This window comes from Emydura macquarii, unplaced genomic scaffold (genome assembly GCF_026122565.2).
Source record: "Emydura macquarii macquarii isolate MOO-44397 ecotype Brisbane River unplaced genomic scaffold, CSIRO-AGI_Emac_v2 contig_2531, whole genome shotgun sequence".
NCBI classification, from domain to species: domain Eukaryota; kingdom Metazoa; phylum Chordata; order Testudines; family Chelidae; genus Emydura; species Emydura macquarii.
In genome coordinates this window covers 7,478,875-7,752,596 of record NW_027132668.1, presented here as the reverse complement: position 1 = coordinate 7,752,596, position 273,722 = coordinate 7,478,875, and the positions used below count along the sequence as shown (strand labels likewise).

Genomic DNA, 273,722 nt, shown 5'->3' with positions numbered 1-273,722 from the left:
GAGGCGCTGAGAGGACGGTCCCCGGTCTAGTCAGCCAATGCCCCCACAAGGCCTCGCAGCAGGTGGCACAGTCAGCCCCAGTTTGGCCCCAGGGACAATGGCTGCAACAATGTTCAGCGGGGGTTCAGTCCGTGCCCCCAGCACAGGAGAAGGCCCGTAGACACTCCTTGGATGAGGAGTTGGACCCCATGGAGGGACCCTCTACGGGTGCATTCCTTCGTCAGGTGGGGGAGCACCTGCAAGACACGCCTCGGCAGTCCTCTTCTTCCTCACCAGACGAGGCAGTCTCCCAGAACCATGTGGCACCACTGGAGGATTTCAGGGCGCAACAGGAGCTACTCAAGAGGGTGGCCTCTAACTTGGGGCTGGAGGTGAAGGAGTTAGAGGAGGTCGATGATACCCTCTTCAATGTGCTGGCGGTGGCTGCCCCAGCGAGAGTGGCCCTACCTGTCCACGATAGGGTCCTCAAAATTGTTAAGGCTCTGTGGCAACCCCCTTCCTCAGTCACCCCTATGTCGAAGGTGGCTGAGAGGAAATATTATGTCCCGGCCGAAGGGTTCGATTATTTATTCATTCACCCAGCCCTGGGAACCCTGGTGGTAGATGCAGCCAACCAACGGGACAGGCAAGGTCAGCTTGGTTCCACTCCCAAGAGCAAAGACAACAAAAAGCTGGATTTGTTTGGGAGAAAGATTTATTCCACGGCAGCCCTGCAGTTCAGGATTGCCAACCATCAGGCCCTGCTGGGGAGAGAGAATTTTAATTTGTGGGACTCCCTTAGGCGGTTTGCTGAGGCCCTGCCCCAGGACCAGGCCGCAGATTTCACCACCATCCTGGATGAAGGAATCACGGTGGCTAGGGCAGTGCTCCAAACATCCAGTGACGCTGCTGACTTGGTGGGTAGGGCCATAGCCTCCGCCATTGCCATGAGGAGGTGCTCGTGGCTGCAATCCTCGGGCCTGTCCCAGGAGGTGCAGCAATCGATTCAGGACCTCCCCTTTGATGGGTTGGCCCTATTCTCCGATCAGACCAATGTGAAGCTGCACAGTCTGAAGGACTCCAGGGCTACACTTCGCTCCCCGGGCCTGTACACGCCCCAGGCTTTCAGGAGGCAGTCATGGCCCCAGGCACAGCAGCAATCATGGCCACCGCCTAGACCCTTTCAACCCTACAGAAATAGGGATTTTAGGAGACAGAATCAGCTCCCCAGCTCGTCCTCATCCCCCCAGCAGGGACCCCCACAGGGTCGGGCAATCATAGAAGGCAATTTTGATGGTGCGCCCGAGGGTGGCGCCCCTACTGCTCTCCTGGATCTGCCCCGCCCCTTCCTAAACAGGTTAAAGCCCTTCTATCCCGAATGGGCAAAGATCATGTTGGACCGTTGGGTCCTTGGGATAGTCTCAGGGGGCTACACCCTACAGCTTACTCCTACACCCCCCAACAACCCTCCCCTACGTCCTTCTTCAGGGACCCCTCTCATGTGCAACTCCTCTTGCAGGAAGTGGACACCCTCCTCAACATAGGAGCAGTAGAAATGGTCCCTCAAGACAGAAGGGGGAAGGGATCCTATTTGAAGTACTTCCTCATCCCCAAGGCAAAGGGGGATCTGAGACCCATATTAGACCTGCGTTGTCTAAACAAATATGTCAAATGACTCAGGTTTTGCATGGTCTCCCTAGCCTCCCTAATCGCTTCTCTGGATCCAGGAGACTGGTATGCCACCCTCGATCTCAAGGACGCATACTTTCATGTGTCTATCCTCCCCAGCCACAGATGTTTCCTCCGTTTCATGGTGGTTGGCTCCCACTACCAGTTCACAGCCCTACCCTTTGGCCTCTCTTCGGCTCCAAGGGTGTACACCAAATGCATGGTGGTAGTGGCGGCCCACCTGAGACGAAAAAGTGTGCAAATTTTTCCTTTACCTGGACAATTGGGTGATCAGGGGCATGTCCAGGTCCCAAGTGCAGGAGAGTGTGACCCTTACTTGCTCCATGTGCAGCAGGCTGGGATTGCTCATAAACGAGCAGAAGTCCACACCAACCCCAGTGCAACAAATAGATTTCATCGGGGCCACCCTGGACGCTTCCCAGGCAAGAGCCTTTCTGCCTCAGCCACATTTTGAGGCGATGGTCTCTATCATCTCCCAGCTGCACCGATGCCCCACGACAACCGCCAGGCACTGCCTATAGCTGTTGGGTCACATGACGGCCTGCACGTATGTAGTGAGACTAGCTCGCCTGAGGTTCAGACTGCTTCAGGTGTGGTTGGCCTCAGTATATGTGCCGAGCAGAAACTCGCTGAATCAGGTGGTCACAGTTCCCCCACCCGTCCTAGCCTCCCTAAACTGAGGCAGATCACCTCATCAGGTCGTTTCTACCCTGCCACAACCGGTCGTTGTAGTCACTACCTCCGGGTGCAATCTTCCAGAAGTGAGGTGTTCCCCAACTGCACCTATTCGTGTAGGCCTGGAATGTGACGTGTCTGAGATTCTGCTCACTCCGGGGTCGCAAGACTGGGTCGATTTCTGACGTGTTTCTCATCGACTGGACAGGGACCCTCATGTACGCGTTCCCTCCCATTCTGCTCCTGCCCAAGGTTCTGCTGAAAATAAAGAGGGACAGAGTGGACGTTATACTCATTGCTCCAGCCTGGCTGAGACAGCACTGGTTCAGCATGCTGCTGGACCTTTCGATCGCCCTGCCCCTGGAGCTTCCAAAGTGGCACGACCGTCTCTCCCAGGACCATGGTCGCCTGTTGCACCCAGACTTGGACTCCCTGCACCTCACGGCCTGGGGGCTCTGTGGCTGATGGAGGGAGAGAGAGCCTGCTCAGTTCAGGTCCAAGAAGTCCTGCTGGGCAGCAGGAAACCTTCTACACAGGTTGTGTATTGAGTTAAGTGGAAACGGTTTACCTCTTGGGCAGAGTCCCGGGGCATTCTACCCAGTCTCTCACCTGTGCAGGCGATCCTGGAGTAACTGCTCCAGCTAAAGCTCCAGTGTCTGGTGCTGGCCTCATGGAGGGTTCACCTGGCAGCCATTTTGGCCTTCCATCAGCTGCTAGAGGGGAGATCCCTGTTCTCCCATCCCATGTCGGTCAGGTTCCTCAAGGGGATGGAGAGGCTTTATCTGCAGGTCCATGACCCGGTGCCTCCCTGGGATCTCAACCTGGTCCTCTCGAGACTCACGGGGGCCCCCTTTGAACCCATGGCTTCATGCCCCCTGCTCATGCTTTCATGGAAGGTAGCCTTCCTGGTGGCCATTACCTCAGCCAGGAGGGGGTCTCCAAGATTAGGGCCTTGACCTCGGAGCCCCCTTATACAGTATTTTATAAGGATAAGGTGCAGTTAAGGCCGCGTCCAGCCTTCCTGCCCAAGATGGTTTCCCAATTTTATTGTAACCAAGATATTTTTCACCCCATGTTTTTTCCCAAACCGCATGGTTCGAAGGAGGAGAAGAGATGGCACTCAATGGATGTGAGACAAGCCCTGGTGTACAAAGCCATTCCAGAAATCGATGCAGCTCTTCGTCACAGTGGTTGACCGGATGAAAGGCTCGCCTGTCTCTACCCAGCGCATCTCCTCGTGGATTACATCATGCATCAAATTCTGCTACGAGCAGGCGAGGGTGCTACTTCTGGGAACCATCACAGTGCACTCAGCCAAAGCTCAAGCCTCATCTACAGCCTTCCTGGAGAGAGTGCCCCTGAAGAACATCTGCAAAGCCGCCACCTGGTCGTTGGTACATACCTTCACGTCCCACTATGCCATCGTCCAGCAGGTGAGAGAGGATGCAGGATTCGGCAGAGCCGTGCTGAGGGCAGCTCACCAGTAACTCTGACCCACCTCCAAAGGTATTGCTTGTTAGTCACTTATAGTGGAATGGACATGAGCAATCACTCAAGGAAGAAAACAAGGTTACTTACCAGTAATTGATGTTCTTTGAGATGTGTTGCTCATGTCCTTTCCACAACCCACCCCCGTCCCTGCTGACGGCGTTGGCAGAAAGAAGGGACTGAGGGGGCGTAGGGCCAGCAGCGCCTCATATACCGCGGCATGTGCACAGGACTCCAGGGGGCACCAGAGTCGGCCTTGCGGGGTCTGCTAAGGGGAAAAAAGTTCCGGGTAACCATGCACGGTGGCGTGCACTCACCTATAGTGGAATGGACATGAGCAACACATCTCGAAGAACATCAGTTACTGGTAAGTAGCCTTGTTTTTCCTTGAAGACCAAGGCTTTCTGGGGGATCTCTCTCTTAGCGTTCTTAAACGGCTGTAGCACTTCCACTCCTGATGCTGGAGAACAGAAGGGAAGGCCCAGCAGTCTGCCCAGCTGTAAAAGATCCTTCCCTGGATTGGGGGATGGGGCAAAGCTCTACCTGCCACTCCCCTGGCCTCAAATACTGAAGCTGTTGAAAATGAGTCAGCTGGCTCCAGTCCTCCACTCTGAAGATGTTGGAAGAGAAGCAACTGAAAACTACTAAAGGTAACTGGGTGGACACCTCTTGGTTTGATTCAGAAGGGGTCAGTTCCTAGGCTTTACAGGTGTCAGGGAATTACTGAGATCTCTAGCCTTCCTCCGCACTGGACCAAGGGAAGAGGGTAGGGGGTCCAGACAATGAGCAAGCTGGACTCAATGTAGACAAAGCTAGCTCTGGGCTCTTCTTGCAGCCATGATGGATGACAGCAGCGGACCACTAAACAAATCCATCCAGTCACGAATATTAGCTGTAAATATTCAGCCTCATTCAGATAGTCAAATATGGCCTATATGGTTGCTAGCCCAGTCATTTTTATTCAATTTGTTGACTAAAAGATCCTCTCATCTCTAGCCTATTTGATTATAATAAAAGCTTTGTCTTATTATACTGAAAAATCACAGTTTGATTTCTTTCAAAAACATTTAGCTTTTAGTAAACATAGGAAAGCTTTCCAAGAAGTTTTCTGATTAAAATAGCCAGCTTCTAAAAACTCATCTACTCTAGTTACTCCTAGCTCTTCTTCTGCACAACTCTCTCCAGAGCATTTCGTTAAACACAAGTGCAAACTAGAGCATTAGTTGCAACAGTATTTCATCTTCAGTTTGTACTCAGACCCGTTTAACCAATAGAAACCCAACAACTCACACGGATCCTAGGCTTTGTGCACATATTTTGGAATAATGAATATGTTAATTAGTGAATGAACAGCCTGTGACGCACATTGCTAACACCCCACATGACTTGTTTTCAGTTTAGTTTTAAAAATGCAACATTTCCTAGAACAATAGTTCAGGGAAGGACTTCCTTCCCTTCTGTGTTCCTAAGTTCCTTGCACAGAAATCTGTAGGTGATTATTCCCATAAATACAGTCAGCTATCCTGCTTCTGAAACACGTCCTGTATGTCAGGGCCAGAGGTAAGCAGAGGGAGAACATTTTATTTTTCCTGGGGTTAGGACTCCAGATTTCTTTCATTCAGTCCTGGCTGTGACATCGCCATGGAAGACCCAAACATCCAATCAGCACATTGATTTGGATGATCCACGTCCGACGAGGCATAAACACACGATTTGTTGTGATAAGAAGTACAGCGCAGCAAAGCATGTAACAGGAAGTCTGGTATTTGTTAAACCTTGGTCAGTGACAGCCCTGCAGTGGGGGGAGAGAGAAAACTGTTTTCCACAGATGAGCGTCATGGCTGGCCAGTTGCTCCTCATACTGCTTTCTACCTCTCTAGCAGGTCTCCTGCGAGCTGAAGGAACTGGTAAGGGAATCTTGACTTTTTGCCTGTGAGGCTTGTTTGGGGTTTTACACGAGAAGTGATCTCTTATGTGTCAGGACAGGAGCAGAGCAAGCCAGGGCGAGTCTCCCATGCTTGAGTGTCTCAGACATCTTACCTGTGGGCGTTCCATGCGTGCGGTGTGTGCGACTGGTCCGGCATGATGTGCTGTCACCGTGAACTGGGTTGCCTAGAGTTTTAGTGCTGTGTCCATACATCCAATTTTTCCAGTCAAGGTGTGAAGATAAGGGTGGGGCAGGTCAGTCCCTGGGGATACAATCCAGTCTGTGGAAAAGAGGGAATGTCTTTTCCCATAGAGGAGAGCGAGGCAGAAAACAACCCCTCCTACCTGGGAGGAAAAACTACCCTTCAACCCAGAAGTTAGTGGAGGGTGGGGAGGAAAGTCCCCTTCCACCCAGCAGCCCTGAGGAAGGAGAATGGAGACATACAAGGGGAGGGGGAACTCCCCTCCAGCCCAGGAGAGGGGGTGTATGGGGAAGTACGGAAGGACAGCCAAAGAAGAAATAAGATGCTGCTCCACTTAGCAGACAGGGAATTCTCCCACCCGCCCAGCCCCATGTCTGCAAAGCAAGTGAAAGAAAGTCAGAGGAGAGGCAGATAAGCTTGTGAGAGAACACTACAGGGAAAGGAGAGACAAGCACCACAATGGAGGGTGCAAAGGAAAAGGACTAGAGATCCGTTTAAGAGGGGGAAGGAAGGGAGAGCAAGAAAAGACAGACATTTTAGCGTTTAGTGTTTGCTATTATTGAAATTTTAATTTAAAAATGGCTCGTGTCAAATGCCTTATGCCCCAAAATAGGGGCATAAATACGGTACCTTCCTGTAAGGAATATACATCCTCTGCAACATTCTGGGAATGAGATGCCAGGTAGGTGGATAGTTTCTTAAATAAACTTAGGCCTGAGACTCTGGAAGCCAGAGTTCAGTTCCCTGCTCTGTCACAGACTCCCTGTGTAACCTTGGGTAAGTCACTCTGTGCCTCAGTTCCCCTCTGTAAAATGGGCATAATAACACAGCTCTATCGCACAGGGGTGTTGTGAGGATAAATACATCAAAGATTGTGAGGTGCTCAAATCCTGTGGAAAGAGGACCATCCGGGGGACCTTAAATAGTCCTTAGTGCTATTGTATTTGGCTTGCTGGAGATTGCAATAATGCTTAAAACAAACAACTACCCAATATTTCCTTTTTAAAATTACAAAATCATCCTCCGAGGATTCTGCTTTAGGGAGATTTCTTTGTCAGCCTATTTAGGTTCCCTCCTCCCCCGCAGAATGATCTTTGCATGTTTCTTGATTGTTCTGCTTTACATGGCAAACATCCTATAGCTCGCTATGTTTGAGGCAGAAATATTTAGGGAAGCAAGAGACCAGCCTCACAGACTGAACAGGCTGGCTCATAAATACTCTTCCTCCATAATAATGGTAAAGCAAAAGGCATTTAGAGATTAAAACCACACTATTTCACAGCTGCATCCTGTTACTTCCTCGCAACTACAGAGCGGGAAAAATAATTTAAGAATAAGCAAAATCGTGAGTGAACTATGAGCTGTAAGTCATATAGCCAGACACTCACAGCTACATTCACAAAGAGTTCGACCTCATGCTGTGTGTAGGCCCTTTGAAATCAATGGTACTACCCATTGGGTAAGGTACTACCCAAAGTGAGTAACACTGACAGAATCTGGCCCTCTGTGGTTGATCCAGCCATTTTCTCTGAAAACAAAACACGCACTGTCTCAAATCTAACTAGCGATCACTAAGGGACATTAAAAGTGTAATTAAAGAATAATAAAAATAATCAATTAATAATAATCAAGTGTACAACAATACAGTCCAGGAACGCATGTCCTAGGGCAAGAGAGGCCACATGGTCCACTGGATAGGACATAAGGCTAGAAGAACTGGGTTCTAGCCCCAATTCTGCCATGTGAAAAACACATTTTTTTAGTTCAATATGTTTATTGAAAACCACCAGTCTGCCAGCTTTTACAGCACAGTGACTATGACGCTTAGTATGCTCACCCCGACATGGTGGGATTTTTGACTCTGGTACTGTAATAATATAACGATTTATGTGCATGTATCACTGCCCCCTGCTGGACAGTAAGCACTGTTCAGGAATGCAAGTGGCTGAGCTGGGCCTGCTGGAACTGTTCCTCCCATTTAATTCAACAGCAGCCGACCTTTTAACCTGTGGGGCAGCAGTTCTCAAATTTTTACCACCATGTCGCATGCTTGTTAAAGCAAATGAGCTCAGGCCCCACCTTCCACATGTGCTAGACACGATGTTCATATGTATCTACTATTAATTAAATACTAGAATGCAATTATCACCTTATCCTGACATGTTATCCTGACATGGTGTACCTTTCCTCAGTGTCAGTGGCACAACAGCCCCTGTAGACCAGGAGGCATTGCTGCATGGGAAACCTTGCTTGGCCCGTGCAGCCCTGGTGGGTGTGTGAGAGATTTTATTTGGAGCCAGAAAAGGAATTAAAAAGCAAAACCTAAACAGCTATTTCTATTGTCTTATTTTCAAGACTAAGTGGAGTAAGAGAGAATTTCAGGGTCCATCTACTCACTGTCAAGGGGCCACTGTTTGAACCAGCTGTTGTGAGGGATACCAGGATGTACCTGGCTGACATAAAGAGTTGATACATATGGGCCAGAATCTGTTATTCCACTTAGGGTAATGGTGCCTAGAAATAGGTGAGGATTTAGTTTTTTGTTGTTTTTTGACTGAACTTATTGAATTCTTTCTAATGAAGTTTTTTTGTCATCAGTTTTAAAATGATACATGTCGTTTCCTTTCCATTTAGTGTTTTTAAAAGAAGAAAATGCAAACAAGTTTTTTGGAAGAACAAAGCGTGCTAATTCATTGTTTGAGGAGCTGAAGAAAGGGAATATTGAAAGAGAATGTTACGAGGAACGCTGCTCAAAAGAAGAAGCCAGAGAAGCCTTTGAAGACACAGAGAAAACTGTAAGGACAAGTCAACATGAAACAAATATACCTTCATCATCCAAAGTGAAAGGCCCCTGTGAAGTGTCTCAAACTGGGCACCCAAAGTCCCTAGTTACTTTTGAACATTAAATCAACAGAGTGATTTCAGGCTTTTTCTCCTTTAAATATTAGAAGAGGGCAGAACTGCAAAGTTTGGTTTTATAACGCCAAGGAGCAGAGAGAAACATACAAAATCTGAAAAGGCATCCAGTCCTAATTCAGGTCTTCCCAGGTCAGACCAGGTTAAAGCCTCTTGTTCACTTTTACCTATTTCTGATCTGCTTAGTGGTTCTCAACCTGGGGGGCCGCTTGTGACCCAATCAGCACACAGCTGCGGCCCATGTGACATCCTCAGGGCCAGACAGGTAGTGTAGATATGTGTGGCTGTGGCTCAGGTAATACAGAGAGATGGTAAGTAGGCTGAGAACCACCGGTCTAGATAGTTACCTGCTTAGAGCATTTCTAACTCTGTTCATGTAAAATACTTAATGGGCAGATTCTCAACCCCTCCTGAGCTATGCTTGCGCTCAGTGGAGCTCTTGTCGCTACTAAGACGTAGAGGCAAGGGAAAACTGATGTTTTCAGATGACAATTGAAATGAGATGGAGAGATTACAAGAAGGTTGACCTGTCTTAATGTCTTGACTTAATGTCTTGTAAAACATTAACCAGATTTATCTCAAGGTGCTTTGTACTTCTCATTTATTTCAGGGCTGGATTCTCTAGTCCACATGGAACTTGTATCAGTAAGCTAAAGCTGCTGCTCTGCAGCGCCAACTTATATTGAGGTTGGTCAGCTGAAGATCAGGGACCTTGTAGTGGTCTGGACTTGATGATCTGGTGTCTTTTTTGAGGGATCAAACTGAACTAGTCTGTGCTACGGGCAGTTCTTGTCAGCCTGGCTTATTGGCTATGCTGGATGATGACCCCTTTTCAATGTCCTTAGGTGACACCCTGACACTCATGCTGGTGCAAAAACAAAGCATCCCCTTAGGTCTTGGAGAGGGAGACTGGGTGGAAAAAAGGTAGGTCTGCCACCTTTGAAGAGCTGTGTTCTGGCTGCAGTAGCATCCTTCAGCATTGATAGCAGTGGCAGCATGAAGGAGTAGGAGGTCGCCGAGGAATGCTCCTTTGGGCAGCAGGAAGGTTATCTACCAGGCTGGCCTTGAAGAGTCCATGTCCGCATTTGGATTATTGTGTCCAGTTTTGGGCCCCCCACTACAAAAAGGATGTGGACAAGTTGGAAAGAGTCCAGCAGAGGGCAACAAAAATGATTAGGGGGCTGGAGTACATGTCTTATGAGGAGAGGCTGAGGGAACTAACAAACAAACTAGGTTTGTTTAGACTGCAGAAGAGAAGAATGAGGGGGGATTTGATAGCAGCCTTTAACTACCTGAAAGGGGGTTCCAGGGAGGATGGAGCTAGGCTGTTCTCAGTGGTAGTAGATGACAGAACAAGGAGCAATAGTCTCAAGTTGCAGTGGAGGAGGTCTAGGTTGGATATTAGGAAAAAAAAATTCACTGGGAGAGTGGTGAAGTACTGAAATGGGTTACCTAGGGAGGTGGTGGAATCTCCATCCTTAGAGGTTTTTAAGCTGAGGCTTGGCAAAACCCTGACTGGGATGATTTAGCTGTGGTTAGTCCTGCTTTGAGCAAGGGGTTGGACTAGATGACCTGCTGAGGTCCTTTCCAACTCTAATATTCTATGATTCTATGATGTCCCTTTTCTCAGCAGGAAGCTTGGCCCAGCACTAGTTTTAGGGCCTATGCTCTGAGTCCCAGCATTGCCCCTGAATCTTGGTAGCAAGAAGATGGCTGAGCCAGTCAGAGAAGAAGTAGGAGGCCAGGAGTGGGGAAAACCAGGAGTGAGAAAGGCAAAGAAGCAGGAAAGAGATGGGGGAGTTAAGGGCAGGGATCAGAGAGAGTTCTGGAGACTGGGATGACTGGAGAAGGGAACATGAAATGTTTGGAAGGCAGACAGTGGTATTTGGTGGGGAGATGTATTCTGGAAGGTGGGAGAGGAGTACAAAGAAACTGGGGTGAGGGCAGAGGCAAACAGAGAGACTGGAAGACAAGATAGAATAGAAAGTGAGAGAAAAGTCAAGAAAGCAGAGCCACACAGCCTGAAGGTTAGTAACTTGGACATAGCATTTATATTCACACATTTTATACTGTAACCCTGACAGAAAACAGGGAGCCTGCTGTGAGCTATAGGGAATGGGAGAATGTTAAGGGAAGATTGTGGTTCAGGTTCTGGATTGTATATAGAGTGTAGAGTAGAATCTTCAGGCTGTCTGTGGCCTGACTATGGATTGTTGGGAGGAGTTGCATACTATCACTTTTTTCTTTGCAGTTTGAGCATTAGGGCCCTGTTCGTCCACCACAGGATCCAAATAACTTCCATGAAGTCAAACAAGTTAACTGTTTATAACCATTCTTCTCCTAAGGCAACAAGGTCTGTTAAAACATTGTTAGGGTTGCACTATTAAATTCACAAAATATTAGGAAGTGGATTAATTAAAGTTCCAACAGAAATGTTAGCTCAACTATGACCTATATCCTGAGATGCACATCTACAAGAAGCAATATATGATGACAGGCTATATATTTGACCAGGAAAGCAGGAAGAAAAGACAGGCCACAGTGGAGAGAGAGGAAAAAATAGCACTTTGCCTTCTTTCAGTTTTAACTCCACATAGGACACAGAGGATTGAGATACAAAACATCATCAGGGTCCTATTCTCCCACTACAGGTTGCAGTGTTGCTAATTCTCACTATATCTGGTGTTTTTTCTTAAAGCCTTCTCCTCTGCAATCAGGTTATTAGCTGAATAGCTCAACTTTCAGTGATACAAACATTTCTAGCCTTCATGGTTTTGTTTAAAGACCCAGTTAAAGCAGAACCCTGCACTGCAAGGGGCTGTATTTGCATCTAACTTAAGAAGTTCTACTTTAACTGGGTCTTTAAACAAAACTACCGTTAGTATATTTGTATGAAAGCTTCTGTTTTAGAGTTTGAGTCACTAATCTCTGTCTAACTGTTGTTTTTTCCCATTAGGATGAATTCTGGAATAAATATGTAGGTAAGAAATACTTTAAAAGTATACTTTGTTCTTAAACCTGAGCAAATATCTATTACATCATATTGGAGACTGAAAGAAACACACTTTATAAAAAAAGATTTGTTGACTGATAAGTAAACAGCACAGCTGTGTGACCCCTAGAGGCTTTGGTATTTGCATGTTGACTGTTACTGATTTAGTAATTTATTAAACTGGACCAGTACACAGGGATCTAGCAGAAAATCAGCGCTTTTGCTTTGGTGTGGAATTTCAAGTTTCCCAAACTCAAAGCTAAAGGACACATCTCACATGCACACAGCTCCTGAGTCCTGGGACACCATTACTTACCATTTCATGCTTCAAAAAGGAGCCCAGTGGCTTCCTCCATCTGCCGCCTCCTATACCCCATCGCTCCTCTCCTTTGTTCACTGAGTCAAATCCTCCCCTGCCCAGTTCCAAGGGTCTTCTCCATGAGGCCAAAGAACCACCTGGCCTTCCTCATCACCTCCAACACACACAGGACAGGAGAGCACATATGTCTTCATTGCAGAGTTAGCCCAAGCTAGCCTAGCCCGGATACAGCATCTCCAATGCCAAGCACTACCTGTGCCAGACATGTGTGGTTGTGTCCACGATGGTGCTGTACTAGCCTGAGTGCTGGGAGAGTTTTTTGGCGAGGTAGCTCCTGGTTGTCAGCACTGCATTAAACTGAGCTGCTCTATGAATTCATTTGCAGGGTGTGCACTCACACTCTCTCTCTCCCCCTAGCATGCAGCTGTTGTCTGGCCGTGACATGAGAACAATACTCTATGTAAATAACTTCCCAGTAGAGCTATTCTTTACTACAGACAGTTCTGAAGGGGAAAGCAAATCACATTTGGCAGCAGGACCTTTTGACAAGAATGTCATTACGGAATTCAGATTGCAAACCACAACGTGATTCGTAGCGCACCAGGCTGACTTCTCAGCTCCTCTGTTTCTTAAAAGTGTCATTTGGGGTACATTTCCCCAAATGATGGGTCTTACTGTTACTAGACCTCTACAAGAAGGCCAGTGTCAGCTTCTGGACAACTGGCAGCACAAGAGAAGGATTTCTTGAATGGCATCTCTGTTCAAATGCAGTGGGAAATGGAACAGACTAATGTGGGGTTAAAACCCTGAGCCAGTGTAGGTGACTTACAGTGCAGAAAGAGGGAGGAGGTAGAAAAGTAAGGACAGTCCAGGTAGAATTGTTGCATCGGATTGGAGGTCCAACAGCAGCTGGGTTTGAATAGCCTGCATTCTCATAAGTAGATGGGTTGCCAAACTGAGTTGAAGCAAAATCCAAGCTCTAGTCTATATCCTCAGTCATGCCTGAAACACCTTCAAAACCAGGTTAGAGGGTTTTCTGTGTGGACAGAAGGAGCTCAGGCTAACTCTGCAGGGAAGAGATGCCCTAAAAAAGGGAAACAAGTTAGCTGTGGGTATGACCCTGTGGTAGGTAAGCATGAGAGTCACCTGGTTTCCTGATTATCCTGCAAGGTGGCAGCCCAAGAAGAGAAAGACAAGAAATAATGCTAGCAGCCCAAGTTCAAAGAAGCACAGAGGGGAATAATTTACCTAGAGCATTTTAGCACATGACCTTAGCTAAAGCCCTGTGCTATATCACGCTACTCCCATGTTCTTGGCTGTCTCTGCCTCCCGGCTACAGAAGTGTCAACTCCTACAATATTTCATGGTTTTTTCTTAAAACCACAGCTCCTGGAGTCAGGGGATTAGGGGAGAATCTCAGCTATCATCTAAAAAAACACATTGTGGCTGTTGAGAAGAGCTTGAAAATGTGACCCCTAATGATTTAATGGCCAGAAGGCAAACAATAGAAACCCTACATTTATTATTTTTTTAATCACATTAATTTTAACCTGATCTCATGATTTTGTGGGGGCCTGACGCATGATTTTAATAGCTTGGGGACTGCAAGGATAGCTGGGTAATCAAGGAAAAAGACAAGCAGAATAGGAGACACTTGTGAGCCAACTTTCCTGGTATATGAAGATTTTGGGTGTCCCCTAAAATCTTTGGAGTAATCTGGCCTTCACAACCCTCAACACAAATGTGGCACTCTCTGACAATGAAGTGCTATCTACGCCTTTTGTGTAGAAGATAGCATTATGCTCCATGATACTTAAGTGGAGCTGGTCAGGAATTTCCAACAGACTTTTGTCAGAAAATAAACACCAATTCTTGGAACTCAAAATGTTTTGTGGAAACGTATTGGGTTTGATGAACTTTCAATGAACCAAATGTCTGAACCACAGTTCTCTTGGCCGGCTGCTGGGGAGCCCAGGATCCAGGCTCCTTGCCATGGATCGGAAGCCTGGAAGCACCTGCTGTAATCTGGCTCAGCTCCTAGCTCTGCATGAGGGAGCCTGGAAGCCTTGAGAAGTTTGGCTTGAGCCAGGTTTTCTGCCAGAGAGCCTTAGGAGTCCAGAGTCCAGCCTGGGATCTCAGTAGGGATCTGGGAAGGCCTGGGAGGCCCAGCTCGAGTTGAGGTTCTCGGCACTACCAGACTCCCTGCTGCAGAGTCAGGAGCCTGGAAATCCTAGTACGTGCTTTCAGAAACTGTAGCTCTGGGGCAGCCCTGGCATGTGGTTTGTCCTGGGGCTGGGGGCCCCAGGGCTCCCAAACTCCCAGACCAGCTGGCTCCCCAGACTGTCCAGCTCCCGCAACCGAGTGAGTTAGGCTGCCTAGAGAGCCAACTGGCCTGAGAGTCTGGAAGTCCTTGGGTGCCCAGCCCAGAGCAATCTGTGTGGTGGGGCTGCACAGGAATCCTGTCAGTTTCACAACTGCTGTTCAGTGTTGGGCATCAGTGAAACTGGCAATAATCATGTACATTTCAGTCAGCTGCTGCCAGGATCCTTGGGGAGCATATATCATTTCCATATACCATGTGTTGGGTGTTTCCAAACTGAACATTTTAGGGAAGTTCCAGTTTTGTGGGAAGTTTTGACCGTTCTGGTTTCGTTCTTAACTGGAATGAAATCAAACCTCAAAATGCTGAAATTTTCTACAAACCAGAAATTCCCAGTTTTGGCCAGCTTTGTACATGACCCATTAAATACAAATGTCAAAGCAGAACAAAATGTATGTGTATGATGAGAATGCTAATGTACAATGTTAAACTGTATGTAATCTACATGTCATTGTTTACTGTTGCCCTAGGACCCTTTTGGATCCTGGGGTTATCTTGAGATAACATTCTAAATACTAATTAAAAAGAAAAGGACAGTCACAAAATTCACCATCTAGGAATACTTCAAATCTCAATGAAAATGTTTATACTGTATCTTAAAAACTGCCATGGCCTCTTTTTGTAGACGGTGACCAGTGCAAACTCAATCCTTGTCAATATGGTGGAATGTGTAAAGATGGAATTGGCACATATACTTGTACATGCCTGGATGGATATCAGGGCAAAAACTGTGAATCTGGTAGGTTTCCATTTTTACTTTAGGATGGTGATGAAAATATTCAAAGAGCCAACGGATAGACAATAGTTCTCATTTCCTTAAAGTTAAGGAATAAATGATAGAATTTAGGAATGGAAAGTTTTGACAGGAAAAATACCTCAGACAACCATACTTGGCTTAGGAAGCCAGTGCCACCACATCTTCACAAATGGATAAGGTTAATAAATGCTCAAAAACTTCTCTTTGTTAATGTTGTAAAGCAGGTGCTCAATCCAACAACACTTATTGATGTGGGTAGTACTTACCTGACAATCAACCTGGATTAGTAAGTATGCTCAGATGAGTAAGGGTTGCAGGACCTAACTAATATAAATGCACCTTATCTGAGCTCCCAGGTACAGTTCATCTGGTGTTACACCACTTATTGTCTAGCGAGAGGAGGAAGATGCAAATCAGGGGAAATGATTTATAGTAGATAATACAGTGGCTTCCCACTCTCTTGGGCACCTAAATCCTTCCTGAATACAAGGAATCCTTCCTGAATCTTTCCACAAGAAACTAATGGACAAAGTCATCCATTTATTTATCTTGTCAGTGAATGGCTAATATGTAGCAAATGCTGGGGGAGAAGGATGAAGGCTATTGGAATTGAAGCTGGGAACTGGTTTAGGGAGAACAATGAGGGATATGAATTATACGGGGCAGAAGGGCCGAAGGATAACATGCCTGCCACCACTCTGATCTCTTTGCTTTTATGTTATGATCCTTTCCCCAATCACTTCTTTGTCTTTGCCTTTTTAAACTATCCACTCTTTGGCCAGGGACTGTGTCTTCATCTGTGTTTAAAAGTGCCTAACTTGTTTTGAGCACTATCACAACATGAGGAATAAATAAATAAATGCATCTGCCAGAGACATGTTTGAAACATTGCAAAGAAAAAGACAAAGGCTCTGGCCCAAGTTTACAATTTAAACATTATCAACTGCATGTGCATTCATAAAGTCACCATTTCTTTGTAATTGTCACACAAACTTTGTCTTTTGTACAGTTATACAGAAATTCTGCAAGCTAAACAACGGTGATTGTGAACACTTCTGCAAACCTAAAAGAAATGAAGTTGAATGCTCCTGTGCCACTGGTTATGTTCTGGGAGATGATGGAAAATCCTGTATTTCGACAGGTATGAAGCAATGATCTGATGGTGATGGTGATAATTTCTCCCATTGCTTTGATGGATGAGAGTTCAACTAGTACTGACTTGAGTTCTGGGTTTGTTTGTTTGATTTTATTGCTTCTCACATGGGAAGTGAGTCTAATCCTGGATTTGCAAACGCAATTGCATGTCTTGCAAGGTAGTCATTGTTGGGGAAGGCTTTAAGGTGCTGGCTTCATGACGTGTTCTCTTCTCCTGCAGAGACCTCACACGCCACTCCTCAAAAGTCGACACAGCCTCATGGCACAGATCCCTCCACCTGTTCCCAGGTTTTAATATCCAACCAAGTTCCCAGGTTTTAATACCAATCTTGCATACTATGAAATTGGCCTTCACGGTGTCTATGTATCTGAGGATAGGTCAACCATTAGAGCAGGTTCCCATGCTCAGCTGGCAGCAGAGCTCCACTTTCAGAGTACAGGGAAACCTCCATGTGGACCACGTGTCCGACTCAATGAACCTGAGCTCTGATGAGGAAGGGATCTCAGGGATTAGGCACCTCTCAAGGACTTCAGTGTTGGGGGTCCTGTCCTGCCATTTGATGTTGCAGATGGTGATGAGATTTCTAGCATATTGAAAACCAGGCTTTTTGTGGTCTAGGATATCTTGGTGACATGAATGGTTTGGATTTAACACTGCTGATGTTTAGTTCACATTTTTAAGGCCTCCTGTCTGTGATCCTGGAAGGTGCTGAGCACCTTCAAATCCAACTGAATGGGAGTCAAAGACACACATCCTTCCACAAGATATGGCCCATGGTGATTATCTGAGAGCCCTGGTGACAGAAAACTAGACTTGCAATCATTTCTCATTTAACCAGTTTTCCCTCAAGCAGAGCTTGCGCCATTAAAAAAAAAAAAAAAAAAAAAGTGTACACACAATACTACGTTTATAAACTGCTTTTGTCACACTAATATAGATTAACCTTATAAATTAATATATGCTGCCATTATTTTTAAAACAATCAACCTCTGCTTACATACAATGATGGTATACCTCAAGTATTATTAATCTTAAGTTAAAAATAATGTATTTAATCAGTACAAATGATTGCACTTATTATGACAACTTTTATAAGTAAAAAAACAATGAGTCATATGAGTCATAAAAGATGGCACTTTGCCCAGATACCCAATTAAGACAATTTTTTGGTAACAGTAGATACATAATAATAACAATTGAAATAATTGAAAACATTGCATTTGAAATATTTTGAAAGTATACTTTTAGTGAAATTGTTTTGCTTGGCATTGTCTCTCTAGAAATAGAGCACTGTGCATAAAACCGAGCACTGTGGACAAGCATTCGGACTACAAAAATGCTACTGTTTTTGGTCCAGTCTAGGCTTAGGTTTTGTGGTGTCTGCCAAACCTCTGGTGGAGCCTTGAAAAATTGCCTGGAACCTGCTATTGTAAAGATACCTGGATAAATAATTCCACTTGAAAAGGACATTGTTATGCCATTTTTTGTCCTTTGTGTACAATATGTTTTCTGTTCATTCTATTATTTATCCAAACATTTGAAACACTGAAAGTTACACCTATTTCCTTACAAATCATTTTTCTCCCTCATAGGCACACTTTTGTTTACTATAGGGTACTTATGAATGCTGAGTTTCTGGAAGTTTAAAAAAAAAAGTGCACTGAAATTGTTCAGGATAAAAAGCAAACATCAGTAAATTTGCTTGGACTTTGCAAATGAATATAAGGAAAATGTAAGGTCACATATTGAGCTTTCTAACCACAAAATTCTCCACCCATCTTAGCTGTCCGGAGGGGACTAGTGTACATTTAAATTTCTAAAGTTACAGTATTGTGAAGGACATCAAATATTAACTTTTCATTGTTGCCCTTACAGGGCCTTTCCCATGTGGGAAAGTTCAGATGAACAGAAAAAAGAGGTCGGTGCTTTCATTTGGTAATGGTACCAGTGTTACCAATGAGCAAGATGGCAAACCCATTGAACTACTTAACAATAATGGGGAAAGCCACCAGACCATTGCCAGTACCACAAATAGCTCAGACCTTCGCCTTCAGAATGAAACAAAACCTTCCAAAGGAACAGAGAATAACCCTAAAACTGATTCGTCTCGAAATCCTGATACGAGGATAGTAGGTGGTGAAGACTGTAAGCCTGGTGAATGTCCGTGGCAGGTAAATATGTATGTTTTATATCTTACATATAGAAAGATATGCAGAGTTGTTGTAGCCGTCTTGGTCCCAAGATATTAGAGAGTCAAGGTGACTGAAGTAATATCTTTTATTGCATCAACTCCTGGTGGTGAGAGAGACAAGCTTTTGAGTTACACAGAGCTCTTCTTTAGATCTGGGAAACGTACTCAGAGTGTCTCAGCTAAATACAAATTGGAACAGATTATTTAGCATAAGTAGCTAACATGTATGTCAAGGGACCATTCAAGGTGAGGTGGCCTGTTAACACCTCTCCAGTCATAGAGGGGAAAGGGAAGAAAAAAAAGCTGGGCTGGGAGCGAGCGGGTTAAGTGGATACTAGATTGTTGTAATAAGCCATAAATACAGTGTGTCTATTCAGTCCATGATTTTTAGTATCTAGCAAAGATATGAGTTTAAGCTCTCAGGCTCATCTTCTGAAGGTGTTGTGTAGGACTGAGAGGTCAGGAATAGTGTGATCGCTTTGTGAAAAGTGTTTGCCCACAGGTGATAGGTGTTTGTCTTTTATCATTTTTCTGTGTCGATTTATTCGAGAGCATAGCGATGGTCTGGTTTCACCAACATAATTGTTATTGGGACATTTAGTGCACTGGATGAGGTACACCACATGGGGTGATAGCCATGTGTAGGACCCAGGGATCTTGAAAGGTTTATTGTTGGGGAGCGGGGTGTTTATCATTATAGCAGTGGAGATAGCTCTACAGGTTTTGTATCTCTTGTTCTGGCAGGGTTTGGTGTTGCTTTGAGTTGGTGTGTCCTGGTCTCTCGGAAGCTTGCTTTTGATGATGGCTTGGAGAAGTTGGGGGGTTATCTGAAGGCCATAAGGGGTATATATAATGTAGCTGGGCAGATACAAATATATACACACTGTGGTATGTACTATTGTTATGACTGTAAATGTACAGCACATAAAAAGCTATTACCTATTAAGGAAAATTTGCTTTAATTTTAACCAGCTATTTATGAATTCTTATTGCTTGTATCCTTTGGAGTGATCCATTTTCTCTCCTTGCAGGCTCTTCTAATAAATGAAGACAAGGAAGGGTTTTGTGGAGGAACAATTTTGGATAAGTTTTTTATACTTACTGCAGCTCATTGCATGAACCAATCTAAAACAATTAAAGTTGTTGTCGGTAAGTGACTATTATTATTTTATCCCTTTAGTATAAGAATAGATATTAATGACAAACAATCTGTGCACTAAATTCCAAATGTGAGATGCCTTCTGTCCTCTCCCCATAGCTTTTCACTTTTTCTGGTCAGCTATCATAATTGCATAAATTTGTCCCTAGACTGGAACTGAAATGAATGACTCTGTAGCTGGCATCAGTGTTTCTTTTCCCCTTAGGTGAACTATGTTGAAATGATAAAGAACAATAGTTCTAGTAATTTCATCCCTCCTTTCTCTCCCTAAGATACTAAGAATATTGCCTTTTCAGAACCCTCATTCTCTTTACCAGCCAAAACCTCTGAAATCTCAGGGTTTGTCTACACCGGGACATTCAGGAAAGTTAAGATGAATTAACTGAAAGAGGATTAAACTCAAGTATACTAAGGTCATTTTTCTTCTGAATGAGACCATCTACACACAGGTTTAATGTGCTTTAACTAATATGCATTACTGTCACACCTTTATTTAATCCACGTTAACTTTCTGAGTGTCTCCATGTAGGTAAATCCTTCGTTTGTGTCTAAATATCTGCCTTGTTCTTATCGGTACAATGCTCTGATCAGCCCAGCAACCTTATGTGAATGATAAATTTGAGGCATGCTGGGCCAACAGGGGCCTAGAGTCCTGTGAAGACAATATGTTAATCCCTGGTAAAGAAAGAAATGCCTCACATTCTTTCTGAGTGGTACCTCTAGGGCAGTATAGTTAAAGAACTGTTCTTCAGCCAGAAATAAAGTTGGCTTTACGCAAGGTTGAGAGTAAGGTGACTGGGAATAACCATAAGAAAATGAATGAAATAAAACCTGTTACATGGATCAGTGTCACTCCTAGCTGGTCAAAGCAAGCAGGAAATACATTGGTCCAGCCAATACTTTTCTCACACACAGCACTCTCAGGCTACGACTACACTGATGGTGGCAAAGTCACCACCGTCAGATCAATTTCTCTGAATGAACTGAGCGGTCAGTGAAGACCCGCTCAGTCGATCCAGAAATTGGCACACTAAGACCACCTTCGCAAGTGGCATAGCACTGCGTTGATGGGAACGTGGTTCCCGTCGGCGCAGTGCAGTGAAGACGGAGTGCGGAAGAGGAGCAGAGAAGTCGACAGGAGTTACACAAGTTTTTTGCGTAGCTTGCGTAACTCCCGTCCATTGCTACCGAATCCCGGAGGTAAGTGTAGACAGGGTCACAGTCATCATGGAGCATGTAATCCTCCAAACTATGCTACAAAACCCAACATTCATGACCACCCTAACAAATGTTCATATCAAACTTCTCCAGCCTTGTCAAGTCTAATGCAAAGATTGGCAACAAATCAGCTCTCTCTTGCTGGTATCCTTGCCGTCTGGCTTTAAGACAGGTCACATCACTGAAACTGTACTGGTGAGACTGACAGATGATCTCTTCACAGTGGTAGACAGAGGTGGAATTACGATGACGATAGAATAATATCAGCCACTTTTGGGTACTGCAGATCTGCTTATGAATCCTAGCAGAAGTCAATGAAATCATACTGAAGATGTCTACAGTCATTTCTTTCCAGCTGGTCCCAAAAATGATGGGTTGCTGCTTCATCCCCCCAGAGGCCTGTTATATGGTGTTTCTCAAGGCCCAACTCTGCCATTGCTCCTGTTTAACATTAATGTACAACCATCACTGGGAGGCATGATAAGAGAATGTGGTGTGATGTCAGCTTTCTCAAAAAGCACAAAGGATAGTCTTAGATAGCTCAGCACATGGAGGAAATTGCAGTTTGGATGAAGAACAGTTGGTTCAAACTGAACTCCAGAAATACAGAATTGATATTAGTTGGAAGACATAAATGTTTTGTAGAACTAGCAAGCTCTACCACTTTGCCCTCAGTCAAGGACATCCAGATAGATAGTTTGAAATTTGGGGGTCATGCTGCCTCATTACTGACTGTGCACTGAAATAGCAATAGTCACCAAAACCCCTTTTTCCCCCTCTAGTACAAAGACACTGTCCATTCCTCTGGATAGTCCTCTGAGTAGTCCATGTGTATCTGATCTTCAGGCTGGAGTATTGTAGTTCACTCTGCCTGAGTTTAGACCAAAAAAATTCATTTTTCAGTATGTGCAGAATTCATAGTTCAAAATGCAGCAGCACATCTCCTGAGCTCTGCAACCAGTACTAGCTCTCCATTCATTACCTTATTCAATATTAGATTCTGGTCTTATGTACAAAGTCCTTGGTAGGATAGGACTATGCTATTTCAAGATCATCTCTCAAAACTAGGATCCACCACAGCAGCTATGATCATCCAGTATACTTTGACTTACAGGACCCAAAACTCAAGAAAGCCTAAGAGACTGCCATGTCAGCAGCTATCCCTGTGCATTTCAAAAAGCCTGCACAGCAGTATCTAATCTCCAATTCACAAACAAAATCACCTCCAAGACCTTGTAACACGCTCCAAAAGGAAGCAAGAAAGAGCCTCTTGCCTTACCATCTTTAGATCACACTGTAAAACTTTGTATTGATTCTTCGATACAAAAGTCTTCAAAGGACTAAAGAAAAAGAAGCAGCCCGTTCCAAAACAGTAGGTACAAATTAAACCAAAGCCAGAATGGAGGCGTTGTCTGGCCCATCTGAACAGACCCCCATTTTTCCAATAAGCCATACAGAATACATAGGTGATAGTGATGAGCCGTGCTCTGCTCCATGTACTGACTGCAACCCAACGCAGTAGGACCCAGATCTTTCAGAGACTACCTCATCCCTTGTGAACTTGTGCAGCAGCTGCAATCAGTGGAGGTGCTCTGACTCAAAGCTCCCTGATATCGGAAGATTTGCCTACATTGCAAGGGGGAAGAGTGACTCCCAGCTCAGGTAGACATACATGCACTAGCTCTGCTCTAGTTAGGATGACCAGACATCCTGATATTGGAGCTTTGTCTTACGTAGGCAAATCCCTCCCCCTCCCTGAAAAAAATGTGTCTTGATTTTTCACACTGGCTATCTGGCCACCCTAGCACAGTAAAGCTAGCAGTGTGGCTGCGGCAGCCTGGGCGATGGCTCGAGTGGGTGGGATTGTATTCAGGCAGCTAACCCATGCTGCCACACTACTATTTTTAACACACTCGCTCAAGCAGAGCTAGTTTAGCCAATCCAGGAATCACCCCTCCCAGCTGCTATGCAAAAGGTGCTTTAGAAATACATACAATAATGTGAAAAGTACCAAGGTGCTCAGTTCAGAATTAGGTTATTTGCATTTTATCCATCTTTGTTTTTGATTTTTCAGGGACGGTTTCTTCTGTTTATGTCTTTATATATAATAAAGACCCAGTGAACAAAATTAAACAATGGATAACATCTGTGTTTGTCTTGAAATTATTAAAATTATATTTCAGATTCCCATGGCATTACATATATATTAGCTCTCCATCTGCTTCTGCCCCAAATTCAGAATCCTAATGCTAATCTATAAAACCCTCAACAGAGTAGGAATTGATTGTCTTGGAGAATTCTTCGCAGCCAGCTAAGACAGTCATATTTTCCAGGAATGCTGCAGCTGGGGAAACCAGACCAGATTTACAGACACTGGGAAAGGGTCTTGGCAGAAAGAGCAAAGCTGTAGTATTCCTTTCTAGAGGACTTCATACAGAGCCAAGGTCTGACAGACCATTCCTTATTAGATGTAGCCGTAGTGGTTTGACTGTGGATGAACCCCTCTCTTTTGGGATTTGTCTACATACAAAGTTACCCCAAAAGGTGTGATGTTAAACCAGTTTGGCTAAACTAATGCAACATATGGCCAGTATGACATTGGTTTAGGCTTAGTTTAAACTAGTTTAGTTTGCAACTGATGTAAATGGGATTTAAACCTGAGTATCCACACACAAAGATGCACTGGCAATTTAACATCACAGTTTAACATCAGTTTAACATCATCAACTGGTTCAACTTTGTGTATAGATCAAGCCTTGGAGAATTCATGAAACAGCATCAAGGTAGTGGCAATATGTATTTTGACAACATTTAGATATTGATCTGAAATATGTTGTATATTTGGAAAGGCCTAAAAATAACCCATTCAATAGTTATTTTAGTTTTTCAAAAAGAACATATTGCAAGCTTTAGGCATCCAAAAATACAGTTTTTAGCCATATAACAAAAGCAAATCCTACCCGTTGTACAACAGCGAGCCAGAAAATTCAAAAACATTATCATACCTAAAGTCCCAGTCCATTCAGTTCCCAAAGAAACCTCAGGCCTGCTCAACAACACTGAAATATATAGGACACTGTTGTATTTTGAGATGATAGCGAGAATGTTAAAGAATATTGAAACACAAAACACGATTATTTGCAGCCATACTGTTACCAAATAAAAGACCTAATCGCATTTACACTTGTGAGAATATGGCCCGAGTGGTAGGCAATGGAGCTCAAAACATTTTATTACATTCCTGAATGAAATCCCCATTTTAACACTAGCATTGCAGTGGCTTAGCACTTTCTGTAGTCATCTGTATCTGTCCAAAGTGCATGTAAAATGATCCCAAATGAGGGTGGGAGTATTAGCCCATCTCGTTTGCACAATAGAAAAGATTACACAAGGTACAAAGCAGTGGAGTGTTGCCCCTTAGTTTTTCTGAGAAGTGGTTAGATTTGTTGAACTGTGTCTGACAATAATTATATTTTTAATGATCTCACACAGGGGAAGTGGACAGAGAAAAAGAAGAAAACACTGAAATGATGTACTCTGTGGAAAAAGTATTCGTACATGTTAAATTTGTTTCGGCAACTTATGATTATGACATAGCCCTTATAAAATTGAAGGAACCCATAACGTTTTCTGACTATGTTATCCCTGCATGCCTGCCTGATGCGGACTTTGCTAATGAAATTCTGATGAATCAAAAATCTGGAAGGGTTAGTGGTTTTGGGCGCCTCTATGAACATGGACGGCTATCCAACAAACTTAAAGTGCTTGAAGTCCCCTATGTTGATAGAAATTCATGCAAGCTATCCAGTACCTTTATGATCACAGAAAACATGTTCTGTGCTGGCTATGACAATATAACTAAAGATGCATGTCAGGGAGATAGTGGAGGTCCACATGTTACTAAATACAAGGACACTTATTTTGTTACTGGTATAGTCAGCTGGGGAGAAGGATGCGCAAGGAAAGGAAAATATGGAGTGTATACAAAAGTGTCGAAGTTCCAAAGCTGGCTGAAAAGGACATTTAAACAAAACCCTTAATTATATACTATTATATAAAATATGTTTTGTACACTCAACTGATTCATAAGTCTTTTTAGCACTTCTGCTGAAATTCTTTTTTGACGGCTTACTATTTCCTTTGAGAGTTATAGCACTGTTTCTTCATGAGTTAATACATGGTTTTCAGCATGCATCCTTGCATGTAAGCCAATGCTCCCTTTAATTTCAGGACTTTCATGAATCAAGATTGTTTGTTTTTTAGATTCCACTTTGGGCTCCTGATTTACACTTTTCCAAATCAGTTTGTAGGAAATTTGGGGTTTTTTGATGAACACCCTCCAGTTATAATGAAATTGGGAGTTGACAGTACTTGAATTTGAGTGGCAAGATAAATGTACAAATATCATTTATATAAAAATAGGCCTGGGACATTATTAAAATTAAACTGAGCATTTCCAAGGCTTTATGGCCTCAGGGCAAACTATTTAATCTTCCTAATGACTCTTACACACAAACATACACACACACACATTAAAAAGCTAAAGAAGGCATAGAGGTTACTCATTGCTAAAACTGTACTGCAAATAAATCTTTGACATTTGATGCTAAATAACTGTCTCTTTCATAGACACAAAATGTCTTCTTAGTTTTAGTAAATTAAACTGGAGTAAAGTCAATAGAAAATACCTGATTCTTATCAAGAAATCATTTATATGCAACATATATCTGTTTGCTTCTCTTTTGAAAACATTTTCTTTATCATAGTTAAACATTTTGTGTCCTTGGTTGTTTTGTGGATAATAATCAAGGAATTTAGTATTAATGGGGATGTTTTAGGTACTTCCATAGAAAAGCAATATTGTTGTACATGAGCATTTACCAACACAATAAAGTGTTATCTGTATTTATTCAGTAAATAAGTGTTTGCAAATATATATGAACAAAATCTCTTTTAAGCTGTGCCCTCCCATGCAGCTGAGTCTGACACACTGCATCTGCTTCATGCTGAGTTACAAAATAAATGTGGGCCTTTTCACTCAGCTTAAAAATGAGTAATTACATAACAGGGTGATGGATTCCTTATAGAGAGGTGAAACTCTGTTGTGGCCTTTAATTTGTTTGTGTTTTAATTAGTAATACCGTAGAGATGGGTGTTTGATAAGTTTTCATTCCCTGTCTTCAAAATATTAATTTTTTCTAGCATTTTGTTCAGCAAATATTTTGAGCTGTAAGTTGCCCCACTTGAGGTAAAACCTGCAGCAGAGACCTTCACTGAGTTCCCACCAAATTGTTCCACCTCGGGCAGGGTTTGACCCGCACACATAATGACCTATGGGATCCAGCTCCTACCTGACAAATGCTTGGGGATCCGCAGGAGCATTTGGGCCTCTGCACCAGCTCTTTGCCTCCTATTGGCCTGCCATCTGATCCCTGGCAGTATGGCTCCAAAGGACTCCCCGTGGATGCCTTGATGGTCTCACTTAAAAGGAGCTACTACATAAGGGCCTGGCATGGGAAAGGTAAGGTAATACTCTAGGTACAGCCTAAGTCTGTATAAACTCATTGCTGTAACTTCAGTGGGGATGGTGTGCAGACAATGCTGTTCCCACTCAGCCATGTCCCCTCTCAATGTGAGGTGCTGGCCATACAGGCCTCACCACGTCCTCCTGGATGCCAACCCTGCAGGGAGCCCTCTCCACTGGATCCAGGGAAGGTGGTGGAGTGGGAACACTTCTGCAGAGTGAGGAGCCATTTGTCCCCATGAAGGAGGGGTGAGACTCGGTAGCATCTAGTCATGAGGCTCATTTGCAAATGACTTCAAACCTAGACCATGTTAAGGGAGTTTTATTTTCTATATGGAAATGGATTGCTTCAGAGGGATGGAGTTCAAATTAGACTTCTGAACGATTTGCCCAGCTGTGGTACCAACAATAACTAAACTGGTTGTGGACAATGGAAAATGTGCTATTCGTGGCACAGCTACCTTGCGCTGATCACTAGAGATTCATTCTAATACGCACAGCTGTCCTCTCCTTCCTCCTCCCGTCTATGGACTCTGTTTAAAAGTCTGAACCAACACTTCTTTTTACCTGTCAGGCCCATGCTGAGTTTGTGCAGAGCTAGATTAAAAACAAAGAAAATCCTCCTCCTGAAACCATGAGACTCTCTGAGGTTGGGTCAGTGAGAAAATAAAACGAGAGGTTCTTTGTTGAGTACATAGTCATGGAAGCGTCCCAAGCTATTGGAAAATGGGAGGTAATGTGAGAGTTGCAGGTGAGTGGGGGACAAGAGGGAACCATAGATAAATAGGGGAAAGATAATAAAATGGATCCACTAGAGAGACAGTCACAGGGATGAAGAGAGAGAATATTTGTAAGAAAAAAAATCATCTAACAATCAGCCTGCTGGGACTTTTAGGTGCTACGATAATACAGATACTAGTAATAGAATTATTGGTGGAGATGAGGGACTTCTAAAATCATTTTCAAAAGACTTATATAGCATGTGTAAAGAGTTTGAACAGGTGTGAGCAAGAGAGGGGCAGTGCTGTTGCAGAGAAGAGCCCCCCTTGCTGAAAAGATGGCACTTGCAATCTTTTATTGGCTGGCTCTTATGACCTCATCCAACTGGCATATTGTCTTGCGGGCAGGCGCAATGCCATTTCAATAAATGAACATGCAAGCAGGGAACCAAAAGAACACATAGGTGCATGAAATTAATGTGCTTGGAACAGAAATGTCAGTCTTCTATGGATGAGTTTAAGAGGATTTACTATCTCTTGTGTTCAGAGAGAGATTATCTTTAAAAATCCAAACATACAGTAGTTTTCAGGGGCACATTTCATTCTGCTCAGTGGAGTCAAAATAATTTCTTGTCTTAAGCACTTTCATCTCTTTCCCTACCTTGCAGCAGCTACACACAGCAGCTGAACAGCCCCACCACTGCAAAAATACTAAATTACTTGTAGAAGTCCACCACTCACTTATCTTATTTCACATAAGATCCGGCAAAACCTACAGTCAGTTCTAGTGCTACAAGGTTAATAGAGAGAAGAGGAAAGAGTTACAATAAAAACATGTGCTTACATAAGTTAATGTTTTGTACAATCTCATTTAGCAAAGTTTAAGCAGTTCAAGAACAAAGCCAATCAATACAGCGCATGCTAGCTAGCAGATTTTAAAATATTGACAATGATCAAGGTGAACAAATGTTCATGGTCTGAGAACTAACATTAAGCAAACGCTGCACAAACGTAGAGGCCAATCCTGTTCCCACAGCAGCTAATAGAAGCACTCCTCTGATTTTAATGGGCACAGGATTTTTTAACGTTCTTTTTTAAAACACAAACACCAAAACTGGCTGCAGTGTTCCAGTATCTGTTTCACCAATGCTGTATACAGAGGTAAAATCACTGCCCTATTCCTACTCACTACTCTCCTGTTTATACATCCAAGGATTACGCTGGCCTTTTTTCCACAGTGTCACACTGGAAGCTCATGTTCAGTTGTTTGTCTGCTATGATGACCCTCTAAATCTTTTTCAGAGTGACTGCTTTCCAGGACTTCATTCCCCCCTCATTCCATAGGTAGGGTCTGAATTCCTTGGTCCTACTTGTATAACGTTACATTTGACTGTATAAAAAAGTGTTCAACTGCCCTGTCTACATTGTTATTTACCGCTCTGCCAATCTTTGTGTCATCTGCAACTATTAACAGCAGTCATTTCACATTTACTTCCAGATCATTGATAAAAATATTGAATAGTATCAGGCCTTGTACTGATCCCTGCAGAATCCCACTAGGAACACTCCATTCAGTGATGATTCACTACTGACAACCATTCTTTTAGATCGGTCAGTGAGCCAATTTTTAACTCCACTTAACATGTGCTCAGCTGATAATGTATAGTGCTAATTTTTTAACAGAATGTTGTGTGGTGCTAAGTCAAACACCTTACAAAAGCCTAAGTATATTACGTGTGCGCAGTTACCTTTCCTCATCATTTTTATAATGTGGGGGATTATAATTTTAATGGCAAATTCTACACCTACCCTACCACTTTTGTGGCCACAAGGTGGTTTCACTGTGTAGGAGGGGACAGGATTTGGGGAACTGGTGCACAGGGTTTGCAATGAGCCAGAGAGCTCAGCACTCATGGAGAACCCCGCTATTATCCAGTACTTTGGTTTTAGACTGTTGAGTCTCAAACCACCAGCAGACTTAAATGCAGCATTAAAATGTTATTAAAAGTAAAGACCTAGCAGTTACTTACTTCCAAGACCACTAGCAGTCTACCCCAAATTCAGCAAAGGGCCAGTATCTATTGCTTCTCATGAAAAACCTGGGATAGGCTCTTTGAGGGATGTTGCTATGTAATTTGTTCTAAAGTTCAGGCCAGGGACACAGAGGAGACTTTTTCCAGGGCATTGCATAACCCTACATCAAACAAACCAAATTTTGTGGGCTTGAAGCATTGACCTTTGCTTATGCACACAAGCTGATGCTCACCTGTGTTGAAATTTACCACTGTGCACAGAGCCTGCACAAGACCCTATGCAACACTTAAGCCTCATGTTAACGGTTTCAAAGGTTCATAATTCCTTATGTAGGTTGCTGTAATCAGATGAATATTGCCTCTAAGGCCCAATCCTGCAAGGTGCTGCGCACCCTCAACATCCACTGAAGTTGTTTGGAAGTTGAAACTGCTCAGCACTTCATTGGACCAGACCCAGAAAAAGGAATTAGATATAAAATGTTCTTAAGTAAGGATAAACTTATTCAGTGGCATTACAGGTCTACATGCTTTACAAACTTTTCTGAATGTTTTTCACTTACCAAACACATCTGAGTTTTGTGAATCGTTTGTGAATTCATGGTGTCATCAATAGCAACTCAATTAAAATCCATGTTTTTTTCATTTAGGGACTGAGCTATGTAAAAAAAGGTATAATCATGAAAGATAACAATATGCTGATGTGTTTCTATACAGGATTGACTAACCACCAGGCATCTTAGAGATGAAATAACCTTAATGGATTATACCAGAAATCAATTTGCCATATAAAATGTGAAAAAAATTAAATAAAAGACTGGCAACAGAGATATTATCTTCTTGTCCACACCAGTTATTGTCTTGCTGGTATATGGTGTTTAATGAATATTTCTGCCCCCCCAAAGGTTTCCTGTATGCTATATGATTCTATAGATATGCCTTCTGATATGCACCAAGAAATTTCCATTTCTCCTAAGCAGTAGTCTGTAAATTATATTTTCTTCTCTGATTTGGGAAAGCTAGAATCCTTTCCTTTGTTTCTGACTCTCGTGCTTCCATCTTCACTTCAGTTGCACCAAACAATGGGAGGTGACTACACAGCAAAATTATTCTATATATTCACTGAGAGAAAACTTCATTAACGCTGAGCTGAGATTGCCCGTGTTATCTCATGCCCTTCCGGAACATCAAGTTCAGCAAAACTCAAATCTTTGAAAGCCGGGCCATAAAGAATGGAAGTAATTGAACTTAAATTTCTAAACACTAGTATACAGAGTGGAGGTGCACACCCATACAAGCTTAACTTGGCCACTTGGAGCTGGCACTAGCCACTGGGCATTAGCTGCATGCACTCCAACGGCATACACTGAGTTAGGTGTAGCTGTACTGAATGGTGAAGGGAAAGGGGGAGGGAGAGATGGAGGAGCAGGAGGGCACAAGAGGAAAGCAGGACCACTGGTTAGGACCTGGAACTTGGGAGGCCTGGGCTGAGTTTAATTCCCTGCTCCATGACAGACTTTCTGTATGACCTGAGTCTCTCTGTGTCTCAGTTCCCCCTCTGTAAAATGACGATAATAGCACTGCCTTATCACACAGCACAGGGCTGTTGTGAGAATAAATACGTTAAAGACGGAGGTGCTCAGATATTACAGTGACTGCATCCATATAAGTACCTATCACTGACTGATTGATGTTTGTGAGGGTTTGGGGAGGACAGAGCTGAAGCTTCCCCCAACATTACTCACTGCACAACTCCGACCCTCCCCCCTCCACCTCATTCTTCCCTGCACCAACACTCCCCTCACTGCTCTGAACCGCATATGCACCACCCAACTGCTCAGACTCCCACACCACTGCTCCATCTCCTCCAAAATTCCCTCCATTGTGCCCACTGCTGTAAGCCTCCACACCCCACCACTCTCCCACACACACCCACACCAGCTCCACCCTCCTCCTTGCCACTTCATGCCCCTGGGTTAGCTCAGAGGGACCATGGAGAGGTGGGAATGTAGTAGGACTGTGAGGACTGCATGTACCAGCTGGAGGCTGGAAGGGCCAGGAAAGTAGAGATGCAAAGTCCCAGCTCCAGATCTGGGCCTTGTTTATGAGGAAAGGGCATTACACATTCACCTGTAGCATGGGGGGCTCAGACAGCTGAGCAGTAGCCCGTTCATCTCAATGTGATGTTCTCACATGAATGAATGAGAACACCCTCTGGAGATGAATACAACTTGTATTCTCTGAGATGTGTCATCTGCTCCAGTCATGTCAGTGAGCGCTCACCTGCCCAGTGTAGTACTTGTGAGCCTGAGACATGAACCAAGCAGGCTTCTTCTTACCTCCTCACCCCTCTCAGCAATGTGTTCATGGTGCCTGCTCCAAGCGTGCCTTTTCTCAGCTCCCCACCCAGAGGGACAGGGCTTCCCCAGATGCCAACTCACGAGGGTGGGACAGGAAGAGGGGCTCAGACTGACCCAGAAGAGTAGGCCCTCCCAGATCCTGGCTCAAGTGAGGGGAGATAGAGAAGGGGGCTCCGATGTCCTCCAAAGGGGCTAGGGCCCCTAGATCCTGGCTCACATGGGAGGGGACAGGGAGAAAGGTAGGTCCTTCCCTAAACACCAGCTCCTAGATGGGAGGGGAGATGACATGCCCCCTGCCCGTAATCCCTGTGACTCTCCCTGCCAACCACCACCATGTTCCTCCTCCCAGTGTCCCATCCTCTTCTCTCCCCATCCCCCTGGCCTGAACCCTCCCAGCCCCTCTCCCCTATTCTAGTCCCCATTTATCCCCCTCTCCTTCCCATAATTCCTCCTTCGTCTCAGTCCCAAACCTCCTCTCCCTCTGTTGCTTTTCATTCCTCTGTCCCCTGCTCTCTCTCCCCTCCCTGCGTTCTTCCAATTCTCCCAAATAAACCCGCCTTCCTCCTCACTGCCCTGCCTGCCATCCCTATTCCTTTGGCTCTAAATATATTCACACTTTATGGGCATGTCATGTTAATGGGCTGCTTACGATGGACCCCTGGACCGTAAGCACACTAAGGTCTGTTATTGAGGAAACATGATTACATTAGCCAAACTGCCTTTCATCTTCCCTTTAGTTCATCAGTGCTGGCGCTCTTCTATAATAATCCCCCAGGTGGAAAAGTAGCATCATGCCCAGCAATAATTCTCACATATCTGTATAAAATATGTGTCATATCTTATCATTCAGAAAACAGTTAGTGCTCCTTCTAAATTAGCTGTGCAAATAAGCAAGGCACGTTTCCATAAAGGAAACAAAAACCCTTAATAGAGACAGATGGCAGCAACACGCCTACAGGTCATTTCTGCCAACGGTAGGGTTTGAATTTACAGTGCATGGGTATAGATCAAGTTCAATGACCACAGCATGTCCCCTGGAGCCATCCAGCTACTGTAATAATGGATTGTGCGCAAACTCGCTGGCTTAGGCTTCCTGCACATTCACATTTCAATTACTTTGATTTGTGAATGTTTGGCACACACCATGCTAGAGAGCCAACTCTGGCTTTAATAACTTCTCAGTATTGCTTCCCAAGGGACAGTGGGTGCCATGCACTAGCTGAGCTAAATGTCAAGTGAATAAGCTCAGTTGGGAGACAATCAGAGCCATAGTCTGAGCCCTGGTGTGTGCAAAAAAATTGTTATAAGAACCTGTTGATTTTTATAAAATGCAGGGCATGGGAGGGGTAGCGTTTGTTTGGTTGTTTGTTTGTTTCTGAGAAGGGTGTGTGTGTGTGTGTGTGTGTGTGTGTGTGTGTGTGTGTGTGTGTGTGTGTGTGTGTGTGTGTGTGTGTGTGTGTGTGTGTGTGTGTGTGGGTGTGTGTGTGTGTGTGTGTGTGTGTGTGTGTAAAGGGGAGGTTGTATCCTGTGATATGCCTTGCTCAAATGACCCCACTTTGGACCACTTCAGATTTCAAGATGATCTGAGAAAGCCTGTGGATTTTAGAGTACACAGAAGAGTCCTTCTAAAGAAAAAGCACTTCTCAAACTTAACTACAGCAGAGCAGGTGCCCTGCTATGATGAAAGAGGTAAGTAGGTACCCTTTGGAAGGTGGGTTATAGATAATGGGGTGTCTAGGTCCACATTAATATGCCATGTAGCTGAGTGCTCACAATGTTATTTAGGAAAAAAGAAATCAAAGTGAATATGCACAAAATGTCATATGGGGGGAGCCTAGAAGAGTGACTTTTTTAAAAGCTTTGTTTGTTGAATTTTCTATAATAATATGAAAACACAGTATGGAGTTGTGCCTTTTGTAGATGGCTATTACTGCAAAGGCAGTGCTATATGTGAGTGGACCCATTTTGATTTATGTTCACGGATATAAAGGCAGAGGCCAACTGCTCAGTAGGTGGAGCTTTCTTAAAAACAAAACCAAAAATACAAGGAAAGCCTAACATATAACCTAAACTGCAACTAACGTCGCTTCTGACTCTGTTTGGTTAGTAACTTATTTTGAATCACTATCTTTGTATCCAGAGTGCATTCTTCATTGACCTTAATGTGCAAAAATAAACAGCTTGTGAAAAACATGTTTACAATTTCCCTTTAGTTTCACAGGCGAGTCCTGTGAATATGGTGACATCAAGTGGTGACATGTTTTTAAGCAAACCCCATTTAAGCAAGCCAAACTTGCTGTATTGTATTACTAATTAGACACACAATACCCAGAATTGCGAGAGGCTGAAGAGGAACAAACCAAATCCTGACGCCTCTTAACATTTTTATTGAAATAAAGTCAAATATTGTGTAGGTTTTTAACCAGGAAAATTTAGATCAGTTCAGCTCAATTTAGATCAATGAGCAAAAGTCTGTCAAACTATAGTAATTGGGAAGGAAATACACCAAAGAACTATGAAATAGTGTAGGATTCTAGTATTGTAGTGTAACCAGACAAAAGCCTGATGTTTTACCTTACTTTTTAAAATGCTACTATTCACATACTCCTTTTCATTTGACTGTTAAGGTGTCTGTCTAGTCAGGGAACCAACATTGCTCAGACTATCAGCCAATCCTCAAATGAACTGAGCTCAGTGGACACAGCTGTGTGGGGGCCAAAGTCCCTAAAGCACCTTTATGCTTTTCTTGATCCTGGACCAGGCAGGGGCCAATCTGGATCCTGGTACATGTAAGAGTAGCCACCGGGATGCTCTAACTCGTGCCAGCTAAAAGTGTTTGTACAGATATATGTTTGTGTATGTCTGAGAGCAACTGCAGACGCTACTATAGATTATACAAAATATCCCATAGCACAGTTCCCACTCTGCATGAAACGGAAAGTGAAGAGCTGCTAAAATGGGTTCTTGCTCCATCTCTTCTGAGAGTGCAGTACCACCACTGACAGCAGAAAGTAAGAAAGAAGCTGTCATGAAAATACAGCCCTATGAAACAAATTCCACCTTTGGTTATTCAGTGCAACCTCAATAGTCAATGGAGTTTTACTGGTGCAACTTACTTGGGAACATTTTCAGAGCTTCTGAAATGCAATGTAAGGAATTTCCTTAACCTTTTATTGCCCTGGTAAACAGTTTATGGGAGCAGCCATTTTACTAAATCCTAAAACAGTCTTACTGTGTACTCTTCTCCCACAAGTTATCTTCCAACTTGTATCCGTAGTTCACTTACGTATGGTATTAGCTTTCAGCTTTTTAGCAGCTCTCCCTTTTTGTGTTATGCAAAGTGGGTACTGGGAAGCGGGATGGATGTTCAAAATTTGGAGCTGCCCAGCAGTGTTCAGGATAGCTGGCAAACCTGCTCCTCTGCATCTGTCTAAAAGATAAGAGGTTGCCTCTTTGCTCCAATGGCAGCATTGTTGTACCACTAAACCACTCTTTTTTTGCGGTTGTCATTTGTTGACATTGAGCCTAGTCATTGCCCTTCGAGTTACTGAACTTTAAACTTTAACATTTCTCATTTAGTGACTTTCCTGAAAGCTCTGCAGGAATGCAGGTAAGCTACAATTAACTATCAAAGTGGATCAAAATGGCAACTCACTTTTGGACAGTGTGGTTTCTTATTTTTGTCTTCCTTTTCCTTCAGACAGAACAGACAGGTATGGCATTTTCTTTATTGTTATTTTAATGTGGCTTTGTACACAAGCAAACACAAGAATATTATTTGCCTTGAATTATTTTAACTGATATCATTGAATGTGGCAGTTTCTCATTTTCACCCACATTTCTCTGGTTTTTCTGATATACTTTAGCAAAAAGCTACACTTCAGTTACTGAGGCAAAAACTTTGTTTTATTTCACAGTGTGTCATTCTATTAACATCAGCACAATGCTTTCGCTCCACTCCTTACTTATCAGCTGTAAAGAGTGCTCATAGGTACAATAAAGTACCTTTTCACTTGGTATTTCTAGTCATCGTTCTGATGAAAATTGAGTTTATAGCAGGAGGCCAAAAGAGATGGCTTTTACATATTTTCACAGATGCACTTTTCTGCATTAATGCTGTAGTGTATCTCAGATGGATGGGAGAAGGAGAAAGAAGCTCTGAATTTATGCTTTAGGCTCACAGTGATAATAGTAATGATTCTCACTGACGTTCAATTATGTACCGCAACATGATTTTAAAAAGATATTTTAACTGCATCAGAAATCAAATTAGTGACAAAAATGCAATATCAATCATGCAAGAAAAATATGACACATACATTTAAAGAAACTGTATTGTGGTACGAGATAGATAGCTTTTTAAAAAAATAAGCCTGGAATTGATATTTTTAAATAGCATAAATGGTTCTAGAATTAGTCTGTTCCTTGGCACTTGTTTTTTTAAAGGCTTAACTAAGAAATTACATACAATTGCACAATATTTTTCTGTTACTAAGCATCAGAACCCCCATTTCCTTGATTCCTCATCAGATCTACATGGCTCTGGTCTCCTTCACCCAAGGAACTGATCTTTTTCTCTGGCCATTGTAACTTGTATTTGCTTTCCCTAAACACATAGATTAAAAACCAAATTTGGCCATCTTTATTCAGCCAGGACTCCTCGTGGAGTCAGTCTGAGTAAGGAGTGCAGGATCGGGCCCTTAACTAATAACTGAGTCACAGATTGCTCCCTCCACCTCTGCAGAAGGATTTAAAAACCCTATGGATCCTCTCTCAAGGGCTCTAAAGTGGGGAGGGTAGCCTTTATGCCAACGTTTCTCCTCCCCACCCCAGGCCTTGTAGAAGCCCCTTTCCAGAAAGAAGTGCTGGTACAGTATATGCACTTATACAACTTTGACATTGATGCAACCCTTAATATTGCTCTTCATGTTAAAAACTGCCTGCTTCCTGACCTATTTTAAGAAGAGACCGAAGTAGATAAGGAAAATCATCTGAATATTTACATCAGTGCCTCTTGTTATACAATTTTGCAGTCTTTCTATCGGCCAACAGTGCAAACAAAGTCATCTCAAGACATAAGCGTGGGGCTTTCCTATTTATTGAGGAGTTCTTCCAAGGCAACTTGGAAAGAGAGTGCCTAGAAGAAATATGCACATATGAGGAGGCAAGAGAAGTATTTGAAGACAGTGAAAAGACTGTAGGTATTTTTTGTTTGTTTTTCTAAGAATTGCAATACTTGCGGCTTCTTAGCTGATCAGAAACTGCCTACACTGCAGCAATGTTTGATGCTTTGCAACGTAGCCGTAGTGCCTAGATTTTTCTGCAATGTGAGAATGTCTTGCATGGCACTGAAATGCTTTTTTTGCGACAGTATTCCAATAAGGAACAGGAAAGGGATTGATGGCGGTAGAGGCTGGCAAGAAAGAGGAGGTGACTCCCTGGCAGGCACAATCAGCAGCTGCTGCAATGGAGAAGGGGAGCCCCCTCTCCTGACCAGCAGGCAGATGCCTCCAGGTACAGCTTCGTGTCAAGTGCTACCTCCCAGCAGTGCATGGTGTGCATTTTAGGGGAACTTTCCCAGGGGCCCTGTCTGCAGGGAGATTGAGGGGAAAGCATCAGGGGGAGGGATTGACAAGGTCAGCAATGTGGGTGGTAGGGCTTCAAGAGGAGTTTGAGGGGAGTGAGGGTTTGTGATGTTGGGAGGCTGGTGCAGCTGGGGTGTGTGTTGGGGGGTGAGTCCATGAGCAGTGTTATAAACACACACACACATATGGCCACCACCTCTGCTGCTCCCAGCTGTGTCTTTTCTGGCTGGGATCCAGCCAGGGAAACAGAAAGGCAGCTTGCTCAGCAGGCACCACATCACCCCCCGGTGGCCAGGAGAATCGACTGCATGGAGAAGCCTGCTGCCTGCCATGAGAATCCAGCAGGATTGAGTGACCAGATGCAGGCCTGGCTGCCATGTGAGAGGTGCGACACTTGGCAGCCTTGTCTTTTAATGCTTGCTCCAGGCCAGGAGCGTGGTGCGGAGCCTTGGAGCCTATTCGACTCTCCAGTTCGCTCGCACAATCAAAAGTCGCTATTGCCAACTCTGGGAGAGCAAACATCACGAGAAGCGCCAAATAAATAAACCATGAAATTGGCCTAACTTGCGTGAGATTTTTTTTAAAATCATATTTATTTTTCATGTTGTCTGATTTTTGAAATGTTAGGATGAATTGCTCCTTATTTTGTGCCTGCACTTCAGGAAACTCAGCCTGAAATGTACAAAAATATACACACAAACAGGGGAACTCCTCTCTTTCAAACATCCTTTAAAACAGATTTAATATTTTAAAAAATTAGCATCTGTCGCTTATGGCACAATATACAACAAAACACACACGTTCCAACTTTCTGCCATTTGGGGCCCGGGTAACATGGGGTTCCCGTCCCAGGCTGATGGTGGTAGTGATGATGGGAAGCTGGAGAGGTGCTCACTGTCCAGATTTTTCATGAGACCTTAGGGAAAAGTGGGGTTAGATATTGTAATTGATACATTGTCACATCATTGTCCCCAGATGTTTCTTACATACAAGACATATTTCTTCTTCCCTATATTTTTTCATAAGAAATATTTATTTGAGAGTAAAGCAATAGGTTCTGATTCTGTACTCCTGACTCAGGGAGAATTCTCCTTGCATTTAGTGGGAGGTTTGCCTGAGTACAGAGTGCACTAAACCCAGAGTTGGTGTGACTGTTTAACTTTCAAGCATAGAATATAAGATTTGGTCTCTTGCATATTTTTGTTTGTGACAAATTGTTTGTGGGAAAAGTTATTGGCCAAGCATTGTAACAAGATTCCTTTTTAATTTTTTTCAGAACAAGTTTTGGAGTGGCTATTTCAGTAAGTTGACTTTCAATTTCTCTTTCTAGAATGATTTTATGAAGTGATTGTTGCAGTTAGGGATTATGGGATTTAAAAGATTTTCAAGTAATTTATTCTACTGGAACATTTTAAACATCCTACTATTGTTTATCAAGTGTCTGGTGAAGTGGGAGGAGAAAATATGCACAAAAAAAGAGCAGGAGTGGAGCCATTAAAAGCAAGCCATCTGAGAAATAATTAACAGTCAAGACTGTAAATAAATAAAGAAAGGATTAGAATACTTGGCTAGATGTGATGACGTTAAATAGGCTATTTCTGTTATTGTTTTCCCTATGCTAGGATGGGCTAAATTAATCTGGGGCTCTGAGCAATCCACAACATGGAGCCGTTCATGGGCTCCAGCCAGCCAGCACCATCCGACATCATCATCTTATTCCCTACTTGGAATAGCAGCGGCAAGGGGCCTCTTCTTTCCCTCAGGAGCAACAGCAAAAGCCCTTATTCTCTCAAGTGGAGCCCGGGGTGTAGTAGGGATGTCCCCCCCAAAGATGTAGGAGTGGCAGCAAGGGGTGAAGGCAGTACTTAGCACACCACCCAGGATGTATCTGCGTGGGGGTAGTTGGGCCAGACCTGCTTGCACCATCCCCACTTCAGACACACACGATCATAGGTCAGGCTGATGTTAGTAGGGCACTGCCAGAGCATGGGTCTTAGGCCAGATTTACACTACAAACCTTTGCGAGCAGATCTGTGTCTGTCAGTGTGATGAGGTGTGATTTGTGACCACCACCGCTGTGCTGATAAAAGTTTTCAGGGCGGGAAGAAAGCTGTATAATTAATAGGCATTTGTCCCTGTTGAAGACTCTTACTTATGTGACATTCTTTCAGGTGGCAGACAGTGCTCCTCAAACCCATGCCATCATGATGGTGTGTGCAAGGACAGCATTCGCAGTTACACATGCAGCTGCACTGATGGCTATGAAGGAGAGAACTGTAATCTCGGTAAGGCAACATTTCCTCTAGAGGCTAACATGGAAACTATACGTATCTCATGCAGACAGTCTATATTGTTTGTTTTATGTTAAAACATGATTCATAATGGAGGATGCATGAAAGTAATACATGGGAAGACGGGTCATGAATTATTCATCTCAACAACCTTGAGTAAATCCACTAAAATGTTAATGCATCATGAGGTCGCATTAACTTTTCTATGACCTGTCACCTTCCTTCTATCCTGGAGAGATTGCAGAGGCAACAAGGGCATGAGAAACCCTGGCAGCCTGGTACCAGTGAAGCCACATTGGAGGCAGGATTGAGAAGCTAGAGCCGGTGCAGAGGCACGGGGCCTCTGTGTGGATGGCCCTCTGCTCATCATCCAAAGGTTCTCGAAGTGTGGTCTGCAGATCACTTGTTAGATTGTCAAATGGTGCTGTCTCTACTCCTTGTTTCCAGATGCTAAATTGCATTAAAGAATCTAAAACTGCCTTAAATTAGTATGTTCCTAATATTACTTCTCCAGGTAAGCAATTGCTGTAGTTGCCAGAGGGAAACTGTATGATTGCAAATAGAAGAGAAGGTTGTTCCCACCATCATGAATGGGAGATCAGCAGGTGCCCCCACAGGAGAATCTATTAAGATATGGTCCAACTTCTGAAAATGTTTGGCAACCCCTGCTGCCTCTCAAGGGACCCATGGAATGAGTATGGGAGCTAAACCACTGCCCATCTGATCAAATGATCTGGGAAAACTCAATGGGGAAGCTTTGTGGATGTTTCCTCCATGGTTCCCAGGGTGCTTTTTTGTGGGATTTTCTGTTAGAGTGGGCAATACCACCTCAGTTTTACTCCGTCCTGACTCAGGCAAACATCCACTGGCTTCAGTGGGAGTTTTCCAGATTAAGAACTGAGTAAGGACCTCAGATACGGCCCCTAGGACCGAAGGAAGTCTATCATAAAAACTGAATTTCTCATATTGATGTTTTCTTTAAGAAAAGACTAAAAGATTTAAGTCAAAGTTTTCTGTATGCCAGAATTAGGAGCCACAGCAAAGTCTCATCCAGTATGAACAGGCTGATTAGTTACAAAGATCTGACTCTTTAGAAAGTATTTTGATGGGATTCAAACTCACAGACCCCCATTTTCCACATCAGATAAGCAGCTTTTTTATATATAAAGATAGCATAAATAGTACTTGTGCTCTTTTTAGGTCTATTCTGCATTTTACAAGCACTTTTGAGCAAATTGCTCAGAACTTGAACACATCCTTTATAATTAGTCAATTGTTACTATTTACTGTCTTATTTACATAACAAATTGGAGGACATAGGCAGTCTCATTTGCATTATAATTCCTTGCTGTAGAAAGTCCTTGACACCAACAAACTAAGGGATAACAAAGCTTAACTGTTTTTCTGGTCTACTTTAGAATGTGAATGGCTATAAATCTAGCTGGAAAAGGATAGAAACAATCATAGTACTTAAAAACACATTGGGCCAGGTCCTTGAATCTGCTGCTTAGTGCTATTTCACCAGCCTTAAAACCAGTGTCACTGGTTATTTGGGGATTTGCCCTAGTATGGAGGAATCCCTGAGTGCTATGGGCCAATATAGCTCCTCTAGTATAGGTGGTGTAACTGGGAAAAGGGGAAATGGCCATAATGATTTTTACCTCTGGCAGTTCTCGGTCATGGAAAGACTCCTGGGAGGCCATTGCTCCTAGCACAATGTAGCTCAGCCCTGGAAGCTGGACCTGCATAGCCCCAAGCCTCACAGAGCCACAAAAACAGCTTAAAGCCAGCTTTGATGACTCCTCATTCCTGAGCTGTGCTGGGTACCAAATGTTCAATCCTGGGGATCTGCCCGTTATTTTTAATATTGTTTAGTACCAGAGCAAATCTCAAGTGTTTGCCAAGCTATAGAAAACTGGAGAGACTGGCACTGTTTCAGAGGGAATAAGTGCTTTTATTTTCTGTTCTCTTCTACACTGGTTGCTATTAAGTTTAAATTTTCTTGGCATGAGCATAAAAAGAGACAAAAAAGTGTTTTTTTCCCCCTACAAACTGTACAGCTTTAGCATTTTATGCTTTAAGCAACTCCTGCCTCCATAAAAAATACAATCACTCTCTTCTTTCAAAGACACCTCGCACTTAATTCAAATATATGCAAATGTGTGTCATGGCATTTTCCATGAGGTGAGAAGGTAGTGTTACTTTGGGTAGTACGCTCTACAAATGCAATCCTGAAATACATCCAGCCTAATCCAGAGGTATATGGAGCAACTACACTTTGCAATGACTTCATGGGAGTTGCCGCGTTTCAGCATCTCTCATGATCAGGCCTACAAGTTAAAAAGAGGGAGTAGCAAGAATTGCTTAAATGATGAGCTCAGAAGAGCATGAAAAGTGAGCAAATGTCATTCCTTAGTAAAGCAGGGTCCATGATGTGTAAGAAAATTCCACAGTCTCTTGCTTGATTATTGTTTCTTAGTGCTTTTGCTTTTGTTATTCTTTTCAGCTAAAAATGAATGTCATCACAAAACTAGAGAGGGATGTCAACACTTCTGCTATCCAGGATCTAAGTCCTACCACTGCTCTTGTGCAAAAGGCTATGAACTTGGGGAAGATAAAAAATCATGCATTCCAAGTGGTAAGTATAAAAAGAAGTCAGAAGAGGGCATACTTAGTCACAGGGTAGGCAGGTTGGCAGAATGGCATCAATAGGAGATGATATGACTGCACTGAGACCATTAGAACGAGTCCTAAGGGCTCCAGTAATGATGACCTTCCAGAGGAAAAATAAATAAAAGGTTGATCAAAATGCTAAGAGGAAAGCAATCATATCATCCTACAATTCATTCACTGGCCCAGATTTGCCAAACACTTCCACTGTATCTCCACTGAAATCAACTGAGTTACATCTTTAAAACAGATGTGAGAGGAGAATCAGGCCCATTGTTTTTATTTTGCCTGCATCTTTTTTTGCGGTTGCTGCAATGAGATCAACTCTCCCTGCTACAATCAGGGTAGCACATGCCTATGCAGTGAATAGCACTGAGAGCATCACTGAGCCTCCTACATTGGTGTGCCAGCGCTCTCACCTCTGACCTCTGTGCACAGGCTTGTGTGAGACTGACTGTCTCCATTTTCAGGGTGGGAAGCCCCAAGTAACAAGGAAGAGAGTTGTACCACTCTGTTCCCAATGACCATGAGAAAACGCTAGCCTATGCTAAGAGGGCTTCACTGATGGGGAAAGGGACCATGCCACAAAGGCAGGTGAGCTCCTTTCCATGTGTGAAGGCCCCTCTACAAATGCATCAATGGGGTTACGGTCTGGAGCCAAAGTTTTAGGAGCTCCTTCCCAGCTTCCTGGCAGCTAAGCCACTTTTTTTCCCTTCCCCCACCTGGCACACCCACGCTGCTCAGTATCAAATAACCTCCTGATCCCTCCTACTTCCATTCCTCTCCTCTCCGCAATGGTAACTTTTCAAGGACTGTAGCTCCCTCTATGCACATCTGTCTGAGGGCTGTTTAATCACAGATTTGATGTTGCCGTCAGGGTAGCTCTTAATTAACATTGATAGATATACCACAGAAATAACACACTTTGGCACAACTGGCAAATTATCTCATAGATAAGGCCCTGCTTCATTCGTGATATTGCAGATCCCACAATGTTAGGCCTCAATTTTGATTTGAAATAGCTTACTTTGCACAGTCCACAATTTTGCATTCATTTTGAGAAGGCAATTAGTTACTGCTCTAACATTCAATGCCTGTGAAGTGTAAAAGGCTAAAGTGACTGGACTCGATTTTTACAGCAGTTGTGTTAAGACGTTTAGTCTTCTGAACTTAATGTTGTACCGATTCCTTTTTTAAAAAGGAACGTAATATAGTTGCAGCAAAATGTCTGCAAAAAGTTAGTGGACATAACATAATACTTGAGAGTTTATACCATTCCAGCAAATTTTTCTTAAACAAATAGCTTTTCCAAATTACCACTATTAATAAAGGTCCATTATTACTTTTCTACGTCTTGTCCTCAACTCAGTCGCAATTATTTAAAGATCATCCTGTGATTCAAGGAGGGCCTTACTGATAGGTAGACAAGCACTAGAAAAGTATGAGCAGACAGTTCTGTGGTGACCTGGCAGTGCTGCTTTGTGAAGGGACAAGGGGATGGGACCTGCTTCCTCTTTGGAAGCCATGAATAATTTGACTCCGTGGTTGGAAAGGGTGGGGTCTTTTAGGGGGCATGCAATCATTTTTCTGCCTGGAGAAGGTTTCATGTTAGTCCTCCCTCTATAGGCTAGAAGATCAGGGCTGCATTGCTTATGAAAGAGACTTGTGCTCCCCTGATCCACAAGGTGGCTGGAGTCCTTTTGGGAGCAAGGTTGATGGTGTTCCACTGGTTCCCCAATTCAGTGTATATAAGTCCAATCTCTGCCTCCTATTAGGCAGTTAAAGATTTGACAGGGCAGGGGGAGTGCCTGGTGCAATGTATTGCAAGTGTTCACTAGTTTAAAGTGGTAAGAGTGCTAGTGGTTTAAATCTTGTAGTAAAGCAGCAACCTTTTCTCCAAAACAGATCCTGCCGGCCGTAGATGGCAGTATATTCCCGATTACTGTTTTGAATTACTTTGACTATAGAAACAAGAGAGTATTATTTTGTCTAGCCAAATAGTAAAACATGGGTCCTATCCCAAAGAGCTCACAGAACTGAAAAGATAAGTTTCAGACAAAGGATTGGGTTTGTTTAATATAAATATCAAGCACTTGTTGCAATGGGAAATTATGAAAGAAACAAACAATAAATAAACCATTGATCTTCCAAGGCCTTTAGCAAGCCCCTAGGGACACCAAGTCAGATCCACCAGCTGAGAATCTGGCCCTCCATTTTGGGGGGGCAGGGGAAGAACCAGTGATCTTAAGGCATTAATGTGGGAACACCAAAATATTTGCAGGGTAGTGGTTATCTTCAAACATCACCACAAAAATCTTGTGTATAACATAAATGTCTTTTTCTTTTAACCATTCTTAGAGCGGTGTGCATGTGGCAGATTTGATGACGTTAAAATAATGAAGATGAAGGAAAATAAGACAGCTTTCCACAGAGGATTCCCTTGGCAGGTATTTATAGAGATCTTTGGAAATATTGTTATTGTAGAAAAGTCTGTAGTAAAGCTGTGTTCTCAGATGCAACACACTTCTTATCTTTGAGCACTTAAAATGTTCACCTTTTTTTTTTATGAAGGTTTAATTAAACAAGAGGTCGGATAAGTAGAAGCAAAGAAAGAGGTGATAAACAGTAGAAGATAGCAACATCCTTTATTACAAACTTTTGTAGTCAACCTCCTTGAAAAATAAAAAAGTAACTTATTTAAATGTTACAATTTATAAATTACCCTTGGCAGGATCTCAATCCTTGTGGTGGCCCTATTGCTTGAACAGCCCCACTTTGGTAAAGTTTATTGTATGTGCAAATTGTTTTCACTATCGAAAACTTACTACTGCATCAAGTACCAATATAACAGGATTCTACCATTTTTTCAATATAATTTGAAGTCCTATGACTTAGTGCTTATGTAAGAAGAATCCCTTCTGAATTGTCAGTTTCACAAGACATGGTATGTTAGATATTTATCATTAAGCTCTTCTCTCTTCACCACTACAACCCTACTGATATTTTTTGCAAATGCAGCTGTTAATAGGACCTGTCCATCTCCCATTCAAGTCAGTGGGAGATTTTCTGCAGGCTTGAATAGGAATAAGATCAGGCCTAACAGGGCAGAATGTGGACAGTTCATTTTAAAAATAAAATTTTAAAAATTACAAATCTTAGCTGCTTGCAACAATTCAATATTTTGCACTTATCCCATCATATTGCAAAGTTATAAGACAAGAGCAGAATTTACTCTTTTTGTTTGTTTTAAAGGTCCTGTTGCTAAATTCGGAAGGAAAGGGAGTCTGTGGAGGTGTTCTATTGAAGAGCAACTTTGTGTTGACTACAGCTGAGTGCGCCCTTCTGCACAATCATTCTGATATAAGGGTTAGGACTGGTAGGTGATCAAGCCTTTTTTTCCGATTGTCAATCTTCATTTTTGGGTTGTCAAAATATACTTACAAAGAGTTTACGTCAAAAATTGCCATTTCAGAACATTCGTCTAGCCTAGGCAACAGAATTTGCATTTAAAATATTTTATTTATAGTGAACAATTAGCAATGTTAGTCACCACCATGCACCCCCATTTTTGTTGTATATTTTATTTTGTCATCCTGAAACTATATTTTCTTCCTAGTCAATCACGCCTGGAGCTAAAAAGCACCTTCAAAATATTATTCTTAATTTGTATAACCATGATCTGATATGTTTAATTGCTGTAAAATCAATACCTACTATTAACTTCTCTGTCTTTATCATACCCTTATTTCACAGTAATGGTAGTAGATCTATGTTGGCAGAATAGCACCCATAACTATTAGCAATTAATGTATTCAAATTTGGTGACAAATGGTAAAACTGTTTCCAAGAGCAGTGAACATTTTATAACTTCACAGGGAATAACAGGATGCATAGAGTTGGACAGGTAATAGATGTGAATGAGAAACACATACATGTGCGGTATGATGAAGCTACTGGTGAGAATAACATTGCATTGCTACAACTCCGAGAGCACATTGAGTGCAACAAGTACCAGCATCCTATATGTCTTCCTGACAAAGACTTTGCAGAACATGTTTTGATTCCACAACTGGCAGGCACTGTCTGTGGCTGGAAACTGGAAGGAGGTGAGGTGAAAGGTTCACTAGTTGAGTTGCAGATCTCCTATCTTCCTGAAAAGGAATGTGAACAAATACTCAATACAAGTCTGACGAACAGAGAGTATTGTGGCCGTCACCCAGAGCCTGTGGATGGGCAGCTGGCTGGAGGAAACTTTATTGCCAATGACTATAAAGGCACTTGGTTTCTGACAGGTATTTTTGGAACTTGGCCGACTGATGTAACTAACTGGGAAACATTTATTTTCACAAAGATTTCAAGATATATAATGTGGTTCAAACAAACAACTGAATAAAAGTCCTTCCACCACCAAATCTCTAACTGCAATTAGAAAGACCATTTGTATGCAGCACTTGGACTGGTTTTAGCAAGGTCGGCACGTGTAGTTATTAAATACTGTAAATATTTACCTGTAATTCATCTCTCAAAAACAAAGCCCAATATTTTCCACTCGTTTCTCTCCCTCTTCAAAGACAGTATTGATGACTGTTGTAATGTAGTAGATATGTGGCTACTTCACTTTGAAATTAATTGAGCTTGTATTTGTACACCACTGTTCATCTAAGTTGAACGCAAGAGAACTTAAAATTTTTACTCATTTTTTTTATGTATTAAAAATGAATCACTTTCCCCATGCACTGAAATGCCCCCATTGCTAGAGGGAAATGCAGCTATTGTTTATCAGGGAACAGTAACATTCACTGTGCTATAAAGGCCAAATCCTAGACAATTTTATTCATGTAATTGTAAAGCATTACCCCCTGCTGCCCTTGACTTTGCTAGGATTACTTGAGTAAGGATTTGCTGAATCAGATCCTAGAACGAGAATAGTCTAAATCAGACATGTGACTCCTCACGTCACAATCTCCCACGGGTGCTGCCCTTGACCCTACGTGAGCAAAAGCCAAACAAAAACCAGTTAATGCATCACTGCCATGTACTTTGTTCATTTGACAAGTGTAATCTGGTTTTAATTATTGCTGATGCTTCTTTTGTATGTCTTGTAAAAGTAATGAAATATTTGTAATAGAGGAGCTCACTGCAGTGCTCTGTTTCTACATTCTTACTGTTGAGTAGAGAAGGTCAAGTTGGAAAACCCAGAACAAGACCGTTGAAACGAATTCTCCATTTTGATTCAAATCCTTCTGAAACTTTGATGTCAAGTGTCATTGAAATGGAAGTACCCTTGAACTATGTTGTTGATGAAAGAGCATTTTCTGATGGAAAAAACTATCCTGCCTAAGCTTTTTGACCAGTTCTATTTACAGTGTGGTAGGGCCTAGAGCTGCCCCATGAGGTTGAAGCCCTACTGTGCTAGGCACTGTACAAACAGCTAGATCTGCCTCAGAGAACATACAAGCTAAAGCCAAGACAAACAGGTGGATGAGACAAGTGGGCTGAGGTGGAGGCTAAGGGAGATGGGGTTACAGAAGGAATAAGCTGTGCCCTATTCTTAGCCAAACAGGAGCAGTGATCCCAATCCCTGTCTCAGTGTTCTGTCTGCACTACATCAGAGGAGCATTTTGAACAAAGCACATATATTTTCCTCACAGCTCCTACACCACTGAAGTCAATAGGAGAGGGCTTCAAAAATAAAGAGGGTTGGCTCCTTTTCCCAGTACTGCATGTTTTAATTATCCACTCTCAAACATACATTCTTCATAGTGGTACAACTTGCACATGACACTTTCAGAAAGGTGGATCTATGAACCCACACTACTACAGAAATTACTTACGTAGGTCTACACTTACAGTGGGGCACGTAGAGTACAGACACTCCACACCCTGCTAGCAGGGCAGATGGTGAGGCATGGCTTATACTCTAGGGTTCTGGCTTGCCTCTTCTCTGTTTGTCTATCTCCTACACACCCAAGCAGTGTCTCAGTCTCCACTACTACTTTGAGCAGTGTAGGATCCCCATTTCTAACTCTTTCCCTGCCACTGTGAAAGACTTGAGCAGCAGGGAAAGGCTGTGGCAGTGGGAAGGCAGTGGAGAAAGTGACTTTGTATGTGAACTGATGATGAAATATAACTTCTTAGGGGGACAGTCAATTTATTTTTGAACTATGCAAAAATCATTTTCAACAGAAACAAAATGAAGATGAATGTCCTCATGTGTCAAAACTAAATCACTTGAACACCATTAGAAGCAAATTGCACAGAAATCAGAAGTACTGTTTTCAAACGCTACTGAAGTAAGTTTTGTGCAGGGTGCAAAGCAACAGGTTTGTAACTTAGGTCTCCTCTTGTACAGAATAAATGTCAGAATTTAATAGAATAATGAAAGCAGCCTCAATAGCTCATTTAAAATAATATGAACCTAGGGACCGACTTACCTCGCAGCAATGTTAGTATATATTTTACTGAAACTTTAATTATAAAAACTGTCAAATGTCTTTACAAAGTGTGTGCTAGTGCTAAAACAGTTTGGAATAAAATTCTCTCTCACCACCAAGAGAAAAATATTTTTTATTATTTTACAAAACAACTAGCATGAGCAACAGGTATTCTGTGCAAAAATAAAGAAGTTAGAAGAATGGACCCATTAGCAGAATATTCTACAAAAACAGAATTAAAATGGAGGAGGAGGACTTGGTTACCTAAATAAATTCTTATGCCTCAAGGGGAAATTCAAACAAGTACAATTACCAAAGGCCCAATTCTGAACAGCCATAGGTAATCACATTTCACACTTGCTGTACATTCATAAATCCTATAGCAATTAAAGTGAAGTTCCAGGTGTTCAGGACCTATCAGGCACGGGTCCTTAATGGTTAGAGAGGAGTTGAAGAGTGTCATAGCCAACCAAGATTATTAAAAAAAAAACCCAACAAAGCTTCAAATAAATGGGAGTTTATTTCACCTGCCCTTGACTTAAGCATTGTTTCTGCCCCTGAAGAATGATTAAGCACCACTGATGGACACTTGCTTTTGACAGATAAATAATTATGGGATTATAAAGGGATGTCAGCACATGTGACATTTGAGAAAGGTGAGGCAGGCTTTTTAAAGATTGTTGCTGAAATTTTGCAAATGTTTCATCATCATAAATTGGGAATGTTCAGGTTTCTTTTCCTGCCAAGATACTTCAGGATTTGTAGAAGCTAACTTTAAAAAGGGAGTACTCTGTGGTTGGTCTAGTCGGCAGGCCCAGTCCCCGTAGGGAAGGAGGAATGAACAGTTCTTTTGTATTCCAGTACTGAACGTAACCAAGTCATTAACAGTTTCCACTGTGTGATCTTGAGAAACAGTTCCACTGACAAGTCGAGTCTTTTATGAGTATGCCTCCATATGAGGTGCAGTAAACTCAACACACTGTAGAAAGTGGAGGGAATGGGTTCTGCTTACTGACCACAAGCTTCTGATGTTGATGAGATATATATCCTTTAATGTGACCCTGACAGAGTTGAAAAGAAAGAAGTTTTAGTATTGGAAGCTGGTAACAAGTTTCTTTTTGCTATCCTAGGTCTCGATCCAGCAAAGCATGTGTGCTTAACTTTAGATTCATGAGTAGTCCCACTGACTTCAAATAATATAAATGAAAGCTATACTTTTATTAAGTCAACAGGACTACTCACACACTTAAGTTAAACACACAAATAAGTGCTTTGCTGGACAGGGACCTTAAACATGCCCATGAACTTTGAATTTGCTGTTACTGACAAGCCTTCCTTGTAATTGCCAATTTACATTTTGAGCTGTCTCCACAAGGAAAAGGACTATAGATTTCCAATCTACTCCTGGATTACCCAGTTTTAAGACCAAAGTCTTAATTAAGCTCTTCATTTAAAGGCTATTAACTCATCTTCATTCATGTGCACTAGATCCTTACTAGAGTCAGTAAACTAGTTTATGTCCCTCCTTTTTTTACATCTTTTCCCTACAATGTTAAAAAATGTAGCTCGTGAACTCTTATGAGCACCTCTATTTTTAGGATGTCAAATCAGGACTCCCAGGTCCAATTTAACTCAAATTTAGTAGAAATATACTACCTCAGCCCTAGTCATAACTTACCAATTTTGAAACTGAGTTTGTGGATTTTAACAAAGGGCCAAGATAAGATTTATAATGGAAACTCAATTGCAATCCTGTCTTCCGTATTCAAGGCAAGAATTAGAGCATAAGAATCTTCACTGTAGTAAGATAAAGACATTCACACGAGAGGCACAACTGAGTACAAGTATAATGCAAAAGCAGCTCCACAAAAACCTACACCCTTTAGACTTCCTATTGGTGTTACCCTTCTGTAATTAACCTTCCTGCTGTGTGTAATCATTTCTACTACTAGTGTGCCAAGGCAAAGCAATCAATGATGAACACATACCATGTATATAAGATTAGCCAAAATACACTGGACTTCATCAATATCAACATCTTCCACCTGCATGAATTTCAGGGCAACCAGAAAGGCATCTAGAGATAGTTGATGAGTTTTAAGTAGCAAATATCTGAATGATGAAAACAGAAATACACTTCAGTTATTCCAGCACAATCACTGCAAAATCCTGGTTCTCTGTGCACAAGGGCCCTTCTACCATAATTCATTTTGTTTAAGCTCTGGCCTCTCAGGGAGATATAAAGAACAAGGGACTGTGGATGTTTTTAATTAAATTCTGTGGTGAAACCAAATTAAGATCACCCTTGCACAAAATGAGATTTCTACTCTGCTTACACTTTCTTAAACAGGTTCCTGTAGGTGATGATTTTCAGCTTCTCAAGGATCAAGAAGATACCACAGCGAATGAAGAAGGTCTCATGTTTTGTCAGAGCATCATTCAATAGCAGAAGATTTCCTTCACTAAAATGACAGAAAACATGAAAGTATCATGAGAAGGTCTGACTATGGGGAGATGAAATATTTAACTCAATGGGTATTTCTCACATACTATAAAAACCTTTCACTTAATACTATTTTGAACAAAAACAAATGTGATCCAATAAATACACTGTACCTCACAGCCTTAGTTACTTCAGCAAACTGCATAAGGTCATACTTTTTCAAAAGCTGAACTGTTGGCATGTGGCCCTGAAAAGTAAGCAGAGTTAATTTTCCAGGATAAATTTAAATATATTTCCAATCAATCATCTATAAAAACAATGTCAAAAGAATAAATATAAATATTTATCTACTTTTTTTTTTTTTTTTTCCTGAAAAAGTAGAGGTGAATGAGGTATTTTAGGTCCCAATACACTACATCTCTAATCATGCCAACAAACAGTTGTCTGGCATAGTTACACGAGTGTGCATTTTAAAACTTTCAAAAACTTTTTTTATTATAAAACTTGTATTACAGAGTAGGATGTGAAGCATGTTAGACTGTTCAAATTTTATACTTGTGTTGCACTCCACTCTACGAACAGAAAACTGTTTTAGAACTCATACACCACTAATCCTGGTAGTGAACTGTGTGTCAGTACAGTTAAGTTTATTGACGGTCTACCCTAGATATTTTCCTTAATTTCTCCTTGTGGATTTTTAATGTCCTTTCTTAAAAAAAAGTTAGTTTGAAGCGACAAAATTCATTCTCCTTGTATCAGGTCTGATGAGACTTTGAACCACATAAATATCAAAAAGGAATTTGTGTTTTTTAATTTACACAGCAGAGATTAGATTGCCCATCAACTCATTCAGCACTGAAGCAGTTAGTTGGATCCTATGCCATTGGTAATCCCTTTACTGGTTGGAGAATCAGACAAGAAGTGAAACAGAACTCTGTGTGAGCAAAGAACCACTGGTGCTATTTTAGTGCATTTTTTAAATAAGTATTAAATTCGGAAGCTTATAATGATCTTGCTGAGCTGGGCTTTCTATATGGCAAAACTGCTCTAGAAGAGAGAAGACAGTAATTTAAAGTACTAAAGGATCTGGTTATCAAAAACCTTGGATTTCTGTTTCAGGCCACTAATAATAGGTTTAGCATTCCCATCCCAGTCCCCATTTTAGATATCACAAGACCTCATTTTATGTAATTAATCGTGACTATTCAAAAGACCTCCAAGACCGGAACAAAAGAAAGGAGTGAATTCATCAAACGTCAGGATCAAGGTTCTCTACCTGGCAATTCCTCCAGCACCCTATTCAGAGGGTATATATACCAGGTAACGGAAGGGCATGAAGGAAGGAGTCCTTCCTCTTCAGACCTGCTCAAATAGACTCTGCAGACCTTTACATACACCTTGCCTCTCATGGGGTGGGAAAATGGAAGGATCTGCCCTATCAGATCTGCATCTCCCCTGGTCCACACCTACATAGGGGACTGCTATGGAGCGATAATCCTGCCCTCCTCTTATACAGTGTAATGGCCCCAGTTACACTGCTAGGGGTGCCTCTTTCGCTATGAAGCTAAGAGCAGAATTTGCAATTAGGAGCTGTGTGGGGAATCTTGCTTTTTATTATTCAAGGAGGTAATTTACAAATTCAAATAATTCTTTTAAGGTTGTAAAGTTTTTTGTTTTTTCTTTTTTGCAATTAAATTACAATTCAACTGTTTCAAGCATGTGCTTGACAGACCATATTCCCAGGCCTTGATCGTACATGATCTGAATGGGCTGACTCCTGAATCTGGATAGGGCCCCCGATAGCTTCTGAATAACAATCAGGGGAAGTCATGCCATATTAGATGTCAGCTTGCTCATTTGTCCCACATTGACTGATTTGGAAGTAGAGAGCTAAACCACTCACCAATAACATTTTTACTGGCAAAAGATAAATTAAGATCATCCTTTTGTTTTTCTGACTTGAGCGGTGACAATGCTCAAAGGCGAATGACAGATACTCTTCAGCTGTAGACACAGAAAAAGGATCAGCAGATCAACAGCAAAATGGGTTGACCATAAACATATTGTTTGACTATGTGTAACTGTAGTGTTATCCTATGGTTTGAGCCTGTCAAAACATTTTATCCCATATTTACAATAACCTAGAAGCATTAACACAGGAGCTATGTCAATCTAAATTGCACACTAACTATAATATAATAATAAAACCACTGGTTACTTTTTAAAAAGGTCACTGAGACGATATCCTGATACTCTACATTTCAGATGTAGCAGTTGCAAAATCAAACCACATTATGAAAAGAATTCCAGCTCAATTTAGCAAAGTTACTGGTACGGGGGGGAGGAGGGATTTCAAGATATTTACATTTCCCAAAATTATGTGTTAGGGTTCTTCTTCAAGGGAGTCAGACAGCACATAATGTGTGTGTTTGTAAATATATGCCCAAATTGTGCAAGTGATTATAAAAGACTGACGTGCAAAAGATTGGAAGTGTCCTTACTTGCAAAGGATTAGATTATGCAACTTTACTCCTGGGATACTCAAACAAGTAGCCCTACCATTCACCAAAATGAGTAAAAGCTGCACAATCTAGCCCTAAGGCATCAAATAATATTACTACTGAGGTCCGGTCTACACTTACCTGGTGATTCGGCGGCAGTCTACGGGAATTATGCAAGTTACACAGAGTAGTTTGCGTAACTCCTGTTGACTGCTATGCTTCCCTTCTGCACGGCGTCTTCACTGCACTGCACCATTTGACAGGGTGGTTTTACTGTGTCGATTTCTGGATCGATTGAGCAGGTCTTCACTGATCGCTCAGTCGATCCAGATAGTGCATTGATTTTGAAGGCACGTTATTGACCTAAGAAGCTAAATAGTATGGTACACTTTGTTGGAAGTTTGCTGAACAAGCTACATCCAAAAGGGCAAGAAAGCTGTAAACTTCTATAAACTTGTCATATATACATAAACCAGAAGGTATCTTGCTGGACACTCACCCAGAAAGCATGTTTTAGTAATGTGTGTACCAAATGTATAAAGTGTACGCTAAAGAAGAGTTCGGAGATGTACTCAGTTTTGAAATATTTACATGTTGCAATTAAAATTGTAATGTAATCCATACTCTAATCTGGTTGAGCCTGCAGCAAATCCCTTTGCATCTTGTCCCTGGACTGACCGAATGAAAGTCACACTGCACAACAACTGGTTTCCATAACAGGTTTTGAGTCACACATAAAACATATCAGCTGGTCTTCACTCCCAGCAGTGAGAGTATAAATCTGTTCTACTGACATACAGTACCTTGCTTAAAATCACTGTCAAACATTGCCTTACGTCCAACGTAGTATTTGTATGTAACTCTCTGTGCCATACTGTATTCATCTTTCAGATTTGAGCTGTCAATAGCTCTAATTAATGGTTTACATAGATGAAGTTTGTTAATCTGCGAAGAAAGTCACATGATTGATTGAAAGGTGTATCAATGTAGCACTATGTGAGAAACAAGGGACTTGATTTAGAACATGAAATACAAAGAAAACAAGCTTACTAGACTTGGATCATACCTTAAAATAAATTTTAAACAGCTGATTCACCAGAAACAACATGCCCCACTTTTTGGAATCATCGATGCCAGCTCGACTGTTACAAAAGATAAAATATTAGAAATGAAAGTTTTAGGAAAATACATATTTTGCTCTTAGAATGAATTCCCACCATAGGCTTTTAATCCATATTTTTAAACAAATGTTCTTCTGTTACAAACAAAAGGCAAGTTTTAGACCATACAATATTCATCAAAAGAGTGCCAATCCCATTTCAATTTATAATCCTTGTTAATTTTAAGATTGCTCAGCAGTGTTCCCCATCAACACAATCACTACAAATCAAGGAAGTCACCTGGTAAGACAACAAGAGAATCCACCCCAACCTCAAGTCACCTGTCTTACCATTCCACACACTTCTTATAGCCACCAACAATGTACACATCCCCCGCCTCAGAATTTTACTCACTGCACAACCTTAACTCCAATCACAGCAAAATGAAGGTATCTTACGGGGAGAATGATTTTATTATGAAATTCTACATAGTGTTGTTTATTTCCTCCAAAAATACTCAGACTGCAATTAAGTTTGTATACCTGGATGAGATTTTTAAGAAACTTTATGTGTGATTTTGAGAGTGGTTGCACACTGGAAGTGAAACAGAGCTTGTAGAGAAGAGAAATCTAAGTGTACTTTGGTATTATGATATCTGGGAGGTATGGAGATTAATCTTAGGCTTTTTGGTTTCTAGTGACTGTGTTGAGAGGAAATATCTGAGTGATCTTTAGTTTATTTAGGAATTTCCCTGGATTTTAAGCTAATGATGGAGGTTTAAATAAGTTTGTGAATAAAGTCTGGAGGAGGACAGCCTTGCTATGATAGAGGTTACAAGGTATTCTGTAATAGAGGTACACTGGGGTTCACTACAGTGAAATTCCCCTTCTGTGGCCTTCTGCATGTGCCTGAGAATTACAGCTGTTTGCAATATTGGAAGGGGAGAAAGAATGAAGAAGCCTTTTCTCCATGTTGAAAATATTAAAAATGTTAAGAATGGAAAATTGAAGATTAAAGTAAAACTCCATCTTCTCCCCGTCCCACTGTGATGGCATGTACAAACTCCACACTGGAACAGGACAGAGAGTTAACTGATTGTCTTAGCAGAGTGGGATGTAAATTAGTCCCTTTTGCAACATCTGCTAGAAATATCAAGCCTAAAGAGAAGCCTCTCCAGCTGTAGCTGATATTCAGGAGAGAACACAGCATAAAGGGAAGGAAGCAGGCAACAAATGTGACTGTCCTGACCTTGATATGATCTTGATTAATTCAAAGAATTAGTTCTTATGCTTTACAAATGGGGAAAGTTATTTAAAATTTCTTAATGATTCAACATGAGATCTAGAAAAGATTTCACTCACGTGTCACTGGCACAGACTCGAAAACAGCTCATCAGCAATTCTGCTGCTTTTTCCAACATGTCACCAACTTTGCTTTTCCCTTTCTTCAACAGCTGTTGATCGGCCTAGTATGCATGGTGAGAGACACAGCATGTATGCCCATGTCTAGCTTCATTTTGTTAAAAGCAGTAAGTAAACGAGTTCTTTAAACACAGTCTCTTGCCACCCCAACATACTGCAGGTATTAAAATATCTTTTGAGAGGTTCTGAACACCCGCCACTCATTAACTGAAGTAAATGAGAATAGAGGTTGTTCAGAACTTTGCAAGAGATGCATAGTGCATTGCAGGGTTGGGCTCTAATGCAGCATTCAAACATTTATATTTAGGCATAGCATATCATACATATCATGTAAGACTAGAGAGATATGAAAGGTGGATTAACTAGTGTAGAACTTCACCTATGAGTAGGGGTGAATTTAAGACAAATCAGTGGACTTAACATAGAAGGGGGTTTGCCTTGTGAATTAAGTGTTGTTTTAACTTTGATTCTTGTTCACATTTTCCCCCACCTTTAACGACCCTAAAAACAAATGCAAACAGGACAAGAAAAGAAATGGAGACTCATCTTTGTTATTGAAGATATATCTACTCAAATGCCTCTTTAGCTGTCATACAGTGCCAATCTAGTTAGTGCACAAACACCTTCAATATGATAAACTAAAAAACTCCTGTACAGACTCTCCAATTCAGGTTTCTCACAAGTAATATATGGACCCAAATACACAAATGGTCTTATCAAGATTGGGTCCTCAGGCTGGATGTGGTTGTAACAAATGTAGGAACTACTTGCTACCCTGTTCAGACCATTTCCTCCTCCAGGCAGAAATAAAGTATTTCCTCATTGCAACACTAACTACCACAATGGTCACCCACAGAGAATTTTTAAACCCTATCAAAGTCAAAAAGTTTCTTGGAGAAAATTCTATCCAATCAAGAAGCCAGGGAGGAAAAGCATTACTGAGGTAATTAAGTCATGCCCCACAGAGCTTTTCTGAACCATAAATCACTCTATAAACCCAGGCTGACTTCAGTGAGACTTGCAAATTCTCAGCACCTCCCAGGATCATGGTCAAAAATAAGAGGTAGTTAGAGTAAACAACTTATATTATTGCAAGTCTAAGATGAATTTTGCAAAGAGAGAAACTCTAAGTATATACCATTTGCAACACCAGCTTATCTGAAAGGGAGAATCTGAAGTTTAAGATACTTCACAGTCAAATAAATTCTGTATGGACAGATAGAGTACATGAAGTTGTTATACAACAAGTTTCCTGTCTACTTACATTATTCGCAAATATTCGGAGGTCAAGTGCTACAGCATACATAATTGGCAAAGCCCTAGAAAAGCAAAGAAACAATACATTTAGTATGCGTGGGCAACCAAAGCTATACTACAGGTAAAGCCATCACAAGTTATATTTTAGTCCATATTCAGGTAAGCGTTCTGAATGGGTATTCAATTTCCTAAATATCCAGTTTTCCTTTTCTTAAATCCTACAAAAATCACATTTTAAACAGGAAAATGTCATTTAAAAATTCAGTGTTTTACACATCTTTACTTGCAGTAAACGAATAATGAATTTAATTTTTCTCCAGGTGACAAACTGTCAAGCAGAAAATCATCCTGCAATCAATACTTTACTTAAAGGGAAACAAAGTAAGTTTGCTAAACAATTTGAATATGTAAACTATTGGACAAATAGACAAGAACAGATTGTATAGGGGACGCAAGCCCACAAATTCAAAAGGGCAAGGGGAGATAAAACAGTTTTAATTAGTAAATAACTGGTTTATAAAACAAACAAATCATTAGATAAATGAAAGTTATTTTCATGGTAGTATCTTAACTGAATTATGTTTGCATTTTGGGATGAAAGGTAGCAGTAGCAATCACCTAGAATTTATTCACCTGTCTAGTTACTAACATAACTACATTTATAAAGTACTTACCAGTTTTCTTCTTTATGTGCTTGAAATGCTCGCAGGAATGATGTGTTGTATTTAGGAGAACATAACACACTACACTTTACAAAGTGACCCATGAAGTAAAATGGGATAGATATGAGAGACTATATGGTATGCCATGTTTCTGAGTGTAGAAGATTGCAAAAAAGGCAACAGATCAGGGAGTGTAGGGAAGAGTCCAGCTCTACTGTATGCTACCACCTTTACCCTGACTGAGGAAGCAGGTGCCCTGCAAATGGGAATGGGAGAGGCCCAAAGAAGAGAACAGGACAGTGGCTCTCTGCAATATCATCCTCCTCTCTACATTCTGGGGGGACTCCTGTAGGAGACTAATTCTTGGGCTTGTGGGCACATGGTACATTTTTTTGAGCCCTGTGGAGAGGTGAAAGGCGAAATTTTATTTGTGTTTCATTAGTTAAAGTTTAAATAGCTGAAATATGTGAAATGAAACCACATTTATATTTTGTAATTCCATCACATTCGAAAGAATATCCCCCTCCTCAAACATGGTGTTATCCCAGATACACACATTTATGAGCTCTCAAATGAACTGATGGAAAAGGATATTGTACTATAACTGTTTGGCATTTGTAAGCTTCGATAAAGTCATGGTTTCCAACAGCATAAGTACATCTGTCAAAAAGAAAAAGGGGAAGCATTAAGGAGGACAATGAAAAGTGGCTCATATTTAAGAGTTTGGCTTAATATATTAGTCTTTTTTCTCTATAGCTAAACTAAAGCTTTGCAGTTTATTTTAGTAACAGTGACAGGCTTTTTAGAAGTATTCTAAAACAGCAATAAAAATATTTTAATTGAATGCTGAGTGACAATGTCAAACTGGCAATTGAACATGGCAATGTATTATGCAGCAATAGATCTGAATTCATCAGTTTTAAATGACCTCTCTACAACTGTCATTCAATATAAACTAGAGAGAGAAATTTGCAAGGTTCTTGACTGCTTTTTTAAGATGAGATTTTTTAAATTTTCGTTCATTTCAAGAAATATTTTGGATACTACAGATGCTTAAGAGTGCCCTACCAGTTTTCATAGGTTTATAATCAACTTTTCCTATTTAAGAAATTTCTCTTTCCCCTGTTGCTGTTTGCTGTCTGTTCACTTTCACTTCTGCTGTTGCTATTAAGCAAACCCACTTTTGCAGGGCCTGGAAAAGGGCACAGACCATCAATGAGACGGTAACATGGACTATACATAAAGTGCTATCAAAATCTATAAAGTAAAACTAAAAAAAAGAGAGAAATCAGTAAATGTTTCTGTATCATCTACTTATAGTAATTTTAGAGATTACTTATAACAGTAGCAAGTACAAAATTTTCCAATGGAGGTATGATTCTTCCCTCCTCCCCCCCAATTTGACAGTGCCCTTTCAAATCAGTCAGATCAATTCATGGAGTCCCTTCCTCTTCCTAGCTGGATACATCAGAATTCAAACTCTCATTCTCAGTCCATATTTACCTTAAGTGAGCAGCAAACATTTCATCATATGGTGGCTCCAGAACTTGTTGACATTTGTCTTCTGGAGATGGAAGCTAATTATAGAACAAATCAGTGGAGCATTAAATGTATAAAATTGCACTAAAATAGAAAAACAATCATATATGCACATTTTATCATACTAATAGTTTTTTTTATACATACAAGCCTTGGCTATATATTAGAATATTAACAGTTATACGTACTATAGTGTAAAAATGGAAACTTGAGGAGAGTCAATGATGAGGAAGGGAAAGAGCATGCAGTGGAATGAGATCAAAAGATAATCAAGGGGAAAGAGAGAGAAACCAAATGAGAAAGGTGTGCTGCTCTGGCTCGTTAAACAATAATTTTTTCAATAAAAAGGAGAGAGAGAGCAAAATGAGACAACACAAAAAAAAAAGGGAAAGGAAAAGAACAAGAGACATTTAGATTAGTGACACTCAGAGCTCACTTCTCAGATACTACAGTGATGTATAAAAACTAGGGCTGTCAAACGATTAAAAAAATAATCATGATTAATCGAGAGATTAAAAAAATTAATCGCACTGTTAAACAATAGAATACCATTCATTTAAATATTTGTGGGTGTTTTTCTACATTTTAAAACATTGATTTCAAATACAACACAGAATACAAAGTGTACAGTGATCACTTTATATTTATTACAAATATTTGCATTGTAAAAAAAATAGTAGTATTTTTCAATTCACCTCATACAAGTGCTATAATGCAATCTCTATCATGAAAGTGCAACTTACAAATAGATTTTTTTTTTGGTTACATAACTGCACTCTCAAACAAAATAATGCTAAACTGTAGAGTCTACAAGTCTACTCTGTTGTACTTCTTGTTTAGACAAACAAGGTTATTTACATTTATGGGAGATAATGCTGCCCGCTTATTATTTACAATGTCACCTGAAAGTCAGAACAGGCGTTTGCATGGCACTGTTGTAGCCGGCATTGTAAGGTATTTATGTGTTAGGTATGCTTCCATGCTGAGGACAGGTTCTGCTTGATAATGATCCAAAGCAGAGAGGACTGATGCATGTTCATTTTCATCATCTGAGTCAGATGCCACCAACAGAAGGTTGATTTTCTTTTTTGGTGGTGTGGATTCTGCAGTTTCTGCATCGGAGTGTTGCTCTTTTAAGACTTCTGACAGCATGTTCCACACCTCATCCTGTTCAGATTTTGGAAGGCACTTGAGATTCTTAAATCTTGGATCAAGTACTGTAGCTATCTTTGGAAATCTCATATTATTATTTTCTTTGTGTTTTGTCAAATCTGCAGTGAAAGTGTTCTTTAATTGAACAACATGTGCTGGGTCGTTATCTGAGACTGCCATAACAAAAAATACATGGCAGAATGTGGGTAAAACCACAGAGCAGGCGACATACAATTCTCCTCCAATGAGTTGTCACAAATTTAATTAATGCGTTGTTTTTTTTAAACAAGTGTCATCAGCACAGAAGCATGTCCTCTGGAAGGGTGGACCAAGCACGAAGGGACATGCTAAACATTTGTATGTCTGGCATGTAAATACCTTGCAATGCCGGCTACCAAAGTCTCATGCCTGTTCTCACTTTTGGGTGACATTGTAAATAAGAAGCGGGCAGCATTATCTCCCATAACTGTACACAAACTTGTTTCATCTCAGCGATTGGCTGAACAAGAAGTAGGACTGAATGGACTTGCAGGTGCTTAAAGATTTACATTGTTTTGTTTTTAGTGCAGTTATGTAACCAAAAAAAAAATCTATATTTGTAATTTGCACTTTCACGATAAAAAGATTGTACTATAGAACTTGTATGAGGTGAACTGAAAACTACTATTTATCTTTTTTACAGTGCAAATATTTGTAATAAAAATATATAGTGAGCACTATACACTTTGTGCTGTAATTGAAATCAATATATTTTAAAATGTAGAAAAACATGCAAAAATATTTATAATAAATTTAAATCTATTATTGTTTAACAGTGCGATTAAAACTGATTAATAGCGATTAATTTTTTTAATAGAGTTAATTTGTTTTCAGTTAATCGCTTGAGTTAACTGTGATTAATTGACAGTCCTAATAAAAACCTGAATAAAAAAGAATAGAACATTCACATTTCATTGTATTTCTCTGGGAAGCAACCTACAATTGTGTTATGTAGTGCTGTGTAGGGGAAGAGGAGTGATGGATGCTAATAGCAATAGTCACTATTGGGATTCAAGTCATATGCTGCTTCCTGTTGACTCTGGATTAACTGCAGTTTTAAAAATTGTATACTGCACCGTTAAGGAAAGGTCTTATAGAATTTTAAAGGAAATTTTAAACCAGCCTAAGGAATTTTATAATAAGTATGTCATTCTCTATTGAAGTCTATAGCTTGTTTAAAAATTCTAGATAAAATATAACTTGATTAAACTGTAACTTGAACAGTTATTTTCTACAGAACTGTTTCTCACTTTTATATTTTGTAGGATTTTTTTTTCTTTATAAGAGCAGGCAATTGTTTTTTCTCCAGATCTCAAGTCTTAACTAAGCTCTCCTTTCTGGAACAAGAGGGTTTGGGATTGGTTTGTTGTGTGGGTTTTTTTGCCTGTATGTTTATTAAGCATGCTTTTTTTTCTGTATTAATTTTTTCAGAACTAACTGATTTTTTCCATCTAAGCCTCCAGAAATTTCATGCAAATGAGCAATTCCCTGAACCCTTTCAGAGACTCTCTGAAATTAATGGGGATCTGCCTCTGCCCCTGCAGGATTGGGGCCTTGGTTTGTTAGTGTAACTGATTCTTGTACCTGAAGCCTGGGATTTGCAACATGGGGATGCTTGAATGACACCAATTCTGCACAAAATAATCCATCTCTGGAATCAATGGCTTCTAGAACCTACACAAGAAAATTAAAGAAAAAATTATACACCTTAAGGAACAACATCTAGGCTTAACCATGTAACATATTGACACACATCTAATAAAAATCATCCTGTGATATTTGCATACTTGTCAATGCCTCTGCAAATATTAATTTCTCACATGCTATTGGTAAAGAGTTTAAGTTTGGAAGACACAAATTAAAATTCTGCACCAGGAAATAGTCAGACACCTTTATTTTTCCTTAATTGTACAAAGTGACTCAGATGAGTGACCTCATAAGACAATTATATGGGTCCATTCGTCGTTCGATGGCTGTAATTAGACAGAATTTAGAAACTCTGTATAACTACTGCAGGCAAACTTCAATGAATAAAAAGTACATTTGCATCCATAAATCAAGTTTTGAATATTTTACTATTTGAGTTGCTGAAAGGAAAGACAGTTTGGGTTTAATTAATTAGGGCTCTTAAATGTATTTCACATGAATAATGAATATTAGTATTAAACATAACCTAATCATAGAAAGACTAATCCTGCCTTCCCCACTCAGAAAAATCTTCCCCTTGAAATCAAAGTGAAGTTTTCTTAATTAAGAACTACAGGACTGGGGACACAGAATCTAGCTGAGCATTCTTTGTTCACGCTCTTAAATCAATGACAGTTTTGGATAGGATACAGGATTTGGCCCACAGCATTATTCTTGTCTATGCTAGTCAGGGAAATGTATTCCCATTTCTAAATCAGCAACAGAAACAAAATTAGTCCTAAAGTCAATTAAGAATTTCAGTGAAGAAATTAAGCATTATTAAAGTTAGATCAGTCCAAATATAATTAACAAGTTTAGTTCTATGTTGACAACTTTATCTTTAGATCATGCTTTATAAAAGAAAAGTTTGTTGCAAAATGCTCAATAAATAGAAAAATCTAAAATCAGAAAATGTGGTGAATAATCTGAAGAGAATCTGGAAAAGAAGATAGCACAACTGTGTTATTGCAGTTAAGAAGCCTGATGACAGAGCTACAGATTTAAGTTTCCAGAATGTCCTATCATGATCAAACATACTGCAATGCAAAGAAAATTTAAAGGGACATGATCAATTTAAAAATCACACATTTTGCCTTGTTTTGCAATGAATGATGTTTTAAATTATAACAGATTCCTTTTTTACAGTTTTACTTCATACATTTGACAACATGTTGGAGACAGTCATTTCATTGAGTCACTTACTATATTAAATTTGCTATGGGTTTCTTTTACTCAGGAACAGATGAGAGAAAAACCTTTTCTAAAGATAGGAAAATGTGATTGATAGAAATTGGGAATGGGATCTGGGCAGCTAATATTTAAACTTTTAGCTTCTTTTGTGGGACTGACCAAGTTTGACCTGTCTCATTAAGATGTTCAAGTAAGCGCATGTGTTACATTTGACAAGCACAGATCCTTTATAGCAAACATACTTAGACCCAGATCCTACAATCACATCCTTTAATGCAGACCCCAGTATCTATACAAAGCCTCATTGAGCATGTTTACACATCTAAATCACACTGCAACTGGGAGCAAGCCTCCTAGCCCAGAGTGGACAGACTCATGCTAGCCAGGCTTGAGCTAGCACACTAGAAATAGCAGCATGAAAGTTGCGGATCCACCAGATACTTAAGCTACCCCTGTGCTGCACCATCCAGTTGGTATTCTTAGCATGCTGGCTTGAGCCCAGCTAGTGCACATCTGTCTACCTGAGCTGGGAGGTTCACTCCCAGGTGCAGCGCAGGCATGCATACATACCCACTGAAGCCAACAGGGGTGCATAAAGATGTTGATGCCCAGGCTAACAGATCCTATCCCAGGCCTCCGCATTTTTAAGCGCCATATGAACGTTAATTTATTTCCGTAACAGCCCCAGCCGCTGCTTGCCTAATGATCACATCACCTACTCCCGCTGGGCTTTTCTTGACCAGGGTAAGTCACGTGTAACAAGGAGACGGCGCGGGGAAGCCTGGATCGATGGTGGCTGCACATAAACCCCACGTACCTGCTGCAAATACTGGTTGATGGTGATGTGCGCCATGGACAGGCCAGCGGGTCCAGGCAAGCGCTGGAAATCAAGGGGGGGCCCGGGCCGGTGCTGCCAAGGAAACAGAACAGCTTTAAACACCGCCCCCTCGCGCGCGCGCACACACACACACAGTCCGTCCGTCCGTCCGTCCCCCCCCACACACACACACACCCCTCCCGCGCAGCGTTCCCACGTCAAACCCGTCCCCAACCACTCAGCGCGCCCGCCCCTCCCCCTCCGAGCAGCCTCCGCCCGCAGCCGAAACGCCCAGTAGGAATGAGAGGCAGGGGGAGGGGCACCCAGGACGCGCTTCTAACGGCTCCGCTCCCCAGCCCCCCACTAACCCACCCGCCACTCGTCGCAGCGCCGCCTCCCTCCCGAGCATCACTCACAGCGCGTGGGCGGGACAGGCGCTCGGCGCAGCCTTTCCGGGCAGCACCGTACTGCGGGCGCTCACCCAGCCTCACACAAATCACGTGACGCCGGCCGGGCACGAGCAAGCAAGCCAGTCACGTGACGCGATGTAACCGCCCCCCCCCCCTTGAGTAAGCGACGTTGTTGTTGTTGTTGTTGCTGCAGTTTTCCTTGCAGGGCGGGGCCTGAGTCATCGTCCTCGCGCGGAGATGTTGGGGCGGGGCTAAGTGGCGAACGTCATTCGCGTGCCAAGCGCTCCGTCTCCCGTGTGTGGGGGATGGTGGTTTGTTGAGCCGGGAGCGGACCGCGCGGGCGAGGGAGGTCATCCCTTCAGCCGTGGTGGCCGCTGTGCATACCTATGCCGTCCGCACGGTGCTCCTGCACGCACCCGCCCGGAGAGCGCCTCTTCCTGGGGTCTCTGAGGCACCTATAGCTTGGAGGGCAGCTCGATGCAGGGGCCGGCTATCCTCGTCCTCCGTTATGTGGCATTTGGGAGAATGGGTCCAAAAACCTTCCCATGCTATGATCTAATGAGGCGTGTTTTAAACACAAAACTGTGTTTGGTTTTAAACGCTGTGCACATGGGGCAAAAAAGCACTGTGGGTTGCAGATGGTTGTAATAAAGCATAAATCCAGTGTGTCCATTTAGTCCATGAGTTTTAGTCTCTAACAAAGTTATGAATTTAAGCTTCCAGGCTTGGTTTTTTAACGACTTTCCTTTGCCAGTGAGGACTGATAGGTCAGATGTAGAATGATTGCTTTGTGAGAAGTGTTCACCCACAGTTGATGGGGCGTTTTCCTCTTTTATCATTTTCCTGCTAGTTCATTTGAGAGCAAAGTGATTGTCCAATTTCACCCACGTAGGTGCTCTTGGGACAACTTATTTCTCACTAAGAGTGTTGGTCTAATAAAAGGTATCACCTCATCCACCTTGTCCCTCTAATGTTCTTTCTGGCATATTTGGGTCAAAATTTTCACAGGTGAGTATTAACAAAAACACTATTACACATACTTCTGTCCAATTCTCTACTGTTGTTACTACTGGCACAGCTTCTATGGTAGAAGCTGATTTTAAACAGTGTGCTGTCTAAACCAGCTCTGTGTAGATGGCATGATAAAAACGGGCTCATCTACACCTCTGTTCCCCTTGACATTTACCACTTTTGGAGCTGCTGCAACAACAGCAAGAGGGGGAAGTAAAGAAAAATATCTAGTGAAGCCCAGGGCCCTGGCTGTCAGAGGCACCATTTAATTTAGCAGTTAATGTTCATCTGTCTGAAAATCAGGAAGAAGAAACTAAGGCAGCACACCAGGAAATATGGGGTTTTGTGTTTAGGAGGGTGAAAGGTATGAACTTATACCATCTTGGCCTGTTTTCCTCACAAGAAGACGTGTGACGTTACATAGCTACCCTGAGATATCTATCTTGATGTAAAAGCCGAGTAGAAACAAGCCATCAGTAGATTCTACCTTGATGTAGCTCCGCAAGAGCAACACTATTTCCCCCACCTGGCTGACCTCAGCTACATCAGTAAAAGTTGGTGTTTTGTCTCCACTAGAATTTGGTACCAAGGTGGATATCGCCAGGTGCCTAGCTCACTGTCAAAACTTCACCCTTTTGCAGGGAAGGCAAAGCCTTGATGGGCAAAAGTTGTGATTTCCAGGGGCGTTGGCTTAACATACACACGAAATAGCGAACTAGGCTAAAACACGTGGTCAGCTAATAGCTTGAAAAACGGGGAGCTCCTCGCTATTAATGTTACGCTAAGTGGAGTGAACTAATGCGGTTAGAAACACACCCTTTGGGTCCGTGGAAAAGGAAGGGCCAGAGGCAGACGCTATAGGTCATGCGGGATCTTCCTCTGCTCACCTTGCCCCCCCGACCCGGGAGAAATGAGGCCCCTTCGCTGTTCACTTTCTTGCTCGGCCTCTGGGGGGAGCCGAGCGGCGCCTCATAGTTGCCCCCGCTGGCCCGGGCCCGGGGAGCGGAGCCGCGCTCGTCTCTCCCCACCCCAAGCAGAGAGGCCCGAGTCCGGCAGGGCGCCGCTGCCGCCTGGCAGGGCGCGTCGGCTGCGTTTCAAACCCCCGCCCGCCTTGGGCGCCCCGCACAGCCCCAGACCCGCGCGGAGCCGAGCGGACTCGGGAGCAGCCATCTTGTGAGCGGGGCTGCCCCCTGCCTACACGGCGGAGCGGAGCCGGGTGCAGCCGGGCCGGGTGACGGCCTGTGTCCCCCCCCCCGCCGCGGGGCGGGGTTGATGGGGCCCCCGGCGCCGGGGCGCCGCGGGGGGAGGCCGGGCTGGCGGCGGTGACTCTCCGCCCGCCGGACAGTCCAGGCGGGGGAGCCGCGGGCGGCCATGGCCGGCGAGCCGCAGAAGAAGCCGCACCTGTCGGCCCTGGTGGGACAAACCAACGGGCTCACCAAGCCCGCCTCGCTGGCGGCGGCGGCCGCGGCAGCCCGGGCCGGGGGAGCCGCCGCCGCCTCCTCCAAAAAACTCGTGATCAAGAACTTCAGAGGTGGGCGAGGGCCGGGGCGCACCGTGGCGCCGGGGGTGGGAGTCGTGCCCCGGGGGTGGGCGAGTCCCCAGCGGGCGGCGGCTCGGAGCGTCCCCGGTCTCGGCCCGGCGCCCATCGTCACAGCCAATGGCCCCCCGCGGGCCTTTCCTGACCTTAGTTTACTCCTGGGTCCTGGCCCCGCTGCCCCCGCCCCTTCCCCGGAAAGGGAGGCCGGGCCCGGCTGGGAGGGGCCGCCCCGCCTGGGGCTGATTGCGGGCGGCTGCGAGCAGTGACAGGGCAGGGGGACTGGGACACACCGCGCCCCGGGCCTGCACAGGCGCCCGCCCCGCTCTGGCTTGTTGGGGAGCCGGGGAGCCTCCGGCCCCACTGCCCGCCGGAGCTCCAAGCGCCCCTGTCCTCTGCCTGAGGGGGCTGCACCCCATAGAGAGCCGCTCCCACCCCGGCGCTAGCGCTGCTCCTCAGGTCATGGGGTGTTGGAGCTGCTCCAGTTCCAGCACCTAGCTCTTGATGAGGAAGGGCTGAGCTTGCTCTGGAAGGTGATTGAAAAGGCCTTAACTCAGCAAATTTGCTTCCTCTCCTGCATGCCTCACTCAACAGCTCCAAGGGCCTTACTCAGCCGGCCTGCTCGTTGTGGCACTTCTTTGGCAAACAAGGGCCTGATCCTGTAGCCCCAAGGAAGTTCGTTCAGCTTGCTTACAAATATGAAGTTCTGAGCACAGGGGCTGTAGTGCTTTTCATCTGTAGCTCTCAAAGGCAGCTCTTCATACTACAGTACTACCACTGTTTCACACATGGGGGAGATGAGGCATACAAAAGTGAAGTGATTTGCTGGTGGTCACATAAGTGGCCTAGCTGGCCACAGAAACCAACTCTCTTGTCCACCCAGTCCAGTGTCTGTCCTTGTATTCCTCCTTGTATTCATCTCAACTAAGTGATGCAGTTTCTGTGTAGACCACAGTTTGTGTTGTAGTCTTTCTGATGTTTCAGTTAAGATATGTTCTGTAATCAAATATATGTTTAATGTGTATACATTTCTGTTACATACAGCGTAGGTAGAGATAATGTATAGCAATGGTTTTGTGGTCAGTTACACTTTAAAGAATAGATAGTGTTGTAACTAATTAGAGTAGTGTCAAAGATGTTAAGGTAGGCTACATTGTTTTGCTAGGGTTTGGAATGTTTAATTAAGCTTTATTAAATAAAAACCCTTAAATTGCATTCTTGAGTGCATTCTGAGATAAACATGTCCAAGAGTACTAACAAACTGTCCAGGATCATGCAAGCTGCTCTATCTGGGCAGATACATTTTAGTGGGGTCTATGCATGTGAAGAGGGGTAGCCCATCTGAATTGACTTGCAGGAACAGGCTCTTTGTATGCCACTGTTCAGAGAAAAAAATGACACTTAGTGGCTTTTGCCATATTATATGGTATTATGAATATTCCTTTAAAAAATTATTTCAAGCTGAAAGTGTGAAGTGCAATGAGTCTGTCACTTTGTTAAATTATTCCAAATGGATTTAAAAAGATGTAGCTGTAAGTAGTCTCATATTGGGGGTTCAGTTTTCCATTTACTTGTATCTGGTTTTACAGAAAGACCTAAATTGCCTGATAATTATGCTCAGGACACATGGCAGAAGCTTGATGAAGCAGTGAGAGCTATACAAAGTAGCACCTCAATTAAATACAACCTTGAAGAGCTCTACCAGGTAAGAGACCAGGTTTTTTGTGTCCTTTTAAACTAGGTAAGTGGTAGAGCATGATACTGATGGCTTTAGAATTTTCATTGCCATAAATGTTTAAATGTAAATGGGATATTTGTGTGCAATGTATATCCTGAGGTTTCTGATTAGGGCAGTATTCTGTTCTAGTGTGTGTTTTCCATTTTCTAGATCAGTGGCACTCCAAATGTTGTCCTTTGAACTTTCTGGTGGTCCATGGAGACCAAGCAGGATTGGGGTCCATCTAACCAGCTAGTGATATTAGTGATGCATTAGTGAAGCATTTTGGCAGGGGTCAAATGGGGGAAAAGGAGGGAAATAAGTGGTGGTACTGTCCCAAATTCTGCCCATTTTGGATGCTGAAATGAGATGTTACTATCAGTAGATTATGCAGATACTCAAAGTTAAGGTTAGGATTCTGTCATAGATATTTTTAGAAAAAGTCAGGGACAGCTCATGAGCAATAAACAAAAATTCATGGACACCTGCAACCTATCTTTGACTTTTACTAAAAATACCCTGGGCTTGGGGGTAAAATAGAGCTGCCTGCTCCTGCAGTAGGGAATGACCCCTGTTGCTCCAACCCCAGGGAGGCTGACCCAACCTGGGTTGCTGCTCTGGCAGGCTGGCTGCCTGTCAGCTGTTTTGCAGCAGCCTTGGGACTGACAGCTACTCCAACCCTGCCCCAGAAATCGCGGAAGTTCCAGAAAGTCATAGAATTCGTGACTGAATCATATCTTTACTTAGTAATTGGTTCTCTTCCTTGCATGCTTTGGACTGCAGTGAAATAGTTAATATTACAGAATCCATTATCACAATTAAACTTAACAGTCAACATCCCTGGTTCAGACCTGGGCAGGCAACAAAGTATCAGTTCACATCTGGTTCACATTTTGAATATTATATTCACATGACAGCCATAGACTTTAAAACTTCTTTTAAAATAGTGAAAGAACATTGCCTGAAGGGGTAAATGACATATCTATGACTTGTTTCCTTCTTTCTTCCTTCTCCATTTTATTTTGAAATATGGTCCAGCTTTCATTTGTTTTCCTCCATATTCTTTTTTTTATAGCTTGTGTGTTTTATGGCACATAAAATAATATTTATTAATTTCAGTAATGACAGAATTGAAAAAACCAAGGCCCTGATCCTGCAAGATGCACCTCACAGGTTGACTCCTGTGTGCAAGTGAAATGTGTGAGTTTCTATGTGGGCATGCATGGAACTCATTGCAGTATTGGGGCCTAAAAATTACCTATCACCAGAATTTGTCTACAGGTTTCATTAGAGTTCTGTGGTAGGTTTGGGGTCATCTGCGAGAGCTGATGCTAGGGCGCTAGCAGTCTGCATTGGGTGTGAATGTCAAAGACCTAAAAACAATAATTATTGGTAAAGGCTTGATTGTTCTTTTCTCCCTGATCATGAGGGAGGCATTTAACATATAGTTCTAAAAGTACTACTTTTAAAATAAAGAGATATAGCTTGTTCTTTTAAATAGACAACTTGACTGTGTATCATTTACATACTGGGCATTGTATGACAGCAAAATTCCAATTGAATAATATTGATCCATATTTAAGGATTTTAAGCTCAGAAGCTGAAAAAATAACTTTTTTTTCATTTTTATTTGAAAAAGTCCAGGTTTTTGTAATTTTGTTTGATTTGTTTTCAAATATTGAGAGGAGATTATAATAGCATGGGCATGAAATCATCAAGGCCTTGACAAGAATTTTGGTGGGCTGGAAGGAATGTATTTTTGTATACACCATAAAAAAAAAAAAAAAAAAAGCAGGGAAATTGCAGTTTCATCTGTTTGCACACTAATTTGGAAAACTTAATTCATAATAGCAATTCATTAATTCATAATGGATTTTCCAGTCATAAGTGCTAATTAGCAAGGTTCCACTGTGTGTTTCTGTGCACACTTGTTTGTTCACCTGGGGAAGGAGAGAGGATAATTCAGCCTCAATTAGAAACATCGTGGTTACAGATCATTTTAACTGCCTGATGTTGGATATGAAATCATGAACAGGGAAGAACTTGTGTGTCTAGGTCTGATCTTTGTGGTCTTTACCCATCATTATGAAAAGGAGGTCAGCAGGCCTTCAGAAGCATAATGTGTTAAGTAGTTTGATCTGCCACACAGCTAAAAGCTATAATCATCCGTCATTCCCAGGTTTGTTATTGATTACTGCAAATAATTATGGCTGAGTGAAGTCTAATTTAAATCAGTCATTGAGTTTTCATACTTGGCAAAAATTTGCAGTAATGATGTCTAAGCCTACAGTGAAAAGTTCCAAAGGGGGTAGCCCTGTTAGTCTGTATATAGCAAAAACAACGAGAGTCCTGTAGTACTTTAAAGACTAACAAATTTCTGCAGGCATAAGCTTTCGTGGGCTGCAACCCACTTTGTCAGATGCATGAAATATATATACCTCCTATCTGATTTCTATGAGGTGGGATGCATGTAAGCCTACAGTGTTTGCTAAAATATTTAGCTTGGAAATTTTTGAAAAAAGTAGTGATTTGTAGAAATAATAGTTGTGCCATATCCCAAAGTCTCACTCTTTATTTATCTGAGCATTCTGAAGGTAAAAATAAACAGAGCAGTGCTTTTCAAGTGCTTTGAAATTCCTTCACCCTAGGGCTGGTGATTGCCTAATATAGAATCATAGACCTATAGGGTTCGAAGGTCATCTAGTCCATTTTCTCCGCTCCTTTCCCTCCCTCCCCCCTAAACGCTGAGTCAGGATCAAGTATACCCAGACCATCCATGACAGGTGTTTGTCTAACCTGGTCTTAAAAACCCATAATTGGAGATCCTGCATCAGTGCTGGGGAAATGGACTGGATGACCTCTCTGGTCTCTTTCAGCCCTCCATATCTGTGACTACGTCTATGCTGTCCAGCAATTTGTCTATGCAGGTTTGAATAGCAGTGCTCACCAAAGTGCTGTGCTGTAAATCCCCGGTGTGGATGCTGTGGGCGCAATCTAAAAGGCTCCTAGTTCGCATTAACAAAGTCCAAACTGTGTGGCAGTGTAGACAAGCACTATTATTTATAATAGAAAATCATCAGTCCTAGGGTGAAGGAGTTACAAAGCATTTGATAAGCATAGCTTAGTTTTTATATATAATGCACTAAAGAAGAAATGCACTGCTACTTCCACTGATGCTGATATATCTTCTGTCTCAAGTGGATTAATTGTATTCTGTTTTCCCTTTGTGACATACCCAGGGTACAGTCTAGACTAATGAGTAGTGTGTCACTCCTGTCCTCTTACTTGGGGTGCCCTTTACACTGCTTTGCTACTGTAGCCTCCAGTCTGGACTACTCACAATCAGCCTCCAGCATGTAAGTCACTCCCAGCTATGTCTGTGTGTGTGTTCTGCAACCAGCCAGCCACACCTTGGCTCTCAACAGCCTTGGTTATATTGCATGGTGACCCCCAACATCCCTCAAATCCTAGACTTTCCCCCGGTACTATCCAGCCCTCTCCTGGACAATACAAATTATATAACGGCCATATTGCATTTATAGAAATAATATGCACATAAGTTGCCACTCCAAATGAAGTTTCCCAAACACTTCATTTCAAACACATTGTATTAGATAAAACAATAAAACAAATATTAACTACAGAGAGACATTTTAAGTGAATACAGGTAATGAGACATAAAAGTCAGAAATAGTTACAAGAAAAATAAAGATAAAACACAATTGGTGCCTAGCTTAACAAACTATGATAAATTCAAAGCAAGGTTTTCTCACCACATGCTTTCAGTAGTCTTACTGACCAAACATTTTAGGTCAAGACCCCTCCTCCACTTAAATGGATGTTTCCTTCGTTGTCCCTTCTGTTGCAGTGAGTTGATGGGCAGAGAGAAAGAGGGATGCCTTGGAGTGTCTGCCCCTTCTTTTTATAGTCCTGTCCCCCCTTTAAGAAGCATTTCCAGATGGGAGCAGAGTGACAGGCAATCTGTATGGAAGAGAACTCTATATTGTTTCATTGCTAACATGTAGATTTTTGTTTTTTTTTTTTGCTCCTGCCCCCTTTCCCGCCAAAGAATGGCCACTTAGTAGGTAATAGTCCATCAGCCTTGTTTACACCTGTCTGAAGCGTCAGTTTGCCCTTTGTCTCTGAGAAACTGGATTGGTCATTCTCAGACTTCCCTGGAAAACATACTTTTAGTCACAATCTCAGCTTGTTTATAACTTTGCATATAATGTTGCTATGTGCATTTTGCCATGATATTATTGATCAGCAAATTGAGTTTTTAAATGATATTTCACAAGGTGTACTTCGTATACAGATTACAATAGTTTGCAGGATGTGGACACAAATGTAAATTCTATCACACTCTTGCATTCATTTTATGGATAAAGGCTGCTTACAGATATTGTAGAGCTGTGAAATCATATGATGCAGCTGCTCCTGAGTTTTCATTTAAAAAGACTCAGGACTTGTCTATACCTGAAATGCTACAGTGTCACCACAATAGCACTTCAGTGCAGACAGTACCTGTGCCAACGGGAGGGGTTCTCCTTTCAGCACAGGTCATCCACCTTCCCGAGGGTGACTGAAGAATTCTTCCATGTGGAATTTTCACATCCCTGAGCGACATAGCTGAGTTGACCTAATTTTCTAGTGTAGACAAGCCCTAACTTTTCCATCTGAAACAAGTCATTTACTTTAGGCTTAGTAAAACCAGTCTTTGGGCTTGTCTACACGGGGACACTCTGGGAAGTAAATCTTAAATCATACCTTTAGTTCATTCAAAATGGATTAGTTAAACTGCATTATACCCTTGTGTGGACACACTCAGAATTAAAGTAGCCTTAATTTGGAACTTAACTCCAAGAGAGAGTTTGCTGCTGAGAATCCCAAATGGAGGGAGGAGCATCTCTGCTACCTAGAATTAGGCCCTAAAGTCCCTGAGAGCGGGAGGATTTAGGACACACCCCTCTCCTTTGCATCTCCCACTGGCTATTTTATATGGGGAGCCACCTAGCTTGTTTGCTTCTGTGAATCCCATTCCGAGATGTCTGTCTGTCACCATTTATTGTACAGGAAGTCTAGGCACTTAACCCAGGCTTTTGAATCCCAGTGATTTTTCTAGGTGCCTACAAGTTAGACATCACTATATCTATGTTCTTTTGTGACTCTAGCCCATAGTGTCCATGCTGATTCTTTTAAATATATTGTCAACATTTAGTGCTGTTGACCATGAGAAACTGCTGGTAGGTGGGGTTGCTCTTGAGTGCCCCCATTCTCTTCTCTTTTTTTTTTCTCGGAGGACCCAACATATAGTTCATGTCTCCTGGTGAATCTCAGGGTTCTAGTCTGTCATCCTGCTCAATATATATGTGAGGCAGCATGGACTGCAGTATCTTTATTGTGCAAGTGACAGCCAATTATATATCTTTGCTTTATCATTTCTGGAGGATAACTAAGCAGCACCTTGGTTGATTCCGAATGTCCAGGTATCAGCAGTGGCCAAACATATTTTTCCTTGAATCCATGCTGGGCAAGGAGATTGTGATCATTCTTGTTGAATATGAGCCTCCCCTTGGTTATCCATCTCAATGTCACTTCCAGATAGGGTCATTGCAGAGCACTCTACTTGTGTCTAAACAAGCCTCTTCAGAATAAGGCTGCCAAGTTGGAGTGCTTCTTTTGTGGAGCATAATGCACTTGTGCTTCACATATTGCACTGGCTACCAATTTATCTGAGTGAAATTCTAAGGGTAGTTTTGCTGAGTTCCCAAACAATTTATCTAACTAGCTAACAATTAAGGTTGAGAAGATAGTGCTCCAAACAAAACTTACCGTTACAGACATCATTAAAGACTATAGTAACGTTCAGCTAAGTGTGTAATTCTGCAGCAAGGTTCATACCACTCATTAACACACCTACAGAATTTCTGTCAGAATTTCAACCCTAATTCTGCCTCCGAGGTCTGGTCTACCCTACAAACTCAGGTCAACAGTAGTGTATGTGTGTGCTACCAGATCCCTTCTGCTGACCTAACTCGCCAGTTCCATCAACTTAATTATTCTACCACCACAAGAGGTATAGCACTTAATTCGATGTTGATGGGTCAACAGAGAGGCAGTGTAGACACAGTACTGTGTAAGTTAACTGAATTGGTCTTCAGGAGGTGTCCCACGATGCTCTGCTGTGGCTGCTCTGGATATTGTTTCAATTCCGCTGCACAGTGGCCAGGTACACAGGAAACAGCCCCTCCCCTATTAAAGCCCTGGGAACTTTTGAATTCCCATTTCCTGTTTGATCAGCCTGGAGAGCTTGGCAGCCCAAGCTGATCATGGCACCTCAATGCCCCAAATGTGCGCCAGCCTGGATTACACAGGAGGTGGTGGATCTTACTGGTCTGTGGGGGGAAGAGTCTGTGCAGATATAGCTCTGATTCAGCCGGTGAAACATAGACATCTACGAAAAGATCATGCGGGGTATGGAGGAGAGAGGCTACATCAGTGACGTGCAGCAGAGCCCAATGAAAATCAAAGAACTTTGGCAGGCGTACCAGAAGACAAGGGAGGAGAACAGTTGTTTGGGTTCTGCACCACAAACATGCTGCTTCTACAGTGAGCCTCATACGATTCTTGGTGGCAACCCCACCACTGCCCCCAGTGCAGCGTTGTTACTTCCCAAGCGTTGGAGTCCTAGGCCACCTCAGACAACAATGAGGAGCACATTCTGGACGAGGAAGAGGAGGAGAATGGGAGACAGGTGAGCGGGGGATCCATTCTTCCTGAGACCCAGGAGCTATTTTTAATCCCGGAGCAGTCCAGCGGGTTGTAGGACAGCATCATGCCTGGGTGTGATACCAGGAAGGCATCTTTGGTGAGTGTGCAGTTCCAGTCAAATTATAGGGGTTACATGCTCTTATGATTTATGTTCAATATGAAAAAAAAGTGCGGGGCAGTGGATATCTGCTTCCCAGTGGCTGCTCCAGCTACCCAGAGGGTGCCCTCTGGAAAAGACTGTTTATGTACACAGGGATGGCCTGGGAATCTTCCATGGAGATCTCCAGGAAACTTTCATGGAGGTACTCTGCTATTTCTTCCACCACGGTAGGATACTTTCTGACTCCACTCCAATATTAATTCTGCTGGCATCATTGCGGTACACAGCATAAGGACCAGGTCTGTACCCCAGATGCTTGCAGCATCTGCTCCCTTGCCACCTCAGTTACCCCCTCAGGCAACTGATATCACATAGGGTCACCTAGGGGAAACGGAAGTTGTCATTACCAGTGCTTGCACTGCAAACTGTAGAGCTTGTGATTCCCCCACCCATGGTAATTTTTGGCTCCCTCAACCACGGTTTCCCTAACATGGCAGGTATCAGCATTGACCTCAGAATCTGCTAGTCTAGGGTGACTACCACCAGCAACATTAAGGGAAGGAGGGGGAGGGGGACGTTTCCTGTGTTCTCGCGTGGCTGCAATCCCACACTTTGGGAGACCACACTTTGGGAGGCTTAACGCTGGTTCCCAGTCTCCAAGCACCATCCATGTTTCTAAGGGGAGGGGGCATTGTCCACCTGCCCATCTGCACTGCCCTCTGTCCTGACATAGGTTGACCACAAGTTGCAGCACAAAGCCCATCGCCCATGCCGCTGGGCCATACTCACCATGGCTGGAACACCAAATCGGTTCATTGAATAGCTAGGGATTCTGATTATGTTCTTGCTTGCCCTTCAGTGTAATAAGGGGGGTGATTTTTAAATCACAACTTTGTACTAGACCCAGGTTAGGCACTGACAATGGTGCCTTGTGCTTTGCATGCCTTACAGTGGAAAGCTTGGCCTTCAGCACATCTTCCATACCGGCAGAGAGGCTTTTGCAGATTAGAAGAAGGAAAAAGAGAGCACATTATGACATATTCAATGAGATAATGAACACCTCTGGGACAGCTGACATGGAGCTTAGAGCTTGGAGGATTTCATTGGCTGACATGGAGAGCATCCCAGGAGCATGAGCATGCCATGAAGGATAAGATGCTGTGGATTTTGAAGGATCAGTCAGACATGTGGAGTTGTCTGGTTGAGCTTCAAGAAAAGCAATTTGAGGCTAGACTCTTTCTTCAGCCCCCTCCCCCAAATGTTCCAGGAGGTGGGGGAAGGGGGAGTTGAAGATGCAGTATCCCTTCGTTCCCATGGTGTTAAGTGGTACTAAGAACAAAAGGTGGCCATTGGAAGACCTTTGATGGACAAGACTTCTGTGCTTTCATAGACAAGCTGACTTGGTTTCTCCCCTCCCAGTGTTATCATATAATTTGCCCAAGGTTAAATGATTTTCCTGGTCTTTCAGTTTCTTTGTTTGTGCAATAAAATTTAACATTTTGAGAATGAAATATTCTTTATTTATTCCAAACATGAGGGTTTGGAGGGGGCGGGGTAACTGATGCACCCGAGGGGGTGGTATGGGAAGGGACAATACAGATAAGTGGTGCACATTACTATGCTTCATTACTGAAATGGGTTTTCAAAGCCTCCCGGAGTTGCAGAGCTCCTTGCTGGGCTCTTCTTATCATCCTAGTATCTGATTGCTCAAAATTAGCTGCCAGCATATCTGCCTTCATGCCCCAACCCTGTGGAAACTTCTCTCCCTTTGCCTCACAGGTATTATGAAGCACACAGCAGGCAGTGATAATAATTGGGATATTACTTTCACTGAAGTCTAACCTAGTAAGCAAACTGTGCCAGCGACCTTTTAAACATCCATAGGTACATTCCACCACCATTCTGCCCTTGCTCAGCCTGTTGTTGAACACACCTTATTGCTGTCCAGGTAGCTGGTGTACAGCTTCATAAGCCATGGGAGCAAGGGGTAGGCTGGGTTTCCCAGGATCACTATTGGCATTTCAACATCATCAGTGGTTATTTTGCAATCTGGAAAGAAAATCCCTGATTGCAGCTTTTCGAACAGATCTGTGTTCCTGAATATTCAGGCATCATGCACCTTTCCTGACCATCCCACATTGATGTCAGTGAAATGCCCCCTGTGATTGACCAGCGCTTGCAAAACCATTGAAAAGTATCCCTTTTGGTTATGTACTCTTTGTCAAGTTGTTCTGGTGCCAAGATAGGGATGTGTGTGCCATCTATTGCCTCGCTGCAGTTAGGGAACCTCATTGCGGCAAAACCATCCACTATGTCCTGCACATTGCCTGGAGTCACTACCCTTTTTAGCAGAAGTTAATTAATGGCCCTGCACACTTGGATCACATCAGCTTCCACAGTGGATTTACCAACTCCAAATTGATTCCCTACTGACAAGCAGCAGTCTGGCATTGCAAGTTAAGCTTCCACGCGCTTCTCTGCTGTCTGAGCAGGTCTTCTTTAGTGTTGCTGCACTTCAGGGCTGGAGAAAGCTCTGCACACAGTTCCTGGACAATGGTCTTCCGCGTTCAAAATTCTGCAGCCACTGCTCATCATCTCATAGCTGCATAATGATGTGATCCCACCAGTCTGTGCTGGGACCAGAAACGGCACTCCACAGTGTTCAGCTGCTACACGACTGCCAACAGCAACCGGGAATTGTTTCATTCTGTGGTTTGCAGCAGGGCTGCTCGAACGACATTGCAGTGTTCTGCGCAGCGGCTCCTGTCTTGGCTCTGAAAATACTGCAGGATAAGGTGCAAGGTGTTTGTGATGCTCACAACAAGAGTGCACAGCTGAGCAGGCTCTATGCTTTTTGGGCTATGGCGTATACCTGGCTAAGCCAGGCTTTTGGAAAAAAGCGCAAAAAAGTATGGGTTGTTTGCCGTTGATATCAGGGTAGGGAGCAAGGAAACTACATCATGGGAGGCCGAAGCCATGTTCCTGTTCCTGCGACAGTGTTTTGGTCCCATGAGGCATTGCAAGCTCTTCCCAAACCCCCCCTGCGTCTAGTTGTACTATGGGATAGGTATCAACAGTGCACTGCTCTCTGCGTCGATGCAAGTGCAGCTAGTGTAGACGCATCCCACCGACACAATGAGCCTGGTGTGGATGCACCCGACTAACTTAATTAGTGCGGTGGCTGGATGTTGATTTAAATTGTCATCTTAACTTTGTAATGTAGACATGCCCTGAGGGACACTACACTCCAGTCTTTCCTTCTTTGCCCACACCTGTGAACCCTTAATTGTGTGATTAAAGGTTTGTAGGATGAGGTCCCTGTATTGAACGATCTGTGTTACGGGATTAAAACCTCTCTCTCTCTCTCATGGCTTTAAGAAAGCCTCACATGATGGTTATAGGCATATGAAATCTTAAAATAGCATTATGCTGATACAGTAAATATACTGGTACTATCTTCCCTTCATTTGTTATAGAGGGTTTACATCAGTAATACTCAGACCTCAGTGATTCAGGAACCAAATTAGCGATCAACATTATGCAAACGAGCCACAGTAGTGTGAATTCATTGGTTCATATACTGTATATATTGTTCTCACAATAAATAAGTTAGTAACTTAATGCAAGTTGATAACTTAATTGGTTAATAACATAGTAAATGCATCCTGACTGGTTAATAACTTTGATTGATTAATAATTAAATTTACAGAGGTTTTTTTAATATGTGCTGCAAAAGCCATAGGAGACACGTGGCTCGTGAGCCTCAGTCTGAGTATCACTGGTTTACATAGTCTGCAGTATCTGTAAGATGAAATCTTAAACTTGGAGAGTGATCTAGACTTAGAAGGCATACACATTTGGATACGCTAGTTCTTTATTTAAAGATAATGCATAATTATTATATCACAGTGCTTAAATAACAATGGTGCTTTATGTGTCTATGTACATTGAGGTTTTAATCTTATTAAAGAATGGAGAAAGATCACTTTCTTTGTGCTGTTGGTCCAATTAGAAATTTGTAAAATTTGCATTTTTTCAGGACTGTGTGTGGAAGTAAAGTTGTTGCCCCATTGCTGCCCAGCAATCAGTGTTGCTGCTCTTCATATATCCCAGCCTTATTCTCCTCCATATCCTTCCTACCCTGTCCTTTAGTTTTCAACACTTATCAGTTAAATATATAAAAACAGATGCTTGATCTCCATATCTCATTTGTATTGATTTCAGCTACCATGCATGTGTAGCTGAAATACTGTGATCTTAGCACTAATGTGTTTTCCATTTAAATCATATTTTAATGCTTACTGTCATTCTTATTTTTTTTTTTTTGGTTTAATTTTCCCGTTTCCTTTCTTTCACTTCACACATTTTGACTTTTTTTGTATTATTGTAGGAAATCTTTTAAACTTATTTTTTCCTCTGTAATCCACGCTGTCATCTATAACCTTTTACAGATTTTTCTCATCTTATTCTCAATTTTCTAACCTTAATTTATTCCTTTTCCTTACCCCCACTATATTTTCCCTTTTGGTATCTTTGTTTTAATTCTATTAGTTTCTACTTAATTTTTCACTCCTCATTAAACTCTCCATTCCTCATCTTCCCTCTTTTTCCTCTGTTCACTCTCACTACTTTCTTCCCTTTCCCACCCTTGTGTTCCCCTCTCTACTACTTACCTCTTCTCCCCCGCCATTTTGCTCCAGGTTCCTGTTGGGTATTTCCTAAGATAATGAAACTGGCTTATCTAGCATGATCTCTTTCTACTGTTCATTATTACAGTACGAAAGAGTTCTAAATTATTCTCTTAAATTTTTTTCCTTTGGTATGCACCTATAATTCTGAAAAAATGATTTAAAAAATCTAAAGTTCCTCGGTAAAACTTACTACAGATTTTACTTAAAATTGGCAAAACTAATTTAAAGAGAGAAAGGTGGGTGAGGTAACGTCTTTTATTGGACCAAATTCAGCTGGTGAGAGAAACAAGCTTTCAAACTTACACAGAGCTTGAAAGCTTGTCTCTCTCACCAACAGAAGTTGGTCCAATAAAAGATATTACCTCACCCACCTTGTCTCACTAATATCCTGGGACCAACATGGCTACAACATCACTGCATACAAAACTAATTTGACATGGGTATGTTCCCCCTACATGTAGGTGAAAATTAAACTAAGTGTAAAGTAAACATCACTTACATTCTGGTTATTGGAAGACTACCTCTCAACTACTTCATTACATGAATTTTATATTAGATCCAAATTTCCTTCTATCTCACAGAAACATAGTGTTGTCTCCCTGTGTAATTAAACTGCTATCATATATTTTGAAACTAAGGTGAATGAAACACTGTATACTTGTTAAAGAACCCCACATCATTTCAAGCTTCCACCACTATTTTCTATTTATCTTGCATTGAGTTTTATTACATATTTTGGTTATGTTGTAGGGGGGAGAGGCTCAAAAGTATTTTCTGAAGCCTCCAGGTATACAGTATGTGTTCCTAATTAAAGGGTAAATTTATGCTACCAAATCTTCATGAAAATGACAGATGACAAAAAACTGGGCGAGTTTAAGTGCTTTGTGGCAAGACCAAAGATCCACTCAAGAAAAACAAAAGGCCCACGGCATTAAGAACATTGACAGTAAAAGGCTAATAGACAAGATATTGCAGCAGCAATTTCAAATTGAACTGAAGAACAGATTTCAGATGCTACAGGAGTTAGATAAACCATAAGAAGTCAACATCGATCTGTCAAGGTCTCTGCTGTAATACAATATAACCTGAACAACTGCAGCTGATTTTCAGACAAAATAACCTAAAATCTGGATAAGTAAGGTTATGTGGAACTGTGTGAAAGAAAGGAAATAAGTCAAAGCAAACATAAACACCTCCTGAAAAAGGAGCAGCAAAAAAAATCTATTTTAAAAAAAAGAAAGAGGACAGAGCCGCGAAAAGCAGTGTGAGGAAGATAAGAGGAAGTATGTGGATAATATTACTAGTGGATAATATAAAGAGGTGGTGATAAAACACTTTCTTATTGGCTCAACAAGATTCTAACTGGCAAATTTACACTAGCAGGAGAACTTGTCAAAGATAAACAAGGAAAAAAATAACAGAAAAAGAACAAAAACAAGTGGCAGATAATTTTCAAGAGGTGCTAAACAGATCAAGAGCACAAAAAACTGACAAAGAAATTAAACACCCAGAACTAGATATTGTAACATCTCACATTTCAATGTGAAAGACACAATAAAGAAAGCGAGGCAAGATGGGTGAGGCAATATCTTTTATTAGACCAATTTCTGTTGATAAAAGAGACAAGCATACAGAGTTTCTTTTTCACCAACAGAAGTTGGTCCAGTAAAAGATATTACCTCACTCACTTTATTTTTCTGATATTCTAGGACTAACACTGCTACAACAACAATGCAAACAAGTATTAAAAAAGCTAAAGCTTGGGAAAGCTGGGGGTGAAGACCAAGTCACCAGGGAAATGTTGAAAGCTTGAGATGAGTCCTCTGATAAAAATCACCAAATTTGTCCTCAAAGTATGGGACCAAGAAAAGCCTCCAGAACAATGGGAAATGGCATTATAGTCAAATTACCGAGGAAAGGTGACCTACGCAATTGCAGCAACTGGTTACACTCCTTTCAATGATCGGCAAAGTCTTCTGCAGTATTGCCTTAAATAGACCAAGGAAAGTGTTTGAAGTGAAGCTAAGGGAGGAGCAGGCTGGTTTTTTACCCAGAATATTGTCAATCAGATTTTCACTTTCAGAATAATCGTTGAAAAGAGCATCAAATGGCTTAAACCACTCAAACTTCATGATTTCAAGAATGTATTTGACAGCCTCCATCACAATTCACTCTTGAATAACTTGAAGTATTGTGGTATGCCAATAAAAATGATCATCATTAAGGCTTTCTATCAAGGTGCAGCTTGCACAGTTTAAATGTAGGCTTGAGCGAATGGTTCACCATAGACACAGATGTCAAACGAGCTCTTCTAAGTGGCAGCTCAACCAATGTGCACATAAATACCAAAGGAATGTCCCCCATTTCAAAAACTGTTCAGTTATGAAAAAACAAATCTAATGAGAGCCCTAGCAGCTCCCAACTCAAGCACTATGTTAGAAGGCAAAGAAATAAAAGAAGTGAGTCAACATACATACCTTCAGAGTAACAGGTAAGCCAGTGGTGATATCCAGAAGGAAGTAATGTCACACACTGGCAATGTGGTAGATATATTCACCAGCTTTAACCATATTTGGTCACTCAGAATCTAAAACATAAAGACCACAAGAATCTTCAAGTCCAATTATTTTTTGTCTTAACATATGGATATGAAAGCCAGAAATCCACAAAATGTGCACACGGATGTTTTATGCCTTTAATAATAAATGCCTCAGGATTACCTAATACTAGGTATTAAATTGAATTAATTTATAACGAATGCTGAGATTTTTTTCAAGGTTGAAAAACCCCTTGTCTCTAAAGTTATCCAGAAGAGGAGATGGAAATATCTGGGATGTGTTAAGAATGAAGACAGACCATCGGCCATGGCAAGTATGCTTTTGGACAGCTGGAGGAACACAAACGAGATTGACAGAATCCCTCTGAACGCTCCTCAGTGAGGGGAAAAATTATGAGTCACCAACATTGAGGACATACAAATTGTGGCTCAGGATAGATGGGTGGCAGAATCGAGTTTGTGCCCTACGCGACATCTGATGGTGAGGGAAGGAGTCTGATTTAGCAATGAAAAATTCCATGAAACATTGATTTCCCCTCACCCTGCAATTTGACTATAAAACACATTTTAGCAGTAGTTCTTTTTTCAGTTTAGACATAAATTCTTATTTTAATCTGTGATGTTTTTTCTTTTAGTGTTCTTCATTATGTTAATTATGCTGGAACACACACTCTGAACAGGAAATCATTTGTTTAATTTTATTTGTTTAGTTCATTTGTAACTTTCTTTGTTTTTTAGGCTGTCGAAAACCTCTGTTCGTACAAACTATCGCCTACATTGTACAAACAGCTCTGGCAAGTCTGTGAAGATCATGTGAAAGCACAAATCCTTCAGTTCAGAGAATATCCTTTTCTTGTGCACAGAAATACAGTCCCATGTTGCTTTTTAAACTATTATTCTTTAAGGTCACACAACTACAGTTAATAAATTAAATGTATAGATATTCTATAATATCTGCATTGAATAATTTCTGTGGACCAATAAAATATCAGTAGCATTTTTATTGTCATGGTAAGGGTGCAATGAGTAATTTTATATCTGGTCTGGAAAATGTTCATGACTCTCAGCAAAGCTTTGTTTACCCCTAAAGTAACAGCTATTACATAGGGATGGGAGTGGTTGCAGGGGGGAATGTTGTACAGCAGTCCTGGTTTCGAGGTAGGGTATTTGATATTTTTACCTTCCAATCTCTCTAAATACCAGTTAGGTCTTGTCTACACTACAAAGGTAGGTTGATGTAAGCTGCTTTTCATTAACCTTGATGTGCATGTGTCTACACTTATATTTGTTTTCCACCAGTGTAAGCATCCCGTTACTGCGATATCGTAGCACCACCTCCCCAAGCGGTGTTGAGCCTGGGTCAATGTTCTGAGGTTAATGCAGCACGAGTGTAGCCACTGAGTTACCTATGTCAGCCCTAACAGTCCTCCAGGAGCTGTGTCCCACAATGCCTAATACTGACCACTGTGGTCACAGTTGTGAACTCTACTGCCTAGGGGTCACAAAGACCAGAAGTCCTCTCCTTCTGCTCTTTAAAGCCCTGTACATTTTTGAAATGCCTGCTCCTGATTATCTAGCTTGGCAAGCACACCTAGTAGCTCTACATTGTTGTGTGTAACTGTCCAGTCGACCATGCCAGCTACACGCTTCAGATGCACTCTGGGTTGGAATAGAGAAGAGGTGTAGGATTTCATTCTCGTGTGGGGAGAAGAGGCTATGCATGCATGGCTATGGACCAGCTGTAGAAATGTGGACATTTATGAGCAGACTGCATGGAGGATGCAGGAGAAGGGGTTATGATCAGGATCAGCAGCAGTGCTGTATGAAAGCGAAGAAACTGCAGCAGGCATATTTGAAGATTAGGAAGGCCAACAGTTGATCCAGTGTCGAGCAGACTTGCCATTTTTACAAAGAGCTGCATGCTATAGCTGGTGGAGACACTACCATCACCCTGCACACCAATGTGGATACCTAGGAGGAGCCTGAGTTACATACCCCAGCTGTGAATAGTCAGGAGGAGGAAGAGAGACATGCAACCGGGGGTTGAGGGAGTCCAGCTATGCCATGAGCCAGTACCTGTTTGAGAATCCACCAAGTCCAGCCAGTCCCTGATGCGGGGAATGAACCTTGGGTAAGTGTGTAAATGTATTTCCCATTCAATGATGTACTGATGGTGCCCCCAACTTAACAAGACACAGCCATCGATTTTTCATTAATTTACTCGTACTAGAAGAGGTAGCATTATGACAAAGAGAGAGAGAGTTGTCTGCTTTTCATTCCTCTGTATAGTAAGGTGGGGAGGAGGGTCATGAAGAGAATTTGTTTATGTACACAGGAATATTCCTTAAATCATCCAGAGAGATCTTGATGAAATTTTCATGGAGGTACTCTGCAGTCCCCTCCCACAGATTTCTAGGGATGATGGTCTTATTTCTTCCTCTGCGGTAGGATACTTTCCCATGCCAGTTGGCAATAACTTTGGCAGGCACCATTGCAATAAACAAGCTAGCAGCATGTGGGCCTGCATGACTTGAGGATGCTAGCAATGGCTGTGCTCTCTAGGCCTTTGTCATGCTCACAAATGAGATAAAAGCTAAAATTACCACAGTCTGTAGAAAATGGTGCCAGCATTCAGAGCCAGTGCCCTATACTCAGAGTTTCATGCAACCGAGCAATTCCCTCTTCCTTTCCCTCACCTCTGTGATTGTACTCACCATAGCTGGTGCTGGGAATGGTGCTGTGCACAAGCACTCTGAAACAGAAGTGTCGATAAGCGTGTCTTGTTTAAAACTTTAGGGGGAGCAAGGCAGGGAGTTCTGCATCTTAACTTGCGCTTTCCCTTGTGACTATTCTGACAGTGGTACTCTGTGTATTTTATCTGTAGCTGCTGCCATTGCAGCCTGGAGGAGTTCCCTCTCCACACTTGCAGAATGCCTGAGTCAGGTAAGAATAAAAAAAGCGGACCGGAGAGGATATGTTCAATGAGATCAAGCCAGTGTTGCATCAGACCGTGAGCAAAGGATTTAAGGGGTCACTAGTGCTGGCAGGAGACAGGCCCAGGAGTCCCACCAGGAAAAGGAAAGGGAGATGCACCAGGACATAATGGGGCTTTTTTGGCAGCAAACATAGATGCAACAGACTCTTATGGACCTACAGGTTCAACAATTATGCCTTTGCAGTCTCTGGAGAGCTCTATTACAGCAACTCTCTACATCCTCCTTCAACTTTCTTTATGCCATCAGAGGCTGTATCTCTTCTCCTACCACTCCGTCCCATGGGACATTAAAAACAACCATAGCTTCACTGATTGTGAAAGCCACAGTTGCTGTATGTTTAGCTAAAATGGACATGAATGTTCTTTCCTCTTAGGTTCTTCTCTGTTATCTTACTAAGTTTTTAATGTATTTGGTTTTAAATTGCACAGATTTTTCTTTGCATTCGTTTTGTTAATGAATAAAATTCTAATCTTTTGGAAAATAATTTATCTTTATTAGTTCACATCATATGCTACAGAGTGCCTAGTGGTACTAAAAGCATCAACTTATTTGTTATTGCACAGTGTGACACAAATCATATGATCAGTGACACAGTGTAATAATCATAAATGTAAAGCAAGCACCACAAAATTAATAGGTGCATAGACAGTGTTATGTTCATAGGTGTATGCCAAGCACTACACAATTCCTAACAGGCCCCCAAAACAAGGCCAGGTGGAGCATAGTACACCCCAAAGCATTACTGTGGCAAACTGTTAAAATGGCTTTCAATGCCTTCCTGAGCCATATAGCTCCACACTGAGCTCTTTTGATAGCACTTCCGTCTGGGTGTTCAAACTCAGCAGACAGCCACTCCTCCTCTACCCCGGCAGCAGCTTTCCCCTCCTTTACTTCACCGATATCATGCAGGACAGAGCAGGCAGCTATAGCTATTGGGTTGTTTTTTTCACTGAGTTCCAATTTTATGAGTAAACAATGCCAGTGTCCTTTCAGTCTTCCAAAAGCACAACTGTCATTTGGCACCCACTGAGCCAGTAGTTGAATCTTCCCTTGGTGCAGTCAGGGTTGCCAGTGTATGGCTTCATGAGCAAGGGTTAGGCTATGTCCCCCAGAATCACTGTTGGTTTTTCAACATCACCAGTGGTAATCTGCCAGTTGGGAAAGATAGTGCCTACTTATAACTTTCTGAATAGTCCTATGTTCTTAAAGATGTGAGTGTCATGCACCTATCCTGACCAGCCAACATTGATGTCAGTGAAGTGTCCCTGGTGATCCACCAATGCTTGCATAACCATAGAAAAGTAGCCCTTTCTGTTGATGTACTCTGTGGCAAGATGATCTGGTGCCAAAATACGGATAGGTAGGCCGTCTGTTGGTCCATCCCAGTTTGGGAAGCCCCATTGCTGCAAATCCATCCACTATGTCCTGCATGTTGCTGAGTCACAATCCTGCGTAGCAGGACACGATTAATGGCCCTGCACGCTTGTATGACAATGTCCCCCACAGTGAATGTGCCAAGTCCAAAGTGATTAACCACTGACCAGTAGTGATCCTGTGTCATAAGTGTCCACAATGTGATTGCCACTCGCTTCTCCACTGTCAGTACAGCTGTCCTTCTGGTATCCCTGCACTGGAGGGATGGCGCAAGCTTGGCTCACAGATCCAGGAATGTGGCTTTGTGCATCTGAAAGTTTCGCAGCCACTGCTCGTCATTTCAAGTCTGCATTATGATACGATCTTACCAATCAGTGCTCATTTCTTGAGCCCAGAAGTGGTGCTCCACCATCTGCAGCTGCTTTCTGAACACCATCAACAACCTTAAATTGGTTCTTGCTGTGATGCACAGCAATTCGTCCTCCCATGAAATTGTCATGTTCCCTGGTGATTCAGTTCTCTTGTGGCTTTGCAAATACCGGAGGATCGTGTGTCCTGTGCCTGAAATGCTTATGACAGTAGTTCAGAGTGGTGCAGGCTCCATGCTTTTGTCAGAGATGGTGGATAGTGAGAAAGACCATGTGCGTTTGTTGGATTTTTACAGAAGGCTCAAAAGTTATGGAATATAGATGATCATATAGGTTGGAGAGAGTAACATGCTGGGAAGTTGACCCCTTGCTTTCAGTCAACGCAGTGCGACTCATTTCTCTCCCACTATGCATTGCCAAAAATTCCCAGAATACAGTGTGCTGGATGATGGCAGGTTGCAAACTGGGTTACCTACCCATGGTGCACCTCACTGTGCATCAACACAAGCACTCCTAGTGAGTACGTGCAGCACCGACACAAAGAGCCACGTATGCATCTGTACAAGCAATATACTAACTGTGGCAACTTTATGCAGACGTAAATTGCATCGGCACAACTTTTTAATGTAGATGTGGCCTTAGGCTCTATGCAAGTGAAGTGTCTTTGACCTATCAATAATAAAGCCTACCATTCAACCTGTGTAATTTTAAAATGGTATGTTCAGTGGGTGGTGGAAGATCTTGTAGAGGAGTCTAAAGCTGTTCTTCTAGAGCAGGTTGTTGTTGTTGTTTTTTTTTGTAAATACCTGACACTTAACAAAATCTAGTGCATCCAGAGTAAAAGTATTTACTTTTCACAAATATTTTTATGCGACTTCAGTTATACAATAGTCTCTGATGAGGGATGAGTTGTTATTGTGAGGTGTCCATCAGAAGGAGAGAAGGAAGTTACTCCAATGTTCTCTCTTCACTTTGGTGGTGGAATTTTAACAAAGCCTGTAGAGAGCCTCCTCTGGTACATTACTGCCAGCATTTCAGCAAAAACTAGAAAAGGACGATGATAAGAATAAAATTACAACAAAACCACTGTATCCTCAATAGCTGACTTTTCAAATACATACCTATTCATGTGAATTGGTTATCACATGTTTTATCTCATTCAAATTTTGCTAGGAATATCTTGATTGCATGCCAGGCCTCAATCAACATAGTTTAGTGCTGTATTTAATATTTTTGCAGTAATCCTGCTGAAAGCAGGAACAATTTTTAAAAAAGACACCACTGTATGATATATTTGTTTCTAATGTTACATAAAATGAAAAAGGATTATGGACTCAAAAATCTGTGACCTATTATGTGTGGTACTCAGGATCACTTGTGTCTGCTGTGTACCTTGCTCACCTGATGATTCACATTTGATAGCCAAGCCTTTGCTACGTAAACTGTGGTCATTAATTTCTTGTGATCCAAATGTTTGTCCTACGTAGCTGTGAAGTTTATTTTAAATATTTAAAAGATAATCCAGCTAAAAGGTGAATTGCTGAATTACTCCAGAAACTTTAATTGTGAATTACTCCAGAAACTACTATTGGCAGAATGCAGAGTAGTTTTAAAAAAAATAAAATTCCTTGTGTTCTGTGAACAAGACCTTGATCTTTTTTGGTCAAAAACAATTTACCTTTAGTCAGAATTATATATAAGCCCCTTCTTTTTTAGACTCCCAGACTTCAAATGATTTTCCGAACTGAGTGCTGTTAAATTTAGGGTTTTCTCTGTCTGATGAAAAATGATTTTTAGAGATCTGAGATTGCTACATCTGTCAAATATACTCCTTTTCTGTTCCACCAACACAAGATTGTAGTCGTCATAATTTGGTTTAGGGAGACTTGCACTGATATTGTACGTGAAGGGAAAACTAGCCACACTTGGATTTCTTCATCAATGGTTTAATGGAACTCAAAAAGCTTGAATCAAAACTAGAGTCTGCTGTGGCGTGAAGTAGCCTCCACAGTAAATTCATGAAGATTTTATGAAGAATTCATGAAGATTTCATGAGATTTTAGGTGAACAGAGCCCTGTGTGGGTTTAGTGAGGATTATTTAAGCCCTTTAAAGATTTTTTTAAAAGAATCTGGCTGCTTTAACTATGTCTGATGTAAATTGGTTTAACAAACAAAATTGCTTTTTATACACTTCCTCCCAGCTCTCAATGGGAAGGAGAGTTGCTTTTTATATATGTGGGACTTCTTTTAACCTGTCAAAGATATGCATTGCATCCACCAGATGGAGTTGCTGGAGAGCAATGTAACTGAGAGCATATTTCCTGAATAACTCTCAAAGATAATCACTAGTACCTGGCCTCAAAAAGGTGTTGATGATCTAGTTTTCCTTAGCAGGTGCTGCACAGATTATCTGGACAGTCTTTTGTTTTTAAAGAAGGTAAATAAATGCTGGCAAGATCATTGCAGACAAATGGTAAGTTGACTGTTTATTCATAATATATATCCCTGAGACATCAAAGAAATCTGGTAAATTAAGGGTGGTGACATTGCAAAAATCAGAAGTGGAGAAGGAGTTCAAACAGCCCTTCCGCTATGACTGAAAAGGAATTTTCATAAAAATACCTCCCCCCCTCCCCCCCCCGGCCTGATTTTTTATTTATTCATTTATTTATATACAATATATACATTTTTTTCTGTAGGGAAAAATCTCACTTCACTCCAAACAGTAAAGGGGTCTAGACTTATCCTCCACTGGCAGTTTTCTTGCAGTGTACGTCCTGGTTGGTTGTAAGCAGCATTCAACCTATAAAATCAGAAGGGCACAAAATTTTTAACACTGAAAGAACAGAGAAAGCATTAAACTCACAAATATGGATAATTTCCCTCAAATCGGTTATATTTGCTGGCAAAAATGTAATAGAGGGCATCAGGGTGTTGATGGAAGAATCCCATGCACTGCTACAGACTGGGGACTGACTGGCTAGGCAGCAGTTCTGCAGAAAAGGACCTGGGGGTTACAGTGGACAAGAAGCTGGATATGAGTCAACAGTGTGCCCTTATTGCCAAGAATGCTAATGGCATATTGGGCTGCATTAGTAGGAGCATTGCTAGCAGATCAAGGGAAGTGATTATTCCCCTCTATTCAGCACTGGTGAAGCCTCATTTGGAGTATTGTGTCCAGTTTTGGGCCCCCCAGTACAGACAAGATGTGGACAAATTGGAAAGAGTCCAGCGGAGGGCAACGAAAATGATTAGGGGGCTGGAGCACAGGACTTATGAGAAGAGGCAGAGGGACCTAGGCTTGTTTAGTCTACAGAAGAGAAGAATGAGGGGGGATTTGATAGCAGCCTTTAATTACCTGAAAGGGGATTCCAGGGAAGATGGAACTAGGCTGGTACTAGTGGTAGTAGATGACAGAACTAGGAGTAATGGTCTCAAGTTGCAGTGGGGGAGGTCTAAGCTGGATATTAGGAAAAAACTTTTTCACTAGGAGGGTGGTGAAACACTGGAATAGGTTACTGAGGGAGGTGGTGAAATCGCCATCCTTAGAGATATTTAAGATGTGGCTTGACAAAGCCCTGGCTGGGATGGTTTAGTTGAGGTTAGTCCTGCTTTGAGCAGGGGGATGGACTAGATGACCTTCTGAGGTCCTTTTTAACCTTAATCTTCTATAATTCTATGATCACACACTAATAAAATATTCTTATTTCTTCATATCATTTGTAATGTTTAAAAGATAAGATGATGGCACCCTGGAGGGATGGAAGAGAGGCAGTTAGGAAGATTAAGGAACAAACTGGTTGGAAATTCCACTCCTGTCCCCAAAATGTTGCAGGAAAATTACCTTTCAAAGATTTTCATGAGAATTTTCTAAACCAAACAGAAGGATTTAATTTAGTTTTCACATGATATTCTGAAATGAGAATTTCATTTCAACTTAAAATGTCATTTTGCTTTAGTTTATGAAAACCTGAAAATGTTCGGATTTTCCTTTCCGTCCGCCTTCCCCCCCCCCCAATTTGGGGGTTTTCTCCTTTCTCTCTCTTTTTTTTTTTCCTTTAACTTTTTTCCACGGGTTTAAAAAAAAAAAGGCAGGGGGAAGAACCTCCCCCCCCCACACACAACTTGTTTACTGCTTTCCCTTTAGAAAACAGTAAGAAAGTGTTTCTATTGAACATAATTTTAAAAAAATTCCGATCAGAAAATTGAAAAAATATGTTAAAATTGGTACTTTCCTGTGAAAGGATATTTAGACTAAATCATATTTTCCAGTGGGAAATACGGTGGGAATATTCCCAGTGGGAAATAGTCAAAAAATTTTAACCACCCATGTAAGGAAGTGAAGAGTTTTAAACTTCAATCTCTCCCTCGAGAGTGCCATGTTGCAGTGTGTGGCATCTTTAGCCACTTCCACATGAGTTCTAGCATGAAATCTAATATGGGAAGTGGTCAGTTTTTCATATTTTATTTTTATAAAAGAAAGTTAAGATTGGCTGTTCGATGAGAAACTGTTGCTCAGCTAATGGAGGAGAGAGGGAAGGGGTCTAAATAACTTAAAGAATCTCTTCTCTTTTTAAGTAAGAGATAAGGAAAAATTAAGACAATAGATATATTCATATTAATAGTGAGAAGTATCCCCCTATTTTCTCATCATTTTACTGGGAACTGATTTTTATAGGCAAAGGATACGTTGTGTAACCCCCTTGCTCCCCATCATAAAACTGCTTTTAAAAAATACATTTTTAATGTCAAATTAACAGCATTACACCACTGCAAGGTGTGCATTTGAAGCATATTGATGCACTTCTTGGGTGGCTGAAGAGTAGAAATAGTGCAAAATATTATGCCATCTTAATAGCTCTTAAAATTGACTACAGGGCTTGGAATTATTTGGGATACATCTTACAATATAGTGTGTGCTTAGCCAGTATTAATATCAAGATCTACAATTGTAAAAAAACGTTTATTTTTATAAAAATAATCTGATTTAATACATGCAAAAAATCAGAATGTGTAATTAAGACGTCTTATAAGTCAATTAGCTAACACAAAATCTAATGTAAAATACAATCCTGTGTGCTTGCAAACAGAAAGGCAAATTAGTTCAAATAGTGTTTTATATTTGCAGATCATGATTAGAAGTATTTTCTTATTTTTGGATCGTACATATGTGCTTCAGAATTCAATGCTTCCATCTATATGGTAGGTATATGTGTTAGAACCCTGCTAACATAATTCTTGAACTTGTTTTTGTAAAGATTAAATATTACTTTTCCCCCTAATTTTTACATTTGGTTTATATAACACATAACATCTCTAATTTCTGTAAAATTCCCTGTAAACTTCTGGAGTTAAATAATGTGTGAGATCAGATTTTGTCTGGAAATAGTCTATAAATGAAGTTATATTTTTGAATTTATTATTTTTCAATATACAGGGATATGGGGCTAGAGCTTTTTAGAAAACACATTATTAGTGATAAACTAGTTCAAAACAAGACCATTGATGGAATCCTTCTGCTGATTGAACGGGAACGGAATGGTGAAGCTGTGGACAGAAGCTTGTTGCGAAGTCTGTTAAGCATGCTGTCTGATCTACAAGTAAGTATAGCAACCCTTACTAATAGCTGCCATACTTAAAGGCAGACACAAATTGTGGACCTTTCTAGTTCTTCTGCGTCCTAAAAGTGTAACTTTTTTCTAATTAACATGTATTTTGGAATTAAAACCATATTTACCATATTTTTAGGATCATAATTAAGTTTAGCAGCTGTTACATATAACTGTTCAGTGATTCTCTACAGCATAATTCATTTTCCATTAAAATTATATTGTAATTACTTATTCAGTAAAATAAGGCTAAGAGTATGTCAGTTATTTTTTCCCCCTAATACAAGTGGATAGATTGAAGTGTTAATTTAGTGGAATTTTTTTCAAAGAAAGTAAATTCCATCTTGTTGTAGGTTTCTAATATTACACTTAAAAATACTGTATCCACATTAACGTGTCTGTATCTTTGCTGGCTCTTTCTTGTATGCATCACATAAACACAGTATTGCTATAAGCGTATTAGGTATAAACTAATTTGGATGGCTTGACACACATTTATAAAGTAGCTTAAATAGGGATGCTCCTTTGGGTGATACAAGTAAGTGACTGTACTAGTTGCAACACCTGTGCCTGATGCTCCCTCTCCCGTCCCCCCCAAAAAACTGGGAAACCTTATTTTAATCCATACTAAAATCAGTAAAGAATAGAAGTCTAGTTACTGTATTTGATTTTTCTTTCAATAAAATGAGTTGCACTGTATTGAAATGCTACTTTGTTTTTCAGTGGGTCAACAGCAAATCTAAACTTATCAGTGCAAAAGTATTTGAGAACTTGTTATTACGATAGACAGAAAGTTATCTCCTTGAGACAGATGTGACTGTCCTGCTTATCGCTTACTCCTTCATTCCCTTTTCCTTTTGTCCTCTAAATGAGGCCATTTTGCGTTCCCTTTTTTTCCAGCTGTAGGAAATGACCAGCATTGGTCAGCAGAGGCTTGATATAATTCTTAAATCATGGACATGCAGTTCCCATACAGTATATGTCCACTGTAAATTGTTATAGATTAGGTCAGATCCTTCTCATGGAGCATGTATCCAGGTCTCAGGCCTGGTAGTGAGAAAATTGACTTTGCTTCCAGACCTGAGTCTCTAGCATGATGCAATGTTTTCCAGCTACTGGATTGATTTTAGATTTGTATTTTAAACAGTGTCATTCTATATTAAAATAATTGGCTTTTAATTGATTCAAAAGTAATTTTTCCTTCTAATCTTAACACAGATTAAATGTAGTAACAAAAATGTATACCATTGGCATATGTAAAAGAGTTTGGGTTTAGTTCAGATTCCAGTGGATATCACAAAACCCATCACCACATTCTGGTCTCGCTAAGAGATTAGCAAAACAGACTGGGGCATGAAGTCCAAGCATTCAATAATGGATGCAGTCAAAATGTAATTTAATGGATTTTCACTTAGATTGTACTTAAACAGGCATGAGTGACCAAATGGAATAGTAATTTTTGCACATTTTATTCAGGTAAACTTGAGCCTCCTGTCAGCGTTCCAGCCATTCAGTCTATTCTCTGTATGGTCAAACAAAGGTCGTGACCCTCCTTTCCATTTTCCAGGAAATTCTTTAGCTTGGGTGTCTTAGTTTAGTTTAGGTTCCTTGTTCACAAGGTGTTTAAACAAGACTGAGCTATTAGGGGAAGGGTAAATGGAAGATCAACAACTATTCCCTTTTCTTATGAGGCAGTGCAAACCCAATCTGGCTAAGTTTCTGCCTTTCATGCTAAGCCTCCTAACTATCATCCATAACTGTCTTTGGTATACCAGAAAAATAAATACATAATAATCCCTCTTTGAGTCAGTTACAGTGGGTAAAGACAGACTTCTGTCAATCATTCTTTAGATCAAGTAACGCTCAATGAATGTCCATGCTGAAAGGTGTTGGTCTGACTTGTGCATTCTCTTTCTCTGCTCTTGCCAGAGTTCTCCTCTTTATTAGCCCAGGTATTCATAGCTGCATCACCTTTTTCATGTCTGTCAAAGTTTTAAGAGGCTAGGATTTAACAATAGTTTATTTAATCTGCTCTGCTAACCAAAGCTAACAATCCCCCCTTTCTTGGTTCCATCCAATAATGTGTGCATTTAGTTACAAGTCACTCCTTTCATTTGGTTCAGACAGACACTTCTAGTTCTGCAGTCCTAGAACTTCTAGTTCTAGTAGCTTCAGCAACTTCCTGTGGTAGTGAGTTCCATGGTTTAATTGCACATTGTATCAAAAAGTATTTCCTTCCATGGGTTTTGAATTTCCCACTTTTTTAATTTCAGTGACGGCCCTCTTGGTCTTGTTATGAGACAGGGAGAACAGAAACTCCTGATCTGCTTTGTCTGAGCCATGAATTGTATATACTTTTTTTCTGTCCCCTCTACTAGTCTCCTTTCTAAAGTAAACACATCCGTCTTTTCAGTTTCTTTTAATATGATAGTGTTTCATTGCCCTTGACCATTCCTGTTACTCTTCTTTGAATCCCCACTAGTTCAGCAATAGACATTGAAGAGGGAAAGGATAGTCCAATTCATCTTCTACACCTCATTTATCTCAGTGGGCCGAAGAAATATGACACACCCCAGATTTCTTGGATGAAGATTATTTTGGAGACAGTGTTCCTGGCTAATCCAAGCATTTCACCATGGAGTTATCTGTTCTGTGTTGTGATTTCATTAATTTGGAACTATTGCATTTGCTGCAGGAATGCTAGCAGGAGGATCAAACTCAACAGGATTGGGGTCCCATAATTGTGTTATGTTGGCAACTGGTGCCTGTTTCTGTGATTTAAACAGAAGCCCATTGATTTAGAAAAGTCAGACACTGCATCCCTCATTTAACCACACTAACGGTGGTGTGGTGGTGGTGCAGTTGGTCATTCTGTACCTGTTATATGGATAAACCAAGAACTTCATTATCCAATAGTGTCAAGCTGGCACTTTTCTTGAGGACAAACCATTCGTGTTGTGGGATATTTTGTTTGTCTTTCATCTTGACAACTTAAAAAAAAAAAAAAGAAAAAAAGCCAGCCTTAAGCATGAGGTTAATAAATAACTAAATTAATAATTTCATTTCTTACATAGGTTTACAAGGAATCATTTGAACAGAAGTTTTTGGAAGAGACAAATTGTTTATATGCGGCAGAGGGCCAAAGGTTAATGCAAGAACGAGAGGTAATACACAGTGTTAATGAGCACTAGGAATTTTTTTACATTGCAAAAGTTTTAATGTGTAAGAAGACCTTAGCTATATTAAAATTAAACAAAAGACAGTGGGATCCAGTTCTGCCCTCAGGTACACATGTACAGCTCCATGTATTTCAGTGGGAGTTGTGTTGGTGTATCTGAGGGGAGAATTGAATCAAGTATGTTGAAATATCTTTCAGTCAGTGGCTTTCAACCTGTGGTCAGGGGACTGCAGACTATGTCTAATGGGTCTGTGACAGGTTGTCGTTACCATAGAGCAATGTTTTAAACCTGTGGTGTGAGAACCCCTGGGGATCTGCAGACTATGTCTAAAATTTCCAAAGGGGTTGTACCTAATCTGTAGATTATGTATTATATTGATTACTTAAGAATTTCCACTTATCACTTTAAGAGTCGACAGGTTCTTGTCCCAAAATCAGGCTCAATATTATTCAAATTATTATATAGTTGGGAACCCCGAAGTGCACAGTTGCAACACTCACACTATAAGGACTCTTCTATATTTACAAATAGTTCATTAATACATTTAGCATAGCCACAAACAATCCAACTCAGTCAGGTAGATAGAAATACTACAGAATGTATATCTGAACATCCACATACTCACATCATCCCTTGCAGAACAATTTGAAATGTGAGCATTGTCTTCCTCACCATTGTCTTTCCCCCAGCACCAATGGCCATTATTCTGGCACCTCCCAAGGACTACATCTCTTTCTCCTATTGCCCCTAGCCTGGGTGCAACTTTTATAATATGTTGCACTGACACCACTATGTCTAATGCATAATTAATAGGGGTTTCTCTCGTTTATTTGTATTTCCTCATCTTATTAATGTTGGAGTGTCCTTCTCCTATATGTTAGTATATCAATGATCTTAACTTATTATCCTATATGTCAATTTGTTGCCATGGCCCTCTCGTAGTTAAGTATCTGCAGATGTAGCTCATGTTCCTGTTGTTATCATATACCTCAGTTAATCACTGTGACACACTTGTGGTTGGACTCAAGTCCTGTGGTCAGAAATTCTCCTTAAAATTCCTCTCTGTTTTAGCTCCCCAATACTTGGGGTTTTCCGTTGGGCCATTTATGTGTGCCAAAGTTCATAGGTCTCAATGCTAACTAATTAAGCTAATGTCATAGGATACAGACATAGCTTCCTTGCGTTACTGCTGAATATAATAAAGTCAGAATATAATGAAAGGCAGTGAATATAATAAAGGCAAGGTAGCCCTATGAGCTACAGGGTCTGCACCTCTATTCAAAATTTTTTAGGAGTCTGCAAATGGAAAAAGGTTGAAAACCACTACTTTAAGTGCATGACTAGAAATGAGATAACTCAGTGAAATTCAGTCTACCTAAAATCATGCTGTTGGAGAGCACAATAATAAGAGCTGCAGAAGTATTGTCAACATTACTTCACCCAATAAATTGTAATGTGCATCCTTTAGTGTCATTCCAGTCTTTCTTAGATTAATACCTAATTAAGCAGTTTAGTATTGAAAAAGGCTTATTTACTCAATAGACTGTTGTTTTCTATTCTCTTGCGTTAAAGTGATACTGTCCAGTTGACAGGCCACAAATTGTACAACAAAAAAGTGTCCCTTGTTAATATAAATGTATTGGCCCTCCCAAATGAGGACTGTGAAAGTTAATTGACTCACCACAAATATTCTGAACGCAAGTGTCTACATGACACTGATGTAAATTGCCCTGTCTCTTAGAAATTAAGGATGGAATAATCCTATCTTGTCAGTACTCTGCTAAAGTATAGTTAAAATAATTGTCATGATAAAAAGGTTATGCATATGTTATACTCCCTTGTGTTCAATAATTAAACCATGGCATTCTTTTCTTTTGCTAGGTCCCGGAATATCTTCACCACGTTAACAAACGTTTAGAAGAAGAAGGAGACAGAGTGATTACATATTTAGACCATAGCACGCAGTAAGTACATCTTTTCTTCCATTTTCAGTGTAGGCCAAACCTGCTTGCTATCTCATTCATAAAGCAGTGTGATTATATGTGGTTCTAAGGAAGGCAGATTATATAAATAGTATCTAAATAAAACTTTGTTTTATAAAGGCTGTGTTCCTTGATTAAAATTAAAATACACTGTAAAAGAAAAAAAGTGGGAGAGAAAAACATCTGGAAAGATCTAGCAATATGAGTTGAGGTTTCTGAAATCTTTGCGTTATTACGTAATATATCATTTGGACTTTCAAAATAGGAGGTAAGGTTAACCATTCATGTGCCGATAATGACATTTAGCTCAAACTGCCTGAGGGAAGGGAAGGTGCTTTTGGCTAATGAAACTGAGTTATCACTCATGAGCTCAATTTAAAATACCAATCCACTTTTATTACCAGTGTTTTAGGCTATAAATGGCATTTGACTGTGTGTTACAATGGTGACTTTAATAAAGTATATCTGTTGTTTCTCATCACTTAAAATTATCTACCGCAATCTATACTGTAGTGTATATGTAATGCAAACAAAAATATTTTTAGATGGCTGTTGTATATTATAAAATTCTAACTTGGGTGCTGATCCTGCAAATACTTGTTAGCAAATTGTTGTATTTTACTCCACAATTAATCTCATTGAAGTCAATGGAACTACTCATATGTATGAATTTAAGAACGTGCATCAGTGTTTGCGGAATCATGGCTTTATAGTGCAGTTCAGATAAAAGCAGCCTGGAATCCTAGTGAGACTGATCTGCGTAGACTTATAGTGGGTCCTGGCTTCAGCCTCAGGTCAGGATGAAAGTCTGGGCCTGCTGAAGGTCAGGGAGCTCTATGAAGGCAAAATAAGAAAGCCTTGCATAAATCATCACTGATTTCCTTTGATCCATTTAAGAAGCAGCATTTGCAGGATCTGAAATTGGTCTCCTTTAGTGATCCTCATACCTCAGAGTTTACCACCCTTCCAGGTATGTGATAATATCCTGGGACCAGCAGGACTATAACAACATTGCATGTCAGGAATAATGTCAGGTTAATTTAAGCCCTTAAATTAGGTTTTGTCAAAACACATTTTATAAAATTTAAGAGCAATGCAGTCATTCTGTGATTTGTCATCTTACAATGTATTCAAATAAAGGCAGGATTAGGGTTTTTTGTTTTGTTTGGGAGGGTTTTTGTTGAAAAATTGAATATTTCTCTGCAACATTTGCAACCTATTACTAATACATAAAAGCCAGAAAGGGAAACTGACAGTCTTAGTCAAATATAGCAAGTAAGCACTCTGAATAAAGGTGGAAAGTAGAGATGAGCCTAGATTGCAAAATTCAGAACCAAATTTAAAATCTTCTTCCAGAGTTTGGTGGTCTGATATCAGGTTCTAGTTCAGCTTCTTTAACCATGAAACCTTAGTTCAGAAATTGGATTTGAATTTTGAACCACACTAATGTGGGTTGTTTGATTTTGAGGTTCCAGCTTAGAACCATCTCTTTTTCTATAAAAAGAAAAAGTAAAGAAGAATCTTTAAAACTGTACTAATTTTTAATATCTAAATTTAAGGTGTTATGAATAATAGTAAGAGCTTGTTTTTTAAAATAACATTTGATTCAGAATTTCCATTTCTTAATTGTATATATTTTTGCAGTATTTTATCTTGAGTTTAGCCCTGTCAGAATTTTTTGGTTTATGTAAAATACAGACTGCAAAATTAGAATAAACTGTACATTTTCAATCTTTTGTCATGTAATAATGGAAGTTATTCACACATGCATCCTGGTAAGAGAGTAATCACCTTAAACTGTGCAGTATTTCAAATGTGCTCTTTCTTGCTTTACACAGGAAACCACTAATTGCTTGTGTGGAAAAGCAACTACTAGGAGAACACTTAACAGCTATTTTGCAAAAAGGTATATCTTTCTTAGTTCTTGCAACTTACAATGAAGAACAGATTCTCATACTCGGCAATTATGGTAGACTGTACAATGTGATATATATTCTCTCTTTGCTCCTTTGGTGTGTCTCTGGAAATCTCAGATTTGTCCTGCAGTCTTCTTCAGAAGTCCTTGCTGAATGATCAGTGTCCAATGTCCTTTTGTATTTTAAAAGTTAACAGGAACAATAATGTCAATCTTTTTCTCTTTCACTGGGTTTCTGGGGTTGGTTGATGTTTCCTGATCCCGTAAATGTTTTGATCTAAAATACCTTCTCTGTTCTTGGCTTTGGGTGATCTTTAAATTTGGGTCTTCTGGCAACTTAACCTCATCCCTCTTTATTTCCTTCATTGTTGCAGAAAATGTTCCCCCCCACTTATTCCTTCTTTATCTTCCACAAAATACTTGGGATATCTCTCAGAACTTCTTACATTGGCTTCTTTTACTTCTCTGCCTAATCTGATGGAAAATTATCTAATTTGGTCTACTTTACCAGTCTGCTTATTTCACTAACTACATCACATTTCAATAACTTCCCCTTAGGACCTTTGAGTATTGCTGATGAAAGGTGAACAGTTTTCTGGTTATTATTTAACAGTGAGTTTATGCTGATACTTGTTAACGTAAGAAACATGGATCACCACTTCACCCCAGAAGAAACTCTCGCAGGATATATATATTTTTACTGCTCTAGAATTGGGGCAGTTGTGTTTAGTTTACTTACTGACCTTTTAAAAAGTTGTGTTAGATCTACCAATGAAAAGTGCTATATATGAGCTCGGTATAATTATTATTACTTCACAGCAAGCTCTCAGTAGTCAGCAGTTGTTAGGAAAATGCAAGTACTTTAGTTCAAATCATTTGTCTCGTTCAAACATATTTTACCACAAACTGCTTAAGCCTGTGTAAATATAGAGCTAGATCCATAAAAGGGACTTAGGCTCAGCTTTGGAATGCCTGACTTGAGGCTGTGGATTCCACTAAATGACAGGGTACATAGGCTCCCAGCCATAAACCCTCTCTTGGAGTTAGGGCTGATCTTTATCACAAAAAAGCGTGGTGGTAGAGCTGCCCCCTTTATATCTGATAAACTAGTGATTAGAGCACTCACTTAGGATGTAAGAGACCTGAGTTCAAACCCACAGTCTGTCTGATTTGGAATTGGGATGTGAACCCAGATCTCCCATATCCCAGGGCAGTGCACTAACCATTGGGCTTTGGAGGATTCTGTGGTGGGCTTATCCCAGTCTTTCCTGTTGAAGCTGTTTCACTTTGTGTAAAATAACTAAATATTCATTGGAGCAGGGATTGGAACCATATCCCAGGACAGTGCTCTTTCCTCCTGGTTATAGAGTTAGTCTCTCTCTCTGGCCCAATGAATATTTAATTATTTTATACAAAGTAGAACGGCTTCAACAGGAGAGAGATTGAGAAAGGGACCCCAACCCATCCAATACCACTTAGATTTTGAACTTTGCTACTTATAGTGGCTGTTAGGCACCTAAATCCTTTTGTGGATCTGGCCCGTAGACATTTTTCAGTACTGAGCATAACTCTTCTTTACAAAAGAAATTATATCTGCCATAATGTTATATTTTATTGATTTAGTTCATAAAGCTCACATACCCTCTATTCTGTGTTTAACTGCATTTATATCACTAAATTAAAATTGGTTTGTTCTTATTTTAGGACTTGATAATCTGCTTGATGAAAACAGAATATCAGATCTCACCCAGACATACCAGCTATTCAGCCGGGTAAAAGGTGGGCAGCAGATCCTGTTGCAAAATTGGAGTGAATACATCAAGGTATTTCAAAATGTATTGCCCCTTACTGGCCTCATATTTATGCTATTCACAGTGGAGTGACTGCTTGGCTTTTAAAAATAAGTAATGACAAGCAATAAAGCACTCAACTGTGTTTCATGAAAATTATATTGTAAGCAAATATGTGGGCTTTTTGTTTTGTTTTGTTTTGTTAATGCGCCCATTTTGTTCAGCAATATTCTGAAATCTCATGTAATGAGAAACTGCAGTACATACACATTTTGATTTATATTCATATTTAGGAACTCTTTGCAGGACTGAACAGGTTTTTTAAAAATCAGAACTGCATATGATTTGAACAAATGTTGGGCTGGAAAGTTGGCTATGTTTGGTTCAAAATAAATAGTCCTCAGTTCCTCTTGACATTCTAGTCACACTCCTATGAAACCACTGGAACATCAGATCTTGGCTGGTACTTTCATCAGCACTGGAGATTTGTTATGCTATAAATAAGGCTAAGATTTTGTGACGGGTATTTTTAGTAAAAGTCACGGACAGAACACAGGCAATAAACAATAAATCACAGAAGCCAGAGCCTCACGGCACTTGGCTGGAGTCGCAGATGTCACATAAAATCACAGAATCTGTGACCTCTGTAACTGACTCATAGCCTTAACTAAAAATAACTGTTATAACAAGCAGCAGTTAACAAGCTAAAGGGTTTTTAAATTTTTTTTTTGAAAGTGAGAAGAATTCTCTTTTTAAAAAAAAAAAAGAAAAAAAAATATTGTGGTGGAACTTAGAGGCCTCATCTCCATTGTGTAGGCATTGTACAAATATACAGCCGTCTACCCGTTCTAAAAAACTTGAAGTCTAGTGCACATGTAAATGTTTTCAAATTGTAACCTTAAGTTGGGGCTGACAATATGATAGGAAAATATTGCAGTGAAACTCCTGTAATCATATGTCTTACATTGTGAAAGGTAGTATTAGGGAAGGTGGTGTCAGAAACATCATATGCTTAATTTCCCAAATGCTAGTTATATCGTTGGTTACATCCACTCAGCTATCACTTCCCAGATAGGAGGAGAGGCTGGTGGACATTTGAGACTGTACTTCAAGACGTAGTGAGAAGAAAGTCCCATGTGAATGGGGTGATCTGATGCCCCTAAAAAGTTGATTCATCTCAGATTTTAGGATTAGACACTTCTTTCTGGTCAAGTTTTAAATAACTTGTACATTTCCCAGTTTGAGGACTCCTGGAGATAGAGTCCAGGGAGCCAAGGACCTCAGGAGGAAACTAGTCAGAAGTGCTGGTGAATAGGTGGAAGGAGGGGTCAGGCCACTGGGAAGGATTGACAACTTTGGAGTGGGTGAGTCCTGGGGGTATGGGAGAGTGTACAGGGCAAATTAAGGTACTTGGGATCAAATCCCTGCTCAGCCACAGACATTCTCTGTGACTTTGGGTAAGTCAGTTAGCCTGTCTGTGCTTCAGGTCCCCATCTATGAAATGGAGATAGCACTTCTCTACCAGTCGGGTGTTGTGAGAATAAATACATTAAAGATTTAAAAAAAACAAACGAGAGTTCTGTGGCACTTTAAAGACTAACAAATTTAATATTTGTAGACATAAGCTTTTGAGAGAGATCAGCTCTCTTCTTCAGATGCAGTAATACAGAAAATAGGAAACAGCTGTTTCCTATTTTCTGTATTACTGCTGTTTCCTATTTTCTGTATTACTGCATCTGAAGAAGAGAGCTGATATCTCTCGAAAGCTTATGTCTACAAATATTAAATTTGTTAGTCTTTAAAGTGCCACAGAACTCTCGTTTTTGCTTTATACAGACTAACACGGCTACCCCTCTGAAACATTAAAGATTGTAAGTTGCTCATATGCTATGGTAATGGGGGCCATCTGAGTACTTAGAGATAGATAGAGGTTTGAAATCTATGGACATTGGGCACTAGGGGTTGGATTCAGGCAGGATCAGGGTGCAATGCATCAAGGACCGTATATATGAATTATTGCTATGGTTAGTTAAATGTTAAGAGGGAAGTTTGAGTTGTCTTGCCTTTTTTGGTTTTTCAGCTGTTACAAGTGGCTAAGATAGCTAGTAGTAGTAAATAGAAAAATATTGATCTGCCTTTCTGCTGCCACTGTGTGGTTGTCCCAGTTTTTCACTTTGGAAATCTGGTCATTCTAGTTGTGACAAATACCAGATACTAACATCGCTAAACCTTCTTAATGGGAGGTCAGTCGAAATACTATTGTGTAGAGTGTCTGATTCAACAGAGAAATTATATTATAATTCCACTGGAATTACAATATATATAATTATAGACTTACAATGGTATAATTCCACTGGAAAGTAGGCACAAGTAGAAAGTAGAAGATAAGATTAAAAGATGATAGGACAACATTTTTGCTTTTAAGAGTCAGTAGCTTCCCCCTCCCCTCCCCAATGTGTAGTGATGGCTGTTTTTCACTTTTGTAGCCCTTATTGACATAAAATTCTTGGAGTGACCAGAAGCAGCTAAATCATATGCATCTAGTTCTGCAAAGAAACAGTTCAGTGGATTTAAAAAAAAAAAAAAAAAGTTCTTCTTTGAATGCTTGCTCATGTCCATTCCAATATAGGTGTGTGCATGCCATGTGCACCATCACCGGGAGTTTTTCTCTAGTAGAATCAGCCAGGTAGGCTCTGGTGCCTCCTGGAGCGGTGCCCTCATGGCGCATATATAGGCAACTGCTGTCCTGGCGCCCCCTCAGTTCCTTCTTTCCATCCATGATGGTTACTGGAATGCTGTTGTTTCCTTGCTCCACAAGTGATTCTCCTTCATGACTGTTTTTTGTGAATAGATTGTAAATAGACTGTTGTTAATTGATTAGATCAAGTTATATAGTTGGTTAGAATAGTCAGAATCCCCGCCAGGCCTGGGGCACGCCTCAGTCCCAAGGCTTTAAACAGTGTCCGACTTGCCCAAAGAAGATACCAGTTAGTGGTCTGTACGACAGCTGCCTGAAGTGCTTTGGTGCAGGACATGTTCAGGCAAAGTGCTGAATCTGCAAAAAATTTAGACCAAGAAGGAGAAGGATAGTAGGCTGAAATTCCTCCTAATGGATGCGGCACTTCACCCCTCTTGGAATGGCAACCAAATCTGGCACTGAGTACCTCCTCGATAAAGAGTGTCCCGGTTTCCATCAGAGAGCCTTATCGTGACCCAGGATCCCCATCATTGACTACCTCTTGGCACCGACACTCCTCTCTGGCACGAGGAAGTTGGCGCTGGCAGCACAGCACCGCTCCCCATTGCCAGTGCCAAGGAAGAAAACAGAAAAGTCCAGCTTCCTGATGAAGAAGACGGCAGAATGAGTGCAATCCATGCTGGACCACTCACAGATGGTGATTATCCAACTGTCACCATTGACTCCAGCCTAAAGTGAGGAACCATTGAGTCTGGTGCACATGGACTCCATATCAAGGGTGAGCCATGGAGAAGACTCGACTCTGGCAACTCCATCAACACCCGAAACATATGAGGCAGCGAGGAGTCTCCTAACCCTCCCAGGGCCTCCATCTGTCCTGGGTCCTGACCCTCAGGAGACAGTTCATGCACTGCAGTACCATGCCACAAGGAGAGAAATTCTGGTCCTGGGCAAGCCAGCAATAATAGTGAGGCGCTGATCCCCATTTCAAGGGGCTTGGGACCACAACAGCAGTAGGTCACGGTCCTGGCGCTGATCGCAATCATGGCACCTTTCTGAGTCGCAGCACCATTCTGCGCCCTAACACCGCCCACCCTCATGGCACCGCTCATCCCTGTGGCACCGTTTATCTTTGCAACATCGCTCACCATCGCAGTGCCACTCTTTTGTGGCGGTGCTTAACATCGTGGCACCGAGGGGTATGGCACCCCCATGGTCGCCCAGGATACTTTGGGTTCCAATTCAGAAGCAGAGTCCTATGTGTCCTGAAGGAGTAGACGTCGGGTGGACCAGGCATTCAAGGAGCCGTCCCACTATCATGGCCACCTTCCCAATGGCAGGTGCCACCCTGGTGGCCAGTGTGGTCATCATAGGCAACTCAAGCCTCCAAGGCTTCTTCACAGGGCACTCCCGTTTGGAGTGACCTCTGAGGTGAGAGCACCCCTCTGTCTCGGTCAGAGAGGTCCAACCTAGAGACCGTTGCTCCTTGTTCTGTCATCTGCCACCACCGAGAACAGCCTGGGTTTTTTTTGGGGGGGGGCGGAAGCTTTGGACACCTTGGATACCCCTGCAGAAGACCCACCAGCACCACAGGAAGTGGAACACCCTAGGACAGCTTTAGCCACCTTGTCGTCTTCTCTGGATGAGGCAGTGGCAGGCACATCCATTGAATCAGTGCTGGACGATTACAAGCCTCACCAAAAGCTTCTGTGGAGGATGACTCAGAACCTCAGCCTGCAGGCAGAGGAGATAGAAGAGTCAACCCCGGGTTTGGTGGACATATTAACAACATCTGGTTCTCCAAAGGTGGCCCTACTCCTGAATGAGGTGATTTCATGGCCTATGAAGGCCTTGTGGCAAAAACCCGCATCTCCTCAACCCACAGCAAAGCAGGTTGAAAGCAAGTATAATGTACCCCTGAAAGGGTACAAGTACCTGTAAACTCACTCTCCACCAGGATCCCTGGTCATGGCTGCTGCCAATGAACAAGAGAGGCAAAGGTAATGGGCCATCACCCAAGGCAAAAGACTCCAAGAAATTGGACTTATTAGGGAGGAAAATATACTCCACAGGGGGCCTCCAACTGAGGATTTCTAATCACCAGGCTATTTTAAGTCGTTATGACTTCAATTCCTAGGTGGCCATATCAAATTTTAAAGAGTTCCTACCGTCGGAGTTTGAGCTCCTGACCGATGGAGGCAAGGCTATAACCAAGGCATCCCTTCCGGTAGCCTTGGCAGTTCACGCCATGGCCACAGCCTTGGTAACAAGATGAAGGTCCTGGCTTCAGTCTTTAGGCCCGCCCTATGAAGTCCAGCAAACGGTGCAGGACCTGCTGTTTGAGGGACAATCCCTCTTTTCTGAACAAATGGATTCGGCCTCATAGTTTGAAAGACTGCTGCACAACCTTGAAGTTGCTAGGCCTCCATACTCCGGGCCCATCTCAAAAACACTTTAAGCCCCAATCTATGGGCCATTTTTATCCACCACAACGCCAGCAGAAACAGGACTATGAGCGGTGGCAAAACGGGGTTTAAGAGGAGGCATACCCATAAATTGTTGGCCTCTACGTCTATGCCCATGAGACAATCATTGGGCCCTAAACAAAGCTTTAAAAGGTTCTCCTGAAGGCAGCACACCAGTCCACAACTTGGATCCTATCCCTATGTTTGCGGACTGTTTGTCCCATTTTTACCAGGCTTGGGCCAGTATCACATCAGATCAATGGATGCACTGCACAGTAAAAGTGGGATATATCCTTCAGTTCATTTCTCTTCGTCCCTGTCCCTCTTCAGGGACCCTTTTCACGAGAAACTTCTGATCCACAAGGTGAAATTGTGCCTAAAGATGGGAGCTGTAGAGGAGATTCCAGAGGATCTAATAAGCACTGGTTTTTACTCATGCTGTTTCCTGATCTCGAAGTCCAAAGGGGATCTCAGGCCTGTCCTAGAGCTGCGAAACCTTAACAAGTTCATGAAGAAACTGAAGTTCCACATGGTCTCCCTGTTATCGATTGTCCCTTCCTTGGATCCAGTGGACTGGTATGCCACCCTTGACTTGAAGGATGCATGCTTTCACATAGCCATATTCCAAAGCCACAGAAATACCTACGATTCATAGTAGGCCATGATCATTATCAGTTCACAGTACTGCCCTTTGGCCTGTTAGCGGCTCCAAGGATATTCACGAAGTGCATGGCAGTGGTGGCGGCTTCCTTAGGAAAGTGGGAGTACAGGTCTATCCATACCTGGATGATTGGCTCATCAGGGCTGGTCCAGGGAATTGGTGGAAGAGTACATGAAGCTTGCTCAGTCCACTCTCTGGAATCTAGGACTCCTGATAAATGAGCAAAAGTTGATGTTTGCACCTGCCCAAAGGATAGAATTTTTATAGAAGCAGTACTCAACTTGACCCAAACGAGGGCCTCCCTTCCGGAGAGTCATTGCAGAGCTATCAAAGCTCTTACCTGAAGCTACTGGGGCACATGGCCTCTTATACCTATGTGGTGCAACAAGCTCTTCCCAGAATGAGACCCTTTCGATCATGGCTGGCGTTGATATACATACTAAGTCATCATCCATTAGACAAGGTAGTCACAAGCGTACGGTGATTCATTCTTTCCATTGGTGGCTGGACCCAGTCACATTGTGTGAGGGCATTCCCTTTGCAAGTCCCACCCCATCAATGTTGCTGGTCACCCATGCCTCAGACATGGGTTGGGAAGCTTACTTAGAACCCCTCAAAATTCAGGGCCGGTGGTCAGCAGAGGAACTAACCCTATATATCAACATCAGGGCGTTACAAGCAGTGTGCCTAGTCTGCCAAGCATTTTGACCCAACCTGCAAGGAAAATGCACCTCCGTACTCAGACAATACTATGGTAATGTTCTACATAAACAAACAAGAGGGGGCTCATTCCCTCCCTTTATACCAGGCAGCGCTGAGCCTTTGGGAGAACTGCATAGCCCAATCCGTGATCTGGACACTTTCTACCTACCAGGCTCTCAGAACAAACTGGCAGATCACCTGAACATATCCTTTGTCAGTCATCACAAGTGGTCCATTCACCCGGATGTCTTGAATGTTGTTTCCCAGAAGTGGGTGTTTCCCCAGGTGGACTTGTTTGTGACCAAGCTCAACCAGAAATGTCCCCAGTTCTGCTCAGACCTGGGGCACAGCCAGGACTCCCTATTGGATGCCTTCCTCCTGCTCTGGGTGGTGATGGGTGGAAGCTCCTTTATGCCTTCCCCTCCCTGCACTTATTCACAAAGTATTGCTCAACGTCAGGAGGGACAAAGCTTGGATGATCCTCATAGCCCCGGTGTGGCCTCACCAACACTAGTTCACAACACTGCTGAACTTCTCAATGAACAAACCAAACAGCCTCCCATTGCTTCCGGACCTGACCTCTCGAGCATGGCTGCTTGCTCCACCAGAACCTCACATCTCTTCATCTGACGATGTGGAAGCTGCATTGCTGAGCGAGGTGGAGTGTGGCTGCTCGGCGAGTGTACAGACTGTCCTTACGAGTATCAGGAAACAATCAACCAGAACGGCATATCTGGCGAAGTGGAAGAAGTTCATGTTATAGTCAGCACGGAAAGGACTCTCACCAAGTGAGACCCCATTACCCCTCATTCTGGACTGACTATTCCACTTGAAGAACGAAGGCCTCGCTGTTTTATTCATATGGATGCATCTGGCCGCAATCTCAGCCTTCCACCCGCCAGTGAATGGCAGCACAGTGTTCTCAAACCCGATTTGCTCACAATCTTAAAAGGATTAGAATGTTTGTATCCCCAGGTACACCAACCTTTGCCTCCGTGGGACCTCAATCTAGTATTGTCAAAGCTCACGGGACCCTGTTTGAGCCAAAGGCAACATGCTCTTTGCTCTATCATGAAAGGTTGTCGTCTTGGTGGCCATTACTTCAACCACAGGATTCTCCGAGATTCAGGCTCTGAATCACCATACATGGTCTTAGGACAAGGTATGACTTCAACTACATCCATCCATCCTCCCTAAGGTGGTCTCACATTTTCACAGTAGCCAGGACATGTATTTCTCCCGGTGTTCCATACGAAGCTGCATGCTACCACAGAGGAGCAGAGGCTCTATTTACATGTCAGACGTGCATTGGCCTTCTACATAGACACTACCAAACCTTTTCAGAAGACCACCCAACTTTTCGTGGCTATTGCGGCTAGAATGAAAGGTGACCCAGTCTACTCTCAGGATCTCCTTGTGGATCACATCCTGTATATGGACGTGCTGTGCCATAAGCTGGCAAAGATACCACCTCCTCGCTTAACAGCACAGTCCACAAGGTCACAAGCTTCAGCAGCAGCTTTTGTGGCACAGGTCCCAATCCTGGACAACCGTAAGGCGGCAACCTGGTCATCCATCTATCCATTTACTGCACACCATGCCATCACGCAACGAGAAATGATGCAGCTTTTGGCCAAGCGGTCCTCCAGTCAGTCTCGCAATAAAATTCCAATCCCACCACCTAACTGACAGCTTGGGAATCACCTATTTTGGAATGGACATGAGCAAGCACTCGAAGAAAAAATAGTTACCAACCTTTCCATAAGTGTTCTTTGAAATGTGTTGCTCATGTCCATTCCAAAATCCATCCACCTCCCCCTCCGTCGGAGTTACCAACAAGAAGCAATGGAGAGGGTGGCGGGGCAGCAGTTGCCTATATACCACACCATTAGGGCACCACTCCAGGGGACACCAGAGCCAATACCACTCAGGAAAAGCTTCAGGCGATGGTGCGCACGGCACTCACACACCTATATTGGAATGGACATGAGCAACATATCTCAAAGAACAACAGTTATAGAAAGGTTAGTAACTGTTTTTTATACAAAGGTTTTTTTCATTACACTAAACATGTTTGCTACACTTTTCCACATACTCTTTTGCGTAAATCATATATTACACCTGTGTGTGTGTGTTCAACTCTGTCTACTATGCAATTTTTGTTTAGCTGCTGTTTTAAATGTAAGTGATCTCTTAGTCAAACATTGCTGTTTGAAATCCATTACTGTGTGTTTGGAGTTTTTTAGTTTTGTGTTTAAATTTCAATGCATCTCATCATTTTTTTAACAGCTTTAAGATTTCAGTTATTATTAAGGACCTCTGTGATAAATTTTTCTAGTTGCTAAATTTCACAAGGGTGTATGTGTCTGTGGGGGGAGATAGGTAGCAATGAAGTATTTGATTATCAAAAGTGTTTGTTTTTACAGAACTTTGGGACAACAATAGTGGTTAATCCTGAAAAGGACAAGGATATGGTGCAAGAGCTACTAGATTTTAAGGATAAAGTGGACCATATCATAGAAGCGTGCTTTCAGAAAAATGAGAAATTTATAAACTTGATGAAGGAATCCTTTGAAACATTTATCAACAAGAGACCAAATAAGCCTGCAGAATTGATAGGTACAAAGTATTTTTCTGTAAAATATTTCTAAAATCTATAGAAAGCATAATAAAATAAAGCATACGAAGTATGCTAGTGTAATAGCAATGCAAGGCACAGCCCACTGGAATAATTGCTTTTGGGATACCAGGCAAAGATTATCTGGATATGTCATGGGATCCAGGTAAAAGTCTGGAATTGTTATGACAGGTGTGTCCTCAGTCATATGAAGGAGCATGTTAACTCCTGCTACTGCTGCACTCCTGCTTGCTTACACTGTGACTGGGATGGACAGTTGCTTAGAAACCCATATGGCTAACTTCCTAAAGTAGAATAAGTTGCTACAAGGGAAAAGTAGCTATATTAGAAAAAGAAATTCCACTATTTCTTCAGAATAAAATAGTGGATATGTTTTATGAATGAGGCGTATACTGGGTTTAAAGCCTCAATTTCCCATACAGTATGACAGTCAATGCTAAAAAAATATATGCTTAAGAAGGAAGGAGTAGTGGATTTTTTTGGTTGACTGATTATTTTTCCCCTGGGCTAAAGTCAGGAGAACAGCAATTTTAGAAGCATACAGTTACAGGAAGACTAAGTTTTATAGAAGAAAATTTTTCAGGACCTCAGAAATCAGGCAAAGGAATCTTAGTCATTTAATGTATATTTGAAGAAGAGTATTTAAAATGTTTCAGAATAAGTAATATGGGGACAGATTCTCAGGTGGTGTGAATTGTTGTAGCTCTGTTGACTTTGAAGTCAATGGAAAAACTACAATTTACATTAGCTGAGGATTTTTCCCTTTATTTCTGTCTATACCTTATTCTTTTGCTTTTGCCTGCTAACCTGAGTAGTGGTTTCATGAAAAGTACCCTTATATAGAAAAAGTGAATGTATACTATTTGACATGTGCAAAGCAGTGATGGGCTTATTGCCACTTGTGGGTACTGTATCCTCAGCTGTTACAATGGCTTCCTTCTCATCCCACTGACACGTAACCTAGTAAGATCCAGGGTAGGGATATTCATATGACTTTCTATAATGTCAACTAAAATTCATGACTTAATCATATTTCTTTCTACCATTATCAAGCTACTAACTTGAAAGCATCGCTTCTGTTTAAGTTTTGGTGAGAGCCAGAGGGCCCAGTAAAAGTCTACAAAAATAGTCGTCTTTATGTTGTTTACTTTTGTTTCTCATATAATACATTCACATGCATTGTATAATTCCAAAACATTGTCTATCAACAAGTAATGTTCTTGTAGTGAACATAACATGGAGATTCAAGGGTTTTAAATCTTAATCTTAAAGCTCACTAATCTTAACGCTAACTTGTTATATTAATCTTTATCAGTTCCTGTCTGACATAATTTTTCCACTAGTAATGTAATACTAGAGTATAATTCCACTGACTGTGGGGGAGGGAAAACTGATTACAAACATAACATTTAGCATTTCACTGGTGTTTTAATATATAGCAATATTAGAAATGGAAACATTAAAAAAATGTAGAGGGATTTTTATTTTAAGCTCCTCAACTGTTTTATTTATTTGTAGCAAAACACGTGGATTCAAAATTAAGAGCTGGGAATAAAGAAGCAACAGATGAAGAGCTGGAAAGAATCCTTGACAAAATCATGATAATATTCAGATTCATTCATGGTAAGAAATGTTTAAGGAGGGGTTTAAAATTGATGTGATTGAAAGATTATCTTCAATGCTACTGATAGACTTTCTAATTGATTTAGTGCAACAAGTGACAAACTTGTTGCATGTTTGTTAAGAATCTGTGAGCTGAACTACAAAGTTAGAGACTGATGTCAGTGGAAGTTCTGCACAAAGACCAGAGGTTAAACCTGGCCTCTGAAAAGGAAGCCAGGAGGTCACTGATAGCATCCCCCCCCCCCCTCCCACCCCCCCCACTATTTCCCTCCCTCAGCTTTCCAGATAGAGTATGTGGGAGCCCAGCAAGCAGCGACTCATCCTTTTCTTCCCCAATCCCTCCCTTACATAAGGATGCAGACAGAGTGGGTCAAGGCACTGAGAGAGAGAGAGAGAGAGAGAGAGAGAGAGGATGCTGCTGTAGTGCTCCACAGTTTACTGCAGTGCACTTTCCCAGAATGTCTCTGTATCAAACAATAAAAAGGACAAGCACATTAGCTGGATGTTTCTACTAAAATGAACAACAGGAAAAATATACCACCATGTCTAAGTGAACTACCTGCTGGCTGGCTTAGAAAAAAAATGGGCTAAATCCTAAATGTCTGAATTAGAGAAAAAGCTTTTTATGTCCAAATAGTTGCCGTTTCTAATATTTTGCACTTTTATATAAGGGACATAGGCAGGTCTATCCTCTTTTACCTCTCTTTTTCTCTTGCTATGGAGCTATTTTCCAGAATCCAGAATTATAATGTTACAGTGATCCAGAGAGAGATGTTCACCATAAAATAGAACTGTGTGCAGACTGATTTTTGTTTGTCAAAACGAAGGAAAATCCTGGCAGAGGTGATGAGAGAGAGAGAGAGAGAGAGAGAGAGAGAGAGGTGTGTGTGTGTGTGTGTGTGTGTGTGTGTGTGTGTGTGAGAGAGAGAGAGAGAGAGAGAGAGAGAGAGAGAGAGAGAGTGAGTGTGTGTTATATTCGGACATTCTTCTTTGAGTGGTTGTCCTTATATATGTATTCCAGTTGCGGGTGCGCATTTGTGCCATGACTGGAGCTGGAAAGTTTTTGTAGCAGTGTCCATTGACCTGCATGTGCATCGTGCGTCAATCTGTGCTCTCAGCTGAGGTTATAATAGGCCATGTGGATCAAAGTCACTTCAGTTCCTTTTACCGCCTCATGGCCAGAGTTGGAGCCCCTGTTCCTTTGTGCTCTTAGCTGTAACACTGAGAGAGTAATCTAATCCGTTGTTTCTTTGTAGTTTTTCTTTTAGTGTAGATAGTGTACATAGTAGTTGTAGTTCATTGTTAGTTACAAATAGTTACGCTGGTTGGAATATGCTACCCTTTCCCCCCACCTCTCCGGGACTATGCCCCACAATTCAGGGCTTAAGTACTATGTTTTGTGCCCACATTCATTTTCCATGAATGAAGAGCACCAACGCTGTCTGTATTGCCTTGGGGAAGCGCATAATGCTGCCTGTTGTGTGATCTGTAAGCCTTTCCCACCCTGAATACGGGAGGCACAAGAACTTTGCCACAAGAAATTCCTCATGGAGGAAGCCATGAGGCCACACACCCTTTGGATCTGAAACTGTTAGTCTGTCACCTACAGTGAGTGCTGCTCCCAGCACTTCTCATGCCCAGATCCGGCAGCCCCGGCAAATTCAGGCATGAGAGTAGGAAGCACTGTGATGGGCATAGAAGCAAGTCCCCATTGAGAGCTGCTTCTAAGTGCAGCATTTCCTACCTGAGCTGTGCCAGGTCAGATGAGACATTACACGCTGACACTGCTGCACTGCCGCTCAAGCTTCCCCACAAGTATTTCCAGTAGAGATAGGGAGGTGTTAGTACCGTTATACAAGGCACTGGTGAGACCTTATCTGCAATACTGTGGTCAATTCTGGTCTCTCATGTTTAAGAAAGATGAATTCAAACTGGAACAGGTGCAGAGAAGGGCTAATAGGATGATCCGAGGAATGGAAAACCTGCCTTATGAGAGGAGACTCAAAGAGCTTGGCTTGTTAAACCTTACCAAAAGAAGGCTGAGGGGAGATATGATTGCTCTCTATAAATACATCAGAGGGATAAATACAAGGGAGGGAGAGGAATTATTTAAGTTCGGCATCAATGTGGACACAAGAACTAATGCACATAAACTCTAGCCATTGGGACATTTAGATTTGAAATTAGACGACCATTTCTAATCATCAGATGAGTGAAATTCTGGAACAGCCTTCCAAGGAGAGCAGTGGGGGGCAAAAAACCTCGCTGGCTTCAAGACTGAGCTTGATAAGTTTATGGGGTGGATGGTATGATGGGACAGCCTAATTTGGCAATTAACTGATCTTTGGCTACTAGCAGTAAATATGCCCAATGGCCTGTGATGGGACGTTTGATGGGGTGGGTTCTGAGTTACTACAGAGAATTTTTTCTGGGTGTCTGGTTGGTGAGTCTTGCCCACATGCTCAGGGTTTAGCTGATTGCCATATTTGGGGTCAGGAAGGAGTTTTCCCCCACGGCAGATTGGCAGAGACCCTGGGAGTTTTTCCACCCTCCTCTGCAGCATGGGGCACAGGTCACTTGCTGGTGGATTACTGTACTTGAAGTCTTCCCATTATTTGAGGACTTCAGTAACTCAGTCATAGGGGAGGGATCTATTACAGGAGCGGGTGGGTGAAGTTCTGTGGCCTGTGTTGTGCAGGAGGTCAGACTGGATGTGATCATAATGGTCCCTTCTGACCTTAAAGTCTATGAGCCTTGTTGATTCTGGACACTTTGTGATCAGTGTGGATACCAGTGAGACATAGTACGCCCAATTTGCAAGGTTTAATGTGCAAGGTTTTCTATAAATATACTAGTTAGATACAAAGCCTAAAATTAACTACTATATATCATGCTCACTAAGCCTGGAGAGCTAAGCAGTTAGTCAGAAGGCTGTATACAGGAACGACTTTCTTCGGGGGACTCTCCCAGGGAGTCAGTGGATCCTCTGGTCCAACTGGCAGCCCCTCCCATGGAGGCAGGTGTTGATGGAGTGCCCCCCTTTGTCTAAGTGATGACTACTTATACCCTTCCATAAACAACCTTCATCTAATTATCTTTCTCATTATCATATATGCTAATTACCTACATTGAGTTTCCACCCTTAACTACATTCTTTTCTCACCATGATAATTGAGGTCATCAAAACAACATCTGGTGATAGGAGGGGTGGAGTAAAAATATGCCCCTTGGCAATAAAAGAGTGTACTCCCAGATGTTCAAGGATAACTTGTTGTTCCCATTACCATTATCTATGTGCAGCTGCAAGCATACAGTATCTTTATTTTATCTTATTATGTGTCGTGGTATGCAGAAACTGAGACATCTATAAGGTTATTCAGTCTCTGCCACCTGGAAGATGTCATGCTACAGGGGTCAGAATTCAAGCAAGCAACCGAAGCTATGCTAGGCCTGTAGGACAGTGGTCAAGCAACTCAAATTGTACTGAGCCTCCAACAAGCCTCAAAGGTAAAGCAAAACGGAAAAAGGATCTTGTGGTACCACCAGTAGCCCCAGTACCCACCTGATCAGAACTGGCCCGTGCACTGCCCATTCTGTTGCCACTTCCATGATGCTCAGTCTTCGGGCGTCTCTTAGGGCACTGCCCAGACTCCTGGCTGTTTGGAGCCTCTCCTTAGATGGAGGAATTGGAGTTGCCCTACCCACTCTCACTGCTGCTCTCCAGGCTACCATCCATGATGTCCCTGTTCCTGTGGATGAACTGCTGCTACTCCTCCTGCCCATTCCAACAGCTCCACCATTGGCAGAGGCATCTTCAGACTCCTAGGGTTTTTCTGAGCCAGAGCCCAATTTCTCCCCTGTGTCCTGGTGCAGCTCTGATTCCCATTTCTGCCTGCCTTACCCTCCAACTTATGACCCGACATCAGCAGTGTGATACTGATACTCCAGGGGTCACTTCCTCCTCACCCTATGAGGTGCTCATCCCTACCCCTTTATCTGCCCCGATGATCACAGGCAATATCAGAACCTATTACAGAGAGCGGCAGCAGACTTGGGCATATGGTTGGAGGAGTTTCAGGACCAGCAGCACCAGCTCCTGGACATCCTCCAGCCGCAGGGCCCGTCAAGGTTGGCACTCCCCATTCATGATGCCATCCTTGAGCCTGCATGGATGGTATGGCACACCCCTGCCTCTTGTACCCCCATGCCAAAACAGGTGGAACGGTGCTACTTTATCCCATCTAAAGGTGTGGACTACTTATTCTCCCACCCACTTCCCAGCTTTCTTGTGGTACACACAGCAATGGAGTGGATGCACTAACACTCCCAAAAGTCCACTCCACCAGGCCGGCGGCTAAATGATTAGACCTTTTGGGAAGGAAAATCTACTCCTCAGTGGCATTGTAATTTTGCATCACCAATTACCAGGTTCTGCGAGCCACGTATAACTTTATCACCTATGCCAGGCTAACAGAGTTCTGTGACAAGCTACTTCCAGACCATCAGCAACAATTTCGAGTACTGGTGGATGAAAGGCAGCTCATTACCAAAATGGGCCTCCAAGCAGTAGTAGATGCAGCTGACACATCCTCATGCTTCATCATGACAGGCATTGTCATGCATGCACCTTGACTTCTAGCCGTAGTCCTTTGGCCTCCCTCAAGAGGTCCAGTCAACTGTAGAGGACTCCCCTTGGACAAGGACAAGCTATTTTACGTAAAGACTGACGAGTCCCTTCACTAATTCAAGGATTTTAGGGCCATGTTGCAATCTCTGGGTACCTAGACCCCTGGCCCCCGTCATAAACAGCAGCACCAGCAATTCCGTCTCCAGCTGTATGCACCTTACCCGGCATACTACCAGTGGCACCAAGAACCACTATGCAGGCACCACCAACACCAGCAACAGTCACCCACGGCCTCTGCCACTGCTTCCTACTCAACCCTCATCCACCAACAACCCAAGGCACAATTTTGACATGTCAATTGAGAACTGCAAACTCTCCCCACTGCCACTCATAGCCCCCCAGGTCATCTTCAGGGGCCGTCTTGCCCTGTTTGCCCACAATTGGGACAAGATCATCACAGACTGTTGTATATTGGAGATTATCCATCATGGATACTCCATAGAATTTCATTTCCCCTGCATCCCCTCCCAGATGCCTCACAGGAACCCTTTCCACCAATGCCTTCTCCAACAGGAGGCAGAGGCTCGTCACACAAAGGACGCCATAGAGTGCATGACACCTCCCTATCTGGGCAGAGGCTTCTACCCTCCATACTTCCTCATCCCCAAGAAAGGTGAAGAGCACTGCCCCATTCTCAGTCTTTGCCTACTAAACACCTTTATCAGAAAATTCAAGTTCCATATGCTAACAATGGTATCTATTATACCCTATCTTCCCCACCGGGCATCGTTCACGGCTCCTCAACATGAAGGATGCCTACTTCCACATTGACATTCACCCAGCCCACTGGAAACGTCTCCGTTTCTGGATAGGCCAAACCAAAACCAGTTCAGGGTCTTCCCCCTCCATATCATGATGGCTCCACGAGTCTTCACAGTTTTGGCAGCACACATGCACTGCCTGAGCTACTTGGTGTACCCCCTACCTGGACGACTGGCTCCTTGTTGCGCTTTCCCGACAGGAGTTTACCACTGACATCTTTACCTTTTGCGCTCTCCTGACCCCTCTGTGTATCTGCATCAAAGAGAAGTCAGTGCTTGTACCTACCCAGATGATCAAATTAATTGAGACGTGGCTCGACTCAATTGTGGCATGGGCTTTCTCTCCAATGGACTGCTTCACAACGATGACTGCCATAGTGACAGACCTATGCACAACCCTCGCACCAGTCTGCTATTGCCTTTCCCTCCTTGACCCTACATGACACTGCATGCACATCTGCACACGTGTTGCCTCCAACTGTGGTTCCTTTCTCATTACAGACCCCACAAGACCATCTAGAGGCCAGAGTCGTGGTGCCCCGGACAGTACTGGACTCCCTTGCCAGGTGGACCGACCCCTTCAAGGTCATTCTCAGTGCCCCCTTCATCTCCTCCACCTTGCAAGCCACCATCACAACGGACACCTCCATTGTAAGATGGGGGGCACACCTCGACCATCATATGGCCCAGGTGTTTGGATGCCCCAAAAGGCCTGATAGCACACAACTATTCTAGAATACCAGGCAGTTTGCCTAGCCTGGCAGATATTTCTTCTTCTGATCCAATCACGCCACATTCAGCTGCTCTCAGACAGTATCGCAGCAGTACCCTACATCAACAAACAGGGAGGTGCCAAGTCTCCATCTCTGTCTGTGGAATCATCCACATGTGGAACTGGTGCATCACTCATCACATCACATTCCAGGCCACATACATACCAGGTACCTAAAATTCTTTAGCTGATGCGCTCAGCAGGACATTCTACCTCAATCATGAGTGGGAACTGCATGATCTCACACTCTGTTACTTCCACACATGGACACCCTGTGGGGGAATCTCTTCGCCACTCACAAGAACTTCAGGTTACCTCTTTATTGCTCGAGGGATGTCCTGGGGAAGGACTCCCAAGGTGGCACACTTCTATCCTGGACGGGCGACCTCTGCTACGCGTTCCCCCCCCATTTCTGCCTTCCGCAAGATTTGCTGGGACTGAGCTACCGTAATACTTATAGCCCTCTTCTGGCTTCATCAGTTTTGGTTCACAGATCTCAGACTCTCCGCCCGCACACCACTCCACCTTAGGACACTTCCAGACCTCTTCACACAGCATCGGGGACAAGTCTGGCATCCCACTCTAGGCCACCTTCACCACACTGCCTGGTTTTTGGATGGGACTTGAGGGTGAACAAAGCATGTTCCACCCTGGTGAGACACATCCTTACTCAAAGCAGGAGAGCATTCACTACGGCCTGCTACCAAGCTAAATGGAAACGGTTCACTGCTTGGGCTCATCGCTGTCACCACTGAGTGACATATCTATCCTTATCATCCTTGATTACCTCCTTGAGCCCAAAACATCAGATCTTGCCCTCATCTCCCTGTGGGTTCACCTGGCAGCACTTAGTTCCTTTCTCCCTCCAGTGGATGGAGCCTTGGTGTTTACACACCCTACCACCATCTGTTTTATGAAAGGTCTTCTCAACATCTTTCCCCCAGTACTCAAACCCACATCCTCATGCGACCTTAATCTCATTCTCTCTGCCCTCACAAAGCCACCCTTTGAGCCACTGGCAATGTGCTCTTTCTCCCATCTCTCCATGAAGGTAATGTTCTTGGTCGCCATTACTTCAGCTAGATGGATCAGTGATGCAGGCTGATCCCCTGTACACCATATTTTATAAGGATAAAGTCTCATTGTAGCTTCACCCTAAGTTTCTCCCGAAAGTAGTGTTAGAGTTCCACCTCGATCAGTCCATTCACCTCCTTGTGTTTTGGTCCAAACTGCACGCCTCTCATGAGGATAGGATCCTACACTCCCTCGACATCTGCCATGCACTACTATTCTACCTCCATAGGACCTGTGCCTTTCGAACATCATCAAAACTGTTTGTAGCCATTGCGGGACTGGTCCAAAGGTCAACACTCTCCTTCCAACGAGTCTCGAAATGGTTATCCAGGTGCACTAGCCAATATACTGCTTCCTGATAGAGTTACCGCACACTCTATGCAAGTGCAAACAGTCACTTCCGCATACCTAGTAAATGTCTCATGGCAACACATCTGTCGTGCAGCAACATGGTGCTCGGATCACACATTCACATCCCAAGAGGATCAAAGTACACCAAGTGCACCATTGTGCAAGTGGCAGCTGAGGATGCTGCAGTGGGCCGTCTGTACAACCAACTGCTTTTCCTCTCTCATTCTCGCACCCACCTCCATGCTGATTACTGCTCGCTACTTACCCACGACTGGAATACATATAGGAACCATCACTCGAAGAAGAAGAGGTTACTTATCTGTAATTGGAAGTTTTTTGAGATGTGTGGACCCTATTTGTATTCCAGTGCCCACCCTGCATCCCCTCTTCTGCGGACTGCAATACTAGCAGTAAGAGGTTCACTGGAGTGGACTCAACCCGCAGGACCTATTATAACCTCGCTTAGGAGCTCAAGGGGAGACACAACGTACGTGCAGGTCAACGGACGCTGCTACAAAAACCTTCCCACTCTGGCACATGATGCGCATGTGCATCCATGATTGGAATACAGATAGGAACTAAATATCTTGAAGAATCTCCAGTTACAGATAAGTAACCTTCTCTCTTAAATTAACTAATAGGCTTGGTCAAAATGCTAATATTTCTTTTTTGTGAAATCTAGTACATAGGTCATAACAGGGCATTGCTGGCCCTTTAAAGGCAGATGTTGCTGAATACTCAAGTTTCTGTGTCTTGGCCCTTTAAAGACAGATATTCTGGGACTTGTAGTCACCAGCCATTTTCCTTTATATCTCTCAGCAAAGACTCCCAAGCACTCCCTGCTCTCTCCTGGGCTTCTCATCAACTAATAAAGTGGCATGACTATTATATATAACCAAGCCACTTTATCAGTGGGAGAGGGGAACAGGGAGTGCTTGGGAATCTCTGTGCTGGGAGATCTGAAGTAGAACTGCTGTGGCCATGTTAGGTTTCTTTTGGTAGAGCCCAGTGATGGAGCCTGCAAAGGTTTGAGACAAGAGTACTTTAAGCAAGCCATGTATTGCCTGGAGGTAAAGTGAACCCTGTGTCTGAAACATACTCCTGGTACATCTGCACCAAGGGGTGGACCCTGAAACCTAGGGAGAGGATTAGGGGAAGCCCTGTTGGAAGGGGTGAAGGCTTGTGGATATTCATACGACTCTAATGTTTAAAAAGACTATTTGCAGAGCCTCGTGAGAGGTATACAAAAAGCCTGAGGAGGAGATGTATACAGAAGGAGTTTTCTGAAACATATAGGGGCCCATTTTGTGTATTAATAAACCAGAACCCAGGAGGGAAGATGTTGTTGTTTATGGGAAATATAGTTTTGTGTTTGAGTGAGTGAGTGAGTGATTGCAGCTGACCCAGGGGGAAAACTAAGTCATCAGCTGCACTTGGGCATTGGAGAGGGAAGCAACTATATCACAATAAATTAAGAAGAAAATCCAAACTCCAGAACTGTTGTGTGCATACTTCTCTTTGCAGCCCCATAGTGAGTATTGTTTTCCTTCGAGTGATTACGAACATATGCATTCCACTGTAGGTATAAAGTGTGTCCAATGCACTTGAGTCAGAGTCTCTTGCCAGCAGTCCTACTAGGTGACACACGTGCCCCTGTATTTCTCGACTGCCAAGCCGACAGCATAAAAGGGACATGGTTTCCACTTCCATCTCAGTTTCTCACCTGTGGCCAGAGTTGGAGCTCCCAGAGCTGTTCAGCTTCAGTTTGCCCAACTCTATAAAGAGTTCTTACAGTAGATAGTTCTTAGTTCAGGAACTGGTGAATTTAAACATGGAAAAAGTCCCCAGGGATTAAGCAGTGTGCCACATATAGGCTGTGACCCCTGTCACAGATAGGCACAAAAGCTGCTTAATTTGCCTAGATGAGGGACAAATGTTGGATTTGTACCTCCTTCCCTACCAGAATGAAGAAACAGAGGGAGCTCTACTCAAAGTTCACCTTTCGAAGAAAGCAATGCATCCCTTTTTAGAATTGAACCGTGATGAGGTAGACACTTTGTCCACAAGGAGTGCTTCTCCAGCCGTCCTGGCTTTGAGGTCCAAATCCAGAGAGAAATGTCAATCATCATCCTCAGCAGCCTCCTTGAAGTGGTCTAAGCTGTCTGCATCTGAGTCTCACTAACGGTTGAAGTCCCACTCTTTGTCTCATAGAAAGGCCTCCAGTAAGTTTTCTGGTGCCCAGTTGAGGTCTGGTCATGGGCGCTTATGCTTGTGGTACAGTCAGAGGTGGCACCATCGACTCTGATTTTTCTGAGACCATTGAGACTGGAGTTTTCACCATTACTGGGTCCTTCTTCTCATAGACTCATAGTCTTTAAGGTCAGAAGGGACCATTATGATCATCTAGTCTGACTTCCTGCACAACGCAGGCCTAAGAGCCTCACCCACCCACTCCTGTAATAAACCCCTAACCTATGACTGAGTTATTGAAGTCCTCAAATCATGATTTAAAGACTTCTCCTATGCCATCTGTTCTGGCATTGTTAGCTAAGTCAGATGAAAACTTACCTCTTTGTGCCTGGACTCTGCAGGCCATCCTTGTAGTGAAAGACCTCCCATATCTGCTGGTACTTTCCTTTGATACACCGTCCAGCTGCAGTGATGTCCCTCTCTGCACTGTTGATGATGTTTATCAGAATGGCTTCATCTGTTTCTCTGGCTTCTTCATTTCTGATGTCAAAGCTCAATGGGCACCACTGGCACTTATCTATCTTGGTATTCCACTTGCTCCTTCAGACGCTTCATCTGTGTCAGTGCCATTAGGGCAGCTCCGAGTTTCTCCAACACAGAGACGTACACGAACACCAACAGAGACTGCTCCTCCATTTACTGAGATGAGTTGCATCTCTTTAGACCAATATCCCCTCCAAGGTTTCTTAGATCAGCTTACAGACCTCGTTCCAGAGATTCTAAAAGTCATGATTGGTACTCTTATGAGGAAGCCCAGGTCTGATGGAATACCCCCAACGGCCTTACTGGGCATCTTGGACTGTTCTGAGTGGGTCTAGACCTCAATCAGAGTTCCAATCTAGAAGTTCACCTTTACCCATATCATGCACTTCTAGGGGAGCCCCTTCTGCTGTCCCTCAGCATCCTTCTTTGTTGGAGCCTACAGAAGAAGGGAAGATAACGGGGGAATCTCTTGATGCCAAATATTTCATTTCTTCTCCGGATGAGGTTGTCACTCTGTAATTAATATATCTTCTGGAGGATTTTAAAGTTCCAGGGTTTTATGAGAAGGGTGGCCATATCTGTGGGAGTGCAGGTGGTGCATGTATTGTTGGTTAAATAAACCTTTTTTAATTAATCAGCAATTTCCAATTTTTCAGACAAGTTGCCTGAGGAGTACAGAGGAGAATTCTTGGCCATAGATTCCAAAGGACATCACGCTGCCTGAACATTGCTTCAGGGAGCCATCAACACAGCTTATGGTACCTCACACTCCTTGGTTGTAGCTATCTTGATGATATTCTCCTCTTGGCTGCAACTCTCTGGCATCTTGAGGAAGTTACAAAATATAATGGGAGATTTAGCCTTCAAACGGTCCAAACTGTTTTCCCAGAAAACAGATGATGCCATGTGCACCTTAAAAGATTCCTGAGTGAATCTCTGGTCATTGGGGGGTTTGCATCCCAGTAACAAAGAGGAAACTGTTTTAAACCTCAATCATACCATGAGTCCTCTTAGCCGAGGTCTCAGAATACTTCCAAAGGAAGGTATAAACCTCCTATAGATGTCACCTGTTGGATTCATCCACAACAGACCTTCTCACCAGACCACTGCAGCTTTGAAGCAGTTGTTTTGACTGCTCCATTGAGGACAGCACACGGACCATATCTCGCCTCCCTCCCTTTGGATAGCACCTATCTCACATCTGACAAGTGGCTGCTCAGCGCTGTAGAAGAGGAATGTTTCATCCAGTTCAGCTTCTTCTTTTTTCCTAGTCCACCTTCCCCATCATTTTTCAGGGATCCATTTCACAACATTGTATTGCTTCAGGAAGTGCAGTCTTTTTTTGGAGCTGGGAGCAAGAGAGGAGGTTCCTTACTAATACAAGATTTCTGTTTCTGGTACTTCCTGATTCCCAAAAAAACTTGTGGTCTCCATCCCATTCTAGACCTCAGAAAATTAAACTACTTCATCAATAAGATCAAGTTCAGGATGGTCACCCTTGCTTCCATTCTCTCTTCCTAGAGATTGGTATACTGCCATGATGCTTATTTTCATGTTGCGATACATCCTGGCCACAGAAAGATTCTTCAGTTCATAGCAGGCAACAACTACTACCAGTACATGGTGCTTCCCTTCATGTTATCTTTGGCCCCAAGGGACTTTACCAAGGGCATTACAGTGATAGCAGCCCTTCAGCACTGCATAGGTGTTCAGATATTTCCATACCTGGGCAATTGACTAGTTCAGGGAAGATCAAGTACCCGCATCCAAAACAGCATCTTTGTCATCAGACAGCTGCTCTCTTGTCCAGGTCTGAAATTGATTATAGACAAATCAAAGTTATAACCAACACAGTGAATAACTTTTCATAGGGCAGTCCTTGACACCATAACCTCTGTGGGTTACTTTCCTGTGGCAGAGTTCAGTCCATAGTCTCTGTCTGAAAACCTCATGTCCAACTCAAAGAAAAGTTTGTTTCTGCCTACAAATCCTGAGGTACGTGGCCTCATGCACATATGTGATTCTGCATGCCAGACTTCACCTCCACTGTTTGCAAGCCTAGCTTTATTCAGTATACCAACTGAGTGGTATTCACTAGACATGTTGATTTGCATATCTGCATTAGAGCTTCAGTCCCTGGACTAATGAATGGACCCTCTGAACACCTGCAATGGGGTTCTCTTTTTGCCACAGGGAACAGATTATGTTGCAGGGATTAGATGCACTCACCAAAGGCTGGATGGATCATCTCGGTCAACTCTAAGCTCAAGTTCTTTGGTCACCTCAGGAGGTCTTGCTCCACATAGAAGTGCTAGAGCTTTGTGCTATTCATCAAGCCTGCAAGACGTTTATGTCCATCACCAGAAACCAGTTGGTTTAAGTTCTGATAAACAAAGCACTACCATGTTTTATCTGAACAAGCAAGGGAGTTACAGGACCATCTCAGCTGCACTAAGAAGCAAGCTGCCTGTGGAATCTCTTTATAAGAAACAAGATCTTGCTAAAAGCTTTTCACCTTCCAGGGGTGCGGAACACTATTGCGGATTCCCTCAGTAGGAACTTGACCAACACAAATAGTCAACCAGGAAGGATATTGTTCTCCAGATCTTTGAATAGTGGGGGTACCCAGTAATAAACTTATTTGCGAACAACCTCAACAACAACATGCAGGGGATTTTGCTCCAGAGCAGGCTGCAGCCCAAGTTCCAGATGCCTTTCTTCTTCCCAGATCCAATCATCTGCTCTATGCATTCGCTTCCCCCCAGTTTCTCTTCTTCCGAGAGTATTTCAGGAAGATGAAAAGAGACAAGGCAATGTAAATCCTTCTGACACCGGCTTGGCCATGACAGTATTGGTTCATGAACCTGTATCAACTTTCTATCTGGCCACTGATGATTTTATGTCAAAACCAGGACAAGTTTCTTAATCCCAACCTTCAGTCTCTCCACCTCGCTGCATGGATAATCTCTGGTTGAATACATGTGAGAGATTATAGTCCTGAGAAGTCCAGGCCACCAGGGCCACATATGCCATAAAATGCAACCAGATCAAGCTTTATGAGACAACGCCAACTTTGGTAAATCAGTGCTGTGGTCTCTCTTAAAATAATCTAAAGTCCCATCACCTGTAAGGGAACTGCCTGTGAGTTACCTACAGTGGAATGTATATGTGCACAATCACTCGAAGGAGAAAAAATGGTTACCTGTACAGTAACTGTTCTTTGAGATGCATTATGCGATATACCTTCCACAATCCCATATACCTTCCACACTGCTTCAAACGTTAGACTGTGGTATGAGAGAACAGAGAAGGATGTGGAAATCACACCCCTTTTATGCCCTCAGCTTGGTGCATGAGGAGAGTAGGGGGCATGTGTGCAGCTTCGTGGTATAGCAGGCAAAAATCTGCAACTCAAGTGCATTGAGCACACGTACAACTATAGTGGAACGTATATATGCACAGCACATCTTGAAGAATAACAGTTATTGTATAGGTATGTAATTGTTTTCCTCTTTTCAGCAAGTCAAGAGAAAGGACAACTCAATATAATTGAAGACCAGTAGTAAAGATGTAATGTTTGGTTTCTTGGGGGGTTTTTTGTTTTATTTGTTTTTTATTCTCCATACAGGAAAAGATGTGTTTGAGGCATTTTATAAGAAAGATTTGGCCAAAAGACTGCTGGTAGGAAAAAGTGCATCAGTAGATGCTGAGAAGTCAATGTTGTCAAAGCTTAAACACGGTAAGCAACTGCAATTTTTTTACTTCCTTTGGTTTTTAAATCTGAACCTTTATTCTTATTTATGTTAAAGTGACTGGCCAGTTTTTCAAAAGAGCTGAGCGCCCTACAGCTCCCACTGTTCAGAATGGGAACTGCTGGTTGCTATGTACTCAAGGAAATGTGGCAATTTAATTTAAGTGCCTAAATGGGAGTGGAGTTCTTTTGGAAATCTGTGACAATAAGTTGTGATGGGCTTTTGGGTCTTTAGAGGGAACAGACTAAGCTTATTATTTCTTTGAGCTGTCCAGGAGAGTGCTGGACATTACAGAGCACAAGGTTTTGGGAAAATTTGGGGGTGTTGGAGTCACCTTGAAAGTAGTAACCAAGGCTGGTAGAAGCCATAGTGGGACTGTGGGGCTGTAGATAGCCTGCTGAGGTCAGAGCTGCTGAACCAGAGCTGTCTAGCACAGAGACATTCAGGGTTTGGCCTGCATGCTGATAGGCTGATTGTGAGCATTGCAGGTTGGGAGCTACAGCAGCAAAGTTGTGAGGCACCCAGGGTTGCAGGGCAAGGGTGACACAACCTCTCACTGGTCTGGGTTTGCACCTGAATCCTGTCACAGTGGTGTAGTTATGCAGGATTTACACACAGCTTGCTATTTTAACTGAGGTTTACACTTCGAGCACTAGTAAATTAGTTTGAAGTGATTCTCAAGTGAAAAGGCTGGGAACAATCAAAGAAAGGTTAGTTTTATTATTTTCTGTTTGTTTATTTCAGGCAAGGGAAATAGAACAAAGGAAAGTATAAAGATAAGTAAGAATCAGAAAAGGCAGGTCCTCATTTATCTGGATTTGCACCCTAAAGACTGTCACAATGGCCTAAAATTAAGCTTTTATTATTTGTTTTATGTTTATTGAAATCATGGAAACTTTGCTTTAATTTATGTGACAGAATGTGGTGCTGCTTTCACCAGCAAACTGGAGGGAATGTTCAAGGATATGGAACTTTCAAAAGATGTCATGATTCAGTTTAAGCAGGTAAATTTAACTTCACTTATGCATGGTTATGATGATATAACTAGGGAATTGATGTCACATAATTGTACCGAACTAAACCCTGACAAAACAGGTTTTCCACAAGCTGTTTATAGTTCAGTGTATTTGCTGGGAGGTTATGTGACCTTACAGTTTCATTTGATTTTGTTTTGACTCTTAATAATAAAGCCTGAATATAGTGTTGTCACTAAATTTATTATTAGACTCACATCTAAAATCCATTTTAAGACCCAATTTTACCATGTGAGAATTATTGTCAGATTGTGACTAGTTCAATATGAATGACCTATATCTGGTGATGAATGTTCTTGTGCCATACAGACTGGATTGTTGTTGTTCTGTTCTCTGGATGCTCAGCCCCAATCCTATCTAGGCTGCATTTCTTTCAAAATGTACCACCATGTATCATCTTAACATCTGTATGGAGGTGCTAACATGCTATTCTGATTTTGCAGTACATACACTGGCTCCCCCTTAAAAGTTTTTATATGGCTACTTTAAAATTCTTTTGACTTTCAAGTCCCTTAGAAAAACAGATCTAATAGACCTAATTGATAGTCATCTTGTCTATTTTGTTCCCAACCATTCACTAGGTTCTGAATTGCCTAGGTATGTTGTGTGTTTTTGTATAATTTTGAGACAGTGGGAGCTAGAACATTTTCCAACTGTGGACATCACTTCTAGAAAACTTCCTGCTACTGTACATAATTTCCAATTGGAATCAGTATTTTAAAAAACTTAAGAACACCTATGTTTACTCTGGGTATTAATTGTTTTTGATCTCACATTTTTATATTGCACTGTGCTCCAAGGCATTTTTTAATGAGAAATGCTTTATAATTTCAACTTTGATTTACAGTCAACTCTTTGGATATTTAAATGATTGACAAAGTTAATTCACTGTTTAAAAAATCTTTACTCCAGATGGTAATTAACAGAAGCCATATTGGCTTACTTTTCCAAGTTTATTTTTAATGTATTGTGTCAGTAGGATTTTTAACAGGTTTGGGGTTTAAAAAAATTTTATTGTATTTTAGTATATGCAGAACCAAAGTGATCCAGGCAATATAGACCTGACGGTAAATATACTTACTATGGGATATTGGCCAACCTATACACCCATGGAAGTTCACTTAACTCCGGAGGTGAGTCTTTTAGAACAAGAATTTGTAGTCTCTTATGGTGCAGGGGTAGGAACTTCACTATTAAGGTTGCCTAATAAATCCAATTATAACTGTTTTCAATTACTTATAACAAGATTAGGTCAAAACTTCTCAAATTTCAAAGTTGGGTGGATGAGAGGAAGTAGGTGAGAATTCACAAAGTGGTTAACCAGCCAGCCTTCATAATGCAAAATATTATTTAGGACAAAAGTATTATGAAAAACAAAATGTATTTGGAAAACAATAAACAGCTTATATGCATGTCTGTTTTACCAGGTATCATCCATCTTCCACATGGAGACCCTAGTAGGTTTCAAAGTCCTTCAAATTCCATTAGCAGGGTCTGTTGCAGTATAATGTCAAATTCCATTAGCCGGGTCTGTTGCAGTATAATGTCAAGTTTTGAATCCAGTGAGAGTGACACCTCCGGTATATCAGTCTGGACACTTTATATAATTGTGTCTACATTGTGCTGCATTGCAACTATAGGTGTGAATTGCAGAGTGCAGCAAAGTGTTGTGCGCTAACTGTTCTGTGTGGATGCTGCTGGGCAAACTAAAAGGTACCTAGTTGATATATAACACAAACTAGATACCTTTTAGTTTGCACCAGGAGCGTCCACACGCTCCTGTTAGGACACAACACTTTGCTGAGCTCTGCAACTCATGCACCTGTAGTCCACACTGCAGCACAGTTCTTTGTTTGCTTGGATCTCTTGCACATGGTCACAACCAGTCTATGCAATTTCCTCCCAGACGTACTTCTGCAGATCTGCTTACTTGTGGAGGGATTTGCATTAATTATCTCCTAATGATGATGTCACTTGCTAGTTTAAATGAGTAAATGGTGGATTCTCTGTAACTTGAAGTCTAAGTCATCATTTGAGGACTTCAGTGACTCAGCCAGAAGTTATAGATTTAATACAGGAGGAGGTGGGTGAGGTTCTATGGCCTATGATGTGCAGGAGATCAGATTAGAGGATCACTATAGTTCCTTCTGGTCTTAAAGTCTGTGGGGATTTGGGAGCAGAGTGCAAGATGTTTAAGAACCTTCTTTCCTCTCCTCCTCCTCTGACTTCATCACCTGTGGGGAACAGATGATGGCAGGCCCAGGATGAAAACATCGTTTTGGTATATGTTCTTATTCTTTTAGTGGGAATTTGGTTTTATCTTAATTAAAATTTATTTATTTTCAAGAAAGTTAAGTTATATGAACTGAGAGTAGCTTTGCTTAACATCAATTTTTTCGCTCTGTTTAAGCTGGCACGAAATGTATGTAAATAAGGGCAGATTTCTGTCTTGAACTTCACTTTTATGTAAACTATGATTTTGAAATATTAAGATGAGCCTAACACACCATTTCTTTGAAAATCAGTCTGCTAGATTACTGTTGGTACAATATAGGTTAACTTTTTTCTCCTCTTTTTCTTCTTTGTTTACAGATGGTTAAGCTTCAAGAGGTATTTAAGACCTTTTATCTTGGAAAACACAGTGGTCGAAAGCTTCAATGGCAGACCACTTTAGGGCATGCTGTCTTGAAAGCAGAATTTAAGGAAGTACGTTTGCTTTTTTAAAGCTTATATATCTGCTTTTAAATAAAATAACTTTTTTGGAATCTCTTACCTTGTTAAACAGTTAAAGTAATTAATAAAACAATTTTTTTTGCAGAGGATGAGACTAGAATCTAACAATATTTTATTTTATTCAACTCCTTGCTGATTAGGCCTTAATTGGCATATTGTGTCCAGTTCTAGGTGTCACATTTAAAAAAAGATGTGGACAAATTGGAGAAAGTCCAGAGAAGAGCAACAAAAATTATTAAAGGTCTAGAAAACATGACCCCTGAGGGAAGATTGAAAAAATTGGGTTTTTTTAGTCTGGAAAAAAGAAAACTGAAGGGGGGACATAACAGTTTTCATGTACACAGAAGGTTGTTACAAGGAGAAGGGAGAAAAAATATTCTCCTTAACCTCTGAGTGTAGGACAAGAAGAAATGGGCTTAAATTGCAGCAAGGGTGGTTTAGGTTGGCCATTATGAAAAACTTCCTAAATGTCAAGGTGTAGTTAAGCACTGGAATGAATTGCTTAGGAAGGTAGTGGAAATCTCCATCATTGGAGATTTTTAAGAACAGGTTAGACAAATACCTGTCAGAGATGTCTAGGTAATGTTTGGTCCTGCCATAAGTGCAGAGACTGAACAAGATGACCTCTCGAGGTCCCTTCCAATCCTACAAACCTATTATTCTATATTAAATATTTAGAAAAATGTGTTTGCTTTCTTTCTTGTATTTATTTAGAATGTGGTATTTTAGTTACAAAACTCTACCATGAAACATCTTTCAACAGAAACTGTTGTGGCTCAATAAAATGTCTCATTTACTAATGAAGAGAAGCCTATAGCAGGCAGGAAACAAAGTGTGGGACGGAAATTTTTTTTAATAGTATTTTGAAGGAACTACGTAGTGATAGAATATTAGGCTTAGCTATTACAAAACCATGCTGAAAAGGATCAGGGGTATCATGTAATGAATGTGATTACATTTAAATGCTTGTTAAATGATTAAAGTATTAAGTAACTGAAATGTTTCTTAACATAGCTTTTGTTCTGTCTCATGAGATATCTTCATCAATAACACAACCTCATTGTACTGGAGCACAAACATCATTTAACTCTGATGTCAATGGTGACTAGTTCTAAATACAGAATTTAGAGCCATGCGATCATGTCAAGTAGGGTTACCATATTTGAGGGTCCCAAAAAGAGAACACTGCCAGAGGAGGGAGTTGGTGGTGCGGGGGTATAGTTGAGAGTGCTGGAGAGGAGGTACGTGTGGGGACGGTACTCATTGGAGGTGAGGAGCAGGGTTTCTCCCTGTCACAGGAGCAGGGCAGTTGGCACAAGTCCAGGACTCAGTGAAAGCCATCAATCAGTGCCTTCCTGCGGAACCCCTCCCTGGGGCTGGGAACCAGGGCCTGGGTGGGCAGGATCCAGCAGCTGTGGCTTGCAGGGGAATGGACCAGTTGGGAAGTGGACCAATCAGAGCTCTTTCTGAGCTACAGCTTGTCTGCTCTGCAAAAACCCTGGATATTTCCTGTTACTTGAAAAATCTGTTTGTACAGAGAAAGGAGGCTCAAAAAAAGAGGCTAAAGCCTGGTCTACACTGGCAATGGAGGGTGATGTAACGCCACTTATGGCGACCCTCTAAAGTATATGTCTCCACTGGCACATAAGTTCCGTCGATTTAAAACACGGTAAAAGCTGACCTAATAAAACCACTTCTGCAAGTGGCATAGCGCTGAATTCAAATTCCATGGGTCGAATTTGCATCAGTGTAGGCAGAGTGCAACATAAATCGAAGCCATTGGCCTCCAGGAGGTATCCCATAATGCCCCGTTGTGACCGCTCTGGACATTCACACTCTGCTGTAACGTGACCACGTGAACAGGAAATAGTTTCTTCTCTCAAGCCCCAGGAAATTTTGAATTTCCGGTTTAGACAGCATGGAGAGAGCTTTGTAGCTGAACTGCTTATGGTGACTGCACGACCCAAATGCGCTCCAGCTTGGAGTTGACCAGAGGTCTTGGATCTCATTGGTCTGTTAGGCGAAGAGTCTGTTCTGGCTCAGCTCCGAGTCAGAAAAAGAAATTTAGATATATACGAGAAGATATCTCACAGCATGTTGGAGAAGTGGCACAACAGGGACGCACAGCAATGCCGCGTTAAGATCAAAGAGATGAGGCAGGCTTATCAGAAAACTAGAGAAGCTAACAGCCATTCTGGCTCCTTGCCCAAAACATGCCGCCTTTATGAGGAGCTGCATGCAATTCTCGGCGGTGTCCCCACACTGTGCCACCATGTAGCATCGATACCTCTGAAGAATCCCAGTCCAGGACGAGTGAGGAGGACTCTGTGGATGAGGAGAGCAGGGTGCAGAAGAGCGGGGTATCCATTCTCCGTGAGAGCCAGGACCTGTTCGTTACTCCAGAGCAGTCCAGCCACACACAAGACAGCGGGCCTAATCGAGATGCAGTGGAAGGCACTTCTGGTGAGTGTGTGTGGCAAATCTTTTTTTTGCGGTTATGTCCCCAGTCCAAACTTAAAAGGAGTTTGTGTTTTTGAGGGGAGGGTCTTACTGGGTGGTGGCAAACTTCAGTGGAGGGTTACTCCCGCAACAGACTATTTATGTGCAGAGGTATGCTCCAAGAATCCTCTGTGGATATCTCAAGGAAACCTTTCTGTAGGTAATCTATTAACCTTTGCAGAAGGTTTCTGGGGAGGGCAGCCTTATTTCTTCCGCCACGGTAGGATACTTTTCCTTGCCACTCTGCTAATGAGCAGGCATCGTCGCGGAACACAGCATAGCAGCATAAGGACCAGGCCTGTACCCTGATGCTTGCAGCAAATCTTTCCTTTCTGCCTGCATTACCCTCAGGAGACTGATATCACACATGGTCACCTAGGGAAGATGGTGCAAGGTAAAAATACCCGACCAATACAGTCATTCTGTTTTATTCCTCTGCTGTAGACGGTCCCTGGGTGCCTCCCCAAGACTATTCCTAGTCCTAGTACTGTTGCAATGGGCATTATGGGTCAGGACACTGGTTGCCCTATGTTTTCTGCCACAATTCACCCACAGTGTCCTCTAATCTGTTTTGCCCACTTCCTCCCAAACCGGTCTTTGGCATGTTACAGGGGAGGCCGGTGATCCCTCTCCTTGCTCAAGTATGGATTGTGGATTTTAGTGCTAATGAAACCTCTCTCTAACAGATGCAAGAGCCCCTTGCTTACCATGTCTGTAATGCCAGTCCGACCCTTCCGAAATGTACAGAATGGAATGCGGGTCTGGCTTAGCCTTATGAACATGAAAGGGAGTACTTTTTACATTCTAACATTTCCTTTAATACTTTGGATCGACTAACAATGACAACTTTGTGCTTTGCTTATCTTACAGTAGACACCTTGGCCTTTGGCCCCCCTTGCCGAACTCCAGCTGAAAGACTTTCCCAGATTAGGAAGCGGGGGAAAAAAAAAACATGGGATGACGTGCTCAGCAAACTAATGAACGCCTCCGTGGCTGCTGACACAAAGCTCAGCCTGGAGGATGTCCTTATCTGAAAAACTAGACATGGACATGGAACACAGAAGATCTGCGCAGGAGCATGAGATGCAACAGAAGACGTTGCGTATTATGAGGGATCGGTCCAACATGCTGAGGTGTCTGGTAGAGCTCCAGGAAGAGCAGCGGCAGGACAGACTCCCTCTGTAGCCCCTCCAAAATGCTCTGCCGCCTACCGCTTTGTTATCAGACCCCACCCCCAAGCAATCTAGGAGGAGACTGAGCAGGGTGCAGTATGTGTTGCACTCCACACCGGTGGAAGTGAGCAAAAGGACGCGACGGCCCCTTTAAAAATTGCACGCAGCCACAGTTGCTTGCACAGTGACACTTTACAATGTTAACTTATCTTACTTCCCCCCCATTGAAACGGGTCACAAATAAAACTTTGTAGCATTAAAAAACATCTGTCTTTATTCATTAATAGCTTGGGTGAGGAGAGAAGGGGAGTGGACCACTGAAGCGAGGGTGGGGGATGGGAAATAAAGGCACAGCACAGACATACATTACTGCAGTTCATTGCAAAACCGTTTTTTCAATGCTTTGCAAAGCCGAAGCACTCCGCAGTTGGCTCTGAGCGTAGCGCTGGAATCTGGCTGCTCAAAATTTGCAGCCAGCCTATCAGCCTCCATGGCCTTCATTTCACACAAATTATGGAGCACACAGCATGCAGATATAACTGATGGGATGTTCTTTTCAGTGATGTCAAGCCCTAGTAAACAGACATTTCCATCTGGCTTTTAAATGGCCAAATGCACATTCCACCACCATTCTGCACTTGCTGAGCCTGTTATTGAAACGCTCCTTCTTGCAGTCCAGGTGCCCGGTGTAGGACTTCATTAGCCAAGAGAGCAAAGGGTAGGCATGATCCCCCACTATCCCTATTGGCATTTCCACATCCCCAATGTTTATTTTTTGGTCAGGGAAGAAAGTGCCCGCCTGCATCTTATTGAACAGACCTAAGTTCCTAAAGATGTGCGTATCATGCACCTTTCCAGACCACCCCACAAAGATGTTGGTGAAACGTCCCCTTTGATCCACAAGGGCCTGCAACATCATTGAGAAGTATCCCTTCTGGTTTATGTACTCTGTAGCAAGGTGGTCAGGTGCTAGGATAGGGATGTGCGTGCCATCTATTCCCTCCCCCCCCACGGTTTGGGAACCCCAGTGCAGCAAACCCTTCCACTATGTCCTGCACGTTTCCCAAAGTCACTACTCTTCGTAGCAGAAGTCTATTAATCGCCCTACACACTTGCATCACAGCAGCTCCAACAGTGGATTTACCGACTTGGAATTGATTCCCTACTAACCGGTAGCAGTCTGAGGTTGCCATTTTCCACAGAGCAATGGCCACTCGCTTCCCCACTATCAGAACTGGTCTCAAGTGAGAATTCACGTGCTTCAGGGCTGGAGACAGCTCCAAGCAAAGTTCAAAGAAAGTGGCCTTTCGCATACGAAAGTTCTGCAGCTACTGCTCATCATCCCACACCTTCATAACGATGCGCTCCCACCAATCTGTACTTGTTTCCTGGGACCAGAACTGGTGCTCCACGGACTGAAGATGATTCATGACAGCCTGCAGCAAAAGGGAATTGTTCCAATCTATGACTTGTAGCTGGGCAGCCTCAGTAACATTGCTATTTTCTGTGCTGCGGCTCCTCTCCCGCCTTTGAAAATACTGAAGGATAAACCGTGAGGTATTTGTGATGCTCACAATGATAGTGCAGAGCTGAGTGGGCTCCATATCTTTCCAGCAATGGCGTGCACGAGCCATAGAAAAACGGTGCGAAAAAGCGTTTGCAGTTTGTTTGGGACAAGATGGGAGCACGTTGCATCATGGAAGGATAAAAAGCTTTCCAAAAGCCTCTGCGGCTAGTTGCACTGTGGGATAACTACCCACAGTGCACTGCTTTGAATGTCGACCCAAGCGTGGTGAGTGGGGATGCAAGAGCCCGGCGCAAGGAGCATGGTGTGATCACGCTCCTGTGACTTTTAAAATTTAGCGGGTGAAAGTTGATTTCAAGTAAATCGACTTCAGTCTGCAGTGAAGACATACCCTATGTCTGGGAAAACCCAGCTGTATGGCAATCCTAATGTAAAATTAAGATGATGGACAAGTTTGTAATTGACAACAGACTTAAAATGTTTGTATGTGCATAGCAATCTTGAATTATTAATTTCCTTCCCATTGCCTAATTTTACAAACATCACACTTCTGTTAAACCTGTTGCTGCAAAATTGCATGAATTAAAGAGAATGTTTTGGTCTTCTGTCAAGTTTTATCTGATACTGGCATCTTTCATGTTAGTTTGCTCATCTCTGTTAAACACATTGGGTGAAATCCTGGCCTCATTTAAGTCCATGAGAGTTTTGCAATTCACTTCATTGGAGTCAGGATTTCACCTATTGTGTGCATCTAGAAGAAAATGCTGTTAGATGAATACTGGGCTATGCAGGTAACCTGTTGATGCACTACACTACCAAAATAATGTGCAGGGTGGGGTTTTTTTTGTAATTTGTCTTGCAGTTGCTACGTTTCCTTGGCAGTACATTTTAGGATACATAATTATGCAGCAGAATTCTATTAAATACACATTTCTCTTCATCTAGAAGCTATTTGTTAAATAACCTGTAGATTATACAATTTGTCATCAGAGTTCTTCTTCTAGTGCTTGCTCATGTTCATTCTGAATGTAGCTGTGTGTGTGCACCACATGCACCGGTGCCAGAAGTTTGTCCCCTAGAGTTACCCGTAGAGCTGGCTCTAGCACCCTCTGCAGTAGCGCGGGTATGCGCTTGCATATATGGCACTGCTAGCCCCCTCCCTCTCAGTTCCTTCTTAACCCCTGTGACAGTGCTGAAACGACTCTCTTGATGTCTCAAGTCTCTGTCTTCCTAGTGGTTTTCTATCTATTTAGTACCAGTGTATATAGTTTCAAAGTTCTAGAAAGTTGTTATTAGTTATTAGTTAGCTAGGTTCGCAGCTAAGGAAGCTCCGAGGGTCGGGGCATGCCCCAGTCCCTGGGATTCAAGCCCTGCACTTCTTGTAAGAAGCCTATGCCACTGAGTGTCCCTCATCAGAGCTGTCTGAGATGCTTGGGGGAAGCCCACCTCTCTGCGAAGTGCAACATTTGTAAGAGCTTTCGCTCGAGAACCAAGAAGGACCGAGATATAAGAGTCAAGGCCCTTCTAATGAGAGTGGCGCTCAGACTGGCGTCGGAGCCGAAATCGGACTCGGGACCAAGTACCACGGCCCCGTTGAAAAGCATTCTGCCAGCATCGGAGCTCCCCTGGCACCGCTTGTCATCCCCAGTGCCGAAGAAGTACCAGAAGAAGGCGCACTTGGAGAGGGAACGTTCGCCAGCACCGAAGCCGGCTAAGAAAGCCTCAAAGAAGCCAGAGTTAGCCCAGAAAGGGTCTCCGCCCGGATGGGTGGCGAGTCCAGCTATTCTGCCACCGCCGACTCCAGGGAGCAGCAGAGGTCTGTGCCACCTGTTGCTCCCTTCCATGCCTGAGGCGTTCCAGGCAATGATGAGCCTGTTGGCATCACCGGTGCCGCCTATGCTGCAAGAGGGTAGGGCAGTGCACCAAGGAGTAGACGCCCCAATCGAGGGTTCACAGAGGGGACGCCGACGTCGGCGCAGTGGCCCTGGCCCTCGTCCGCGGGCTGCTCTTCGTCGACCTCTAGGTGCTCGTCAGGCTCTTGGCACTGGTCACCGGAGCCACACCAGGACAGATCGAGGTCGAGCCACCGGTTGCCGAGTAATAGGCACCGGTCCGTGGGACATCAGCACCGATCCTCCAAGCGTCAGCACTCTCTGGGGTCCCGAAATTCTCGGAGCCCTGGGCATGGTATATCACCAGCACGCAGCAGGGCACTGGAGCTGCAGCACCACGCAAATCCTTATAGGAAACCCATGGACAAGACGAAATTGCGGCATCAACAATGATCTGGCTCCGGTCACCACTCCCCAGCACTGGCTCTTTGACACCGGGAGTTGGATATGCAAATGAGGTCGGCACCCCAGTGGTCACCGGAGCGTTCTTCCCTGAGCTCAGGAGATGAAGTGGTACTTCCCCCGAGGAGACAAGCTATGAAGCGGCTATGCATGTCCCCATGCTGCCACAGATGAGAGGATGGTCACAAGGACAGTGGTCTGGGCCCTGGCAGTACTGGAATCCACCCCAAGGTGCCTTATCCACTCTCCTTTATGGGAGCTTCGGCGCCATACTCCTCAAAGAACATCACTATGGCACCAACCATAGACGTTGACTCAGACCATGAGGAGTTGTCAGGCAGCCCGTCAGTGGCTACCCCATCTTGGGAAAGAGTGCCCGCACCCTGTCAACTACCGGCCTCCTCCTCGTCCTCCCCAGACGAGGCTGGACAATTATTGAGCACATCAGGACTTGCTGAGAAGGGTAGCGGCTAACCTGGGCCTTAAGATAGAGGAGCTTAAAGAACCAGTAGATGAACTCTTTGGAGTCCTGGTATCCACAGCTCCTCCTAGAGTGGTCCTCCCTGTGCACGACGGAGTGGCCAAACTGACTAAGGCCTTGTGGCAAACCCCAGCATCTCTGCCCCCCACATCCAAGTGGGCAGAGAACTAATATTACGTGTCCTCTAAGGGGTTTGAATATTTGTATACCCACCCAGCTCCGGGCTTGTTGGTGGTCATGGTAACAAACGAGCGAGACAGGCAAGGGCAAATGAGCTCTACGCCGAAGAATAAAGAGGCAAAAAAGATACTTATTTGGACGAAAAATTTATTCAACGGCAAGCTTGCAGCTAAGGGTAGCTAACCAGCAGGCATTGCTAGGGCGATACCACCTTAACATATGGCAGTCACTTGAGAAATTCACTGATTCCCTCTTCCAGCCCTCAAAGCACGAGTTCAAGGCTATCCTGGAGGAGGGTAGGACTGTGGCCAGGGCCTCACTACAGACAGCTTCACACACGGCAGACTTGGCAGCACGGGTGATGGCCTCCGTGGTGTCTATGAGGAGGGCCTCGTGGCTTCAGTCATCTGGTTTCTCGACGGAGGTACAGCACTCATCCAGGACTTCCCACTCGATGGCACTGCTCTGTTTGGAGACCAAACTGACTCCAGGCTCCATGGTCTAAAGGACTCTAGGGCCATGTTGCGATCTTTAGGCCTTTATATCCCGTCCTCATCAAGAAGGCACTTCAGGCCTTCACAGCAGCAGTGCTTCAGAGGACAGTCCAGGGGAGAGCCCTATAGGAGACGAAACAGAGGTTACAAATGCCGCCAGGGCAATTCACCGACATCATCATCAAAGCCAGGCCCAAGTTGCCATTCTTCAGGTGGAAAGAAAGGCTTTTGAAGATGTGCCTGAGGATGACTGACCAGTTCATGCCCAAGATCCAGTCTCCCGCCCATTTGCCTCCCTCCTTGCCCCCTTCCTTCTGGCCTGGAGGGCAATTATGTCAGACCTCTGGGTTTTGGACACAGCAGTGGCTACTGGCTACACCTTTCAGTTCACTTCAATCCCACCCTTCTTCCCTGTCCCTCTTCAGGGACCCCTCTCATGAGCAACTCCTCATCTAGGAGGTTCAAGCCCTCATACAGTTAGGGGTGCTGGAGGAGGTTCCTCAAAACCTGAGGGGGAAAAGCGTTCTACTCAAGGTACTTCCTGATCCCCAAAGTGAAAGGGGGCCTCAGGCCCATATTAGACCCGCAGGCCCTGAACAAGTTCCTCAAAAGGTTAGTTTCACATGGTCTACTTAGCAGCCATCATTCCCTCGCTGGATCTGGGTGACTAGTTTGCCGCCCTCTATTTAAAGAATGCTTACTTCCATATCACTATCTTCTGGGGCCACAGGAGGTTCCTGCAGTTTATAGTAGGCATGCAGCATTTCCAATTTTGCGGTCCTACCATTTGGCCTTTCCACTGCTCCCCGCATTTTTACCAAGTGTAGGGTAGTGGTAGCAGCCCACCTCAAGCGCAAGGGAGTGCAGGTCTTCCCCTACCTAGATGATTGGCTTATCAGAGGCCACTTGAGGGAGCAGATCCATTGAGATGTGCAGATCGTTAGAGACACGTGTCAGTCGCTGGGCCTGTTAATAAACTAACAGAAGTCGTTACTTATTCCAGTTCAGAGAATAGAGTTCGTGGGGGCGGTCCTAGACTCTGTACAAGCCAGGGTGCTGCTGCCCACCGCCAGGTTCCAGACAATGACAAAGCTTATAGCCAACCTAAGGGGCTACCCGGTTACCATGGCGAAGGTATGCCTCAGCCTAGTAGGACATATGACGGCTTGTACCTACAGAGTCCGCCACACGATACCACGCTTGTGGCCGCTCCAAATGTGGCTGGCTACGGTATACTCCTCATCAAGACATCCCCTGGACAGGGTGGTCACAATCCCCTCCCACATACTTACCTCTCTAGAGTGGTGGACAAACCCCGGTCAGGTACTGGCAAGAATTTCCTTCGTGGCCCGAAGCCAACACAGTCCTTGGTCTCGGATGCCTCAGACCTGGGGTGGGGGCCCCACCTGGGGACCCTCAGGATGCAAGGTCGTTGGTCCAGGGAGGAGCTGAGCACGTATATAACTGTCAAGGAGCTCAGAGCCATCAGGCTGACCTGCGAGGTGTTTCAGTCTCATCTGTCCAACAGAGTAGTGAAAGTACTCACAGACAACACAGTGGCAATATATTATATCAACAGGCAAGGAGGAGCCAGGTCCCCAGCCCTGTGCCAAGAAGCCATACGTCTATGGGACTTTTGTGTGGAGCACAACATTATCCTAGAAGCGGTCCATCTGCTGGGGCTGAAGAATACTCTAGAAGATTGTTTGAGCAAGTCTTTTTACTCTCACCATGAGTGGTCACTCCACCAGGAGATAGCCAACCACATCTTCCAAAGGTGGGGAGTTTCCTGGGTGGACCTGTTTGCCACCAGGCAGAACAGGAAATGTGCCCACTTCTGCTCTCTGGGAGGGTCGGAGAACGGCTCTCTCTCGGACGCGTTTTTACTTTCGTGGTCGGAGGGTCTTATGTATGCATTTCCCCCGATACTGTTGGTGCACAAAGTCCTGATGAAAGTCAAGAGAGACAAAGCTCGAGTCATTCTGGTAGCCCCGGAGTGGCCTTACCAGCACTGGTTTGGGATGCTGCAAGACCTCTTTGTGGCTCGGCTGTGGTCTCTACCACTGCGCCCAGATCTCATCTCCCAGGACAACGGCTGGTTGCTTCACCTGGACCTAGCCTCCTTACATCTGATGGCTTGGCTGCTGTGTGGCTGAGCAGAGAAGAGTGACATTGTTTGGCCCAGGTCCAGAGAGTGCTGCTGGAAAGCAGAAAGCCTTCCACTAGAGTGTCCTATCTAGCAAAGTGGAAGTGCTTCGCCTGCTGGGAGGCTGATCGCAAGGTGTCACCAACAAAGTCTTCTATATAGACGATCCTGGACTACCTGCTTCATTTGAAACAGGGAGGCTTAGACTTTCATAGGTGAAAGTCCACCTGGCAGCAATATCGGTGTTCCACCCGGTGTTCAAGGCAGATCAGTCTTCTCTCATACAATGACTTCTAGATTTCTCAAGGGGCTGGAAAGACTCTTCCCTCAGATTAGAGAGACAGTTCCCCTCTGGGACCTGAACCTTGTCCTGTCTCAGCTCACTGCTCTGCCCTTTGAACCGTTGGCCTCCTGCTTGCTCATGCATCTGTCCTGGAAGGTGGCATTCTTGGTAGCAATCACTTCTGCATGCAGAGTTTCGGAGATTGAGGCCCTGACCTCAGAGCTGCCTTATACGGTGTTTTTCAAGGATAAAGTCCAGCTCCACCTTCATCCGACATTCTTCCCTAAGATCGTCTCCTACTTTCATGTTAACCAGGACATCTTTTTGCCGGTATTCTGCCCTAAATCTCATAGCTCCGGTGAAGGGAGGTGTCTGCACTCACTCGATGTAAGAAGGGCTCTGGCCTTCTACATCGATAGAACCAGATCGTTCCGCCGCTCCACGCAGCTCTTTGTGGCAATTGCGGATAGAAAGAAGGGCAAACCAGTTTCCGCAGAGCGAATCTCATCCTGGATCACAGCCTGCATTTGTGCCTGCTATGAACATTCTGGGACTGCCCCTCCAGCATTCCTATCAGCTCATTCCACTAGAGCAGAGGTGTCAAACTCACTGATGATGGCGGACCACATTTTAATAAATTCTACCCGAGCTGGGCCATACTTAGGAGCAGTACCCGCCGCCGAATATTTCAGGGCATCTTCCCTTTTTCGGCAGCGCAGCAACAGCCCCTTTTCAGCAGCAACTCCCGACGGTATCCCTGCCACCGAAAAAACTCCCCGCCTCCGCCCATTTTCAGTGGCAGCTATGACGCTGTGAACTGCCGCAGAAAAGAGGAGGAGGCGGCGACTCTTCTCGGCAGCAGGTCGCAGAATCAGAGCTGCCGCCGTCAAAACTCACCGCGTCCTCCCCTCTTCGGCGGTGGCTACAGAGGCTGCGGGCTGCACAAAAATGGTTCACGGGCCATATGTTTGACACCCCTGCACTAGAGTCTTCGGCGGCCTAACTGGTGCATGTACCTATCTATTCAAGATATTTGTTGGGCCGCTACGTGGTCGTCTGTGCATACCTTCATGTCCTACTATGCCATCACGCAGCAAGCTCAGGACAATGCGGGATTCGGCAGAGCAGTTCTGCAATCTTCACAGCCGTGAACTCCGCCCACCTCCGGAGGTACAGCTGGTGACTCACCTACATTCAGAATGGACATGAGCAAGCACTTGAAGAAGAAAGAACAGCTGCTTACCTCGTAACTGTTGTTCTCCGAGATGTGTTGCTCATGTCCATTCCACAACCCACCCTCCGATGACTGTGTTGGAGTTCCGGCAAGAAGGAATTGAGAGGGACGGGGCTGGCAGCACCATATATGTGAGCGCATATGCGTGCCGCTGCAGAGGCTGCTAGAGCCGGCCCTATGGGTACTGCTAGGGGAAAAACTTCCAACACCAGTGCATGTGGCACACACACACACCTCCATTCAGAATGGACATGAGCAACACATCTCGCAGAACAACAGTTACAAGGTAAGTAACCATTCTTTCTTTTTGAAGTTTAACACTGTATAGGATACAGTTGACACTCTAAATGTTAAGCACGGTTCTAGAAATCATTTATAATTACTTGGTGTTTTTGTTCCCTTTGCAGGGAAAGAAAGAGTTTCACGTGTCACTCTTCCAGACGTTAGTGCTGCTTATGTTTAATGAAGGAGATGAATTTATTTTTGAAGAAATTAAAATGGCTACTGGTGTAGGTATGAAAAATTACTTCATGCATTCATAATTTTCTTTCATTGAATAGCTTCTAAATATGACTCTAGATGTGAAAGTCTAATTTTAAGTAAAGCAGAATTTTGCTAATTTCAGTAATTTTTAAATGGCTATTAGGACATTTGTGAATCAGTGAGTATGTAAATACCAAAAAGATAAGCAAAATGTACTTCTAATACTTGGTAGATAACATTGATACTTCATAAATGTATTAGTAAATGATCTGTAGTATATTTTGTAAAGCTTGTGCATTCTTAATAACATAAGACCTCACTTATAGCATTTTAAATTCTTTGAGAAGTAGAGAAAGACCCCATTTTTTCTGTGCAGATTATAAAATGTTCAGATTGTCAAGTTTCTATTGTAGTTTCAAATTTCATACTTTAAAAATGACCTTTTTAGAACAACTGCATTAGTTTTGGTTGGGGAGGAGGCGTTTTGAATTAATATAGTTTTGAGTGATTGTCCACGTGTATTCCACTTGTGGTACACATGTACCCCCTGGGCACAAGGTCAAATTTTTTTTAATACCAATACCAATGCCTGTTGAGTCTGTGCCTTTGGCCCACATGCCCTGTGGCACTCCATAATTGAGGGCGTAAAGGGCAGACCGGCTACAATCACCTTCCAGTTACTTTTTACTGTACAGTGTCTGCACCTCTGCACATTGTGTGCTTGTTTTCTCTAGTTTTTAGTTAGTGTACCTTAATATATTTAGCTTATTATAGTTAAGCCTGTTGGCATTTTTTAAAGAAAAAAGAGAAGACAAAGGTCTTCAACTTTGGAGATGCTCCCACTACTGGACTCCCTGGATACGGCGCAGTTGAAATCTCTAGGATTCAAGTACTGTCCCTCTTGTCAGGTAGCTATTCCTGTCAATACTGGACACTCCATATGCCTCTTCTGCCTTTGTGAAGCACATACATGAGATAAGTGCTTGATATGTTTCCTTTTTTTTCAAAGAGGACACACAAAGAAAGGGAATCCTGTTGAAAACTTTCTCATGGAGAGATCTATAAGAGCACTATATGAGCCTGAGGAGAAAACAGCCAAACTGGCTCAGACAGTCTCTGTGAATATTCCAGTAAACCTCAGATCTACCTTGAGCTCCAGGACTCATTTGTTGACTGGAGTCAGTGAGCTTCTAAACCATCCTAAGTTCAATCTTATGAGGAGAAAGGGAGGAAAGAACACTGCTCTCAGCATGATTCATTGGAGACACACATTTCCCTCATCAGCACTCAGTAGGTCCAAAGCAGGGGGCAGTTCAAGGCCCAGATTGAATCCCGCTCATGTCCCTGCACCATTTTGTCTCTAGATGACCTCAGCACTGCTTTAGGAGCCTGTTCCTGCCTCTACCAGTACTAATGCATTGGTCACAAAACACCCACCACTCATGCACCCAGCACTGGCATCCAAGTGCTTGTATTGGCACTAGAGTGCTTCAAACCATCATTCATAGCACCCACCATGCTACCAGCTGATATGGAGGACAAGCTCTCAATCCAGATGAAATTCACAGTACTGAGTGACTTGACAGTAATCAACTTGCTGGAGTCACCATTGCAGACAACTAACTACTAGGAAGCTCCTAGTCTTGGTGCCATCTGGAGCTGCCATCTCAATTCCTGCGCAGGATACCCTTGAGTCCAGTAGAACTCCTAAGAGAATTGCTCAACCTAAGAAGAAAATATGTTCCTTCTCCTTCTCCACATCTGAGCAAAGTGGAGAGATGTCACCCACATACTTGCCACATTCTCCTCCCTATGATCCAAGCTACTCCAATGGGGAGCCCAGAGAACATCCCTGAACCCCTCATGTTATCTTCCTTCTCTCCATACTCCTAGTTTAAGCAATCAAGGCCATGTTGAGCCCTTTCAGTGATGCAAACCAGTAGAAAGACTTCATTGGGTCTCCTGCCTCCAAAGCCAGGTATGTTTCCCCTCTTAATCCACCTCAGGAAGGTCAGCTGGTCCACTATATATCTCAACATCAGAACCGGACATAAAGCAGGATGGTCTACAAGAGTCAGATGTCCAGCCTATCTCAATGGTGATATTGTCATCTTCGCCTGATGAGGCTGTCACCCTAACTGTTCCAACCCAGCCAGAGAGAATGCAGGAAAAGTCTCACAAACTTCTCGGCATCCTGTGCTCCTCAAGCTCTGGTAGACTGGCAATGCAAATAAATGAAGGCCTGTTGGAACCAGCAAGAGACTTATGACAGAACCCAGCTTCAGTGACACCCACTTCAAATAAGGCAGATAGGTGCTACCAAGTCCCCTCAAAGGAGTTTGAGTATTTCTGTAATTACCCCACACCGGGATCCTTGGTAATTTCAGTTGTCTATGAGATGTCCAAACAGTAGGGAACACCTAAAATAACACCATGGCACAAGGGCCCTAAGAAACTTGAGTTCTTTGACAGCGCAAGACCTGTTCCTCAGACCAGCTTACAAATGCCCATATTGAGCTACCGAGCATTTCTGGCTAAGAAGAACTTCTTGAATTGTGATCAAGTTTCACAGTTCAAGACTCTCACAGGAGCACAAGGAGGAATTCAAAGCTGTTGTGATACAGGGGTAATTAGTTTGCTCCTCCCTTACAAGTCACCCTGGATGCCTCAGATACAGCTTCACCATGGCAACATCGATTACTATGCATAGGGCCTCCTGGTTGCAGTATTCCCAAAGAGGTCTAAACAACCATCAAGGACCTATCCTTCAAAAGCTGCAATCTTTTCAATTTCCACACTAAAGATCTTCACACTTCAAAGGATGCAAGGTCCACCTTATGTTCTTTGGGATTGTACACACTGGCCCCAACCTAAAGCAATCTTTCTCTTATCACCATCCCCAACACACATTCACACTACACAGTCCTGTATCAGCTGGATTCTGTTTTGCTGAAGGAACTGAAGGAGTGTTGCAGCCACTCACCCTTTACATCCTCTTCTATGGAGCACCAGAGAGGCTATGTTTACATAGCAATGCAAGCCTAGGGTTAGTGGGACTCAACTGCCCACCCTGTTTCCTAACTGTGAGGGTGCTATTGATGGGACTCAGGTGCTCATAAGTACGTAAACTGCATAATTAGCTCCTTTGGTGGCTGTCTCAGTAGAATGAATGCAATGTGAGAAGGCTTTATACTGAACTACCATCTAATCTAAGAATTGGGCTCTCTAGCTCTAGGCTGAGTCACGTTAGCAGGAAAATACCTATGTGCACCTCTTCTGAGGATAATTAGGACATCAGTCTCCAGGGCTGTCAAACTATTAAAATGAAACTTTGCAATTCTTAATTTTTAAAATGGGATGTTCAATGAAGGTGATTTTGTTTTTCTTTTTGTTTTGAAGTTAGACAAAATGAAGGTATCAGAGGAAAAACACCCACACACCCCAGCCTGGCTGCTGCCAGCTGCAGAGTGATAAACTGCATCCCCAGTGCTTGGGGTGCAATATGCTTTGCCCTCCCGAGGACCCCTTATCCCTGTCCCAGCTGCACCCCGGGAGGCAGAGATAAGTGATCTCTGAGAGGCAGCAGGGAAATTTGGGGGCTGGCGCCCAGTCACCACCTTCACAATGCACACTGCCTGTACACACAGCCCTGGGTAGGGCCTGGGGTGGAGGGCCAGGAGCAAGAGCCAGAGAGCAGAGCATGACCAAGCGGCCATAGGTGCTGGAAGTAGGGGTGCTCCTGCACCCCCTGGCTTGAAGAGGTTTCCACCATATACCGGGTTTACAGTTTGGTTCAATAGCTCTCAGCATCCCCACTATACAAATTGTTCCAGCACCACTGCAAGCGCTTGCCTTGGAGGGCGGGGGGACAGCACAGCCTGGGAAGGGATGACCCATCCTGGCGGCCAGGAGCCGCCTTTCACCTATCAACTTTGCTCCTTGCTCTGGGCAGGCTTCACACAGCAGCGAGGAGGAGCTGCTGTCACTGCTGCCGAAGCAGGAGGGGGGAGGGGCTCAGCCCGACAGTAATGGTGCTTCCAGCTGATACCAGGAACTCTGGGATACATACGTTTGTTTTGCCTAACACCTGAATTGCTTTTGACTTGGTACTTTACATATTAAGATTCATTATAACAGTCCTTGTTTTCTTATTCTTCCATATTGTATTGTTTTTACTTTATAAATGTTTTTCTGGTAGCATCAACAGCTGTGTTTTAACACAATATTCACCTTAGAACATACTCATACCATCACAGTACCCATTGATGAAGCACAGGGTAACACAATTTATTTATTTTTTTTAAATCTCTAAGTCTCCAAATACATTCTTCTCTGGTCTTTGTGTTGTAAACTCCTTGAGGCTGGAGCCATGTCTTTGTTCATTATCTTGTACAGTGTTGAAATGCTTACATATGAGTCAGATCTGAAGGTTTAGGCCGTTAAAGTTGTGAATTACACTGCATAATTAGAAATGAGTTAGAAGAAATTATTAGCAATACATTTCAGAAAGGGAGGAATGTTTTTTAAATTTTATTTATAAATTAACAATTTAATATTTCAAATTTAAATATTCGTCAGTTTTTATTTTTAACCTATTTACAGAGGACAGTGAATTACGAAGAACCTTGCAGTCTTTGGCCTGTGGTAAAGCTCGAGTATTGATTAAAAATCCAAAAGGCAAGGATGTAGAAGATGAAGACAAATTCATCTTTAATGGTGACTTCAAGCATAAATTGTTTAGAATAAAGATCAATCAAATCCAGATGAAAGAAACCGTATGTATTAAAATACTCTTACTCTTTGCATCTGTTTTGATTAAACTGATACTATGACTTACTTACCTACAGGTCCTGACTGAGTTGATAGTGTCTGCATTTCCAGCAATATTTTTCACATTCTGGGAGGGAAGTAATATTTCTAGTCTTTTTGGTAGTCCATTTGTGTCCTAAATTGATGTGACCTCACATACTTTCAATACATCTTAGCTATATGGACAATGTAGTTGAAGTATTGACATTACATTGATTGAACAGAACAAAAGTAATGTTAACACATCGACTGGTTTTATTTGGAAGGAAGAGTGTTACTGAAATCATTATCATCCCCTCATTTGCTGTGAATATCTTTGGGAATGGATCTCAACTATTGGGGTCAGCATGACTGACATCTTTTAATTAGCATGTCCAGTTGTTTTCCTTGTCTTTAGCATACACAACCCCTTGAAAAGTATAGTCCTGGAATGATTGATTATTTCAGAAGGCCCATATACATTAAGGTTCCATAGAAACCTCATCTGTATTGATTTTTTTTAATTAAAGAAATACTGTTGGTTTTTAATTGTAGTTTAGTTTATCAAGTTAACTTTTCATAAGAAATATGTGAATTTGCTTTCCATATGCTTAATTTGTATCTTTGGGTTTTTTTAACATTAGGACATCCCAAAGCCCTATTTCTAGGCATGCGTGCTTGCTGTTAGAAAGAGAAGAATGAATGCTTCCTTCCACACATTACTTATATATTTCCCCAAAGCTTAACCAAACATTCAGAGACAGAGTAATCAGCAATGAAAGATGGTTTGATGCATGTTGCCTTATCTTTTAGGTTGAGGAACAGGTTAGCACAACTGAAAGAGTGTTTCAAGATAGACAATATCAGATTGATGCTGCTATTGTACGAATAATGAAGATGAGAAAGACACTCTGTCATAACCTTCTTGTTTCTGAATTGTATAATCAGCTTAAATTTCCAGTAAAGGTAAATGAACTTAATTTTCTTTCAAGCCGTACTAGAATTGTTTTAAAATACCTGGTTTTATTAATTTTTTTATTCTTCATATCCTTGGTAAAAGATGAGAAAATTAGTAAATTGTGTAGGATTTAATGGTTGAATCAAAATCAAGATCCAAATGTTAAAATATGTTTTGTTTAACGGAACAAAAAAGTCAGCAGGTTTTACCAGGAGTTTAATTTTTAAAATGCATTTTTAATTTGATGTATTTTGTTATACAATTTATAGTTGTCAATTTTTAAAATAAACATTACTGTCCTCATGTTACTATAATGGGATTGAAACTAAAACTACTTTATATTTCATTTGCATTACTAAATATAATATCAATATGATCTTTTCTTATAGCCTGGAGACTTGAAAAAAAGGATTGAATCTCTCATAGATAGAGACTATATGGAGAGAGACAAAGACAACCCCAATCAATACCACTATGTTGCATAATGGAGAGAACTCTTTTTTCCTAAAAAACCGAAACAAAACCCACCAGAATATGTATTCAGGACAATTCAGACTTTACTTTTACCAGATTTCAAGTTGATGTATACTATTCAACCAGTTGCATGCACTGGTGTGGAAGAGAAGCAAAGGAAATGTTTCTTGGATCATTCTTGTCCAGACTCCTTAGTGATTTTAAATGGCACATTTTTATTTCTTTTAGTTTCTTCCATTTGTTATTTTGAGTTCTTCAAGATTTGTTTCTTCTACTTTGTTTAAAATTAACTTTTGAAGTTGGATGGGAAGGTAAAAAAAAAAAAAATTCTCTATTTTTCTGTGACAGATGCAAGTCTGGCTTACGTATGTAATTGTTCATGACTGCACACCCATAAAGACCCTTAATGCTGCATTCTTTAGCTACAAAAATTACTTGGGTATATTTTAAAACCTCTCATTTGATTAACACTTGTGGTGAACACTCAGTGAATTTTTGAAATTATGCACCACGATACTGTTGTCATGCTTGTTTAAAACTATTTTGAAAGAAAATTAAACTTCAGTCTGGTTTGGATAAATCAGGTTTTGAAGTAAAATCTTCGAAGTGCCAAGAGGACAACTGTGTTAAAATGTCTGTAGTGAGCTGTCTGATTACTTAGCTAATGTATTCATTTGTGGAATTTTTTGCTCTAGGGTAATTGATTTGTATCACTGTTTATGTAAAACTGCAGTAAAATTTAGTTTTGCCTTTAGAGAGATACATAAAGGATAATTATTGTGCAGTGCACTCTACACAAGAAGAGAAAAGATTTTTAAGGCTTTTACAGTCTTGATATTGTGAAAGCATAGATTTGTCTTGAGAGACTAAGGATTTTGTGAGTTCTCTGTTACATACTGTATATATGTAAGTTGATCTGAATTAAAGAATGAAGGACATGTAGATCTGTTAGATAATTGTAACTATAAGGAAAGATACCTTTTTGTGGTAATATTTACAAGCCTCTATTTTATTTTACAGGATTTGCATAATGATGTTTCATTCCGATTAAAAGCTACCAAAGGAGTTTTGATCTTGGCCTAATGAGAATTTAACTTAGCAATATTTTCTTGAAAATAACTTACTAAATTTATGTAATGTGATTTTGTGCATAAATTATAAATCCATCACCCCTTCTTAAGTATGCATTGCTAAAAGCTGACCTCTTGTTGGTTTTGATATTAAAGTCCTCATTCTGTCATCTGGTGTCACTAATTGTATGGCATTCTTTGAATTATTTTTGTTCTCTTTCCTCTGTGTTAGAAACCAAACGCCACATCATATGTTTAGTACAATAAATATATTTAAAAGCTATTTAATATAGACTTATATTTTAACTTGTTTTAATATTTATATCTTCAGTTAATTCAAATAAAACCTCTGATGTGTTTTAAATATTAATTTCTTAGCGACAATGTGAATCTGGCACTTAATCTCAATCTGTCATTGAGTATTAATTTAGCAGACCTGCCTTTTAACTAATTGATTTATTTCCTATTCACATCAAAACCAGCCACAGTCAGCTTGCTAAAATATACTGGTATTTTTGGTGTTTTAAAATAATAAGACGTATGTAATAAAAACAGAAGTGTAACAGGCAGAAGTTTCATTAGACTAAAGACCTGTCAGTGATGGATAGTAAACCAGTAATATATGCTGTTTGAACAATGCTCTCTACATTATCTCCCTGACCTTCACCCAAAATATAAACTCTTACTTCCTGAATAGTATTGTTTGATTAAAACAAACAAAAATCATTAACAAAAATTGATGCTATTACTAGAAGATATATTTTCATCAACAAGTGAAATGGCTGTGCCTGTGGAAGCAATGTTATTGTCAGAATTCTGAGCTATGTAATTAAAAAGAACAACATACCTATAGCCTTGTACTTGTTAACCAAATTACTCTCACTGGTATAGCAATAAAAAAAAATGATTTTTGAGAATCTTATTTTTTGTTAGAATTTTTGCAGACCAAGCAAATGGATAAGCATTTTAAAACAAATACATGTGTGACCGGAGTCATTACTGTTTAGTGACTTATGTGAAATTAGTTGGTTTCAGTATAATTCCTTGTGTTTGCATCACAATGAAGATTTTTGTTGCAGTGACATAGAGACTGAAGGTTATGAAATCTCTATGCCACTATAATATAAATGGCTTATAGTAATAATACTGTAAAAATTGTGTCTGATTATAGTACCAGATTTACAATGATTTCCACCACAGTTTAGCTTCTTTTGGGGGGGGTGAGGGACGGGACTTTAAGAGGGGTTGGTTTTCTGGAGTTGTTTTGCTTTTTGGGGTTTTTTGTTTGTTTTTGGTGGGGATGGAAGGGTGGGGCAGAGAGGAGGAAAAGGAGGTGTAACTATTTCTTCATGTATTTGGAAGAGGTCATTTTGAAGCACGCCAGCTGCGCACATGCTGGCTGTAAGCCATAGTAGTTAACTCAACTACCTGAAAGAGACCAGTAAAAAAGCAGCTGAGGAACAAAGGTTTCTCTCCCAGGACTGATTAACTTAGTAAGGGCATCCATGATGTGGAGAGTGACCAAGTGATGTAGGGTCAGGCAGAACTGACTCTCCTTCATTCCCTGCACCATGAAACCCACATGCTCTCAGGCCTGGGGTTTTAGAAGCCGAAACACCCAACCACAATGTATTGATACCGATTTGTAATACAAGATATAACTAGAAATAGAATTTCAGTGGTAAAACAAATAGTTCTAAAGTTCTCACTGAAGCATGAGAGAGAGGATATCCTTTAACTAAGTTGGGCAGGAGAAAATCATATTAGAAAGTGATTGTCTTGTGCTCCATATCTTCTTTTCCACTACAGCATCTGACAATTTTTATGACGACACATTTCTATTGACTAAAAGGTATATAGCCAACTAATTGATTATACTTGCATCTTGATATTAAGAATGTTCAAGAGACCAAATAACCAAGCTCAGCCAAATTTATTGTCTAAAGACAAAGCACTAGGGTACATGAAAAAGTAATACATCACCAAATCATTCCTGGGAATTGAAGTCTCGGAGTGCCTTTCTGTTCACCTTACACAGAGACGATGCTTCCCAAATGCCCCCTTAAATGAACCAACTTTTATTGCATGGCTGTTTACAAGTAACAGAGCACATGAAGTTTAATGAGCCAGTTTTGTCTTTGGAGCCTCCTTGTACTTTCCCATCTTTCATTTGAATATTAAATTCCAAATGTTAAGAGGCATGAAGATACTCCCTAATACAAAGCATTCATACATCTTTCATTATTTCCTTGTACTTCATCGTACCGTTGTTTCATAAAACTGGTCTATCTAGCTTTTGACAGTTTTTGTATTTGCTTAAGCCAAGTGCTGAGCTATATGTCTCCCAGAGCGTCACTGGATACATGCCTACGCATAAATGAACAAAATAAGCATTGTACAACTTAGCATGATTACCCAGCGTGCACGCACACACACATGGTATTTATATAACATAGAGCTATTCATGTAGCACATGTATGCTCTGGCTAACACTACCTTGCTCCTTTTTCATACCAGGTCAGCCAAAGAAGTCTGCATCAAATATTCTACGAATTTCAGAAAAATATATAAATCCTGAACTATGATTCCACATTACAATCCACACCCCGCCTTTTTTTTTTAATTATGCAAAAGTGCAGTTAACTTCAGCCAAACAACCTCAGCTAGGTTCCCTTAACCTAGAGCTATGAAACATACATATCTGTCCATTACAGGATCATCTCTTCAGTGACTATCAAAACTTTCATTACCTTTTAATCATGCAGAAATTGTATAGACTTGACCTTCCTTAGGGTTATCCTTTTAACAATTTCTGATTAGGCAAAAGCAGACTGCGGCATTTCCATACTTCACAAAGATTCCATGTGGGTGAGGTAATATCTTTTATTGGACCAACTTCTGTCGGTGAGACAGACATGCTTTTGAGTTTATGCAGAAGTTGGTCCAATAAAATATTACGTCACCCACCTTGTCTCTCTAATATGCTGGGACCAACACTGCATACAGATTCTATGAGTTGTACAAAAAGTTAGTGTACCCTCTATATTCAAATAGCTAGACCACATCAGATAACTTTCCATATACTGCCATAATTTATGTTGATGGAATATTGTGTGATATCAGACATATGAAATCAACTATAATGTGAATGTGCTGTAGCTCACATTTCTAATATGCCACCTGTGAACTATAAGTTCTGTGTCTTCTCTAAATACAAAGCTAGAAGGGAAAATGAAAAGCTGCCAGAACTAATAGAGCTCAGTTAAAACTTCTGATTTTCCATAGTTTCCAATATGTGGTGGTTTTTGTTTTTATAAAGTGGACTCAATCTTAAAATGAACCTTGAGTTTCTACTGGGTTGTGGGAGGCGATGCAAATCTTCTCTTAAAGCAGATTTTTGGATGAGGAAGTGGCAGATAGTTTCAGCTTTAACTTAAGTATAATTATTGTTTTCCCTTATTAGTCCAAGGTGTTAGTGTGACAAGATCCCTGGTGTACAACCAGGAACTGTGGGACCACTGTGTCCGCTTAACTCTTCAGCCTGGACTGTCTCTTACAATACTCTGCCAGTGACAAGCAGCAAACCCCTCCAAGCGCTGTTATCACTCAGCCACCAGCATGCAGAGGCACACCCAGCTAAGATGCATGAATACTCATGAACTATACACAGGGAAACACCAGCAAATAACCCAAGCCTCCAGCCTTGCACCCCAGGAATATTATCATCTTGTACTGCTCAAGCCCGTCTCTTGAGAAGTGCAAGTTTATTAACTAGTTCACCACTTCATTAAAGGAAAGTGGACATGCACCAGCCTTTGTAACCTGAGCAGATTCCCCAAGCACTTCAAACAAATTCACTGGTTAAGATAAAACATTAAAATAAGTTTGACTACAGAAAGGTATATTTTAAGTGATTGTAAGTGGTAGGCAGAAAAGGTCAGAGATAGTTACCAAAGAAAATAAATAAGTACATAGTCTAAATCCTAAGCCTTATTAGACTAAGCAGCATTCGGATCAAGCAGTTTTTCTCACCCCACTGGATGTTGCAGGGAGGTTACAGGATGTTGCAGGGAGATTTCCCTGTAAGCCTGGGACCAATCTCCTCAGTTCAAGTCTTTGTCTTCCCAGTGTTCTTGTTGCCTTCAGCATGGATGGGGAGGAGAAAAGGAATCGCATAATGCCACTGTCCCTTATTTTATATCCTCAGTCCATGTGCCTGGAAAATACTAGCCACATCCTGATGGGCCTTGCTGAGTCACACAGTTGAACAATCCCCATTATGTGGTGCTTACACAACTGTCATTGAATTGTAAATCCTTTGCTAACTATTCCCCAGCTGGTCAATGGCTGGTGATCATTCAACGCCCGCCTGGCTGTTGGTCACCTCCTTTGTTGTCATCACTAGAGAGCTAGCCGTGGGCAACTCCCACACCCACAAATATTTCAATAACAGCCATACAGCAAAATCTCAACTTCATTCACACTAACAAGATACATATTTTGACAGAACAATGGGTTTCAGCAGATCATGACCTTTCATATATCTCACATGGCATACTTTGCATGAAATATCACAACATATATGAATGATGAATTTGGGGGTATTGGGTGCTACTGTAAGGTACGTGTGTCCCAGTTAGATCCAAGTCAGAATCTTGTAGGTTGTTTCCAATTAAGAAGATATTGATGAAATCCACAATTCTTTTGATGCAATCCTGTTTATTTACAAAGAATGTACACAACATGCTTTCTCCCTACACATAGGAGGAATCAAACATGAGTCCATTTCCTTGCTCAAAATTCCCTGTCTACCTTCCCAGCCAGCATGCCTCCCAAAAAGCCCTGGCTTCACTTTTTCTCAGGCCCACACAAGTTGTTCTTTTACTACTGACTTCTTATCTGCTCAGAGCACAGCTCCAGCATTTATAACCAGCTCCCGGCTCATATAAACACCATCTGCCCACTCCACTGGGCTTGCTCACCAGCCTTACGTGTGGCCTGGATTTTGGTCGGTGGCTCCTATTGTTTCAGCGATCTCACTCCACCAAGGAGCTTAATTGCCTCTTGCACGTCTCCTGACAGCGCCACATGATTAACTATAATGGGCCCGGCCAGCCCCAGCCCCTTTGGCCGGAGAAGCTGGATTCGCCCTGACAAGCAGGGTTGGCTGGGGCAAATGTGACCAACATCCGTAAGGGGGTGTTAGCCCTGCTATGGCAAGGGCTGCCCAGGTTTAGGGGTATCGTGCCTAGGGGAGGGACGACAATAGCGCTGGTGCCCCGGGGGGGAGGGGATTGGGGGGCGATGGGTCAATCCCGCCTTTTCAGCAGCGCCTAGCCGCACAGCGGCCCAGCCAGGAAGCGCGTGACCCGGCGACCCAAGCAGCAGCAGCAGCAGCAGCCAGGCAGGCAGGCTCGCGCCTCTGGCGCTGCAGGACTCAGGAGCACGCGGGGATCACGGGCCCTGACCCAGGCCGCGAGCTTCCCGCAGTCAGCGCCGCTAGAACCCGCCAGCAGCGGGGCTCTCTGACGTCAACGGCCCGGGCACTGCTGGTCCTCAACCCGGCCCAGCTCGCGCCCACAAGGAGGGCAGGGAACGGGATGGAATCGGAATGGCGCGCGCGGCCGGCCGAGTGGGGGATGAAGACTCAGCGCCTGCCCGGGAATCGGAGGGAGGAGGGGCCTTCTTCTACCACGTGGGCGGCCGAGTGGGAGGGAGGGAGGGAGGCAGGGATTCTCCCCCTCCATCTCGTGTCCTCTCGCGATGCTTGATCCCCTCCCCTTTCCCGGAGTCGGCCGCGCCTCGCCGCTGGGTCACGTGACGATGGGCGGTGACGTCAGCAGCCATATGACTGGCGAAGTGGGTGTGCGGGGGGTCTCTCGTGCCCGGTTGCAGCGGCCCCAGCGCGGAGCCTCCCCAGCGCCTCCCCCCATGGCTCGGATCGGCGGCCGTGGGCTGCTCCAGGCCGCTGCCATGCTCGGTAAGAGGAGCCGGGCCTGGCCGCGCCGCCTCCCCGGAGAGCGGCCCCGGCCCGCGGCGCCCAGCGGGGGCTGCTCGGGTTCGCGGTTCCCCGGGCCGCGGGGGGCGCCTCGCCCCAGCTCTCCTGGCGGCGCAGCCCGGGCCGGGCGGTGCCTCTCTAGGGGCTCCGGTCCCGCCGCGCCCTGTGTCCGTCCGCGGCCTGGGCAGCGAGCGAGGCCGGGCCGGGCTGTGGCGGGCGGGTGCGTCTGGCCTTGGTGCTGCATCTTCGCTAGCGCCTGCCCGAGCCGGGCGGCCTGCGGCTGGGGGCGGCGCGGGTCCCGCAGCCTGCCGGGGACAGTGGGGGACGGGGCGGGGAGGGGTGGTGGTAAAGTTTCTTGGCCAAACCCATCCCGTCTCCTCTGCCCCCGGGGGAGCAAATCCGTCCTTCAGCGCTGCCCTGGGGTCAGGCAGAGCAGAGGGGCTGGTTGCCTCAGGCCGGTGGCGTTTGGGCTGGAAGGATGCGGTGCTCTCTTCCTGCCCGACCCTGGCGGCCTCCCTTGCTCTTGTTTTGCTTCCTCCTGCTGTTTTCTCTTTTAATGTCCTAACTTTGAACTTGCTGGGGATCAGGTGTCTCGGGCGGCTGCTAACCCAGTGTATTGGGTGTGGCGTCCTTCCATTTGTCGGATAACTGCACACTAGCATTTCAGGGCTGGTTTCTTTTCTGCGAGGGAGGGGGAGAGGAGGAGTCCTCCATGAACTGGGCCTCACAGATGGGATCCTGATGCCTGACCTCCATCGTGATCCCTGGGCCCGGAGATGGGAGGCAGAGTTGCAAACTTGGAAACGGTGAAGTAATACCTGGCAGAGCTCTCCTGCGTGAGAGGAATTCTTTGGGCATATGCAGCCAGATTGTAGCCTTTTATGTTGCATGAGCAAGATAAGAGAATCTAGCCAGTAGTGGCCTTAAATATCTAGGGGGTCTTGATTACACTGGAAAGTTCTACTGCCTGATCATGGCTGTGAACCGTTAAGTTAAATGGTATGGTGCTGACAACTTCAATGGTCAGTGTAGATGGGACAAATATAGTCAACATTGTTCGTAATGCATTCAGTGTGTCACCAATGCGTTGATATCTGGCTGATTCTGCAGACAGATGAAACAGTAGCCCTAAGGTGTAGTGACCTTGTCTATTCATCTTAGTGGCTTGTTGCCTTACGTGATTGTTTCCAATGACATTAGTTCCCCACTGAACACTTTCAGCAGAAACATAGAATGTAATGCTTATGTAGTGGCAGGTACTGAGGAGGGTGCAGTGGGGAATTAAATTAAACTTCCATTCCTCAAATGTAGTTGCTAATGCTGAAATGTGGAGAGAAAATTTGCAGGGAGAGTAAAAGTGAATTCAGTATCACTACGTAAAGGATCTTCTGTTGGACTTGGGGAAGCAGTGAAAGGAATGGGTTTGTGAGGGCAGAGTGGCATAATTTATGCATTCCTGTTGCATGTTGTAGATGCTCCTTTCACCTAATTCCAGTCAAAGGTGCAATTTTGAACCTTGCCAGTGATGTATTGGCACTCAGTTCTTGCACTGTATGTGCTCATTAAACATTGCCATCTAACAATCACTTGCTGGAAAGCACTAAGAGTGACAATTTTTAGGAAATTTGCATAATCCAAATTAAGAGACTAACTACATAGCTTTTCCATCTATTATGTCTGAAAAGTTTTGCATTGATCTATTTGTTTGTCTTTATAATGAGCATTGGCCATGCGGATTGTTAGGCCAGAAAGCTATTGTCATAGGTTCATAACTGTACAGATGGGCTGGATGCTAACACTGTAGAGCTCTGATGTTTGAAAACCCATATCTGAATCTTGTAGCGTTGGTTCTTTTAGAAAACTTAACTTGCAGGAAACTTGTATGTGAATGTTTCAGATCAGTTTTGTACTGCCACTAATCTTACCTTCATTGATGGCTTGTTGAAGCATGCTATTCTTGAGATAAAAGTCCCTCTGTGGCCTACATCATACAGTGTCCACTAATATATCAAATCCTGACGAGCCATTCAGGGTGGACTTTTATAGCTTTTCTGGCTTCTTCTGAAGAAACATGTTTCTGGAACAATGTACTTGCACAGTGAAAACTCTTGAAGGTGTAATAACTGATTGCACAAATGTTAAGCAGATCCTGTAAGCCTCTTCAACCTGAGATGTGCTTCCTAGGTTCCTATTCAAAGGCGGCTGAGCTGTGGAGTGAACTTGACTAAATGGCCTTACTAAATTTCCCTGGAATTAATGGTATTGGTTACATGTAGCACTACACGGTCTGCTGATTATTTACATTGGTAAAAACTGTTTTGATTGAGATGCCAATACCCTTGGTAGTTTAGTTTCAGCTCCTGGTATGTCTACATGGCATATTGGAGTAAGTCTCCTAGCCTGGGTCAATGGACTTGTGTTAGGAGGGCTTGCTCTAGCATTCTAAATTACATCTGTGGCTCTGAAGCCTAAGGGTGGAGTTGGGCTTTGGAGCTCCAGTTCCAGCCTGAGCTGCAACTTCAAAGAGCTGTCTATCTGACTGGGCTAGTGCTCGAAAACCAATCTCTTGATCTGGGCTGAGAGGCTTGCTCCAGCTGTGTAGCTGTACCCTGAAAAGACAAAATGTAAAGCTATAGAAAAGTTACCTTGCTAGAGAGGCAACTGGCATTTCTCAGCTAAGCTATATGCCCAAATTTTGACGGGATTATGGCTGTTTCTAGTACTAAAGATACACGCTTTTCCAGTAGCTATTTTAATTTTAACTGTTGTCAGTTGTAGTCTTTCCTTCCAGGTCCAAGTATAATCACTTTTAAATAATCTGGATTCAGAGATGGCTTAGTACCACTTTTGAAGCCTTTATGCTCTTAAACTTGGCAGTGGACACTTTGCAATACTTAAGCAGAATTGGTTACAACAATATCTGAATGCTTCATTGCACCATCTTTATACTGAATTGTACATGTATTTCGTACTACTCTTATATTCATTAGTGAGACTTCAGTGTGCCAAACATGATACTTGTGCCATACATTTTTCATGCTTTTGCTTAGTAAGTTGGAGGCATGTCTATAATTTAAATAGCTTTGGTTGTGGTGTGGATAAGGTGCTGAGGACAACAGTATATTGGGGTTGGTTTTTTTTTTTTTTTCTTTGCTCAGCTTTCTCTACCCTTCACTGGCAATGAATAACATAGTACCAGGTAGTACTGACAGCCTCATTTTTAATGCAAGATGTAACAAGTGTAGAACATTCAGCTGCAACATTCCCCAATGGGTAAGGTATAAGAACCAAAGACAACCTTAGCAATTCAGGCTTGGGCACAGTAGTCTACCTCAGTGTTTCTCAACCTTTTTGATACCAGGGACCAGCTTCCTATACTATGTCAGAGATCTCCGAGACGGTATCGATGCATGGACCAGTCGTTGAGAAACACTGGTCTAACTTTTCTTCAAGTGGAAGAAAAATAATTATGGCTATTAAAATTCAGTTCATTTCTAGTTTGGTCAGATGGCCCTTTCTAGACATCAGTCTTGAAAAGAGCACTTCACATGGGGAGATGAACTGCTAATATATTTTGCTTGGGAAGGCATGCACAATTTCTGGATGAAGGCTCAAAATTCACCAGATTTTTTTTGTTTAAATTACAATGTAAAGGTGGTTCATTGAACTAGTTTTGTCTGCACCTTTTCTGTTATCTGTTTTCTGAGGAGACTTTTCTGTTCTAGTCCTCTATCAGCCCTGACTTTGAGAGTATTTCTCCACCCCACCTCACAGGAAAAAAATGTGATTGTGGACTATCAGCTGGACAAACGATTATTTTTCTGCTCTTTTAGGGTGACAGAATTCTGGTGTAAAACTCCTGAATCAGAACGTCTCAAGTTTCAGATAACAAATGGAACTTGATATAACTTCACAAAGACTTGTAAACCATACATACAGCTGTTAAATGGTCTTTTTTTCTTGTTTTTTATCTGAAAAATTGCATGAATAAACATTGTAGCAGACTTTGACCATGTCTTTTTAGCAAACTTGAGAGCAAAGATATACATAAATATTTTCCCCCATAACTGATGTGAAACACTTATTACACGAATTGTGAAACACACTTATTACACGAATTACATTCTTGGAAATCATGAGCCAATATTAAAAATGGAATCCTTTTTAAAACTTGCACCACATGTTGCTAGAATTAGTCACATGAATTCCTCTTTGCCTCTGTGGTCAGAATACATTTATTCAGCTCTATATGGAGTATGATGTAGTCCTTTCTGCTTCAAAATTTTAGTAACTGACTTAAAACTGTTTGTCTACACCAGACTCAAACTTTTTTTTACCTTTTTTTACCTTTGACTAATTGTTTTGTTTATCTTCCTGTAGATACTCCCAAAGTGCTTTACCCTAGCCTTTACAGAAATGTGAAGTTAATTGGCTGTCAGTTAACTCAAGGTGGAAATCTAATATAGACTGCTCATTATAGGTATCTTTATCTTACACTAGTGTAAAAGGTATAGCATTTAAAAAAAAAAAACTGAGTGAGCTATATTCAGTATTCTGTTTTCATTTAATGGTATGCTATAACACTTTACACTGAGTTTGGAAGACCAAACATCAATTAGCATCAGTACACCACTTTGGATTGCACCATTATTCATCATTCCTTAGAAGGGAAGCTTGACCAATCTGGGTGCTGCAGAGAATTCTCTTGGAAGGGAAGATTCTTAAGGGGTTGTAGTGGCTTTTTTAAAGTGACTAAGTCTTTAGGTTCTTCTACTGCAGAGAAAAGAAAAGCTGTTGCCACTGCTGCTTCAAGCAACCACAATGACTGCAAGACATTTCCGTTTCTGTGTCTGTTGTCCTAACACTACACAAAGATGATCAGTGTAACATCTCGGTGCAAGACTTAACAAAGCCTTGACCTGCACGGGCTTGCCCGCACTGCTTTCGCTGCAACACCAGTGGGGACCAGTGGAACAGATTTTACAGCTGCACTGGTGCATTTAGTCCTTCCCTCCCATCCCCTGTTCTAACCAGGTCTGAAGGCAGCTGATGTGGGTCTAGTCTTGGCTCTGTCTGTTGCTGTTCCATGCTGTCTTTCCCTCCCAGAAAGGTGGTGGAGAAAAGTAGACTCAACTTTATGTATACTTGTACTGACTCTAACTTCCATCTGACAGAGCATCAAACCCAAGCAGGAACTGTGCTGTTCTCGTTTCCTGGGAACCAGGAGAGTTAGCAAATGCACATTAAACAATCGCTTAAAATAAATCTTGCTGTGTACTTAATGTCCCGTGATACAGCTGGTTTTTTTCACATCCCTACCTTCTCTCTCCTCGATCCTCTAACAAAGGGCTTGTACTGGATGTGCCCCAAGGATGTTATTACCGGAGGGGGATCCAGCTGCCCTGGAATGAATTCCTTCAGGGGGAGCTCTTTTCTCTCAACTCTGGTATGGACCACTCCCCTGTCTGATTGCTATGAGGGAATGTTAAAGAAGCTGTTAATTCAGCTGTAAAACAGGGCCCTAGGCTGTAGGCCCTAGTCAGCCATTGAAGTGACTGTGGGTTGCAGGCTCAGACCCACAACAGGAAGTACAATAAACAAACACCTGATTTAGTTAGACAAGAATCAAACCAAATTTCTTACCTCCTTGGAGCACGGTCATACCCAAGTAGTGGTGCTTATTGGAATATGTCCCTTGCCTAGATTTTGTCTGGCAGAAGATGCAGGCAACTTCTTGCTAAGCTCAAGCCATAGTATTTGCATGGACAGCTCTTGCATGGTATTGGGATTTTACATTGGAAACCTAATGATAACAGGTCCAAATAACATACTGCCAGTTATCCACCAGTTCCAAAGAGCTGTATGGAAGTTACGGGACAGGCACCAACTTGCGTAGGTTGTGTTGTGGCAAGTATTGTGTGTGCAGTGTTTTCACTGGCACACAGACTAGGCTTGTGGTTGTGGCATGCTGAACCATTTGCAAGATCAGTGTTCTGGCAATGTTTAGCGATGCTACCCTCAGATAGTGACTTTTTTCCATGGTGTAGAGACCTTAAGTGACAACTCTAATGGGACTTTCATAGAGTAGTGAAAGAGATGACAATGTCAGCTTTGAGTTGAGGTGGATTCTGGTGGCTCACCCCCAACCCTAGCATCAAAAAAATAAATAAAATAAAATTACTAGGGGAAACCCCAGCTGTGCAGACAATGTGAATCCAAGCTAAACAAAACTGTTCTATAAACTCTAATTCAGTGGTTCTTAACCTTTCCAAACTACTGTACCCCTGAAGCCTGAGTCCCACCCCCACGGGGCTGAGGCATGTAACTTAGTTTCATGGCGCCCCTGTGGCTCCAGGCAATTGCCTTTCTTGCCACCCCCAATACCAGCTCTGCACTTGCGACCCCTCTAAAACCCCAGGTTAAGAAACACTGCTCTAATTCTTTAAAAACTAATCTGCTGGTCTGAGATCTCTGTGTACAAGGCTGAACTCTAGAATCATGGAACAACCATAATAATGAAACTGCAGCAGCAAAGTAAATCATTAACTCCTGCAGGCAGCAGCAGTCTGAGCAGTTTTCTTTGGGAACAGCATAACAACTGAAAACCTGTCAACAAACGTTTCAGTTTCAATAAGCTAGCTATACTTTTTTTTCCCCACTTAGAAACCTGTTCTCTGTTAGAGGCAAGATGCTGAATTTAGTGAACCCAATCTGGAAGAGTAAATCCTGTGTTACTTAATTACATCTATAAAAGGTTATAATATTTGAAGCTTTCTGTGAGGATGGAGAAAAGGGAAATCTTGACGTTCTGTTGGAGTGTCAGGTAAAAGATACGGAGCAGTGAGCAGTTACACAATATTGTTTCTCCTATTGAATTGCCTGGTGGCCTGTGTGTCTACAAAATAATCATGTGAATTTAACAGGGATCTGATATGGTAACTTGTAACATAATATTCCACCAGCGTGTTCACCTGGGGTCCTGGCATAACAAAGGCAGCTCTAGAAATAAAGGCTGCTTTGGTAAGACATTGAATAAACACATGGAAACAAAGACTTCAGGTAGAAACATAAGCTGCACTGTTCTATGCAGGTAGGCAACTGGTCAACAAGTAAAGGATCATAACTGGGTCTTCAGAAAATCATTCTTCTTTATCACTAGCATGTTTAACGTATTCTTCCTGCATTGTCACAATTCATATTTTTGAGTATCGTATTTATCCAGTTGTGATGTAAATCAGTTTTTTTAAATTAGTGTTCTTGAATCTATTTTACATTTCTCAAAGCTGTATCACCTTGCTGTGTAGAGTAGCAGCGGGGCCAGCCTTAGGGGTAAGTGACATGGGTTATCGCCCAGGTCACTGTGGTCTGGGGAGGGGGTGCCATCTGAGTGCCACAAGCTGGTGGCTGGACTGGTGGAGCAGGGGTGAGTGTGGGCGAGCCTGGGGCTGGAGACCTGCCTGGCCAACTGGGAGGGGGACAGATGATGCCATCCTGAACTGCCAGTCAGTGGGGAAGTGCAGGTACCAGGGCTTGCCCCTGTGAAGCCAGCAGGTCAGCCCCTAGGTCCCCCTTTCCTGTGGGCACGCTGGTCTGGGGTGTATGGGTGAGGGAGCCCCCCGGCAGCTTAGAAACTCCTCCCTGGGTTCCTACCCAGCAGCTGCTGCTTTCCGGCCACCCAGCTCTGAAGGCAGCGCCACTGCCAGCAGCAATGTAGGAGAAGTAAGGGTGGCAATACACCATACCATGCCACCATTACTGCTGCCTTCAGAGCTGAGCGCTTGGCCAGCAGCTGGTGCTGTCCAGCCAGTGCTGAAGTTGTGCTGGGGCTGAGCCCCGGCACCTCTTTATTTACAAATAAAACTGGGGGGGAGGCAGCGAAGCCTGGGGAGCCCACAGAGGTGATGGGTAGGGGCTGCGGGTGCCGTTTTCCCTAAGGCCGGCCATGAGTAGCAGTGTAATGAAAAATATTTCCCTTGGAGATCACCGGTCTCCCTTCACTTTCTGTGATCGTGATAAGATTACTCTCTTCAACACTAGTCTCTAAAGCTGTTTAATTACTTACACTGAAAGTAACCACCTCATTTTATTGAACCAATGCTCTGTTTGTAACACCTTGCAACAGCCTTATTTGGAGGTGTCGGCTACTAAACTAAAAGTTTGAAAGTCACATCACCAGTTGCATAAAGTAAACAGGAAAAAATAAAGGTCTGCTGAATTGGCCTGTACTACAGTAAGCACAAGCTGTGCTGTAGTTGTGTAATATTCCTTAATGAGATACATTAAGGCTCAGTTTAATAATAGGACTTCTTCCTAGAATTGACTTATTGTAATATGTTGGTGTGGATGTAGGGCCCCTTTTTTGGCATTGGCAGTTTATAAATTCTTTTACATCTTGTACTGTAGATGGGCTGATCCACCAACAGCTAGCTGCTCCCTTGCAAACTCAAGGATCTGCCTCAAAAGCCTCTGAACTTGAGGCTGCCTTCTTTTCGCTTCCTTCACTGTTCTTTCCTGACTCCCCTCCTTTCTGACTGGTCCTTTTGTTATGTTCTCTGCTCTCTTGTGTTCCCCTGTGACTGATCATCTCTGCCCTCTGTGACCTGATTAACTCCCATGGTCTTGAGCCTATACTGTCTACCATCAACCTACTTCTGACCTCTTCCCCATGTCTGTGCTTGCATATCCTTCTGGATGTCTTGTTAATTCCCTAATTTGAACCTAACAAAAGCTGAACTGTGGTTTTCCTCCTAAACTACCTTCCCTCCTTACTTAATCAATAGCAACTCCACTGTCTTCCCTGTCAACCTCATAATGCTGGAGTAACTCTTTCCCTCTCAGTAAATCTAGTCCCTTCCTAACACTTCCCCATGTTCCTCACTGGTTAAAAGGCTAATTCCTGCCATGGCATGAACTCTTACAGGGACTACAGTAAACTGCTCTGCTCTTGCAACTTCCTCATTCTACTGTGGCATCACCTCACAACTAAAATAATCCTCTCCTGCCATTTTAGCAGTTATGCCTCCTCCTTTTGGCCCCTCGTTCCTCTTTGCTTTAAAGGTCAAACTCCTCATCTTCGATAAGGTTCCACTCCTGTCTGCATCTGTCACTTGTTGGTCCGGACCTCACATCCTCTGGTGCGCTCTCCTTTCATTATTGCTCCCTTCATCTCCTCTGACGCTGACATTCCGGTCTCTGCTCATTGTTCTCCTTTGGCCTGGAATGACATCCTTCCAGTGTGCCAAGCCTTCTCTTTCCCCACAAGCTTGTATCAAACCCCATTTCTTACAACTGCTGGCTTCTGCTCCTGTGCCACCTTATCTTAATTCTAAAAGCATCATGCTTGTTTAAAAGTTAGCAATCGAGCAGTCTGGTGGCTAAATATACTATAGGTTTACACATCTACAATCCTTTACTCTTCTCAATTGTAGATCTCAAAGCACTTTTCAAGTGTGGGCAAACCTCACTATCTCTGTACCACAGATCAGGAACCTGAGACATAATTTAAATATAGTGCTAGATCCTCAGCTAATGCAAGCCTGAGCTATTTCACCGCATTCAGTGGATCCACATAGAATTGGTCCATTTTTTTCTCCAAAAGAAGGCTTTTTGACCAAAACAAACGTTAATGGATGAGCCTCCAATTTGGTCAAAGCTTTCTGGTTTTATTGAAACATGAAATATTTTTCATATTTTATTTTTTTGTTTTTAAAACCTCCTGGATATTTTTTAAAGGAAAAAACCACCAGTGTTTTTGAAAATCAAATACTCCCTGGTTATGGTTTTCATTGGAAAAATGTCTTTACAGGAAACTTTGGAGGAGAAACAAAATCCTATGGAAAAATTGGCACTTCTCAACCAGCTGCAGAGCTGCACTGAATTATAAGGATCCAGCTTTTAATATTATAAAACCTTGTGTTCTCTCTGGCAAGCTGGAACTAAAACCTGTGGCAAGACTCCTTGCTCTTTTTAGTATTCCAGTGTAGAAAACTAGAATTTGACAGATTCCTTTTTATCTGAAGCTTTTAAATTCAAATGTGGAAACAATCCAGAATTCCTGGGTTTTAGTCAATTTATTTGAAGCAACCCCCAGGTTTTCAATATGTTTAACTACTAAAAAAAAAAAAAACGATGGTGCACAGACCTGCATCATGGCAATTGTTAAAGAAAGCTGGGCAGTTGGCTCTTTCGGTATTTAGGGAGGTGTGGGGGAAGCAGTTTAGTTCTTTGGTACCCAGGAGGGCTTTTGATACTGAGGGAGAGAATGGATTCCTTGTTGACAGGAAGAGCAGAAGTGACTACAACTTTGAAGCTGGAATTCATATGGAATTCTGACTCCTTTCATAGAAACATCTGGCCAACCCCCAAATGATGCGCAAGCCACTAGCTGGATGCTTCAGCTCCAGTCAGCAGTTGACTGATTAATAGGTCATCTGGCTTCAGGGTTAAAGGCTGCCTCATCCCTGGTTCAGGCTATCTGCAGTGTTGGGAAGATAACATTGCAAATGTGAGCCCAGTGCAGAGCTACCTTCAAAATCACAAGGGCTGCAGGCTTTCTTTTCTCTTCCTTCCCCCCCCCCCCCAACAAAGGTTTAGGTACTACAGCAAGTATGTATGTTTTGTGACACACTCTGATTGTGGAATCGTGGAATAATGGCGATCCTGAAATATAAACGCATCTTTCAGAAATCTACAAAAACCATCAATGTTGAGTGTGATCAAAGGCAACTAAACAGTGTCCTTCACCCAGCCAGTCTTGACTGTGCTAAGTCATGTTGATGAAACTTGCAAAATTGTCATCCTGAAGAGATGGAATCAGATGAATAATGTCAGGCACTTACACACAGCCAAGCAGCAATCTTTCCCATCCTGGATAGGGCTGGGAAGGAGAGTGACAGGTGATTTTTGTCAAGGGCTGCTGGGTTAGGAAAAGAAGAATTCCCTCATTCTCCAGTAGCAATGTGAGGGGAAGGGAAGTGTCATTCTTAACCTCCTGCCCTCTTAATAACTCAACTCTTGCTGATTGTAACAATGACTTTTGTCAGTCAGCTGTTTCAGTGCTCCAGATGGGGGTCAGATTGACATGTATCAAGAAAAATGTTCGTTTCAACTAGTAAATGGAATGGGAAACGGACCGTTGGTAGCTTAAATAAAAGGCATCCTGGACTAAGATGGTGGGAGAGATGGCTGCCACATGGAAGATGTAAAGTGTGTTTTTCCTGAAAGTACAGAAGTGTTCATTAGTGTCTTCATGACATACCCACAAATCTCTCCGCAGACCTAGATGAAACTATTTTCACTCTCTATGGATTGTACCTTGTCACGTCAAGACTTTTATCCAAAGCTTTTCTTACAACTCTAATTGGTACATGTGCCAGTCCTTCTCTTGGGGTCTAAAGTGAGTACTGTATGTTTTTTCAGGTAACACTGTTTGATGCTAACTACTTGTCACTCTTAACAGTGTTTTTACAGATTTCTTCAGCATTTGAAGTGAAAGATGAGAGTGGTAAAGTCTGCATAATAGCTAATATGTCAGTGTCCTTCTCAGTGGAATACCCCACCAAGAGCCATCTACAGGTAAGAGCGGTAGCTCAATGTTTACTTCTAATACATTTTAAACATGTATTCTGGTTAAGGTACAGATGGGCTCTATTGGAAGTTAGAGCAAACATTAAGCCAGAAAAGCTGCCTGCACAAACAATGCTCTGTAAATCTTTTTTTTCCCTCTTTGCTTCTGAAATAATTGCCCTCTGGCACTTATTTCCTGATCAGATGATGGGACAAATGAATAGTGCCAGCAGCTGCATGAAATGGCACACGTGGAACTTGAGCTATCTAATTTCAGTCAGTTCAGGGTCCTAACATCAGTGGCTTTCCTTGAGACTGTAGTGATTGCTGCAAGGAAAAAAAATTATGGTCTGAGTCAGTCATTGTAGTTATTTATTTGGTCGTAAGCCCTGATTCTGCAACTGGCTCTGTGCAAGCAAACCCCTTGGCTGAAAAACATGAATGTCGGTGGGGCTCCTTGCAGATGCAGGGCTGGGTTTTTTGGGTTTGTTTTTTGGTTTTATTTTTTGCACAGCCAATTGCAAGATAGACGCATTGATTGGTGTGTGTTGCAAAATAGGCATAATGCCACCACCGTAATGAAATAGATATGTTGCATGTTAATATTAGATCCTGTTATGATACTAACTTGACCTCCATGGTGTGAATTTTTTTATCTGTTTCCTAATACACCTTTGTGTAAGTGATTTTCCAGGCTTAGAAAAGTTGTCTGGCTTGGATTGCTATCCCTGCCACTAAATGGGGTTCGTCTCCTGATCTCACTGTAGCTGCCTATCTTAAAATTCATGCAGATTTTTTTTTTAAATATCGCATTGCACTCTGAGGGCTAGAGAATATAATCTACTGTTCTATTGGTGCATTTTGCTGCTGCTGAAGGGTGCATTTAATATTTCAGATTGGATAATACACTAAACCAAGAGCAGCAATGCTTAGTTTGCCTTACCTCAGTATAGATAGTATCTGCAGGGTTTGAGAGAGTGGTGCCAGCTTCTGTCTTAATTGTGGCCTTCAGTTCAGTAGACACTGTGCCCTTTGTACTGTAATTCTCCTGCATCTGGAAATACTATTGATAGCTGTGTGTACTTTATCGCTTTTATGCAAAGAAAAATTTTAGACCCCACGGACCTGTTAAGGAGAGTTTTCTAGAGGTCTGTCTGCCAGTTGTCTAGCTGATCTCTTCTTGAGTCTGTTTTCTTTTTTCTTTTCTTTTCTTTTTTTTTATGAGAGCTCCAGGGTATTAGGATGATTGCTGAGGCCTGCTAGGCTTGCCTGTCCAGTTTGTAGCTCAGGTATAAATTAGGTCAACAAATGAAGTGTGCTCATTAGAGTATTTTAACAGTCCACTACCTTATTTCATTGTCAAAGCTTTTAGTGTTCAGATGTGATGGTCTTCCTTTGGAGACTTCATGATGCAAGTCTAGAATTGCCACCTGTCCAGGTTTTCCCAGCATTATTCTTTTTTTGTCTAGGGAGCTGTCGCAGGAAATCTGTAAGGGTGCTCAGTACACACTGCAAGCTGTCCAGTTTTACGGGCTCAGGATCATCACGAATGTCTGTTTGTCAGAGGTGACAACCCTAGGACAGGGCAGTGGGTGGGAAATTAAGACCTGGATTCTATTGGCTCTGTTTTGCTCCTCACTTGAAGGTCACAGAAGGTCATTTTTGCCTCTGTGCCTCTTAGTTTCCTCATCTGTGAAATCAGGATGCTACTTACATTAGCCCTTATAACTAAGGTGCTCTCAAAGCATTTTACAGAGAAAAGGAACTATTGCCCAAGCCAGTTTTTTCCACATAGAAAGCAACATTGAAAACACTGCACCATCAGCATTATGCCAGTTTCAGGCGAGCACTGCCAATTGAAACTGCTTATTTCAGTTGAAATGAAGAGCTCTTCAGAAGCAGATGCAAACTGTATTTCTGTAAGATGTTTGCTTCCCTTATTCCAAAACTTGGAACATTCACCTTTGAACGTATGATTACCTTAGCTTAGTTCATATCTGTCTCATAAATACACTATCACTAAAGCTGAGAGTGGTAAGTAGCTTTTGAAATTTTAAACCTTTTGCATGACTTGTAGAAAACGTCTTCAGCAATGTCACTGAGAAATTAGTTGGTTCAAAGTCTGTTGTCCACATTCTTCGTACATTTCCAATGTACTTTCTTTGAAATGTTGCTCTAGTTCTATAGTTGAAAGAGATTTAACTTGTCTGCAAATTAACTGCTATTACTTTGTGCTTCACTTGACTTGATCCAGATTCCACACTCACTTGTTTACAGTAGTAAATAGCTGTGCAATGATCATGCCAGATAAAGTGAAATACAGAAGTTCAGATCTTGAATTATTTATTTTTTTATAGAGGGGAAAAAAAGTCTAATAAAATCTTAATAGCAATCAATCAGTAGTCACGAACACCACTGATTTAAATCACACTGCACCAAGTTTGTGGTGATCATCTTGAGGTAAGTCTCTACTATAAATCTATTAAGGACTAGGATTCATTGCGGCTCTTGCCTTTCTGACTAGAAAAAAATATAGCTTGTAGGCAAGCAGGTCTTCAGGTTTCACATCCACTGATCTCACCTTTGTTTAAAACTGACTTGGATTTAAATTACAATAAAACCTCAGTTACGAAAACATCTGGAATGGAGGTTGTTCGTAACTCTGAACAAAATATTGTGGTTGTTCTTTCAGAAGTTTACTATTGAACACTGGCTTAATACAGCTTTGAAAGTTTACTCTGCAGAAGAGAAATGCTTTTAACCATCTTAATTTAAATGAAACAAACAGTTTCCTTACTTGGTCATCTTTTTTTTAAATGTTTGCTTTATTTTTTAGTAGTTTACATTAACACAATACTGTACTGTATTTGCTGCTGTGGTTTTTTTTTGTTTGTTTGTTTTTGGTCTCTGCCGCCTGATTACGTACTTCCAGTTCCAAATGAGGTGTGTGTTCGACTGGTCAGATCGTAACTCTGATGTTTGTAACTCTGAGGTTCTACTGTAACTTGTTTAAAATTACGGCAGTTAAAGTTGTAACCCTTTTTACTGCTGTTGCAAGTTGTAGGAGTATATAATGGCTAGATCTTGTCTGCCCTCCAGGGTAAAGGAATCTTGCTAAAAACCTCATACATTCAGTTGAATAAATTCCACCTGCCAGGGGTGAAGAGAACTGGGAATTACTGTACACTTCCAGTACTGAAAACTAAAAGGGAACATTTATGCTGATTGGTCGGATGTCCATGTTTAGGCCACCTTCACAGTAGATGGTACTTGGGCCCAAGGCCCCTAACTTTAATAATAACTACAACAATAATAATTAATAAAAAAATGTCAGTTGCCATTTAATCAGTCTGGAGAGGAGATAAAAGGTGAGAATAGATGCATCAAGATGTATACCTAGGGAAGAGGAATGCAAAAAGAGATCCCTAATAAGGGGACGGAATACAATGGGCAGAAATTGCTACAGGATGTGGTGGAAAGAAACAGACAGAAAATAAATCTGGAGATGAGTTCCTGTTTTGTGAATACTCTTCCCCAGTCTCTCAGGTTTTATATTCTAGGGAAATGATTAGCACAGATAAGATGGAGCCAAATGGCTGTTTATACATCTGTATAAGGGAAGCTAGCTGCTCGAAAGGGCACTATCAATCTATAAACTCTTGAACTTCAGGCCTTATTAGTAGACAGTACTTTAGAATGTCAAGCTCTGGCCTAGCAAGATTCCCTTTTATGGCATGTGATCGAAATGAGCAGTGGAGGGCTCTGACATTCTGAACTATATTCAAAAGAGGCTGCTTTCTTAATTCAGGCTGACTGGCCCTTACAAAAGATCAGCTACACAGGGTTGCTCAATGTCTGGTCCGTGTGATCCCCCTGACACAGTTTAGGAAGGCAGCAAGCCAGTCCCTGGTATCAAAAAAGGTTGCATTAGTACAGCTTATTAACTTTCCAGTGATCACGTTTGCCTTCAGTGCTAATGTAAAACTTTGTCGTAGCTTCTTTTGTTGCTCCTTTTCAAAAGGTAAGTAAAATACAAGACCGATTAAGAAGCATAGACAAACAAGAGTCCTGCAAACTGTATTGCTTAATCTAGTCCTTATTACCCAGATGTATTAGAATACCAGAAAACAAAGCTTAAATTCTCCAAACTTTCACTTTCTTTCTGAGTTCCTGTACCTCATCTGCTTTACTTCAAGAAGTTAGGTACAATCTGACTCATGGTGGAGGGTGGTATAATGCATATGTACATTGCTAGTGCAAATTTGAATTGTTTCCTTAATTCTTCATGGAGCGAAATGCTATGCAAAAAAAATTAACCTCAAATACTAAGCTATTTTTTGAGTGTTAGGTACTTATGGTAATGGAATCTGGCTGTGAGTGCTACAATAATTGCATGAGCTATTTGAAAAGTAACAGTAGGGAAGGACGGCATTTACTAATCCCATTTAAGTCTCTTGGTTTTTACCTACTTTTAGGTGGCAAATTTCACACTTCCACAAAATGCTGAAGTACTGGCAAACAAAAGCACTTGTGGAAAAGAGAATGCGTCGGCTCCTGTATTGGCGATTGGATTTGGAGTGGGACATTTGTTAGAAATGAATTTCACAAAGGCCTCAAAACAGTACAGAGTTGAAGAGCTAACTTTCTATTACAATTTGTCTGATACAACTCTCTTTCCCAACTCAACTGGAGGTGAAGTAAAATTTTCTTGATTTTCTGTTGCATGCATCTGGAATTGTTATACATTGTCTTTTTTTCTTTGTGCCGTGCTGTCTGGAGACATCCTAATCTTTGCCCAACTGTCTCCTTTCTGTTACAGGAGCAAAGGCAGTATCGCACAAAACTGATATTCAGGCAAAAATGGACACAAGATATAGATGCTTCAGTACCAGCCAGATTAACATGTCGAATGTGATCATAACTCTTAGCAATGTTACGCTTGAAGCCTATCTTGTGAATAATACCTTAAGTAAAAATGGTAAGTATCTCTGGTCTATTGAGAAAATACACGGAGGCAAGCAAACCTTATTTGTTGTTTCTGCTAGATTTGTAGAGACCTGTGTGACTAAGTAATCAGAAAGAGAAACAGCCTTTCACTTCAAGAGGACGTCTGTTCACTGCCAGCGGAGGCTGGACGTGAAAGCCACCATCTGACAGCTGTCCAATGAATTCTTGTGTGGCTTTAGTTCAGTTTTACCTGGATAATAGGTATCCATGCATCATGACAGGCTACAGTGGTAGCCTTGATACTAGCCAAATATTATATCAGCATGTACGATGTAAGTATTACAGAAGGGCCTCTTGAGGTCATGAGTGATGCATATTAGTGGTGCAGTGTAGGAGGCAGCGGTGATGGCTGCTGCTGCAAACACGACGAACCATCAAGATGGAGTGTACTCCTAGTCCTATTGAAATTGATGGCAAAACTCTCTAACTTCCGTAGAGTCTGAATTTCACTCTGGTTATCGAGTATGTTCCATGAACATCAAATCCATTAAATGGAAAAGTTGATGCTGGTGCTTTCAGCATGAATAGTCCCTTCTGGGACATTGTGAGCTGGGTCCACCATGTTCCATGGAAAGGAGCAAAGGGGGGCGGACCACACTTTCCCATACAGCAGATTTTTCTCGTGCAGGAAATTCATTTGCAGTGACGGGGATGGAGAGTGTCTTGAAAGCCCTGTTTGTTCAACGGGAATTTCTGAAAGTGTGCTGAATGAGGCTCCTCCTTTGTTTAAATGCAAGCATAGACTGTGTTCTTCACTGGTTCAGCTACACCTATATTCCTTGTCAGCAGTGTGTAACTTTGATAGTGTAGTCTCAATTTAGACCTGAGATTCTTACTGTGGGGGTCCCCTCCCAAGAGTGTCTTGGGATTACCTAGCTATATATTCCTGACTCTGCCTTTAGATGGGGAAATGGGAGCTGCTTCTGCAGAAAGGGAGACTTGACTCTTATCTGCTGGTAGCAGATTGCTGACTTTTCCAAGATAGACGTGCAGGAAGTTACCTGTTCAGTTTTTGCCTTGGTCCAAGACAGTACTGAAGGGTCCAAGCTCATGTGCAATCCTGGCCTCTGATGGCCAGAAAACTTGGCATCCTTGCTTTCCAAAGGTGGCTAGGTATTCTGGGGAATAATCTCTTACAAATCACTTCAATGAAAATAACACATCTGGATTGCATTTGGGATTTTTTCCCACTTGCAAGTGGGATCCTTCCTTCTACTATGAATACACAGGCTTTCAACTTCTCCAAACATACTAAAGGCCTCAATATATGGGGCCTTGAAGCTGCAGTGGTTGTAGGGAGATCTTCAGTGTAGGGCCATGTTAACTTACTGGATTACATCGTGGCATGCCCTTAGGCTCAGACATGGGGAATGATTTCATTGGCTCCACTCCCTGAGCCAAGACTGGCCTAACAGGGCTTTCATGCAGCACCAACACCAAGTCCACGATGGGCTGGAGAGGAGGGGTGGTCATGTCTCCCACTGGGATGTAAGATCCCTTGCATGCCTCACCCTGAAATAGGCAGGAGATAACAAAGAATGTAGGGGGCCCTATGTTACTGTATATGATTAGCTTGATGCTTAAATACAACCCTTCTTAACCTGCAACCCACAATAAAACTTAAGGAGGCAGGAATTATACAGCGTATTTATTTAAAACTACTGCTAAGAAGTCACATAACCAAACGCTGCGTTCACAGCATGGAGACTAAACTCTAGAAGTGCTCCTTCAGACACACCAGCCAGACCTACACTACAGTATTTGCTGCATAGTCTCTTATCCACATAAAAATAGTAAATGCAACAAGGGCAGCCCTCTTGAAATGGGACATAATCATGACTCAAAACTTAAAGTCCTAGACTGCAGCAATTTTCTTTCCCTGATTTGCGTTGCTGGATTAGAAGAGGAGCAAAATGCAGGTGTCTTAGGTGAAGAGTTGCTAAAACAAGCCAGGAACTCCTGTTAGGACACTCCTGGCATCTCTTAGCAAACAGTAGGGAGGGGGAGTTTGTTGGATCACTGCTCCCCTATGACAGAAATTTTGCTTTCCCTTTATTGATCTGGATTCTGGCTCTGAACTGGATGAGAACAGAAGTTAGGCTGGCCGGCTGAAGGTGCATAAAACTTCCCTTCAGAGAAGTGGCTGGGTGGCTACTAATGCAAGTAGTAGGCCTGATGTAGGAATTGACAGAGGGTATGAACCAGCTAAGCTGTGCCTACCCTAGGGGAAAAGGTGCATTTTGGACAGTCACTTGGAGCAATGCAGAGCAGCCTGTGAACCATCTCTGTAAGCATGATATACCACGGCTTCTGCCAGGGAAGCGCTTGGGAGCTCCACTGGTGCTAAGCAAATCCCCAGTTGCCATCCATTCAGTAAGTCCCAGAATTGGTACTATACTGATGATGGAAAGACAAATGGCCTGCCTAGAAAATGGCTTTCAAGGAGAACACAAGGATCAGCCTCTGCTTTCTGGTGTGCAGGCATCCAACAGACTGTGGTCGCAACTTGAGCCCTGCTATGAGCATGCCCAGCGGGGGGGGGCGCTAACTGCATCAGGCAAATACAGAACATTTCCAATTATCTCTGGTTTGGTGAAAATAAGTAGATAGCTTCTGTTTCTTCATAAACTGCTGTTCTGCTAAAACTGAGTAGGCATGTGTCACCTTGATAACACTGAAATAGAATGGGTTTTGAGAAACTCCTAATGCCTTGTGCATAGTGCAAAAGTAGAAGAAAGTGAAGCTAGTCAGTTTGTATTGAAGTGTAAAATGAATCTCAGTGGTAAAAAGCAAATTAGACTCTTGAATGTCTTTTAGTCAATAATAGAAGATATTAAGAATAAAACTCCTTCAAGTAAGGGGATGTTGATTGTCTCCTTCCCCAAAGATAAATTATAGTCTTAAAAATCAAGTACAACTGCACAGAATTACGGGGAAGTCATTCATACAACAGATAAGGATTTTATCACCCTGTGTTCCTTTCTTTCCAGAAACTGTATGTGATGCAGATGTGACCCCTTCTACTACTGCAGTCACTACCACTACAAGCCAGACACCTTCAACTACTAGTCAGGCACCAACCACACCTCCACAAAATCCAGTGACTGGGAAATATAATGTGACTGGTACAAATGGAACCTGTGTACTTGCTCATATGGGACTGCAGCTTAATGTCACCTATCACAGAAAAGATGGAAAGGTATAGTTTTATTTGATATTTATGTACATTAAAACCTTAAGTTCCATCTTACATGGAGAACTATTGAAAATATTGCAGGCTTCCCTATGCTTCTTAGACTGGACTCAATTATGGTTCTCTGGGTGAATTGTTTAACATTTTAACTTGATACAGTGAATATTCAGAGAAGATGAATTAGTGTGCACTTGTTGTAAATAGTGTGTTTTCCTAATGTGTACTGTGAGCTGTCCTGGACAGGACACTTATCTCCATTATGTAATGGGACTCTCTAAATTTGAATGTTGAAATCCAACCAAAATATATTTTTTTCAATTGTTTCTATGGCTTGAACACATCAGAAGGTGAATCTGGAAAATGAACATGCCACTTAAAATTAGTTTGAATGCCTCCTTTAGACACACAAATCAATGTTTTTCAAAATGAAGCATCTAAATATGAACAAACTTTCAAATTATGTGCAGACAATTCCTCTTCTTGGATGATGTATTAAAGAAGCCTGAAAAACAACCATGCAGTTTGCTGAAGTTCATGGTCTGTAATTTTCAGCTTCACACAATTTTAGCCAATATCGAAGGCCAACAGAGGTGAATTTTGAGGGTGTGGAATTTCTTCATAGACAAAACGTACCAGTCTTCCCTGTAACTATTTTTTGCAACAGAATCTATTAGCTCTATTCAGTCCACTTTCTTCCTAATCTAGCTTCCTGACTCCCCTGTCTATATGTCTGCTGCAAATCTCAGCTCACCAGCTTTGGTTTCAAGCCTGTACCTTCCTACGCACGCACGCACCGTCCATTAGCAGGACTGCTGGAGGAGAATGCTTGGCAATTAGGATCCCAGCCTAATAGAGAAGGCTCCTTTCTGGTAAATCACAAGAAGGCTTACAGGACAGACCACCAGTTCCCATTCTTAGGGGACTTTGGTTGCAAGACCCCTCCTGCTGGTGCATGATTTGGATGCAAGTCAAAGGAGAGGATTGCAGTCAAATTTCCTCTACCAAGAGGAAAAATCCTGAAATCATAATTAAGATGGAGAGTCTGTTAGGGTGTCAGATTTAAGGAGCTATTTTGTGAGACACCTTGAATTGGCTGAGCACTGTGGGTAGTGTATGCTGGAGTTGAAAAAGGGGAAGGCAGGTGACGAAGCATCGGACTACATATGGATATTGTCTGATCCAGAAGGTAAGGCATGTGAACTGGTTTGTGGATGTTAATGTTACTGGTGACTTGCTTGACCTCTAGTGGTTGATGGGAAATGTAATTTACAGCTAAGGTTGTGAAGTGCAAGTCTCCTTGTATGGAATCAAAGTCCATGCTGCAGGAAGTGGCTTATTAGAGCCCTGCTGGAATAGTTCACTTGTACCCTAACGAATAGTAGGAGGTTATAAAAGGGCTTCTGTAGGGCCAGCCAAGCTGCAAAATTCTACTGGACATCTACTCCCAAAACCTGGTTCTCAAGAGTTCTGAGTATTGCTGAGTATTGCTAATTATTCCTCCTTGTGCCATGTTGGCTATTTGGCTCTACATCAGTCAAGACACAGGTGTTTAATCTTGCCAAGTTACTCTTAAAAAGAAAACTTAAGTTTATTCTGTCATCGAAAAGGTTCTATAAGCATAGTTCTGATTCAGTCCAACAGGTTTAAAACCTTTACCCCATGGTGATCTGCAACCAGGATTGTCTGAAATGCTGAGATGTTAACTGTTGTGTAATAAAGCCTTTCAAACTGTTTTGCCTTTGCATGAATCTGTAATCCTGTGAGATAATCCCTTATGGCCATTGTCAGTTGCATTTCTCCCTCATGTGGAAGCAGAAGAATGTTCATATGGTTGCTTTAATCTAATGAAGTTAGATCTCAGGGTGGTGGTGGTGGCTGATGCTTCCCTCGTGTTCTTCAGTGCAGTACTAGCTTCCTTTTAACATGTGTTAACTGGAAAATAGTTTCAGACAGACTGTTGCCAAGGGTCTGGGCTTTAAGTTGAGCTCAGCAGGGCTAGAATGGGGGTATAAGGATAACGTCTGTGCCTCACCCAGCTGGGGCAGCTGTGTGCTATGCTGGTCCCCTGGTACACCTTAAGAAAGCAACCTGAACCCTCCTAACTAACACTTGTACATGCATGTGTTTTGTGCCTGTAAATGTGGGGAACCACGGCCACATGCAATTTTTCATGCATCTGAGTGGGAGCCAGAGAGAAATGAGCTGAGAACTTAGGTAGTGTTAACATCTTCCTGTAAAAGAGATGTAGTAATTAGCCCTTCTCTCATCCATAGACTGGATTGGATGTGCTAAATTTTGATCCAGTGAATACATCTTTCTCTGGGAGCTGTGAGAATTCCTCCGCCTTTCTGAATCTGACTTTTGAGAGAACCAGACTTGTATTCCATTTTCTACTGGTAAGTATGTTTACATATAGTATCTAGCACAGCTCTGGTATGCTTTTTAGATGTGACTAAATTGTTCTGAGAAAGTCCATATTCAAGGTAAAACTCTTTTTGGTGTGTGAGAAAATGTCAGTTTTTATTTTATTTAAAAAAAAAAATTACAGACTGTAACGAGGGGGAGGAATTTTTTTAAGAAGAAATGGTGGGGAATAATGAAGTACTTTGTAATGATTTCTAACAAACTGTGGAATTGTCTATCAATGAGATTGTTAGTAGCTCTGTTACTTGAAAAAACATTTAGAGGAACAGACTGCTGTGAATAAGTGTTTCATCTAATTTATATGAAAAGCTTGCAGAAGGAATTGGATTTAAGTCCTCTTAGTAATACTGTTTATATAGCATGACCGGTATACATGCTGCTTCACTGTCTTCTGCAGTGATTTGTTAGGTACTGTGCTTCCTTATTGCATCAACAGCACATGAGACAGAAGGGTTGATATCCCTTAATTTCCCTCTTAAGGACATCACCACTGGCTACTTTGTTCAGGATGTAGCATGTTTGCTCGCTGGCTTGAGCTATTATGATCAAGCTGAAATCTCTAATTGCCAGGGGCAAATTGACTTTAGCTTTGGCTTGAGTTAAAGCCATTCATGTAGATCCTGGCTCTCTAAGGCCTTCAGTGAGCACTTGGGCTGTGTCCTGTCCTGTACTATACAGATCCCACCATCCTGAGTCAGCAGGGGATTGACCCTTTGATGTAGTGATGAAAGTATCTGTCTTGTTTACCATTTTTAAAGTAACGCGGTAGCTTTTTAGAAAAGTCTCAGGGCATTTTCAGCCCAACTACTATGGACTGCCTTACTCCGGCATTTTCTTCCCTGAGTTGGATCTCACCCTCCATGGATTTCTTCTATAAAACTGTAGTTGGTATCATTCTAGAATGTCTTGCTTTTTTTTTTAAAGTAGCCTAAGCACCACTGTAAGGAGGATGCATTAAACTCTTCAATAGTAGAACTAAGTTGTACTTCAACTGTTTAAAATGTTGTGTAGGGATGCCAACCATATTTTCTTTTCTTGTTTTTTTTTTTTGTTAAGAATACAAGTACTGACAAGTTTTTCCTGCAAGGTGTCAGTGTGAACACAACTTTGCCTTCTGAAGCTACAGGTAAGGATTTTTGTTAAATAAAAAAATCTCAGACTAACGCTATAAATATTAAGGGAGCCTAGATGTGTGAACTAATACTGAGGGCAAAGGGGGGAGAGAGAGTGTGTATTAACTACTTGAATTTTAAGCCTTCGTAACTTTTTCATTTCTCAAATGTATTTTGTTTGTCTGTCTCTTGTTGCACAGCATCAACGTTTGAAGCTGTTAATAACAGCATGAATGAGCTGAGAGCTACAGTTGGGAATTCCTATAAGTGCAATGCAGAGGAGAAACTTCGGGTCACAGACGATGGCTCTGTCAATGTATTCAATGCTTGGGTCCAGGTTTTCAAGATTGATGGAAACAGATTTGGAGCAGGTGAGATACAAAGTATACATCTGTAAAATTAGCACACTTAAATGTCATTAAACATTTTAATGAATATGAATGTTACTGATTTAAGCATATCTGAATATTTTTTTTCAGAATGTCTTCAGTGTTGGTGACCAGTAAATTCAGCTCTGTTTTAGCTCACAAATTCACAGCATGCCTCATTACAACTGTGTGATAATGCATTAGCCTTAATTCATCTAAGTGTTTAATAAATGCAAAGCTTTCTTGAAATGGTGCATACACTAAGGCAGAGGTGCACAATTGTAGTGCCAGGAAAGTTTAAGAAGATCTGTATAGTTAGTTATACTTTCTCGCCACTGTTCTCTTGGGCAATCAGACCCAAGGAGCAAAGATTGGAAAAGCTCAGTTCCCAGCTGGGTAAGTGATCCCTGTGGCTATAGTCACAAGGGAAGGTCTTAAGGAAGAGTTGTGTTTAGAGAGCGAGGAAAAGAGTCTGTGTTTGAATGCATTTACTCTGGCCAAATTTTGTGGCCTCCTCTAGTATTGGCTGTTAATATGTAGGAAATTTGTACATATAAATCCAATATTACGCTGCATTCAGTAAATCACTAGATATATTGTATGCAGTAAACACTAACTCCAAAGGATCCCCAACAAGCTTTTCGACACGCTCTCTCCTGAAAGATCTTGAAAAGCAAGCTGACTTTCGGTAGCTGTGATAAGGGAGTGCCTTCCTGTGTTGCTGCCCAGCCATAAGTTAAAAGCTAACTACCTCAAGTTTAGTATCCCTCTATATGCTAGGACTATCAACTGATAGTTTGGTACATTGACTGTTAATGGACCAGTGCCTAATCTGAACTTTTTCCTCTTTCAGTGGAAGAATGTCAACTGGATGAAAATAACATGGTTATCCCTATAATAGTTGGTGCAGCCCTTGCTGGACTCGTCCTGATTGTCTTGATTGCTTATTTGATTGGTAGAAAGAGAAGCCATGCTGGATATCAAACAATTTAATGACTTGCACTTAAATTAATCCAGTGGTAGATAAAGAGCAGTTGCAAGAAGTGGATACATTAATTTCCCTTAAACTGAGATTCCTTATTACAAGGGAGCACAGTCTTGTTAAAGTCTGCTTTTTTTAAAAATGTGAATCCATCTTGCAGCATTTAACTACGCATGAAGGAATAACTTCTCAAATTCTGGTGTTTAATTTTGCTAACTGGTTAAATATTTACCCAACTAGAAACAAGCTAAAGTTTTAAGAGTGCTTTTGTGAATTGGCATGATTTAATGTCAGTTAAAAATATTCCAGACTGGTGTGTAGTTAATTCATTCACTCACGTAATGTCAGATTTAAGCCTAACAAAGGGAAACTTTCGCTCTTGCTGGTACTACTACCCTTCTGTGATGAAGTTAGTAATTCTACTGATGATAAAAGTAATGACTGACAAATCAAAATCTAAAAATTAAACCTCACTTTATCTGTGTTTTAACTAAGCTTCAAACACAGCATACCAGACATCTGCAGGGTATGACCAATGCAATACTCAAACCTTGACTTCTTATATTTACAATTGGGCAACAACTCCCTATTTGATATTTTTGATGCTCTGCCAGCTTAAGAGGTGGCACTTTTTTTTAAAATATGAAATGGGTGTTCTATTTACTTTTTCTGTAAAATGAATTTCAGTATCTTCTGGTGGAAGTTCCAGGCAAATCCTGTTACTGCGGATGTGTAGAAGAACGACTTAATCTGCTGACTCTCTTGCTTTAAACTTGGCTCGGGTTGTACACTTTGAGGATCAATTCTTATGTATGCATTGCCTATAACAATGCTAATAAAGACAGGTTTTTCTGTATATTGTCTGCTAGTGATCTTGTTTTAAAAAAAAAAAAAAAAAAAAAAAAATCTCAAGTAGTGACAAACTGCATAGCGCACTCCCTCCCCAGCTCAGGTGTGTTCTTCAGTCAGAGTGCAATTGTGCCCTGGAGTGGCAGGTTAGCCAAGCTTTCCTTGAGCTAACACTACTAAAAATAGCAGTGATGTGGTGATGGGCTTCAGCTCAGGCTAGCAATGTAGGTACACAGCCAGATCCCTGGCAGGCTTGAGATGCTACTTTTTCAGTGATACTTCCAGTTTCAGGTGCTAGAACAAAACAGCAGGTGTACCACCTGCCCCTGCAGTACTTACACTTTGGATTGTAGTACACACAAACCCTCAACCTGAAGCTACCCTTCCAGGTTACATGAACAATCAGCAGTTGTCACTTTTTTTCCCTACTCTGATACCTGACTGATCATACACCACTTTTATTCTAAGTAACAGTGAAAGAATGATTACTACTTAAAGCAATGCTCTCTACTCCTTTATCTTTTTAAAAAAGAATTGAACAGCCCTCCAATTCTTCCCCAGTTGAAGGGTGAATTTGATCCAAATAGTAAACTCCCATTTTATAAATGAAAGCCCGATGGGGTCACTGCTTCAAAAGGTATGGCTTCACTGATTGTTCAGCAAAGAAGATGGCAGGGGGGAGAGGCAGAGATCTGGCAAAGTCACAGCTGCAGCTTGTAAAGGAAGCTAGAATTGAGGATTCCTGGGCAAAATGCCTGTTTCTGATGCACTACCGTGCCTGTCCCATACTGCCACCATGCAGCCCAGACCTGCATTAAGCTCTGAGCCAGCATTGACTACACCTTAGTGCTAGGTAGAATCCTGTAAAAAATGTATTTATATAATTCACCCTCTAACATTACTGCTCTTCTACTTAACAACTCAATACATTGCTTATAAAACATCCTAACCACAATGTCGCTAGTCACTCTCTCCTGTGGGAGTATGTAGGTGCAGATAAGTAGGGGACCCCTGCCTAAAAGCTTTTACATGCAGAGATGTTTCTTTCTCCTCTGGCCTTCTGTTCTTAGCCCTTGTGTGCCTTTTTCTCCTAATCCCTCCTTCTGGTTCCTGTCTTACCTGCCCACACTATGCATTTACATACCATCTTTCCAACAGCTGTCTTCCTTTTGGCTACATTTCCCCAGGTCAAAAAACAAACCTGCCCCTGCTCAAAGGCTATATTCTTTTTTATTTTGAGCACACTGTGAGTGGTCAATCAATATGCTATCTATGTTCAGTATTCTGCACTGTTCCAGGGCTAGGGAAGCCTCACCTCTGCCAGCTTGTGGTGAACAGAGAGGCTTTCCATCACAGCTATTTTCTAACTTCAGAACATATTCAAGGTATGCATTCTTACTACGAACAGACAGAGCCCCCCCCCCATGATTACAGGCACTGAGGCTGATGGGTGGAAGAGGCTGTTTTGCAGGAAAATCCAAATGCTAAATGCTCTCACTATTTGTAACAAATCAACTTTTAAAAAAAATTTAGTGCTTAATATGAGAGGTCCCATAATTAGTGTTCATAGCAGAGGCTTGTGAACCAGCCTTGTCTATGGAGGCATTTGTGTGAAGGACCAAAGTATTACAATAAACAGTGGAGCAGGGTAGATAGGTGAGCTATGAATTCAGCTGCTGATTTTGATTTATCTTAAGACAATTGCCTGTGGTAATTGCCCAAACAGCTATAGTGCAAGCAAAACTTAACTGGAGAACTCTTCTTTTCTGTTGCAATGGCAAATGACTAGGGCCCTACCAGATTCACAGCTGTGAAATCTGATCGCCCCTGTGAAAGGTGGCTACCCTAGGAGAGGGGCAGGGCTGGGGGACACCCAGGCTAGGGCCTCCAGCTGCTAGTCCCAGCCCAGGCTGGGGAGGGACAGAACTTGCTCTTCCCCTGCAACCTCCAGGAACCCCTCCCAGCTGGGAGCCTCTCACTGAATGCAGCACAGAAGTGAGGGTGGCTATCAGCCCCACGCCTTGGCTAGAGGCTGTGGCTTGATGTCAGCCCCCAACTCAGGCACCCCTCATTTCTGTGTTGCTGCTGGTGGTACTGGTTTTAGAGCTTGGCACCTGGCCAGCCAACCACTGCACTGTGAATGCAGCACCACTGCAGAAGTAAGGGGGGGGGAGGGAATCCTCCACCAATAGCCTTGTAACTCCCCCACACTCCTTTCTTGGGTCAGGACCCCTGAGGTGCCAACACCCTGGAATTTCAGAGTGAAATCAATTATTTTTAAAATGCTAGGATCATGAAATTGACCATGAATTTGGCAGAGCCCTGCCCCTGACAATCTGGAACAGACCCTGCCTTTCCAGAAAAACAGCCTGTGGAGTGCAGAGGGATCAATGAATAACACTAACCGCTAGCTGTAGGAGCAAGGCCAAGTCTACACCTGGTTGAAAAGAGTGCAAGCATTCAACTGGAAGAAAATAATTTAAGGTAGCAAGAGATCAAAAGGGAAAGTATAGGGCAAGTATCAGGAAAATCTTAAGCTTTTTGCAGCTATGGCATAGGTTCAAGGGCAGCAGTGAGCCCAGTTGCTTAGGAAATACACATTTAGGTCTATGTGGGAAAGTGCTGTCAGTGCAGCTAAGAAGGAAGCTTGCCATTTAATGCATGCTGTTGCTCCTGCGGTAGAGCACAGGTAAAGCTTGTAGTCAAATGATCCATCAACTGAGTACAATGGGACCTGTATTACCTACAAGAGTTAGAGGAGTCTCCCCTGAACATGGCTGGTAGCAGCCTACATTGCTAGCTTGCCTATACTGTGCTGATGCCAAACCTTACAGCAACCCAGAATACGCCTATGCACCCCTCCCACGTTGAAAGCTTTAGGGTCAATTTCGGTCTTCAACTCACCATCTACAACGCTGCAGTACTTACCCATTATAGATGGTCATGAACCTGCTGGTTCCCACTAAATGTGCTTTAGGGAAGAGATCTGGTCTGTAGAAGGATCCATAATCTCACCAATACAGAAAAGGGAGGCTACTTACTGTAACTGAGGGTTCTGTCTGGACTCCACATAGGGACCTGCCTCTGAAGAAAAAGGAGTTCTTCAAGTGATGGTCCCTATGTGTATTCCAATTGCAGGTATGCATGTGCGCCACATGCCAGGTTTTGCCGAGCAGTGTCCGTTGACCTGCACGTGTGTCTTCCTGCTTCCAGCCAAGGTTATAACAGGCCATGCAGGTTGACCGTTCACTCCTACCACCGCAATGGCTTGAGTTGGACTCCCTGTTCCTTTGGAATCCTTTTAACCTCTTCACTCAAAGCAATCTAGTCTGGTGTACCTAGTTTCTTGTTTTTTCAGTATAGTGTATATAATAGTTGTAATTAGCTGTTAGTCAGAGAGAGTCCCTGGGTGGGGACTATGCCCCATGTTCTGGGGTTTAAAAACTACGTTTCATGCCCATGCTTGTTCTCCATGAGCAACGAGACCCAGTGCTGTCTGCATTGCCCCAGGGAAGCTCATATTGCCGCTTGTTGTGAGATCTGTAAGTCTTTTCCGCCCCAAACTCAGGAAGCATGGGAAATTCACCTCAAGAAATATCTCCTGGAGGAAGCCATGAGACTGCGCACCCACTCAGATCCAGGACTGTCAGAACTGGCAGTGAGCGCTCCTTCTAGTACTTCCCACGCCCTGGATCTCCACCAGGAGTCCTGGACAAGCCCAGACAAGAGAGTAGGAGAAGCCCTCTCATGGGCATAGAAGCAAGTCCCCATCAAGAGCTGCTTCTAACACAGCATTGCCTGCTCGAGTTATGCCAGGTCCTGTGAGATGTCACATGCCAACACTGGTGTCTCAAGCGTCTCCGCCTCAAGGATAAAGCAAAATGCAAAAGGGATCTGGTGGTACCACTGGTAACCCTTGTACCTGCCCATGTGGAGCCATCCCCTGCGTGCACACCATCTGTTCTGCCGCCACTGACAAATCCCTTCACTTGTTGAAGGACTCTAGAGCCACACTGACATCCCCGGGGATCTATACCCTGAGCCCACATCACAAGCAGCAGCAGTTCCGCCCCAGACCACATGTGCCCTACCCGGCCTACTACCAGCAGCACCAGCAATCCTCACGCAGGCACCATCGGTCGCAGCGACAGCAACCCACAGCCTCTGCCTCGGCCACCTCCTCAACCATCACCCACCAACCTCCCAAGGCACAGTTTTGATGGGTCTGTTGAGAACTGTGAACCCTCCCCATTGCTACCCGTGGCTCCCCCCATATCCTCTTTGGAGACCATCTTGCCCTATTCACCCACAATTCAGGCAAGATCACCACAGCCCATTGGGTCCTGGAGATAATCCATCATGGATACTCCGCAGAATTTCCTTCTTTCTCCCCACACTGCCTGTCCCCCGAATGCCCCAAAGACCCCTTCCCATCAATGCCTTCTCCAACAAAAGGCAGATGCTCTTCTTGCAAAGGGCACCATAGAGCACATGGCACCTTCCTGTGCTGGGAGAAGCTTCTTCTCCCCATACTTGCTCATCCTCAAGAAGGGTGGAGAGCGCTGCCCCGTCCTCGATCTTCGCGGAACTAAATACCTTTAGCAAAAAGTCCAAATTCCATATGGTGACACTGGCATCTATTATCCCCTCTGTCCTCCACGGAGCCTGGTTTGCAGCTGTTGACATGAAGTCTGCCTGCTGGAAATTCCTCTGTTTCTGGGTAGGGTCATCCCACTACCAGTTCAGAGTCCCCCCCCCATCCCCTTTGGCATTGCAATAGCTCCGCAAATCTTCATGAAGGCATCGCGGTCATGGCAGCACACATGCATCGCCTTGGCTATTCAGTGTACCCCAACCTGGGCGACTGGCTCCTTGTCATGCTCTCCGGACAAGAGCTTAGCTCTGCCATTCTCGTCCTTTGCGCTTCCCTGATCTCTCCAGGTGTCCGCATCAATAAGTCAGTACTTGTGCCTATGCAGAAGCTCAACTTCTTTGGGGCACGGCTCAACCCAGTTGCAGCATGGGCTTCTCTTCCAGCTGACTGCTTTGCATTGCTGACAGCCATAGTGACGGACCTATGCCACAATCCTCGCATCATGGACCGCCATTATCTCCCCCTCCTTGGACACATGGTAGCCTGCATGTACATGACACTGCATGCATGTCTACACATGCGTTGCCTCCTACTGTGGCTCCTCTCCCTTTATAAACCCCACAAGGACCATATGGAGGCCACAATTGTCATCCCCCAAACGGTTCTGGCCTCCCTCACATGGTGGACAGTCCCCTCCAAGGTTATGGTTGGTACCCCCTTGACCTCCTTCCTGCAGGCCACCATCACAATTCAACCATCACAACACCCAAGGTATCTGGACACCATGAGAGACAAGAATGCACAAACGTCCTACAACTGTGGGCAGTTTGTTTACCATTCCAGGTGTTTCTTCCTCTGATTCCAACACAGCATGTTCAGCTACTCTCAGACAATAGCACAGTGATTGTCTACATCAATAAACACGGTGGCGCCAAGTCTCTATTCCTCTGTTCAGAGTCCACCCAACTTTGGAACTGGTGAATCAAACACCACATGGCACTCAAAGCCACATGCTTCCTGGGCACCCAAAATTCCCTGGCCAACATGTTCAGTGGGACTCCCTACCTCAACCATGCATGGGAAATCCATGATGTCACTCTCTGCTACCTCTTCCGCACATGGGACACCCTGCACTGGGATCTCTTCACCACTCATGAGAACTGCAAGTTACCTCTTTATTGTTCCAGGGGAGCCATGGGTGAGGACTCGCAGGGTGATGCATTTCTCCTATCCTGGATGGCTGACCATCACTTTACGCCTTTCCCCACATGCCACTCCTCCCACAAGTCCTCTGCAAGATTTGCTGGGACAAAGCTACCATAATACTCATAGCCCTATTCTGGCCTCATCAGTTTTGATTCATGGACCTCCTCAGACATACTCCGCCACAGAACACTCCCAGATCTCCTCATGCAAGATCAGGGCAGAGTCAATCCGGACATCCCAATGCGGGCCCTCTTCACCTCACGGCCTGGTTTCTGGATGGGGCTTGAGGGTAGACAAAACATGCTCTATGCCAGTGTGACACATCCTTATCCAAAGCAGGAGGGCATTCACCAGGGCCTGCTACCAAGCTAAATGGAAACGTTTCAGCAATTGGGCTTGCTGCCATCACCATCAGCTGAATGAGATATCTATATCTATCATCCTTGATTGCCTCCTCAAGCTCTCAATGTTGGCCCTTGCCCTCAGTTCTATACAGGTCCACCTGGCAGTACTTCATGCCTTTCTCCCGCCAGCGGATGGCCTTGGTGTTTACAACACTCTACCGTGCCTGTTTTCTGAAAGGTCTCCTCAATACCTCACCACAGCACTCAAGACCACACGCCCATGGGATCTTAATTTCATTCTGTCTGCCCTCATGAAGCCACCCTTTGAGCCACTGGCAACATGCTCCCTCTCCCATCTCTCCATGAATGTTCTTGGTAGCTATTATCTCGGCTAGATGTGTCTGCAAACTAGCAGCCATGATGGCTGAACCTCCCCCCACCCATACACCGTATTCCACAAAGATAGGATGAAGCCGTAAAGAAACTAAGTTCCCCCCAAAGGTGCTTTTGGAGCAGGAGGAGACGCACGACATACATGCAGGTCAACCGACACTGACAGGAAAGCCTTCTTGCTCTGGCGCATAGTGCGCCTGCGCACCCACAGTTGAAACATAAATAGGGACCACACATCATGAAGAACCTCGAGTTACACGTAAGTAACCTCCTCTTCTATCCTGAGAGCAATAGGCTGAGCAGAGGCTGCCTCAGGAAAGCAGAGAGCCGGGCATAGGATCAGCCTATTGCTGACAAGGAACCAGCAGTTACCACATCAGGAAGAGTGGGATAACTGCAATGGTAGAGGGCATGATGAAACTGTAGATGGGCTCCAACCATACTACAGATTGGAGAACAGATGGACTGGCAGGCAGTAAGTCTGAGGAACCCCATGTGCTATGGTTACTTTTCTACCACTCTCCTGTAGTGCTATGGTTTGTTTTTTTTTAAAAAGGTGAATGTAGCTTAATGGCAGCCTGGCTAAAGGACTCCTGTTGCATCCTCAGAGCACTGAGAAGGCTGCACCCAGGCCTAAAGCGCATTGTTTGGAGCAGCTACAGCACACTTGTCTCCAAGCTAGTGGCAGACAGCACCATACCACGTCTATAGGGCCACTGGTGTAACAGCTCAGTTACAGTGGCATGACCTTGACCATTCCTTATTTCACTGTGATTCATCCCCCTACCGTATCCCTCAGTAGCCCCAGAGAGGTGATGCGGGCTACCCCTGTGGCGACCTAAAGGTGGTAATGCAGTTCCTAGCTAACAGCACCAGGGTTAAGTGCAGGCAGCTATTCCTCCGATCTCTATGCCTGCCTGTGCGCTCTTGTCCTTCACTTCGACCTTTTCCTCTCTATCTGTTCAACCCCTTCCCTGCTCTTCTCCCCCACACTCTCCGCCTATTTTGTCTCAACCATATAGAAAAATCTTGTAATAAGAGACCATGCTCCAAGCCACCAATAACCCCACTGTTTTATAACTGCAAACCTCATTTCTCCTCCCTCCCTTTCCTTCAGCTCTTTGGGTCTATGAGGCATGCATATTTGTCTAAAGCACCTACAAAATTGCTGAGAGCTATATAAATAATGGTAAGGTCTCACCACTACACAGGTACATAGAGGTGCTGGGCTATTCCAGTTTTTTAAATGCTTCTGGGAAGCAGCCAACACATTGCAGGCCAGCTCCAGGAAAGAGTGAGAAAAGAGAAAGGAAGGCAGTCCAGAGGGAAGCAGCAAGCAGCCATGTAGTAGCAAGTACGGGTAAGATAAGCAGGTAAAGCAATGCCTGGCTACGGAAGATTGAGATAGGGGGCTATTCATTTTCTGAGGCCTGTTACTGCCAGACGCTGGGAGTCTGATACCAGAGTACTTAGAACAACACTGAACTCCATAAAACAGGCTTTGACAAATAAATAGAATTTATTTTGTACAAATGGCTCTGGTTTCATGATTAATATACAGAATTGTATATATAGCTCTAATAAATCTATTTATTCAGACATTAGAAAATGCCCTGAAGAAAAACAAGGAGAGTGACTTTTAATCTCACATTGGTCACATTCTATTCTGAGAATATTCTAAACCATTTTTTTTAAAAAGGTTCAAGATACCAGATTACTGACAGAGTACAAAACGTTTACAACACTTACGTGAAAGGCAGGAAAAACTGGTCAAGTATCAAATGATACTCATGGAAAGTTTAGAACTTGTGCTTCCATCAGTGCAATCAAAGTAGAGGAATGTCTCAATTTCTGTGATAACTGACCATCTTTTTAAACAATGTTGGTTTATCCCTGAGCAACCAGCTTTGCTCTACACGTCTCTCGAAGTTTGTTAACTGTTGCCATGGACAAGCTTCCAGGTTCTGTAAATATTTTCTAGAAAAAGAATTGTTACTTAAAAACATGATCCCAGACAAAAGATATGGAAGTCTTTTAGACTTCACCTCCAGATGTAAAGGAGCATTAATGAAATTCTTAGGTCCCTACTGTAAATATCAGCAGAGAGCATTGCTTACCAGTCCATAGATCAGAGTTTATTATAGATTATTCTAGACACAATATTTCAGACAAAAATAATGTAAAATAGTTGTTGCTTCAACTGCATTGTGAGCTCTAAAGAGATGGTAGTCAAACATGAGATGGCTTAAACATATTATTTTTTGATAAACATCCAATTTTTATCTCATAGCCCACATCAGCCTTCTAACTGTTCAAACAGGTCATTTATAAGCTTGCCCCAGATATACCAATGTATTCCTTTGGGAACAGTTACCTGTTTTGGATAGGGAGAAGGAAAAATGAGAGGCCCACAGAGTTGAGCTATGAACTGTAAGCAAACTTTAAAAACCATGCTGCAAGCTTTGTTCAGCACCATGGTGAGAATGTTTGCATGGGATCATGCCTCAAAATAAAAAACAGTTACTCCCCTTCAGTAACAGTTGTTCTTCGAGATGTGCTCTGCATGTACACATTCCATTTGAGGTATGTGCCCAATGCACTCAAGCCAGAGACTTTTGCCAGCAATACCACAAAGTGGCACAAGCACCCCTGCTCTCCTCCTGCACCCAGCCAAGAGCATAAAAGGGGGCAAGCCTGCCTCCTCACTCTTTGTTCCTTCCCACCACCTGTGAAACTGTGCAATATAGTGGGAATGGAAGGAGGGGTATGGAAGATATAAGTGCACAAGTTCCTTCAAGTGGTTGCACATATATACATTCACTTGTGAAAGTCACTAAGTCACTAAGACCCTGTCTACACTTACCTCCAAGATTCGATGGCAGTCGACGGGAGTTACACAAGCTACGCAAAAAACTTGTGTAACTCCCATCGACTTCTCTGCTTCTCTTCTGCGCGCCGTCTTCACTGCGCTGTGCCGGTTCCCATCGACGCAGCACTATGCCACTAGTGAAGGTGGTCTTAGTACATTGATTTCTGGATCGACTGAGCGGGTCGTCACTGACCACTCAGTCGATCCAGAGAAATGGATCTGATGGTGGTGACTGTCAGTGTAGCCGTAGCCTAAGTCACCTAAACAGGCGTTGGGACTTCAAATCATCTGAGGAGAGACAGTAACAGAGACTTGCCAAAGCTGGCATCATCTCATGAGGCTTGAGTGATGGGATAATGTCTTGAAAAAGAACCCACGGACAACCATGTTGCTGATGTGTAGATGCCTATAATCGGTTCATTACTCTTGAAGGCTGAAGAAGCAGACTGAGCTCTGGTACAGTGAGCTATTCTCAATAGAGGAGAGACTTTCACAAGATCATAACAAAGTTTAATACAGTCAGACATCCAGTGTGAGATACCCTGAGCTGACATTGCTTGTCCTTGGAGTCTCTTGGCATAAGATGTAGAGAGTCTTGTACAGGCTCTGAATGATTTAAGTGCAGTTGATGTAGAAAACAAAAGCTCTCCTTATATCCAAACTGTAAAGTTTTTCCTTAGCTTCTGATGTGTGGTTTTGGAAAGAAGACCAGAAACTGAATAGATTGGTTCATGTCAAAAGCGGACACCACCTTTGCCATGAACTTAGGACGTGGCCTGAGAGAAACCTCGTCCTTATAAAAGGCTGCCCAGGGAGGGTCAATAAGCAGAACGTGGAGCTCTTAAACACTTCTGGCAGAAGTAATTGCCACCAGGACTTCAAATTTGGATTAATTAATTAATTAAGTAGACTATGACAAGGTTAAGATCCCATGCTGCTACTGGTGAGATACTGGAGGGTAGACATCGACAACCTTCCAAAAATAGGGAGACCATAGGACAAGAAAAAAAAAAACAAAACCCAAAATCCTGTAACGGTGGGTGAACCGCAGATAAGGACACTTGGAAAACTCTTACAGAGCTAATTAAAATGCCAGATGAGTTCAAATATAAGAAGTAATTTAGTATACGACTAGTGTCCATACAATGGGGTAACAAGTGTTGAGATCACACCCAAACAGAAAAATCTCTTCCACTTTGCATCATAGATGATCCTAGTAGAATTTTTCCTGCTGTTTAGCAGATAGCCTGGAAATTTCTAGAGCACAGTTTCTCATGCTCATTTAGCCAGAGCTCATCCATGCAGTAAGGTTACCATGGCAGAGAAGGGGCACTCCTGATAGATTCAGAGTCTGTCGGTTCATAATGTCTGGTTCTGACACTGGATGCACAGATCTCATGGCCTTCTTCATCAGATGGACTTTTTAATGTCAGTCTCTCTGATTTTTCATTCTACTGGGGAGGGAGTACAAACTGGGCATTTGTCCCTTACATGCCCTTCCCCTAAATAAATTAACCATCTTTTGTGTCTATCCGTAACAGGAAACACAGCCCGGCACATGGCACATTGTTTGAAATCCAGGGGTTTCTTCACAATAAACCCCCAAGATTTAGTTTAAAACTAAACTGGCTAAACTAACACTAAGAACTAAGTAAACTAACACTAGTATAAACAACTATTTATAGAAAGAGATTCTTAGAAAGCTGGATGAACTGCTAGCGAAGCTCTGGGGAGCTCTGACTCTTGCCATGGGGAGTGAGAGGGAAGTGAGAGGAAGGCAGTGGACAAGCCATTTTTACACCCTCAGCTGGGCATGAGGAGAGCAAGGGTGCTTGTGCCACCTAGTGGAACTGCTGGTAAAAGGCTCTGACTTAGTGCATTGGGCACACACACACCTAAAGTGGAATGTAATGTGCACAATCACTTGAAGGAGAACTTTTTGTTCAAACGCAAGTATATTTAAAACATTTAACTGTCCGAGTCCACTGCTGCAGTGTCTTCTCATTTATTATTTAAAAAAAATATGTTGTGGCCTCTCTGTTATTGGAACGTATTTGCTTCAGTCTTATATAAAACTGAAAATTCAAACCTCTGGGCACCCTTGACATACATGGACAATAACTTGCAGGAATAATCTTTGGTCTGCGGTTTATAAGCAGTTGTCAGTGAGATTTTTCTCTTATAAACTACAGCCGTTTTGAATGTATAGAGACCATGTGGTATGGTTTTCTTCTGTAACTAAGCATATTCTTGGAATCATATTGCTGGTGTGAGTGCTTGTGGAAAAAAAATCCAAATTTCTCTGGAGCAGTCACTTAAAATTCAGCACAAAAAACTCATTTGCTTGAATATTTACAGAAAATAAAACAGAATCAACCCAGTTTACTGAATTGTTTGGGGGTTTTGCCATCTGTATCTGTCCTACTCTATTTGGCAGAATGGGAGAGGTCTCATTTAGTATAATGCAGGTGATGTAAATGTATGGTTACATACGGATTAATAGGTCATTTCTTAGAAATATCTTCTTAAAGTTTAACACAAGTCACATTGCCACGTTCAAAGTTGGTTTATACCAGAAATGCTGCACAGCCTTTTGGAAATTCACACGGATGCAGCTCTCAAAGTTTAGTCACCTTTTGGGCTGAACAAGACCCTTCAAAGTCTATTTGGTTCCACAGTTTTTCACTGTTCCATGTTGTAAACTGGAAACACTTACCTGCATGAAAGTGTGGCACTCTGTCACAAATGTCCCTCTGGTGATCTGCTTAAACTTATCACAAATGTCGGGGAAATTGGTGGCTTCTAAAATAAAAGCTTGATGTTGCTTAATTAACGTTAAGGCCACACGAAAGAGGATTTTTGATCCCTCATGGAATAAACAATCCCAAATTCGGAGCACAGTCTGTAGAAGAAAAAAAGTTGTTAGAAAGGTTACCTTGTTGCTTTGTAGCCAGTAATGATTATTAACGCATCATCAGTGGGATAATGGTCTAACATACCAGTTACCAGGCGAACCACACCTTAAACCCCTTTTCATCCCACTCCAGTGCACCCCTTAGGTAAGAGGCCTGGCTTGCAGTACCTCACTCTGGCTGGAAACCCAGTCTAACCACTCCTAGACTGGATCTCTGGGCTATAGCCCATTCTCCAGCCTTATTAACCTGACAGGCCCAAGTTGGTTTGGCACCTGTGAAATTCCTCCGGGAACCTATGACAGTGGCTGATTAGTGACTCAAAAGAGCTTCTTCAGAACAAAGCGTTATTTATTCGTGCACCCAAAGGCGCATAGCTCACAGAGCAAAATGTCTATATGCATATATCCTCTTACCTAACCCTAAATCTTTCCTTGCAAGCTTTGGCAGGTTCTCCAGACTGTCCTGTTTGCAGCATGCTCCCTCTGTGTGTGTCTCCTTGCCAGCCTGTCAGCTCTTCCTGATGCTCCCAGGGGAGCCCTGCTTCTTCTTTAACCAACATTTTAAAGATTTTTATACTCCCATTGATCCTGGGGGTATGTCTAGGGTTGGCACTGCCAGATCGATTCTGTGGGATCGACTGACTGGCAGTGGAGACCCACGCAATCGATCCAGAAGTTGACACCATTAATCCACCCCCTCAAAAAGAGTAACGCTGCATCATTGGGAGAACATTTCCCATCAGTGCAGCGCAGTGGGGACACTGCAGTAGGTAGAAGTTAGGAAGTCAATGGGAGCTTGCGTAACTACATAGCTTGCTATCTCCTGTCGACCAAATTTCACCAGCAGTGTAGACCAGGCCTGGGTTTTTGGTCAGGAAGAATAAACCTTGGCAGAATAGTGGAGCCAAGCACAGGTACTCCCCCAATTAATGATACCCCTATTGTTTTCTCAGGGACTCTTAGTTTACCTTATCATAACCCCCTTATCTTTGCCATTGTTTATTTTCTGTTGGTTTCTCTCTTACAGAACTCTATGTATTCAGGGAGAATACCACACATGTAATCTGAGGGGCATATGCATATTGATAAAAAAACTGCACGTAATTCCCCTATTCTCCACACATGTATATTAAAATACCTTCAAGTTATACTGACCTCTACTGGAAGAATGTCAATAAACAAGCATATAAACCAACGAGACACCACCAAAGTCCACATGACACCATGTCTATCCATCAACTCTGCCACTGCTGGAACTTTCATTTTCACAAGTTCTCCAAGGACCTCCTGATCTGTCTTCAACCCCATCATTGCTGGACTATAATAATCTTTGGAGGAAGAAAACAAATTTTTTTTCAGTAACCAGTCCATAACATTAACTGGAAAAGTAAATGAGAATTTCCTGTAAAGTTTAAAGTCCTGATGTTATAAATCACTTTTACCCTTTTAGCCCTGAGCACGACTTAAGTAAATTACACTGTGGAACAAGGATATTTGCATCCTCATCTCATCAATTCCTCTGCCTCAGCAACCGCTGATCCCTCCACATAAAAAATTATTTCCTGCAAGCTTGCCACGATCACCTCCCTGTCCCAACTCCCTAGCAGTTCATTCCTCAACTTTTCTGAATGTTTTTGTAACCTCACCCACAACTGATCATTCCCAATCCAAGCAGAAGGAGCAGTTAACAAAAATGGAAAGTTTTAAGGCAATTTAGGGGTTGATAGCTACCTGCATCTAAACTGGAAACCTGAATAAAAGCTTGTGTGCACACATGCGAACACATACGTGTGTGTATATTATATTCAAAAGAGTTAGTGTTCATAAGTGCTGAACTGACAAGATCTCCGTTATTAGAACTATTTAAGGTCTTCATGTCAACTTAGCTGGTCTCTGCCAAGACTCCTAAACACATAGGACAAGGACAGAGATGGTTTACGTGAAAATGAAGCAATAAGGGGGAGAAAAACCCAGTAGCCTTAAATCATTTTATAACCCCACCCCACCAGCCCCTACACAGTGGATTTCTAAGATCTTTGAGAAGCTCAGAGATGGCAAAGCATCTGAGAACACAACACGAATTTCCACCTGGAGAAATCTGAATTCAGGAATAGTAAATTATAATGGAGATTTTATTAATATTATTATTAACAATAGTTTAAAATGTGTGCTAGGCACTTTACAAAGCCATACATAAACAACTTTATCCTCCCCATCTTACAACTCAATAATATTTATCTCTATATTTCTCACATCCAACTTCCAAAACCACTTTCATGACACTATGAAGCATAACACACAACTTTTAGGACTCTAGCCCATTATCTGTAATCCCTAGTTTCCTCCTTCCCACTCAAGATGCAGCTGCTTATGCAGGAAGCTTTACCCATGTGCATTATTGCTCCTGTATACATTCCTTCAGCCTCCATTCTAGGATCAGTCATAGGAAAGCTCGGAGTACTGAAACAAAGAGTCAGCAAGATGTATATAGGCCCCCTGAAAATTCCTGCTGCCAGAGTGAAGTAAAAAGGAATGCAAGAAGCATCAAGTCTCACCACAGACAGATAGCGAATACAGTAATTCTCTTCCTTCACGTTTTATGCTCCTTTGACTCGTTTGCAACATTAGGGACTTGGAACATAGGTAAAGAAAATAAACCAACATGCTCAAGTGTACAAAAGTGTTCGTTTTCTGTAAACCAGGAATTAAAAAATGCTACTTCAAAGGGGGGGGGGGGGGGAGAGAAAGCACTTTGGCGATGGGAGAAGAAAGCAGGAAAACAAGCAACCCATCTTACGCAATTAAACACAAAGCAACTTCTCTCTTTTGAGTATATTTGAGATACAGGAACATTAAATAGACTCTAACCACGGGAAAGTGCACTGGTACTGAAGTTCCACATGCTCTCTGCTATATATTGCTGTGATCATCTGATACGCTGAAATCAACAACAGCTGCTATTTTCAATCTTTATAGTACTACAACAAAATGAATGTCAGGATCTCAGTGAGAGTGTCAGGCCACAACTCAACTAGTTAGAAATGCCAGAGTAAAGTTAGGCAAATCAATCCTCAGCTACTGGATCTTCTGAATTACAAATTGCTGATTAAACAGTTGCAGGGAAGCCTTGTTTAGATTTAAAATACATTCTAAAAAAACTATAACTAAAATGTGTGACACAACAGTGCTACATGTCGGAGCAGAGTCTTCCTTTTCTAATTAGGGCAGCCTGGTTGTTCCTAATGTAACAGTTTCCACCCTGACCTTCATAAGCAGAAATGGAATATTAAATGTAAAATGAAAAGAGTTGCAAGATAACTGAAAAAAATTAACATTCATAATTTTAAAACAGACTCAAATAATAGATTGTCAAACCTCTTCCAGGATATTATAGCCAGTACAGAAAAGAAAAACATATACTAGAAGTGTCAGGGCCTAAGATATTTATTTTTTCTCTCTCAATATTGGGAGCACGATATTCATGTACAACCCAGAAGTGTTCCTGAAAGTTTCTTATGTAAAAACTACCCATGGATTTTCAGTCATTTACAACGATTTTAATGGCAATATAATAGGTTGGTGAAAGTATAGCTTTAATGTTAAAGTTCTAATTCTAGAAAGAAATGGCATTAAAAGAATCAGTAGTCTCACAGTAAAATTAAATTCTATAGATGAACTTTAGTGACCACAGAATAGAGACTGATCTCCATATACAGCCAACTGGACTAGGCAGCCACAGATGTATCTTTATGGTTTTCACGGAATCATTAAGTTACGGGGGACCTCTCTAGTAGGTCATTCAGTCTAGCCGTTTGCATCACGGCAGGATTAATCTCATTGTCCATGCCATCTTTGACAGATGGGATCTAATCTTGCTACAGTGAAGGGGATTTTGCAACCTCTCTGCAGCTTATTTCAGTGCCTAACTGTTCTCATGGTTATAAAAGTTCCAATATTTAACCTAAATTTGTCTCCTATTTTGGCACTGTTTACTAATGAGAACTGATCTCTGGTCTTTTTTGTAAACATCCCTTCCCATGTTTTTAATAATTCTATCTCTACTCCATCTCTGAACTTTCCCCCATGTGTTTTCCAAATTTTATTTTCCAAATTTTCTATAAATTTGCTGCTCCACTCTGATCTCTCTTCAAGTCTTAAAAAAATAAAAAAGAAATAATACATGAAACCAAACAGTATTTAAATGAAAGGCAAACTACATCTTTTATGCAGGGCACTACTACAGTATTATGAAAGGCAATATAGCATGTCTTCCTGCACCTCCCAACTACTATTTTGACCAATAATAATAAAACATCAATATACCACCCACTAAAACTTTTAATCCTTCTGTGTACTACTACCCATATTACCCCAACCCCATATCTTATTCCTTCCTGTAAGAATAATTTATTTTTACCCATAAACAACGTGATTGATGCTAAACCTCTTTAAAAGTTATTATTATCCTTCTATATATTAATATTCTACTCCAAATTATTATTATTTGGTTAAATATGTGGGAAGTTTGTGAAGATGGTTTCAGCATTATTTTTACTACTCCTAAGTCTTTATCCTGAGAAGCCATGAGCCCCACAACTCCCACTGACTTCAGTAGAGCAATGAGAACTCAGCAATTCCCAGGATCAAAGACTCACAAAAATCAAGACATACACTAGGCCATCTGGGTTCCTTTTAGCCACTAAATTTTCATATGAAAGAAAATAAGTTACATGGTAAAATTTATTAGATGATGTTGCCTATAATTTTTCAATGTATTTTCGGTGCTGACAAATTCACCTCTTTATTCACAATTCTAAGAATTTACCTGGTTTGAAGTTAAATTTACTGATCTGCAATTCCTTCTCCCAACTCCTCTTCACATATAGGCATGATGCTTACCCTTTTTTCCAGCCCTCTGGGATCTCTCCTGCCCTCCAAGAGTTCATGGTTTCAACACTTCATATACTAGTTCCTGTAGTACTGTAGGGTGAGCTGTGGCAGACCAATTTGATTTTAATACCTTCAGGTTAAATAGCTCTTAGCCAGCAATTTTCCCAATTTCATCTCATAGCGGCTCTCTTTCCATAACTTACTGCAAGTAACTCATTACTAATTTGAGTCACTTTTATTGGCTGTTTGACTTGCAACCACAATCAAGAGCTGCTAATCTTAACAAAATTATGATCTAGTACAGTGCTCCCAACTGGCAAGATGGCAACCAAGGTCACTTCGTACGCTGTGATCAAACACAGAGCCGTCCACCTCATGCAGCATCTGTTCTTAATCAAAGATATAAAGTACTGATCCTGATAACTGCTGAGTTCCCACTGCTCCACTGAAGTCAGAGGAGCTGTGGGGCTCATCACGTCTCAGGATAAAGACTTATGAGCAGTAAAAAATAATGCTGAAATCATCTTCACAAACAGCCCACACATTTTACCATTACTATTTGGTACTGGTATATGATTTAACAGACATTTGAGAGAGGTCAACAGACAAGGGATGGTCCCAAGCTATTTTTTTTAAGTGCTCGTGTTAATTCCAGGGTTTGGTGAACTATCAAAAAATGTTTTTTAATTGCAAAATGTTCTATTCCAATTAAGAATTTTTAAGGGGGAAACCCACTTTAAATTGTATTTCATCTCTCCCTATCATAATCATTAGTGTCTGCTTGAATCCTTCAAGTAATGTGTCTAATACAAAGTTGCTGAAGATGTGAATTGCCTGCTATTGCTATAGAGCAGTAATGAGATTTGCAGGAAATAAGGATAAAGATTTTAAGGACTGTATGACCTTGTTCTCAGTTGCAAATAGATTAAGAAGAGGATCCAAAAATAAAAAGCACGACTTCTTAGACTTTTATATCCTTAAATCACCAACAGAGAGAGAGTTAATAAAAATGATACTCCAAAAAGTAACTTGATATGAATTCAAACTGAAAACATGGTTGCAAAGAATACAAAGTTGCCACACAGAAACTTTACAGGTGTTTACACTATTACATGTATATTCCAGACATGTACACATCACAGGAGTTATGAGGCATCACCTACGTTCTGAATTCGAGACAATAGCCAATAAACACTGGTGACAGTGTTGTGGTTCTGTTGCATACCCGACAATTTCTGATCATTATTTCAGATGTACATACCACCCAAAGACTGGGAGAAGACATGTCCAGCTTATGTGGCATAGCTTAGATGCATAAAGTAATTAAGGAATTGAAATCAGGTTTTGCAGGAGACCTCAAAAGATTTTGTTCACAGGAATATTTTTATGATGTTCATGACAAAGGGGAAAAAAGCTACCACATTATACTGATACTGAGATCTTTGAAAATGATCCATGTGATAATCACATAACGTGACATATAAAGGTACTCAGAACAGTATTTTAAGAGTGTATGCCATATGCAAGAGTCACAAAACAGAGAGGTGCTAAGCATGGGCCTGATTTTTACTCCTTGAACTAGGTCTTACAATATTTCTTTAGTTTTGTGTAGCAATCCATCACAATAGACCATCTCTATTTTCAAACCTTTGCTGTGGGTAGGACTGCGAAAGTTTTGAAAAAGTAATCTATTACAAATTACCCTTTACTGGATTCAGAAAGTGATTTCTAAAGTATTACTGATTACTTCTGGGTTTATATTAACAAATTAAAAATCAAAAACAAAGGTTAGAAGTCATTCAAGTTATTTTCTACTGTTTATTCTAGTCTGTATGTTAACTAGTAGCAGACTTCTAAATTCTACTTCAAATTTAGAATTTTTCTGTCCTAACAAAATTAATAAAGAAACATATTCAATGATCCCTTTGTTAAAATGTAATAAAACAAACCTTTCAATTCATACATCAGCTAGCTGGTTTCTCAAAGGTGTCTGCACCTAAGCCTAACCTAAAAGGGTTCAAAGAGGAAGGTAGAGGAGTGTTGCAAGTGGTATAAATTTGCTTTAACTAGAGGTACTTGAACACACAAGAAAGGCTCTTGCCCTTCTCCTCTTTGACAATGAATATCTCTCTAAACTTTCCATTACTGAAATTCATTGTCCTGATTGCCCAACATTGTTGTATCCACACTCTCCAGCCCTGGATTTGGGTGTGTCTGATCTATTTTACTGAAGCTGTGGTAGATACGCACTGGACTCACCACCCATCCTAAAATGCACAGGATTCATCATAAAATTAAAAAGATGTGTCTATCATCCCAAAACATGAGGTGCTGTATTTAGTCTCTGCTGCATCCCTCTCTCCCCCACCCTCTCTCTTCTTTTTAAAAAAAAAACAAAAACAAACAAACACTGTCCCTGCCTGTCTTTCCAGAGCAGGTAAGACTGGAGCTGGGGCTGCCTCTGCAGCCCTGAAAGAAGGCTGCTTGGTGCAGGGCACAGGCTGCTGTTTGAAGCTGAACCTCCCTGTTCTCCATATTCTGGAATCCAGGGAAGCACTGGGTGTTGGAGAGAATTAGCAGAAGGCAGCAGCTGGAAGTAGTAGTGGAAAGAAATTATAGTTATGTTTTAAGTCAAAAAAAGAATAAAATTCCTCAAGATTACGTTTTTCATAAGTAATTGCTTTAAATGAATAGGATTATATGTTACTGAATACTCTGATCCATTGTTTTAACAACCTGGCAGTGGGAATCTTTCCTTTCTAAAAAGATACCCAGTAGCTCAAATAGAAGTTACGGGCCTAATGCAAGAATCACTGGGAGAAGTTCTACAGCCTGCATTCCAGAGGGAGTCAAAACTAGATGATTGTAATAGTCTCAGCCTTAAAAATCTATTAATACTGTTCATGCCCTTCTTACATGGCTAGCTCTGCAGTTCTCTGGTTGGCAATCCTATGGCTTGCTTTGCCCAATATGGCAGAGCAGCGTTTTACTCCCTGATCAGTTGCATGAGAGCTGGATAAGTAATGCTCCAACACCATCATGTCTGGGAGGAAAGGGGAGAATCACAATAAGAAGGGAAGGAAGAAGATTTAAAAGTTGCCAACTCTTGTGGCAACATCTGGGGTTTTACTTAAAGCCCCAGTTCCTGAAGACATGCAATTACAAGATCATTTTTTTGATAATGTGATTTTTTTTTTTTTTTTAAAGTAAGGGCACATCTTCACTATTGTGCCAAGTTACACTAGTTAAGCTCCATAAGTAACGTAACTTAAGATGACGTACCTTAGATCGACTTGCTGCAGTGTTTACACTAAGCTCTGTCGAGGGAAGAGCATCTCCCATCGACATAGCTTCCACCTGTCATTGAGGTGGATTACAGATGTTGACGGGTGAGTGCTCTCCTATCGATTTAGCGCGTCTTTACCAGACCCAGTAAATCGATTCCACTATATTGATGGCAGTGGCACCATTTTAGTGCGGTAGTGAAGATGTGCCCCAAGTTTCTAACCCTCTGGGTTGTGGAGACAAGCTTGAAAATATGACCTGAGTACACCTGAAAGGCTCAAAACCTAGAAGGCAAATAAAAGGAACATAAAGTTTATTATATTTAAACAATCTCATTTTGAGGAGGGGGGGGTCCCAACTCATTTTTGAACGTTTGGAGTTGGCAGTACTGAGATGAAGGCCTTCTCTAAACTCGCGGTTATGCTGGCAAAACTTTTGTTGCTCAGGGGTGTGAAAAAAAACCACACCGCTGGGCAACATAAATTTTGCTGTGGACAGCACGATGTTGGTGGGAGACACTCTCCTGCCGACATAGCTATCGCTGCTTGTTTAGGAGGTTTTATTAGGCTAGCGGAAGAGCTCTCTCCTGTCAACATAATGCGGCTACACAAGTGCTTATGCTGGCAAAATTTATGTTGCTCAGGGGTGAGGTTTTTTCACACCTTTGAGCAACAACAGTTTTGCCAGCATAACCGCGAGTTTAGACAAGGTTTAAGACTGAGATTACACAGACTAAATTAGTCATTTCCCACTAGACAGTACAACAAAGAGTGGAAACCTTATATTGATATAGCTATGTTGTATATAGACCTAAAAACTACAGCAAGAGTCTGGCACAAAAATGAAAAAAGCTAGTAATTTGGATTGCCTCCACTTCCTCAATAGCGTAGCACATGGAGACTGGTACAGAGACATAATAAATAAAATCACCCCACATTTGACAATATGCCTGATTAATGATGTGCCAAGTTACTATACTTAGGCAAAGGGATAAAGTGAGGGATAAAGAATAGAATGTAATTTTCTACTCATTTTGCAATAAAAAGACATACATTGTACAGCCCAATGCTATAAATTAACTTCTTTCCCAAAAGTTACACAAAAATACTAACCAAGATTCTCAATAAGGATTATTTTTAGTTATGAATACTTTGAGAGGAAGTTAACAGTCAGCCCCCTTTTAACAACCATATCTTACTAGGTGACAAGAGGTAGAGAAGTTTGTTTATGATAAAGATAATAGAATAAGAGAGAAAAGAATGGGAAGATAATATAACAAATTGTATTTCATCTTTGTTTGCCCAGACTGAATCATGCCCAGACTGAATTCTAGAAGTCATCTTGCAGACATACAGAGTCAAAACCAAAATAGTTTTGTGTAGTAATGATTTTTTCAAGTGTTCCAGATACTAGAGAATGGAACCTGCTGTTCTGACAAAGTTTACCTAGGATAATTCTAACCAGTTTAATAAATCCACTTCTTTTCAAATAGTTAAAGGTCTGAATTAAACTGCATATACCAGCTATTCATCTCATTGGTATGTCCAGGTCTAGTTTGATAAAAGTTCTGGCTACCTAAGCACTTTCAGAAAAGCAGTACAAAGTTTAGGATAAAAAAAAGTTTAGAATGAACAGAGAGAAAGCAGATGCTCAGTATCTCTACTTCATATCCATTAATGACATTCCTTTCCTAAACACAATACTTTTTATAATACTAATGAGCTGGCAGATACAAGGTTACACCGATTATTCACCAAATAGATGTTTCCAAATAGTCTGGCATATCTCCAGCCACTGAGCGTGTGCCACTCATATGGTATAAATAAGTGAACACTTTACAGTAAAATGTTGTAGGGTCACTCAATTGCTAATTCCTGCAATGATGTTTAAGCAATTCATTCATACACCATTTTAGCCTCGTATTTTAACCTAAACAACCCAATTGATTGGAATTATTCAAAAAACAACAAAATTTAGAGAAAACTTCTTTATGTGCTTATAAAAGAGAGACAACTGCCCTTTAATGAATTCACAACTGTATAATTAAATCTTAAAGACTGATGCCTTCAGTTGAACAAGTACTCCTGGCTTTCTACATTTGTACATAGGATCATGGAGGATAGCTATATTGTCAGTTAAATATCAAGTACAATAAGAAGATTACCTATTCTTAACATACCTAAGTGCAAAATGCTGTGCTTTTAATCAGATTATTTTGTATTTAAAAATAGCCCTACAAAATTAAGTTTTCTTTACAAGAGTGTTATAGTCACACTGTGAGAACTACACAGCATGGAATGTTCCCTAAAAGGCTTGGATAGCTGGATGAAGTTTAAAATAGAAAGTTCAACACACATACTCACTCGACTCTCTGATATTTGGGGAAGGAAACCAGTCCAGCTTGTCACACTCTTATTATGTAGCAAAGTCCACTTATTTCAAGATTGAAGAGGCAATCAACGAATTGAATTTAATCTCAAAATTTAGAAGGAACAAGTGAGATTTCATTACCAGCAGCAGAATAGAAAACCTAGTATATTAAAGAATTCTAGCAAATAAAATAGATAATCCATTGTTTTATGGATTAAATTCCTACACGATGCTAGACTCTTCTAGCTTCTCTTTGGGGGTAAATAACCAATCATTTCTAGTACATGTAAGTGGACAAAAGTTATATTACATATCGTCTAACAAATTCCTCATATTCTTCCATAACACTGGGCACAAACATGTATGTATCATCTATATTGATATTAATACAGTAGCATCTATTGCTAACAAAAAAGTTTAAATTTATACAAAAATAGTAACTGACCCAATTACATTGTGAAACAATAAAATAGTTTTGCAAAATTTTAAGTTGCAAATATAATGAATTCCTAGTAAACCCAAGCTACAGCCCAGAATTTCCCAAACTTTTGAAAGTTGAGCCCACCAACACCACCTTCAGCTCCTCCTTGTGGTGCTAAAAGTGATCACTCAGAGTCCTTTTGAGTTAGCAGCTTCTACACACTAGAGTAGTTGTTTCAGTCTCTCTGCAAGTCAAGGCAGATAACAGTGCATTAGTTACACATATCCAAGTCCTTCTTCAGAATCATAACAGACACAAACTTTTTAAAAATTAAATCAGAGTCTCTGGAAAAAATTGAAAAGTCTATCCATTCCCTGCCACTCCCCATATCCCAGGAAGGCAAAGAACATCCCATGCTTGGGACACACTGCTGCGAAGGTTCCCTGGAGCAAGGGTGCCGGAACCTTTGCAGAAGTGGAGGGGCCCAGGCCAAAGTGCCCCTTTCCTCTCTGCAATTGGCTGCTCTGACAGTGAGCCAGTTGATCTCTCTTCTGGCACCACAGCAGCCCCTGGTGGGCAAAAAGTGTCATTTGAGCACCTCCCCAGCAAAATCTATTATTCTGCAGGAGGGAAAAATCTGCAGGGGGCATGAATTCTGCACTTATATTTCTTTTGTTAAAAAGTGGGGGTGGGAGCCCATGGTTCCCCGGCCCCCCCAGTTCCAGCACCGGTGCCCAGGCATACACAGAGTTGTGAGGCACCTCTCTCCATCTGCCCTCAGCATGAGGAAGTCTTACCATTGCCTGCAATGGATCAGCTCCCTAACTCTGCCAGTTTCTAGCAATAAGAGCACTACCTTCCAGGCCTCTGCAAGCCCTCATTCTCTCTGTACAAGTTAGCAACAGGTACACACCAACCCCTGAGTCCTCCGAATGTCCCTTTGGAGTGCTCAGCCTCTATTCCACTGAGCACTCAAGAAATTCTTAGTTCCACTAGTTCCACACAAATAGTACACACCAGATCCAACTCAGGATCACCACTTTACTTAATATATAGCACTTAGACACACACACGCACACAGAAAACAAGAATCAGTTTATTATTAAAGAACAGAGGTACAAGTGATAGAGTGGGAATACCGTACACAAATGATTACATATAAAACAAAATCATAACACCTTTCTGATGTCTAAACTTAACTAACAAAGCATTCCCCTATTTCCTGCAAGACAGTTTACCCCAAGTCCCTTCCTCAGCATTTTCAATCAGTTTGGCTGAGATCCCATCTCATAAGATCAAGCCTGCTGGCAGCTTGTCTTCACAGATGGAAGGAATAACTCGGGGTTCATCTATACTCCAAATATATTTTCAAAAGTACATTGTCTTATTCCTAACCAGGATGACCTCTGCTGTTTTTGTTTTTTCCTGCAAACTCCATAAACTCCTCATTAGCATTTGACTTAGTATGTAAATGGATATCCATTGTAAACCTCATAATATTTAATTATGAGAGAGATAAATGATTGTTACCTCCTGTCCAGGGAAGCCAGGCTAAGCAGGTCACCCAATACATGCTTTAAGAACATAATTTTTGTACAAATACATAATTCCTTACAAAAACAGTAGGGGTCATCCTGTTTCAAAAGTACATTGTCTTACTTCTAAACTATATCTGGAATGTAGATAAACGGATCTCAGCCAAACTAGTTGAAAATACTGAGGCAGTGTAGATTCCCTCACCTCATTGTTTTTCCCTTATACTTTCCATTAAATACTCAGCCTTTGACTTAGTCCTCTTAATCACCACAAGATGTATGTATGGGTGACATCTTGTGATGATTAAGAGGACCAGTAAAACACAGGCTTTCATTAGAGACCCTACGTGACCTCTTTGATGAACTAAAATATAAATACCAGATCCAAGGGATTCTCGTAACCCCAATGCACCTCTTATGCCCTCTGCCAGATGGCATCAAGAGGTTCCTGGGTCACAACTGCATTTAGATTAAAGTCAAATTCTGAGCATTTAATGGAAAGAATAGGAGAAAAAAGATGAGGTAAGGGAATCTACACTGCCTCAGTGGTCCCACACCAATACTATCTATCACTCATCTCCATCTCTGGAAATCTTCTCTACACTCCTGCAGTATTTTAAATCAAGTTTCTTCACAATGAATTAAATTATTTTATAGTAGTTGCATGGCACAAAAAGCTGTAGTTAAGGTTCACAGTATGCTTAGAGTGGTTGGGTAAAGAAAGATGGTTCTTTGGAGTGTATTTGGAGGATGAAGTGTCTGACCTTTAGCAGAAGAGTGCATGAGCTAAATTTAATGGGGTTCTGAAAGGGTTTAGAAAAAGTGGATGAGGAAGCAGGACATGTTAAAAACCCCACCTAATAGTAATAGTAATTTTGCTTAATGTGGGTTTGTTTGGTTTGTTTTAAATTAGGGAGACACCAGTCCCAATTCTGTGGTTAAAGTTGAATTCTGTTTTGAAAGGGATGTGAAAAGGATTTAGGGGTTATAGAGGATAAGCAACAACATGAGCTGCCATGCCAGTGTGATGCTGTTGCAAAAAGGCCAGTGCGATCCCTAGATGTATAAGCAGATTAGTGCTGAGTAGGAGTAGGGGAGGTTATTTTACCTGTTATTTCATTTAGCTGAAAAATGAAAATATTTGTGATCATTTGTTAACAATGCGAGGAACAGATAAAGGGACTAATATGTGTTTGGAAATACACCAGAGAAATCAACCAGGAACACACACAGATGAAAGGAAAAAGGCCGAATATTGACAAAGTTGAGATAATCAAAATCTAGCTCAAAGCAATGGCCATGACTTCAAAGACTGGAGAATTCTAAAAGGACACGGTACATTTCATGGAGTCCCAAAAGTGAAAGTTCGGCTATTACTGAGTCAAGTCAACACAAGGAACAAGGTAAACTATTCACTTAGACCTTGTCCACGCTAGAAAGGTGTATGGCTTTAACTGTACCAGTATAATTAAAGAGACATAACTCCCTTAGTGCAGATGCAGATATATCAGTACAAGGTGCTTTATCGTGGCATAGATATTCTTGTACAGAAAGGGGAATTACCATATTGGTATAAGTCACCCTTATACCAGTATAACTACATCCACAACAGGACTTTTACTGATATATCTATTCACATATCTAGGTCATGGAAAAAGCTGTGGATACCTCCAAAGAAGTGCCTCAGAAGGCTTAATGGGTTCAACTCAAGTCTCAGAAGCTACAAACAGAGGCAGCTAACGGGAATTTCAGAGGCAGTAGCTACAGACTCTGTGCTTGGAGGTAGCGGGACTTGGAGAGCGGTGCATTTGGTCTGTCTGGGTTGTTTGGTTGACTGTTTGGTTTATTCTCTGTGGCTGTGTAGCTAGACCATGGACCCCTGAGTAAGCAGGGCCCTTGCTAAAGGCCATGAGGCTATAGCCCTTTGAACTTATCAGCCCAGCTGTTTGAAGTCTCTGAGGGTGTGTCTACAATGCAATTAAACACCCATGGCTAGCCCACAGCAGCTGACTCAGGATCACGGGGCTTGGGCTAAAAGGCTGTTAAACTGCAGTGTAGATGTTTCCATTCAGGCTGCAGCCTGAACTCAGGACCCTCCCACCATACAAGGGTCCTAGAGCCGAGGCTCCAGCCCAAGCCCAAACATCTACACTGCAATTAAACAGCCCCTTAGCTCAAGATCCATGAGCCCAAGTCAGCTGCCATGGGTCAGCCATGGGTGTCTAACTGAAGTTTAGACACAGAATCAGTGGTTAATCACTCCCTGGTGGTGATGGGTGGAACTGAGTGGTACTAAGCAGGGAAGGCTTGATATAAAAATTCATTTTCTAGTCAAACTCGAGTCATGAACAAAGGCAGCTAACCAGAGAGTTTTGGCAGGAGCTGAGAGAAGACGTGTGAGAGGCTTCCCTTCCAGGTACAGATCTGTGTGTGATATTAAAATAGCCAGTGATGGAACAGTGGTGGTGACCTGCAATAGATATGTTATGTTTTCTTTTCTGCCTGAAGACAGAAAGGATTTCATATGCATGTTGGTGGCAGTGCTGGAGGAAAAGATTTGTGGATTGGAGGGACAGGAGAAATGCTACCGAGAATCAGAGAAGCTGAGGGTTCCTAGACAGTCAGGTTCGGGAAACACCAAAAAAACAGGTTTAAGGAACAATGGAACTGGCCACTGCGATATTGGAGGAGAGGAAGTCAGAGAAGAGGCCTAGTGGTTCATAACCACCAGAGGCAAGAGACCATGGTGGCATTCTACATGACTGAAGACAGATGAGGATGGGCAGACTGTGGACATCAGAGAGAAAAGGACCAGAAGGAATTCCACACAGCTAGAAGTTTGGAATAGATATCAGCTCCTCAATGTGGAAGCTTTGAAAGACAAGTCTCAAGATCCAGCAGGTCCAAAGGAATGAAGAGCTGTACAGAGTACACGTGTGGATGACAGCTTGGCACAATCTGTAAGAAAATCAAGCTCATCTAAAAAGTATTCTCCAAATCGCACAAGAAAGAGAAACAATCCTTGTTGGAGATTCAGTTCTCAGAAGACTAAAAAAAGCTAGTGTGTGTAAACTTTTAAAAAGAATAAACAGGTCTATCAGACTGACGTTGATCACTGACTGACAAAATAATGGAGCAGCTCATATGTGACTCGATTAACAGAGAATTAAAAGAGGGTAATATAATAATGCCTGAGTTTATGGAAAAATAGAACCTGTCAAACTAACGATTTTTTTTTAATGAGATTACAAGTTTGATTGATGTAATATACTTAGACTTCTTTAAGGTATTTGACTTGGTACCGCACGACATATTGATTAAAAAACTAGAAAGATATAAAATTAACATGGCACACATTAAGTGGATTAAAACCTAGCTAACTGATAGATCTCAAATGTAACTGTAAACAGGGAATCATCACTGAGTTGTGTTTCTAGTGGGGTCGTGTAAGGAACGGTTCTTAGGCCTATGCTATTTAACATTTTTATCAATGACCTGAAAGAACACACAAAAATCTAAAAATCATCACTGATAAAGTTCGCAGATATCACAAAAATTGGGGGAGTGGTAAATAATGACGACAACAAGCCACTAATGACGACAACAAGCCACTGATTCAGAGTGACCTGGATCACTTGGTAAACCGGGTGCAAGCAAGCAATATTCGTTTTAATAAAGCTAAATGTAAACATGTATATCTAGGAACAAAGAATGTAGGCCATACTTACCAGATGGGTGACTCTATCCTGGGAAGCAGTGACACTGAAAAAGATCTGGGGGTTGTGGTACATAATCAGCTGAACTTGAGTTTCTACTGTGACGCTGTGGCCAAAAGAACTATCAAGATCCGGGGATGCACAAGCTGCAGAATCTTGAGTGGAAAGGTTATTTTACCTCTATATTTAGCACTGGTGCGACAACTGCTGGAATAGTGTGCCGAGTTCTGATGTCCACAATTCAAGAAAGATGTTGGTAAGTTGGAGAGGGTTCAGAAAAGAGCCATGAAAATGATTAAAGGATTTAATTTGTATTTGATTTCATTTCGAAAACTTGTCTCTCTCACCAACAGAAGTTAGTCCAATAAAAGATATTACCCTCACGCACCCTGCCTCTCTAAAGGATTAGAAAACACGTCTGATAGAGACAGACTCAAAGAGCTCAATATATTTAGCTTAACAAAGAGAAGGTTAAGGGGAGACTTAGTTACAGTTTATAAGTTGTTACATGGAGAACAAATATTTAATAATGAGCTCTTCAATCTAGCAGAGAAAGGAATAACACAGTCCAGTGGTTGGAAGTTAAAGCTAGACAAATTCAGACAGGAAATAAGATGAGAGTAATTAACCTCTGGAACAATTTACCAAGGAACATGGGGAATTCTTCATCACAGATGATTTTTAAAGTCAATATTGGAAAGATATGCTCTAGGAATTGTTTTAGGGAAGTTCCATGGCCTGTGTTACACAGGAAGTCAGAGTAGATGATCATAATGGTCCCTTCTGGCCCTGGAATCTATGAATCTATAAATAATATTAATATAAAACCCTCAACAAAGAGACAGTCATGCTTAGCCTTTAGGGAGAATAAGCTATTTAGATCTTGTCTGCAGTATAAACATTAAAAAAGTACCTGTCGACACAATAGTCCTCAACTTGGTTACCAACATGATTCCAGTTTGCAATGTGGACTGGATCTTAAGTACATTTCATAGCCAGGATAAACCCAAGCATTTTTACAGTCTACCCTCCTCACATCCACAGAAAACTGGGTTTCAGACAAAAGAGTGGCACTCCCTAACACTCTGTCCAAAACGGACTAACAAAATATCCAACATGTTCTCTTACTATTGAGGTATTGTTGGATTTTTCAAGGAGTTATGCACAGCAAACAAAATTACTCCAAAAATAAAAACAACAAAGGAGTCATGTTAAAGCAGAGAATGTAAGTCAATGATCTCCCACTGTTCAAGTCTTCTTTCTTCTAAATTTGAACTGACAGAGGATTCACAAGTATTTCCGGCTCATCAGGGTTTCTAAATATATACATAAGACCCTACATGCCACCTTCAGCTTAACAGGACAACATACTTAACTCCTAGATAATACAACTGTCCTGTAATGTTCAAAGAAGCTTGCTTTCATTTCAGTTGCTAAAGGCTAGTAATTAAATATGCCACCTTGCACCTTGAAAGTCCAGATAATCAGATCTATAAACTATATATGCATGTCTCCCTGTGATGGGCCTTACATTATGTTTCGGAGACTGCTACATAAGGTTAGTGTCTCACACCTGATTAAAGAGCAGCTCTCAAAAGAGCAGAGTGAGGAAACTTTGCTGGCAGGTGATCTTGTAACTGGATGCAGGCTCAACCAGCAGCACATAACAATTCAAGATGCGCAGATTCTCTGTTTTTGTGGGGATATATCCACAAAGTAAAAGCTTTCGACTTTTGCCTGATCTTCCACTTCCATTCTGAGAGATTTTAAACATACAACTGCTTACTCACCTAGTTCCATTTCTCTTTTCCATTTTGAGAGGTTTTAAGCATACAACAGCTTACTCACCTAGCTCTGTGCTTAGGGATTTCAAAGTATTCTTTCCAAGTATCAAAACAAATTTGCCAAAAGATGGAATAAATGTGTAACTAATTGTAGTTCAATAAGGATCTGACTAAACATTAGGATTATTATTTTATTCTGCTTACAAGAATGCTAAGTGCTTCAGAAGTGACAGGTCCCTGTTCTGAAGTGTTTATAACCTAGATGATGGACTCGAGAAGTGAGGATGTTATGACACTAGGAAGGCAAGGAAGTTGCAGATTATAGATATGCAATTACAGAGTTACTCAGTTTAGTTATGCATATATCAAATACGTCTCATATCATACCCATAGTGTTCAGAACCTCTGCTTAAATACTTTCAGCAAAAGCAAACATTTAAAAACAGGAAGATGGCGCCTTTAAGAGAACAAAAAAAAATGCATTAGCTATTTTGATATTTCAGACACTAGCTTTTAACTAACAGGCCTTCCACTCACTTCAAATTGATGTTGCCTTATGCCACATTTTCTGTTATAGCAAATAACAGGTTAGCCTCACCCGTGTAGTCTTCCAATTGGGTGATCATTCCATAGTTTGAAATATCTGTTTGCAGAGCATGGCAGATGAAATCTCATTTTTCATTGCTGATGAGGCAAACAGAGAACAAAACTTCCCTTCTCCTAGGCCTACAATTCATAACCACTCTTGCTTTCAGAAAAAGGGCCATAAGAAAATCAAAACAATCACAGCCAAACTGCTGTTTATAAAAGTATCTGAAATCCCAGTGCAAGTTTAAAATGATCTAAGTCTCTCTACATATTTTTTCATTCAATATAGCATTTATTCATGAGCACAGAAAAAGAAAACTAGGCAAATAATACGTCACTTTATATTTAAGTACTACTACTAAGATTAGCAATTAACCACTATCTGATGCTCTCTAAAGGGAAGACACCAATATTTCTCACAGTAGAAGTAGGCTAAAAGGCATACAAAATATTAAATTCGAACTGCAACGGTACTTATGGTCAGTCTGAGTTGGAGAGTCAGTTGGAGAGTCAGCAGTGGTTCCTTGGAATATTTAGTCCACTCTCCGTCATCAGAGTGTTAACTAAACTGAGTAACATCCGGCATCTGCTTGCAAACAATACCACAGAGTGTATTTGGAGATAAAGAACTCCCCTGACCACACAATACTTCAGTCTACTAGAAACAATGCTGTTGCCTCTCTCACTGCTTTTAAGGATTTTTACTCCTAACTCCTGAACTTCTAGAATTTACTCCGCTGTTCTACAAGACTATGGCCTTGTCTTCAGAAGCTTGAATTGTTTATACTTCATTTGGTTGTATTGAACTATATTGTATTCAGTCAGGTGAATGACGCACACACAATTCAATAGAGCCACCACAAATCAGTTTAAGTTCTGCCCTGTGTCCTCAGTAGAGCTGCCCTAAACCAATTCAAGTGTGATGTGCTGTCATCTTTGACAACTGACTCAGCCCGCAAACCTTCCCACCGCACCCCCCGCCTGTTTGTTCCTTCCTTCTAATAGAGCAGCAGCAGAACACGGAAACATTACTGGAAAGGGGAGGGGGACTGAAGCCATCTTAGGGGCTCCCCTCCACCATTCTTTCCCTAAAAATGCTAATAATTATTATTTGTATTATCACAGCTTCTAGGAGTCCCACTGTGCTAGGTAGGTACAAAAAAAATAGTTCTTTGCTTCTATTCTACATTATTTTCAGCCACTTAACCCAACCACAGATCAAGCCCTGCAAATTTCACCTAGTGATCATCAGGGGATCCTGTATACTAGGGGATACTAGTAGCAGGAAAGGCATTTTCAGGAGGGCGACAGGGAAGGCATGATCTGGAAGCATTTCTGGGGGATGTAGGGAGAACAGAGGTAGATTAAATGGAGTGGAGGTGGTACAGCAGAGAGAGGGACAAAGAGTAAATTCTCAGCTGGCAAACGAAAGGAGATTTGCCAGATAACAGAGCTGTCAGAATTAACGGCCCATCATCTGTGCCAGTAAGATGCATCCACACTGATACGCAATCAGTTTGGTCTGCAGTGAGTAAGACTCAATTATTGCTTACCCTTACAAAGTCCTGCAGTAAATGTCATGTTTCTTTGCTTAACATGCTCAGAAGTGTCCCTAGCCTCTGTTTGCCAGAAGCTGGGAATGGATGGATCACTCGATGATTGCCTGTTCTGTTCATTCCCTCTGAAGCACCTGGCATTGGCCACTGTCGGAAGACAGGATACCGGGCTACATGGACCATTGGTCTGACCCATTATGTTCTTATATGACAGTCAGCTGAAACACTTTTGCTTGAAATACATCTCACTTTGACACCCAATTGAGGAGGATCAATCACTTATAAGGGTAAATTTCTCCAACACATACGAGGCCTAAGACACACATTATACTTCTGTACAATTACTCCAATTATTTTACCTGTTACACTTTGAGCTTTAGAAAGAGAACAATTCAACTTCTGGTAGTCAGAGTAAATGCCAAAAAAAATGGGATAACCACCACTGATAATGTCAAAGAACTGTCTTGGAAATCTACAACAAAGTTGTTCAACCACTGACAAAAATTCTTAAAAGAAAGCCTTGCATTATTCAGTAACAATGATACTTCAAAAAAGATAAAGTCTGTAGCTAGACACCAGATAGTGTATAAATATGTCTATATTTATTTTAAATACAGTATTTAATGTGATCTGTCCTATTGCCTCTCATATAATGAATCTGTACTAGAATAGGATAAATGTCACAGAAAAATAGGAAAATGAAACAAGAATGTTTTTTCTCATTAACATATTTCCAAAGTTTAGGAGGAAGGCGTTGAAGAGCTACAGGCTTCATGGAGTCCTATCAAAAGAAATTCCATAAAGGGACTGATGAATAGAGTCCTGAATCTCAGAGATCAATGAATCCATTCCCCTACCCCAGAGAAAAATAAATGAAATGATAAATGACTAAAAACAAAATCATGAAAGAAGTGCTAAACTTCACTGTACAATCACACTGCCTTTCATCGGGTGCCTGATTCAATGTTCACTGAAGTCAATGAGAAGTCTTCCATTGGATCACATCCTAGATAACAATTCAATCTTCTACATGTTCAAACTTGCTATATGCTGTATAAGGCTATATAAAATAACAGTAGCCAATTTCACTGTATTCTATTAACTGTTCTATAATTCTTTAAAAAATAAACAAATCTAATAATCAGTTTTAAAGTCACAAATTTCTTAAGTTGATTTAGCAAGGCTTCTCTACACGTTCCACATTTGTTTCAGAAGTAATTTCTATCTGCACAGTCTTAAAATAGGTCTTTTATGAACTGAACAATTCCAATAATCTCTACATGCCAGTATAAATTGGTTTAGTTTGTTACATGACATATTCAGCCTAGAGAATTATTTTTTGCTGTTATGCAATGCCATCAGAAACAATTACACCAGTTCCCTTCCCTTCCTCCTGAAAGTCTTTCCCTTTAGAACAAAGAAAAAATGTAATTTTATTTCTTTACAACTTAAATGAGAATAGCACTAGAAATCCAAAGATCTGGCAAAAACTCAAGCATAATCCTGGATGTTACTGCCATGCAATAATTTGAGATTCTAATAATATGTTGAGCCTCCAGCTCTTCAGGATAGCATTTCAAGAAAGTTCTTCAACAGTAAAAGTAGGCCAGATAAGAGAACGTCAAAACGTACCCTTGGCAAGCCACTGTACTAAGTTTTAGGCACTACGTACACCTGAATAAAAGTGTATGACAACTAATGCTCTGCTTATGGGAATTCATGGGGCAGTCACTCCTCCTTCATAAACTTTACTGTTAAATCCCTAGATGGAGTGCTTATGTAAACTACCAAGGTATTTGGGGGGGAATACCCATTTTGTCATATTTGAATAATTTAAACTCATGGTTTCTAAAACTATGGGTCATGAACTCCAGGAAGGTCACAGGCACCGTCCTTTTCTTTACAGTCTGATAGGAGAGGGATCTCAAAATATTTTTGTTGTACCATGTGGAAGAGGCTTGGAACCATCGATTTAACCGTTCCTCTGCCCTAATACAAACTCCTTGTAGTACCTTACTATCTAGATGTAAAGAAAGGTCAAGCTGCCTCCTTTCAGTCACATCATAAAGGGCTACTTTATGTAATGGCCAGCACAAGATGCTCGCACTGCAATGAGACACACACCCTTCCTCCACTTGAGATCAATTGCTTCATCTTTCAATCACATTCTTTTCCACAGGTCAAAGAAAACTGCTAGTCCCAGGCACTCTCGTAAGCCTTGCCTTCCTGCCTAGCATTGAACCACTGGAGCTACAAACCAGGGTAACAGTGGAAAAAAGCAAGACACGTGATACAAATTAAAACAATTCTACACCAGCTGATCAGATTTTCAGTTTCTTATTGCTTTGTTGTCTAGACACCAAAGTTTTAGTTTCCATTTGTCTCGACTTACATCCTGTCCACCTGCACTGAAATCAGAGCAGAATTAAGTCCCTACAAACTAAGTAGACCCTTGAAGTTAAACAGCAAGGCTGATCTTGCCACATAAGACTTCTACAAATAAAAATGAATGCAAAGGGAAAAAACAAACCCAGGCTCTAACGTACAGATTAAATAAGAGCAACTAGCATACCAGGCAATATTCGTCCAATGAGAGCATCTAACAACCAAAAGGATTCCTCTTCATTCTTTGTAATAAGAATCAGGTATCCAGCTATGAAATTCATGCCCTGAAATAAAAATAAAGCTTTTATAACTTCTCAACTTACCTCAGAAATTTCTCATTTAACTTCATAATACCAAACATGAACTCTAAAGTGCTGATCAACTGAAATAAAAGGAAAAACATTGTGCCTGCATATTCCTTGAAAGATATCAGGGACAGGATTATTACAATTCAGAAAATGGACAGGATAGAGGAAATCTACTGACTAATAAAGTCTACCGATTGATTAAGCTGCTAACCTGGGCAATAAAAGCTCATATGTGGAAGCCAAGAGAGAAAAGAAAAAAAAAGCACCAAGAAATTAAAAAATAACTACAGACTTCTTATTTTAAAATAAATCCCAAAGCTCTTTCCGAACAACAAAACAGATAATTACTTTGACCAACACCAAAATGCAGCCATCTCTGGAGTGAAACCTCACAAAACAGCTGTTTAATAGTGCACAGGATCACTAGCTAAAAGTTCTAGGGAGAGCATGACCTATTTAGCTGAAACTACAAATGCAGTTTAGGAAGGCAAACAGTGAATAACAGAGTTGGAACTCCAGGTTTTACAGATGCAAATTATTAATTCTGGACAAAAATAATTTAAATAAATACTGTTTCTATTTATTGTTTCTATTTGCACCTACATTATACTAGATGCCTTTCAATCACTGAGGAAGGCATAGCTGCTGCCTTACAACCTAAAATAGGCTGACACACAAAGTGTCGGAGATAGGGCTATATATGCAAAGTATTAATTGGCCACATCCTAAAAACACAGTGTGTTGGGTTTTTGATGGCAGGGTTTCAGTGGAGGGAAGATGTATAAAATATATATGTCTTGATTCAGGAAAGCAACCCTATTCAGGAATAGTATGTATTTAAAATTAAGCATATGCTTAAGTAACTTCCTTAGAAACTATCTGTAAGTAACCCATAATATATATTAGTTTAGTCAATCAGCTAGTTTTAGCAACATTATTAGGATGATTTACATTTATAGCATTTTATGCTCTTTTTGGCTTTAAAGTGAGAGGATTTTTTTAAAAGTATCTTTATTGCAATATAAACAAGATGGCATCTAAAACAGTACATAGTGCATCAGCATGACAGCACACAAGAGCAGCCAATTAAAAAAATTCCACACCATTTTTTAAAAAGCCAATGTAAAACTGTCTTTAAATATTAAATATTAATAGGCTGTGGAGACTGGTGTCAGTTACACTTGCTTGGTGCCAATCTTAGAAATCCTCTCCAGTTTCCTCCTTTTCTTTGGTATTACCCCTGCCCTCTTTTCCCCTGAACTCTCCACCTCCAGCGTTGTCTGTGGCGACAGGCAGTAGTACCTTGTCAAGCAAGAGCACTGCCAAAACTGAAACGCTCAAAGGATTTTGGAAGCCAAAAGTTCTTGTCTGGAATGAAATCCTATTTCTTGAATTCAGTTGGCTTTACTCACTTATCTTTTAATATACAGTGCCAAAACAGTCTCTGCACATTTGAATTTTAAAATATTCATTCTAGTCTAAGCTTCCTTTTTCAATCCTTAAGTCTCTATATTAGTTGTTGAATTTTTATAAATTGCTGAAGTTGCCTGGGTCTGTGTTATCTGGGGTGCTTGGCCTACTGCTTGTGAAGACAGCTATTCAGTTCCCAGGCTGCCAGATAGTTTGATAATTGCATCCATGGTGATAACAGACTGTTTGGCACATAGCACAGCAGGCACAAAAGCCTGCTCTTTAGAAAATACTCACAAAGCAAAGAATTTCACTAGCTTTATATACACTGGTAAGAATTCCATAGGACTATAGTACAGAATGGCAATACGAAGTCTGACTAAGTCCTTGGTTGGGAACTTTTCAGTAGTGACTCTCCACACACACTAGCATTATCAAAACATCTCTCTGAAGGATCTGTAGTTAGTATATAGTGCAAGACAGCAAGAGATACACAAAGAATTGTGTTAGTTTTTTCACTTTCATTGTCTACTGTTTCAGAGAATCTTGGTCCCATTATATGGTATGTAACTTGATGTTTGTTGCTTCACTAGCACAATAGTCAGTTTTCTAAAACATGTACAGGAAGTTAAGTTCCAGCCCTTAGTTTATGTAGTTATACACCCTTGATGGATAATCTATCTTTTGAGGGAACGGGGAGAAAATATGCATCTCTTCATATATCTGTCTTGCTTTATTCAGAAACCTGACCCTGCAAATACATTGATCAGAGTTTGACCCTTTGTATTATTCTCAAATCAAAATTCAAAAATCTCAATAGAACATAGTTTTAAAAGCTTTATTCCCTTTGGATGAAATGTTGTACATGGAAAGAACAAGGAACTTTTACTCCCACATTTCAAATTACTATATTAACCTCAGTACTGCAATATGTCAGTGCCATGTAGTAAGTCAGCTTTCAGTGACTTTGATCTAGGTTTAAGAATCATTATCAATCTCCTAGTGCTAAGAATATCTATACTAAATTAAATGAGCCTCAATTCAATAAATGTAATTTAAATTCTTTAATTAAGGCTTATTTTTATTTTACTATATCAATTTTCTTGACTGATATAAGACACATGTAAGTTGTGCAATGCAATAGAAAAGGACAGAGGGTAGACTTCAAAGATGAACAAAAGAAACATTTTTTTACTGTGCCAGTTACTGCTCCTTGATGACTTGCAAAGATGCCCAGAAAATTATTTCTATTTAAAAAAAAGCGTTTTTCTGCTTGTTTTTTACCTTCAAAACATTATGAATCAAGTATCTGCTTTCCTGTATTCTCCACAGGAGCCTGTAGAGAATGGGGGAACTGGACAAGGAGCTTTCTTAGTCCTCTCTCTCAGAGGCCTAGGATTGAATTTTATGCAAACAAATTTTCCTGCTACATGTCTGAGTCTGAGTTAAACAGATGTTACAACCAAACCCACTAAGACTAGTTTTAGCTCGTTTGACTGCAACTCTCTTCTATTTGAGAGTTCTCCAGAAAGACAGTGGAAATCAAAACCTGATAATTCTCTTGTAAATGTGAAGGAGCCATTTACAAATAAATAAAGTTTGTCATGCCTTTTTAGAACATCAAGTAGTAAAATAGGGCACAATTTCTTAGTTTACGGTTCACCTTTAGTGAGTAAAACTAAGTAGGTCACTTGAAAAGGAAGAAAACTGGGTAAGCACACATTGCAACTTGACCTTGCTTAAAATGATGAAATTTAAAATGACTCAATATGACATTGGAAAGACACTATTAGCAGTTGTTTATCTGACTATGTTTAGCCTCCCCCCCCAACCTTTCCTATCACCCCAAAATGTACTTTAAAATTAGCAACAACAAGGATATTGCTAAGGTCCTGGAATGTCTTTTTAAATATTTGTAACAAGTTACATACCTGGCAGTATCCCACTGTTTTATTATGGTGCCCATACGCTACTAACACATTGTAGAGTGTCTGCTGTAAACAGGGCTCAGCAGTTTTGCGGAATTGTACATTATCTGGAAATGTTCTGTTCATGTCTAGGGGGAAAAAAATGAAAGGACCAAATTTAAGCCATGCCCCCCAATAAACCTTACCCTTGTAAAATGTACAACTGAAATCTGAACATGGGCTCACGGAACAGGCGTCTGGTAGATGCAGTTAGCAAGAAATAACTTAAAACCCCTATTTTAGTTCGGTGGCCTACATTCAACAGAGATCCATTCCTAGAAAGAATTCTCTCTCTACGCCAGGAGTGGCTTACAGTCTCAAGCAGGATTCAAGACAGAGGTTCCTCTACCACAAATCCCAGGAATTAGTTACATTTCACCTAACCCTCTTCAGCAATTTAAACTAACACACCCTGTACCAAATTTATCTAGTGCTGTGGTACGGTATTAGCTGCGGCACAGGGAAGAGATATTTTCACAACAGATCAGTTTAGTTTACAATGAATCAGAGTTGTCCTTTGCTGAACTTATCTATATGGATTAGCCCTAAACCGTTCATTTTCTAAAAGATTCTGTTCTCAGAACTGGTCATAACATGTTTGACTCTAGCCTAAAAAAATGCAATTACACACTGTCACATCCTGGAAAAAAAAAATCTGCTTCTTTACTTGTGCCAGGTCATACAGAAGGGGATTTTTCAAGGAAAGCAGAGATGCCTAATCATGTACTTCAAGTTTAGTCTTACATCTGATTTGTGATTAAACAATTTCAAAGCAGTCATTCCTTGTTACTTGTTGCAGGATCTTTATCGCTGTCTGGAGCACAGTGCACATTCTCACAGATTTTTACACTGATATTGTCCCTTTAACCAACGTAATTACCAACTATTCAGTTTTAAGGACCTACGGCCTAAATTTACAAAAAGTATCACTTTCTAAAAAAAAAAAAAATCAGGCCACTTTAAGAGCTCGCAAGTTGAACACCTAAAAATCACTACTCACTTTTGAAAACAGAGGCCATTATGCAAAAAACAGGTCAATGTACTGGCAGCTGGATTTAAATTAGAATGACAACAAAAGCAACTTTCATGGTGTTCAGTACCCAAGGTCAAACTAAATTATTTAAATATAACCAAAATGTTTGAATAAACATAAGCAACAACTAAAAATAAATCTAACTATAGCATCCCACATAGATATGCATGACCTGTGGATATCCCAGGAGATATTTTATCTTATCTGCTTTTCCTGATTAAAGGAAGCAGTTCGCTATGACTATGACTTCCATGACAAAAACCTAAACTGGGAGCAGCTATAGGAAGAAAACCTCTAAAAATCATGGTTTGAGCCATGGAATTCAAACCTAAGATAAATCCATTGCCCTAATCACCACTTCTTCTTTTTAAAGTCAATACATCAGTTACAAAGTGGTGGGACAAGGAAATATAGTAATTCACTTCCCATGTACATTTAAAAATCAAGGACAATAAAAGCCCTTAACAGGCTTGTGTGACAATCCGATAGTAGTAGGCTACAGAAAACGTGTTTTGTTTCTATTGATAGAAATAACAATGTGGTATCTGCATAATCAAAATAATTTTTAAAAACCTTTTTATTACGGTAAAGTTACATTAAAATATTCCCATAATACATAGTATATTCCTGATTACTTATTCAGGGTCAGGTTAATATCCAAAGAACCAGGCTAAAGATTCTGGTTTGCTGGCTGGGCAGGCCTCCTCCTCTGAGTATGCTAAAAAGGGAAACCAAATTTCTAAATACCTATCCTCTTGTTAGCACATCTCTTGTGTATGTACTTGATGTGAAAGCTTTTCCAACACAAGGACAGTCCATATTTTACTAAGAAGAAGTCACATAAAAAGTCACATTTTTCCAATAAAGTGCAATATAAAATCTGTTAATAAAAAAAATTGTTGTTGTTCTGTTTAAAATGTAGATCTTTTACTGGAGCATTAAGTAAGCAGGTCAGGGGATCTCTAGGATGCTGGCGTTTTATCATATAATCAGAATAAATTTATTAAAGTACACTTTGGAAGTTGCTGGAGAGATAAGAGCTGACATTTTAGATATGTTATTTCCCCTTCAGCTATGTAAATTAAAAACTATATACATAGCAGAAGCTGATCCAAACAAATTTATTGATTGTATAACCTGAGGAAGACCCCATGGTTAAAGTGTCAGCTCCAATATTATTTTCCATTGCCACAGCACATTTCACAACAGATTTGCCTCATTTTATGTAGGATTTTAACACATCACATTTATATTTAATAACAACTACAACATCCTGAGGCTCAAGGCATTTAAGAGTATTAAACAGTGGTTTAAAAAGGAACCAGGGTACAATAGCTAAGGTGTTAGAGAGAGTTCAGAATTTTCCCATCTTTTCTAGAAAGGCCTAAACCAAAAATCAAGTAAGACTGCAAGTTTTCCAGAAGAATGAAGAAAAAGTTAATATCCAACAGAGTTTAAAAAGAAAAAATCAGTTTTCCATTAACCTTAATTTGGTTTTTGAAACATACAGATGGGAAAGCAACATTTAACCCCTTAAAAAAAACAAACCCTACAGCTTGAAAATAAGAATTAAAATAAATTTGACAAAGCAGTGAAGACAAAGAACACAGTATGATAGTTTTTATTGATAGTTAAGACCCAATCCTGCAATGAGCTCTATGTAGTGAGACCCTATGGCCATGTGTAGCCCCAGTGACTTTAACAGAGCTCCACCCGCAGCTGAGAATCAAAAGGGTGAGAGAAGCAGGGGCACTTTGGGAAGAGGTTAGTTGCCCCTCTGTAATCTGTTCTAAGAAGCCATATATTAAAAATATAAAATAATGGTGCTTTAGTAATACAAGATGGCAAAACAATGCTGCTATCAAATGCAGGAAGCAAATCAGCTAAGTAATTCCTTCCTTCTCAATTTATTTCTTTGCTACAATCCTGATGAGGAAAACCCTTTGCATGTTTCTCTCTCCTTTGTCATCATTACAGCATTTTTGACACTTCATTCAGAAATAAATATTGAGGCTCAGAGCCATGCATGATAAAATGTTTTTTTGAAAACTGGAATTAGAACTGTAAAGGTAATTTTTGCAGCAATTAGATACAAATTTTCAGACCTAAAGCTGAATGTTTTTGTACCGAATTCTGAGACATTTAGGGGATTTTGACTATCGGACATGCTTTCTCTCTTTATCTCATTGTCCTACCCTTTTCCTGCACATTATAATATGTGTGGATCCTTTCCACTCCACACACAATGCCCATTAACAGTGAACCATCTGTCTTGTTTAATAACAAAAAAGTTATGGGACCAATGTGACAGATGCTATGTTGTTCTGCTCATTCATGCTGCTTTTGGTTGCTCCTCTTCACCATCCCTGCATTTATAGGTTGTCTACCAAAACTGTAGGCTCTTCATCAGCAAAAAGTGTCTTTTAACATGTCTACAAAATTTAGTCTACGGCACGTGCATTATTTCTGCATTTACAGAAATAATCAACTCTATTGTTGCATTTCTTCCCCCACCATAATACTGCCAACCACAAGCATACAAAAATTATGAGTCAAAATCATGAGCTTTTAAAAATAAGAAGTTTGGGTTTTTGTTTGTTTTTTTTTTTACTTGTCTTCTGGTCTTTGAACCTTTAGATCCTAAGTTTTGATGTCGTCAAGTTGCGATAATGATTAAAATGAGATTCTCAAATTAATTTTCCTTACTTTGACAGTCCTATTAATATCTTATGTAAAACTATTACCTTAGTGCTAAACTACAGCACTTTATGGGGCATGACTGCCAGAAGATGTTGAGAGGAATTACAGATTTGTGAGGCGAATATTAACAAGATTACATATTATTCCTTACTTTACTTTTTAAAACTACCAAAGCATTAGACATATTTAATATAAAGCAGAAATGCACTGGATATCTGAATATTAAAATTAAACAGACAAGTTACATTGAAATGGCACTCAGCTGAAGCAAAATATGAATCTGAACAGTGGACAGGAACACAAAGTTTCAAGAAATTTAAAAGTTGTGTGTATCTTAGTTCTTTTCTACTTTCTCCTACACTCTCACGTATGCTCATGTTATTCTTTCATCACTAAACATTTTTTCCTATGGCCTCCCATCTGTGGTCTTTTCTCCCTTATACATCTACACAGGGATAAAAGGACCTGAGGCGGGGCTGTCGCTGGCTTGGGTCAGCTGACACAGGCCCCTATGGCTTGAGCTGCAGGGCTAAATATTGTTGTGCAGACGTTCGGCCTCGGACTAGAGCCTGAATTCTGAGACCCTCCACTCTCACAGGGGTCTTTCTTCCCATCTCTCCTCCTCTTCACAGAGCCCAAGCCTGTTTTTTCAGTTGCTCATTCTCTTAGTCACAATTCATTTTCCTTCCCATGGTCCCCAGGTCTCCCTGTCTGTCTTTTCCTCCCTTCAGTGGGACCCCAAATCCTTATTTCTCCACATAACTCACTTGAGACCCCTTTCCCCCCCACCACAGTGCTTTGTTTCACAGACTGACAGCCAAACAATCACCTGCTGCCCTGCTGAGATCCCTGGTTTTATGGCCTAGTATTACAGAGGGATTGCTCTCATTGCCTCACATTCCAGGTTTTGGCTCTGGGAGATCAACAGGATTTTTTCCTCTCTAGGCCACTGGTGAGGCTGACCTTGAATCATCTTAATTGTTTCTTCTACACCCCTCAACAGCAGCTCACGTTTCAGCATAGGAATACTGAAGCCTGAGGATTTCTGGCCTGGACATTCTTCCTGTAGAAGTCTGGAAATACCTGAGTAAGGCATTTTGGAACATGTATGTAATCCCAAACTCCCATGAGCTGCAGCTACTATTTAGTTTTAAAATTGATAGCTGGGGGAAAAAAATGTTATTTGGCGAAGGACAAAGTTTATTTGGCCAAGGACAAAATTGTTACAAAGTTAAGTCAATTACCCATTTCTAAGATAAAATTTAGTACATAACTTAAAGTACTTGATTCTTTCAAGAGTCATAAAAAGCCAAAGAAAAGAAAAAAGAAAAAAGAAGAATTCCTGCTGGATTTGTCATCCTAATTAAACAATCCTAGAGCTGTGTTGACAGTGAGGATGGCAGTGTATAACAAAACAAACACAACTGTGCCAATTTTTGTGTCAGCTTCTTTAGAAAAATATGATTATTACTATTGGGCCATTCTGAATATCAAGTAACCACAATCTATTTACCACCACTACCACCCCTCCACCGCCTATTCATTTTAAGTTTGGAAGGAGCACTGCTCAATCAGAAGAGAGTGGTGTTATTACGAAGTTTGTGGCTATTCTAATTTGCTCATTGATCATTATTAAACCACTACAACACATTTACAGAAATACAGCTTTACTGTCACACAACTTAATCCGTCACTCTTACTTTATAACACATAGTTACTGACTAGATGTATAAACATTAGGACATAACCTGTCTTGATTGCTTCCACCAGCATGTCATTTTTCTCTCCCTCGAGTAGTTTATTATAGTATCCCGGGTTTTGTTCCATGTTGGCCTGGGCTCCACTTACAATCATCCAGATCAGTGGACGATGCTCAAGGGGAATGCCTTTCCTGATATATCTCTTCACTGCAATGAAACAAACAAAAAATGTTATTTTTCTTCTGGAAACAAAACAGGAAGTTGAAAGATTCTAGGAGAACTCTTGACAACCATTCACTAGTTACGGTGTTTCCTCCTCCACGCAATGAGGCCAAAAGTGAAGACAAACATTTAGATTTACTTATTGAGTATGCAGCAGATTTCAGTGGTCAGAATATACTATACTCAGTGTCAAAGTACAGCCACAATACACACAAAACCCAAGTTTCCCCACCCATAAAACACACAATTAATCAGGTGGTTTCCAGTGACTTCACACACAGATTCCTCAGAGAACTGGCCTTTTCCACAGGTATAATGTATACATACTACAGGGAAAGTGAATTATTAATCAGTTGAATGCTATCCCATATGTTAGGGTTTTAATTTTTTCCCCTCTCTTTCCGTTGTGATGTCCTCTTGGATGGAGATTTGAAAATACAATGGTTTTCCCATTGATTTTTTCCTTTTTTCATTTGGCAAATATTGATTTTTCTTCTTTCCCTGTACTTCTAACACAGCCTGACATTGTAGTTTTCTGTTTGCTTGATTATGCATTAGTATCACTGGGGATGTTAGCATTACTCTAGGATTAGGGCTTGGCAATTCACTAGTGCTGCTGCAAAGCCCAGGAGTAGAAACACGAGACCCCCCAAGTACACATTTTAGTCACTCAGGGCTAGTGGCTACTGTCTGAATGACCCTGTTGAAGAATCAGGAGGAATGAGAGAGAAAACTGATTTTTCTCATGATAACTGGAGAGGGTTTTGCTTTTTTAAATCCAGAGCAATTTTCCCCCATCTTTATTCCCTGCCATCAGACTCTTACCACATTAATAGGCATCAAATTATAGGTCTAAACTACATTGCAGTCTCCTTTTAATATCTCTTCACCAAGTCTTGTCTTATTAACACACACCTAAGCATGAGCAATAAGGATACGAGATTGCAGGAAGATTCATTAACACAGGAACAACTAAAGTAATTACCTCCCTGGAAAGGTATGTGAATACTCACAAACAGGTGTTGCTCAGAAGTGGTATTCTAAAATACCAACTACATCATTTAAAAACAATTGTGAATCTTGAAGATCAAGAAATACTGTAGATACATACTGCATTACCTGGTTTCAAGTGATTAACCCTGCCTAAGCCAAGCGCTATGTATATTTGGAAGAACTATGCATGTCTCTAAAAGTGTACTCGTTAGGTTGAGGATTATTTTAACATAACTAATGGCATGTCTTTTTCTTAAAAGGATTATCCAAAAACGTACTCCCCCTTGTAACTGGTCTCCTCCTGGCATAACTATTTATTCTGAAAGCCTAGCCAGCGTCAGACATAAATCTAAATCAAAGGCAGGAAGCAGGGACAAGCCTTTGACTTTAGTATCCAGTACAAGGGGACAGCAGCCCTGCAGCTTACCACAAACACATTACTCCTGTCTCATTGTCCTTATGACAACACATGTCCTTAGGCTTTCAGTGAAAAAACCAAGTATAAGGGATATACTGTTGACCACATACCCCCAAACTCAGTTATAAACAAGGCACATTCTCCTGCAAATGTTAGAACTACACACATCAGAGCCTTTTAACAGTACTGCCTCCCTCACGTCCTTATAATGCTTAACATAGTGGATTTTAAAACAAAGCAAGAACTGCCCACCATTATCCAAGAGAACCCCAGCCTACAGAGGTGACCCAGGACTCAGAGCTCTAAAAAGGAAGATTAGTTATTTTCCAAAATATAGTTTAGCTTTCTATAGTTGATTGGCTGGCTGCAGCCAGCCTCCCACCCACACTTTCCTCAAAAAAGAAAAGCACAGAAACATTTCATAGAGTGGAACATTCTCTAATTACAATACCTATAATGCTCTTTAAAGGAGGTTACATCTTGCATGATTCTTCCTCCCTCACCTAACTCAGACTGCAAATTAAACCAAAGGTCTTGATCCCACAAATGACTCCAGATGAGCAGGCCCTTGCATCCACCCAAAGCCCCATGGACTATCATGGTTGGTGGCACACATGATGTCATTTGCATGAACTGCAGTACACACAACCTCAGTTTTAAATTGAGTCTGCCCATTAGTATAATAAAGGAAAAAACCTTTAATCAAGGTATGTTGTCTATGTAACATTAGGGAAAGGATGCTGAGCGTAAAGTAAAAAATGAGCGTAAAGTATTTCCAGTACAGCACTTGCCTCTGGCGCCCCATGTCAGTTTTTGTGGATTTACAATCATATACATGAATATATTCTTCTCCCTGTTACAGGATGAAAGGTGGACACAAAAGACAGGGGAAACCGAATATATTTAAAGTGCTGCCAAAATGCCCAAAATAAGTTAAATGAAAAAAAAATACAGAAAAAGAATATTTCTTCAGCATTGGGCATTACTTGTAATAACAGCAGGTAAGAGAACTGGGACAGAAGTATGATGTTTAAGTTGACAGCGTCCCTTTAATGGTAGAATTTTCACGTTCACTCAGAAAACTCCTATTTCCTTTGCTTATGGATAGACATGTTTTTGGTAGAGCATGACAAATGATGTCTGCCTACGATGTGGTATTATTAGGCAAAGTCATGCGGCAATGTACTAATTGAAAACAAAAAAGAAAAGATTTATTTTAATAAACTTTATTATTATTCCACTTTGAATTATTTTGTATTTGGAGCACATTTCTGAACATTAAAGAAATCAAACTTAAGTGTTGAGGAAACTAGCATGTACCATAGAGAAACACACCCTAAAGCACGGTTGAAGCCAGCAGACCAGCATATGGAATTTAAAAAGTTGCTTACGTTATTATCAACACATCACAAAAGAAACAAAGTGGATTTTGTCTACAACTAGCATTCAAGTTATGGACAAGCATGAGACTGGAAATAGTTTATATTTTCTTTGTAATATCTTCATTCCTTCCACACACACCCTCATGTTTTATATGTTTTAAACATGTTCCACTTGTTTCAAACTAACAGAGGTCAACAGGCACAAAAACAAAAAAAGAAATTTCTTTATGCAGAGTAAATAACTTACAAAACAAAATCAAAGACAGGAATTGAAGATGCAGTTGTTTTGACAATCAATAGATAAGCACTTAGGTCTCTCTCTCTCACACACACACACACACACACACACACACACACACACACACACACACACACACACACACACACACACACAGCCTCATTACAACTTGAAAAGGTACTCCCATTTTACATCATTTCCTCAATTAGTTCTTGAAGACTACTGGGTGGGTACAGCAGCATGACTAAGTGGAATAATAAACCGGATCCAGCCTTTTATAGAGTAATTTGGACTGTACAACTGTATTCTCTTTAATGTGATTTTGAAAATTACTGTAGTTGACAAATACCTCACATCTGAACATGCTATATCCAGTCTGAACAACAAGCTACAAAATGGCAACAAACCGGAAAAGCCTGTGCATTAATTCAGCCTTTGACAGGACATTTCTGACAGATTGCACATTACAGAACCTGGTTTCACAAATATTCTGTATGTCCATAAACTGCAGACTCTTTCCCAACCCACAGCAACTCAGTGCATTTGTATCAGAAGGCTGATAAGGTTTACAGTAAGTACTTTCTGCTCTCCATTTTTTCTGGCATCAAGCATGTTACTTGAATTTCTTATGTTGGCACATATAGGTGGGAATTAAAGTAACTTTCAGTGGTCATGTAAGACTCTAGTATTGCACCTCCTGTGCTTGTTGTCCAGCTGTAAATGAATCAAAGCAGCAAGCTGACTTGCAACACTGTAAAGAAAGCACAAATCATAGCAGCTGAAGAGATTATAGCAGAAGCCAAAGCACAGCTGAGGTGCGGGGAAAAAACTTGTCAGGTAATGGGGAGGGGAAAGAGAAAAAGAAGAGGCGCCAAAAGTGAACCAAGGCTGAAAAAAAGAGAGCTAGGACAAGATGAGGAACAGGATAGAGGGACAGCAAATATTGGTCAGAGAAAGAGCAAATGGAATGATTATCAAAATTCATGTGACCCATCTTTCCAGAACTCTGTGATCAAGAATAACAGGATATACAGCATAACAGTTGTTTAAAACACCCTAATTAGTTTTCTTTCAAGCAGAATAGAACTATGCATGTACACATGCCATGTCAGACACGAGGCAACTGCATGCAACAAACCAGTACATAAATATGCCATATTTCCAAATTAAGGAATTAGCACCACAAGTCATCTCTTCTTCCTGTTAGTATGATAGGAATTATGAACTTTTCTGGGGCCTTAGGACATACGGGCGTGGAACTGCTGAGATATCATGCATTCAATGATCTTTTGAGCTCCCGTAGAACTACACTACATATTATGAAAGGATATCAAATCTTCACTGGGGAATTAAAAAATGAGGGTGTGGATTGTGGAGGTTCTCAGAGGGACTGTACAGAAGAGCTGTAAATTAATCACTCTTCACTCTGTTTTGTATTATGATCACTTTGCATTTGGAATAGACATTATTAGGATCAGCAATTCGGTCTCCTAACACATCAGAGCAATGAAACAAAGTGGGGAGGGTGGGAGAGATGAAGGGTTCAGAGGATTAACAGATCGACTTGGCACTGTCAGTGTTCCAAAGGATGAATGATACTGCAGGAGAATATTGTCCTCACAAACTGGCAACTACCCACATACGTTTGTGTACAATATGGGAATATACCACAGGCATGGTGGATCCTAGTGCCAGTACTCTGGGGCAAGTGTTTACTTTTAATCTGTAAAAGTGTTGATTTAATCTGCCACTTTCCTCCTCTGACATTTCCAATTTTAGTAATTTTTGGGTGTCACTCCACTATGGCACATGGAATATTTGTCGTTAACCATGTGTGTTTACAGTAACTCCAAACATATACTGCCTCAGCTTTGTTGTATTCCTTTATACTGGTCATAGTCTTTCTAAAGGGGTGTAAGATAGTGTACGGTAAGCAATTATGATTATCTTTAGTAAAAAGTTAGTAACTGAAAAATTAATGCAAGAGCCATCCAGGATCTCTCTATTGCCATCATGCTTCATGTCCTTCATCCACTCATCAGATCTAATAGAACCCTGATTCAAGAAACAGTGTCAGAGATTTTACAAGTATAATGTAATGCTCCTTAGGGAAGGCTAACACTGTATACTAAGAGTTATCACAACTGTAGGAGCTGACACAGTTATTGGAGTAGCATGAACTTTCATCAGTACAGGAGTCTGGAGGAGCAGTTGAGTGAGTTGGCTGAAGGTTTGTGTGAGAAATAAGAAGACATTAATGGGTATTTATTCCACACTCATCACCATGATATCCACCTGTGTAACACTGGAGCTGACCAGGCTGCAAAACTAGGAAGATGCAATTTTTGGGAAATCTGCAAAATAAGTGGGACAAGTCTCCATTCCACTGTACGAGAGGTAACTCAAGTATACACATAGCCACAGAAAACAAACACTCATACCCACGCATCAGGAAATGCGAAAGTTTAACAGCTTCACAATTTGCACATTTTAAGAAAACAAAAGAGATGCATTAAGCTAATGAAGTAACAAATACGTTAAAAGCATTTTCCTATGATTATTAGAACATGAAATACTGAAGAAACATGAGACATCTCATTAAAATCAAAACCCTATTTCAGTTACCTTCATATTAAACTCAAGTCTCCTAAATATAAAACTCTTTACACATAAAAAAGAAATCGGCATAATGACACCCTAGCAAATAGGCTCTACCCTGAGCCTACTGCAGTTCTCCAGTCCCAAACTTGAACACCCTCTCTGTCACAAACTACCCTATTTCTGTCCAAAGCCTCTCAGTGATAATTTGCCCACTCTTGTTGCTACACTGCAATAACTCCCCAAAAGTAGTAACTGAAACACATCTCTGAGAATTCAGGTGCAATCCAAAGGCTTGTCTACCCCGGGGACACTTAGGAAAATTAGTCCAAATTAATTTTTTAATGGATTAGTTGAATTAAACTAAACCAGATTAAGGCCATTTTAATGTTTGTGCTGGGCACCACTGTGGGAATTTCAAATAGGATCTCCAGAGGGGACGAATTGGACACATCATTAAGAGCAAAGGGAAAATGTAGAAGCCTACACAGAAAAATTTCACTTTCTTACAGGAAAGGAAGAGAATTTGCAGCCTCATGGGATTCCTTGCCCACAGTACAACCCTTTAATTACATTTCCCCTCTTCAGTTTCAACCCCTGGACTTTCAGATACTGGGCTATCATTAGAGGTTTTCCTGCTTCTTGAACTGACAATTTAGCGTTCTGTTAACATCTTCTCAAATATCTGCACCTCACGCCTGTGTTAATTTAACTTTCTCTGTTTTTAATTTTTTATTATTAAAAATAAGCACATACGTTGTCCTTTTTAGCCATAAAACCCCATGTCACAGATTGGGAAAAATGAGGCACAGAAAGCAAAAGCAACTGGCAAAATGTCACAGAACAAGTCAATGGCTCGGCAAACCTAGGAGTAGAGCTTAGTTCTCTTGATCCCCAGTTCTTTACACTTTCTGCTGCATCTTGCAACTTTCTTTTAATGCGATTGCTTGAGTATACAAATACCTAAAGTAGTATAATTCAATAGTAACAAAACTTCTGGTCTCTCTCAGGTATAATCCTTCAAGATTATGGACATAGTGACCAAGATATCATGATGCACATCGAATAGGATTACTCCCTTGTGATCTTTAAATCAAATTGATTATCCCTAAAACAATAGCAAATTTGTGTACGTATTATTACTGAATTCAGTCTGTTATTACTTAGAGCAGAAAAGATATTTAGTATTGTTCTCCAGTGCTAGCCAATTTAAACTTAAATTCTATTTTCAACACTGTATTTTATTGGACTGAATGTAAATCAAACATTTAACTTATAACTTACCTTTTATACTTTTCTGTACACGGTTATTCCCCTTTAAAAGCTTGGACCATTTTATTGCTCTTCTAGTGAGTATCACCAGATATCTGGAAAAAAATTCTTCATATGACACATAATCAAAGTCTTCCGGCCTTTCGAATCCATACGGATCAACCCTACAATATAAAAGAAGTTATTGTACACAAATACAATTTCTTCACATATACATTTAAAGATATGTAAGTATGCTCCAGTAAACTAAATTCTAGGTGGTATTTTTGAAAAGCTGTAAGGAAAAAACAAAACAATACATTCCTCCCTGCCTCCCAAATATACTCTTTCAAAATCTTTTAAGACAATGAACTGGAACATATGTAATTTATGGTCATGCCAGACTTCCCTGTTTTTGACATTAGGGAGATTTAGAGCTGAAGATCTATTTTGTAGACAATTGACTTAAACTGTGACTAACTGGGGAGAGGTTTTTCATAATACAGAAAAAATAGGCAATAACAAATGCAAAGAATATATATTGCAAAGGTAAGAGTCTACGGCTGAAAGATGCAAAAAATTAGTTTTTCCACTAGTTTTGTGCTGATAAATATAGATGGTAATAACTGATTCAATTACAAAGATGACCTTTAAAATGTGCTATTTTTTGTAACTGTTTGGCAATAACTTATTCAATGAATAGTACTGTTTGAAAAATGACTACATAGTAATGGCCCCTATTTCCCCCTTCAACAGATCTACTCTATGTATGTGTGTGGCATCAGGTGCTCTTATTTTATTTACAACATTTAGGGTTTTTTGTTTTTACAATTTTTTATTCTCATTGGCACTGAAGAACTAACATGGCTATTGAATACTGAGTTTGGATGTTATTCTGGCTTATACATCAACTGAAATGGTGATCCATCCCACCTTTGCAATATGCTTTGTGTGGGAGGACCACCAGTGAAGTTAATAAGTCTTTGCCTGGACACAGGGATCCACCCAGGCACAGCAGCTTTCGGGATATCGAATTCCAAATATGAGAGCAGATTCAGCTCTGTTACACAAGTGCAACCTCCAATGATGACAATGGAATTGCACAGGTGTAACCCTGGGGAGAATTTGCCCCATTGAATCTTTTATTGGTAGTGATGCATGAGTCACAAAAAGCACTACTGGATGTTCAGATCCACTGAGTTTACAGGGCTGGCGGTTAGAAAAAAGTTTATGCTGACCAAATTTGATATGGAATTAGAGAGACAGATATAAAGTTCAAACCTTGAACAGCACAACACAGTTTTTACAGAGTCACTAATCATTTAGTCCTGGTCTTACTCAGAATAGTTTTTTTTTTTTTAATTCTTAATTAGTTTTATAATTAAAGAAACCTTTCACTCTCATACACACACGATGTTAGACGACTCAAGAAAGCATGATACTTCAACCTACACACGGCACATTTAGGATTCTGATGATACAGGTTGAGAACACAGATTAATTTCATAATTCAGTTTCATTGTTGGGAAGCAGGAAGGAAACATCTTCATAATTTTTCAGATCTATTCTCCTTAAAAGTTATGTAATCCCATATCTACAGACATTATACCTTCTCAGAAGTCCTGGCTGGTCTCCTGATTTTATAGAAGTTTCTTGTTTGCTTTTTAACAGAAGCTTGCATGTATGTCAAAGTCATTAAGCTATTATTTTTAAGAGATTCTTTGTTCCAGTGCATAACTAACTTTTTTTTTAGAAACGGAGAGAATGACACTGACAAACCTTCCTTGATGTCTCTCCAATCCTCATATAGACAAGCCATGGAGAAAGCACACGTGACTATTGGGAAACGGCCATCATCATTTGTTAGTCCATAACTTCCCTTTGGAATGTATTCAGCCTCTCTAAACCCACATAGCATAATACCCTTCCAAGCTCTGATTTACAGTAATTTTTCACATTTCTATATTTATCATCTCTAACCTTTCTAGCAACATGTTTATTCTATTAATACAATTACGGAAAACTGTTTTACATCTATTTATGGAGAATGTCTTATAAAACAGATATTTGACTACTCCTTATTTCTCTCTTCCAAAATTATTCTTCCATAGACTTTGCTTTGCCCTACCCTTTCTTGTTCCCTATAAGAAACTGGTAGAAAAGATAATACTTTGAATGCCCAGAACCCAGAAAAAGTTTCTTTTTCCAAGGACTGAAAGTTGAGTTTCATGGATCCTGCTTTCCCCTCCTCCCCCTTCTCCCATTTGAGGAAACAGTTTGAAAATTAAAAATAAATAAGCAAATGATGAAAAGAATACTTTAAATTGCTCCACCTCCTTTCAATATTTATGGGCATTAAAGGTTATCTATCAAGAGAAAATCTTAACAGAACGTATGCCCCTGAGGAAGAGGCTTTTGAATGTTATTCTCAGGGTTTGGGGGGCTTTGGGGGCAAGAGGGAGACACTAGACCAGTTAATCCAGTGAAGTTGCAACATAATATACTGCAATATATATATAGATATATATATAAGCGCTCCCCTAAATGAGAAAACCTCGAATCCATGGGTTTACCCAGCAGAGTGAAAACACTGTTACTAATCATTAAAGAAAATCTCCAGGGTGCTGCCGAGCTGGGTCAATGGGAACTAGGGAAATTTTGGTCCAGAAGTTAAATCACAGTAAAAGGGACATTTCTGTGAACTACACCCACCAACCCCCGCCACTTCAGCACAGAGTCTGCAGCAGACTCGAGGCAGGCTAGGAGCGGCGTGCGCGGTGAGCCCGCTCTCTCGAAGCGCACCTACACGCACAAGGGAGAAGTGAGGCGCCAGGGCCTGAGCGCTTGGGCAAGGCAACGACCCCCGCCCCCCCGCGGCTGTGTACCTGGGAACGCCGGCGCCAGCCTCCCGCGCGGCTCCTTCGCCCTTCTCCATGGCCGGGGAGCGCGCGGGGCTTCTCCAGCAGAGAACGCGCCGCGCCGCACCGGCACCAGCCCCAGCGGGGCGCGCGGACCCGAGCGGAGTTTCTGCCCGGGCCGCTCCAGCGGGGCAGAGCCGCCGAGAGAGCCCGCCTCAGACAGGGCAGCAGCAGCGCCTCCGCCACCTCCTCGAGAGCGGCCCCATAAGGAGCGGAGAGGCTCCAAAGTTCAGCCCCGAGCGCGGCTTCTGTCTCCCTCCCCCGCCCCCGAGCTGCAGTGACACACCGGGGAGACAGGCGGAGAGCGAGCGCTTCGCTCCACGCCTCAGCGCGGGCAGGCGGGCAGCTCCCGTGCCGGAGGGGGCGAGGCAGCTGCCCATGCCCAGGGCCCGCCCCCGGCCCCAGGCACCTTCCCAGAGGACGGGGCCGCCAGCCGGCCCCGCCCAGCCCACCTGGGCTGCTGGCACTGAGGTGTTGATGCCGCCGGGAGAGGAGCGCCAAAGGTGCGGAGCTTGCTTAAGTTTCTGCTCCAGGGCAGCGCAATGCAACTTCCTCGGGGCCGGGCTGCCTCAAGGGCGCAGAGCCGGAGCTTCCTCCCCACCCCCCGATCTCCCTCCGACTCCGCCTCCCGCCGCCTCGGCTGCTCCCGACACTCCCAGAGGCGAGATCCCAAGCTGAGCCCCGCCCCGCCGCTGACTCCTGCGCAGCCGGCCGGGAACCAGCGGGGCCGCGGGCGCCTCAGCCTCTTCCCGCCACCGCGCCCGCCCGGGGGCTCTGGTGAAGAGGAGTCCGGGCCTGGCCGCTCGTCGCGCCCCAGCGGGGCTTCTCCATGTGCAGCTGAGCTCCTGGACTAGGCCAGACTTGCACCCCATTCCCACCTGCGGCCCGATTCGGATCCCATTGATTTCGCTGAGAGTTTGGCTACGGACCTCAATGGAGGCGAGGTGGCGCCCCCACACCCTGGCCAGCAGCTGCAGGCTTCACCCACCCACCCGGGATGACTCGAGCTTGGGGTGAGGGAACCCAAGTAAAAGGGCTTGTAGGGAGAAGTAGGGGAGTTTTGTGATGGGCCTGTTCTCCTCCAACTGGAGTGGAAGACAAAACTCCCACCAGCAGGCACCTGGTCCCATTTGTGTCTTTTCCCTAAGGACTTTGCTTAATGCCCTCATACCAAGACCTTCACCTTCCCCTGACTTCAGGCCCAATCCTGCTGCGCCTTGGCAGTCAGTGGCCAAGTTCCTAGCCAGCAGCATTGGGCCATGCAGGAGATGCATGAGCTCAGCACCTGTCAGGATCAGGTCTTGGGCTGGTCTACATTAGAGAGTTTTGTGGCTTTGTCAACACAACAGTGGAGGTGTACACATTCAAATGCTCCTCCCAGCAATGTAACTCCCTTGATATGCCAACATCATAAAACCACCTGGTGTAGAGGCTTATGGAAGCATAGATAGGGCCACGCAGTGTCAGACACTGCCTCTTCCTTACATCTTCATGGCTCCAGCAGAGCCCTGAAATTGATAAGAAAACCAGCTGGGAGTTGGGGGAGAAGCCATGGGCAGCTGGAGGATTGGGCTCATTATGTAGAGAGACTTCAAAGATAAAGCAAAAGTGTAACCTGTGGAAGAAATATCAGTTGTATTATTTTATGAAGCAACCAACCTAGGTCTCTGATTTTTTTATTTTTTTATTTAAAAAATTTACATATAATTTGATTTTTGTTTGTTCTGGTTAAAAACGTGTTGTTATTTTTGAAAAATTCTTTGGTTTATTAGTTGCAATGAATTTTTCTCCTCTCTTAGGCCTTAATCCTACAGAAGCTACATAAGTCTTTGCAGGATCAGGGCCTAAGTAAATTGCCCAAGGCCACACACACAGGTCCTGATTCCAGTCCTGCCCTTGGTCACACTGGGGCAAACCTCTCAGCCCACAGAGAACTCCACTGAAGTCGTCGTGGTTCCACACAGACACAGATGTCTGCCTGGCACTCCGGGCTGGATGGGCTGCGATGCGGTTGGGAGCGGGCTGGGCTCAAGACGCTGAGGAGGGCGCAGCCGTGCGTTCTTATCACCCTCCCCAGGCCACCAGGAATTCACTGGAGCGGGCCAAAGATCTCAAGGCTTTTGAAAGAAGACTTACTGAATATATTGCATGTTGGCAACCAGCTACAGGACGTTGGAGAATGATTCTTATAGTGGTATCAATCTGCACAGCAACTGGTGCTTGGAATTGATTAATAGATCCTGAAAAACAGAAGGTGTCCTTTTTCACATCATTGTGGAGAGCCATTTGCAGGATCTAACCTCAGGTATGTGAGTAGTCCCATTAACTTCAGTGAGACTATTCATGCCATGACTAAGTTACACATGAGCCTAAGTGTTTGCAGGATGGGGTCCAAGTTTTTAAAAGTGTCCTCAATTTGAGTTTTTCAATTTTGGCAGCCCAACTTTAGATACCTAGGACATGATACTTGGAGGGGCTGAACACCCGTAACGCTCACTTTTTTCAATAAGAATATGGATTTTCACCATCTTTGAATATCAGATCATAAGTATCTATTTCAGCACCCAAAATTTGAGACACCAAAATTAGGCCCCAATCCTGTAAAGACTTCTGCATGCTGAAATCAATGCGCCTAAGTCTTTGTGGTACCAGGGCTATATTTTGTGGTAGAGCAGGGAATAGAAGCCAGACCTACTGAATTCCATCCTATACTTTAACTACAAGTCAGTCCTGCTACCTTTTCAATATAATTTTTCTCATTATAAATAGGTGTCATTCGAATAATGTTTCAGATATATTTTGAATGTTAAACATACATCCTCTGCAATTGTTTAAGCTATTTCTTCTGCAGGAGAAATGTCTCACTGAAGTGCACACACAAAAAAAAGAGATTTCAAATGCTGTCTTAAATTCCTTTCAAACGGAGGGAATTTGCCTGCAAACCATGAGACTTGGCAGCTATGTTGGGCTGGGTTTTTTAAAAAAAATTCTGAGTCTGTTATCCTCTGCTTCTGCAGATTGTTTTATTTTTCCCCTGAGGAGCTTACTGGCAGTAAAGTCAATGTTTTATTATACTGAGATGATAATATTATTAGCTTAAGTTTTTATTTACTTAGTTTCTACCATCAGGTAACAAGTGAAGGGCCAGATTGACAATTACAGTACAGAATAACAACAGTAGCCAATGAGTTTTCCCTGTTTCCCCAACCCTTCTGTCACTGCCAAATCTGCAGCATACTGTTTCCTTAAAGTGTGCTCTTCTTTCTTCTGTGACCTAGAGTGAACCAAAACCACACCCACTGCAATAACCAACCTGAAACATACATCTAAAAAAAACGCGTGAAAGAACATTAGAAGTGAAATGATATTCCTGCCTGTGCATTTTTAATGAAGTCTTGAATTTCCAGCCGGCAAGCACATGGAAAATTACAATTACTGTCAGGAAAACATATAGTGGAGTCTGCAAGTAAATGGTTGCTGAAGAGACTGGCTGATGGGATTTCACAAAGGAGATAAACAGTTGATTCCTCCCAACGTGATCCTCGAGGCTGCCTCCTGTATATATGATCAAAGACAACATACTATGCAGAAATATGGACATGGTTCAGCTCCAAAGGCATCAAAAAAGGGCGGGGAGGAGATAGTGTTATTCCTCTTAACTGCTTGCATGAAAATATAAGGTTTGTTGCTAGCCCAGCAAAACATTCTACAATGTTCGTAAGTGCCTAAATCCCATTTTTACTCTTTGTATGTCTATACTGCAGCTGCCTCCCAGCCCAGGTAGACAGATATATGCTAGCTCTACTTGAAATAGCATGCTAAAAATAGCAGTGTGGACTTTGCAGCACAGGCTAGCCACCTAAGCTTAGACCCTGGGAGTCAGGAAGGCTTTGTGATGCTGCCTGGATTAGGGGTGACCATTTAGAATATTATTTAATACCAATATGACAAAATTGCAAGGACTCTTACCAGATATGCCATGTCAGGTACCATTAGAAAGGTTATAATTCACTAAGATTGATAAGCACATTTATATATATGTATCCGTGTTGTATTATGAGTTCTAAATATGTAGAATATATCTGTATCTAAACACACTTGTGCTATGCAACTGGGTGACATCCCTCAGGCAGATTAGTGTCAGCATTGATGACTCATTGAGGGCCATTACCTTTACCATGAGCCCAGGGAGAGAAACCAGGATGGCACTCATCAGTCATCAGGACATGTAGGGACATGCTTGTTAAGGCCTGATACATTTTAGATCCCTCCTTGGAGGTGGCTCCTCCCCTCTCTGTTGTTGCTGGGGTAAACTGCTGTTAGCCGGTTTGAACCCGTAGCATTGGCACCAGGTGCAGAGCTTTTAGAGCGGAGTGCAACGTAAATGCTGTGTGCAGAGGCAAGAGAGCAGGAAAAATCAAGGCATATGACTAGTTAATATTGGGTCATGGGAAGATTATTTAAGTTCGCGGCACCAGACGGTAAGTGCTGTCCATCATAGAGGTAGCATGGCCGCACGTCAATATCTACTGACTCCTGAGAGACAAGAAAGTCAGCCCGTCTCTACCCTGGAAGACTACTACCTACCTGATCGACATTCCTGGTTCCAGCTGTCATGTCGTAAGGACCAATCCAGCCTCCGATTGACTCCAGCTCCAGTGGCCCGGTGAAGTAGCACACTTTTGTTTAAGGACTTGGGCTCTACAGGGGTTAACCTCGATCAATTTATTTTTTGGTTAATTGTTAATTGAGTTAGTGATTTATCTGTTGTGTATGGGTATTTTTGTTAAATAAATCTGTTGTATTATACCACTGAGCATCCAGTGATAGATACGGCAAGGGGTCTGAGCTTCACAACCCTCTTTCCAGGTGAACATGCCTGTGGTCAGAGGGACTGCAAGTGCCTTTCCCTGTCCATGTGCTGTGAGCTTGTGTTTGAAACCAGCCATATGGCAGATCAGACACTACAAAATGCAGCTTCACCATCTCCATCTTGTCCTTATTACTGCTTCCTACCTCTAGATCAACTCATCTACAACTGAAGCTGTGGAACAAAGGACGGAGAGCCATCCAGACACTGGATGTACAATAGATGGACTGTACAAGCCTGCAAATTCCACAGTTCTGCTGAGAATCTGATACATACAGACTTTAAAGTCATTTGTATGTATCCGATTGCTTTGACCATTTAACATCTTTCTTCTTATTTGTTTCTTTCCTTTATAATAAACCTTTAGTTTAGTTACTGAAGGATTGGCTGGTATTTTGGGTAAGATCCAAGCTTATATTGATCTGGCAATGTGGCTGATCCTTTGGGGATCAGGAGAACATTTTGGAAAAGGGAATAGAGTTTAAATAACTTACCTCTTTGCTGTACTCGGTTGCTGATTGGAAGCCATAGATGGAAATGAAATAAAGGGGGCTGTGTATTTCTTGTGGTAACCAGTGTGGGAAATCAGGAGCACTGTTTGTGATGGTTGGGGAATTGATCTTCAGTGTTACCCATCAGTTCTGGGAGAATCTGCTGTCTTTTGCAGCCTGCCTGGACTTTGGCCTTTTCAGGTGGGCACGCATCTTCCCCACGTCCCACCAGCGCCACGCTGAGGGAAAGGCGCACCTCTGCCCCACCGGGCCAACCAGAACTCCCAGAAGGACACTACGAAGCCCATGTCCTCCAGCAAGCTGTTGTTAAAATGCCAGTAGTCCAGCCCCAGCCTCTTCCGCCATGAGAGAGGCCGTCACGATCACCATATGGTGATCCGAGAATGGGGCTGTCCGGATGCCGGAGGAGTGGGCCTGCGAAAGATGGTGATGTGATAAATAGATGCAGTCCAACTGGGAGTGGTGTGACCGATTTTCCCCTACCCGGACAAAGGTGAACGTAGTGACGTCGTGGTCGTGTCAGATGTCCACCAGGGAGTGATGGCTGGGGAGGATCCTCATGGGCAGGAACGCCAGTGGCAATCCATGACTGACCCCGAAGGTCATCAGAGAGTCATGGAAGCCATGGGTCTGCTGGTAGGCCACAGCATCCTGCCTCCTGGTCCCTTTGCCCTCCCTCAATATAGCCCTCATGGCCCCGAGGAGGAGATGGAAGTCCCCCCAGGGCTGCAGGGCAAGCTGTACCCTGGCCCTGGCCCCTTGGGAGTCAGCCAGGAAAGCGTGCAGCGCATCCGCAGCACAAGGGGATCCAGTGTCAACGAATCCTGGCCATCCTCCAGCCAGATCCCTGTGGTGGTCCCGCGGCCAGCCGAGACAGGCAGACAGGGCTTATCCCCAATGCGGCGCCAATGTTGTGGGTACTGCGCTGCCTGGCTCGGCCCCCAGCACAAGGGACGATGGCAGAGGGAAAACAGCATCCCCAGGTGGAAGAAGGAACACAAATGCCGCCTCCTGGGAGTTGGTGGACGGAAAGGGAAATGACAGCAGTATGGTGGGTGGACGGGAAGGGGGCGGGGTGGTACTAAAGGTGGGATCAGGGGTGATGGTGGGGACAGAGGCAGGGGCAGATCTGGGATGAGGGGCCCCGGTGGCTAAGCCACCAGCGTGCAGCTCCATTCAACCCGGCACGGGGATCAGGGGCATGGTTTGAGATGGGGACCCTCACCTATGCCAGGACCAGGTGCCATGATGAACTTGGTGCTCGGAGCTGCGCAGCAGGCAGGGAGTGAATTGGGTCAGGGCCCTCAGGAGGGGGTGGGGGCAGCTGTCTCGCCAGGGACGGAAGCCCAGGGCCCAGCTGCTCGGCGCTGGCTGTCGTCTCAAGAGGCTCGACGGCTGCATGCAGAATGCCATCCGCAGCCAGGCAGGTGGAAGGGTCTGGAGGCAACACAAAGGCAAGGGTGGGGACAGTGGTCTGGGGAAGGGGGAGAGGGAAGGAGAAGGGGACGGCATGAGAAAGTCGCTGCCCAAATCGAGGCCTGCTGGCACGGGGTCATCCTCCCCCTGGATGACTGGGGTCAGACCCAGGGCCTCGATCTCCGCAAAGATGGAGCCAAAGTCCCTCTCCGCCACCACAGGTGCCATCCCGCCAGAAGCCGAGGTGGCAGCTGCCTCAGACCCTGGCGCACATCTACCTCGAGTGCACCAGGCTGCAGCCCCTGTTCCGGCTCCTCTAGAACCTCCTGCTGAGGTTCTGGCTTCACTTTTCCCCGCACCTGTTCCTCTATGCACTCTCCATCTGAGGCCCCACAAAGTTGCGGGACCTCCTCATCAACCTCCTCCTAGCACTGGCCAAGGTGGCCATCTATAATACCAGGGAGAGGAGGTTGGCTGGGGGGAGAGGGGCGCTTTGCCACTGTGGAGCCTCCTTTCATTCCTCCATCTATTCATGCATCTGGACAGAGTTCCTCTGGGCAGCATCCGCTGGCTCCCTAGACGCCTTCTGGGAGCAGTGGGTGCTTTCTGGGATTCTCTGCTCGGTGTCCCCCTCCGGTTTCCTCCATTTGACCCTTTGACCCTCATGCCCTTTCCTGTTTTTCTTATTAGTTGTCCTCCGAAATCCATTGAGTCCTGGGTCCAGTGGCTCCTCCCCTTAGGCTGGGGAAGGGGCCTTTAGCAATGGGCTTGCACCCGCCCACTTCCCAGAATCTGAAATAGTAGCACTCTCCGGTAGCCATCTAGTCTGACCCTGTCACACTACTTATAGTCACTTAAAACCCATCTTTCTGTAGTTAATAAATCTGTTTTATATTTTACTTAAAACTGTGTTTTGGTTGAAGTGATTGGAAAATCTGCTCAGGTTACAAAGGCTGGTGCAGGTCCACTTTCCTTTCAAGAAGTGGTGAACAGGATAATGAACTTATTCTGGCCAGGTTTCTGACTAGTGCAAGATGGTACAGTTCTGGGGTACAAGGCTGGAGAACTAGGGGAAGTGGCTGGTGCCTCTCTATTGTTGGTTCATGAATGGCTGGGGAAAGCATTCATGTAATTCAGTTGGGTGTGTTCCTGCCTCTGGATGTCTGTGTCAGTGCAGTATGTGTCAGAGGTTTGTATCTTACTAACAGCATCACGGTGTGAGTGGCAACCCAGGTATACACTCATACAATCTAACTGGGTGTGGTGCTCCACATGCTGGTGTGCTAAGTGGTAACAGCTCCTGGAGTGGTTTGCTGTTTGCTGTTAGCAAGGCATTGTGAGAGACAGCTCAGACTGAGGAGTTAAGGGGGCACAGCAGTCCCACAGTTCCAGGTTGGCCCCGGGGGGGAGGAGGAGGTGGGAACCCATCGCACTCTCCTCTTGATTCTTTCTGGTTTATCCACATCTTTCCTAAAGTGTGGCAACCAAAACTGGACACAGTACTCCAGCTGAGGCCCCAAGTAGAGTGGGACAAAAATTACCTCCCATGTCTTACATATGACATTTCTGTTAATACACTCCAGAATGATATTAGCCTTTTTCACAGCTGCAGCATATTGTTGGTTTATATTGAATCTGCAATCCTCTATAATCCCTAGATACTTTTCAGCAGTACTACTGCCTAGCCAGTTATTCTCCATTTTGTAGTTGTGGATTTGATTTTTCCATCCTAAATGTAGTACTTTGCACTTTTCTTTATTGAGTTTCATCTTATTGATTTCAAACCAATTTTCCAGTTTGTCAAGGTCATTTTGAATTCTAGCCCTGCCCTCCAGAGTGCTTGCAATTCTTCTCAGTTTAGAGTCATCTGCATATTTATAAACATACTCTCCACTCCATTATCCAAATCATTAATGAAAATATTGAATAATGCCAGACCCAGGACTGACCCCTGTGGTATCCCACTATGTATGCATACCCAGTTTGATGGTTGACCATTGATAAGTACTCTTTGAGTATGGTCTTTCAACCAGTTATGCACCCGCTGTCACAGTTCAGAGCAACTGCACCCGTATTCCCCCTCTGTGGCCCACCACGGGCACTCACTTAAGCACTCAGCTCCTCAGCCATCACCTCTCCAGGGCTTGTTTACACAAACACTTAGTTTGTGGCAAGCGGGGATGTAAATCTACCCTGTAGTCACCTTTTGCATACTAAATGTCCCTGTAGAGCCTGTTGCTGTGCACAAAAAGTTCCCTAAGGCACTTTAATCTACTCCCGTTTCAAAGCAGGCTAGATGAAAGCACACTAGGGAACTTTTAGTGTGCGGCAGCAAGGCAAAGCTAACTGCAAAAAGCCAGATTCCAGCACTTTGGTTTCCTGGGCTTTTTGATCAATAGAACTAATTAGTTATCTGCCTACCATTTCAGCATGGAGAAAATGTGCTGCTTTTGGCATCAACTTTACAGACATGTATCCCCAAAGCTTTCATGTTGTTAGTAAACATGTTTGCTAAAAATTCTCCCACTTCTGCTGCTATGTAGAGCATTTGAAACACGAGTTTTACTTTGGGCACTCGGAGGTCTGAGGACAGACTTGTCAAACGTGGAAAAGATAAACTAAGAAGTTAAAAATGCATAAAAGGAAAAATATGTTTTTATACACAATATGAGGGAAAAAGTTGATGTATGAAAGACGATTCATAACACTTCTATCGTTGTTAATTAATTATTATCAAGTGCCTGCGAGCCCCAGTTATGGACCAGGACCCCATTGCGCAAGGCTGTATACGAACACAGTACAAATTGATTGACCCTGCCTCTAAGAATTTACAATCTGAGAAAAGAGACAACAGACCGATATAGATAGGTATGGAAGTTCAAGGAAACAATGAAACTATATTGGTCAGCACGACAGGCAGTAGGAGCACACCAGCGGTCTGATCATTGTCAAGTTTTTGTTGACATCTTGGCAAAGGAGAGTTTCATGAAAGGTTTTGAAAGTGGATAACAAGATGGTTTTGCAGATGTTTATGGGGAGCTTCTCCCAAGGATGAGGGGCAGAATAGGAGGAAGCACAAAAGTGCTTGTTTGAGAGTTTAACAAGAGAGCAATGGAGGCTAATATCACTGGCAGTTTAGAGGAGGGAGTCAACATCTTGAAAGTGAATGAGAGATGATATATAGGTTGGGGATAGGCCATGAAGGGCCTTGAAAGTGAAAACAAGTAGTTTATGTTTGATGTGATAGAGAAGGTGGAACCAGTGGAGGGATGCAAAGAGGAGGGATCACATGATCAAAATGGCGGGTTGGGAAAATGATCTATACAACAGCATTCTGAATGGATAGGAGTGGGGCAACATACTCAGATGAAGCAAGGGGCCTGTCACTAAACCAGCTCCGGAGAACAGAAAGGGGTGCTCTCTGCAAGGAGCAAGGATATGAAATGTAGACATGAGGCTGAAGAGGATTCTGACAGAAGCAGGGAAAAATCCACTGATTGTGCTGCATGTCAGAATGAATGACACTGCTAGATTTCCATTGGAATGGATGAAGAATGACTATGCTTGGCTGGGTAAGATGCTTAAAGAACTGGAAGCTCAGGTGATTGTCAGCAGAATAGTTCTGCTCCCTAAAGAAGGAGAGTGAAAGTATGACAAGGTAATGAAGAAAAACAGATTGCTAAAGGATTGGTGCTATGAGGAAGGTTTTGAGACCATTGATAAAGAAGACCATTGACCATTCAATGAAAGAAGACTCTTCTCAACTGATGGACTTCACTTGAGTAATACTGGGATATTTAATCTTCTGTCAGCAAGTCTGGCATGATCAATAAGATGGGCTTTAAACTAGGAGATGAGATATTATGCAGAAAGAATCATAACCTAGACATGAGGACCTAGAAAGAGATCCAAGTTGAAGACGACACCCCAGTTACAGGCCTGAGTGATAGGCAGGATGGTGGTGTTGACCACACAGATCAGCGGCGTACCAAGGGGAGGGCCAGGCCCCTGGGCGCCGGCCTGCAGGAGGGAGGGCGCTGGGTCGGCCCTTCACGACACACAGGAGGTGGAGGGCACAGGAGGCTCTGAGGGGCGCAGAGTCGCCTGTGACACCCGCCCTCTGCCCATTGTGAAGGGCCAGCCCAGAGCGCACTTACCCACCACTCCAGCCCCGCAGCCCGACACTGGCTCAAATGGGGCGGCCTCACCCCTTGGCCTGGGAGGGCTGGATAGGCCCTTCATGATGCGCGGGGTGGGGGGGGTGCAGGAGCAGGAGCAGGAGCAGCTGCCCCTCAGCCTCCTGCACCCGCTGCCCGTCATGAAGGGCTGTCCCAGTGCCCCCCTGCCAGGCTGGTGGCATGAGGCCACCCCATCCGAGCCAGCGCCGGGCTGCAGGGCTGCAGCGGGAGAGGCAGACGCTATGCACTGGATAAATGCAGGGAGGGGGGCAGCAGAGCCAAGCCTGTATTTGCGTTCCCTCCCCCCACGCCTCATGCCCCCCTCAGCAGGTACTGACCTCCCCTCCCTGGGGTAGCTGGGAGGTGGTGCCGAGACCTCCTGCCCTGTGCAGGGGGGGTTGTGAGGCCTGGGGGGACACAAATGTAGGCTTGGCCCCCAGACGCCAGAGACCCTCCGTACACCACTGACACAGATCAAGAAAGGAGGTAGCAGAGAGGGCTTGTGACAGAAAATTAAAAGCTCTGTTTCTTGATTCTCTCCTATCACTGCTGTTGGTTGCTGTTTATTTGTATTGTAGCACGCAGAGGTCCCAATCAAGGTCCCAAGGTGTTAGACAATGTACACATATCATTAGAAAAAGACAGTCCCTGCCCTATAGAGTCTATACAGTCTATAATGGCTGATGATGCTTGTATTCCTTCCCCCATCCTGATTAGAATACTTAGCATTTAAATAGTGCCTTCCATCTTTCCAGCACTGATTGTTAATTAGTGTGTTAGGTAAGTAAAAAAAAAAAAAAGAAGGAAAAGAAAGGCAATATGTTGTACAACAGCTGGAATAAATGCTCTGTGGCCTTGTCTATACTAGGCCAACAGATGGAGTAAGGTCCAACTTTCCATGGCTGGAAAGACAGTTATCATCATGGCATAGAAGCTTGAGAACATGAGGAGTAAAGGGACAAATAATAATGGACCCTTTGGGATTTTTTTTCATTTTATGGGTCTGATCCAGTAAGGTGTTGAATTCCTACTAATTTCAATGAGAGATGTGGGCACTCAGCATTTCACACGAGGTGTCTGGCACCTCTCATGACCAGGTTGCATAAACCCTGATTAATAATTGGACACAAAGATTCTTATTATTAGATTCTGTAGATTAAATTGAACACAATTGCTCCATGAATATGCAATGTGCTTTCAGCCAAAGAGGTCTGAATATGAATCTCTGTGTGGATTGGTATCCGTTTGGAGATCATCAAAACGTGTATGCTCTGTGGCTGTGTCCCACAGAGCCCGTAACATCTGAATTTGGCATCATGGGGATGAAGGAGGGGGAAAAAAGGCCACCCTGCTGGGCATCTTTCAATTCCATCTCAATAGGAAAGGAAGCTAGGACTGTTAAGTCCTAGGAGGAGCCCAGCAGGCCTGGCAGTCTTTTTGCTGAGCTCAAGCTCCACAAATTTTATAGACACTATGGGATGAGGCAAATTGGCTATTTGCCTCTGCCGATTGCAAAGCCTGATAAACATGGTAGTGATTTCAACCATGGATGGATGGCCCACAGGAGGGTCTGAAGCAGGCAAGGGGTTTAACCCAAGTAGTGTGTCTGATACCCTGCAACATAGCAACATATACAGAATTAACAGCCCAGGAAGAGAGGGGGCTAGGAGGGCTTTAAGCCCCAGCAAACAGAGACAGCTTGAAAGTCCCATCTCAGTTATGGCAGCCACCCAAGGCTCCCCAATGGGCCACACTGTTGCCCAGAATCTCAGCAATGCTACATGCTTTGGCCCTGCCCCCAGAATGCCCCTCTCTCCACCCCCATACAACCTCCAGGTCAGGGATTTTGCGGGGGGACAGCAGAAGAAACCTTACAGCTTAAGCCTTCCACAGTGCCTTTGCTGGGTGAATCCTCCCCTTGCTGGTTATGGGGATTTTCAGGGCCCCTTGTGCCATTCCCAGTATGGAGAATAATGGAGATATAGATGTTATTTTGAATGAATATTGTGTGTATCTCAATTTGCCTGCCTCCTATTATTTGGCTGATTGCGATGGAGTTTAATCAAAGGAGGCTGATCTGGGAGAAACAAGCAGGAAACAAAACAATGACAGAGATAGGGTATCTCCAGGGAGAATACCAAGGACTTTTAAGAGAACAATGGGTGAGCTGTTCATTGGGAAATACGTACTTGCCTGTCTCAAGCCAAGTTAAAAGGCCAATTTTTCCAAGGCCAGAGCCTAAGACCCAAAGAACACTAAGGCTATGTCTACATTGATGGCTTCAAATTCGCTGCTGTCAGATCAATCTATCCAGATCAATTGAGCGGAAGAGAAGACCCGCTCAATCGATCTGGAAGTTGCTCTATTAAAACTACCTCCAGAAAAAGCGTAGCGCTGCGTCGATGGGTACGTATTTCCCATTGGTGCAGCATAGTGAAGACGGCCTGCAAAATGGAAGTTACGAAGTTGATGGGAGTTACACAAGCTACTCTGTGTAGCTGAATTCTCGGGTAAGTGTAGACCAGGCCTCAGAGTATCTCTACACAGCAACAGCTGTGTGTGGGCTAGCATACCTGAGCTAGCTTGAATCTAACTAGCACAAGTAGCAACAGCAGTGAAGAGAGCGCCATTAGGATTTCAGAACAAGCTGCTAGCCAAATACATATCCAGGGTCCATGCCAGGCTTGTACTACCTGTGTTGTGCTGTGCTGTCTTCACTACTACTGTTCCCCTCCGTGGCTGGATTCAAGTTAGCTCGGGCAGGCTAGCCTGTGCTAAGTTTCTGTTATGTAGATATACCTTAAGCCATTAAAACCCCTGCATAGAGAGTAAAGTGGTGGAGCAAGCAGCAGCTGTTCAAGGAGATACACTGAAATGTGGCTGAGGCAGCTAGCCTTGACTGTGCTGTGAGGGAAGTGATAAGATTGAGGCATGCAGACCTTTTGTGGTCCTAACCCTTGTCCTCGGCTTCCTATGAGTCTTTGAGTGAACTCACTATGTCTGTTTGAGTCGCTTTAAATCAAGGAACCTGGGGCCAGCCACCCCTGTTTGGAGACAGAGCATTTTTTAGATGAGGTGTTTGACCCTGGGAGAAGGAATTATTAGAACCAGATGGGATCTGGTGATTCCTATAGAGGGCTGAAAGAGCTCAAATGAAGGAGGAGCTGCTGGCAGCAGGAGGGCTCCTGTGGAGTGGGAGAGATGCAAAGGGAAAGACCTGATTTGGTCTGCAGCCTGCAGCGGTCAGGGGAATAGCTTTGTTTGGGTGTTAGCTTATCTTTGAAGAAAAAAACTGTGCGCTGAAGGGAAGGGCTAATCAGACTTTGGGTATGGCGTTAGTACTTTCTAGGTTGGGGGGGTTAGGCCAGAAGCTTACAGGCACCTGAAAAGATGCATCTTGTGGGTACCAATTACAGCTGGGCCTGTCGTGAGAACACTGTTGGAAACAGGGGGGCCTTCCACCCCAAGGTCTAGTCTAAGAGTGGTAGAACTGTTGGGTTCTTCCTGGAGAGAGGTGAAGGCAATGAAATATGTCATCTGAGGCATGCACGTCAGTAGGACTGCCAGGGGGTCTAAAGCTGTAGCCTGATAATCCAGGTCTAAAGTGAAGTGAACCATGGGGTTCCATTCTAAGGGTATGTCTATACTGACGATGGCAAACTCATCGCCGTCAGATCAACCTATCTGGATTGATTGAGTGGTCAGTGAAGACCCGCTCAATCGATCCTGAAGTTGACACTGGTAAACCACCCCCTCAAGTGGCGTAGCGCTGCGTTGACGGGAACACGGTTCCCATCAGCGCAGGTGCAGAGAAGACACCGGGCAGAAGGGAAGCACAGCAGTTGACGGGAGTTATTCAAGCTACTCTGCGTAGCTTGCATAACTCCTGTCGACTGCCGCCGAATCGCCAGGTAAGTGTAGACGAGGGCTAAGAGAAATGTGGGTAGAGGCCTGTCACACAGAAAGAGTGCTCATGGGAGAAATTTGGGGAGAGATCATGGGTGCAACTTGCCTGCGAGTCATCACATCCAGCATAAAAGGGATCAGAGTGGGGAGAGTCTCTCACCCTCGGAGTTTTCAAAAGGTTACAATTTCTTTCTTTAAAAAAAAAATTCCATCCATAAGATGCACTGGTCCTCACCCAGTACTAAGTCCATACCCAATTTGAAGAGTTTTTTAAAAAAAAAAACTATTATGACCCCAGAAAACATCTGAAAAATGTAACTAATGAAGGATACTGTTTTAATTCATTGCTAGGCATAGCCCAGTTAACAAAAGAGAACTTTATCAAGCTTCCAAAACATAAATCAATAAATAACCCCTCTTGGCTGAGAAGCATATCACATATCACCCAAAGAGCTACTTTTCACAAAGCTGGAAGTGTCTGAAAACAGGGACTTTGTATGAAAATGTCTCTTAGAATCATAGAATCATAGAATATTAGAGTTGGAAGGGACCTCGGGAGGTCATCTAGTCCAACCCCCTGCTCAAAGCAGGACTAACCTCAGCTATATCATCCCAGCCAGCTCTTTGTCAAGCCTCAGCTTAAAAACCTCTAAAGATGGAGATTCCACCACCTCTCTAGGTAACCCATTCCAGTGCTTCGCCACCCTCCTAGTGAAAAACTTTTTCCTAATGTCCAACCTAGACCTCCTGCCCTGCAACTTGAGACCGTTGCTCCTTGTTCTGTCATCTGCCACCACTGAGAACAGCCTAGCCCCATCCTCCCTGGAACCCCCTTTCAGGTAGTTAAAGGCCACTATCAAATCCCCCCTCATTCTTCTCTTTTGCAGACTAAACAAGCCCAGTTCCCTCAGCCTCTCCTCATAAGTCCTGTGCTCCAGCCCCCTAATCATTTTTGTTGCCCTCCGCTGGACTCTCTCCAACTTGTCCACATCCTTTTTGTAGTGGGGGGCCCAAAACTGGACACAATATTCTAAATGCGGCCTTACCAATGCCGAATAGAGGGGAATAATCACTTCCCGTGACCTGCTGGCAATGCCCCTCCTAATGCAGCCCAATATGCTATTAGCCTTCTTGACAACCAGGGAACACTGCTGACTCATATCCAGCTTTTTATCCACTGTTACCCCCAGGTCCTTTTCTGCAGAGCTGCTGCCTAGCTCGTCAGTCCCCAGTCTATAGCTGTGCATGGGATTCTTCCTTCCTAAGTGGAGGACTCTGCACTTTTCTTTGTTAAACCTCATTAGATTTCTTTTGGCCCAATCCTCCAGTTTGTTTAGGTCCTTCTGTATCCTATCCCTACCTTCCAGGGTATCTACCACTCCCCCCAGCTTAGTGTCATCCGCAAACTTGCTGAGGGTGCAATCTACCCCATCCTCCAGATCATTAATAAAGATGTTGAACAAAACCGGCCCCAGGACCGACCCCTGGGGCACTTCGCTTGTGACCGGTTGCCAGCTAGACATGGAGCCATTGATCACTACTCGTTGAGCCCTATGCTCTAGCCAGTTCTCTATCCATTTTATAGTCCATTCATCCATCCCATACTTCTTTAACTTGCTGATAAGAATACTGTGAGAGACAGTATCAAAAGCTTTGCTAAAGTCAAGGTATATCACATCCACCGCCTTCCCTGCATCCACAGAGCCAGTCACCTCATCATAGAAAGCAATCAGGTTGGTCAGGCATGACTTTCCCTTGATGAATCCGTGTTGACTGTTCCTGATCACCTTCCTCTCTTCCAAGTGCCTTAAGCTTGCTAGCACAATGCTAGCATATATTAATATCAGAAGTCCGTCTTCACTCATACTAAGCTCCATAATTACAAAGCAAATGTCTGCAGAGTACATTACAGTAATCCAGTGACAAAGCTGGAGATAATTTATGGTAAAGTCTACATCCAAAGCAAAATATTATCACTGCCTTGGTAAGCATGCATGGAAAGATGTATTCCCTGCTGCTAAATGAGCACTTTAGAGGACCCTAAATAACAAAAGACAGCAAACTCTCTCAGTTCAGTTAGGGTAGGTTGTGGTATTTCTTGTCATACAGCAATTAGTGCAAGTCTACACTTGCAGCTAGGGGTATGATTCTCAGCTCGTGTAGACATATTCTTGCTAGCTTTTCTTGATACAGTGAGCTAAAATTAGTAGTGTAGCTGCAGTAGCATGGGCAGTTATGAGCAGCGACAGGGGCTATCTGCTCTGAATATGTGCCCCCAGGGTTTGTATGTGGTACAGCTAGCCTGTACTGCAGCTCCACTACTATTTTTAGCATGCTAGCTTGATGAGAGCTAGCACCAGCCACCAGTATGTCTATGCAAGCCAGGTCTCTCTCTCCCAGTTCATAGCGTAGATGTAGCCTATGTATAGTAAACCACTCAGACTGCGCACTCCACTTACATAAAGGCAACTGTAGATCTACTCTGCAGCCTAGCTGGCCTGAGTCAAGGACCAATAAAGGGAATGGCTCGAGTTGTTCCGTCATGTGCTCCTGATGTGAACTGCTTAGATTACAGAGATCCTGCAAAACAGGGATATTTTAACTTCAGCAGTCCTTCTTGGTTAAACTTAAACTGATAGGAGAGTGTGGTATGTTTGTGTCACTGATCGTGGCCAATGTGTCTGATCCAGAACCTGCTGAAGTTAATGGGATTCCAGTGATTTCAATGGGATTAGTGGGAAGGAGAGACACCAAGAAGCACATTTCACAAAATTTATATTTAGTCAGCCTAGTACAGCTTTCAGCCATATACTGCCATCTTCATGCCATCACGCCAATGAAGGTTAGTAGTTGGCAAGACACATTGCAAGCCAGTGATCAGCACTGCAGGTGTCACTGCTTTGATTATTCTTAGTGTGACTGGTGGCTCCAGGCATCAAATGATATTCCAGCACATGAATACACAAAATAGCACCTGAGGTTGCTGCAATGCAATGAAAGTTTGGAGAAATCAATATTCTATCAATACTATAACTGAGTCTTTGTGGATGGAAGTCTTTGAATGTGATGGGTGGTTAAAAAGTAGACCATTGAGCCCTTTTGTTTAAGAGCACAGAATTCAAATACATTTTGTTTCGTATTGCAAAGCAGCCAGCAGCAACTTCAAAACATAAAATCAACACTGGCTGGAAGTGGTTTTGACTGGCGTTTTTAATGCCTGCCTGGGGGTGATTGTGAGATTGTATTTTCATCACCTCCTAGAAGCCTCTGACTGGGGCATTGAAACCAGAGTTGTGTTCTGGACATGAGAAACTGTGAATCTGTGAATTATTAGCTTCACCGCTTTTGCCATCTAATCTCAGGAAGTTGGAACACTGTGTAAGATTAAAGGAAACACATTAGAGAGGTGAAAAATGTTTTTCCAATAAGTTTCCTACTCCTGAATTGGGTTAAATGAAACTCTCAATCCAATGAAGTTCAGTTGTGTTCACATGACTGCATTCTGCCCCTCAGCTTTAAAGAGGGAGTGCTCTACGTACCCAAGCTTGGAAGGAAGAGGAAAGAATGCTGTTTGGCTTGCGGGGCCTGACTGGCTGGTTTCTGATTAACTGGTGGCCTTTTCATTGTGCTGTAGTATTTGGGGCATAAATAGGGTGACCATATTTCCCAAAACTTAAACGGGATACTACATGGGGCTAGCCTGAGCCCCTTTCCCCACGTAGTGCTGGCCCAAGCTGCTCTCCCAAACTCTATCCCCCCCTCGCATAGGGCTCGCATCACTGCTCCCCGAAGCACTGCCTCCCCCCACACGCAGGGATGGCACTGCAGCTTGCCCCTTCCCCCTCCCCCATTCCTCTGCAGCCCACTTTTTTTTTTTTTTTAAACAAAAGTGGGCATTTGTCCCATTTGCTCTTGCCAACTGATCAAGTTGGCCAGGGAAAATGGGACAAATGCCCACTTTTGCCAAAAAAAAGTTTGGGCAGCTGGGGCAGGGCTCTAGGCATGAAGTCCAGACTTTTTAAAGTCTTCTGGTCAGGCACTTTGGCTTTATTTCCCTCTCCTGCCAATTTTCTAAAAGTTTTAGGAGCCCACGCCCTAACTTTAGAAGATTTTTTTTTTGCTGTCTTTTTATTTTTATTTCTCTTTTGTGCCATTTTGTTGTAGTTATGCCCAGATAGGTTGCTTGAAAACAAACCCTATATCATTATAGGAAAAGATACAGATTCTGCTGATTAAAATCCGTCAGAGAGCACTAAAGAAAGATAGCTGCCTTGTTCCATCAAAGTCCAAACCAATTGGTGACTCCTCCTCGCCTGGGGTCAGCCCTCTGTCTCTGTCTCTGTCTCTCGTTCTCCATAAATTGCTTCTGGATATCTTCAATAGAGCCAGGTTCTGGGGTTTCTTCTTTCTCTGGAAATAGGTTTGGGAACTGAAAAGTTTGTCCCTGACCCAGCTGCACGTATGCAACCTTGTAATCTGGCTTTTTCACTTTCTGGTTCTTGTGGTTCCTTTTGTTGTTTGCACCGTACTGTATCCTGGTCCTCACAACAGATACTGGCATGTTGTATATATTTTCAAGGTAATTCTTAACATCCACTCTCGTCATCTGCATGGAAATGCGGAACTGTACAGTGTCTTCTGGCTGTGGCACACCAGGCCTCATCAGTGTCATGAAGAAGTTAGGTTGGAAAATTCTCAGCTGGGGGTTTCCCAGCTGGTAGAGGGGGTGGAGGACCTTCCGGCCGGCTGGTGGCGATTTGGTTTATAATATATTATGGCTAGACAGATAAATACAATGCATGTTTAAGCTCTCCATTGTTTGTAATACTCACATGTAAGCGTATAACTCAGCATTCTTTCTCCAAAGGTTTTGTTCCTGCCCATTTGGCAAACATGCTGTTTTTCCTGTGTTGGGAATGTTAATGAAATTAACATGCCGTTGCCTTTATTGTTTCATACACAGCAATGTCAGCTGAAGCGTTTTGCCAGAACAGCTCTTTGATACATGTCAGCACAGCTCTGCTAAGGGTGTTAGGCCTTGACCCGGCAAACACAGGGCAGATGCTTAACTTTACTACTGTGATTAGTTCCACTGACTTCAATAGAACTATTCACAGCAATAAAGTTAACCAGGTGGGTAAATGTGTGGGGGATTGGGGCCATAGTGAATTCAAAGCCCAGCCTGCAGGTTTAAATCACACATTTAGAAATCAATTGTTTGTTTCATACTAATAATACTTTGGAAGTGTACAATGTAATTATTCTGTTTACCAAGTATTCTCTCTTGTATTGTCCCTCACAGCTAGGCTGATTTTTTTAAATTAGATATTTATATCATAACACACATACAAGGCCAGATAAATTCTGTCTGCACATCACATATGTCAGGAAATTTGCAGACACAAGATAGTGTAAGGTAAATTACAAAGCAGGTGAGAGCAGACCCTCTTGTGATAGGACACATGGAGGATTATTCGAGGGCAGGGCAAAGGGTTCAGAGGATACAATCTGAAGGAGTATGTGTATATTCTGTAGATCACAACTGCCAGTTCTGCACCCCACCAATGCAATTTATTTATGGTTCTAGTAGGAATAATCTGAGACTGAGGATGGGAGAAAGCTGATGGTGAGAATATGGATATATAGTAACACCGCTTTTCATCAGTGTATGGGTTTGGGGCCATTTGTTTATTGGCCCTGAATTTGGCCAATGGCTTTAATTACATATATCAACGTGACAACTGGTTAGGATGACCAGATGTCCTGATTTTATAGGGATAGTCCTGATGTTCAGGGCATTTTCTTATCTAGGCGCCTATCACCTCACCCCCCTCCCAATTTTTCACACTTGCTATCTGGTCACCCTAGAACTGACATGTCTAAAACAGAGTTAATGAATGTAAATAATTTACTTTAAGTATGCTCTGTCTGTAGAAACACCAACAACAAAAAATCTGCTGCTTTGGATGATCCACAAAGATTTATTCTTTTTTTGTCCTTCACATCATAGGATCAAATGTAAGTCAGAGCAGACTTGTAACTCTAACACTTATATGCAAGTTGAAATACAATGGTCAGACAGGAGGACCATATAAATGCCTAGATATATAGAAAAATTGGTGTTTCTTCAAGGCTCCTCTTTGGTTTGTTTTGATATGTTTCTCATCCCTTCAAAGTACTGATCACATGAGAGTCTTATGAACTTGTTCTATGTACAGAAAGATTGGTAATGGCTTTAACTGCAGATGTTGCATTTTAATGTAGTGATGTGAGGTCACCAGTGGATGTTGTGAATTTAATCCTGTGTGTAACAGATGGCTCATGATCACCACAGCATGGCAAACAGCTTTCACATTGCACTGTGCCTGTCATGAAGAAAAGACACAATAGCAGAGGATCTGTATGTCCCATAGCAATGTGGTAGCGTGCCTCTGTCACTTCCATTCATAGTCTCACAAGGGAAAGTTACACTGGCTATTATATTTCACTTGACACAGTGATAACAAGGAGTATTTGAAAAGCTCCCACTTGTGTAAAAATGTCCTTAAAAGCTCATTTCATAACAGAACAGACAGTTCTAATTTATCATCACATGGGAAAAACTAATTAATAGGTAATACCGATATAAAAGTCAGGAACTATTTTTAACTTCTTATATTTTCCCCTCAGCAGCACCCTCTGGTATTTTGTGTGTGCTCATTTTCTTGTGTACAATAAATTTCGGTGCTATTTACCTGCAGTGTCTACATGTACTTGGAAGTTTCCAGTGAGAAGAGTATTTAATATGTCCTGTTTGATGCTTTTTGAACAAAATAATGTTACAGCAAATGAGAGTTCAAAAATTGGCAGCAGATGATTACAAAACTACATAAATGTTGACTTTTCAATAACAAGGGCTTTGGGGAAAAAGGAGTAAAATTTCCCCTTTCGATTTGTTTCACTTATCTTAAATGACATCTCAGGCTTCGGCTACACTGATGGCAGCAAAGTCGCCGCCGTCAGATGGACTTCTCTGGATCGACTGAGCGGTCAGTGAAGACCCGCTCAGTCAATCCAGAAATCGACGTATCGAGACCACCTTCACAAGTGGCATAGTGCTGCATCAACAGGAACGTGGTTCCCATCGGCGCAGTGCAGTGAAGATGGCATGCAGAACAGAAGCAGAGAAGTCGATGGGAGTTACACACGTTTTTTGCTTAGCTTGCATAACTCCCATCAACTGCTGCTGAATCTCAGAGGTAAATGTAGACAAGCCCTAAAAGTGTATGTTCACAGCAAGTCCCTGTGATCTCCTTGTGGTAGTCAGATAATTCAAGATACTCATTCAATCTTATAGTCCCTGCTATTAAAAAAGACAAATGTATTTTTCAGTATCAAAACTAGTGGGGAAACTGGCAAATAATGATAAAAACCAGTCAAAACAAATTCCTCTTCAAAGAATTGGAGAACTGACCGAGGGAAGCACAGAAAGTAAATAATTGCATCAGAATTATAGCAGCTATAAATTGAACAGAGCTATTTTGAGATGCCCTGTTGTACATAACATCCTACAAACAGCCAGCAGAGATAACCAAGATCCTAAGGCCAGAAACATCACATGCAGCTGCCAGGGATCAGCTGGTTCCAGACATGTGTCTGCAGAGAGCTGTCACATTATTCCCTAATTTGCTCCTTGTCCTTATATCAGGTTTCACTAGATTTTTCTCTTATTTTACTTTTTGCCCCCTCTCTTTTGCAGTTTATACATATAAATATGTGGAGCTCGGGGCATATAAAGCACAGGAATCAATGAGTAAGCCCAGAGGGACTTTCATGGTTAAGATCAGCTGGAGACAAACAAGCAATGTGGTGTCAGCTAAAGAGCTAAATCAAAAGCATGAGAGTTTGGAGTGCATAATGCAGAAAAGTGGCATCTATGGGGTGCATTGCAGTGGGCCAAAGAGATGAATGAAGGAGTCTCGTCACCCAGGATTAACGAGAAATTAAAACCATTAAAGTATAAAGAGAAAAAAAATTGCTAGCATGATGGAGGAGGATGTGGTATTGGAAACTGTGCTTTTAAGGGCTGAGCTTCCCAGACAGAGAGTCTGGGCAGGGTATTGCAAAACTCTTGTTATGCATAGCAAGTTGGAACCAGACAAAGAAAAAAGCACTTTTGTAAACACCTTAAGTGATCACTGAACTTCATATGATATAAGGAATAAAAAGGAATTAAGGGCTGTCTATATAGGGAGTTATTAACTATTCCTGATTAGCACCATGTATGGACACTTTTATTCCGGAATGAGCTTAATCCACTACCTACAAGGGGAGAAATTTTGGGGGAGATGGCTGAGGCTAATTATTTTTCTATGCTGGATGAGTCAGCAGGGCTCTGGCAGGTGCTCTGTTTTTCTCAGGTCACATGTTTGTGCACATTCATCACCCAGGTCCGCAGACTGCATTTGGGTTGTGTTCGGCACCCAAGGTATTTCACCAGAATATACAACACATTTTTAATTAACATAGAGGGTACTAAGGTTTTAGATGATGTTTGATTTGGGGAAAAATAGTCGAAGAGCATGACTAAAGGCTCTGGCAGCTGTGGAAAGAACCAGATATGCCGGGCAAGAGCTAAACAAACAAAAAAAGTCTGATTTGTAAATCAAACGCAAACCTGAGGGAGATTCGGTGTTTGGAGGCACACTCACTAAAGCATTTGACAAAAATGCAATGGAACAAAGTCTAGAGCTACATTTTGTACGTCACTCTGATTAAAAAAAAAGCCCAGTCCTATCACAGATAAAACGTGAACTGTGACTGCCTGAGCTACTGCTCAGGATGAGACCTTGCAGAAAGGGATTATGGCTGTTAGTACAGGGCAGCTGGGACAGCATCATCGCAGCCCCATCATCAATTTAAGGGGGGCCTCTCAGTCCTAGATGGTGTTTTAAAGGTGCCAGGATGGTGATTCCTAAGATGTTTGTTAGAAAGGCTCCATGAAGAGTAATTTAGGGATTGAAAAATCTAAGACAAGGGCTGAAAATGTTTTATCCGGGTCTTAAAAGAACAGTGACATTGAGGAAATTGTTTCGGCTTGTTGCATATGCCAGAAATACAGGCCAAGTCAGGCAAAAAGAGCCATGTTTGTGGCACAGGAAAAATTGGCCCCCTGGAGCAAAGTAGACGTAGGTTTGTTTACATTGGCTGGAAAAACTATGTACTTGTCCTAGACTATTATTCTTACTTCTCTGAGATAGCTTCCTAGAAGATACAGCAGCTAAACAGGTGATCGTGCAGCAATGTTTGACAATGGACCACAGTTTAGTGGGCATGAGTTTAAATGAATTTTGGATTTAAACATTCTTTCCTAGTCCCCATTATCCTCAATCCAACAGGCTGCTGGAAAATGATGTTTATCTCTACCGAGAAAGGATTTAGGGTCAGTCTCTGATCCAAATTTAATACTGCTAAATTACGGAATGGCACAAGAGAAGCATGAGTTGTGATCTGCTGACAGTGTTCAACAGAAAACTGAAATCAAGAATGTCTGCTGTGTAGAAACTGATGTCAGAAGCCCTGGGGAGTTGCAGAAGTATAAAGAGATAGATAGGGCAAAATAAAAAACCGTCTGATTTAGGGTCACAGGAGTTGCCACCACTTCATGAAAAATGACTCTGTTTGTCTAAGTGATAGGAAACCAGGGTTGCAAAGAGCAGTGGTGTCACATGAAGTGCCCCGCAGCAAGAGGCGATGCATGAGGGGGGGCATGCAGGATCATGTGCCCCCAGATTAGCTGCTTGGCTTGTACTGAGCATGCTTATACAGACTGAACATGATCAGTAACATCTTCTGAAGCCGCTGCCCTCACTCTGCCCCTCCACTATTGGTCGATACGGGCACAGGTGCTGGAACTGGCTTGAAGTGGTTTCCATTATATACAGTGCTTACAGTTTGGTTCAATAGCTCTGTCTCAGCACTCCCACTATACACATTGTTCCAGCACCCCTAGGTGCAGGTCATCTCTGCCTGCAACCGTATGAGGTTGTCTCCCCAGACAGACACTATGGAGGAATAGGTGACACCTTCTCCAAATCCCAGAAGGGCAGGAGATTATGGGCACTTTTTGCCTGCAAGGGTCTCAGATAGGCAGTAACTACAGCAGGTTAAGACAACGGAGCTGCAGGACATCATGCAATAATGAGAACAAGTGGCCTTACCTCCTCCTGAGCGCAGGAGGACAGTCGTCGTGCTGATGTTCGGGGTCCAAGTGACAGAACAGAGCATCTCAGAAACGAACTGAACATTGTTAGCACGTTTAATCAGTAGGTTGGTTATAAATATTTGTAATTGTCTGTTATATTAATGGTGGCTTTTTAAAATGTTATTGGTCTTAACGTTGGCTTGAAAGGGAAGATGTGGTATTGGGGACTGTGCCTTTAAGGGCTGAGCTGCCCAGACAGAGTCTGGACAAGGTGCTGTTAAGCTTTTTTTTTTGTTATGCACAGCCAGCTGGCTCCAGGCACAGAACAGAGATTCTCTCCTACAAGCATCTTAAGTGATCACTGAACACCATGGAGGGTAAAGACATGTCGCATAGGAACAAGTGACAGTAATAGAGGACTCAGTACTTAGAAATGTAGAGTGAAATTCACTTCACACGCACAACAAACTCTGGGCAATTAGGTTTTATGTCATATTTATTAATATTGAATAAAGTGATTGGGCTTTATGCAAAATATGTGTCATGTTCCGACCAGTTATTTTGTGTCTGTTTTTATTAATAAACTATGCTATTCTATGGCAGGGGTAACATTTTGCAAGGCATGGATATGTTACTGATAAACCTTTATAACTGTTTAACCCTGAGAGTGACTCTGATCTCATCCCTGCCAATGGACATAAAAGTATATTAGCCATGTAAAACCACGTTCTGCCTCATGCAGGCATGCTCAGCTCCTATGAAATGCAAGAGGCAATGCACAAGGGTATCAAAATACAGAACTGGCTCGGAATAATGGAGCTCTCTGTTTCATATGTCTACTGCTATTGCCAGCAGCAATTTTCTTATTGCCATTTACTCTGAGCAAGCGTTTCGCTCACAAATCAGAAAGCAGCTTTGGACAATGTTCACAAAGAGCATTTTGACGAGTAATAAAATAACTTTACTAGAGACTAGAGTGGAGAAGGCTTCCTACTGACTGGGGTAAAAGGGAAATGGCAATAGAACAGCAAGCAATAGCAGATCAGCAAGAGCTCTTTGCTCTAAGCCTGTAGCAGAAAACCAGCAGAGGAAGTCACTCGGTGGACATGGTTGGGGAATGTCAAAAAGGATTTGGAGGACACTGACATGGTTTTGCTTCTTGAGCACAGCAGAATATTCTCCTGAGCCTCTAACTAGGGAAAAGTCACGTGTGGCCCAATCCTGCAAGATGATGGGGGCCTGAAAGCCCCAGGGCCCAATTCTCCGTTGCCCAGCAGCTTATGTAGTTATTTACACGTGTGCAAAGTGGGTTGTTTACACGACTGTTCTCATCTGGTAATGCTTTGCACGTGTGTAACTCAGTGCGCGAGGCGCAGGGCATTCACAGATGTCAGTGGGAATGGAGGGAGCAAATGCCCTTTCAGGATCAGGCCCATGACAATGATTTGGCATGTAATGCTGTCACAAGGGGGCTTTTTTTGCCAGGTTCTACACCAGTGCCCAGTGTAAGAGAAACAAAGCACCTTGTTTTAATAGTAACCATTATTACTGCCAGGCCCCAGCAGAGTGATTTCTGCTTTGGGAGGCATACAGGAAAACAAGGGGATCTTCAAGATCTCAATGATCTTCAGGATCAGAGCACGGGAAACAGTGCAGTGGGAAGGTGTTGTGAATTAATGAAGTGCAGGTCCAGGAGGAGGAAGAGCAAGCAGGGCTGATCAGATACTACTAACCATACAGCCAAATGGGACTTCCCCAGGTAGCCTTAGGCCGTATGGGGCAATGAGAAATTCTAGTGAGATAATTAGTTGCTGCTGTTCCAGTGCTGCAGAGTATCGAGTATGATCGATTTGAGCAGATTGCGCATTTAGGAAATAATAGGGAGGATCAAATGTCTTCCCTGTTATCAGGGCTCAGAGTCCATTGCAGGTTTCTCCTCTTCCTCCCGTGCATGAGGGAACCTCTATCCACTCATCCCCTAGCTCCCGCCACAAACATCCACATACCAATTATTTGTTATGACTATTAATCATTTGTATTGCCGGAGCACACAGAGGCTTCCGTCAGAATGGTGGTTCCACCCTACTGGAAACTGGGCACAAGAAGAGGAAGACACGGTTAGTTAAACATATTAACGCTTCTGTTTCTGCCCTGGTGGGAATGAGCCTCTGCAGCTGGCACGACACAGCAGTTTGGAGCAAGTACATTGGAGAAGGTGGGGAGGAGGGGTATGGAAGTCACTGAATCTTGGTACTTAGAGCTAACCCTGGGAACTTCAGCACCATCCAGGAGCTCCAAACCCTGTTTCAAACTCTCTTTCTCCTGGGGATGGGCCAGGAGATGACAGGGTAGAAAGTCCATTATACTGTGAGGAGCGTGACCTCACATACATTGGCCTCGCCTCCCTGGCCCAGCATCTAGCTGATTTTTTGCTTCAGTAAAGCACAGAACAGATGCCGTGACTTCCAGAAGGGCAGGTTAGTGAAGTTCCTGATTGCCACTTCATTAAAGCTTAGTAATTGCAAAAAATGTGCCAGCAGTGCTCTCTTCGGAGCAGCCCCTTACTGAATTGTTTAGGCTGTTTAGGAAACAGCAATTTAAGTCCATAAAGGATGAATCTTTAGATAATATCATACAACATTTGTTTATCCACTATCCACTGAGCTTCAGCAGTTTTTTCTACACACGAACAGCCACTTCAGTGACATGGAAAATGCACCATCTACAGGCCACTGGGGAACACCACACTAAAAATGGTGCTCAATAACTCTAGGGCGAGCTTCTGGTTACATCTCATTTTAAAAGTCCCAGCATTGCATATTCACTTATTTACCAATTAGCAGCACAAAACTGCCTGTGTGGAGGTTATTCCACAAAAGCACGCAGGACTCCTGGATTCTGTGCTTGACAGGGGCATGCACAGGAATACAAATCTGGCCACTTTTGGAGGGGCACTTTCATATCCTCTGTGGTGGGAAGAGCTGGCTCTCACCCCCTGGGGCCCCTGGAGCTGGCTCTCTCCCAGCTCGCCCCGTGCAGCCAGTGGAGCTAGCTCTCCCTGCCATAGACCCAGAGGAGTTCTGTGCCTCTGCCGATTGGGGGGCCCGTGCCCCTGCTTGTTCTCCCTCCCCCTCACCCCCCCCCCAGATTAATTGATTAATCTGGAATCAATTAAAAAGGAATTGATTAAAAAGATTATAGTCTAATAGGCAGTCCATGTGCAAAGCTTGTTCAAATTCTTCCATGAGAATTTTCAGGGTGGATCCAGAATAACCTGAAGGTCTCAGCCTTGTAGTCTTAGACTTTCCCTGTCAAAGTTTAAGCAGATCTGAGATAGCAAGGATCAGGCCTGAAACCTCCTTTATAGCCAAAGTTCAGAAGATAAACCTCTTGTCAGCAAATGATCACAGCAGGCTTTCCTTGGCTGAAGAATAAGTAAAGTACATTGTTGCTTCAACTAATTTGTTTTCTATGCATATACTGGTAACTAGTTGCATTCATTAGCATAAGACAATTAACCTTCAAACCGTTTGCAGGTAGTTTACTACAAACTTCCAAGAGAAATGACGATAATATGATTATACCGCAAGTCCCACCTAAATGGCCTTTTGATCTCTGAATCAATAGAATACAGTAATTAAACATTTTAGACAGGAACAGAAGTTTAGCATCTACAGGCTAATTAGATCACACTGGTAAACATCTAACAAGATACAGGTGAACACAAACAAATACTATTAGTATCTATTCCTGATTCGTTTACAATACAGGCCTACATTTCAAGGACTCTAGTCCATCTAACATGGCTATGCTAACTATCCACAAGGAATGGCCCTGTGTACCATTTTAATAGTCTTTTAATATGTCCTCAGGAGTTGCTTTATGGTCACTCAGTCTGCTGGTTGCTTAACCCTCATCATCACAGTGAGCTTAGCTGGAGATTAGACTGTGTGTCAGCTCCCTGCCACATCAGTCTGTCTTCCTCACCAGTAAACTGCTCAAGGCTCTCCTGGCCCCAGCAGGTAACAATCAGTGAACTCCAGCCCCTGAGTTCCTCAGAGATGTTTCTCTGCAATGCATAGCCCCTCACACAGTACAGTCACAGAAGATACTAAATTTGCTGGTCTTTTAAAGTGTCAGTATATCACAGCTTATTAATTTAACTGGTGTGAACATATCCTTCCCTTCGAACACAGCCCTGAGTTGATTTATAGTAAAAATAAAATGGATTTATTAACAAAAGGACATTGGTTAAGTGATACCAAGTAAAAGGGAGATGTGGTTACAAGCAAATAAAAGTGAAACCACACATCTGAAAGATTAAAACAATCTAGCAAAGCACTGTTTTTGTTCAAGATGGTTTTTCTCTCCCAAACAGTCTCCTTACCAGCTTTTACTGGCCAGCCTGACCAAAGTCCATCACAAAGATCAAATTGCTGGGTTCCTTTGTCTCCTAAGGTGAAGGATAAAGATGGAGTCTCTCTCTGTTCCTTATATTCCCGAAGGGATTGTCTTTGCCTTACAAAGCAGGAAGGCCTCCTAGGGATTCAGTCTCCTATGTCTGTCTGGGTTCAGGAACCATATTAATTCTCTGTCTTTGGAGTTCAGGATCAGGATGGTGGAAGGAGGGAGCTTTGCTCAATGGCTTTGTTTACTGCTAATGTATAAATTGAGGTAAATCTACCATCCAGGGTCTAGAACAGATTGTTTATCACCTTTACCTAGTCTAGGCTGTCTGGTCCTAAACATGTTCTAGTAACATCATACAGAGGGAATTAACATATAACATTAACACGTGCATTTTACAATGATAATAATCAGCATGTTATTTTGCACCATTATCATTGCAGCAGTGTGTAGTGTGTGAATACAGGGGTGCCTATCATCACAGTCACCTCCTCTAGGTTCTTTTAATCTGAAGGTAGTTTGTAAGCTCTTTAAAATGTGGAACCCATATTTATCTGTATTCTAAAGCAATGTGCCTATTTTGGGTGCTACATAATAAAAGCAATAAAGAGTACTATTATACAAGGCGCTGGTGAGACCTCATCTGGAATACTGTGTGCAATTCTGGTCTCCCATGTTTAAGTAAGATGAATTCAAATTGGAACAGGTGCAGAGAAGGGCTACTAAGATGATCCGAGGAATGAAAAACATGTCTTATGAGAGGAGACTCAAAGAGCTTGGCTTGTTTAGCCTAACCAAAAGAAGGCTGAGGGGAGATATGATTGCTCTCTATAAATACATCAGATGAATAAATACTAGGGAGGGAGAGGAATTATTTAAGTTCAGCACCATTGTGAACTCAAGAACAAATGGATAGAGACTGGCCATCAGGAAGTTTAGACTTGAAATTAGATGAAAGTTTCTAACCATCAGAGGAGTGAAGTTCTGGAACAGCCTTCCAAGGGGAGCAATGGGGGCAAAAAACATAGCTGGCTTCCAGACTGAGCTTGATAAGTTTATGGAGGGGATGGTCTGATGGAACAGCCTAATTTGGCAATTGATCAATCTTTGACTACTAGCGATAAATATGCCCAATGGCCTGCAATGGGATGTTAGATAGGTGGGTTCTGAGTTACTACAGAGAATTCTTTCTGGGTATCTGGCTGGTGAGTCTTGCCCACATGCTCAGGGTTTAGCTGATTGCCATATTTGGGGTCAGAAATGAATTTTCCCCCAGGGCAGATTGGCAGACCTTGGGGTTTTTTTCACCTTCGTCTGCAGCATGGGGCATGGGTCCTGGGTCACTTGCTGGTGGATTCTGTACCTGAAGTCTTTAAACCATTATTTGAGGACTTCAGTAACTCAGTCATAGGTTCATGTTGGCGGGCCGTCCGATCCGGCCTGGTCGCTGCAGCCCTTCCTCGGGTCCTGGCGCCGGGGAAGGCCGCAGCACCGTCCTAAAGAGGGAACAGTTCGTTCTTTTGTAGTCTATCGCCCCAGCCTCAGCAGGGCGGGCAAGCGAGCCGTGAATGGCTCTGGCCCTTAGGCAGGTCAAGTACACCAACAGTTAGTTGCTCTGGCCCATTAGGCCAGGCGAGCAAGCAGTGGTTCTGCTCTGGGGAGCAGTAGGGAGTATGAGGCTCTCCTGGGGTGGCTAGGAAGGAAAAGGAGGGAAGGGGGACGCAGGCCCACCTGTCTCCACTGCGTCCCAGCCCAGGGCCCTAACAGTGGCAAAGGCGTTGCCACTGAGCCGGCGGGGCTCCTGCCGCAACACACTGGCAGGGTTGCCCCAACCCAGCCACTATCTATGGCTGCCCCGGGCTACTTCCTCCCTGTATCCCCCTGTACCTGCTTCCCCAGGGTCGCTGGGGTCCTTCATCCAGGATAGGCCGCCAGTCCCTCCTCATCCAGCAACGACAATACAGCGAGCTCCTCGGTGAGGGGCAGTTCCTCTAGGTCACAGGGTTCCAGGAAGAGTGCAGCCTCAGGCAGCTCGTCCAGGTCGGCCCCAACTCTGGGGGCTCGGCAGCCGGCAGTTCCTCCAGGACCCATCCAGCCTTGGGGGGGTGTTACCCACCCAGGGTGCACCAGAGGCTCAGTCCAGTCCCAGGGTTCAGGGGCCTTGGCCTGGTCCCACGGTTCAGGGGTCTTAGCCCAGTCTCCCTGGCAGGCTTGTATGGTCCAGCTACGAGACAGCCCTACCCAGTCTCTAGGCCCAGTTTGGTCCGGGGTTGGCCAGAGTCTCGGCTCTGGCCTACGTCTCAGCCAGCAGGGCAGCACATCTGCCTCTGGCAGCGGTCTGCCCCTGACTGAGCTCTGGGGCCTGTCTCTTATACTGCAGGGTGCCTTGAGAGGCTCCGCCCCGCTTGTGCTGATTGGGCAGCTCTGGCGGCCCTATCACGGCCCGGCTTTTGGGTTGCCGGGCAGATTGGCCTGCCGGCCCCTTCACAGTCCGGCTGTTTGATTGTCAGTCAGGCTGATCTGTGGGGCTGTTTCCTGTCCATTTCAGTCGCTGCGGCCCTGCCTCGGGTCCTGGCACCAGGGGAGGCTGCAGCGCCTTCCTACAGTTAGGGATCTATTACAGGAATAGGTGGATGAGGTTCTGTGGCCTGCGTTGTGCAGGAGGTCAGACTAGATGATCATAATGGTCCCTTCTGACCTTAAAGTCTATGAGCCCCCACTGGCCTACATTTTCTCTCTAGGCAGGAGAGAAGAGAGTGAATATGATTCATTGTAATGGGGATGTCCCCCACTGCAGCCAAGAGACCCCATAACTTCTTGAGTTCCTATAAACTGCCCACACAATCTCAGTCTGTGATCAATTTTGGATAAGAAGTTTGTAGTCACAGCTCTAGTGATACATTAGAATCAGCTCTTAACTACACAACTTTCCCCTCCAAAGATCCAAATTCTTCATTCTCCACTTCTCCTCCTCACAAAAAATTACACCAATTCCTCTTCTGAACCTAGCAATCACTGCATTCCTGGAATCCATCCATTAATCCCCTCCTCCCCAAATTTCATTCCCCAGTATTTTATGGGACTGGTGTCTCTTATTTTCCCCCCGTCCATTCTTCATTTTTCAGGTGGCAACAAGAGGAAGGGTTCAGGCTCAGATAGTCCAGGTGGTTTTTCCAGCTTTCACAGAGCATCACACACACACACATCTGACTTGATCTTTTGCTTGTCTATGTCTCAATAAGCAGGTAGCTTTTCATGCAGACGTGTGAAAGAGGGAATTCTTTTCTTATCTTTATTTTAAAAAAAGCACCTCAACAAAATTGGTTTTTAGAAGCTAGTTCTCTGTTGTTTTGTGGAATCCTTGAAACTTTTGGAAAAGATCCAGAGACAGTGTGTGTGATGTCCAAAACTTCTTCAGGTTTCTTTAATTACTATACAGCCAGCCAGAGCTATCAAACTTCTGGACTTTCCTCACCGTCAGACTGTCATAATTCAACTAATTCCAGTCACATTATTCTTGATTTCCAAAATGCTAACACATTATTTGAATAGTCACTTTTCACTCCAGCATTAAGACATGACAAGAGATGTTTTTGTGGCACAATAACCTTATTACAACATTAAGTTGTAAGTTGCTGAGGCCCAGATCCTCAGGATTCCTAATTTCCATTGAAATCAATGGAAGTTACGAGCCTAAATACCTTTGAGTTCTGGGCCTGAGTGCCATCAACTTGCATTAATGCTAAGGGGAGTTGAGGAGGCCCAGCCCTCTTGGAAGCACTCAGCACTTTGCAAGTTCAGGACTGAAATGCATTATGCAGCTTCGATTGCTAGCTACGCAACCTGTGTTCATTAAGCAAAATACACCTTTTCAGGCCTGACTGCTATTCCAGTATGAGTAATGTTTTGATTTTTAATCTTCAAAATTGTTGCCTGTATCTTCCACTAGAGATTAGCCCATCTCAGAAGCAGAGTGGAAATAAATGGTTGGTTTATTAAGCTGTTAACAGTGTTGTCATTTTTTCTTCAGGGCATGAGCACGGTTCCTATGCTGCAACCTCAGGGTTCAGCTGTAAGTTACAAGTAGCCAGGTCGCACATCATACAAATCTATTCCTGAGCACCGCATGAAGGCTGCGTTGTTCTTTTTTCAAAGCCACAAGGCTTGCATAATTTCTTCCCGGGTTACATACCCCATCTGCCCTGCGCAGCCTCATTTATGTCAGCCCACGTGGAAAATAAAAAATTGTTTGTGTCCTGATGAGATAGTTGTAGGCTTTGTTTGTCTTCATGTCTCATGCTTCTTCCTTAATGTTGTCATAAGGATTGTTACAGGACGATTACTGTTTGTATCATGTATCTTTATTACACTAATCTTCTTGCCACAACCAAGCATCAGTGGTACACTTAATCAGCCCAGCTAATAAGCAAAAGGATCATTATTAATGAACACCTATGATATTCATGACAGCAACCAGCTGTGATTTCCATTTACAAACACTATCGATATATGATATGTACAATGGAAAAGACTCTATTAAAAGAAAACCTGATTTCAAAGAATATATAATCTAAATTGGGACTGGGCTTTTGTTGCGTTATGCAGATATGTCTGCTTGATGCAGAGGCAATTCAGCTGAAATACATTGGCAGCGCTTGTTGGGAAGTTTGGCCCTCAGCCACCTACACTGTGCTCTATCTTTATATGAAGGAAGGACCTCAGTCACCACCAAGCCTAGAAATCCAGATCTTTTTATGAGCATTCAATTCACACGATTTAATTTTAAAGATTTATAGGGGCTCCCGTATTCTGGTTTGATCATGTAATCAGATTAAATATTGCTGCTTCTTGGTAATGATGGTGTGTTCTGAGATGTCATGCAGTATTATTTTGCTCAACTCACCCTAGAACCTATCGAGAAATAGCAGATGGAAGCAGCTTCCCACCTCTTTCAGGAGGGTGTTACATTTTCTTATGATGAAAATGCCCTGCATTAGCCACATTTGCAGTCAGGATACCAAATTCCTGATTTGTTCCTGTATAGCAACTGTCCTTATATTCTCTTTCATTTTAAAACCTTTTTCAGACTGATCTGGAATGCACCAGTTGTTGGGTGTTTAACATGAGAGACCTTACAGGGGCTTGATTTTCAGAAAGCAGTTGCTTAGCACTTTATGAAAATCAGGCCCTTTAAGATATCTCAAGTTGGGCACCCAAAACCACTAGTCATGCTTGAAATATAGGCCCTAATCTCTAATACACACATTTTTAGAGATGAACAATGCAATACAACATTTATTTGTATGCACAGCTTTTATTATTTCTGTAGACTTTCCTTCTGCTAGTAAGTTTCTGCAGTCTATTTATATACATATCATCAAAGATCTACTGTAACTCTTGCTGGCCAGCCAAGAAACTGCCTACCATTTTACATACTCCTTCAGGTACCTACAGTGCAGTAGGAAATAAGTAATTGTAGAAACTACAAGGACAAACCAAGGAAAAGAGTTTGAGGTGCATAATAGTTCAAAAATCCTACCAGGCACTTCAGGTCATAAAGCAAAAATAGAATCAGCTGCTCATTATTTTCATATTTGACAGAAATGAAGTCATTTATATGGTAGGAAAACAGTAACAGTGACTCTTCTGTGCTGAAAACCCTCATCAGGGAGTGAAAAATGCTTCATTCCATAAATGTGGTTGCTTGCATAAGTAAAAAAGAGAAATAGAATTCAAAGACATTATGCATTTTGAAGGCATTACTCAAAGTGAAGTAGTTACAATACATTCTGTGATTAGCAAAATATGTTTATTTCTAAGATGACTGGCATTTATTGTCAGTGTCCCACAGCATGCCAGCTAGAACCCTAAGGATCCCCTCATTTCCCCCTATATCTTTTTAATCCAGTCACTTTTGAGAGCTGCGCTTCCAGAGTGCAATCACTAACAGAAGTGTTGTATGTAAGACATGGGAGGTAGCTGTCCTGTTGCTGTCTGCACTGGTGAGTTCTCAGCTGGAGTACTGCGTCCGGTTCTAGGCACCACACTTTTGGAAAGGTGTGGAAAAACTGAAGAGAGTCCAGAGGAGAGCAACAAAAATGATTAAAGGTTTAGAAAACCTGACCTATCAGGAAAAGTTAAAAAAGTCTGGGCATGTTTAATCTTGAGAACAGAAGAATGAAGGGGGATCTGATAACAGTCTTCAAATATGTTAAGGTCTGTTATAAAGTGGACAGTGATCAATTGTTCTCCATGTCCACTGATGATAGGGCAAGAAGTAATGGGCTTAATCTGAAGCAAGGAAGGTTTAGGTTAGATATTAGGAAAAATTTTCTGACTATAAGGGTAGTTAAGCTCTGGAATAGTCTTCCAAGGGAAGTTGTAGAATCCCCTTGATTGGAGGATTTTAAGAACAGGCTAGACCAGTGTTTCTCAATTAAATTTGGCCACGGAACCCTTTTGAACTCAATAAATAATTGCGGAACCCCCCCAAACCCTTAACAGTATTTTTACATATGGGGCCAAAAAAAATGTCGAAATAAGCAAATTATATACAAACAACTAGGTCAGTGTTTCTCAATTAAATTACACTTACACTCGATACCCTCTGTCGAAAAATCCTGGACATCTTCCCTTTTTTCGGTGGCGCGGAGAACAGCTGCTCGCGGAACCCTAACAGTGTTCCCGCGGAACCCTGGGGTTCCGCGGAACACCAATTGAGAAACACTGGGCTAGACAAACACGTCAGGAATGGTCTAGATTTAATTGGTCCTGCCCCTGCCCAGAGAGCTGAACTTGATGACTTTTTTAGGCTCCTTCCAGCCAAGCAGGTCTATGATTCTATTATTCTTATTGCTAATTCCACCTGCATTTACTTGCAGCATGCTATATAAATTAGACCACAAGATGGAGCTTTTCCACCATGGCTGGCTAAGAGCGCCAGGATTTAACTGATACCATCCTTGGCCTAGAGAAGGGTGTTCTACTGAGCTATAGAAACAGCACATATGTATTGATGTCTGGTGCCTGTAGACGTGACAGACAAAAGGCTCAAAGTATGAACAAATATTGTATTTTTAATACAATCTGTTGGCCTCATCTATTGTCTACTGATGTCATCTGAAAAAACTTGATGGGGAAAACTCGAGGAGGAAAATCTTGATAAGCAATGTAGGGTCTCAGGCCCCTATCTCCTTCTCCTATACAGTATTTTAGAGGTTATTTAAAGTACAGCCTTAAGAGGTACACATGTTAATAAGTTATTCTGCAATTCAGACACAGACATGTTCCTCCTTGAGTTCGTTAAATATTTGTTACATTGGAGCCATTTTTATCACAAAGTTTCACATGCACTTTTGGGGGCTATTTTGAGAACTGGAGAAAATTACTGAAGGTGTTTCTGTTACTTTTCCTAATTTTGCGCTGGACTGATGGCATCACATAGTATGGCTTCAGATTCCCTGATTGGCTAAACCTACCCCCTAAGCCCTTTGGGCTAATTTTTGCAGAGAGCAGCTGCATTTTA

At 42.4% G+C, this 273,722-nt stretch overlaps 6 protein-coding genes and 1 pseudogene across 8 annotated transcripts; 4 read left to right on the top strand and 3 right to left on the bottom strand.

Annotated features, from left to right (window-relative positions):
- Nucleotides 1-5,555: 5,555 nt before the first annotated feature.
- On the top strand, nt 5,556-25,966 carry F10 (coagulation factor X). Its single transcript, XM_067563664.1, has 8 exons — nt 5,556-5,738; nt 8,595-8,755; nt 11,833-11,857; nt 15,193-15,306; nt 16,334-16,465; nt 18,356-18,651; nt 19,703-19,820; nt 24,541-25,966. The coding sequence occupies exons 1-8, from the start codon at nt 5,660-5,662 to the stop codon at nt 25,086-25,088; spliced, it is 1,473 nt and encodes a 490-aa protein (XP_067419765.1). The 5' UTR covers nt 5,556-5,659; the 3' UTR covers nt 25,089-25,966.
- Nucleotides 25,967-32,929: 6,963 nt separating this feature from the next.
- Nucleotides 32,930-48,659, top strand: PROZ (protein Z, vitamin K dependent plasma glycoprotein). The gene is made up of 10 exons (XM_067563661.1): nt 32,930-32,964; nt 33,252-33,370; nt 35,261-35,394; nt 36,715-36,878; nt 38,543-38,567; nt 39,438-39,551; nt 42,064-42,195; nt 44,586-44,674; nt 45,480-45,603; nt 46,103-48,659. Exons 3-10 carry the CDS (start codon nt 35,325-35,327, stop codon nt 46,618-46,620), a joined length of 1,236 nt encoding a protein of 411 aa, XP_067419762.1. The 5' UTR covers nt 32,930-32,964; nt 33,252-33,370; nt 35,261-35,324; the 3' UTR covers nt 46,621-48,659.
- A 119-nt stretch (nt 48,660-48,778) lies between these two features.
- On the bottom strand, nt 48,779-65,039 carry PCID2 (PCI domain containing 2). 2 transcript variants are annotated; one of them, XM_067563663.1, is made up of 15 exons: nt 64,886-65,039; nt 64,470-64,562; nt 62,360-62,449; nt 59,549-59,622; nt 58,640-58,705; nt 58,058-58,099; nt 57,391-57,445; nt 56,067-56,170; nt 54,672-54,747; nt 54,409-54,550; nt 53,008-53,108; nt 51,278-51,351; nt 50,998-51,123; nt 50,650-50,773; nt 48,779-49,722 (listed from the first exon to the last, which is right to left on the bottom strand). In XM_067563663.1, the coding sequence occupies exons 2-15, from the start codon at nt 64,503-64,505 to the stop codon at nt 49,633-49,635; spliced, it is 1,200 nt and encodes a 399-aa protein (XP_067419764.1). In that variant the 5' UTR covers nt 64,506-64,562; nt 64,886-65,039; the 3' UTR covers nt 48,779-49,632. The 2 variants fall into 2 exon arrangements, with proteins under 2 accessions (XP_067419764.1, XP_067419763.1); XM_067563662.1 differs by lacking the exon at nt 64,886-65,039 and having other exon boundaries at nt 64,470-64,623.
- Nucleotides 65,040-66,822: 1,783 nt separating this feature from the next.
- Nucleotides 66,823-150,897, top strand: CUL4A (cullin 4A). Its single transcript, XM_067563659.1, has 20 exons — nt 66,823-67,421; nt 69,014-69,129; nt 83,999-84,102; nt 90,403-90,472; nt 93,128-93,201; nt 93,437-93,599; nt 96,683-96,772; nt 98,669-98,751; nt 100,608-100,675; nt 102,389-102,507; nt 111,427-111,619; nt 113,157-113,261; nt 127,268-127,378; nt 128,310-128,395; nt 129,451-129,558; nt 131,018-131,131; nt 143,874-143,979; nt 148,552-148,724; nt 149,551-149,703; nt 150,085-150,897. Exons 1-20 carry the CDS (start codon nt 67,262-67,264, stop codon nt 150,178-150,180), a joined length of 2,292 nt encoding a protein of 763 aa, XP_067419760.1. The 5' UTR covers nt 66,823-67,261; the 3' UTR covers nt 150,181-150,897.
- A 6,172-nt stretch (nt 150,898-157,069) lies between these two features.
- Nucleotides 157,070-182,744, top strand: LAMP1 (lysosomal associated membrane protein 1). Its single transcript, XM_067563658.1, has 9 exons — nt 157,070-157,219; nt 168,696-168,811; nt 173,278-173,494; nt 173,622-173,780; nt 176,800-177,008; nt 179,276-179,398; nt 180,483-180,552; nt 180,739-180,909; nt 181,760-182,744. Exons 1-9 carry the CDS (start codon nt 157,087-157,089, stop codon nt 181,897-181,899), a joined length of 1,338 nt encoding a protein of 445 aa, XP_067419759.1. The 5' UTR covers nt 157,070-157,086; the 3' UTR covers nt 181,900-182,744.
- Nucleotides 182,745-190,774: 8,030 nt separating this feature from the next.
- On the bottom strand, nt 190,775-237,249 carry GRTP1 (growth hormone regulated TBC protein 1). Of its 2 annotated transcripts, none has more exons than XM_067563657.1 (8): nt 237,178-237,249; nt 233,841-233,992; nt 226,754-226,912; nt 221,237-221,361; nt 217,775-217,871; nt 196,213-196,385; nt 194,860-195,045; nt 190,775-191,251 (listed from the first exon to the last, which is right to left on the bottom strand). In XM_067563657.1, the coding sequence occupies exons 3-8, from the start codon at nt 226,857-226,859 to the stop codon at nt 191,162-191,164; spliced, it is 777 nt and encodes a 258-aa protein (XP_067419758.1). In that variant the 5' UTR covers nt 226,860-226,912; nt 233,841-233,992; nt 237,178-237,249; the 3' UTR covers nt 190,775-191,161. The 2 variants fall into 2 exon arrangements, with proteins under 2 accessions (XP_067419758.1, XP_067419757.1); XM_067563656.1 differs by lacking the exon at nt 237,178-237,249 and adding an exon at nt 236,693-237,112.
- An 18,637-nt stretch (nt 237,250-255,886) lies between these two features.
- On the bottom strand, nt 255,887-256,329 carry LOC137163369 (large ribosomal subunit protein uL23m pseudogene; annotated as a pseudogene).
- Nucleotides 256,330-273,722: the final 17,393 nt, after the last annotated feature.

What these genes read in the sequence shown, in the direction of transcription:
- F10 (XM_067563664.1), top strand. Translation starts at nt 5,660, where the DNA reads ATGAGCGTCATGGCTGGCCAGTTGCTCCTCATACTGCTTTCTACCTCT. An exon ending in ATTCTGGAATAAATATGTAG is followed by an intron (nt 11,858 to 15,192) that starts GTAAGAAATACT and finishes CTCTTTTTGTAG; the next exon opens with ACGGTGACCAGTGCAAACTC. An exon ending in AAAATCCTGTATTTCGACAG is followed by an intron (nt 16,466 to 18,355) that starts GTATGAAGCAAT and finishes TTGCCCTTACAG; the next exon opens with GGCCTTTCCCATGTGGGAAA.
- PROZ (XM_067563661.1), top strand. Translation starts at nt 35,325, where the DNA reads ATGGCAACTCACTTTTGGACAGTGTGGTTTCTTATTTTTGTCTTCCTT. An exon ending in TTGAAGACAGTGAAAAGACT is followed by an intron (nt 36,879 to 38,542) that starts GTAGGTATTTTT and finishes AATTTTTTTCAG; the next exon opens with AACAAGTTTTGGAGTGGCTA. An exon ending in ACAGAGGATTCCCTTGGCAG is followed by an intron (nt 44,675 to 45,479) that starts GTATTTATAGAG and finishes TTTGTTTTAAAG; the next exon opens with GTCCTGTTGCTAAATTCGGA.
- PCID2 (XM_067563663.1), bottom strand. Translation starts at nt 64,505, where the DNA reads ATGGCGCACATCACCATCAACCAGTATTTGCAGCAG. An exon ending in TGCCAAACAGTTATAGTACA is followed by an intron (nt 58,100 to 58,639) that starts ATATCCTTTTCC and finishes TAAATACAACAC; the next exon opens with ATCATTCCTGCGAGCATTTC. An exon ending in AGGAACCTGTTTAAGAAAGT is followed by an intron (nt 50,774 to 50,997) that starts GTAAGCAGAGTA and finishes TTCATCATTCAG; the next exon opens with ATATTTGCTACTTAAAACTC.
- CUL4A (XM_067563659.1), top strand. Translation starts at nt 67,262, where the DNA reads ATGGCCGGCGAGCCGCAGAAGAAGCCGCACCTGTCGGCCCTGGTGGGA. An exon ending in TAAGCCTGCAGAATTGATAG is followed by an intron (nt 111,620 to 113,156) that starts GTACAAAGTATT and finishes ATTTATTTGTAG; the next exon opens with CAAAACACGTGGATTCAAAA. An exon ending in AATATTCAGATTCATTCATG is followed by an intron (nt 113,262 to 127,267) that starts GTAAGAAATGTT and finishes TTCTCCATACAG; the next exon opens with GAAAAGATGTGTTTGAGGCA.
- LAMP1 (XM_067563658.1), top strand. Translation starts at nt 157,087, where the DNA reads ATGACTGGCGAAGTGGGTGTGCGGGGGGTCTCTCGTGCCCGGTTGCAG. An exon ending in CCACCAAGAGCCATCTACAG is followed by an intron (nt 168,812 to 173,277) that starts GTAAGAGCGGTA and finishes ACCTACTTTTAG; the next exon opens with GTGGCAAATTTCACACTTCC. An exon ending in TGGAAACAGATTTGGAGCAG is followed by an intron (nt 180,910 to 181,759) that starts GTGAGATACAAA and finishes TTCCTCTTTCAG; the next exon opens with TGGAAGAATGTCAACTGGAT.
- GRTP1 (XM_067563656.1), bottom strand. Translation starts at nt 236,742, where the DNA reads ATGGAGAAGGGCGAAGGAGCCGCGCGGGAGGCTGGCGCCGGCGTTCCC. An exon ending in AAACAGTGGGATACTGCCAG is followed by an intron (nt 217,872 to 221,236) that starts GTATGTAACTTG and finishes TTTTTATTTCAG; the next exon opens with GGCATGAATTTCATAGCTGG. An exon ending in AGTGCCACACTTTCATGCAG is followed by an intron (nt 191,252 to 194,859) that starts GTAAGTGTTTCC and finishes TTCTTTTTCTAG; the next exon opens with AAAATATTTACAGAACCTGG.